The sequence below is a fragment of the Triturus cristatus genome, chromosome 8 (assembly GCF_964204655.1).
Source record: "Triturus cristatus chromosome 8, aTriCri1.1, whole genome shotgun sequence".
Lineage (NCBI taxonomy): Eukaryota > Metazoa > Chordata > Amphibia > Caudata > Salamandridae > Triturus > Triturus cristatus.
The window spans coordinates 1,699,626,710-1,699,915,067 of NC_140591.1; the positions used below are offsets into that span (position 1 = coordinate 1,699,626,710).

The window sequence follows — 288,358 nt, forward strand, 5'->3', positions numbered from 1 at the left end:
TGAAGCGCAGAAAGAAGAGTGGCTTGCACACCATTAGTACCAATTTAACACCCACATTTAGCACCAAGTAACATGTGACCATTCTAGGTTTGCAAAGGGCCTTACACTATGCTGTAATAAGTGAAGCTGCATTTTTGGGAACATTTGAGCCGCTTGAGCTAGAAACAAGGCTTCTTTTGTTTAAATCTGCAGATTATGCAGCAAATGATGGAATATTTTGCAAATGCGGAAAATGTTTAATTATGTGACAATTGGTGCAGCCGAACAGTCACATAATTCCCGGCTCATACCTCCGACTAGGTCCAGAAGTGCTCCTCAGTGGTTCCTTCTTTTGTTTTTGTCTCACTGAATCCATAGTTGAGCTTCTATGGAAATGAGGAAGACTAAACCTGAGGTTACCACTCCACAACACAGACTACAATACCACATGATTACTCTCCGTAACACATAATCCCACTCTACATAATTCTTATACACTAAATACCACATTCTTTCTATCCACATAATTTCACTGCACACAACATACATCCACTCCACTCCAAAAAACATTAGTAAAAAACGTTTACATTTACAACACCAAAAACTCTAACTCTCGCAAATTCAAAACCTATTATATTGTAAATTCTTCTTTCACTAGTAGTTGTGTTTGCAGAGTGGTGGAGAAAGGGGTCTGGGCCTCCGACTAGTGGTTAGGAATTCCACTATGTAGAACTTACAGGAGGTACCAGGAGGGCTTCTTGGCCCCCAAAGTCCCTTAGGAGTAAAGTGGACTTCATCCCCCATCCCGTAGTGTGCCTGGAGGTGCATTTGCAGAGTGGTGGAGAAAGGGGGCGTGACCTCCAAGGACGTCTTAGAAATCCTACTGTGTGGGACTTACTGGAGGTAACAAGAGGGGTAGTTGGCCCCCAAGGACATCCTTTGGGGCCAACTACCCCTCCTATTACCTCCAGTAAGTACCACACGGCAGGATTGTTAAATTCTTATAACAGGCCATGCCCCCTTTGCCCACGACTCTGCAAAGGCACCTCCAGGCAGACTACGGGACCTCAGGACACAAGTGGACGTCATCCCCCGAGCAGCAGTGTGTCAGGAGGCGCGTTGCAGAGCCCCCCACACTTTAATTTTGAATATAGCCCCGGGAGGTGGCGGTCCCCGGGGCTCCATCGGGGGGCCGCGTAGCCCCTGCATTTAAATCAGGTAGCCCTGGGGAGGTGATTGGTACCGTAGTGTGGACTGTAAAGTGACCTAATCAAGCCAAAATGCCTAAATCAAGAATGCGTCCGTAGGTAGTAGAGTTCTAATGTCACGTAACCAATCAGTGTGCGAAAAAAGCTGTATAGGCCAAAAAAATAAAACCAACAGATGTTCCCAAATTCTGTGTAGTCTGACAGTAGGCGTGGAAATAGGTTGTTTCTCCAGGCAGTAACTCTGGAGTAAGAAAGGGAGTTCCCCACGGCCACGTAAGGCCTTTTAAAAGCCAGTCCAACGTTCTGAGGGCCCTCATTGTTTACGTACCAATCATCCCACTGCCAAAGTTTTTACTTACAGCCCTATATGTGTTTTGTGAGGGCTATTGCCCCTACGAGCCCTGATAAAGTTCTATATGAGAGAACGAAACACATTGGCTGAGTTCTAAAGTGTCTATACCTTAAAAGAATTGAAAATAAAGGCTTTTTGGAAATATACTATTATTTTGTGGACTTTGTTACCCTGCGCACGCCCATCGCTTGCTTCATAAAGGATCTGGATTACAGAGGCATCAAAGGACGGCTGATGCAGGGCTTTTTGTACAGGAACTTTATACAATTGGAAACTTGCGTGAGGTGCAGAAGTAGTCCGTCATCCTTTTCTTTTTGTTACAAACTTGTGGGAGGAGTTGTGGGTGTGTTTGAGGGGCCCTGAGGTATCGGAAGGACATGGAGGTAGGAACACAAACACGCATCCACAAAACAATCACAGGGCACAATGCAGCTCATAAAGAGCGTGGGAGGGAGACTTACTCCGCGCACCATCCCCACCTCAATGTACATTTTGGGGCCTACCTTCTCCGGGCCATGCCCCCAATGGCCGGGAGACACACCTCCCCCACTTTGCAGTGAAGCCACAGAGGGGGGTCGAGAAACGAGTGTGTTTTTTAGAAGTTTTATTTTTGCTTAAATCATTAACCATCCCCCAGCCGTCAGAGAGAAGGCCGGGGTCAGGCCTACTTAAGAGGGGTTTGTTAGACAGGCTGGGGGGGGGGGGGGTGTATTCTTCTTTTTAACATCAGCTGCTAATGACCTCTGAGAAGAAACAACAGTGGGAGTGGAGAGGGCGTGAGAGTGGAGGGAGGAGAAAGAGGCGTTTACACTAATAACCCCCCCCCCTAAAGAAAATGTGAGGTGCGCCAGGGAAAGTTGGCTTTAGCAAAGCAGGCGCGAGGGGGGACGTGTGGGGTGCAGTGCTTGGAGGGGAGCGCAGCAGACACACTTGGTTTGGTATTATTTGAGGATGTGGAGTGTGTGGAGGGCATGGCCATGGCCGGCAGAGGAGGGACAGAGTTTCACAGAGCTCCGGACAGGTGCCCACTCCAGGTACCACTGCCCTGCCTGCTACAGCCGACCTCTCACTCCCAGCGGCCTGCTGGCTCAGTATCTAGCAGTTCTATCCGTACCCCCTGTAGGAGAGTAGGGTCTGCTATCCTATGGTCACCCCAAATTTTTGCTTTTTGCCTCACTGGTTTTTGATATATTGAGGCTGTGGGCCTGCTAATCAGACCCCCAGCCTGCTGTTCTCTCTACTAAATTGACACTATGCACTCTAGGTGCATAACCAATTGGAATTGGATCACCCTGTGAGCCCCTGTACCAGTGTACACTAGGTACCCAGGGCATTGGTGTATCTAAGGCCTACCAGGGGCTGAAGCATGTATTGTGCCACCCCTGGCCTGGCCTAGCAATTTGACACAACTGGCTGATCACTCAGCTGGGGTAAGTTGGTGTAACCACCTCTGACTTAGGTGTAGTATACCTATACCTAACCTTAAATGGGACACATGTTAACCTATAAGTCACTCCTATGGCAGGCCTTAACAATCCTGAAGGCAGAGTGCTTGGTTCCATGTGAGATGGTGCTCTGGCATGAGCTGAGCCTGTCTGCAGTGGTCGGAACAACTTCCTTCTACCGTTTCCAGATATCGCCATACCATATACTCTTAAGTGCATTATGAACCTCGCGGTTAAATGCTATCTTTGGTTTGGCTTTATCAAAACATGTCGAGTAAGGTGTCATACGAATTGGAATACTAACCCCTCGCCAATTCTGGCGACGGGGTTAGCATTCCACCCTTCTAGAGGGACACGACATGTACAGCACCTGAAACCCGGGTAAAATCAGACATAGCCTCAGCTCCACAAAATGGACGCTGCTGGTGCAGATCAGAGCTTCCAAATCCCCTCTACTTCCACAGACGGAATGATTTTACAGTCACACACGCATACACACATCATACGCTAGTGGGGCCCATTACACCAACATTCACTCTAAATCACCCTATCCGTGCCCTGTAAAGGAGAAACCACCTTCCACATATGCTCTGTCTAATCTGCCTATACTTTGAGGTCAATGCGACCAGCTAGTTGCTGAAGATCTAGAGAAATACATTTCAAAGAATACACAATAAAATCAAATACACATGACCAGAAATAATCACCCGAGACAGGAATTCAAACAGATGGTTCATTTATCTAATATTTCAAGAAAAGCCAATTTAAATGCAATTTCATTTCTCTCATATTTACCTATTCTGTCTAAATGTCAGATCCTAAGTCAGAACCGGTCCTCTGGAGAAAATTATAGTCTTCTGTTGTCATGTAGAGTCATCGTCCTCTCCGTCAGCATAGGGACCTCGCATCATCAGCTCGGGAAGAAGTGGCGCTAGACCTCTCTAGTCTACTTACGTTTATACTGAAATTTACATTCTAAAAAGTATCATTTCTTTATTCAGAACGAATGAATGGCGGAAATAATGTCATCTTGGTACATTTGTGTTACAGTGCAAGACTTTCTCACACATAGGTCGTCCAAAATAATGAATAGAAAAATAAAGAGTTCATCACTAATTTGTTACTTCCACGGATGTTCACTCAGGATAAAATGTATCTTGTTCATAAGACTAATAAGTTCATCGGGTCAATTTTCAACAGTTTTGTAACAGTTCGTGGTGTTCAGGGGCACTTGGCAGCTCTCCTGGGTTTGTCATCATGATCATGGCTTTTCAGTTCGACAAGAGGGCAAGGTCACAGGCAATGCGAAGCCTTCTTGCAAAATTTTCCATTATGTCATCTACTCGACTGCAGGCTGCAGATGGTGGCCATCTTTCAGTAGGCCACAATTGTCAACTTAAGAGCAAAGAAACACAAAACATAATTACTGCACAGAAATGATGATACAGTGTTATTCCCCAGCTAATACCCTTATGTGTGTGTATTTATCTAGCCATTTGCGACATCAGAAGCCATTAATGCATTTTAATTATAAGCGCAAAACACCATAACATCACATAAGCCACATCGTTTTCTGTCAGTTTGCTCACCAACTTAGTTCACTTGTTATTTAGCCATGCAATAGCATTCCCACGTGTAATTCTCTTGTTAATAAGGTTGATTAGTCAACATTCGACAAACTTTAAATCATTAATAATTAATCAGTAGTACTTTTAATTTTAACATGCGAAAATGAAACAGATATTCGGTTTTAGAGTAAAAACCCTGCTCCATCACTGCCACCACCGACACAAGTCTGCCCTCCTGCTGCTGGGAGTCCTTCCAGCTTGGGAGACGTGGACAAAGGGTTTCCTGCCAGGGGAGGTGCGTGCACCACCCCAGACAGGATTTTGTGTATTGGTCAGGTAGGGCTTGAATAGAATCAGACATGCCTGAGGCTCACAAGAAACCTCGGTGCATATGCCAGTTCAAACCGGTGTTGGGGCACACCAGCCCCCGACCTGGGGCGAGCTGGACAAAGGATTGGGGGTGTAACCACCCCCCTTCCTGGTCCCACCCTTAGGGAGGGACCTAGCAGGTAGTCCGGCCCCTAGAATCCGCTTAAAGGTAGGAGCTGTGTCCTAAGACTTCAGACATCCTGGAATCAACTTAACACAAAGAAGAAGACGGGAACTTCGACGCTCTGCTGCACAGAAGACTGAAGGAAATCTCCCCTATGGTCAGGGAGTGACCATCTTGCTAACGCAAGCACCAACCAGCGAATCGATGTCTGCTTTGCCGCCGCCTCCCGCCGGAGCCCGAGCCCAGAGACCGACAAGACCTGGACCTCCAGACCTCTCACAGCCCAATCCACAGTCCCTGCAAAGAAGGAACCCGTGGAGGCACCGAGACACGTGGAGCCAGCCATCTTGGAAGACACTCGACAAGCTGCAAGCGCGACCACAGAGGCTCCCTCCAAGTTGTGCTTTGGGTCCTGAGAAGCCCAACATCCGAGCAGCATCTGCACCAAAGGTGAGCCCTCCAGCATCTCCACGATCTGCGTGGGGCCCCTCTGCACTTTGCGACTCGACGCGCCTGCCCGGCCTCTGGCCCGTTGGCTAGTGGCCATTTTGGCGAACCACTTTGAAAACTACGATGCTGGTCTGGTTGCTCCAGACTGCCCCGCTACTGACTCAGCTCCCCGAAATTCCCCACTACTGACTCAGCTCCCCGCACTGCCTCGCTACTGACTCAACTCACCGTACTGTCCCGCTACTGACTCAGCTCCTAGCACTGCCCCACTACTGACTCAGCTCCCCACACTGCCCCGCTACTGACTCAGCTTCCCACACTGCCCCACTACTGACTCAGCTCCCCGCACTGCCCCGCTACTGACTCAGCTCCCCGCACTGCCCTGCTACTGACTCAGCTCCACGCACTGCCCCACTACTGACTCAGCTCCACGCACTGCCCCGCTACTGACCCAGCTGCTCTCACAGTCCCACTTCTGACTCAGCTCCCCGCACTGTCCCACTACTGACTCAGCTCCCCGCACTGTCCCACTACTGACTCAGCTCCCCACACTGTCCCGCTACTGACTCAGCTCCACGCACTGCCCCGCTACTGACTCTGCTCCCCTCACTGTCCCGCTATTGACTCAGCTCCCCGCACTGTCCCGCTACTGACTCAGCTCCTCGCACTGCCCCACTACTGACTCAGCTCCCCTTACTATCCCGCCACTGACTCAGCTCCACGCACTGCCCCGCTACTGACTCAGCTCCCCGCAATCCGCAATGCCCCGCTACTGACTCAGCTCCCCGCACTGCCTCGCTACTGACTCAACTCCCCACACTGCCCCACTACTGACTCAGCTCCCCGCACTGTCCCACTACTGACTCAGCTCCCCACACTGTCCCGCTACTGACTCAGCTCCATGCACTGCCCCGCTACTGACTCTGCTCCCCTCACTGTCCCGCTATTGACTCAGCTCCCCGCACTGTCCCGCTACTGACTCAGCTCCTCGCACTGCCCCACTACTGACTCAGCTCCCCTTACTGTCCCGCCACTGACTCAGCTCCACGCACTGCCCCGCTACTGACTCAGCTCCCCGCAATGCCCCGCTACTGACTCAGCTCCCCGCACTGCCTCGCTACTGACTCAACTCCCCACACTGCCCCGCTACTGACTCAGCTTCCCGCACTGCCCCACTACTGACTCAGCTCCCCGCACTGTCTCGCTACTGACTCAGCTCCCCACACTGCCCTGCTACAGACTCAGCTCCACGCACTGCCCCACTACTGACTCAGCTCCCCTTACTGTTCCACTATTGACTCAGCTCCCCGCACTGTCCCGCTACTGACCCAGCTCCCCACACTGTCCAGCTACTGAGCCAGCTCCCCCCACTGTCCCGCTACTGACCCAGCTCCCCGCACTGTCCCAGCCCCCCATCACTGTCCCAGCTCCCCACACTGTCCCACTACTGACTCAGCTCACCGCACTGTCCCGCTACTGACCCAGTGTCACGGTGTTAGTGATGACGAACAGTGTTAGACTCCACTAACCATGTCGCAGCAGCCAGCGGGAACGATGACGAGCTGAGGGGCTTCCCAGCTCTCCGAAATGCTATGCCCCACAGTGCAAGAATACGCAGCTATGTGACTCAGTGTAACGCCCTGAACATCTCAGGATCGTTTAACAGACACGACAATGAGGACGCAACCACTTGTGAAGGGTTAGTTCTTTTAATGAAGGCAAATAAAATACAAAGAACAAACAAAAGTTATAGTCACTGGAATCCTCCAGGCTAAGTACGTTACCAGCCCACAGCACGGATGGTCCTAACCGTCCTCTGCATATACGCCGATCCCGGCGTATGCCAACAGAGGGCAGAAATGAAATGGCCGACAATGCCAATCGGTAGGCTGTGAGGGGCACGAAGAGTGTTGGGGAGAATCGAGGAGTCAGGGAAACACCCAGCCGGGGTCTCTACCTGAAGGGAGCAGCCGCTCAACCTCTTCCTCAGACTGCACCGGGACGCGGAGTCACCTCCTGGTGATGCGTCACCGATACCCCAATCACAAGCAAGAAGACTGAACCGAGAGCAGCCGCTCGATCGATCCTGTGGACTTCCGAGTCTGTAACGCGGCAAACACCTCCTGGTGTGCGTTACAGCTGGCAGTCCCTGTGTCTCTGGTCGGGCTGGGAGTTACGACTCCAACCAGCAAAAGCGCCACTGCGCTTGGACTCAGCCGAGTCAAAAAGCGAAGCTCAATGGTTGACCGGTAGAGCTTCCGGGTCCTTCACAGGTGACGATGGGGCAAGACACGGCCCAGGGAGTAACGACTCGACCTACCTCCGTTCTTGCCTTACTGGAGCACCACTCCGGAACACTGCTCTTCACGAAGCAGGTACGTCGGTGTAAACACAATATCCGACAGCCTTGTACCTCCCGGTTCCTCCCTTTATAGGGCGTGTTTTCCTTGAGTTATGTAACAGCTCTCCTGTTTACATAAGGGCGTGTTTCCCTTGAGTTATGTAACAGCTCTCCTGTTTACATAAGGGCGTGTTTCCCTTGAGTTATGTAACAGCTCTCCTGTTTACATAAGGGCGTGTTTCCCTTGAGTTATGTAACAGCTCTCCTGTTTACATAAGGGCGTGTTTCCCTTGTATGACAGGAATTCTTGACAGTACATCCTCCCTCTCAGCGGCTCCCCACGGGTCCAGCGCTGGCAGGAAAACGCCGATGGAACAAGGAGACCAAGCGCGGAGCATGAACCCCTTCAGCCGGTTCCCATGAATGCTCCTCCGGGCCATAGCCTTTCCACGCAACCAGGTACCACAGCTTCCCCCTGCGCCATTTGGACGCCCGTATGCCCGACACTTCATACTCCACCTCCGACTCCACGCATACCGGCCTAGGTGTCCCAGACGGCTTGGAGGGTGCTGGTTTGAGCAATGATACATGAAAGACAGGGTGTATCCGCAATGACTGGGGCAAGCACACCTTCACGTTCACGGGACCCATACACTTGGTAATTCGATAGGGGCCCATGTACTTGGGATGGAACACACTGTTCTTTCGAAACCTCATGTTTCTTGTGGATATCCAGACGTAGTCTCCAGTGCGGTACAGTGGCCCGGGCCTTCTCTTCCTATCTGCCGCAGCCTTGTATCTTCTCTTGGCCTCTATTAGGACAGCCCTTGAGCGCATCAACGTGTCTTTTATGTGTGCCACCCTGTCCGCTGTGGCGGTAATCCTGTCCTCTCTGAACGGATGTAGAAATGGCAAGAACCTGGGATGTTGGCCATAGTTGCTATAGAACGGAGATGACTGTGTGGAGCTGTGAGTGGCGTTGTTATAGGCTATCTCTGCAACCCATAGCAAGTCGACCCATTCTTCCCTGCCCTGGTCCACAAAACATCGCAGATACTGTTTGAGCGTTTGGTTCAGGCGCTCGGTTTGGCCGTCCGTTTGAGGGTGGTAGCTGGTGGACAGGGCGGTCTTAACATGCAGCGCAGTGCACCAAGTCTTCCAGAATTGCGCAGTAAACTGCGACCCCCGGTCCGACACGATCACCCCAGGTAATCCATGCAGTCATACCACATTCTTTAGGAGTAGTGACGCCAATTCCCCGGCCGTAGGGACTCTCTTGCAGGGGATGAAGTGCCCCATTTTCGTCAAGTAATCCACCACCACCAGTATTGCCGTCATCCCCTGGTCTACCGGTAGGCCCACCACGAAGTCCAGTGATATGCTATCCCATGGTCTATCCGGGGTCGGAAGTGGATGTAAGAGCCCTTGGGTTCGGCCATGGTCGGCCTTCATGGTAGCACACGTAGGACACTCCTGTCCCCACCTCCTGACATCCACTCTCATGGTTGGCCACCAGAAATGCCGTCCCATGCTAGCCACCGTTTTTTCAAAGCCCAAATGACCTGCGCATGGAGAGTCATGGCACCAGATGAATGCTTGTTTCCTTAGCCTAGGCGTGGGTATCAATAGGCACCTGCCCTTCAGGGGTATCCCGTCCTTCAGCTGCCATTCTCTGTGACTGAGGAGCCACCTCCGCCATGCGAATGACCTGATCCCTCTCTTTATTCCCCTCAGGAAAGTATCCGGTTGGATAACCCCCAATACCATCCTCGGGGAAATGATGGAACGCTCGGTTGCAGGCAATGGTTCCTTAACTGCAGATTGACGGGACAGGGCGTCCGCCTTCCGGTTTTCCGTCCCCGGCCGATATGTGATGCGGAAGTTGAACCCCGCAAAGAAGATCATCCACCGCAGCTGCCTGGGAGAAAGGTGTCTAGTGGCCGTCATGAGCTGTAGGTTCCGATGGTCCGTGTACACCGATACCACATGTCTTGCCCCCATCAACCAATGCCTCCATTCGGTGAAGGCGTCCTTGATTGCGAGAAGCTCCTTCTCCGCAATATGGTAGTTGCGTTCGGCGTCGTTGAGTTTGCGGGACATGTACGCAACGGGATGAAGCACCCCTGTGTCGTGGTTGCGTTGGGACAAGATAGCCCCCAGCGCCACATCCGACGCGTCCGCTTCCACCACGTAGGGGAGATCCGGATCGGGGTGAGCCAACACCGGCGCCTTACCAAAGGCGCTTTTCAGGGCCTCAAAGGCTTTGTTCGCTTCAGGGGACCAGACAAACTCCTTGGACTTCCTCAGTAGCTGTGTGATTGGGGCCACCACTCCTGAAAATCCATCTATAAACCGCCTGTAAAAGTTGGCGAAGCCAATGAAACTTTGGACGTCCTTCACGCTTTGGGGCACCGGCCATTCTTTCACCGCCTTGATCTTTCGTTCTGCCATCTCCTGTCCCTCTGGACTCAGCATCACTCCGAGGAATTCCACGGATGTGACGTGGAAGTCACACTTGCTGAGTTTACAAAACAGCATGTTTTCCCTCAGCTTTTGGAGCACAGCTTTGACGTGGTGTACGTGCTCCTCCACACTGGACGAATAGATGAGGATGTCGTCGATATATACGACCACGTAGATATCCAACTCCTCTCTGAATACCTCATTCAAAAAGTACTGAAAGGCTGCCGGGGCGTTGCACAGACCGAACGGCATGACGAGGTACTCAAAAAGGCCGAACCTGGTCTTAAAGGCGGTCTTCCACTCGTCTCCGTCCCTCATGCGCACCAGATGGTATGCCCCTTTCAAATCCAACTTGGTGTAGATACGAGCTTTCTTGACCTGTTCCAGAAGTACACTGATGAGAGGCAAGGGGTACCGATTTTTTATGGTTATCGCATTCAATGCCCTAAAGTCCACACAGGCTCTCAGCTCCCCATTAGCCTTCGGGATGAAGAAGAGTGGCGAGGCGGCCGGAGACTTGGACGGGCGGATGAATCCTAGCTTGAGGAGTTTATCCAGGTACCCCCGGAGATGCACGTTTTCAGGCTCCGTCAGGGCATACAGCCTGCCGCTGGGAACGCTGGCCCCTGGCACCAGGTCGATCTGGCAGTCAAACTGTCTATGTGGTGGTAGCACTTCCGCCTTCACCTCATCAAATACATCCTCAAAACTGTGATAAGCCTGGGGGAGAGCCACATCTTTTTCTGCCGCTGTAGCCACCGTCTGACTCCCGCTCTCATCTGCGTCAAGGGATTCCGTTCTTATTCCACAATGCAGGATGCAATACGGTGACGTCATTTCGATGCGATGTGTTGGCCAATCCACAAAGGGGTTGTGTTTCTGTAGCCACGGCAATCCCAATATGACGCCATATTGGGGCGCTCGGATGATGTTAAAATCGATTTGTTCCAAATGGTTCCTCCCATATCTCATCGGAAGGACCCCCGTGTGCTGTCCGATGGGCCCCGTCACCAATCGCCTTCCGTCTACCGCATAGACGTCTTCGGGTACTGCTTTGGGAAGAAGCACTAGCCCTAGCCTGCATGCCTCGTTGTGGTCCATAAACATGCCAGTGGCCCCTGAATCCACCATGGCCACAACGGGTATCCACTGGTCATGCACTCCCACGTGCACCGTGATAAACAGGTGTCGTTGTCCCTTAGTGACCGAGTTAGAAAGTGAAGGGATAGATGAGTGACTCCGAGATGCCCCTTCTCTGGTCTTGGAGTCCTCTAGTTTTCCGCCGGTATGTCCACCACGGCTGTTACCGACCGGTTGGCCCGATAACGTGACGTCTTCGGTTTGGCAGGGCATTCACGTACGTAGTGGCCTTTTTTGCCACAATATAGGCACAATCCTTGTTTACGGCGTGACTCTTTCTCCGTGGCTGTGAGGCTCGCTCGTATTGCGCTGATGTCCATGGGTTCTCCCTTCGATGCGGTGGAAGTTTCAGGACTTCCCACCGTCACATAGGATGGAAGGGATTTTCCTTTTCTCCCATGATCCCCCTTTCTTTCACTTAGCCTATGTTCCAGCCGTAATACCAGGTTGATAAGGCCCTCACATGTCTTGGGTTGAGGGTCAATATGAGCCACGGCGTCCTTGAGCTCATCGCACAGCCCTTGATGGAAGAGCGCCGTCTGTTTAGCAACAGGCCACTTGGTTTCCGCAACCAGCCTTCGGAACGCGTTGAGATACTGCACCAGGTCGTTGGATCCCTGTCTCAACTCAAGCATTTCACGGTCCGCCGTGTACGAGTCAGCCCTTCTGTCGAATACCTTCAGGAATTCCTCGCGAAAAGCACCCCAATCACATAAGAGGGGGTCGTCCCTGCTCACCAGAGGTACGGCCCATTGTGCCGCGTTTCCAGCCAAATAGGATATAAGGAAAGCCACACGAGCCTGACTCGTGGGGAACGCCTTTGGTTTGCACGATAAATGTAGCGCCACTTGTGTGAGGAATACCTGCACTGTGTTAGGATCCCCACTGTACCTCTCTGGTGTTGCCAAGGGGATGGCTACCGGCATTTCCACTACTACCGCAGGGGTCTGGTTCGTGAGGGAGGTGCTGGGCGTGAGCGGGTCCAATTGGATAGCATCCAGTCTGGCTTTTACATCGGCTGTTTCTTGCCTAGAGGCAGCCACTTCAACTTGCATGGCCAATAAAGCAGCCAGCACATCATCAAGTGTTGCCATGTCTGTTATCGACCGGGAGACAGTTAGTGTTATTAAGGTCGGATATTTTGTAACGCCCTGAACGTCTCAGGATCGTTTAACAGACACGACAATGAGGACGCAACCACTTGTGAAGGGTTAGTTCTTTTAATGAAGGCAAATAAAATACAAAGAACAAACAAAAGTTATAGTCACTGGAATCCTCCAGGCTAAGTACGTTACCAGCCCACAGCACGGATGGTCCTAACCGTCCTCTGCATATACGCCGATCCCGGCGTATGCCAACAGAGGGCAGAAATGAAATGGCCGACAATGCCAATCGGTAGGCTGTGAGGGGCACGAAGAGTGTTGGGGAGAATCGAGGAGTCAGGGAAACACCCAGCCGGGGTCTCTACCTGAAGGGAGCAGCCGCTCAACCTCTTCCTCAGACTGCACCGGGACGCGGAGTCACCTCCTGGTGATGCGTCACCGATACCCCAATCACAAGCAAGAAGACTGAACCGAGAGCAGCCGCTCGATCGATCCTGTGGACTTCCGAGTCTGTAACGCGGCAAACACCTCCTGGTGTGCGTTACAGCTGGCAGTCCCTGTGTCTCTGGTCGGGCTGGGAGTTACGACTCCAACCAGCAAAAGCGCCACTGCGCTTGGACTCAGCCGAGTCAAAAAGCGAAGCTCAATGGTTGACCGGTAGAGCTTCCGGGTCCTTCACAGGTGACGATGGGGCAAGACACGGCCCAGGGAGTAACGACTCGACCTACCTCCGTTCTTGCCTTACTGGAGCACCACTCCGGAACACTGCTCTTCACGAAGCAGGTACGTCGGTGTAAACACAATATCCGACAGCCTTGTACCTCCCGGTTCCTCCCTTTATAGGGCGTGTTTTCCTTGAGTTATGTAACAGCTCTCCTGTTTACATAAGGGCGTGTTTCCCTTGAGTTATGTAACAGCTCTCCTGTTTACATAAGGGCGTGTTTCCCTTGAGTTATGTAACAGCTCTCCTGTTTACATAAGGGCGTGTTTCCCTTGAGTTATGTAACAGCTCTCCTGTTTACATAAGGGCGTGTTTCCCTTGTATGACAGGAATTCTTGACACTCAGCACCCCAGGGAAAAGGGAAGGGGACAAAATAAGAAAGGTCACTGCCTGGGAAGCGTCTGGCCTGTGTCTGGTCTGCGCTCGAAATCCGGATAGTGGGAGGGCCCTATAGAGGGACGAGAAGAAGGTACACAAGCATCAGCACTTATCTCTACTGACATCCACTCGCCCCCGTCCCTTCCCTTCCCAAGGCAACCACCCCAGGCACTTACTGGAACCAGGCAGTCATGACCCAGGAAATACGTGTCCGAATTCACACGTAGAGAACGCGTTCCGTTCCTAACGGAATCAAGGCAAAGGTTTTGAATGGAAGTCTGTGCTCCCGTGATTTCTCAGGCAGAAGCTGCAAAGTACTGATGTGAGGCACAGCCCGGGGCAATCCGGACAGCTTTAGAAACCCCCCTGTAATAGGCACGAGAGTCTGTACCCACAGGGCGGGGGAAGAGGAGCTGTGGTGGACTGAGGCTGCAGAAAACAGTTCTGCACAAGCAGAAAGTACCCCGGGTAAGTTCTCTCCTTGCACCTCTGTGCGGGAAGAACAAGAACACAGTAAGCAAAAAGGAACGAGGGTAACAAGCAAGGCAAACGCGGTCACGCTCAGGGAGTTGTACTTGCGTGAGTGCCCACAGCGAAGCCTTGCAGCCCTCGGGGTCCGGTAACGATCATGAAGGAAGTTCCAAACGTGGCGCTGAATGTCCCAGCGGGACCTCGAGGAGTTCAGCAACGCGTTGCCTTCGGAAATCCTGCGCGGGAAGGAAAGCGTCCGCCCTGATGAAATCTGCAACGGCGTTGTCTTCGAAAATCCGGTGCGGGAAGGAAAGCGTCCGCTCCGACGTGGGAAGCTAAACGGATTGTCAAGCACCTTCTTCCTGTGGAGGAGGTGCTTAAGGGGGAGTTTGAATTAGTGTCCGCCAATCAGAACGGCGGAGGAATGTCCCAGGGTATGCTGGGAGTTGTAGTGCCACGGGTCTCATTCATTCTCTCTCGTGCTTTCATACCCTAGGGGAGCGCTGAGGTGGGTACTCTCTGTGATAAGGGTTTGGAGATGGGGAATCGTGACACCCAGCTCCTCGCACTGCCCCACTACTGACTCAGCACCCCACACTGCCTCGCTACTGACTCGGCTCCCGAACTGCCCCGCTAATGACTCAGCTTCCCGCACTGCCCCGCTACTGACTCAGCTCCCCGCACTGTTGCGCTACTGACTCAGCTCCCCGCACTGCCCCGCTACTGACTCAGCTCCCCGCACTGCCCTGCTACTGACTCAGCTCCACGCACTGCCCCACTACTGACTCTGCTCCCCTCACTGTCCCGCTATTGACTCAGCTCCCCGCACTGTCCCGCTACTGACTCAGCTCCTCGCACTGCCCCACTACTGACTCAGCTCCCCTTACTGTCCCGCTACTGACTCAGCTCCACGCACTGCCCCGCTATTGACTCAGCTCCCCGCAATGCCCCGCTACTGACTCAGCTCCCCGCACTGCCTCGCTACTGACTCAACTCACCGCACTGTCCCGCTACTGACTCAGCTCCTCGCACTGCCCCACTACTGACTCAGCTCCCCACACTGTCCAGCTACTGAGCCAGCTCCCCCCACTGTCCTGCTACTGACCCAGCTCGCCGCACTGTCCCAGCCCCCATCACTGTCCCAGCTCCCCACACTGGCCCACTACTGACTCAGCTCACCGCACTGTCCCGCTACTGACCCAGCTCCTCGCACTGCCCCACTACTGACTCAGCTCCCCACACTGCCTCGCTACTGACTCGGCTCCCGAACTGCCCCGCTAATGACTCAGCTTCCCGCACTGCCCCGCTACTGACTCAGCTCCCTAAACTGTCCCGCTACTGACTCAGCTCCCCGCACTGCCCCGCTTCTCACTCAACTCCCCGCACTGCCTCGCTACTGACTCAGCTCCACGCACTGCCCTGCTACTGACTCGGCTCCCCGCACTGCCCCGCTACTGACACAGCTTCACGCACTGCCCCGCTACTGACTCAGCTCACCGCACTGTCCCGCTACTGACTCAGGTCCTCGAACTGCCCCACTACTGACTCAGTACCCCGCACTGTCCCGCTACTGACTCAGCTCCCTGCACTGCCCCGCTACTGACTCAGCTGCCCGCACTGCCCCGCTACTGACTCAGCTCACTGCACTGTCCCGCTACTGACTCAGCTCCTCGCACTGCCCCACTACAGACTCAGCTCACCGCACTGTCCCGCTACTGACTCAGCTCCTCGCACTGCCCCACTGCTGACTCAGCTCCCCACACTGCCCCGCTACTGACTCAGCTCCCCGAACTGCCCCGCTAATGACTCAGCTTCCTGCACTGCCCCACTACTGACTCAGCTCCCCGCACTGTACCGCTACTGACTGAGTTCCCTGCACTGTCCCGCTACTGACTCAGCTCCTTGCACTGCCCCACTACTGACTCAGCTCCCCTTACTGTCCCACTATTGACTCAGCTCCTCTCACTGTCCCGCTACTGAGCCAGCTCCCCACACTGTCCAGCTACTGAGCCAGCTCCCCACACTGTCCAGCTACTGAGCCAGCTCCCCACACTGTCCAGCTACTGAGGCAGCTCCCCGCACTGTCCCGCTACCGACCCAGCTCCCCGCATTGTACCGCTATTGACTCAGCTCCCCTCACTGTCCTGCTATTGACCCAGCTCCCAACACTCTCCTGCTACTGACCCAGCTCCTCTCACTGTCCCACTACTGACCCAGCTCCCCACACTGTCCAGCTACTGAGCCAGCTCCCCGTACTGTCCCGCTACTGACCCAGCTCCCCCCACTGTCCTGCTACCGACCCAGCTCCTCTCACTGTCCCGCTACTGACCCAGCTCCCCTCACTGTCCCGCTACTGACTCAGCTCTCCTCACTGTCCTGCTACCGACCCAGGTTCCCTCACTCTCCCGCTACTGAGCCAGCTCCACGCACTGTCCCGCTACTGACTCAGCTCCCCTCACTGTCCCAGCTCCCCTCACTGTCCCAGCTCCCCACACTGTCCCGCTACTGACTCAGCTCCCTTCACTGTCCCAGCTCCCCTCACTGTCTCAGCTCCCCGCACTGTCTTGCTACCGACCCAGAGCCTCTAACTGTCCCGCTATTGACCCAGCTGCCCTCACTGCCCGCTACTGACCCAGCTCCCCTCACTGCCCTGTTCTACACTTTTCTCTCTCACTGCCCTGCTTCAGGCTCCCCCCGTTCTTGCGCTCCAAGCCCTCCGTACACACTGTGCCAAATGATTTAACTGTTTAAGCACATCTACATTGGGCGAAGCCACCGTCCTGACTGCCCCGTTTACTATGCAAGCGCCTATTCACTGTCCTGCTGTGTGTTCACCCTCACTGTACCGAGACAACCTGAGTGCCCCTCAATGACCAACTAGTGACCAACTGAAGCTTTGCCCCTCACTTCCAAGCCGCTTTGAAACTCCTGCCCTGCTCCACGCTCACCCATCGCAGCCTTGTTTCATACTCTGACCCTCACTGCCCTGCTGCACACTCACCCCTTACAACTTAACTCCACACTCACAAGCTCACTTCTGCCCCTCTTGAGTCTAAGCCCTCCTTGCTCCCCTGGTCCATGCTCTGCCTCTCACTGCCCTGCCCCATACTCAGCCCAGTCACTGTCCTGTGCCATTTTCACCCCCCCCCACACTTTCCTGCTCTTCAGTCTGAGCGTTCTTCGCTCCTGGTCCAGCCTCAGAGCACTCACTGCCTTCTCACTGTCCGACTCCATACTCAGCCCCTCACAGCTCAGCTCAGCTCCACACTTAACTCTTCACTGTCCCTACTCAATATGAGCCTGCCTCGCACCCTGGCCCAGACTCAACCCCTCCTGCCCTGCTCTGATCTCAGTACTGCCCTTCTCCATACTGAGCCCCCTCACATCCGTACCCCGTACTCAGCCCCCTCACTTCTGTGCCCCATACTCAGCCCCCTCACATCCATGCCCCGTACTCAGCCCCCTCACTTCCGTGCCCCGTACTCAGCCGCCTCACATCCATGCCCCGTACTCAGCCCCCTCACATCCATACCCCTGTACTTAGCCCCCTCACATCCGTGCCCCGTACTCAGCCCCCTCACATCCATACCACCGTACTCAGCCCCCTCACATCAGTGCCCCATACTCAACCCCCTCACTTACGTGCCCCGTACTCAGCCCCCTCACTTCCGTGCCCCGTACTCAGCCCCCTCACATCCGTGCCCCGTACTCAGCCCCCACACATCCATCACATCCATGCCCCATACTCAGCCCCCTCACATCCATGCACCGTACTCAGCCCCCTCACATCCATCACATCCATGCCCCGTATTCAGCCCCCTCACATCCATGCCCCGTAATCAGCCCCTTCACATCCATGCACCGTACTCAGCCCCTTCACATCCATGCACCGTACACAGCCCCCTCACATCCATGCCCTATACTCAGCCCCCTCACATCCATGCCCCGTACTCCACCCCCTCACATCCATGCCCCGTACTCCGCCCCCTCACATCCATGCCCCGTACTCAGCCCCCTCACATCCGTGCCCCGTACTCAGCCCCCTCACATCCATGCCCTGTACTCAGCCCCCTCACATCCGTGCCCCGTACTCAGCCCATTCACATCCATCACATCCATGCACCGTACTCAGCCCCCTCACATCCATGCCTCGTACTCAGCCCCCTCACTTCCATGCCCCGTACTCAGCCCCCTCACTTCCGTGCCCCATACTCAGCCCCCTCACTTCCGTGCCCCGTACTCAGCCCCCTCACTTCCGTGCCCCGTACTCAGCCCCCTCACATCCGTGCCCCATACTCAGCCCCCTCAATCCATGCCCCGTACTCAGCCCCCTCACATCCGTGCCCCGTATTTAGCCCCCTCACATCCGTGCCCCGTACTCAGCCCCCTCACATCTATGCCCCATACTAAGCCCTCTCACATCCGTGCCCCATACTCAGCCCCCTCACATCCATGCCCCGTACTCAGCCCCCTCACATCTATGCCCTGTACTCAGCCCCCTCACATCCATGCCCCATACTCAGCCCCCTCACATCTATGCCCCATACTCAGGCCCCTCACATCCATCACATCCATTCCCCGTACTCAGCCCCCTCACATCCATGCCCAGTACTCAGCCCCCTCACATCTATGCCCCATACTAAGCCCTCTCACATCCGTGCCCCATACTCAGCCCCCTCACATCCATGCCCCGTACTCAGCCCCCTCACATCTATGCCCTGTACTTAGCCCCCTCACATCCATGCCCCATACTCAGCCCCCTCACATCTATGCCCCGTACTCAGCCCCCTCACATCCGTGCACCGTTCTCAGCCCCCTCACATCCGTCACATCTATGCCCCGTACTCAGCCCCCTCACTTCCGTGCCCTGTACTCAGCCCCCTCACTTCCGTGCCCCATACTCAGGCCCCTCACATCCATCACATCCATGCCCCGTATTCAGCCCCCTCACATCCATGCCCCGTAATCAGCCCCTTCACATCCATGCACCGTACTCAGCCCCTTCACATCCATGCACCGTACACAGCCCCCTCACATCCATGCCCTATACTCCGCCCCCTCACATCCATGCCCCGTACTCTGCCCCCTCACATCCATGCCCCGTACTCCGCCCCCTCACATCCATGCCCCGTACTCAGCCCCCTCACATCCGTGCCCCGTACTCAGCCCCCTCACATCCATGCCCTGTACTCAGCCCCCTCACATCCGTGCCCCGTACTCAGCCCATTCACATCCATCACATCCATGCACCGTACTCAGCCTCCTCACATCCATGCCTCGTACTCAGCCCCCTCACTTCCATGCCCCGTACTCAGCCCCCTCACTTCCGTGCCCCATACTCAGCCCCCTCACTTCCGTGCCCCGTACTCAGCCCCCTCACTTCCGTGCCCCGTACTTAGCCCCCTCACATCCGTGCCCCATACTCAGCCCCCTCAATCCATGCCCCGTACCCAGCCCCCTCACATCCGTGCCCCGTACTTAGCCCCCTCACATCCGTGCCTCGTACTCAGCCCCCTCACTTCCATGCCCCGTACTCAGCCCCCTCACTTCCGTGCCCCATACTCAGCCCCCTCACATTCGTGCCCCGTACTCAGCCCCCTCACTTCCGTGCCCTGTACTCAGCCCCCTCACTTCCGTGCCCCATACTCAGCCCCCTCACATCCGTGCCCCGTACTCAGCCCCCTCACTTCCGTGCCCTGTACTCAGCCCCCTCACTTCCGTGCCCCATACTCAGGCCCCTCACATCCATCACATCCATGCCCCGTACTCAGCCCCCTCACATCCATGCCCAGTACTCAGCCCCCTCACATCCGTGCCCCGTACTCAGCCCTCTCACATCTATGCCCCATACTCAGCCCCCTCACATCCGTGCCCCATACTCAGCCCCCTCACATCCATGCCCCGTACTCAGCCCCCTCACATCTATGCCCTGTACTCAGCCCCCTCACATCCATGCCCCATACTCAGCCCCCTCACATCTATGCCCCGTACTCAGCCCCCTCACATCCGTGCACCGTACTCAGCCCCCTCACATCCGTCACATCCATGCCCCGTACTCAGCCCCCTCACTTCCGTGCCCTGTACTCAGCCCCCTCACTTCCGTGCCCCATACTCAGGCCCCTCACATCCATCACATCCATGCCCCGTACTCAGCCCCCTCACATCCATGCCCAGTACTCAGCCCCCTCACATCCGTGCCCCGTACTCAGCCCCCTCACATCTATGCCCTATACTCAGCCCCCTCACATCCATGCCCCATACTCAGCCCCCTCACATCCATGCCCTGTACTCAGCCCCCTCACATCTATTCCCTGTACTCCGCCCCCTCACATCCATGCCCCGTACTCTGCCCCCTCACATCCATGCCCCGTACTCAGCCCCCTCACATCCTTGCCCCATACTCAGCCCCCTCACATCCATGCACCGTACTCAGCCCCTTCACATCCATGCACCGTACTCAGCCCCCTCACATCCGTGCCCCGTACTCAGCCCCCTCACATCCGTGCCCCGTACTCAGCCCCCTCACATCTATGCCCATTACTCAGCCCCCTCACATCTGTGCCCCGTACTCAGCCCATTCACATTCATCACATCCATGCACCGTACTCAGCCCCCTCACATCCATGCCTCGTACTCAGCCCCCTCACTTCCATGCCCCGTACTCAGCCCCCTCACTTCCGTGCTCCATACTCAGCCCCCTCACTTCCGTGCCCCGTACTCAGCCCCCTCACTTCCGTGCCCCATACTCAGCCCCCTCACATCCGTGCCCCATACTCAGCCCCCTCAATCCATGCCCCGTACTCAGCCCCCTCACATCCGTGCCCCGTACTTAGCCCCCTCACATCCGTGCCTCGTACTCAGCCCTGTTGGAAGGCAGACCCCGAGGAGTCGGTGCGACCACCAAGGGGGGCCCTCTCACTGCACGAAGTAGCCGAGCGCTGCCGAGAAGTCTCCTGTGAGATCCTTCTCCTATCACGTACTAGCACAGTAACACCACCACACAGGACTCAAGGAGGTTGTCTGGTGACAAGCAATTCTTTATCAGCAATCAAAAGGTTACGAGGTCAATATTTACACGAAGGGATCGAGGGATCCACAAAAAGTCTCAGTGTCTCTTTGGAAGGGTAGGGGTAGCGGGGCAGTCTTTGGCAGGAGTGCGGTACGAGGGTACCTGGGGCCCAGTTCTTATCCTCAAGCTGGGGGACCTCCGGATCTTGGATGGGTCGAGCCGCGACGGCGTCAGCAGGGCTCTGGCGTACAGTTCGTGAAGAGCTGCGATTCAATCAGCAGGGCTCTCAAGATGGTTTCTGCTCAGCTCGAGCCGCGACGTCGTCAGCAGGGCTCCGAGGAAGGTTTCAGCGAGGTTGGGCCGCGTCAGCGTCAGCAGGGCTCCGATGTTCCAGGTGGTTCAGGAAGGGTGCACAAGAAGGAGCCGCGACGCAGTCAGCAGGGCTCGTGATGGTTCCGACAAGAGTTCTTCTCCGTAGGGTCAGCCGCGATTCAATCAGCAGGGCTCTCGACTCCGGGATACAACTGCCGAGCTGTGGTGGGGTCGCTCCAGATATAGGCCTGGAGCCCTTTGATGTCCGGACCTATGCGCCCGAGGGGGCGGAGTGGCCGGGTGGAGGTGGCCAGACGCCCAGCAGGAGAGGCGCCAGGCCCATGGGAGTTGCAGGGCGATCACACCTCGAGAGGGGAGGACAGTTGGGGGTCCCATCGATACTGTCCTCCGCCGGGGGCGATGAATGGTTCCTGCGGCACCCCCTGGCTAGTTCGTGGTGCCTCGATGTCGGGGCTTCGCTGGGGTCGAGGCCGGGTTGAGCGGGGTCGCGCCGGCTGGTGCACGGTGTGACGTGGATGCCAACAAGATGGCGGAGCCACGAGGAGTATGCGACCACGTGCAGCTCCGGGTGAAGGGCCTTGGTGCAGTTCAGACGGGTGGCCTGTGACGGCCGGGGCGGGGAACGGCCACAATCCAGGGGGTTAAGGACCATGCCACGAGGCCGGGTCCAACAAGCCCCCTCACTTCCATGCCCCTTACTCAGCCCCCTCACTTCCGTGCCCCATACTCAGCCCCCTCACATCCGTGCCCCGTACTCAGCCCCCTCACTTCCGTGCCCTGTACTCAGCCCCTTGTCGTGATTGGTAGGCCAAGTGTAACGTGAATAAACCACTAACCTGCACAAGGGCGGCCAGCAGGGACGATGTCGTGTAGATATCCCCAATTATTCCCCTGGAAACAACCCCCACCTAGATATAGATTATCTCCAGGTGTGAGGAAGCAACCCGGGGGACAACCGGAAAAGGAAATAGGATTCTGGGGAAGTGTAGAGGGATGGGAAAAAGGAAGCCGTGCAGTGGTAAGGCAAGGTGTCTTCTGGGGTAGCTGCAGGGGGAGACAATAACAGAAACACTGAATCAGAGGGAGTGTATGAGGAATACTGACAGGTTTGATACACCCCCTCTTCCCTGCATTCTCTCCTTACTGTAATTAAAGGTATGCTTCCATTATCCCTCGGTCAACACGGCAGGAATTCTCCCAGAAAGGTGATGCAGCACACGCCCTCTGGCGGGGGTACCCTGGTAGGCGTGTTAGCTTCACAACACCCACAAGGGCACGGTAGGCTATGTGCCACCAACAGAATCAAAGGAACGTAGATTGATACAGGCCACGTAGAAGTGTTCGAAGAGGCCACGACCCCAAAGTACTGAGGACTGAACCAGCCGATTTGTAAGCGTTATTCTGGATACGGGAAAACACTACAAACGGAGCGCAGGCAGAGTGGGGGAAGCTTCCACTCCCTGCGCGGGCCTAAATACCTGTTCCAAAGTCCCAATATCGTAAGTACGGGTGTCTGCAATTTTCGGAATCCTCGGGGGCAAAAGAGGTCTCTAAGTCAGTTCGGGGCTTGAAAGGGTAAACGCGCTAAATCCGCGGGGAGCACCATCCGCAGCGCGCTACTCTCAAATACACAAGGAAATCCAATTTCACGGAATGTTTGTCAAGCCCCGCTTCCTTGAAGAGGCGGGGCTTTTGTAATGCGCGGTACCTTCGCGCGCGGCTCTTCCCGCGCGTCCTTGCCCCTTGGCCTTCTGGGCCTTGTAGTCATTTTGGCGCCGGACTCGGGCATATGGCCCCAGGATCGCGACACCCCTTCACTTCCATGTCCCATACTCAGCCCCCTCACATCCGTGCCCCGTACTCAGCCCCCTCACTTCCGTGCCCTGTACTCAGCCCCCTCACTTCTGTGCCCCATACTCAGGCCCCTCAAATCCATCACATCCATTGCCCGTACTCAGCCCACTCACATCCATGCCCAGTACTCAGCCCCCTCACATCCGTGCCCCGTACTCAGCCCCCTCACATCTATGCCCCATACTCAGCCCCCTCACATCCGTGCCCCATACTCAGCCCCCTCACATCCATGCCCCGTACTCAGCCCCCTCACATCTATGCCCTGTACTCAGCCCCCTCACATCCATGCCCCATACTCAGCCCCCTCACATCTATGCCCCGTACTCAGCCCCCTCACATCCCTGCACCGTTCTCAGCCCCCTCACATCCGTCACATCCATGCCCCGTACTCAGCCTCCTCACATCCGTGCCCCGTACTCAGCCCCCTCACATCTGTCACATCCATGCCCCGCACTCAGCCCCCTGACATCCGTGCCCCATACTCAGCCCTCTCACATCCGTGCCTCGTACTCAGCCCCCTCACATCCGTACTCAGCCCCCTCACATCCATCACATCCATGCCCCGTACTCAGCCCCCTCACATCCGTGCCTCTTACTCAGCCCCCTCACATCCATGCCCCATACTCAGCCCCCTCACATCCGTGCCCTGTACTCAGCCCCCTCACATCTATGCCCCATACTCAGCCCCCTCACATCCGTGCCCCATACTCAGCCCCCTCACATCCGTGCCCCGTACTCAGCCCCCTCACATCTATGCCCGTACTCATCCCCCTCACATCTGTGCCCCATACTCAGCCCCCTCACATCCATGCCCCATACTCAGCCCCCTCACATCCGTGCAGCGTTCTCAGCCCCCTCACATCCATCACATCCATGCCCCGTACTCAGCCCCCTCACATCCGTGCACTGTACTCAGCCCCCTCACTTCCGTGCCCCGTACTCAGCCCCCTCACATCCGTGCCCCATACTCAACCCCCTCACATCCATGACATCCATGCCCCGTACTCAGCCCCCTCGCATCCATGCCCCGTACTCAGCCCCCTCACATCCGTGCCCCGTACTCAGCCCCCTCACATCTATGCCCCGTACTCAGCCCCCTCACATCTGTGCCCCATACTCAGCCCCCTCACATCCATGCCCCATACTCAGCCCCCTCACATCTATGCCCTGTACTCAGCCCCCTCACATCCATGCCTCTTACTCAGCACCCTCACATCCGTGCCCCGTACTCAGCCCCCTCACATCTATGCCCCGTACCCAGCCCCCTCACATTCGTGCACCGTTCTCAGCCCCCTCACATCCGTCACATCCATGCCCCGTACTCAGCCCCCTCACATCTATGCCCCGTACTCAGCCCCCTCACATCCATGCCCATTACTCAGCCCCCTCACATCCGTGCCCCGTACTCAGCCCCCTCACATCTATGCCCCGTGTTGGACCCGGCCTCGTGGCATGGTCTTAACCCTCTTGGATTATGCTCGTCCCCCGTACCGGCCTACACGGGCCGCCCTTTCAGGCCGCCAGGGACCCCTCCTCCCTTCGAGGCCCCCTTTGGATTGTACCCGTTTTCCTACACCCGCCTCAGCGGACCCCTTTTCCAGGCCGCACAGGGACCCCTCATCCCTTCGGGGTCCCCCCCCATGCTTACTCCACGCACCAGCCCAAGCAGCCCGGCTCCCTCCGGCCTCGGCCCCAGCGAAGCCCCGACATCGAGGCACCAAGATCGGGCCAGGGGGCACCGCGTGGCCACTTCACCACTCCCGGAGGAGGAGAGTTTCGATGGGACCCCCACCGTCCCTCAACACCTAGGTGCGATCGTCCTCCGGCCTCCCCGGGCCTGGCGCCTCTCCCGCTGGGCGTCTGGCCTCTCCCAGCCCGGACTCTCCGCCCCCCCAGGCGCAAGGGTCCGGACATCAAAGGGCTCCAGACCTATATCTGGGGAACCCCGCAATGCGACAGTAGTTGTATCCCGGAGTCAAGAGCCCTGCTGATGGAATCGCGGCTGACCCTACGGAGATGAACTCTTGCTGACACTACCACGAGCCCTGCTGACTGCGTCGCGGCTCCCCCTTATTGAGACAAGGAACCTCACGGAACATCGGAGCCCTGCTGACGCTGTCGCGGCCCAACCTCGCTGAACCCTCCACCAGAGCCCTGCTGACGTCGTCACGGCTCGAGCTGAACTGAACCACCTTAAAAGCCCTGCTGACCTAGTCGCGGCTCAAGCTCCACAACTGATCACCAGAGCCCTGCTGACGCCGTCGCGGCTCGACCACTCCGAGACCCGGAGTCCCTCCAGCTTGAGGATCAAGAACTGGGCCCAAGGTACCCTCGTACCCAGCTGCTACTAAAGACTGTCCCGCTACCCCGTCCCTACCAAAGACTTTGAGACTCTTGCGGATCCCTCGATCCCCCCTTGTATATATCGACAACCGTAACTTCCTAAATGCTAATAAAGAATTGCTCGTCTTGATAAACATCCTCGAGTCCTGTGTGGTGGTGTTACTGTGCTAGTACGGAATAGGAGAAGGACCTCTCCAAGGAGGCTTCTCAGCAGCGCTCGGCTACTTCGTACAGTGTGGGGGCCCCCCTGGGTGGTCTCTCCGACTCCCCCGGGGTCCGCCTTCCAACATTTGGTGGCCAGCGACGGGATCCGAGCCGAACGCAGATCGTACAAGCAAGTAACCCACTCGCTATCCATCCAGACGAACAGAGACCATGGAGTTCCAACCAGAACGATTGGAAGAGTACACGCACAAAGAGTTAAAACAGTTCTGCAAGGACAAGGGCATTGCGACTACCGGCCTAGGTACCAAGGAAGAGATGCAGGAAGCCCTGAGAACCTGGATAGAGTCCGAGGCGGGTCCCTCCCAGAGTGAAGGTCCCCTGCCCCTGAATGCAGCCACGCCACCAGCACCAACCCCAGCGAACGGAGGGAGAAACAGCCTGGAAACCGGCCTCTCCGCGGAAGAAATACGAGAGCGGGAGAAGGTCCGGACCCATGAGCTAGAGCTTGCACGACTTCGGCTGGACGGCGAACTCCTGCTGGCCGAAAAGAAATTGGCCATGGAACAGCTATGGCTACAAGAGGAGATAGAGGAGAAGAAGCGGCATCGAGAGCTGGAGGAGAAAAGGCTGACCCTCGAACACGAGCGGGGCCTCAAAGAACTCGAGCTCAAGGCCCAGAAGGGGGAGACCGGCACCCCCAGCAATAAAGACGCTCTGCCGCCCACCAAAGCCAAGGTCCATATTCCCAAAGATGTCGTCAAGGAGTACTATAAAAACGACGACATCCATCAGTGGTTTAAGGCGTACGAGGTGGCCATGACCTCCCATCGGGTACTCCGGAAGGATTGGGGTGCCGGCCTATGGGGTCGGTTCCTTAGCGAGGGCCGAGACACCCTACTCCAGCTCCCGGAAGAGGTGATGACCTCGTATGACCATATGAAGGAGGCCCTGCTCACCCGCTATGGACTAACCGAGGAAATGTACCGCCAGCGTTTCAGAGACTGCAAGAAAATCCCCGGTACCACGTGGGTAGAGTATGTTGACTTTTTCAGCAGGGCCCTAGAAGGTTGGATCAAGGGGAGCCAGGTCACCACCTACGGGCAGCTGGTCGACCTCATTATTTGGGAACACCTCTCCAACAACTGCTTCGTGGAGCTAAGACAACATCTCCTCGACAGCAAGCTGACCGAGCCGCGGAAGCTCGCCGCCGAGGCCGATCGATGGGTCAACACCAGAGTCCCCCGGAGCTCGATGGGGGAGTACCAGCGAAACCCCACCGGATCCCCCCGCCAGCGCGGCGGGGGAGGAGGGTCGAACAGGAATCGGGACATCCCAGCCGGGCCGCCCCGGAGTCCGCCTCGGGGGCCGCCTCAGCAACACACCTCCCCGAACCTAGCCCGAAGAGGGACAACGCCAGCCAAAACCGGACCCCGGCCCACGATAACCTGCTACGGCTGCCAACAAACCGGACACTATGCCAGCGACCCTGCCTGCCCCCGGAACCGACGAAGTGGGACCAGCGGGCCCCCGCCCCGACAACTAGCGGCTGCCGCCCTGGGAGAAGGGGAGGAAGAGGAAGAACCCCTCGATGAGGGGTCCACTGAGTGGGAGCCAGCGGCCATGTCCCTGGTCTGCCTGGGCAGCCGAGAAATGGTGCCCCGAACACCAATCCCGAGCAACACCCAGAAGTACCAACAGTGGGTCACTATCAATGGATGGCGGGCCGAAGCCCTCCGTGACACCGGAGCCAGTGTCACCGCTGTCCGCTGCCACCTGGTGGCCCCCGAACAGATCCTGGCGAATGCGCTATGCCCCGTCCGGACGGCCGACAACAGCGAGAGCATGTGCCAGATGGCCCAGATTCCCTTCGAATGGGGAGGGGTGACGGGCATGCTGAAGGTGACTGTCCGCGACGACGCTCCGGTGGACTGCCTCCTGGGGACGACCTCGAGAGTTCCCCCTGGGCTCAAGTGGAGCGGCGAGAGCATCTCCGAATGCTAGGACTTCCCGAATGGGCCTGCGCCACCACCCGGTCCATGGCCGCCCAGGCCCCCCCGTTCGTCCATGGCCGCCGACACCGGCGAGCCCGAGGGGCCCGTGCCCCCACCTGCCTCCAGCGAGGAAGAAGCGGACACCGATGCCAGATCCACGGTGCCCCCCCCCGGACGAGATCGCCTCTCTCGGCACACTCCCGGAGCTTGCCCAATGGTGCCACGACGGGGGCCCCACCAGAGAACAGTTCTTGCAGGAACAGAAGACCTGCCCCTCCCTTGAAGGAGTCCGGCAGCAAGCGGCCTCGCAGGCCAACGGTGACCAGACCGGAACCCACTGGGTCTATTGGGCCGAAGGACTACTGTACAGCGAGCAGAAGATTGCAGAACTGGGGGCCAGTCGAGTGCTGGTGGTCCCCCTCCGATTCCGGGAGTTCCTCCTTAACCTGGCACATGATGTGCCCCTCGCCGGGCACCTGGGGCAGGACAAAACCTACAGCCGCCTGGTGACCCACTTCTACTGGCCCCGGATGCGGAGGGACGTGGACAACCACTGCCGGTCCTGCCAGACCTGCCAAGCCAGCGGCAAGACGGGGGGACGGGTCAAAGCCCCTCTCCAGCCCTTCCCAGCAGTCAACACCCCGTTCGAACGGGTCGGAATAGACATCGTAGGACCCCTGGACCCCCGGACCGCCCTGGGTCACCGCTTCATCCTGGTCCTCGTAGACCACGCAACCAGGTACCCTGAGGCCATCCCGCTTCGAACTGTGACCGCCCCCGTAGTGGGCCGGGCCTTAATGGGGATCTTCTCGAGAGTGGGGTTCCCCCGAGAAGTGGTGAGCGACCGAGGTACGAACTTCATCTCTAAATACATGCGGTCCCTGTGGCAGCAGTGCGGGGTCACGTACAAGTTCACTACCCCATACCACCCTCAGGGGAACGGACTGGTCGAGCGGTTCAACAGAACCTTAAAAGGCATGATCAAAGGCCTGGAAGAACCCCTACGGCAGAGATGGGATGTCCTGCTGCCGTGCCTCCTGTTTGCCTATCGGGAGGTCCCACAGAAGTCCCTGGGATTCAGCCCTTTCGAATTGTTGTACGGGCATCCAGTCCGAGGACCCCTCAGCCTGGTCAAGGAGGGCTGGGAGACGAAGCCCCGAGATGCCCCCCCCCGACGTCTACAGATACCTCCTGACCCTACGAAACCAGACACGAAGGTTCCGAGCCCTGGCCGAAGCCAACCTAGAGGCCAGCCAAGAGGACATGAAAAGATGGTACGATCAAAACGCCTCTACCATCGAGTTTGAGCCGGGCCAGCAAGTCTGGGTCATGTCACCGGTTGACCCCTGCGCCCTCCAGGACAAATGGACCGGGCCCTTCAAGGAGGTGGAAAAGAAGAGCCCTGTCACCTACCTGATCGATATTGAGTCTCCCTGGAACCCCCTCCGGGTTCTACACGCTAACCGGCTCAAACCCCACTTTGCCCGGACCGAACTAAGCCTACTGCTAGCGACCGACGACGGGGCGAAGGCGACTCCGAGCCCCTACCCGACCTCCTGCGGACCAGCGACCATGACGGGACCATCGAAGGCGTCCAACTCGCCTCCTCCCTGACCCCGGAACAGCGCCACGACTGTCAGCAACTGTTGCAGCCCTTTGCGGCCCTCTTCTCCCTCACTCCGGGGGTGACTCCATGGTGTGTCCACGACGTCGACACTGGGAACAGTCCCCCCGTGCGACACAGAGCCTACAGAGTACCCGACCGGGTGCGGGCCTGCATCCAGGCTGAGGTGGCGAAGATGCTGGCCCTCGGGGTCATCGAGCCCTCCGACAGCCCGTGGGCCAGTCCCGTCGTCCTGGTGCCAAAGGCCGCCGCACCAGGCACCCCCCCGGAGCTACGATTTTGTGTGGACTACCGGGCCCTGAACGCTGTTACCAAGACAGATGCCCATCCTCTTCCCCGGGCCGACGAGCTCATCGACCGCTTAGGGGCAGCCCGCTACCTGAGCACTTTTGACCTCACCGCCGGGTACTGGCAGATCCAGCTCACCCCCGGTGCCCAAGAGAGATCCGCTTTCTCCACCCCTGATGGGCACTACCACTTTCGGGTGATGCCCTTCGGCATGAAGAACGCCCCGGCCACTGTCCAGAGACTCGTGAACAAGGTCCTGGCCGGGCTAGAGGCCTTCAGCGCGGCTTATTTAGATGACATTGCCGTATACAGCAGCCACTGAGCTGAGCACCTGGGGCACCTCAAAGCAGTCCTGGCCGCCCTCCAAAGGGCCGGGCTCACGATCAAAGCCAGCAAATGCCAGATAGGCCAAGGATCGGTGACCTATCTGGGCCATCAAGTGGGGAGTGGTCAGGTGGCTCCTCTCCAACCGAAAGTTGATGCCATCCAGGCGTGGGAACCCCCCACCACCCAGACAGCTGTCCGGGCCTTCCTGGGCCTCACCGGGTACCACCGGCGATTCATCAGAGACTATGGGAGCATTGTCGGCCCCCTCACAGAGCTCACGTCAAAAAAGCAGCCCAAGAAGGTACACTGGACCCCCCGCTGCCAGACGGCCTTCGAGACTCTCAAAACGGCGATGTGCACTGCCCCCGTGCTACAGGCCCCTGACTACAGCAAGGAGTTCGTGGTGCAGACGGACGCCTCCGAATATGGAATTGGGGCCGTCCTGTCCCAGGTAGATTCAAAGGGACTCGACAGACCCGTGGCCTTCATCAGCCGACGGTTGCTGCCCCGGGAGCAGCGGTGGAGCACCATCGAGCGGGAGGCCTTCGCAGTAGTGTGGCCCCTCAAAAAGCTCCGGCCCTATCTCTTCGGCACCCACTTCCGGGTCCAGACCGACCACCGGCCCTTGCGGTGGTTAATGCAAATGAGGGGCGAGAACCCCAAGCTGCTGCGGTGGTCCATCTCGCTGCAAGGGATGGACTTCTCTGTTGAACACCGGCCCGGCAATGACCACGCCAACGCCGTCGGCCTGTCCCGCTTCTTCCGCCTCGACGAGGAGAACCCCCAAGGAAATGGGTGACTCTCCCTGCCTTCGGCTGGGGGGGACGCCTGTTGGACCCGGCCTCGTGGCGTGGTCTTAACCCTCTTGGATTATGCTCGTCCCCCGCACCGGCCTACACGGGCCGCCCTTTCAGGCCTCCAGGGACCCCTCCTCCCTTCGAGGCCCCCTTTGGATTGTACCCGTTTTCCTACACCCGCCTCAGCGGACCCCTTTTCCAGGCCGCACAGGGACCCCTCATCCCTTCGGGGTCCCCCCCCCATGCTTACTCCACGCACCAGCCCACGCAGCCCGGCTCCCTCCGGCCTCGGCCCCAGCGAAGCCCCGACATCGAGGCACCAAGATCGGGCCAGGGGGCACCGCGTGGCCACTTCACCACTCCCGGAGGAGGAGAGTTTCGATGGGACCCCCACCGTCCCTCAACACCTAGGTGCGATCGTCCTCCGGCCTCCCCGGGCCTGGCGCCTCTCCCGCTGGGTGTCTGGCCTCTCCCAGCCCGGACTCTCCGCCCCCCCAGGCGCAAGGGTCCGGACATCAAAGGGCTCCAGACCTATATCTGGGGCAACCCCGCAATGGGACAGTAGTTGTATCCCGGAGTCAAGAGCCCTGCTGATGGAATCGCGGCTGACCCTACGGAGAAGAACTCTTGCTGACACTACCACGAGCCCTGCTGACTGCGTCGCGGCTCCCCCTTATTGAGACAAGGAACCTCACGGAACATCGGAGCCCTGCTGACGCTGTCGCGGCCCAACCTCGCTGAACCCTCCACCAGAGCCCTGCTGACGTCGTCGCGGCTCGAGCTGAACTGAACCACCTTAAGAGCCCTGCTGACCTAGTCGCGGCTCAAGCTCCACAAACTGATCACCAGAGCCCTGCTGACGCCGTCGCGGCTCGACCACTCCGAGACCCGGAGTCCCTCCAGCTTGAGGATCAAGAACTGGGCCCAAGGTACCCTCGTACCCAGCTGCTACTAAAGACTGTCCCGCTACCCCGTCCCTACCAAAGACTTTGAGACTCTTGCGGATCCCTCGATCCCCCCTTGTATATATCGACAACCGTAACTTCCTAAATGCTGATAAAGAATTGCTCGTCTTGATAAACATCCTCGAGTCCTGTGTGGTGGTGTTACTGTGCTAGTACGGAATAGGAGAAGGACCTCTCCTAGGAGGCTTCTCAGCAGCGCTCGGCTACTTCGTACAGTGTGGGGGCCCCCCTGGGTGGTCTCTCCGACTCCCCCGGGGTCCGCCTTCCAACACCCCGTACTCAGCCCCCTCACATCCGTGCACCGTTCTCAGCCCCCTCACATCCGTCACATCCATGCCCCATACTGAGCCCCCTCACATCCGTGCCCCGTACTCAGCCCCCTCACATCCATCACATCCGTGCCCCGTACTCAGCCCCCTCACATCCGTGCCCCGTACTCAGCCCCCTCACATCCGTCACATCCATGCCCCGTACTCAGCCCCCTCACATCCATGCCCCGTACTCAGCCCCCTCACATCCGTGCCCCGTACTCAGCCCCCTCACATCTATGCCCCATACTCAGCCCCCTCACATCTGTGCCCCATACTCAGCCCCCTCACATCTATGCCCCTTACTCAGCCCCTTCACATCTATGCCCCGTACTCAGCCCCCTCACATCCGTGCCCCGTACTCAGCCCCCTCACATCCATGCCCCGTACTCAGCCCCCTCACATCCGTGCCCCGTACTCAGCCCCCTCACATCCATCACATCCGTGCAACGTACTCAGTGCCATACCTGCTCTATATTTAACACCCTCTCGGCTTCACTCTGCTTTGCACCGTCTGCTCATATAATGCAACATTCCTGCCCTGAGGGCAGCGGCCTCTCCGCGGTGCTAATGTCACTTTCCTTCATGCTACCTTCATATTAAACTTAAGTTAAAAACAACTATTCTCATAGAAGTGAATTAATTCAAAAAATAATAAAGAGGGGGAGGCTATTTTGAAGGCATAATTCTACCAGGGTAAGTTCAGATCTGACCCTATAAACTATTACTAGAGCAATAAGAACACAACCATTTAGTACATAAGCTATCAGCACCGGCTATAAACACAGCCAGGCCCATAATTAGTGTGATATGCAAGTATAGAAAATATTCCAAAGACACTGGGTTGCAACATCAGTTATAGGCAGGGAAACGGCCCCAGATGGAAATTCAATATATCCTAACAGCTACCAAAACAAGCATTGGCATAGCCAATAGATCTCGCCTTTGGGACCGTATAAGTGTTGAGCCATGAAACAGTTGATGTGGTTGCACCAAGGATATTGTGCTGCAAAACTAAATACTCATAAGGTCCCAAAGGCGAGACCCATTGGCTATGCCAATGCTTGTTCATCATTTATTCTTAAACCTATCACAATATGTTCTTCCATGCATGATTCTCTCCAGTAGACAACCCAGGAGGCGTTTAGCATTAACCCAGGGATTTGCAGCATTGAAACGTTAATGGTTCTGGCAACATTCACAAGTGCCTTTGGAAAAACTTTTCAGATTCGTATATTTTGAAAGGTCACTTTGGGACTTAAACTGTGAAAAATGTCACTTTTATAACAAATTAAGGGGCTCGCCTCCTGGTTTCGTACTAATAAAAGTGGTTCTGAAGAAGATATCCCTGGGGCTCTCCGCAATGCCCTTTTGAAGGAAGAGATCCGCCATATGTGAACTTGGAGGAAAAATACGAATCTAATTTAGAGCGTGGGGTTATGACATCAATATGAAGGTACATTCACCTGGGCCCTGCGTTTCTATCTTTCTCGGAAACGGGGCGCAGATTGCAACTCTGCAGTGCTCGATAGAAAAGAGTGTAGCACGTTATGTACAAAGTGTCGCCTTCCAATGACGTCTCTGACGGCGCTCGTGCTAGAAAGGCAGTGTCAGAGAATGGTAAACCGACAATGTCTGGCGTAGGTTGTGTAGTCGAGGTGCAATATCCAGATACAAACAGAAGCACGCGGACGCAGAAGCGACAGAAAGTTCATGAACTCTGCTGCTGTGTGCACGAGTTTCCCGCACACACCTGTAGCCAGCCTGAGCCTGCGCTTCCACCAGCCCTTTTTGGATTCGCCGAGTTCCATCAGAGATACAAATATGCAAGGTTGACGGTTTCAAGAGAACGAGCAACAACAGAAAAGGTAGCAGACTGCAGGAAGCGTGAAAAGGAGAACTTTACAAGACTTGCTGCAGAGCAGTGTGCGATCCTCCCAGTGCCCCGTCATTGTATCAAGGGGGTGCTTTCCTGTCCCTCCTGCCTCCCCCACCCCCGGGGCTGGCGTGCAGTGAAGAGAGCGGTGCGGGCCCTTTGTTCGCTCTGCTCAGGGTTTGACAGGTTGGCCGGACACAGAGTATAAAACAACAGGTTTTTTTTGTTCCAGGACACTGTTCAATAGCTATAGGTGCGGATTTGGGGGGAGGGGACAGAGATACCTCTGGGGTTTCGTTTTAGTGCCAGGGACTTTTAAAAAGGTTTGAGGTAGGATGTGCGCTGTGTGAGTCAGGTAGTTCTGTCTGAGCTCCGGTTTCCTTCATGCTGGCTCAGCTTCCATGACCGGAGGGGACTAGGGAGAGAATATATGTGGCAAGTGCGGTGTCCTGCTGCAAGGGCATACAAAACCCCAGCGTTTTATAGGGGATTTTGACTGGGGTCGTTTCATTTATACTGCGCAGTTGGTGCCGCAAAGCTGTACAAGAAGACAGAAAGTACATACATGAAGTTCACCATTCGTATGCAGCGCACTGGCTCCGATCACCTCTAGACGCTTGGGTTGGGTCCGACATATTAAGCGTCATAGATTTTGTAAATGACTGTGCGTTTACATTTTTTGTACAGGGCCTTTACCAGCTGGCTCTACGAGTTCACAAACTCAACACACCACAGAACCATGGCGCCGGTACCATAACATAACGCTACCTATTATAGGGCAGTGCTATCCGCATCAGTGTTTTGCTACCTACACCATGATGGGGTCCAGCACACATTACAAGAGAAGACTACCTGCACCGTAATACTATGTTTCCAACTCACCCGTACCACTATGATGCTTATATCACAAACTATGAGTACCACAACCCACTATCCCCTCCTATCATATTATAGTGCGCAACTATTGCATGCTACCTAGAACAGTATACCCTTGTGCATACACCTCAGTCCAGCGCCAGAGCATGCCACAGCCACACTAAGTACCCTGAAATACAAGGCCACATGTAGCAATATTTGATCCTGTCTCCTCCACAGTACCATGCTCCCACAGACCACAGTACCATGCAATCAACAACACAATACCATGCTAGCTACAACCTGATACACTGCTGCCCAGCTCTCTAATGCCTACCTCACCCTACAAACGAACCCATGCATCCGAAGAACACATTCCTGCTGGGAGACTACACAACAAATCACTAAACCAACAGCTCTATGAGACTGTGCTATACAAACATAAAATAACAGATAACAAAACATAGTATAACATGACATAACATACCATAACACAGCTAACATGACATACCATAACATAGCATAACACAGCTAACATGATATACCATAACATGACATAACATAGCTAACATGACATAGTATAACATGACATAATATACCATATGTTAGACTTGGGGGTCTCTAGTTGGCACCGGTATGCACTTGTGACAAATAGGGACCCTCTGCTCTAGTCAGGGTAGGGGGGTACACTCCTAAAATAACCCCTGCTCACCCCCTTGGTAGCTTGGCACGAGCAGACAGGCTTATCTCAGAGGCAGTGTGTTAAGCATTTGTGAACACATACAGTAACCAACTGACAACACTATGGATGGACACCACACAGGTTTTATATCAAAAGTAAGTATTCTTTATATAGATTTACCACAAGACCAATAAACAACAAAAACACACAATACTGTTACTTTAGATGGTAGGATTTTGCTTAGTTCTCTTTATTTATTTATTTATTTATTTGCAGGTTTATATAGCGCTAGAATCGACTCCAATGGAGTATCTCTGCGCTCTGGAACGGGTTTCAGCTGATCATTAACAGACAGGGAGAGCCGTCTTAGATGTCACTTTTAAACAACAAAGTTTTAAGCTGTTTCCTGAATTGCAGGTGTTCGGGACAAATTCTTAAAGTTTGAGGTAGACTGTTCCACAGTGTAGGTCCCACGACTGACAATGCTTTACCCCCATGTCTAGCTTTTTTAGCACGGGGCACTACCAGCAGAAAACCATTGCTGGATCTCAAGGATCTGGTAGGAATATAGGGAATGAATTTGTTTTCCAAGTACAGGGGACCTTGGCCATTTATACTTTTGTTGTTCAGGCAACAGATTTTAAACTTAGTCCGTTGCCGGATTGACAGCCAATGCAGTTTTTCTAAAAGAGGTTTAGAAGCTGTTCTCGGAGGGGCATTAAGGACCAGTCGAGCTGCTGTATTCTGGATCACCTGTAACTTGGCCAACACTCCCTCATTTCCTGAGAGGAGCAGGCCATTACAGTAATCCAGCCGGCTTAGAACAAGAGCCTGCACCAGGGTCCTTCTGGAGGAATCCGGCAACAAAGGAAGAATCTTACGCAACAGGCCAATAGTGTGGAAGCATACACCTGTAATATAATTGGTATGCTGCCTTAACACTAAATCCTGGTCAAGGCGTATCCCCAGATTTTTAACAACCTGCTTCGGTTCAGGAACCATACCCAGATCGGGGGGCCACCAATCGGGGGACCACAGTATCTTGGCCCCTCCAAACAACATAATCTCTGTTTTGCCGACATTGCATTGTAGGTAATTAGATGACATCCATTGCCCTACAGCCTTCATGCCTGCCGAGAAAGAGTTCTTAATTTCCGTCGTGAGGGTTTTGAAAGGGAAGAGGAGCTGTGTGTCGTCAGCATAAGACACTGGAATAAAACCAAATTCGCGCATCACTCTTGCCAGGGGTGCCACATAGATGTTAAAAAGTGTAGGGCTCAGACAGGAGCCCTGTGGCACCCCTTTCGTAATTTCTACTTCCCTGGAACGGTAAGTACCCATGGTGACAGTCTGGGTACGGCCAGTAAGAAAGCTCCTCAGCCAGGCAAGGGCTTTGTTCTTCACTCCCATGTTCGACAACCGGTCAACAAGAATGTTATGTGACACGGTGTCGAACGCTGCTGACAAGTCAAGCAAAACTAAGATTACAGAGTAACCCCTATCTTGAAGCATGTGTAGGTCGTCTACCATGCGGCACTTTCAGTCAATGTACCTTTTAGATACAACACGCAGGGCAACGAAAGTGTTGCAACGATGTTGATGCGATGAAGCTTTTGGTGCAAAGAAATCAAGACGTGAAGATCTTCCAGATGCGATACGCTTCTCCGATGGTGCAAAAAGACTCGACTGAACAGCGGCCTTGGCAGCGACACTCTTCTCCGACGTTTGCGAGACGCTTCCGCTCGATGCGATGTTGCAGCGGCGACACCCCTTTACGTGATGCGACGACAGCAGCTCCGACGGCGGCACGCTTCTCCGTGGATGAGTGGCGCTTTTCTTGATGCGGTGCAATGCGACAACTACAATGGCTGCGATGGCGACCCGCTTCTTCGGTGTTGCGTGACACCTCCTGGATGATGCGAGACGCTTCCGCTCAATGCGATGCTGCAGCGGTGACACACTTTACGAGATGCGACAACAGCTCCGACGGCGGCACGCTTCTCCTTCTTGAGTCGTGCTTCCAGCTCCTTGCGACACGCTGTCCCTCAGAAGGCCCAACAACAGCAGCAGGCACTTCCAAAGAACTCTGGGGAGCTGGGGGGTGAAGTCTGTTGTTCCTGAGACTTCAGCAGGAGGCAAGCTCTTTTCCAAGCCCTTGGAGATCCTTCACAAGTTGAGCAAAAGTACACACAAAGTTCCTTTCTCCTCTCTTTGGCAGTAAGGCAACCACTGCAGGCCAATCCCCCAGGTTCAGGGATAGTTTCCTCCTCAGCTTCTTCCGGTTCCTCCCTCAGCAGAGGTTCTTCTTGTTTTCCCAAAGTGATCTAATTTCTTGGGATCAGGGTCCCAATATTTATACCCCAAAATCCTTTGTCCTCTGAGGGCAGAGGGGCCTTTGCCCAGTCCAAACCAGTTCTGGAGCACTCTGTTTACATGACTCCTTCTTTCCTTTCACAGTGCAGGGCAGAAACATCAGACGCCCCACAGGAGGTGGAGCTAGCATTGCGGAGGGAAAGCACAGCCCTGGAGCACTTTGTTGACATGATTCCTTCTCTCCTTTCACAGTGCAGGGCAGAGACATCAGATGCACCACAGGGGGTGGAGCCAGCACTGTGAGGGACAGACACTGTCCTATTCAGGTCCCAGGTGCAACTCCTCCCTCCCATCTAGATGCAGATCTCTCTATTCACCACTGGGTGGACTCACCCTGTCTCCGGGAATTTCCCAGCCCTGTCACTCAAACTCCAGACAGGGAATACACAACCTAGCAGAGGCAGGTTTGAATGGTTAGACAAGAAAATGCCTACTTTCTAAAAGTGGCATTTTCAAACACAGAATGTTAAAACCAACTTCACTAAAAGATGTATTTTATCATTCTGAGTTCAGGCATACTAAATTTGAATTTCTACGATGTTCCCTGAGGATTATAAGATGTAATAAGCAAACTGCACATTCTGGCCTATGGAGAACAGGTAGCCTTGCAATAGTGAAAAACGAAAATGGCTGTAATTCACTATTAGGACATGCCACACACACCAGGGCATGTCTTACCTTATCCTTACAATGCACCCTGCCCTTGGGCCTACCATAGGGGTGTCTGTTATGAAGAAAAGGGAAGGTTTAGGGACTGGCAAGTGGGTGCACTTGCCCAGTACCAGACTGCACGCAGGCTCTGCAATGGCAGACCTTAGACACATTTCTACAGGCTGCTTCTGTTGGTGGCACAACCAGTGCTGCAAGCCAACCAGCAGTATTTGGATTACAAGCCCTGGGCACTCCTGGTGCACTGTAGTAGGGTCTGACAGGTAAACCAAACCAACCAATCCATGGAGGAATGAGGCGAGGCTGCCATAAAGAAGTGAGGCTGCCATGGAAGAGTGAGGTGAGGCCGCAGTGGAGGAGTGAGGTGAGGCCTCCATGGAAGAGTGAGGTGAGGCATTTACATTAGAGACCATTAGAAACGTAACAAGATTTTAGACTTACTCTCTCTCAAACATTAGCTCGCTCGCCTTACCAGTTTCTGCTTAGGAGTTACTTCTCTTCTTACTTCTCAATTTGTGTTTAGTTGGTTGAGACGATTCCTCTAGTTCAGGAACCACTGGTGCGACTCCAGTCTTCTGCTAAACAGAGGAACACTGGTAAGTATCTTATTCACTAGTTAATTACACTAATTGAATTACCACCCACTGCTCTTGTACTCACTATGTAGGAACTAAAGTGGACTTGTATTACATTCGTGGTTTTACTTCTTTTTCTTGCTTGCGTGATTATGTTTAGTCTTTTAATCCTATTTTAATTGTATTAAGTTTTTAAACCTGCAGAGCCTTAAATGTATCACTGTTTTCTCAGTGCAAGTAGCGTAGAAGCTATATTACGCAAACCCTCACAGCTTTCAAATAAACTTAGTATTGCCGGGTTGCGCTATATTCAGGTTTAGGAAGAAACTGAAAACAAGCGTTTTCAATTTCCTAAATGGTGAAAGATAACCTGTTCTTTTTAATTCTTATTAGGTATATGAATATTGTTTGGGGGGTTTCTTCAATGTTATTTTGGTTTATTCAAGTCTCAGAAGAAACTGGCTCGTAGTTATGACATGAAACAAATTAAGGAACAACTCTGAGAGGAAATATTTTTAAAGCGTTTCTCAGACGTACGAGTTTCAAACACTGACCTCTTATCCAAATACTTTTACCCGTCGGAACTAACGCGTTTTAGTTTTTATCTTCCGCCACTACCCTAGCTGACTTGCGCGATGCCCCCAAGCTCCTCCTCAGTATATTTCTTCGGTGAAGTGCGCCTTAGAACGTTGGCGCGCACTTCACCAGACCAGGGTAAACATTAGAAACTAGACTGCTGAACAGCGGTGTTTGAAAGGAAGTTGGCGGCCATATTTGAATTCCGGCGATGCCAGAACCCTCGCCAGCTTAAAGGTAAATTAAGTCGTGGATAAGTTTGGTTGGGCAAAAAGGAGGGCACATTAGCCAAAGTCGGACGAGAGAGAGGAAACCGCCCAGGATCCCTGACATCAACTCACTCCTCTATGGCGGCCTCACCCCACTCCTCCATGGCAGCCTCACCTCACTCCTCCCTTTTGGCCTCATCTTACTCCTGCATGGCAGCCTCACCTTATTCTTTCATGGTGGCCTCACCTCACTCTTCCAAAGCAGCCTCACCTCACTCCTCCATGGAAGCCTCACCTCACCTCACTCCTTTATGGCAGCCTCACCTCACTCCTCCATGTTGGCCTCATCTTACTCCTGCATGGCAGCCTCACCTCACTCCTCTATGGCAGCCTCACCTCACCTCACTCCTTTATGGCAGCCTCACCTCACTCCTCAATGTTGGCCTCATCGTACTCCTGCATGGCAGCCTCAACTCACTCCTCCATGGCAGCCTCACCTCACTCCTCCATGGCGGACTCACCTAACTCCTCCATGGCAGCCTCACCTCACTCCTCCATCACAGCCTCACCTCACTCCTCTATGGCAGCCTCACCTCACTCATCCATTTCAGCCTCACCTCACTCCTCCTTAGCAGCCTCACCTCACTCCTCCATGGCATCCTCACCTCACTCCTCCATGGCGGCCTCACCTCACTCCTCCATGGCGGCCTCACCTCACTTTTTTATGGCAGCCTCCCCTCACTCCTTTATGGCAGCCTCACCTCACTCCTCCATGTCGGTCTCACCTTCCTCCTTCATGGCAGCCTCACCTCACCCCTGCATGGCAGCCTCACCTCACACCACCATGGCAGCCTCACCTCACACCACCATGGCAGCCTCACCTTACTCCTCCATGGCCGCCTCAATTCACTCTTCCATGGAGGCCTCGCCTCACTGTTCCATGACAGCATCACCTAACGTCTTGCACCCCAAGCCACCTGAAATGGCTGCTCCCAGTCCTTGTGTAGGTGACTTCTGGGAACTGTTGTCCCAACCATCAGTGACGCTCAGCTTTCTACACCATTCCCCTGGTCCTCTGGATAAAGATGTATCTATCCAGAGAGCTTGAAGATACCAAGGCTTGTTGTTTTGTAGTTCAATGACAACCTGCTTGATTGAATGCTTAGAGAGCAGTGATATATCCGCTCGAAGAACCAACCACTCCTGTGGCTCCATCTTAAAGATCTTGCATTTGTTTTTTACCCTTTCTTGCCACACCTACCAGTTCTTCTGGCCACAGATCCTGTCCAGCACCACGGGTAGCCAAGAGCACCTCTACACCCGAGCCCCTGAGCGAGTTAGATTGGTCCAGGACCAGCTCCTTGCTTCAATTATAAAGGGTTTTGCTCAACTCACCCATGCAAGTACCATTTTGCTGAAGTAACTATTTCAACACCACAATTCTGATTTACAGCTCCGTTTGACAGCTGAAAGTGCACCTCTGCACCTCATTCACTTTAAAGAGGTAAAACTGTGCTAGCTGTTATGAACTGATCTTAGACCTTCAGAGACCTTAACTCTGAGTGGGTTCCATTGAACTCACCCTTTAAAGTATCAACTGCATATATGTGTTTTTCCCACTGAACTTAACGTTAATGTTTTTCACATTGCAAAGTATTGATTTATTTATTGCTTGAAAACTGATAGCTCCGGTCATACTGTATGTATTGTTTTCATTTTTGTATCTAAAAATATATAAAAATCAGAGCAATTTTTCTAAAGTGGTGTTGGAATCCTCTCAATGTGTGTCAATTACTTATGTCCATGTTGCTGATTTGAAAAGCTTTAAAATTGTTCCTCTAAGTATTCTGTATGCTCTTTGTCACTCCACCAGGACTGATAGAAGGTATACTTAGAGAGTATGAGAGATGGTCTACTGAGAGAGTACCCAGGTTCCATCTTTGCATATTTTATCAGTATTGCACTGTAAGGCACCCCTGCAAGACCACATAATACTTCTACCATACAGAAACCACACTTTATCACACAGGAATCTCAATCCGAGATGTCACTCATGACTAATCACATCCAGAGAAGCAGAACAAGAACAAGTTATCTCTCACCGCCCTAGAATGAAAGCTACCATATTGCGATTGAGTTTTACTTGGCAGTTTTCCATAAGACAGTATTGAAACTCTGTTTTTGGTCCTGATCTTAAGATACGTTTTCTCATACAATTGTCTTTTTATTTCTGCATTCAAGTGCGATCTGTAAGTCAGGATTGCAGTTGTTGAGCGATAAAACAGATGCCAAAACGATTTCCTCAGTTCCCCTCCAAATATCAAAATCATTGTGAATATACGGAAGCAACATTTTCAACTTATGGCTGTGGGTTTCCAGGATTGAAAATATAGGCTTCGTACATTTGGTCCATGTAAAGTTCTCTCAAAAGGTGATGGGAGGAATGCTTGCAGGTAATCTAACCACTGGCACTCACGCAGGTAGCATCCCCATTAATGGTTCTTTTGCTCACCAGGCCACCTCGGTTTAGACCTTGCCTTTGGCAAATCAGTCTTGACCCTGCTCCTCATGGGAACCATCCAGTTGAACTGCCAGACCATGTCATCTCTGAAGGCAAACACAAACAAACCAGGGTTGAACCGAGGTGGAAGACAAGAAAACAGAAGTAAGAAAGAGGGTGAGAGTAAGAAAAAAAACCACTCCCTACTATAAAACAAAAATAAAACAAAATAAGAATTGGCAAAATCAAGACTGCCAGCCAGTGTCAGACCGATTGGCTTTACCAGTGCTTTTTTCCTTTTTACTGTATCAGGGCCTAATCCCGAATTGCTTTACAGAGGTTCCAACACCTTATTTTGTGCACATCACATAACACAAAATCAAAGCAGGCTATACAATAAAAAACGTGTAAGTGGCCACCTTTACTGCAGACTCAGAATACCTCAAAGGTTTACTGTCCAGTCCTCTTTATACCTCACAGTTCTTGCAGTGCTGAGACGCTCCTCTCAGATATTGTCCCCTCTAAGGACAGATGCAGGGCTTTCAAAAATGTATTTTTGGTCTTAGCACCTTTCAGTGTCTTTCTACTTCTGTTGAACACAAGGTCTTAAGTAGGTCCTTTTGTCCGGTTTCCTCTTCTTGATTCATGTAACTCAAACAGCTACTCTGGTAAGATGCAGAACAGATATAATATACAGCTCAATGGAGCCAGGACAGGGTTCACTGCTTACAAGGTAGTGGCAGCATCTAAAATTGCTATCACATCTTCCTGGTGCCCCATTCTATTGTTTCAAAAGTCATCCCCTAATAAATTAAGATATCTTTGTCCCATTTGTAAAAAGAAACACCTAAAATACATAAAACAAATTGGGAACTGCACTGAAAATAATCAACCAAGAAATAAAAAGAATGTCAGAGTGAGAAGATGAGAAACAAAACAGCAGGGAATAAAGTGAGAACGTTGAGAAAAAACGAAGACATGAAGTATTGATGCCAGAAAGTAGTGAAGTAAAAGAGTAGTGAAAGGAACAATATGAAAACAAGTAAAATGTTAGAAAGGATAAAATAAGGACAACATAAAGAAGAACGAGGAAATAAAGAATGTATGGAAGTTGGAATAAGAGAAAGGATACAGTAAGAATGAGAAAAGAAAATATTCTGGACAAGAGAAAGTCCAAGATACAAAATAGAAAAAAAGCAATGAGGAAAGTTGGAAGCCTATATAGGATGAAAGAATAAAATATAAGACAAAACAAATGAGAAGACAAAACCCATAGATGAATTGAACAATGAAGGAATAAAAGAATGTATGAAGAGAATGAATTGAGATTTAGAAAGCAAAAGTGAGAAAAGGCAACATGAGATAAAGGACAAGAAAGCAGTAAGGAGAAAAACACAGAACAGAAAGACAAAGAAATCAAAGCCAATGCACGATCCACTTTCATCCAAAATAGGTCAAATTAGCACAAGTTCATGGGTAAACTTGTGAGCAGTAGCACCACGCCAAGGTTTTGACCTTTGCTACTGGACATTCACACCATTCACACCATCATTCAGGGGCTACCTTTCTTCCCAACAGATATATAGACATCCGGTGTCCAGCTCCAGATAGGGGCGGTGCTAGGGTTTGTCGAGCTCAGGGCAAAATTCAATTTGCCTACTGGAGAACCCCGGAAAACAGCTTCTTATTTGGCCATACCACACCGACTGGTCCGGGCACCCCCACGTCACAGTGCATACGACTGCCTTCCCATGGGCTGCTCCGCTCTGCACCGTGTTGATTGGTTTCTCCTCTCTGAAGGAACAAAGCATCACAGGGCAGGCACAAGGTGCTTCCTGATTTCTCCCCCTGAAGGAACCAGGCAAGCACCCATCAGAGGCCTCCGAGAAGTAGAGCTGTTGTGGCCATCCTGTCTGTCTGATGTCAGTCTAGGTGCCCCAAAGTCCCTCATTCACACCACATTCACACCATTCATACGCTAGCCTACACACTGCACTCACACTGCAGGCATCCCTGACTATGGCTCTATATATAGCTAAGTGGTGAATGATGTCATAATATCTGCCAGGGGTGTGATGAGGTACATGATGTCACAAGCCTGCCAGGACCAGGGATGTGATGTAGTACCTGATGTCACAAGGGATTGATGGAAACGCGTATAACACTCAAGGCTGCATGGAGAGACCAGTGTTACATTATGTTGATAGGTGTAAGCCCGTCTGTAACATGACATCACAGAACCAAAAGATTGAGGGAAGGAAGTCAGTTACAATTAACTAATTATTAAGGTTTCCTGTGTTCTCTTATTTGCGTACAGACTTTTATTTTGAACCTGCCTAGACAGACAGAAGCTGTCAGAGGATTTGTTTCAGAATTTCTCTTTGTCTTGATTATTCTACAGATATTGTAGCCACAGTGGTCAATAATTAACAATAGTCATCTTTCAATGTCGCTGCCAAAAAGAATGTCCTTCAAACCCATCGTAATAGAATCTGTAAAGGCGCTGGTGAGACGGGCCTAGTGCACTGCACAGGAATGCACCGCTTTTCATTCTGTTTCCTCCTATCTGCTCTGCCCATTTCACAGGTGTGATTCCGGTATTCAAATGGCAGGGTGGGATCTAAGAATTAGAAGACACCCTGTATCTTTCTTCTGCACTGACTAGCAGAGCCTGACAGTGGCCTTATGGCTGGGCTCTGAGTCTTCATCTGTGTGAATGCCTCTGTGCTGGCCTGGCTTGCCATAGACTCCTTGTGTGACTCTACACAGCTTCAAGAGCACTGCACCCATTCAGTCAATAGAAGGTAGTTCTGGGTACCCAGGGGAGACAAGGTGCCCAACAAAGCTGTAGCCTTAGAATCTGCTCATTAATACTCACAAAATGAACCTTAGACATCATACACAGCTGCTGCTTGAACCTGAAAAAACATTTTATGTTTTGTGCAAGAGGCATTCCAAGGGTAGAATTTGCATTCCAAACATAGTTCTGACTATCCAAATTAGAAGTGTGGTTCCAATCTGCATTCTAATGGAATTCTTGTATTTCCTAATTAGAACTCTCATTCCAAACATAGAATGTCATTTACAAAGTAGAACTCATTCTAAATTAGAGCTCAAATTTCAAATTAGCAAGGCCTGAACATCGCATAGTAGCTTCATTGCGACACCACAGACACCTTCATTGCAAGTCTTGTTGTACATTTGATTTTGCACAAAAACTAAATTTCTGATCTAACGGGTATTGCAAACAAAGTAACACTACTGCACTCTCGGAGGGAGGAGCCAAGATGGCCGACGGGTCGGACGCCTGAGCTCCCGGCTCCGTGGACCGTCCGGCTTCTTTTGTTAATCCTGATTAATTCTCCTGACCTGCGCCGCCCAGCCGCCGCGGATTACCGGCATTGAAGTGACTGGCGTTCTCCTGACACCTTTGTCGGCGGGTTTGGTGGCTGACTCGGTGTCTACTACGACCTCCGGCGCTCCCACGGGTCCCTGCGTAGATGGCCGCCGCTGGACGCCGAGGGATGTGGACGGGGTGCTGAGCTGGAATACTGCGGGTGATCGCGGGGGAGGAAATGCTGGCCGTGCGACTGGAGTCAGACCCTTATGTCCGGGTCGGACTCCCCCGAGCGCCGGCAGTGGTGCGGACGACGTCGGAGCCCCCTAATGCTAGCTCTCCTCCGCCACCCTGAAGACAAGCGAGCGGACTCCATTTTGTAGCGTCTTCCTGCGGCGAACGGCCGGTTCTCGCGGGGGCCGTGGGGCGCTCTCGCCCGGTGCAGCTCCCGAGTGGAGCACGACGCTTTTCCGGTGTCTACATCCTCGGATCATAGTAATTTTGTCCCGTCACTAATTGCCCGCAGTGGAGATGACAATGGCGTCTGCTCTTCTTGCTGAGACGCTGGCTGACCCGGGACTCGCAGTGTCTGCGCGCCCATGTGCCCCGGAGCTGATTGCCGCATCGGAGGAACAGCGGGATAGTGCGGACCGATGCTTGGTACAGAGGGACCCGACCTGTGGGGATGTATTGGCCGCCCTTGTGGCGTTAAAAGTGGCAATGCAGAGTACTTGCCAGGCGCTGACCCGGAGAATCGATGAGGCACTGGTTGCAACGGGATGTTCCCGGCTGGAGGATCCCCCGCCGCCCCTGTTTTCTCCTGGAGGTGAAACAATGTCGCAGAGTGGGGGGCCGGTGGTGCGGAGTCCTCCTGGCTACAATGTAACGCGTCAACCCATCGACACGGATACAGTTGCAGGGACACCCTTCACTTTGAACGTTGTGACTCTGCCTACGAACTACCTGCTGAGACCTAGCCTTTCGCTTCCCGTGCCAGATGTTACCCTGAAAGCACCTATCGCTCGAGCCTCTGTGGCATGTTACTGCTGCGTTTGGGACCCTGTGGTACGATACGTCTTCATTGTCCCCTTTCCTCGAGAGCGGCCATCTTGTCTCTTTGTCCTGGCTGAAGGTGACTCGCAGCAATGGACGGGCCTGAATCATATCTGCCGGTCCGGACAGGGGTGATGGCATGCCGGTTGTCGCTTTGGTTGGATCGGCATACGGGGCCCTGGACTGATACACGTTTTGTAATTTTGGACGAGTAGTCTTTAATGACCAGTTTTTGTTACATGTCGCTGTGATTTCGCCTCCTGTTTCCTTCTTCTGCCGGGGGGAGGACTTGTGAAGTGCTGGGTGTTATTGAATCGGGACCTCCGGGTTTACGGGGGTCTTTTGATACTGTACTGTACATGGCGCAGGATGTATGAGCGGCGCGGGAATCCGGGAGTTCGGCAGTGTGGTGGGCTCCTCCCCGCTTTATGGTCTTTTTTCCTTTCTTCTTTCCTTAATTCTATATTTCGGGTTCCTATGGGGCGACAGACACGTAGCTAGGGGGGGGGTAGGCCATAGCCTCGGCATGCGTGTAGGGTGGGGGGTCTTCTTCGATACGTTTTTTGTTACTATGGGCCTTCTTTTTCTTTCTTCTGTCCTTTTCCTACTTCTTTTTCTAGGGTCAGTGGGGGGGAATGGTGTTAGGAGGGTAGCGGCTGGGAGGGACATTTCGCTGCGTGTCTATATCCTGGTATTATAGTTTCGTGCCGCCATTTTAGATATGTTCACTGTTAGTTGACTCTCCTGTTGGATGTTACCCATTTATCGTATGTTCGTCTGTTCTGTGCACTGATCCGTTCTAGCTCTGTATCTCCTTAACTTTAAAACTTTTTAAAATTAACCTTACTGTCTCCTGCCACTCAGTGCACGTGGATTTTGCAACATAGGTCGTATGCTTTTAGGTGCTGCCGTGCCACCGAGTGGACGTATACTTTGCTATCAAGCATCAGAAGTGTCGAGGCCGGCCGGATGGTTGTAGGCCCGTATTTGTCTTGTACACAGTGCTAAATAAAGGTTTTAAAAAAAAAAAAAAAAAAAAAAAAAAACACTACTGCACTCTCAGGGTTTGTCATGGATACATTTGGTCAGGTTAAAGCTTGTGGAATGTGTCCATGGAAAACTGCAGGGAACTTGGGATAAGTCTGTCAAAATCAGGGCATAAAGGTGGACGTCAGCTATAATTCTCCAGTGCAAGAGCACGGCTGTCACATGACTGTCCATGCACAGCAGAGCATTTGCCAGTCAAAGAGCCGTCACACATTCACACATTCACAATGTTCTCTCAGTCAACTTCTTCACCAAAGAAGAGGATGGACAGGTACAGGACCATTCAACTGATCACACGAAAGGGAAAAGAGAATGGGATGGTAAATGAGAGATGGAATGATATAGGGACTTTGTGTTACTTCTACATGGAACACACAAAACCACCTCATTCGTATTAATTAGCTCTTTTCAGCTCCAGTAAGAACAGATGTTATATTTCATATCGGTACCCTAATATAGGTCCAAGGAACATCGTAGACTTTCCCTAAATCAGCTCCCGTTGTTTCATATGAACGAGCCTTATAAGGACATAACTCCAAATAAGGACAGAATGCCTTATAAGTACATCACGCCTTATAAGGACTGCAGCCTTTTATGGACTAAACCTTTCACCTATAGGCTAACATATGCAGCGGGGGTGTACGGAGTCAGTCTGCCACCAGACCCACGGTATATGTTATCCGTAAACAGCCTAGGTCCTGCATGACAGGATACTACTGGAACTACACTACTCAGGCTAGGTGATTCATATATATATATATATATTTCAGAAAGCAGGAACAAAGCAGGAAATCCCACCAAGAAGTCCAGAGGCCCACCAGAGGACAGTACACGGATTTTATTTGTGCACACAAACAACAACGCGTTTTGGCGATGCCTTTCTCAAGTTGAGGAATTGCGCTCTATCTCCTATAGATATACCCCTCTTGATTAATGAACATGAACAAGATACTATCGTTTTGGAACAAATACAAAACAATAGACTGCAATTGCAAAAATGATTGTCTAATGTTCTCAATACTTGTAAATAAAGCAATTGAAAATTTGTGAAGATGCAGAAAATGAGTGCAATAAAACCACTTTTGAATCACCAATGCAATCGTTCCATATGCCTGTAATTAACATGGAAGAAATACTACTAAGCCAATCGACGCGCTGGATCCATTCCAAATTTAGAGCTCAATCGTGAATACAAATGAATAAAAATTAATAACATATAATTAAAGCAATCATAATCGGAACAGAAATCCAAAAGTGAGTCATGCTGTGTAAAATGGAACAGCTTTGGCAACATTAATGTACGGAAACAGATTTCTGCATATAACAGCTGGAAGGAAATATTATTGCACAATAAGAGCATGGAATGAATTCTAATACTTGAATAGTTTTATGAGGCTAATCAATTGTATATCATAGACGCAATCAAGACATGTCACATTCTACACAGAACAATTCAAGTGCCACGACGGGGTAATGTACCCCATTGTAATTCTGCATCTAAACTAAGAGCTATAAAAGGTAATGTACCTTTCTGTAAGGGCGACAATCTCAAATGTTGTAATTATGAATATGTCGGTGGTATGACATACAACGGAGTAAGCAATTCCTGTGTATGTGCGCCCCCCCATCCCAAACAAGAGATAAAAATATATACAAAGTGGTATTCACTGGGCTAGAGTAGACATTGGGATGATTAATAACCACGTAGGTCCAAAAGGTAAATTTCGATTATATCGAAAACCCAGGATCAATATCGGAATACGATAAGCACCTTACTCTAGAAGAAATTTCAACAAACCAATTATATTTCAATTGTGGCCATAACAATACGTATATGCAGGTGCGATCCCTATTATGGGCCAACTACATGTCCCCAATATATATATATATATATTACCTACTGGCGGTCGCCAGTAGGTAGTTATAGTTAGGACCACGTTTCCATAGGAAATCCGCAACATTCTATTTTGAATAACTTTGGCGCCGGTTGACGAATCCTCGCGAATTTTTCAAAATAGGTGGGGCGCTACGCTCCGCTCCTACCCTGAAAGTCTCGGGGGGATTCGTCAAGCGGGGGCTGAGATAAAAGGGGGGTCCCAAAACGCGTTTTTCCCATGCATTTTTCCATAGGACCTTTAGACACAGCTACAGCCCGAACGGCTGAACAGAATTACTTGAAATTTGGCAGAGAGGTAGTCCTCAGGTCAAGGAAGTGCCTTTTGTAGGTTTGGTGTAAATCTGTTCAGTAGATCCTGAGAAAATAGCATTTAAAAGCATATATATATGTGGGCGGAGCCTAACCACACATCTCATCCTGAGATCTGATTGGCTGTCAGCACTTCATCCAAGAAGTGTTGGCAGCCATCTTGGGACCAATATACATGATAGCACCTCATTAAAAAGCATTGCAGTTAATAGAAGGTTTTAAGACTTTAGTTACATTATAAATCATTTGTTGATGGTACCATACTCATTTTAGGAATTGTGGTATGTTCTAAGGTGATTTCACCATGTGAAAAAGCCTTCTGCTGGGATATCATGATTGAGAGAAAAATATTTTCTCATGCTTTTACCACAGAGGTTTGGAAGGTGATCTATAGGCTAAACTGAGAGCTTATTTTCTGTAAATTCACATTATCTTTCTCAGTCATGTGAGAATGAAGTCTGACATTCTCAGTAAAACATGTACATCCAACAAGGGCAGAGACTGTCAGTTGATTCCTTTGTGTTCTACTGCAGCTTCCCAGAGTGTTCCAAAGAACTACTAGAGCGCTAACAGTCCTACTTATGATAAACGTATGGCACACCTGAAGCCATCTTGCTTGGATTAAAGTGGTAACTCTTAAAACATTTAATTTAAAAAGGAACAAAATGAGGGGGTTCATTTTTCAATAAAAAGTATGATTAGTGCTGCAGAAAGAAAAATTAGGGCACATTTTGAGTGACTTCTCAAATCCTCTTCTATTTCATTAAAAAATTCTGACATGCAGACTGAAACATGCACTTTCAATACCAGCAGCAGTTTTCCCTGGTGAGCAGTAGCTTTACTACAGTGATCTAATGAGCAAAAAGAGTGCTAACATTCTGAATTTATGGCAAATGTGTGACACATCTGAATGCCTTCTTGATGGAATCAAAGTAAAAAACTGAAAGTATTTCCTACTGAGGAGACTGCAGTAAATGAGGAAATTAGGAAACTTCATAACAAATAAGTCTCCCAAGATGGCCACCAGAGACAAAAGAGCCCAAATGTAGCCCAAATATCACCCAGATGTAGCCCAAGTATAGCCCAATGACAGAATGTCCCAGAATGTTCTTAAAAACAACTAGAGCGCTTACTGTCTTCATTATGACAAAAGTATGGCACACCTGAAGCCATCTTGATTGGAATAAACTGGTAACACTTAAAACATTTAATTTAAAAAGGAACACAATGAGGAGGTTCATTTTGCCATAGAAATTATGATTAATGCTGAAGAAAGAAAATGAGGGCACATTTTGAGTGACTTCTCAAATCCTCTTCTATTTCATTAAAAAAATTCTGACATGCAGACTGAAACATGCACTTTTAATACCAGGAGCAGACTTCCATGGTGCAGTAGTTTTACTACAATGATCTAATGAGCAACTAGAGTGCTAACATTCAGAATTTATGGCAAATGTGTGACATATCTGAATACCTTCATGATGGAATCAAAGTAAAAAACTGAAAGCATTTCCTACTGAGGAGACTGCAGTACATGAGGAAATTAGGAAACTTCATAACAAATAAATCTCCCAAGATGGCCACCGGAGACAAAAGAGCCCAAATGTAGCCCAAAATCACCCAGATGTAGCCCAAATATAGCCCAATGACAGAAGTGTGCAAAACACTTATTATTTTGTGTTTTTGCAGTGTTATATAGTGCAGACTTGTCAGGTATTGGAGTGCTTTACATGAGCATTGGTTACATCACACAAGAACACATTCATTTTGGTTGTAGACATGGGGAGACTAAGTGATTTGACCAGAATCACAGAATGTCGAACTGAAGCAGAAACTTCAACCTGGTTCCCCAGTTGCAAAGTCTGCAGTTCTGGAAGTAACACCACATCATCTCCCCTAAGTGCAACATTTAATCAAGTGGTCAACTGGATAAAAAAACATAAAGATAACAAATAATTTAAAAGTGCTTTGTCGCTATTTGAAAACTCAGAAAATATGTCCTTATTTTAGCCTTTTAGAGCACTAACCATAATTTTGATGCCAATAAGACCCTCTCATATATGTAATTTCTAAAGGAAATGCTCTAGGTATTACAGTTTTGATTACATCAAGATGATGTCAGGCGTTCCACACTTTTGTAATAAATATAGAATGTTAGCAATCTAGTTGTTCATTAGGATACTGTTGAGAGGCAGAGGCCAGGGGCACGGACTCTGAAAATTGAAGGCAGGTAGGAGGGTGCAAAGGCAACAATTTAACCACACTGAGCAGGCAGGAAGGGCCGTGGAAGCACAACAGACTATGGAGGGCAGTGGAAAGGGGGGCAGGGGCAACAAACCAACAATACAGGACTTGCAAGAGAGGCTGTTGGAGGCAAGATCTATTACGGGTCAAGGAAGCTAGGGGCGGTCCCCAGATCCCCGGGAGCCACCACAGAACTGAGCAGGAGAGTGAGTCAGGGACAAAAGGGGCACCTTAATTTGAGCCGGGGTGCCTAGGGACGCTTGCTCCAAAAATGAAGAAAACAGACATATGAGACATGGAATTGGAGGCAGAATACAATGGCAGTTTAATGAGAAGATGCAACTTCAAAGAAACCGCAGAATAGAGACATAAAGTACAAAATACAGAATCCAGATAATCATACAGCTGTCATGATATTCTCTGTATCTCAATTAATGTACTGACAGAGAGAGAGAGAAAACACATCTATAAATGCATCATGAGAAACAAGTTACACCAAGGAAAATGTTACCTAGGAACACTCACGTTTACTCTTAGAGCAAGCATTCCTGCAATTACAATACAAAATCCTTTAAATGCAAAAGTAAAGAGAACAATGGTTAAACATAACATGACATTTCATATAGGTAAAATAGAATAAGATACTTCAAGCAAAGCAGAGCAAGACATTTTAAGCAAAGGAAGACAAGAGCTCCCAGCTCTTGGGTAAAACCTGCACTGCCTGTTAACCTACATACAGACGGCGAGGTAGTCCGTCGATATCTGTGGGTGCTCCCTTTTTATATCATTTTGTGGGCTCCTTTGCACGCTACATCTACCTACGTATGCTACCCAAAAGCTTCGTCTGCAGATTTTACCAGACATTTCGTCATTTACCCACTTAATGCTGACAATGGACTGGGTGAAAAGGTCAGTCTCTCAGGCCAATCGCTTATCGTAAGTTCCATAGAGCAAGCAGAAAATAATGGGTATTGTACGGGAATTCAATATATTCATGTATAAAATCTCCTCAGTTCTCCTAACTTGACGCTCTGCGGTTGCCACTTCCTTAAAAGCGGGAAACCTGCCCAGGAAGCAAGTACCAGTCCAGGATGCAGCCTACTGTATGTCGACAGCTTCAGGGGGATGTTGAACTTTGATACCGAGCACGGAGCACTCGGGTAGGGTGGGGGCTACTGGTTTGGAGCAGAAGGCCTCGCAGACCTGCCTTCAGACTGCTATACACTAAAATTGCAGAGCTATGGTCAATTTAACAAAGAGGCCTACATATTGAACAGAAGGGCCTACACAGGGGTTTTATACTGGCTGAGTGGTAAGGATGTCTCAGGATAATTATATAGCAACACAGGACCCGCTGGTCAATTTAATACGGCCTACAAATGCAGCTGGCAGGGCAAGGACAAGGGTCTCATACTTCAGGTGTGGACAGAACGGGCCAGGGGCCCCCTGTGATACAAAATCTACCCTCCTTCAAGCCTGTGGCAATGTAATAGACCATTGTGGGCAGAAGGAAGAGGCAATGGTAGTACAACCATACATGCCAACAGACCCGATTCAGCCAGGAAACGTCCAATGTTTTTAAGCTCAAATGGGCTTTATTTGATCTGTCTCCTGTCTACAATATCCTCTTTTTCAATGTAACTCAAAGGGGAAAATCAATACCCCAGTTTTTTTTCAAAATCTCCCTCTTACCAAGTTCAAAATGTTCGCAAGTATGGTACATTGGATCATGGAAGGAAATGGGATAGGGACATGGACTTGGATAACAGAGGACAGGAGGGACATGGAGAGGTGCACCAAACTGACCCTGCAGGGCAGGCATCAGGGTTTGCAGCAGCACAATACACCACACGGGAGTGCAGCACAACAATCCATAGAAAGCAAGAGGGAGGGGACAGGACCATGCACATGGACAACAGAGAACAGAGGGGCAAGAGGCAATGGTAGCTAGCTGACCATAATGGACAGACAGGAGAGAAAGCTGCAGCATAACAGACCATAAAGGGCAGGAGGGACAGATCAGGGGCATTACAATGGAACAGACAAGCCAGGAGGGAGGGAGTAGGGCTGGGGGCAAGGGGGCAGGGCAGGAGCAGCAAGATAGCCATGGAGGTCAGGCAGGATGGGCACTAGAAGCAAGACACACCATGAAGAGCAACAGTGAGACTGTGATGGCATACACACAGACCATGGAGGGAAGGTGGGAGGGGGTCAGGGGCAGCTAACTGACCACACAGGGAAGGTGGGAGGGGCCATGGCAGCACAGAAGACCATGCATGGCAAGTGGGAGGGTTAGTGGCAGCACAATGGCTATGATGGGCAAGAAGGAGGGTGGAGGGGCATGCACAAAGGACGATGGAGGATAGAAGGGAGGGTCAGGACCTGTGCACAGACAAGAAAGTTCAGGGGAAGGGACCTCACAACAGACCACACGGGGCAGGCAGGAGGAGCAGCTGCAGCACAACAGACCAGGGAGGGCAGAAGGGTGTGGCAGTACAATGGACCATGTAGGACAGGAGGAAGAGGATAGGGGCATGGCATGTGGACAGGCAGGGTGGAGGTGACAGGGACAGGTTACAGTCATCTGACAATGCTAGGCAGGTGGGAGGGGAGTGGCAGCTCAACAGAACACTCAGAGTAGATAGGAGTGGCAGGTCCATGGGACATGGTGGGCAAAAAGGATGGAGCAGGGGCATGCACAAAGACATCGGAGGGCAGGGGGAAGGAGAATAGGGGCAGCAAGCTAAGCACAGAGTTTAAGCAGGAGGTCAATGATGGGGCATAGAATTGGGCAATGGAGGGCAGGAGGAGTGGACTGGTACATCATACTGAGGGCAGTGGCAGCACATCAGACCATGCATGGCAGGAGGGAGGAGGCTAGTCCATGGTTTCACACAACAGAGGATAGGGAGGAAGGGGATGGGGCAGCAAGCTAACTGTTCAGAGAAGGCGGGTATTAGGAACTTTATTGTTTTTAAAACATTGTGTCTGTGCGAACTACTTAAAATATGAACAAGTATGCAGCATAATCTCACTTTTATTCAGGAAGAAGAGGACGTTTGTGACTGTGACTCCGGGCTCACTTGGCAGAAACACCCCCTGACCCTCCACCCCCTATCGCAAAATGTAATGCCCGTGAAAAGGGTAGGTGAACACAGTGTTATATAGAACATAGTCCTGAGAGCACGATTGAAAATGAAAACTAGATATAGTGTATGGTATAAACTATGCACCAAAAAGTGTGATATAAGATGAACCGGGCGTGAAATATAATATGCAATACATTGTGCGCAATGACAGATTCATTGGAGAGCGCGAGATAGCACAGGCACTAGCGCGTGCTATGCGATATGCGCCTTGGAGTGTAATATGCACAGGGCAGTGTTGTGTAACCTAACTAGTCTCTAAAGTTGTAATATAAAATATGTGCTGGGGAGTGTAAGGTTGCATATGCACTGTGACAAAGATATGGATCCCAGATTGTAATATGTATGGCATAGCACTGTGCGTTATAACATAGGCATCGAGAAAGGCACGTTAGATGGGGCAATATAACCCGTGCGAAGACAAGTGTGGCATGACATATTCACGGGGTGGTGTTACAGTGCACATGGGCTAGAGAGTGTCATAGCATATGCATTAGCTAGTGGAATACAACACAGAGGTGTGTGGCACACGGCAGGCAATGGTGGGTGTAACACAGCATTGGGCTCTGTCAGGAGCGCGCTGTGACTCTCAAGTGATGTTCGTCCCCTTTCCAGAGAGTAAAATAAAAAGTATTACACATCCGGCAGTGGATGTGTGTTTTATTAACCGTGAGGGGGTTTCTTGCATAGTTTTGGTCGAATTTTTGTCGAATCCCCTTTGAATGGCTTGGTGTGCATGTGTATTAAATGTGCCCGTCAATAGCTACCCAAGTTTGTATAAATAAACGACAAGGGTGTCTACCGGGATTAGGCACGGTAGGGCATCAGACATGTCAGAGCTTCACTAGTGGTGTAAATACATTCCACGTGGATTCATTGCATGCATAGTCGCCTTTTAATGAATATCACGCAAATCGTCATGGTGATAGGTACGTACGGTTTGTCCAGCATGTCCTAGGTGTGTCTATAAATATATATTTTTTAAAAATAATAAAAAACAGTGGCCGGCCCTGGGGATTGGGGTCAAAAAAATATAATTAGGAGACTGGCCCTGGGGGATGGGGTCATCAGGGCCAATAAATTAGAATAAGAAGGGGAACCAAACAGCCCCCCTTCTTAAAAAACTAAAATAAATAAAAGACTGGCATCGTGCCGGAGGCCATGCCCCCTCCGTGCAGCACTCTGCAAACGCGCCCCCAACAGGTATCTCCAGTATGCGCCAGGGAGCTGCGCTGCAGCCAGGTGTTCTGAGGCCAAGCCCCTTTTTACACCTCTCTGCAACGCAGCTCTGTGGCGCTTACTGGAGGTACCTAGTGCTCTAGTTTGACCCTAGGGACCCTTAGGATTCAAGGGGACTTAATCTCTCAACTTAGAACAGCCACAGGGCGCGTTTACACAGTGGTGAAGGGAGGGGACGGGGCCTGAGGTGACGTGTGCAAACACGCACTATGGCACGTTTTAAATTGGGGATATAATTTCCCTTCAATACTGAGGGCCCCTGGGGGCTAACTAGCCCACCAAGTGCTTCCAGTAAGCGCCACTGAGCTGCATTGCAGAGAGGTGGTCCAGGCCGTGCCACTTTTTACACCTGTCTGCAACGCAGCTCTGTGGCACTTACTGGAGGTACCTAGTGGGCTAGTTGGACCCCAGGGACCCTCAGGATTCAAATGAACTTAATCTCCCAACTAAAAATGGACACAGGGCGTGTTTACACAGTGGTGAAGGGAGGGGACGGGGCCTGAGTTAACGTGTGCAAAAACGCCCTGTGGCCTGTTTTAAGAGGTAGTTTTAATCCCCATGCCCTCTTATATACTAGGGGCTTACAGAGGAGGTCATGCTAATCACAGGGGGACCCCAACGCATAATGTTCCCTAGTGTATGTAGGTGTTTTCACTGTATTCTAAGTGTCTTTTAACATAGCACTGGCTCTAGGACTGGTTAGTCAGGCTCAGTTACCACCAGTATCCGTCTGAAAAAGTTGAGGGTACAGGATGATTTTGCAACAAGGCTTCTTTCTGCTCTTCTTTTTGTTCTTTCTGCACGTTATCCTTCTTCCTGCACTTATCTTCGTATTTGAGGACTTCTGTTGCTTCTTTCTGCACTTCTTTTGTTTCTTTCTGTGCATTTTTTCTTCTTTCTTCACATGTCCTATCTCTGTAGGCATAGTTAGAAATTAGCATTTAAAAAACCTTTGAAATTCACAGAAAAAACCATAGGTTTCAGGCACGTTATAGTTAGGAATTAGCATTTAAAAAACCTCAGAAATTCACTGAAAAAACCATAGGTTTCAGGGGTGTTATAGTTAGCTGGACTTTTCACTTGTACAAAACCATTGAAATTCCCCCGTTATAGTTAGTTCAGCTAACTATAACTCGGGCGCCCGCAATGCACTGCTGATGGCGTCACATATTACATCACTCATGACATGGTAAGTGACATCACTCATGACATCACTGATGACATCTCAAATGACATCACTGATGACATCACTGATGACATCATCCTTGTGATAGAGTGGCAGACCTCCTCTCACCCTAATATAACCTTTGATACACACATTCAAAAATAGAGACTAAAATTTTCAAAACAATGGACATACCAATACCAGTTACAACAACCTCTTCAGTAATTCTAAGATCCACATACACATCCACTCATTCACCAACAGTCCTATACAGTCACTCATACATGTACTCACTCATCATATGTACTCATACACCTATACATCCTGTTACACAATGCCACTCATCCATAGAGTTACTCACACACATAGTCACTCATGCTAATAAAGAATCAAACATACATTTACTTGCATATACAGTTATACACACACCACCATACTTACTTCTACGGAAACTTACACATACTTAGTCTTTTAAACAATCACTTATAGAAACACATACTTATTCATACAGGAACTCTTTCAATCTCTCACTCTCACATATACTCACATATATACACCAATAGTCACATATACTAGTTTAAAACATATGTAGTTACTCATAAAGACACTATTGAGACAGTCATTCACTCACTAACACACCCATACACACACTCATCCACCCATACAGTCCTGCACACATGCTGTGTTCAACACATACAAACAGTGAGTCACTCATTCATGCACCTATGCACTACGTAATACCCCCCACCGAACCATGCAGACACTCAGACTGATACTCGAAAAACCAACTAATAACCTATATAGACACCCATGTAGCTACTCACCAACCCATGCAGCCACTTATACACAAAGTGAGAGACTGATACAGATATTTACATATTTAAACATTACTCACTAAGCCATGTATTCACTATGATACACTTAATCAGTCAGTTACACAATCAATTTTTCAAAAACAAATCATCCATTTAGACACTTATATACCCATTTATTCTTCCATCGACCTTGAGATATACATATATAAAACATATTTAATTTTCAGAAAAACACACATTCACTGGATGATGTCATCAGTGATGTCATCAGTGATGTCATTTGAGATGTCATCAGTGATGTCATGAGTGATGTCACTTACCATGTCATGAGTGATGTAATATGTGACGTCATCAGCAGTGCATTGCGGGCGCCCGAGTTATAGTTAGCTGAACTAACTATAACGGGGGAATTTCAATGGTTTTGTACAAGTGAAAAGTCCAGCTAACTATAACACCCCTGAAACCTATGGTTTTTTCAGTGAATATATATATATATATATATTCCCTTGATTAAAATCATCTTATTTTAATTTAATTCATGATTTGCTTTTATAATACAGAGGCTATGACTAGGGCTTGATAACAATCATCTTATTTTAATTTAATTCATGATTTGCTTTTATAATACAGAGGCTATGACTAGGGCTTGATAACAATCATCTTATTTTAATTTAATTCATGATTTGCTTTTATAATACAGAGGCTATGACTAGGGCTCACAGGAAATAGACAATTATTCATTTATCTCATCTAGGAGAACTTATGTAGCAGAGCAAAGAAGACAAGATGGAGTATAGAGGGTATTTGGAGAGACCATATGCTTAGGAGGATGGCTGTGGACACATTTGATAGTAAAAACAAGAAATCTATTGCAGAAAGAGGAAAGCAAGCTACCCTGAAAGATTGGCAAGGAGAAATTTAGGGCGAAAAACAAATTAGAAAAAAAACTAAAAGTATGGAAAAGAAATGGAGTGCAAGGATGAAAAGTACATATACGAAGGGAAAGGAAAAGGGATGATTAGCCATCAAGAACGGAAAGTAGAAAAAAGTAAACTTGAGTAATAGAAAATGTAGGTTCTAAGATGTTCCAATATTGTCGTACGGCTTTATACTTCCTAGTAAAAACTGTGTGTATATTGGACAACATGAACGCCAGGATTGTGCCAGATTAATTCTATGCACAGCCCCAGGATATGCTGCCTGTAATCCTGCCAGCCCACAGAGCACTATTGGAACCCCAAACCTAACCAGGTAGCAGACAGATTGTGCATCTTCATGACATGCCCAACCTGATTTCCCAAGGAATCATGGTAACAAATCTAGAGCTATTTGTTTGGACTCTCATGCATACCCAAAGTAATAGACAACCTGCAATTTCACTATACATTACAGCATTGCGATTCTTGAGTATAATATGTGTGCTGTAATGATCAATAAAAGGAAACAGAATAATGTAATTACCATTACGAGAATAGCTAAAAAGATGAACAAGTCCACCATTATGCTAAAACAGTGCTCCTACATAGTGCTCCGTAACCTAGTCTTGCCTAGAGTGGGTGGTGTGCAAAATCCCTGCTGGGTGGTCTAACTTTCCCATTTCCTCCGGGTAAGTGCCATCAGGCTGTCCATCGTGTGGACTTGTCGGAAAACAGAAAACAGCTGAGCAGGAATTCTGGCATGCAGTGACCTCGCAGTGTTAGTGCTCTTCTGACCAAATCAAGGAAGTGGTTCTCCATATATAATAAACAGCACCCATATGACCATGTCGAAACCTCAGTCAGGTCGCAACCGTTTTTTCTAGTTCGATAGCTTTATCGTTTACCGGACAATAACAATAATTAGATCTGTGCAGGGAACTTTATCCCTCGTTTAAGGTTTCATGATAGTGTGTCTACAAAGTTGAAATGTAATATACATATATTTTGGTGTATCTCAACATCATATTTATCAGTATTAAAATAGTGCCATGTGGTAGTGTTCTAAACGTAATTCCACTGCAAGTCATTGGTGTCCCATCGGATAACATCGGCTGGCATTGGGGCATTACCTCTATGTCCAGCTCCATGATGGCACAGCTGATTTCTTTCAAGTGTGTGCTTTTTAATCCTTGACACACTGGTGGTGTTGAGGTGTAACCACCGTCTACTTAGGTGACACTTCAGAAAGTGCCCACCTAATTTAACCAGTGTTCCCATGTCTTGGCTGACTTTTTCGAAGCCTTGCTGCCCACACATAAGCCTGACCTAATGCTGGGAAGTTTGTGTTGTTCCCAGAGGTCAGAGACAATGGACCTGTGCGAGCAGGAGGTGACACCTCTGCCCACACATGATGATTAGTGAATTGTACTGGCAATGCAGTGAGCCTCATAGGCTTCATTCATGACAGTGGTCAACCTAACAGTCCCCAGCTCGAGGACAAACCCTTCCCCTGCCCCAGGCACTGTATTTCATGGACAGACTGGAAATTCGTTATGCAGGAGGCATTCACCTCCACAAGGCTGACCCCACTTCCATGGGCTGGCAGCTGAGCTGAACCACTGAGGATAGTTCTGGCAATCTTGAATTTAGGCTCAAACAGGTTCTGACTAACTTTAGTGACATACAACATTAGGATGTTGTTACTACTGACGCGGATTAGCCAAAGGACATGATTCCAATTGGCTATTAGGCCTCACACCCACTAACATTCCCTAAATCTAGGATTTAAGGGGCACCCCAGACACCAGAACCTCAGGTTCGACATGATACCAAGAGACCTATTACACAACATAGCAGGACTCCACGAAGAGAGGTGCACCTGTGGCAGCCACCCTGTACCCGCTGGATTTCAACTCGGTCAAGGCAAAAGTCCAGTTAGCAAAGGAATGTGAACCCCTCTACAAACACCAGACATCACAAGAACTCCCTTGAATTAGAGGAACAAGTCCCCTGCAGTTGGCAGGCACAAACTGCATGTCCACAACCTTAACGTCTTGCACCCCAAGCCACCTGAAATGGCTGCTCCAAGTCCTTGTGTAGGTGGCTTCTGGGAACTGTTGTCCCAACCCTCAGCGAGGCTAAGCTTTCTACACCATTCCCCTGATCCTCCGGATGAAGATTTCTCTAACCAGAGTGCTTGAAGATACCAAGGCTTGGTGTTTTGTAGTTCAATGACAACCTGCTTGAGTGAATGCTTAGAGAGCAGAGCTATATCCCATCGAAGAACCAACCATTCCTGTGGCTCCATATTAAAGAGGAGAGGGGAGTTGGCCTAACGGCTAGGGCACCCGACCTCGGACATGGGGAACTGGGTTCGAGTCTCGGTAATGACACTGAACATCCTGTGATTCTGGGCAAATCACTTAATCTCCCCGTGCCTAACAAAAAATAAATGTGTGTTCTCATGTAACGTAACTGGTGCTAAGTAAAGCGCTCTGATACCTGATTTGTGTCAAGTTTGCGCTATATAAAACTCTTGCATTTGTTTTTTACCCTTTCTTGCCACACCTACCAGTTCTTCTGGCCACAGATCCTGTCCAGCACCACGGGTAGCCAAGAGCACCTCTACACCCGAGCCCCTGAGTGAGTTAGATTGGTCCAGGAGCAGCTCCTTGCTTTAATTATAAAGGGTTTTGCTCAACTCACCCATGCAAGTACCATTTTGCTGAAGTAACTATTTCAACCCCGCAATTCTGATTTACAGCTCCGTTTGACAGCTGAAGGTGCACCTCTGCACCTCATTCACTTTAAAGAGGTAAAACTGTGCTAGCTGTTATGAACTGATCTTAGACCTTCAGAGACCTTAACTCTGAGTGGGTTCCATTGAACTCACCCTTTAAAGTATCAACTGCATATATGTGTTTTTCCCACTGAACTTATCACATTGCAAAGTATTGATTTATTTATTGCTTGAAAACTGATAGCTCCGGTCATACTGTATGTATTGATTTCATTTTTGTATCTAAAAATATATATAAATCAGAGCAATTTTTCTAAAGTGGTGTTGGAATCCTCTCAATGTGTGTCATTTACTTATGTCCATGTTGCTGATTTGAAAAGCTTCACAATTGTTCCTCTAAGTATTCTGTATGCTCTTTGTCACTCCACCAGGACTGATAGAAGGTATACTTAGAGAAGGTCTACTGAGAGAGCACCCGGGTTCCATCTTTGCATATTTTATCAGTATTGCACTGTAAGGCACCCCTGCAAGACCACATAATACTTCTACCATACAGAAACCACACTTTATCACACAGGAATCTCAATCCGAGATGTCACTCATGACTAATCACATCCACCAAACCAGAGAAGCAGAACAAGGACAAGTTATCTCTCACCGCCCTAGAATGAAAGCTACCATATTGCGATTGAGTTTTACTTGGCAGTTTTCCATAAGACAGTATTGAAACTCTGTTTTTGGTCCTGATCTTTAGATACTTTTTCTCATACAATTGGCTTTTTATTTCTGCATTCAAGTGCGATCTGAAAGTCAGGATTGCAGTTGTTGAGCGATGAAACAGATGCCAAAACGATTTCCTCAGTTCCCTTCCAAATATCAAAATCATTGTGAATATACGGAAGCAACATTTTCAACTTATGGCTGTGTGGGTTTCTAGGATTGAAAATATAGGCTTCGTAAGAGCTGAGACCCGCAGCCCTCACGAGTGACGTGGGACCGGAACTCCTGCACACCGTACACAATTGCAAGTTCATCAACTTCCCGACCTTTCCCGAGTTTGTGCATTGGGCTACTTGTAGTCCAAGCCCCGAGCACCATCTGCACCGAAGATTGTGGGCCTACACTCCACGAGTGTTCCGTGGGCCCACTTCTAGCATTTCCGCTCGAGGCTCCTTCTCGATCCCTGGTCTGTCGACTGGTGGGTCCCCACAAAGGTAATGTAACTCTTCTTTTCCTTGGGCTTCCCTGGTTGCTCCAGATGTGCCCTGACTCCCTCCCAAGAGGTGAGTCCCTTAGACCTTGCTGGTCTGCACCAAAGCCAATCTTTGCTTTCTGCGTGGGTTGCTGTTGCCAAGGCTTGTTGGGTACAATCCAGAAACTGACACCGCAGCACTCGACATCCTTCGTGGGACAGCTCGAAACCAGCTCCTGGTCATCCTCGACGCCTCCTGGTCCTCGTGGCTGAAGAGTCAATCTTCACCTTTTTTACCTGCAATCACCTGACATCGGTGGGCATCTTCTCCTCGCCTTCCTGGTCACTGGCAAGTGACCCAGACTCTGTCCCCTCTGCTTTCAGATTCTTCACACCTCCGATCGACCCTTGGATCCACCCAGACACTTCGCACTTGGTCGCCTGTCAAGTCAAGTCAAGTCAGAGACATTTGTATTGCGCACACATCACTCAAAGAGTCTCATGGCGCATGCAGACGGCTCTGAAAACAACTACTGGCTTAGTTATCAAATAGCCATGTTTTTAACTTCTTGCGAATGCAACTATGGTCAGAGATGGAGCGTAGATGTGAGGGCATTTTGTTCCAGGATGCCGGTGCGAGAAACGAAAGAGATCTGCCCCCGTAGGTTTTGAAGCGCCTGCAGAAGCTCAAATGATGAACAGGAATTCAGACAGTGTTAAAATAGCCAGGTTTTCAGAAGTTTGCGGAATTTCAGATGGTTTGATTCAAGCCTCATAGGAAGAGGGAGAGTGTTCCAGATCAACGGGGCAATTTTAGAAAAGGATCTATCTCCGTTTCTAACGGTTCGTACTTTGGGGACGGAGAGGAGGTGTTTGCCGGATGATCTGAGCGTTCTAGCCGAATGATAGGCTATGAGCTTGTTGGCGAGGTATAGATGGCCTTTGCCGTTTAAAGTTTTGTGAACCAAGCAGCAAAGTTTAAATTCAATGCGCTTTTTTATAGGAAGCCAATGTAACGAACTCAAACTGGGGGCTGAGGAAGTACGAGAGGGGAGATCGAGGACCATCCTAGCAGCGGTGTTTTGCAAGACCTGGAGCTTGTTCAAAAGATTTTCATTAATGGATGCAAAAAGTGCATTACCATAGTCCAGGCGGCTAATAATTAGTCCCTGGATCAGAGGCAGTCGGGAGGGGAGGGGGATCCATTTGAAAATGTTTTGAGGTTGCGCATAAGCCCAAAGCTGGAGCGCACAATGCTGTTGATATGGTCAGACATAGAGAGTTTGTTGTCAAACACTATCCCTAGATTACGGGCTGACGTCTTGGGAGGGGGGCACGGGCCTAAGGTTGAAGGCCACCAATCGTCGGTCCAAAATTTGTGAGCGTTTCCAAAGAGTAGGATCTCTGTTTTGTCTGCATTAAGTAGCAGATAATTTTTTGACATCCACTCTTTTACCGTGATCATACATTGTTGGAATCTGAGTTTAACACTAGTGGGATCAGTTCCAAGAGTGATAAGAATTTGTATGTCATCAGCATAGGACACGGTTTCAAAACCGTGTGCTTTGATTAGTTTAGCCAATGGAGACACATAGAGATTAAAAAGCGTAGGGCTTAATATGGAGCCTTGTGGCACGCCCTTGTCTACTTCCTGATCTGAGGAGGAGAATTTGTCAACTTGAACTTTAGAGCTGTGTCCTGTCGGGAAGCTTTTGATCCACATTAAAGCTGAGTCTTCGAGACCCACCTCCACAAGACGTTTTAGGAGAATACTATGTGAGAAGGTGTCGAAGGCAGCAGACAAGTCTAGTAAAACCAAGATGGAGGGCTGTTTTACATCGAGGGCGAGCCTTATATTATCCACCATTTCAAGTAGAGCCGTTTCAGTGCTGTGAAATGCTCTAAATCCAGATTGAGAAGGATCTAACAGTTTGTTGGTTTCTAGGTGTTTAGTGAGTTGGGAGTTGATCAGAGATTCCAGAACCTTTCCAAACAAAGGAAGGAGGAAGATAGGGCGGTAGTTTAAAGGCAGAGTTGGGTCAGCAGATGGTTTCTTAAAAATGGGTCTGATGACGGCTTTCTTCCAATGAGAGGGCAAGGTCGACTGAGAGAGTGAGAGGTTAAGGGTTCTGGTCAGGTAACGAATGAGGATGGGAGCAACTTTGGAAATAATTGAAGATGATGCCGGATCGGTAGGGGAGCCAGAAGTAATTCTAGTCAATGTAGATGTTACATCATGTTCCGTAAATGTGTGGAAGTCCTTCAAAATGGTCGACGGAATGGGAAGAGTTATGCTTATTGGCTGCTTGCAAGGTAGGTCAGTGGTGATGGGATTGACAAAAGTTTTATAAATGTCCTTGACTTTATTATAGAAGAATGAGGAGAGGGTATTGAGCCATTCACAAGAAGCAACTGTGGCAGGTCGACAGGACGCAGGACTAGAGAATTCTTTAACTATTCTATAGAGTTCTCTATGGGAATTTGCAGCCCGATCTATCCTGGCACCCAGATAGACTTTTTTTGCAGAGGCAATGTTCCTCATGTATTGGCGATGGGATTTTTTATAATGTATTCTATCGCTGGGCTTTTTAGTATGTCGCCATTTACGTTCGAGTACCCTGACAGCAGATTTCATAATTTTGAGTTCAGGCGTGAACCAAGGGGATAGTTTAGTTGGACATCTACTAGGTTTACTGGGGGCGATGATGTCTAGAGCTGCGATAATAGCTTGGTCAAGATAAATCGCAGCTTGGTTGGGGTCGGTTAGAGGTCCAATGGGAGTTGTAGAAAAATGCGCGGAGAAGGCTTCCGGACTAATCTTATTCCATGGTCTACTCGAACTGAGTCTTTTCTTAGGAGGGGAAAGAATTGAATTGAGGTGGATAAGGAACTTGATGGTATAATGATCGGACCAAAGGACCGGTGAAAGTTGATCCAATTTTAGTTTATTGGATTTGGTAAATAAGAGATCAAGGGTGTGACCGGCGGTATGGGTAGGACCGGTCACCAATTGATTTAGGCCCAATGCGTTCATGTTTGTGATGAGTTCGTTCGTATGAGGGTCTTGTAAAGATTCGGCATGGTAATTGAAGTCTCCTAGAAGAAAGAAATTGTCTGAGGAAAGAGCGAGGGAGGCAATGGTTTCGGTGAGTTTATTAACAAAGCTCGTTTTGGTTCCAGGCGACCTATAGAGGAGGGCACCTTTCCAGGACTCTTTATTCCCCAAAGTAATTGTGAAAGTACAAATTTCGCCCCAATCAGCAAGATGGGTATCAGTGAGGTGAAGTTTGATGTTAGATCTGTAGGTTATAGCGATACCTCCACCTCTTTTATTCATCCTGTCCAGCCTCGAGATTTTGTATTCATGGGGAAGGGCTACTGCAATGTCGGGTAGTGCAGAGTCTGAGAGCCAGGTTTCAGTAATGAAGCATAGGTCTGGCTTGTCAGCGTCAAGAAGCGCCCAGATTTCTAATTGATGTTTAGGGAGGGATCGCGCATTACAGTACAGGCAGGTTAGGAACTTGGGTTCGGGGGGTAATTTGGGGGTAGATGTAGTGCATGTGCTCACTTTTAATAGGTGTCGGCAGAAAGGCGGGGACTGATTCGAGAGGAAGTTACAAAGGGAGGAAGAGAAATTGTCAGGTAGACTGATAGTTGAGCGATCAATATTCATTGCATGGAGCTCAGAACTTGAGTATTGAAGGAGCACCATGGAAGAAGACTACAGAGGACCAAAGAAAAAATCGAGCAGCGATCTTGGCGACTGGCGACGGTCAGGCGCGGACGGGCGCAGACGGGCTTGCCTTTGGCGTGCCGCCGGCGCGCCCGCTGCGCGCTTCCGCTCTGCGCACTCGTTATTTGCCGGGAGTGGGCGGGACCGCGACAGCCACAACTAGAATGCTGACCTGATAGACTCACCGGTAGTGAGTATGTGTAAACTAGGTGTTTTACCCCTCCGCACAATCGGCACAAGCCGCGGTGGACCGGGGAGACACCTGAAGTCTGGTAGTCAGCAAAAATAAAGCGGACACAGTATTTTTAAAGCACACTCAAATAATTTTAAGAACACGCTAAAAGATTAAAAATATAGGTTGTGGGTAATCGCGCTGAATTAACCTGGATTGGTTGGATGAGGTCTGAAGAAGCAATCTGCTGCGCGCGTCCACTCGTTATATGCCGGGAGTGGGCGGGACCGCGACAGCCACAACTAGAATGCTGACGTGATAGACTCACCGGAAGTGAGTATGTGTAAACTAGGGGCCCGATTCACAGAACAAACTTAAGACTAAATCCTAAACTTAGTACCATTCTGGTATTCACAGAATGCACTTAGTACTTCTGGTATTCACAGAATGAACTTACTACTTTTGCTATTCACAGAATGAACTTAGTACTTTTGCTATTCACAGAATGGATTTACGACTCCTAAACTTACGTCCGCACTCGGGCCGGAAATTCCGGCCCGGAGGCGGAGCTTCCGGCCCGGAGGCGGAGCTTCCGGGCCGTCTTGGAGCTTCCGGGCCGGAGGCGGGGCTTCCGGGCCGGAGGCGGAGCTTCCAGCCCGGAGGTGGGGATTCCGGCCGATTTAGCTATGGCTGAAATCTCCACCTCCGGGCCGGAATCTCCGCCTCCGGCCCGGAAGCCCCGCCTCCGGCCCGGAAACTCCGCCTCCGGGCCGGAAACTCCGCCTCCGGGCCGGAATTTCCGGCCCGAGTGCGGACGTAAGTTTAGGAGTCGTAAATCCATTCTGTGAATAGCAAAAGTACTAAGTTCATTCTGTGAATAGCAAAAGTAGTAAGTTCATTCTGTGAATACCAGAAGTACTAGGTGCATTCTGTGAATACCAGAATGGTACTAAGTTTAGGATTTAGTCTTAAGTTTGTTCTGTGAATCGGGCCCTCGGTGTTTTACCCCTCCGCACAATCGGCACAAGCCGCGGCGGACCGGGGGGACACCTGAAGTCTGGTAGGCAGCAAAAATAAAGCGGACACAGTATTTTTAAAGCACACTCAAATAATTGTAAGAACACGCTAAAAGATTAAAAATATAGGTTGTGGGTAATCGCGCTGAATTAACCTGGATTGGTTGGATGAGGTCTGAAGAAGCAATCTGCTGCGCGCGTCCGCTCTGCGCACTCGTTATATGCCGGGAGTGGGCGGGACCGCGACAGCCACAACTAGAATGCTGACCTGATAGACTCACCGGAAGTGAGTATGTGTAAACTAGGTGTTTTACCCCTCCGCACAATCGGCACAAGCCGCGGCGGACCGGGGGCACACCTGAAGTCTGGTAGGCAGCAAAAATAAAGCGGACACAGTATTTTTAAAGCACACTCAAATAATTTTAAGAACACGCTAAAAGATTAAAAATATAGGTTCTAGGTAATCGCGCTGAATTAACCTGGATTGGTTGGATGAGGTCTGAAGAAGCAATCTTGAGTACTCCGGTGCTCCCGTGGGTATTGACTCTAGAACCTCCTAGTTCTAAAGGGTTTTGCTCCAAGTCCTCTTCTAAGTGTCCTTAATCTTTAAAATTCCAACTGCGACTTTCCCCGTAGAAGGATATGGTGATTGACAGCTGTGTTTAGACACTGCACGCGTCCCCCGTGGGTTACCCTGTGTCACTACCTTGGGTGGTTCCTGGTGGCCCCAGCGGTTCTAAAGGCTCTAGGCCTAGTATCTATGTCAGTCGTGGTTCTTATACCACTTTCTTAATATATGTCTTGGTACGCCCCTAGGGCTCATCGTATATTGTGCTAATTTACTGTGTGCTAAATAAGTTTACTGAATGTACTTTTGCCTCTAGCCTCATAAAGAGACTAGAGGGATGTGTTTAGAATAAATACATATATTTAATATATATATATACCTAGCGTGGTTCTTCTTTCATTTGGTCATTCATGAGAATATAGACTGGTAAAACAAGCTGCTTTACATTTCTTCAAGACTTAGCCTGAAGGCTGCTCTCCACAGCTACCACTAGGATAGCTTTCTATATAGGTTGTCTTTAAACCTACCATCTATAAGGGTCATTTGGACTGGTGCAAGGTGCCCACTAGAATAGTGGACAGCATAAGCCAGGCCAACTTCTCACACCATCCGAGGTCATTGGATTGGGCCCCTTCATCGGAAGTGGCGGACTACTTACACCAACATCTTCGGAGCACTCTCGACAGGGACGTGCAGAATCGGTTACGGTCAGAGTGTCCCAGTGCTTAATTTGTAAAATATTAAGTCCAGGTGCTAACATTTATGTAGGAGGTCACACCCACTTACCCCGACTCCACCCGCTTACCCCACTGGCCCCACCCATTCACTCTATTGGCTCCACCCACATCCTTAACCCAGTCATTCTCCCCAAGGGAAAAAATAGAACAGAAGCCCACGGGCAGCGCTATCCACCCCCTTCCTTGTCATATTGAGAATAAGTAAAGCCCCTCTCAGGCAGGTGCGCAGTCATTGAGGTACGATTGTACACATTCCCAATGAAAGATATCAAACCCATGTCAATATCCAACTTTTCCATATTTTGACAACAGTTGTTTTGAGTCACTATCTAAATCTAAATCCTGGGCAAGGCAAGCTCAAGGAATCAAAATACAGATGTTGATTTTGCTTCTCTTCTCGTTTGGTACAGAATCCCTGTCAACCGCCAGCTTGATTAAACTGAAGAACTCCATTTTAAACAATCTGTTTCTGGACCTTGCCCAAGATCCACAAGTAATACATTTGAACACATATCCTGAGGATTTTTGGGCCTATATACATCCAGGTCACCAGTCTTCTTTTCTACACAAAACAAATTATTTTAGTGTCAATATGTGACTCTGTAATCCATCATCTGATATTTAGAAAAAGTAACATGTGCCCCTAAATAGTTCTAGTAGTGTTATTCAAGCCACCATGCTGGCTAAACAAAAGTTGGGGTGATGGCCTATTGTGAATCAAGCATCTTGAACACCAAAGACAGATACTCCCCCATTGCTAATCCTTAAGCTTTAAAAGAACTGAAGGAACGCCCTAGGACCATAAAACCTTGTGATACTCAAAGTAGCCCAGAATGTGGCAAGGTTATGTCACCGTGGCAAAGTGAGACCATACTCTGAACTCGATTCTCAATGCTACTGAGAGGCTGTCGTGTACTCCCTAACGGCCCTCATAGCCAAAATTCCTCACTATACTTATAAATTGACCAACAACAGTACTTCACGGACAAAACAAGCACCAACAAGTCTCAACGTCAGCAGCGCATAAAACTCACACTGGCAAACAATAACACAGTCTTACCTCACAGTATTATCTCAATATCACTTCTAGACAGAAAATCTAAGTGGCATATTATCAAGCACGGCGTTAAAATTATCGCCGCTATAGCGGTGGAAAACTGCTGCTAAAGCGGCGATAATGGCCTTGATAATATGCCCTTGAGAATTCCCATAGAAGCCCATGTTGACACCAGAACATGGGCTTCTATGGGAATTCTCACGGGCATATTATCAAGCCCATTATCGCCGCTTTAGCAGCAGTTTTCTGCCGCTAAAGCGGTGATAATTTTAACGCAGTTTCTTGATAATATTCCCTTAAATTATTTCTTCAAACATTGACTAGTAATATTAATAGCACCTATAATATGATTTGTGAGTGAATCTGCTTTTTTTGCAGTTTTATATAGCGCAACCTCGACTCAAAGGTGTTGGAACGCGTTACATGAGCACCAGTTACATTACACAAAGACACATTTATTATGTTAGGCACAGGGAGATTAAGTGATTTGCTCAGAATCACAGGATGGTGAGACGACGCCCAGACCAGAACTTTGTTCCCCAGTTCCAAAATAGGCAGCGCTGGCTGTTATGCCACATCCTCTCCCCTAATCTGGGGGAGAAGCCTGGAGAGTGGATGTTCAATTAGCGCCTGGACGCCTCAGGGCAACTGTAGCGCTCTACAAATCGCATTTTCATTTCATTTCATTTCAATTGCTAGAGTGCCATGCAAACGATGTGAAGTTTGCAGGCATTCATAAAGGTACATTTAAAGTGGATTTATTCTTGTTGAGGGAAAAGTAAATTGCTTTCACAAGGACTCAGTGCAGTGGGAATAATCTCAACATTCATGAGGTGTAGGAGAAGGGTATTGTCTAAGGGAAAATTAGTTAGAAAAAGTTATGTGTGAACCCTATTTTCTTATATGTTAACAAATGGGTAACTGTGCACAATGACAAATGTGTGTGTATTCCTGGAAAGCTACTGTAATAATAATCAGTACTTTAAATGGGCTGGTAGTTTCAGGGACCGAGTATCTGCATTTCTTTCATTTTCAAGTGAGAGTACCTGCACTTCTCAGCAGAAGTCTAATACGTTTAATTGGAGAGTACCAGCACTTCTCTGCAGCAAGAAGGTACTGTCTGGAATAGTAAATACCCACACTTTTCCATTTCATGTATCTCTCATCCTGTCCCTGGAGTGCTCTCAGATGTTTTGGCCAATTTCAAATTATCCCTGCAACACCATAAACGACAGACCAGGCCCAATCTATGGAGGCCAAGTCACATCCCAAAACGCTGCAGGAAAGGGTGGGTAGCGACCTTACTTTATTATGAATTCTCCTTGGCGACTGGCACATCCAGATTACCAGGAAAAGGCCAGGTGGTGCCTTTAAATACAACTTCATAAAATCAAAGTACCACTCGGGATAGGGGTACAGGGAGATTTGCCTAGGTCCAATACATTAACTAGAGAAGGCATTGCATTCAACCAGGCAGATTCGTTCATATGTAGGCCTTGGCATGCCACAAAACATCAAACCGTAACAAAACGCCAGCTTTAACAAACGACGCTCCCAAGGTGCAAAAATAGGACATTTGCCAGATTCTGGGGTGGCTGAAAAGAGGTAATGTTTCAATGGTCTACGCTCGAAATGCGCTGGCTGCACCCTCATTGTGGCGAGTCCCCCAGGACTCCACAGGGATTAGTTTTCCATTGCGGCGCATCTTTGAGGACTACACCCAAACAACCCCACCGCGTTAACCTTGCAAAATATCCTCTAGCCAGAGAAATATTTCAAATTCGCCAATATCTACCTAGCAGGCGCGCAACACCCATTGGGCTCAAAGGGCTTCAGCCCTCCCCCCGTCATGTGCGGCAGCCCGGGATGAGACGGCTTCCCAGCGCACACACAGCCGCACCCGAGCACTTCACAAAGACCATTTGCATGTTAATGAGGCCTCGCTGTTGTTTTACCCCTTCTAAGAGCCCCTGCAGCTCTACTCTGCCTATTGCTTAAAGATTCAGCCCCCCCCCCGAAATCAGCTCCACTCTGCCTATTGCTTAAAGATTCAGCCCCCCTCCGAAATCAGCTCCACTCTGCCTATTGCTTAAAGATTCAGCCCCCCCCCCGAAATCAGCTCCACTCTGCCTATTACTTAAAGATTCAGCCCCACCCCCCGAAATTTTTTCTTGCCCCCCCCTGTAGGAGAGTAGGGTCTGCAATCCTATGATCACCCAGATTTTTTGCTTTTGCTTCATTGGTTTACGACTTTCTCCGGCTGTGGGCCTGCCAATCAGACCCACAGCCTAGCTGTTCTCTCTCGAAATTAACACACATGTACGTTAGGTGCATCCACTAATTGGAACTGGGCCGCCTTGTCAGTCCCTGTCTCAGCATACCACAGGTATCCAGGGCATCGGTGTACCCAGGGCCTACCAGGGGCTGAAGCATGTATTATGCCACCCCTGGAATGGCCGCCCAAATCTGACACAACTGGCTGCACGACAGCTGGGGCCACGTGGTGTAATCACCCGTTGCTGTAGGTGTAGTATTCCTACACCTAAACCCTAAAATGGACACATGGATTCCTATCAGTCACTCCTATAGCAGGCCTTATCAATCCTGAAGGCAGAGTGCAGGGGATCATGTGGGATGGTGCTCTGGCGCGAGCTGAGCCCGTCGACGGCTTGCGGAACCAAGTCCTAATAGCCGTTCCATGGTGACGCGGGCCAACTACTTTTAATGCCTTATAATCCTTGCGGTTATCTGCTAACTTTGGCCTCGCATCACCTACACATGTCGAGTAAGGTGTCATACGAATGGGAATACGAACCCCTCGCCAGTCCTGGTGACGGGGTTGGCATTCCCCCCTTTTAGAGGGACACGACATGGAAGTAACCTTGAACCCCGGTTAAAGTTGACTCAAGCCTCAGCATCACAAAATGGATGCTGCCACCAGACACAAGTCTGACCTCCCGCTGCTGGGGGACCTTCCAGCGAGGGGAGCTTGGACAAAGGGTTTCCTGTCGAGGGCGGTGTCAGCACCGTCCCAGACAGGGTTTGTGTATCCCAGGTAGGCAGGGCTGAAAGGAAGGTGATTGCAAGTGGCACCCCGGTGCTCACTGTGCATAGCCCGGCTCAAACCAGTTTCGGGGGCACACCAGCCCCTGAGCTGGCGCGAAGCCGGACAAAGGATAGGGGTGTAACCACCCCCCTCCTGGCTCCACCCATAGGTAGAACCTAGTCACGGGCCAGCCCCTTTTCTTAGAATAAAGGTAGGAGCGAGTCCCCTTCCCAAATTGGATAATCAGATAATCGGATACCTCCGAATCACGAACCACTTTCCACGAAAGGAACTCTTGACTATTTCTGAAGACTCTCCCTTGTGGCTAAGGAGTAGCCACCCTGCACCAGCAGGCACCACCTAAGCGCTTGCGGTTTGCTGTAAGTCTCTCCTACGGATCAAGACTGCCCAGCTCGACGAGACCCGAGTTCCCTGCCATCTCTGACCTTTTACCTCCCTCATCAGCTCAGCTGAGAGTCGTAGGTGTGACGAGACCTGCGGGACCGGCTATCTTCAGAACCTGCACGACGCTTATCTAGCACGCCCACCGAGGGACCCTCGAGTGAGTGCACCTAGGGTTTGAGAAGCCCTAAACCCTGAGCAGCTCCAGCATCGAAGTCTGTCTCCCCAGCATCCACGAGATCTGCGTGGGGGCCCTTCCGCTCCTTGCTGTTCACCGCGTTGTCCGACCACTTGCCGACCGGCTTGTGGCCCTCTTCACGACGCACCACGTTTGGTTTCATCACTAGTCTGGTTGCTCCAGACTGGCTCTTGCTCCCCTTCAACAGAGGAGTACCCCGGACCCTCCTGGTCCACTCCCGACGCCATCTTGACTCCCCCGCTTGGGTTGCCACTGCCAAGATCCGCTGCCCCTTCCTGGGCCCAGCATCATCGACAGCAGACACCTTCGTGGGACAGCTCGCCCTCCATCCTGGTCGCCGCCGCGCCTCCTGGTCCGAGGAACAGCCGAGTCCGACGTCACCCACTCACCTGGTCGAGGTGACTTCAGCCGGTACCCTCCTGGTACCCGCACGATCGCTGGCTAGCGGTTGAGAACTGAGTCCCCTCTGCTTTCAGGTTTTCCTTCATCACCGATCCAGGCTTGGATCGCTCTGAACATCGTCACTGGTCGCCTGCCAGCAACTTCTTCTTTCAGGCTCCTGAGACTACACGAGGACTCCCGACATCTTGGCGAACTTCACGCAGCCGCAGCCTCCGGGCTAGGTAACTCGAGCATCTCGGTGCTCCATCGCAGGTTCGCTCTACAAGTGTCCAGTTCCTTTTTCGTTTAGTCCCACTGATCGGATCACTCCGGAATCAGTACCACCAGATTCTAACCATTCGCATTTCACTGTTAGTGTAGGTGGTTTCTCGTGCCCCTCGGGCATTTGTGTAAATTGTGCAACTGAAGTATTTTCCTAAGAGTTTTGTAGTGTGCTTAGCTCCCTGACTCATAAAGAGCCAGGGTAGTCTTGTTATAAATAAATATCCTTTTATTTTCATAACAACTTGTGTGGTGTCCTTTCACTTGGTGTTCAAGGGGTATATGTGATGGTAAACAGCTGGCTTAACACGCCCTCTAGAGTTTAGCCTAAGACTGCTCGTATCCACGCTACTAGGATAGCTGGTCTAAAAGGTTGACTTACAACCAATCATCAATAAGGGTCGTTTGGAATGATACACAGTGATCACTAGAATAGTGAGCACTACATATCAGGCCAACTTCTCACATTGGTGGCAGCGGTGGGATTTGAGCTTGCTGTTGTTTTACCACACACGTATCCTAAGAATATCGCAGTGAAAGATCACATAAGTACCCAGGTACATATAACTTAACTTAGAATACTCCGAGTTCTACTGAACCGGCTGTTGTAGTGTAACAGGGCTTAGCACACCCTGACTACAACTCCTAGCAAGGGATCAGTAGGTAAACCCATAGTGTAGGTAGGTGCAACACTTACACCTCACTAGAAAAGCATGTCGATCCACGGAGAGTCTTCGCAGACTCCCTTAGTGGTCAGTGACCCTCCACAGGTCGTGTCACGATATGCAACTCTTAGCTTCAAGGAGATGCGACAACTGTGTGCCTCCAGGAAGCTAAACCAGGGTTCTAACCCTACCATCGCAATACTGATAGGTCTCTTAGAGGCGTACGATGCTAGGAGGTCCTCTAACACAGGTCCCCCCAGTGCAGATGGGAACATGCCGCCCTTAGAGGGAACCCTCGGTGACCCGGACCTCGACCCCCACACAGAGGAGGAGGACGAGGACGAGTTATCGGGAGACGAGGCAGACAAAGGTCCAGTGGTAGTCGGCAGGCTTACAAGGACCAACTTAAGCAGGCATGAGAATGGAACTGGGGGAGCCCCGGGCCCACGCTCAAGCAGGCTTAACCTTGGGAACGGACGAGCTAGGTCTCTCTCCAGAGGCTCTGGCAGATCGGTTCATACACATGTCTCTCAGGCATCTTCTCAGAGAGGAATGACTTCCCCTCAGAGGAGGGAGCATGAAGCGAAGATGCGGGAGGTCAATCTGAGGATCGAGCGGGAAGAACTTGCCCTCGCCAAAGAAAGACTTGCCTTGGCCCGAGAACAGAAATTAAGTGGGTTAGATCCCACTGGTGGCAGCATTCTCCATAGAGAGAAAGACAGGGGTATAGACACTAGACACCTGAGTAAAATCGTGCCCCCCTTTAAACAAGGGGACGACATCCACAAGTGGATAACTGCCTTGGAGAGGGCCTGCACTGTCCAGTGCGTCCCCCCAAGTCAGTGGGCAGCTATACTGTGGCTTTCCTTTGAAGGTAAAGGAAGGGACAAGCTCCTCACTACAAGAGCTGAGGATGCTAACAACTACCAGGTCCTGAAGAACACACTGATTGATGGGTTCGGCTTAACCACGGAACAGTACCGGGTGCTGTTCCGGGACACCCAGAAAATTCAGTCTCAGGATTGGGCTGACTTTGTCGATTGTGCCACTAAGGCTTTGGAAGGCTGGTTGCTGGGTAGCAAGGTTACTGATTACACAGGATTGTACAATCTTATCATGCGAGAACAGATTTTAAACAACTGTCAGAACCAATTGTTGCATCAGCACCTTGTCTACTCGGATCTGACCTCTCCCCAAGAATTGGGAAAGAAGGCGGACAGATGGGTCAGAACAAGGGTCAAGCAGAACCAGAATCAGAACTAGGGTGGTCAGAAGAAAGCAGACCAAAAGGGTAACAAGAACGAACAAAATGACCAGAAGTCTTCGACAGGTCCCCAACAAACCAAAGAGGGTGGGGGTCAGGCTTCACAGAAGAAGAAGACTCAAGAAGGCCAGTCAAAAAGGTGGTGCCAATACTGTAAAAGTAAGACTCACTGGTTTAGTGAGTGCACCAAGAAGGGAGGGCAAACTCCTGCCACTGCAGCCCCTAAGGCACCTGCACCCCCTAGTACAGTCAGCAGTGGTAGTGCGCCTCCCAAGGCATTAGTTGGGTTAACCTTGGGAACCGAGGGGAGTGATGACTTAGTCGGCACGCTCACTCAGGCCGTCCTTGTCTGTACAGGGGATATGGATATGTCCCCTGACGCCAGTCCCAATACTTTGGGCAAATACAGACAGACACCTTTGATAAATGGAAGAGTGGCTCAGGCCTACAGGGACACGTGTGCCAGTGTCACCATGGTGACGCCTTACTTCGTGGACCCTGGACAGATCATGCTAGGTACCAGTTACCTAGTGACCAATGCCAGCAACGTCACTACCAATCACAGTATGGCAGTTGTTGATTTCTCCTGGGGAGGGGTAAGTGGCCCGAAAAAGGTTGTGGTTAGTTCAGACCTCCCCGTAGAATGTCTGTTGGGCAATGATTTGGAAACGTCACAATGGTCAGAAGTGGAGCAGAGGACTCACATGGAGATGTTAGGCTTGCCAGCACATGTCCTTGCTGTGACCAGGTCACAGGCCAAAAGATGCCCCACTGAACAGGTGCTGGATCCTGGAAGAACGGACCAGGCACCTTCCAAGAAAAGGAGCAGTAAGGGTAAGGCTTCGCCTTCCCCCTTGCCCCAGGTCGTGGATCAAGTCTCCGAGGAGGCTGACCTTAAAGAACTGAGGGAAACTGAGCCGCAAGAGCTTGAACCTGGTCAGGTTGAGTTTCTGGGCTCAGGGGGACCCTCCAGGGAAGACCTGGGGAAGGCACAGTTAGACTGCCCCTCACTTGAACCCCTCAGACAGCAGGCCGCTGCTGAGGCTGCAGGGAACGCCACAGGTACCCACAAAGTGTACTGGGACGATGGACTCCTGTACTCCGAGGCAAGAGACCCCAAACCTGGTGCGACCAGGAGGTTGGTCATCCCCTTGTCTCTGAGAGGTTTCCTTCTCACCTTGGCCCACGAGATTCCCCTTGCAGGTCACTTAGGCCAGAATAAGACTTGGGACAGAATTGTTCCACACTTTCACTGGCCCCACATGTCCGAAGATACGAAGGAGTTTTGCCGCTCCTGTGTCACTTGCCAAGCCAGTGGTAAGTCAGGTGGCACGACAAAGGCCCCCCTCATACCACTGCCAGTGGTGGGGGTACCCTTTGAACGAGTGGGGATCAACATTGTCGGACCAATGGAACCCCAGACAGCATCAGGGCACAAGTTCATACTGGTGGTGGTGGACCACGCCACCAGGTATCCTGAAGCTATTCCCCTTAGGACCACTACAGCACCTGTGGTGGCACGGGCCCTACTTGGAGTGTTCTCCAGAGTGGGCTTCCCTAAGGAGGTCGTCTCAGACAGAGGTGCAAACTTCATGTCGGGATATCTGACTGCTATGTGGAAGGAATGTGGTGTCAACTACAAATTCACCACACCCTATCACCCACAATGCAATGGGCTGGTTGAGAGATTCAACCGGACCCTAAAAGGGATGATTCACGGACTACCTGAAAAGCTTCGGCGGAGATGGGATGTCCTGATACCCTGCCTCTTGTTCGCCTACAGAGAGGTCCCGCAGAAGGGGGTTGGCTACAGCCCTTTCGAGCTTCTGTTCGGACATCCTGTAAGGGGACCCCTTTGTTTGGTAAAGGAAGGATGGGAGAGACCTCTCAGAAAGCCGGCATCAAACATTGTGGACTATGTGCTCGGTCTCCGCTCGCGGATGGCGGAGTACATGGAAAAGGCGTCTAAAAACCTGGAGGCGAGCCAAGAATTACAGAAAGCTTGGCACGACCAAAAGGCTGTCCTGACTGTGTACCAGCCTGGACAGAAGGTGTGGGTGCTGGAGCCAGTGGTCCCAGCAGCACTCAAAGACAAATGGTCTGGGCCCCACACGATCATTGAGCAAAAGGGAGAGGTCACCTACTTGGTAGACCTGGGAACTCCTCGGAGCCCCCACAGGGTGCTCCATGTAAACAGGCTCAAGGCATATGTCGACAGGGAGGGCATGGGCTTGCTCATGGCCACAGATGAGGGACAGGAGGAGGAGAGTGACCCTCTCCCAGACCTGCTCTCTCAGAACCCTGACGATGGATCAGTAGATGGTGTTGTCTTTTGTGGCAGCCTCTCTGGACATCAACAAGAGGATTGTAAACAGGTTCTTCAATCCTTTCGACATATGTTCTCTCTGACACCCAGTCAGACCAAGTGGTGTACCCATGAGGTCGACACTGGGGACAGTCTGCCCGTAAAGAGTAAAATCTTTCGGCAACCTGATCATGTCAGAGACTGCATCAAGACAGAGGTGCAGAAAATGTTGGAGCTGGGAGTCATTGAACCCTCGGACAGCCCCTGGGCTAGTCCCGTAGTGCTCGTGCCGAAACCTCACACCCAGGGTGGTAAGAAAGAGATGAGGTTCTGCGTGGACTACAGAGGTCTCAATGCGGTCACTAAGACTGACGCCCACCCGATACCAAGAGCAGACGAACTTATCGACCGGTTGGCCTCGGCCAGCTACTTAAGTACGTTTGACCTGACAGCTGGGTATTGGCAAATCAGGTTAGCTGAGGAGGCCAAGCCCAAAACAGCATTTTCTACCCCGGGTGGGCATTATCAGTTCGTGGTAATGCCCTTTGGTTTGAAAAATGCACCTGCCACCTTCCAAAGGCTGGTGAATCGAGTTCTCACTGGGTTGGACGACTTCTGTGCGGCGTATCTGGACGATATCGCTGTCTTTAGCTCCACCTGGGAGGATCACCTGGTCCACCTGAGGAAAGTGTTAGAGGCCCTGCAGAAGGCAGGCCTCACTATCAAGGCCACCAAGTGCCAGATAGGGCAGACACAGGTTGTATACCTGGGCCACCTTGTAGGTGGAGGCCAGGTTCAACCATTGGAGAGCAAAATACAGGCCATCCAGGACTGGGCTCCTCCAACCACCCAGACTCAGGTTCGAGCTTTCTTGGGCCTGACTGGTTATTACCGGAAATTTGTCAGAAATTATGGATCCATTGTGACCCCGCTAAACGACCTGACAAGTAAAAAGATGCCAAAAAAAGTTCAGTGGACAGCAAGCTGTCAGAAGGCATTCGATGACCTAAAGCAGGCCATGTGCACAGCACCTATCCTAAAGAGTCCAGACTACTCCAAACCATTCATTGTCCAAACAGACGCTTCGGAGCTGGGTGTGGGAGCTGTTCTATCGCAACTGAATTTTGATGGTCATGACCAGCCCATAGCTTTTATTAGCAGGAGGCTGACCCCCAGAGAGAAGAATTGGTCAGCTATTGAGAGGGAGGCCTTTGCTGTGGTTTGGGCCCTGAAGAAGTTGAGGCCATACTTGTTTGGCACTCACTTCAAGATTCAGACCGACCATAAGCCCCTCTTGTGGCTAAATCAAATGAAGGGTGAAAACCCCAAACTACTTAGGTGGTCCATTTCCCTACAGGGGATGGACTTCACAGTGGAGCATAGACCTGGCACTGATCATGGCAATGCAGATGGGCTCTCCAGGTATTTCCACTTAGAGCAAGAAGACTCACCTGGTCAAGGTTAGCTTATTGTCCCAAAGTTTGGGGGGGGGTCATGTAGGAGAGTAGGGTCTGCAATCCTATGATCACCCAGATTTTTTGCTTTTGCTTCATTGGTTTACGACTTTCTCCGGCTGTGGGCCTGCCAATCAGACCCACAGCCTAGCTGTTCTCTCTCGAAATTAACACACATGTACGTTAGGTGCATCCACTAATTGGAACTGGGCCGCCTTGTCAGTCCCTGTCTCAGCATACCACAGGTATCCAGGGCATCGGTGTACCCAGGGCCTACCAGGGGCTGAAGCATGTATTATGCCACCCCTGGAATGGCCGCCCAAATCTGACACAACTGGCTGCACGACAGCTGGGGCCACGTGGTGTAATCACCCGTTGCTGTAGGTGTAGTATTCCTACACCTAAACCCTAAAATGGACACATGGATTCCTATCAGTCACTCCTATAGCAGGCCTTATCAATCCTGAAGGCAGAGTGCAGGGGATCATGTGGGACGGTGCTCTGGCGCGAGCTGAGCCCGTCGACGGCTTGCGGAACCAAGTCCTAATAGCCGTTCCATGGTGACGCGGGCCAACTACTTTTAATGCCTTATAATCCTTGCGGTTATCTGCTAACTTTGGCCTCGCATCACCTACACATGTCGAGTAAGGTGTCATACGAATGGGAATACGAACCCCTCGCCAGTCCTGGTGACGGGGTTGGCATTCCCCCCTTTTAGAGGGACACGACATGGAAGTAACCTTGAACCCCGGTTAAAGTTGACTCAAGCCTCAGCATCACAAAATGGATGCTGCCACCAGACACAAGTCTGACCTCCCGCTGCTGGGGGACCTTCCAGCGAGGGGAGCTTGGACAAAGGGTTTCCTGTCGAGGGCGGTGTCAGCACCGTCCCAGACAGGGTTTGTGTATCCCAGGTAGGCAGGGCTGAAAGGAAGGTGATTGCAAGTGGCACCCCGGTGCTCACTGTGCATAGCCCGGCTCAAACCAGTTTCGGGGGCACACCAGCCCCTGAGCTGGCGCGAAGCCGGACAAAGGATAGGGGTGTAACCACCCCCCTCCTGGCTCCACCCATAGGTAGAACCTAGTCACGGGCCAGCCCCTTTTCTTAGAATAAAGGTAGGAGCGAGTCCCCTTCCCAAATTGGATAATCAGATAATCGGATAACTCCGAATCACGAACCACTTTCCACGAAAGGAACTCTTGACTATTTCTGAAGACTCTCCCTTGTGGCTAAGGAGTAGCCACCCTGCACCAGCAGGCACCACCTAAGCGCTTGCGGTTTGCTGTAAGTCTCTCCTACGGATCAAGACTGCCCAGCTCGACGAGACCCGAGTTCCCTGCCATCTCTGACCTTTTACCTCCCTCATCAGCTCAGCTGAGAGTCGTAGGTGTGACGAGACCTGCGGGACCGGCTATCTTCAGAACCTGCACGACGCTTATCTAGCACGCCCACCGAGGGACCCTCGAGTGAGTGCACCTAGGGTTTGAGAAGCCCTAAACCCTGAGCAGCTCCAGCATCGAAGTCTGTCTCCCCAGCATCCACGAGATCTGCGTGGGGGCCCTTCCGCTCCTTGCTGTTCACCGCGTTGTCCGACCACTTGCCGACCGGCTTGTGGCCCTCTTCACGACGCACCACGTTTGGTTTCATCACTAGTCTGGTTGCTCCAGACTGGCTCTTGCTCCCCTTCAACAGAGGAGTACCCCGGACCCTCCTGGTCCACTCCCGACGCCATCTTGACTCCCCCGCTTGGGTTGCCACTGCCAAGATCCGCTGCCCCTTCCTGGGCCCAGCATCATCGACAGCAGACACCTTCGTGGGACAGCTCGCCCTCCATCCTGGTCGCCGCCGCGCCTCCTGGTCCGAGGAACAGCCGAGTCCGACGTCACCCACTCACCTGGTCGAGGTGACTTCAGCCGGTACCCTCCTGGTACCCGCACGATCACTGGCTAGCGGTTGAGAACTGAGTCCCCTCTGCTTTCAGGTTTTCCTTCATCACCGATCCAGGCTTGGATCGCTCTGAACATCGTCACTGGTCGCCTGCCAGCAACTTCTTCTTTCAGGCTCCTGAGACTACACGAGGACTCCCGACATCTTGGCGAACTTCACGCAGCCGCAGCCTCCGGGCTAGGTAACTCGAGCATCTCGGTGCTCCATCGCAGGTTCGCTCTACAAGTGTCCAGTTCCTTTTTCGTTTAGTCCCACTGATCGGATCACTCCGGAATCAGTACCACCAGACTCTAACCATTCGCATTTCACTGTTAGTGTAGGTGGTTTCTCGTGCCCCTCGGGCATTTGTGTAAATTGTGCAACTGAAGTATTTTCCTAAGAGTTTTGTAGTGTGCTTAGCTCCCTGACTCATAAAGAGCCAGGGTAGTCTTGTTATAAATAAATATCCTTTTATTTTCATAACAACTTGTGTGGTGTCCTTTCACTTGGTGTTCAAGGGGTATATGTGATGGTAAACAGCTGGCTTAACACGCCCTCTAGAGTTTAGCCTAAGACTGCTCGTATCCACGCTACTAGGATAGCTGGTCTAAAAGGTTGACTTACAACCAATCATCAATAAGGGTCGTTTGGAATGATACACAGTGATCACTAGAATAGTGAGCACTACATATCAGGCCAACTTCTCACACCCCCCCCCGAAATTTGGCTCTAGTTGCGCCTCTGCTACCTAGTTACCCATGTCTATAGGGAGCACTATCAGCAGAGCCAGTTCATGCTTTCACGCCCACAAACGTTTTGTAGTAGAAAGGTCAGACGCCTGCCTGCATCCCAAATACGAAAAAAGTGACGCTTGTATCGGGATGTGACACGCAAATAAATGCAAGCTATGAATTAGTTCCATTACACTGCATGTATGAAAAATTTACTTATCTGGATTGCCTGAAAGGCAGGAATCGAATAGGAAACTGCCGTTATTAGGTTAAAAAACATTTTTTAAATTGACTGGGAAGAAATGTGTGCATTTGTAAGCATTTGAAACTTTATGTACATTTTAGCACAAACCTGAGAATTCGAAAAAGAAGTAGATAGCAGAGAGGTACACAAAAAAGAGGCATGAAAAGAATGAACAGTTAGGCCTACCATGCTCTGACTCGACTGGTGCTGTTGCTGTTCAAACTGTTGTAACTACAGTTTACTCCTCAAGGCTCGCCAACGCCGTCCAGGTCGTGCTCTCAGACTGTGCGGGTATGCTGGGGCGTGGCAAAGCAGCAAATGCGCGCGCAATCCGAAAAAATCTGCGCACGTTGCCTGCTGCCATGCACAGCCCCAACCCCCGCAGAAGATCAAAATCCAGCCCTACCCAACTGTGTCCCGCCCACAGGGCCGGTGTTACCTCCGGCTATACTGAGCCGCGGCCGCTGGGCCGACAGTACCAATAGATTAACAACATTTAGATCGAGATTTTTTCTTTTTGGCATCTTTTATATAGCGCAAACTCGACCCGAAGGTATTGGAGCGCTGTACATGAGCGCCGTATTTACATTACACACTCAGGCACAGGGAGATTGAGCGATTAGCCCAGAATCACCTGATGTGGACGCGTCGCAACCTCGAGGCTCGAACCCTGGTTTCCGTTTCCTGCACCGAAGTCGGCAGCGCCACCGAGGGACCAGAAGAACTTGAAGACGTGAAGAACAGAACTTGAATCAGAGGGAAAAATTAGTTCAACATCAACACAACAGTACGTAACACTCTCTAACAGTAGCACTTACGGTAGAGCAGCACTCACTCGGTGCCGCTAATTACTATTAAATCATTTACGTGCACTGAATGCGTATAGACCCGGCCCTGATAATTAAGTGCCGGTGCTAAGCACCGGCACAAATTAAGCCCTGGAGTGTCCCCGTCCTGATGTTCTTGACAAGGTGGCAGACACGCCTGAGATGGACCCTACCATGTTGGCGTTCATTAAAAAATTCACAAAGGACCCCAAAAAGGGCATTGATCGTGCCTGGCGCAGGTGCCAAGAAAAGCTCTTGGACACCGCTGACCCCCTAGCGAAGATTTTAGAAATGCCCTCCACGCAAAATCCACTGGGACCCCTGTTGACCCTGATATTCTTGCGGGATGGACACAGCGCACTATTTGTTTCTTAGGAAACGCAAACTGCCATTTCCTCGGAGCGCAGTAAATCGCTCCTTATGCAACAACAACTTAACTGAGTTAGCCTCAGCGGAACTAGGCCCGTTGGCAGATGGTCTCCTATTTGGGAATAAGTTTGTGAAGGATGTATCAAAGTACGTAGGGACCTTCATCTCTCTTGACAAAGCGCAATCCAATATTAAGAGAGTTTTCCAGGCTAGCCTTTTGGGATGGACCGGGCGAGGCAGGGGCCGCTCGCCAGGCCGCCAGTACTATCAGGGCCCTCCCAGAGGCAGTTATGGCCAGGGGTGAGGAGACTTCCAAGATCCCACCAGGAGAGGCACGTTTTACCCCACAAGACGCTTCAGCCATCGCAGATTCCACCGGGGGGTCAAAGAGGCAATTTCCAACCTCAGATTACTACAGGTGAGTCCAATACCTCTGTCTTTGTGTCCTCTGGGGGGTCGGATTTGACATTTTCTTTGCAATTGGTCTGTTCTTACACAGGACCCTTGGATCCTACAGACGGTGCAAGGGTTTCACATAGACTTTTTTCAGAGACGGCCCTTCCAACCCTCTGTCTTTTTCCCGACAAGACAAGTTTTTTATAGATCAAGAGGTAGAGGATTTGCTGCAGAAGCACACAGTAGCCTATTGCGATGGCAAGCCAGCGGGTTTCTGCCGCAACATCTTCTTAGTCCAGAAGAGGGGCGGAGGTTACAGACTTGTTCTCAACCTGAGGGATTTCAATTCTTTCGTCCTTTACAGACATTTCAAGATGGAAGGAATCCATCTTCTAACAGACATTCTGAGACAAGGGGACTGGATGGTCCGCCTCGATCTCAAAGACGCGTACCTGACGGTCCCAATATGTCCCCCTCATCGTTGGTTCTTGCAGTTCCTGTGGTGCAGCAAGCGCCATGAATATTTGGTTCTGCCTTTCGGGCTTTCCTCAGCTCCTTGGTGTTTCACCAAGTTGATGAAGCCAGTGGTTGCTCACCTATGGGAACAGGGTGTTCGTCTGATTATTTACCTCTACGATATCCTGATAATGGCTCCTAGAGCTCTCTTGGTGACTTAACATCTTCAGATGGCAGTGTCGCTGTTAGAATCTCTGGGATTTGTGATCAACAGAACCAAATCCATGTTGACGCCCACTCAGTTGCTGGAATTCTTGAGGTTTGTGATAAATTCTCAGACGGCCGAACTACAGCAGCCCAAGCAGAAATTGAAAGACTTGAAGAAGGAACTACGGAGGACGTTAGATACGCAGTTGATGTCCCTGTGGGTGATTGGATGTTTTAGCCTCATTCCATTCAGGCTATATTTCCCAGACCCTTACATTATCGGGTGCTTCAATGCCTCAAGATTCAGCATCTCCAGAGGGGCCTCTCTTATTCAAACCAAGTTCCCCTCTCGAAGGAAGCCCAGGAAGAGATCAAGTGGTGGTTGGCCCACGTCGATGCATGGAACGGCGAGAGATTTTCGGATCTCGCCCGGAAGTGATCGTAGAATCGGATGCCAGTCATTTGGGTCGGGTGCTTGATGCAGGGAGATTACGAAGGGAGGCCGGAGGTCACTTCAGGAGTTAAGATTACACATCAATTGTCTCAAGCTCCTGGCGGGATAATTTGCGATTCGCACCCTCTCACCCAGGAAGGTTTCCTGTTGCATTTTGTTACGGATGGACAACATCTCCGTGGTGAGATACATAAACAAACTGGGGGGCACCAGATCCCCGATGTTGGCGGAGATCGCCAAAGACTTCTGGCATTATTGCCCAGCTCACCACCTAACGGTGATAGCAGAATACATTACGGGTCGAGACAATACGTTAGCGGACTGGAACTCTCATCATTTGAAGGATTACAGTGACTGGAAACTTCATCCGTCGCTCTTCCAGTTGACTCAATCAATATGGGGTCAGTATCAGATAGACCTCTTTGCATCCAGACCGAATCGTCAGCTGGATGTGTTTTTCAGTTGGAGACCGGATCCGCTGGCGAAAGCTACGGATGCCTTCATGCAGGATTGGTCTTTGAATCTCAATTATGCGTTTCCTCCCTTTGTCTTGATTCCCAGGGTGGCCAATCACATTCTCTTGCAGTCAGCGTAGATTGTTCTGATTACTCCAGTCTGGAGGTCCCCGCCTTGGTTCCCAGTTCTTCTGGAATTAGCGTGTGACTTCCCTCTCCTCCTTCTGTCATTTCCGACGATGCTCCAGGGCCCTCAGGGAGAGTTGCATCCCCTTGTTCTGGTGGAACAGCTATCGCTAATGATGGCCTGGAGGCTTTCAGGCAACAATGGTCGTTGCCAGGAATTTCGGAGGAGGCTTCAGGCTTCATCCAACAAGCATGGGCTCCCTTGACCAGGAAGCGATATGTATCAGCTCAAAAAGCGTGGTGAGGTTGGTGCCTGGCTGAACATCTGGATCCCGTGGAGGCAGACCTCTCTCACATTGTGAATTTTCTGTCCAAAAAAGCGACTGTTGGAATATCATATAGATCAGTTAATAATTTCAGATCAGCCATATCGACAGGTCACGCGCACATAGATGGAAAATCAGTGGGTATGCATCCTGTGGTTTGTAAGCTGTTAAAAGGTATACGAGTATCTAATCCACCTAAGGCCAAGTATTCTTTTTGGGATGTGTCTAAAGTCTTAACTTTGTTTGAAAACTGGCCAAGTAATGATTTATTGTCAAGAAAACAGTTGTCTGCGAAGTTAGCTATGCTCCTTTGTTGAGCAGCATATAGGTGAGTCTCTGATATTAGGGTTTTAGATTTATCAGGCAGGATATATTCTCCTGAAGGAGTGTCTTTCTTAATTACAGCCAGAACTAAAACTTTTTCTAAGTCTATTAATTACAATGCTTATCCTTCGAATGATAAACTCATTTTGGTGAAATGCCTTAAGGTATATGAAGAATGTACTAGTGCGGTACGACCTGTGGGGTGTTCAAGGTTATTGATTGCTTTACAGAAACCTTTCAAGCCTGTTACCTCTGCTACACTTGCCAGGTGGCTCAGGTATATCATGTCAGAGGTGGGCATTGACACAGACTTGTTTGGTGCACATTCAGTCAGGTGCTATGGCCTCGAAATCCTTTATGTTGGGGACCAGCATTCATGATATAATGAAAGCGTCTGACTGGTCAGCTAGTTCTACATTCAAGCTATTTTATTATAAACCAGTGGGAGATGTGGCTTCCGTGGTTCTAGATAAGCGTTAAACTAGCATAATCTGAAGCCTCCGGTCCTGTGATAGAATATAAAATTTGCTAGCATTCGCGCCAAGAATTTTCAATTCTATTAAGGACACTGAGGCGAGGATTATCGCGCCCACATTGTATTTTTTTATGATAACTGTCATGTTGTTACCCTCCCTGGTATTCACGTTATGTCAGTTATTACGAGACTGACGTTTCATTTCAGGTGCTGAACAAAAAGGCGAATGATCTGTCGCTTTGGACTTTGGAGAGGATCCTTCCTACGATCTTCAACATCGAGACCGATGCCTTGGTTTCCACGTTCGTGTTTGCTGTTTGATGAGCTTTCATTATGGTTTACCTTTGGACTTTTAATTTAAACACTGCTCGTTGGGCAAAGAAAGAGGAACTGCTCAGGAGTGACGAACTATATATAGGGCTAGTCTCTATGGTTATTGTAATGGATGTACAAAGCATTCTGGGAATGTTTTTGTAATATGTAAAAAACGTTTTTATTGGCTGCTGTTGTTTTGCAGTAAAGAAAGGGAAAGCATAATCCTTGCCTCCGTGTCCTTAATAGAATTAAACATTCTTGGCGCGAATGCTAGCAAATTTTATATTCCTTGCTATTGGAAGGCCTGTAATGATCTGGTCAATGTCTCACAGTGAATGTTTGTATCATGGTTTCTACTTGAACTTCTCTAAGTTAAAAAAGGATTGCTTGTTTCACACGCAAAAAATCTTACTGAGGTCCTCAAAATCACAATGCATCATGGCCCCACCCTGAGCTCCAACACTGGTTCCTGTGAGCTTTCCTTTTGGTACAATTGTACAGCTAATGTGTGTAAACGGAGTGTATTAGTAATTTATTTTGCATTTAAATGACTTTGGTGATGGAAACCAGGGTTCGAGCCTCTGGGTCGCGTCCACATCCTGTGATAATGGGCAAATCACTTAATCTCCCTGTGCCTGAATATGTAATGTAAATACGGTGCTCATGTACAGCGCTCCAATACCTTCGGGTCGAGTTTGTGCTATATAAACAGACATGCCAACCCTCCCGATTCAGGCGGGAGACTACCGATTTCAAGGCTAGTCTCCCGCCTCCCGATTCCTGCAAGCAAAAACCTGATTCCTCTGGGTTTCAGCTTGGTATTGTGTAACGTGCTAATTATTCCAGCAATAGTCAGAGTGGCGATGCAGGGGCTCTAGAAGGGGTGAAAAACCAACAAAGCCTCATTAACAAGCGAATGGTCTTTTAATGACCTGTGAAGTACTCGGGGCGGCTGTGTCTGTGTGCCCAGGAAGCTGTTTCAGTCCGGGCTGCCACACGGGGGGAGGGGGTGCATGCACTGCCAGTAACCTGCCAGGTCAGTGCACAACACTTGCATCACCCTCTCTCTGCCTCCCATTGTGCTCCATGCTTCGGAAAGGTAAGAAAAAACGTGCATTTGCGTTTCAAATGTCCGGTCCCGCAGCAGCACACTTCCAAAGCCCATATATGACAGTAACCCGATTCAAGGCCCCATTCTCCCGATTTTTTTATTTTTAATCTCCCACTTTGCTCTTCTGAAATGTTGGCATGTATGTATAAAAGATGCACAAAAAAACTGTGGTGCGCGTGCCTGCCAAATAATGCGGTGGCCACTTTGAGGGTTTTTCGTTTTTTCTTCAGCCATGCTGCAGAGCATCAGGGATGTTGTGCAGAGGGGTTAAAATCATTGGCAAAGCCACCAGTGCACAAAGGCGAGACCTATTGGATTTGCCAGTGTTTGTTTTCATTGTATTGAAGGCAAACAAGAAAAGGTTGGCCCCTTTACGGCAGCAGTTACTTCGGATACTGCCCCTGTGCTCCGTGACCCGGAACAGGAAACAGGAATGAATCACCTTGAACATTCCTGGTACAAAGACTGTAATAGAGCTCACAGAGCATGCGCAGACGAGAGATACGGCAGGCTTGTGCCATACCACTAGCAATGCGCATGCGCAGACCAGACATATTGCAGCTTTGTGCCTGTGGCACTAGTGACGCGCATGCGCAGACATTGGCTGTCTGAATGGCTGAACAAGCTTGCGCAGTACAGACACGGAAGTGGCGTGGAACTGAAGCGGTCAGCACGCTCAGACCGGATATCCGGCCTCCATGACCCTCCGAAAATAGCGGCTGCTAGGCGCGTGGTGAGGTAGGCTCTGTGTTTGGGGGCAGTTCCGGTTGTGGACGGCGGCAGTTCAGGTTGTGGATGGGGGCAGAGGGGGACAGTTAATGTTGTGGATACGGGGGTAGTTCAGATTGTGGATAGGGGCAGAGGGGGCAGTTCAAGTTGTGGAAGGGGGCAGAGGGAGGCAGTTCATGTGGATGGGGGGCAGTTCAGGCTGTAGATGGGGGTGCAGTTCAGGCTGTAGATGGGGGGCATTTCAGGCTGTGGATGGGGGGCAGTTCAGGTTGTGGATGGGGCAGTTCAGGTTGTGGATGGGGGGCAGAGGGGGCAGTTCAGGTTGTGGATGGGGGGCAGTTCAGGTTGTGGATGGGGGGCAGAGGGGGCAGTTCAGGCTGTGGATGGGGGCAGTTCAGGTTGTAGAGGGGGGCAGTTCAGGATGTGGATGGGGTTGTAGAGGGGGCAGTTCAGGTTGTGGATGGGGTTGTAGAGGGGGCGGGGTTGTAGAGGGGGCAGTTCAGGTTGTGGATGTGGGGCAGAGGGGGCAATTCAGGTTGTGGATGGGGGGCAGAGGGGGCAATTCAGGTTGTGGATGGGGGGGCAGAGGGGGCAATTCAGGTTGTGGATGGGGGGCAGAGGGGGGCAGTTCAGGCTGTGGATGGGGGCAGTTCAGGCTGTGGATGGGGCAGAGGGGGGCAGTTCAGGTTGTGGATAGGGGCAGAGGGGGGCAGTGGATTGTTGTTCCTGGCCCTTTTGGCATGTTCACCCCTAAAGTTTTTTGCGTTTATCCTGGCCTTTTCCCCTATGTAGTGTTAGTAGTTTTAGGCCTCTAAATGTAGTGCATTTATATAGAGCTCCGCACCCCCCCGAAAGGGTCTCTCGGGCGCTGTGCACATACCGCTGTGGAACCCTTCCTGGCTTTTCCCTGTGAAGTGCCCACTCCTGGGCACCCCCAAGGTGAAGCCAGGCATCCTAGCGCTGTTGGGCCGTTGTGGAGATGAAGCAAGCTATTGCCCAGAGTTGCAGAGTGGGACCCATGATTAGAATAGGCACAGAGGCGAGAATTATCGGGTCCGGGGAAATAGAGCCCAAGACCCGCCGAGGCGGGAATTGAACCCTGGTCCGGACCAGACCTCTGCATCAGGGTCTGCCGCTCTAACCATTGAGCCACACTTCTCCACTCTAGGCACTTTAACACTCTGTCCCAGTGTAAAGTGCGTGCGCCCTGTGTTACATTGAATGAGACTGACCTGCCCTGCCATAGGAATGCATGGGGAATGTGTGTGTCCATGGTAGTTCCAGATAAGTGGGGAGTGCAGAGTCGAGTTTGGTATGTGCGAACTCGTGAGAGTGAATGCTGCGCGATGATGTGTGCGGCGTTACTGTGTCTAGTGTAGAAGTGCCACTTCTAGAAGCTGGCATGTCTGTGTAATAAATGTGAAGTGACTGTCTGGCTTGTGATTGGCTGGTGTGTCTGTCTCCAGGAGTCAGGATGGGTCTGCCCCGGTGGTGGGTGGAGAGATCTGCATGTTGATGGCAGGGAGGAGTACACCTGGGACCTGAATGGGGCTGGGCCTTCCCTTCACAATGCTGGCTCCACCCCCTGTGGTGCGTCTAATGTCCCTGGCCTGTCCTGTGACAAGAGAGGGGAGCTGAGCAAAACAAAGTGCTCCTGAACCAGTTGTATCTGGTTCTCCCCTTGCCCTACAGTTGCAGAACAAAGGAAAATGCTGTATAAAAGAAGGGGCTGTGACCCCATGAAAATGTTCTTGTTTGTGGACTTGAATCTACGTGGTTGCAGTTGATTGACGGCGGGTGCCCACCCCGCATGTTTCGCGGGTGCCCACCCCGCTGTTGTGCCGCTGATGTTCTGGTTGCGGGCGCCCACCCCGCGATTCACCGCCACGGCCCGGGAAGAGGAGCGCTGGAAGCAGAAGTCCGGCCATTCGCCTGGTTGTGGGCGGGGCCGGCGACGCAAGCCGGAGCCTCGCGGGCTCCATTTCCACTCCCCCCCCCCCCCCCCCTGGCCGGGGAGAAGCCACGCAGAGCCTCGCGGGCTCTTTACTGCAGGACCCGGTTGCCGGTGTACGGGGCTCTCATAGTGAGAAGAGAGCCCCGCGGATTCCCTGCGCCAGCCAGTGAGGAGTCCCGAGTCCCGCACGGGGACCTGGGTGAAGAGCACTCCAGGACGAGAGGAGTCCTCCCCCCGCCAAGAGCTGGTGAGTTGCAACAGCTAAGTGGGGGGACGCTAGGCGCATTGCTGGTGCCGAGGGCGGTGCAATGGTAGCAGTGGTGCTGACTGGTCCCGCAAGAGAGCGGGGCACTCCAACGAAGGGGGCATGTTTGCGTAAGGGCCCAGAGGGGCCCATGCTTTCCCGCATGGCGATGACTTCAGCTGCTCCACTTGCAGAGGGCAGCTGCACCGATGGGCTAATTTGATTAAAGGGGCCCTAGTGGGGGTCCCCAGGTACTGTGGTGCCAGTTCTTTATTTTCTTCACAGCGGCGCCGCAGTTGCGGGCCGCTGCAATGAGGGGGCTATATTATTTTAACAGTCCCTGAGAGGGACAGAAGCGGCACAGTGGTGCCAGGCCTCATTTGGAGATTCACAGCTGCCCAGCAAGTAGTGGGCAGCTGCAACGTTTAGGTTGTTCTTTGGGTGCATGGTTGTTGAGTTAGGAGTGAGATGCACTCCTCTGCCCCAGTACTTTCCCAGCTGTGCAGCACTTAGTGCCAGCTGCAGCGTTTAGGTTTGCGCATGGGCCAATTGGATTCCGCTGCTAGGCAGTGTGCCTTGACTTTGGGACATAGGGCATCTAAGTCCCAGGGAGATGGCCAGTTGACCAGGGGGACTGTTAGGATTGTAGGGCGCCAGGCCCTAATGTGATTTTGGTGCAAGGAAATGTAATGTGTGTAGTATGTTTTACGCACCCGGTGTTATACCTCTAAATGTATTTTATGATTATGAGGTTGTTTTGCATATCATGGTTTATGCTAGTAAGATTATGTGTGTGATTTATGTCCCTAATGTGAGTTGCGCTTAGGAGGTTAGGGTCTAATGTGTTTAGACTCGTGAGAGGGTTGCATAATGTGTTTTTGTTGGTGAGGTTGGCGCAGAATGTAATTTGCGCCGGATGTGATACTGTGTATAATGTAGTTTGTTACATCACTGATGCTAGGTACAGTGATTTCCAGTGGTTGCAGGTTGTACGTTTATGATCTGCTTAACTTTTACTAAGTTCGCTTTGTGATGGTTCTGACAGTGGTCCATGTGGCCCTGTCATGTGTACATAATCCCTTGTAAATATTGCCCAGTGCCAGTTGTGTGATTACTATTCTAATGTGTTATGATAATACAAAGGCTATTTTTATATATAACCTTGTGTGGAGTTCTTTTTGTGGTGTGCCTGGGATGTTGTTGCTGCGTGCGTGCGCAAATGCTTTACACATTGCCACCGGGATAGGCCTGGCTGCTCGTGCCAAGCTACCAAGTAGGTGAGCAGGGTTTATCTTTGGCGTGTAATTCCCTCGCCCTGACTAGAGTGGTGGTTTCTGCCTGGCTTTGACGCAAGCCTTAGCCAACCATACATCCCATTTCTAACAATGGCTTTTCTGCGACATTGATTAGAGCTCCGTAAAGCAGTGCGTCAATACCGGTGCTCAGGTGATTGAGGCCCCACCCACCGGAGGGAAAGACCGCAGTGGAGAGTTGAATGGCGTCCGTTTTGGAATGCGGAGCAGATACGAGAACGGAATTGCCGAGAGCGTGTCCTGAGGTTCGCTTGGAGAGCCCAACTCGAGTGCTGCATCCCTGGGATGGAGGATCCGAGCGACATAGATGTCATGGAAGACCAAGGACTGAAGGGCTGCAGCTCGGGACGGGTAAGCGCGTGAAATGAGCTGTGAAACCCGGCAGTTTGTGTATTCGGCAGTTTGTGGATTCAGAGGTCTTCTGAGCCTTGTGGTTCTAACTTAAACAGCAGTCTAAAATAATATCGCCACGGCCAATTGTAAGAATTGATGCCCGGGGAGCCACTTTGATAGACACTGAGCCTGCTGTGGGGGCTCAAAGTCACAGAAATCCCTCGCCCACGCGCCTGATGGCACTGATGCTGTTTGCTAGCGCCCAGGGGGGCCTACTTCCTCGCTCGCAGCACCCGCCCACGCGCGTCCCGCAAAGCCCGGGCCAAGGGCAGGCCCGTCCTTGTCCGTCACTGCCAGGAGGTGGCAGGGCTGGGCCACCCCTCTTTGCTTCTTCGTAAGGGCTACATGGACGATCATTGTCTTATGCTATTGAATTCCCTCCATGGATTTCTGTTCAGCTATAAAATAAGTGAGTTTGAGACTGTGGGATTAATATATAGTCTGTGAGAGCCTTGGAATTTGGGTTTTATAGTGCCTGTTAAAAGACAAATAAGTTTACATTGTGTGCTGTATACATTGCTGTTATTGAGAACTGGCTGACCCTCTCTCACAGGTTTTTAACACCTGAACACCTGATATTGATTAATATTGGATTATAGCTACATTAGTTTATAATATATTAGCCTTTGTATTTAGCTATAAATAACCAATTTAGCTATTACCAGGGGAATTTATGGCCAAGAGAAAGCAACCAATGAAAGGCCTCAGAGAGGGTGTAGCAACCACTACCTTGGATTCATATCTGTCCAGAGCTGCCAATGCCCTGTCCAATGAAATCGCCCTAACAGAACGTAGACTCTCACTGGAGCAGACTAGCCGGCAGGTAAGCCCATCAATACCAACGGCTTTACTACATACTGTGCTAAGTGGGTCTACGCCACTAACAATGATCAACTCCCCCCTGATTGAGGAGACAGAAGGCAACCAAGAGGAGGGATCCACTTTATTTGTTCCACCAGTAAAAAAGAAAAGAGTTGGAGACAGGAAAACTGCTCCCCAGGGAAAAAAACAAACTGTGTTAACTATCGAAGAGCAAATTAATGTGGGTCTGGGTCAAATTGTCAACAGCCTCTCTTTGAAAATCGAAGAACTTATGAAACGGCACCTTGGCCCTATTCTTACCAGGCTGGATAAACTTGAATCACTTATACTCCCGGCAAACAAAGGTTTTAGTACTACCTCTTTGGTATGCACGGGTATAGCACAAAATGGGCATGCCAAGGTAAATGGATGTAACAGTCAACCACAAAATACTGGGGGGACAATTATTGGTAGTAATCCAAGGGTGCCAGAGGATTCACAGCAATCCTCTAGAGATAATAGGTAGAACCTAAGTTGTAGAGATCCGCAAGGAATGACTGGTCAACCAATAAATGGCTTAGCCCAAGGAAATGCCCCAGATACAGCCCTAGCCATATGTAATTCACTTAGGGGGGCACCTGCAAAGACAAGACAGATGTATGGGACTGAAATCACCGAGCCGAGAGTGTCCAAGCCCAATAGCCAGGTGAATCCGAACAACGATGTCCTACATCAATCAATCAAAGCATTTATATAGCGCACTACTCACCCAGAGGGTCTCAAGGCGCTAGGGGGGGGGCATCCGCTACTGCTCGAACAGCCAGGTCTTGATTTGCTTTCTGAAGGCGAGGTGGTCCTCGGTCAGGCGGAGGTGGGTCGGGAGGGAGTTCCAAGTCTTGGCGGCGAGGTAGGAGAAGGACCGTCCCCCTGTGGTGGCTCTTCGGATGCGGGGGACGGCGGCGAGGGCGTGGCCGGTCGATCGAAGCTGGCGTTTGGGAGCGTAAAAGTTGAGGCGGCTGTTGAGGTACCCTGGGCCTTGGTTGTGTAGGGCTTTGTGTGCGTGGGTGAGGAGACGGAAGGTGATTCTCTTGTTGACCGGGACCCAGTGCAGGTCTCTCAGGTGTCCGGAGATGTGGCTGCGACGGGGGATGTCCAGGGTGAGTCGTGCTGAGGCTACATTTACGCCCTGAGTCAGCTCCGCTCGTGATTGTCTTAGTAGGAGTCCCACATTATTGGAAAATAGCAAAGAGACAACAAGGGACCTAATTCATAAGGTAACACATTGGATGGGGAAAACCCAACCATATGGTCGTACTTTTGCCCCTCCTATCATCATGGCTAGAAGAGTGGGCCCGGTAGGGAAAAGCATAAGAAAAGATAGGAGTGGAGATTGCAGTGTGGTAAATGTAACTCATCCTGCCCATGCAAGTGCAATGTTACAAGGCCAGATAAGTGCCATTGTTGCCTCGGCTATACAGATATTCCCACTCTGCTATTTCTATCCAGAAGGGTCATTACAACCCAGGTTTGAGGGCAATAGATACACTCAGGCCCAAGGCAGGGTACCGCAAACTAATGAAGTTAGCCCTGTCAGGACCACACTAATTCCACTTTCAAATAGATTTGCTCCATTAAGGGACCTGGACAGTGTAGATTGACAGCAAATTCTTTCAGCGACCATAGTTGGTACAAGTCATTCAGTAAGAGTACAACCGATTGGTCTGCTAGAATCACTATATGACAAAGTGAGAGATCCCTTGGCATATATGCTTATGACATGGAACATTGCTGGTTTGAAGGCAAAAAAAGATGACTACCAGTGGTCAATGGTAATAAGGGAGGCCCACATCATTGCACTTCAAGAGACCTGGGATACTTCTGATTCTTTTATAATGGATGGCTTTGCCCCTTTTTTCAAATCTGCCTCACCCTCTATTGCTGGTAGAGCGAAGGGTGGTTTACTCACCCTAATTTCTCTTAAATTATCCTGTACCATTAAGGGTCTCCCCAGCTCATCGCCGCACATTCTAGCAGTAGAACTGACCTTTTTAAATGGGGAAACATTGGTGATTGTTAATTTCTATAACTCGTTTTGTAGAGATTCGAGAACATTTGACTGGTCTCGATGTCTTCTTAGAGGAACTTGCACAGGGGAGACATACTCCCTACAATCTAGTCATAATGGGGGATTTTAATATTCATCGATGTAAATTAAATTGTGTGATGGAGAGTGACCCTGATGAAGATTTACCACCAATGGTCCATTTTGAACATTCAAGGGAAGGCACCCATCTGGATAGTTTTTTAGAAAACAATAATTTATACTGTCTAGAGCCGGGGGAAGAAAAAGAGGCGATACCATCTTTCTTTGGTAGAGGTTGCAGTTCCACTATAGACTGTCGTAATTTCAGCCCCCATATATAAACCTATTCGGGAGGTTAGGGTGGTTCAAACCAGTTTTAGTGACCACAATCCTATTTGGTCTTTAGGGGCGGTGAGCCAAAAGCTTTGGCTAATGGGGTCTTTCAAACGACGGCCCAGGACCGAAAGATAAGATGGGAAAAAATTGTTCCGGCACTCTTTTTACATGAGCTATATACTGAGGGTAAAGAGGAAATTGAGCGTGGTATAAATACACACAGTGAGCCGACAGAAGTATTAGAGGCTTATGATCGATTAAGTAAGCTAATTGGTAATAAGCTAACAAGCAAAAAGTCTAAGGCAGGAGCATATGAGGCAAAGTGGTTCGACGCAGACTGTTCCAAAACTCATAAAGCCCTAATGGTTGCCCTAAAATGCATACCTAAAGACCCCAAACTGTTTAAATCATGTAGAAAAGATTATGATTTAGCTTTAAAATGTAGTAAGGCATCACTGAGGGCTCAGGTTTGGGATGATCTAACACAGGCGTGCTCACAAGCGGATAGTGCAAAGTTTTGGAAAGTGGTAAACGGCTCATTTTTTAAAGACAACAAAACAACAAAAGTAGAATGTGTAATCCCAGCTGACAGGTGGGTTGGCCACTTTCAACAAATCTACTCAGAGGTTGTTGCAGACCCTATAGGTCCCTTCTGGGCACCTAGCCCTTTACCCCTAGACCTGACTGTGGACATAAAAGAAGTTCAGAAAGCTATTGAGGGTATGTCCACCAGGAAAGCCCCCGGTCCTGATGGGATACCGGTAGACCTTTACAAGTCAGATGTGGGTGTATGGGTGAAAATTTTAACTGGAGTGTTTAATGCAGCCGTAAGGGCCGGTCAACCTCATTCATGGTCAACAGCGGTGCTTTTGCCAGTTTTTAAAAAAGGAGCCAGGGAAGACCCGGGATGTTATCGCCCAATTTCTTTATCTGACTCCGCAGCAAAGATCATGGGAAAAGTAATTTTAGACCGCTTAGCGACCTGGCTGGAAGAAAGGGATGTGTTATCAGAACTACAATTTGGTTTTCGTAAAGGGAGAGGCACAGTAGAGCAATGCATGAACCTACTCATGATTACCAGTAAATACACCCTAGCTAAAAAAGGACGTATGTCATTGGCTTTTATGGACTTCACGTCCGCCTTTGACAGGGTAAATAGGTCTAAGGTATGGCACTTATTAATAGATACTGGGATGGACATGGACGTAGTAAGTTCCTGCATTGATCCCATCTCAGTCTAACTGCCTCAGTGAGATATAACAAAGATGGCTCCCTACCTAATGCTTGGAAGGTCCAAAGAGGAGTACGGCACGGTTGCATCCTTGCCCAGGTCTTATTTACTTTGCATATTGTTGGACTTGGCCCTTCTGGCAGGTTCACCCCTGAACTTTTTGCTTTTATTGGTGACTTGGTGATAGTGGTTTTTGGTTTCTGCGCACTTTCCCTGTGTCCCAGGGTAAAGTGCGTGCGCCCTCTGAGTGCATGTGGTGAGATAGGCCTGCCCTCCCATAGGAATGCATGGGGAATGTATGTGTCCCTGGTAGTTCCTGATGCGTGGGGTGTGCAGGCTCGAGTTTGGTATGTGCGGACTCGTGTGATCGAATGCTTCGCAATGATGCGTGATTATGTCATGTGCGGAAGTGCCACTTCTAGGAGTTGGCAAGTTAGTGTAAAAGGTGTCTGGCGTGTGATTGGCTGGAGCTGGCTGGTGAGCCTGGCTCCAGGAGTCTGGTTGGGTCTGCCCCAGTGTGAGATTAGCATGCTGATGGCTGGGGAGGAGTGCACCTTGGACCTGAATAGGGCAGGCCTTTCCCCACACAATGCTGGCTCCACCCCCTGTGGTGCGACTGACGACCCTAGCCCTGCCAGTGGATAGAGTGAGGGGCTGAGCACATCAAGGGTGCTCCCCAACCAGCTGCGACTGGTTTTCCCCCTCACCCTGAACCCAGAACAAAGGGTTTTACTGTATAAAAATGGGTCTGTGTCCCCACAGAATCTGTTCTCTTGCTGATCCTAATTTGAGGGGGGGGCCTGCTGCTGCTGGGCGCCAGGAGAGACCGCCACTGGGGACTGCCTCCCTGCTGGAGGGCGCTGTGAGCTGGCCCCTGGGCCCAGTTCTTGCCCCCCTACTTCTGAAGACTTTGTTTCTGGACCCTCCCCATCCTAGCGCCTTGAAAGCGCTTCCTTTGTAGGGCGGAGCGCTGTGCTTTTGCCCCAGGAGGACTGCTGGGGGCCTGCAGCGCGAAGCTGCATCGTGGGGGAGCCTTCCCCGCCGCCTGGTGGCTTATTGAAATCTCGAGCGGGAGCCCACCCCGCGTTTTGCCGGTCCAGCGGGAGCCTACCCCGCTTTATGGGAATTTCGAAGGAAAACGGGAGCCTACCCCGTAACGCCGCCGCCGAGTCCCTGAGGGCCGCCGCGCTGCCCGCGGCGTCACGGAAACCAAAACCGGCAACCTCTGCTTAGGGGCGGGGCCGGAGGAGACGCGGAAGTGGCGCCGGCTGGAGCGGGACTCCCAGGAGGAAAAGGGAGAGCCCCGCGTAGCGCGTCGTTCGGCGGGACCAAACGAGTTAAAGACCCAGGCGGGAGCCTACCCCACGCTGGGCAGGACCGGGAAAGAAGTGTCGCCCTCGTGACCCAGGCGGGAGCCTACCCCGCGCTGGGACGAGCGGCGGAACAAGTCCCTCGGTGCCCAGGAGAGTGGTGCCGGCGTCCGGAGGCTTCCTGAGTCCCTGAGCGGGACTCCACCCCCAGCACTGCTGGTGACCGAGACCAGCGCCTTCATCCCGGTGAGTGGGGCTCTGGCCGGGAGAGTGCACAAAGCAGCCGAGGTGGTTGCTGAGCGCTGGTGCGCTCCCACGCGCCCCACAGCCAATTCAGAGCCTGCAAGGCTCAGGGGGGCATCTGTGCCATTAGAGAGTCCCCCGAGTGAGGACTCCACCGAGGGGAGTGTTCCCGAGCCCCGAGAGGCTCCAACGAGGCCCACATTGGTTCCCACATTGGATGTAAGAGCCCAGGGAGGCTCTAAACGTACAGGGGCATTTCTCTGGGTGAGAAGAGCGGCCCCACCTGCCAGAGGGTCGCTCCAACAGTTGGGGACATTGTTGTGAAAGAGTCCAGAGGGACTCCGACAGCGCATTTGTTTGATTGAGCCCACGAGGCTCCAATCAGGCGCATTCTTTAGGAGCCTAGAAGGCTCCCAGGGGGCATTTCTTTTGGCCATTTCGAGTCCAGAGGGACTCCAACGACGGGGCAGATAGTTGTACAGAGCCTAGAAGGCTCCAAGGGCGGACAAACTCGTGTTCAAGGCACAGTGGTGCCCCTGCTCCTTTTCCCAGCTGCCCAGCACTTAGTGGGCAGCTGCAACGTTTAGGTTGTGGCCTCTGCGTTTTGGTTTACGCTTTGCCCTGACTGCGTGCGCAGTCTTGCCCTGACTCTGCTGGACACAGGGTGTCCTAGCCCCGACAAAGCCAGTTGGCCTAGGGACTGCCACAGGTGGTGGCTTATGTGAGTTCTTGCGCAATTGTTCCTTTCCTGCACCTCTGAATGTGTTTTTATGCGTCATGTGCTTTGTTTTACACCTCTGAATGTTATGCATCATGTGTTTGTGCTTAGACCCCTATAGGTATTGTGATACTTCGGTGGTTGCTTTTCTCCTAGTACAGGTGGTGCTAGTGAGGTCCTAGTTCCCTGCGGGATATTTTCCTAAGGTGGTTAGGGTTGCGTAGGTGGTACTTACCTGATACCAGTAGGTACTGGTTGTGTGCTACATTTGCTATTTTGTACTACAGTATTTTTTATCCTATGTGCTAATTTCTACAAAGTGCTAATTCCTGACAGTGGTCCATGTGGCCCTGTCCCCTGTACATATAATCCCTTGTAAATTCTGCCCGTGCCTGTTGGCATATTGTAGAGTTTGTGTTTTTATCTAATGTGTTTTGGTAATACAAAGGCTATTTTCATATAATACCTTGTGTGGAGTTTCCTTTGTGGTAGGCCTTGGGTGTTGTTGCTGGGTGCGCGCGCAAACGCTTTACACATCGCCTCCGGGATAAGCCTGACTGCTCGTGCCAAGCTACCAAGGGGGTGAGCAGGGGTTATCTTTGGCGTGTAACTTCCTTGCCCTGACTAGAGTGGTGGTTTCTGCCTGACTTTGGCGCAAGCCTTAGCCAACCAGAAATCGCAATTTCTAACACATATTAATAATCTCGGGATGGTATTGTCCAACTCTTGCCTAGACATTCCTAGAGTAGGTTCTAAATCTATTCCGTTACAAAAGGGTGTGGTGATGGACGGAGCATCAGAACCAATCAAACACTCGCACCCAGTCAACAGATCTGGGTTTGATCCATCACCGTTCTTTAGCCCACTCTGCCACCCCAGTTCAGACATGGCCATATGCAAATCAGTCTGACCCTGTGCCTCATGGGAACAGTCCAGCCCGAACTGCCAAGCCATGTTTTCCCTAGACTGGAAACAAGCTTCCTAGGACCGGTTTCTGGCATTTCAGCCGTCTTCAGCCAGGCTTGCTTGAATCCAGTGGCAAAGTGAGCAAATCTGACATAGTTGGCAGCCTGAGTCTTAAAGCCTTAAATACGCTAGCCAATTGAACATAAAAGAGCCAATGACTTGTAGGGATACCGGCGCTACCCTGGAGAACATCAAAGCCCTTTATCCCATCTTCACCCACTAGGTCTCCTAATGTCATAATTCCGAGCTCTTTCCAAATCCGAAGATTTCTATCTAAACCCCTCCCCCAAAATAAACTAGAATTACTGAGGTGGAGATACGCATGTATTTAGGGGATTTTAGAGAGCCTAGATATAGCTCTCCAAACACCCCATACTCCTTCCAAGATCTTAAAACGAGGTCTTTTATAGTATCTACGATCGACTTCACACATCAAAAGACCTTGTGCTTTTCTTCCAACTAATAACTCGTAAATAGACGGTGGCATCTGTAGATCGCTATCCCCTAATTATAAGATTGTGTAAACTGAAAGAGGATGGACATTTCAGCTAACAAACATGACCAATGATATATCCTTAAATTAGGTAGGGTGAGCCCACCCCTATCCCTCGGGAGTGACAATAGATTAGTGGAGCGTCTGATTTTCCCATACTGCCAAATAAACCTTATAAAAATTGATTCTAGCCGTTTGATAATTTTTTCCTCGACTAAAAGAGGTATAGCACGGAAAAAATATAATATTTTTGGGAACATTGTCATTTTGAGGACATTTACCCTCCCAATCAATGATAGATGTAAAACATCAATTCTTTTCAGATCGGTTTCAATCAATTTTCCAAGTGGGATAAAATTCTCCTCCACAATCCTATCAACTGATGCATTAATTCTCTAACTCCCAAATAAATTGCAGAGTCCATAAATCTGGAGTCAGATTTGACCATATTTGCCCTGCATATAATTTGTGTTTTTGATTCATTTAGCAAATAACCAGATTTATGACCAAATATTTTGGCCAAGTGGGCCAGAACGCCAAGTGCCTGTTGAGGGATCGTAGTGATCACTGCCAAATCATCTGCATACGCCATAATCTTATTTTCATAGCCATTACATATCACAGGACTTATCATAGGGCTCGCTAAGATCTCCCGAATAAGAGGGTCGATATAAAGGGCGAAGAGGATAGGGGAGCAAGGGCAGCCTTGACGCGTACCTCTACTAATAAAGATTTTTTCCGAACACTCACCCATAACCACAATCCGCGCGACTGGATCAACATACATTGCTCTCAAAGCTTTAATACAATTCTTGCCGAAACCCCTGCCAGTTAAAATCTGCCAAAGAAGGTCCCACCCAACACGATCAAAGGCTTTCTCTGCGTCGAGCAGGATCATGGCCATCTCTCCCCCTACCGCGGACTGAACATCAAATAGAGCAATTGCCCTCCTATTGTGGTCTGTAGTACCACGCCCAGGTACAAATCCATGCTGCCATGGGGAGACGAGATCGCCTATGATCCTGCCCAACCTCTTAGCCCAGATTTTAGAATATAACTTCGTGTCTGTATTGATTAACGAAATTGGGCGATAAGAACCCGGCTTCTCACTAGGTTTCCCCTTCTTATGAAATACCACTATATTGGTTTCCTTCCATGATTCCGGAACCACTCCTGTACCAATTATCCCGTTGAAAAGATCGATGAGGAGCGGGGTGATCTCTGCCTCAAAGCATTTATAGACCTCCAAGGGAATCCCATCCGGGCCTGCTGCCTTGCCCAAAGCTGACTCATGCAAGGCAGCCGCTATTTCACTCTCACAGATATCCCTCTCTAACTCTTCCTTTGCCGAGTCTCCTAAACGCGGGCCATCATCAACAACCTCTTCACTCTGAGAGTCCTTTGATTTTCCCTCCAAATAAAGATTTTGATAAAAATTCTTGAAAACCTGGAGGATCTCCGTGGGATCTGTATATTCTATACCATTTTCTTCAATCTTGGAAATAATATTTTTAGCCTTCCCCTGCCGAATTTGTAAAGCTAAAATTCTGCCTGCCAGTTCGCTCGTTTCATAGCGTTTAGCCCTAGATGAGTGGTATTCGGACATCGCTCTGTGTCGCCAACTTCTGTAGTTCAGCTCTAGCTACCAGTAATAACCTATAACTCTCGTTGCTAACCCGACCTTGTGCGATAATAGAGGTGTGTTGTTCCTCTGCAGCAGACAGTTTCCTAACACTATTTTCCACCTTACTCCTATCTTCCTTTCTAAGCCTTGCTGCACAGCTTATCGTTTCGCCTCTAAAAGATGCCTTGAATGCCTCCCATACACCATTTCGTGATGTGCTATATCTATTAGCATCGAAGAAGTCAACCACCCATTTCCTAATATGACCAATGAAACGATTATCCGACAATAGCCTCCTTTCGAAAGTCCATCTTGTCCGAGTCTTTCCTACCTCTACCATTTGTACTACTAATACCAGTGGATTATGATCCGACAAGAACTTCGGAAGTTTAATAATTCCTACCCTATTAATTTCTGAGGATGATATAAAGAAATAATCCAGTTTTGAATATTTTTGGAATGGGTTTGAAAAATATGTAAAACCAGATTTTAAAGGTTCCTTGGCGCCCCACACATCTACCGACCCATGTGAGCTAATGAGGGCTTTTATAGCCCTAAAGACTATCGGTTTCCATCCGGAATAAGCTACGTTACTGGCCCAATCAGCCGAGATATTCAAATCCCCACAGAATATTATAGGGGTTAACCAATTTACGAGCTCCATTTCCAAAAAATCGAAGATCTCAGGATCATCACAATTTGAACCATAAACAGCACACAGTGTGAAGCCTTTTCCCAACGCCACCAAAAGCCATCTCCCGCTACTATCAGCTTTGATCCGCCTACCACCACCCATAGAAGTTCTAGCTAGAACAGCAACCCCTCTAATTGTTGATGATTGTGTTGTACATGCTAACAACTCAAAGCCATTTAAATGCATAAGACTCCTTCGAGCCCAGGGAAGAACTCCAGGGGGTAGAAAATAACTATTTACGAAAACTCTTGGCTGCTCCCCCTAGCATTCCACCTTTTATCATCCATGAGGAACTAAGACAGGGCTACTTGACAGACAAAATTGCTGCAGCACCCCTTATATGGTGGCTAAATATTTGGTCGAAAGAAACCAAATCTAAACCAGACCATCTTAGAAGATTGTATGAGTTTGGATGGAGCCATGGTAATCCCGTGGTTAAACTATATTTCACAGCAGCTTTCAACTCTTGGGCAACCTGAGCTATTTAAGAATCCTAGGAAGCTGCAACCTGAAAGTGTGAACAATTTTAAAACTCAATTTCTCACTAGGAGGCAATTAGATAGAGAAACAAAAGAACTTATGAAACCTTCGTGTAGATATTTTATGATTTTAAGTCCTGGCATTTTAAGTCAACCATTTTGGTCTTTTGTAAATAACCTGCACCACCACTTTATTTTATCTAGGTTTAGATTTAGTTGTATTCATTGGCTCCTAACTGTACCTAAAGGCTTCTCAAAGTTAGGCTCTCTGCAACCATGCGCATATGACAACTTTTCTGAACAAGATATTTTGCACTTTATGTTCTTCTGTGGCTTTTATACTGAACTGAGAGTTAAATATATTCTACCACTTTTTAAAGATTGCTGTTTTGCACAAGTTAGGCCAGCACTGACCTACCTACAAATGCTTTCTTCCCCCTTCGTTTGTTATGGGGTTGCATGTTTTCTGTCAAGGGCGATCCGTAAACGAAATAATATGGTGGGCTTACATTCATGATTTAGGTCATTAGAAAATGTCTGCCATTTGTGTCTCTATAACTTTCTCTATTTTAACTTACAACTTCAATGTCTTTTAAAAAAAAAATGTAACATGTACTTTTATGGCCATCATGTGGCCGAATAAAGATTGAATTGAACTGAACATTGGTGATCAGCGGTGGGATTAGGACTTGCATTTGCGCAGTCCCACAGCGACAACTGGCTGCACTGCAAAGCTCTGCATTTGAGATAGTCACATAGAAAGGGATTATTGTGTCTAAGTTTGTTTTAAATGTCATTTCTTTGAAAATGTGTTTCTTGTGCTCTATGAGTTGGGTGTCCTAACAAGAACAGCAACCAGAGAATCTGAAGGAGTATTGTACTGCCCTTGTGCAGATTGATATTTATGGGGTTGGCCTACAGTGGCAACCTAATTGGCATGGAGTAACTAGCTAGGGAGGGTAGATTAGCACCTAAGTGCAGTTTTTTTTCTTTTTCGTTTTCTGGTATCCCCAGGAGGGTGGGATCCAGAGGTGGCAGCGATTGGTAGTCCAGTGCAAGAAGTCCCATTCCCGGTTCCCAGAGTATGATACCTGGTTGGCAGTTTGAGGTACAGGTTGTGTTTCAGGGCCAGTAAGATGCTGTCTCACCAGTATTGGGGGGAGTGTGAATGAATGTTGTGTTGCACTGGACGATTGAGTGTTAAATGGTGTTAAAATGTTCTTCAGTCTCTTGTTTAAAGAATAAAACATACTTAAATCTGATTAGTCCAACAAAATATTTTTTGTTGCTCGTTTATCTTCTCCTGTTAAAAAGCATTAGCAAAACAATAGGCGTGTTTTTTTTGTAAGCGCGTGGTCATTGTGTCAAAAGGCTGTATGCATTTGCCAAAGCTAACAGAGAGGTCCCCAGATACTGGTCAGGTGGCACGCTATGTGAAGTAAACAAACCAGCGATTGGTGAATTCTTGAATTAATCCCTGCCACTGGGAATCACTCGGGCTGCATCCCATCTAGTCATATTCTATGCACCATGCTTCCTCTGATTGGACCTAGATATATGCAAATCAGCCTTGGTCCTGTCTCAGTAATAACAGTAAAGGCTCAACTGCCAAGCCTAGGCCCCCTGTGAACCAGAACATGCTTAATACTGTGCAATGGACAGGGTTCTAGATCACATCCATAGTTACACAGGCCACACGTCTTGGAAAGCATTCCTGTGTATGCAGCCTTGGCCACTCTGATTTTCATCCCACTTAAAGCACTGCCTCTGACACTACTGCAGCACAACTAGGAGTCCCAATTTTACCCAGTCCTGATTTCCTAGCCTCTTCAAGGCTATGCCCATGCAGTGCTTAATTTGTATAAAAAAAATAGGTGCCAGAGGGGGGCCGCTGCAGCACACACCACCCATTGCGCTGTCGCTGTCTCACCAACACAACTACTGACCATCGCACTTCTACAAGTGTGACAATTCATGACATTCCTTGCCTGCAAACCTATAAGAATGGCTTGGACAGCAGGTTTTTAGTAATTTTTTATGTATATTCAATTAATAAACAACCGTTCATCTCTGAAAATGAGAGACAGCGCTACCACGTGGCAGACTGTCATACGTGCCGATGTTAACAATTAGCTGCTGGTGCTCAGCACCAGAACCCCCTGGCTCAAATTATGCATGTGTCCATACATGCCCTTTTCCCGAGCCACTTTTAATTGCTCCATGTGTAACGAGGAGGCAGAAGACACAGTTCCCTATTGCCAAGGTTATAACCCAGTTTCCATCTGAGTCAGAGTTGGTAGTGGCTCAGTAATGGGAATCTGTTGGGACCATAGGAAGGAGCCAGTGTCCCACTACCACCCCCACCCTCCCTTCTCAGGCACTGGACATTTACTGTATATAGTTTTACATTATTGTTATTTAAACTCCGTTTCGGTATTTATCATCTAGTTTTCAACTGCATTGCAGCTTGAGGCACACCTTCTATAGATCTTTGAAATATAGCCTTTTCTCTCAAACTAACCTACTAAAAGCGAAGTCAGCAACAAGGTTCCCTAAAGGTAAAAGTGTTTTAGGTATTGACTACCAGATATTGCAAGCTGTCTCATTGCAAAATTCCATTTTGTGGGCTCACCAAAAAGTTACATTTGGCTTGCAACTGTCAGTTGCTTTCCATTGGTTGGCTTTATTGTCACTCTTATTTCCTTGCTTCTTATTCTATGGCTTGCCTTCCTCTTCTTGTGTTTGTCCCTCCCCTGTAGCATAGTCTTTTTACCATCCTGTTGATTGTCAGGCTTATTTCCTTCCACTTCTTTCTTTTAGGAACTACTTTTACTTTCTTTTTGGTTAGCACTCCATGTGAGTGCATGTGACCTATAGCTTTATCCTCCTCTGGGTTCTCCCCTGCTAAATATGCACCCCTGAACCATGTATCTGAAAGAAACAGGTTAGTTAGATTCCTCACCTTAGAATATCCCCAGGCGTCAGACTGGATCCGGAAGATTTTTCGTCAGTAATACCCCTTGCGCGTCGCTAGGCGTCGTCTGCGGCTCCGCGTCCGTCGTCGGCGTCGTGCGCCGGAATGACGTCGTCGGAGTACTTAGACGCCGCCCTCGCGCGCTGACGTCAGTTCTTCTTTTTTCTGCGCCAGTAAGCGCCGATCCGGGAGAGCTACCCGACTCTGGTGCCGGTAGGATGCCTGGTTTCAAGGCCTGCGACGACTTTCACCGACTGATGTCGGTGACCGATCATCACCGCCGGTGCCTGTACTGCTTGGGCCTCGACCACGACGTGGCGTCGTGCTCCGGTTGTATGGCCCTGACCTCGAAAGCTAGGCGGGAGCGGCCCCGCAAGCTTCTCCAGCTTCGCCACTCGGCTCCGCGCTGCTCTCGATCCCGGTCCAGGAGGAGGTCCAAGGATCGGTCGCGGAGCCGCACTCGACATCGTCACTCGTCTGGTTCGAAGTCTTCGGGTAAGTCGAGGCACTCCAAGAAGCGACACCGCTCTTCGGACTCCCCTCGCCGGTCGCGCGACTCGGCCGAGGGTCCGGGTGGTTCCACGGAGCCGCGCAAGTCCCCATACCCGACGGTCCCTGGGACTGACGCGACGCCGGCGGAGGTCAGTGCCTTCCTCTCGGCCATGAGGAGCCTGGCCCCGCTGGCGCGGCTTCGGACCCCGCGGACTCGACTGGGCGACCTCGCGTGCCGGCGGCTCCGGCGCCGTTGGAGGCTCCGGCCCCAACGCCGCAGGTCCCCGAGGGGCCCGAGCCTGGGCCCCCGTCGACGCCGGTCGACCTCGTTACGCCTCCTCTGCCGACACCGATACCACCGCCGGCTCCGGTCGACGTCGATCCCCGGCTCAGCCCCTGTCCGGTCCCGACGCCGATGCGGCGCCGCCCGACGCCGCATCCGACGCTGCTAGAGACACATATTGTCTATCGACCGGCTCCGATCGTTCCTCCTGTTTACCAGGAATCGGATGACGGGGGCGAATAGGAGGGGTCTGACGACCCTATGGCCTTTCAGGGCCAACTTGCACAGGACTGGGCAGATGAACTGGGGGAGGCCAGTGGTTTGGATACCTCACCGGACACTGGATTCATCTCTCCTCCGACTGTGGCTTCGGAGGAGGGTGCAGCTTTTTCTGTGGTGCTGCGCAAGGCGGCCGAAGCCCTTGGGCTTGAGCTGCCTGCCATGGCTGTGAGGACTAACATCCTCACTGAGGTGCTTCAGTCTGCCGCATGCTCCACTGATCCTCTGCTGCAATTCAATTCGGCCCTCACTGACGTTCTGCAGGGCACTTGGTCCAAGCCCTCCACAGTCCCTCCTGGGGATAGGAACGTTGCCAGGCGCCACCGCCCTGCTCCGGGCGACCCCAGTTTTCTGTCCCAACACCCCACCCCCGAGAGTCTGGTTATCCAGGCCTCTACCTCCCAATCCTCCTTCCCGTCCGCTCCTCCGGACCGGGATTCCAAGAGACTGGAACAGTTTGGTAAGAAGCTGTTCTCCTCGCTCAGTTTGGGCCTGCGGTCTTTGAACACCGCCTGTCTCTTGGACCGTTATTCCCACTCTCTGTGGGATGCGGTGGAGGACGTGCTGCTACTGTGCCCGGAGGAGGCCCAGGCGCGGCTTTCCTCGGCTCTGGCCGATGGGAGAGATGCAGCACGCCATGCAATCCGATGTGGACTCGACACTACGGACTCGCTGGGTAGGGCGATTTCTACCACGGTGGCGCTTCGACGTCACACCTGGCTGCGGTCCACGTCCTTTTCAGGGGATGTCCAGAGCACCCTCATGGACATGCCTTTTGATGGCGCTCGCATTTTTGGTGAGAAAGCGGACAGTGCGCTGGCTCGCTTCAAGGACTCCCGGGCTACGGCCACGTCCTTGGGCCTCTCGGCCCCGCGGCCACAAACTTCCGCTTTTCGCTCCTTTCGTGGCCAAGGAAGGGGCACCTCCTCACGTCCGCCTAGCCACCGGCCGCAGAACCAGCCTGCACGCGGACGTGGTTTCCGCCGAGGCGGTACTGGAGGACAACGCGGTCAGTCCACATCCACCCCGGCAGTATCCGCCTCAAAGCCTTCCTAGTCCGAGCTTTCAGGCCCATTCCACGCCAGTGGGAGGCCTGGTTCGCCATCACCTGCTCCACTGGCGTACCATTACTTCGGACAGGTGGGTGCTGCAAATCGTCGGAAGGGGCTACTCCCTCCCCTTCGAGACGACCCCTCCAGCCATGCCACCGCAGCACCACCGTATCTCGGAGGATCATTTGAATCTTCTGCGAGAGGAAGTTTCGGCCCTCTTGGCCAAAGAGGCCGTCGAGCGCGTTCCGAGCCCAGAAGTAGGTCGTGGTTGTTATTCCCACTACTTTCTGGTTCCCAAGAAGGACAAAGGGGGCCTACGCCCTATCTTGGACCTCCGGAACGTCAATGCCTTCCTCCGGAAGGAACGGTTCAAAATGTTAACTTTGGCTCAGGTTCTAGCTGCCCTCGACCCTGGAGACTGGATGGTAGCGTTGGACTTGCAGGACGCATATTTCCACATCCCCGTCCTGCCGGCCCACCGGCGTTACCTGCGGTTCACGGTGGGTCAGGAGCACTTTCAGTTCACCGTGCTCCCCTTCGGCCTTACCAGTGCTCCTCGGGTGTTCACGAAAGTGATGGCGGTGGTCGCAGCTCATCTGCGCAGATCAGGGGTTCCAGTCTTCCCCTATCTCGACGACTGGTTGTTGAAGGCGGGCTCGCCCCAGGCAGTCGTCTCCCACCTACAGACTACGGCGGATCTCCTGCATTTGCTGGGGTTTTCCATCAACGTGCCGAAGTCACACCTGAGCCACTCTCAGAAGCTCCTTTTCATCGGAGCGGTTCTCGATTCGGCGCAGTTCCGGGTTCATCCCCCGGAACAGTGGGTCCGGGATATACAGGCCCTGATTCCCATCTTTCGGCCTCAATCCTGGGTTTCGGTCAGGCTAGTGTTGCGGCTTCTGGGGCTGATGGCCTCCTGCATCCTACTAGTTCATCACGCCAGGCGGCGCATGCAGGCTCTGCAGTGGGACCTGAAGTTTCAGTGGGCCCAGCATCACGGCAACCTGTCCGACCATGTCTTGATCTCGGAGGGCACTGCACAGCAGTTGCAGTGGTGGCTCACGGACCGCGATTGGGTCGCGGGCAAGAGCCTCTCCCTACCCCTACCGGAGCATGTCGTAGTGACGGATGCGTCCCTCCTGGGATGGGGTGGCCATATGGGAGAGGCAGAGATCAGAGGCCTCTGGTCTCCGGCGGAGTCTCGCCTCCACATCAACTTGTTGGAGCTGAGAGCGATCCGACTTGCACTAAAAGCCTTCCTTCCCTCTGTCCGGGGAAGTGTTGTGCAGGTGTTCACGGACAACACCACCGCCATGTGGTATTGCAACAAACAGGGCGGGGTGGGGTCGTGGACCCTTTGTCAGGAGGCCCTGCGCCTCTGGACATGGCTGGAACACCAGGGCATCACCCTGGTGGTTCAACATCTGGCGGGCTCTGAACGCCAGAGCAGACTAACTCAGCCGCCGGTGCATGATGGATCACGAATGGCGTCTGAACTCCGAGGTGGCGCAAGGTCTCTTTCAGCAGTGGGGAGAGCCTTGGTTAGATCTATTCGCCACCGACGAGAACGCGTAATGTCAGCAGTTCTGCTCGTTGGAATTTCCAAGGCGGCACTCGCTCGGCGACGCTTTTCGTCGCGAGTGGAGTTGCGGTCTGTTGTACGCCTTTCCGCCTATACCACTTCTGCCCAGAGTGCTGAAGAAGATCAGGCGCGACCGGGCCCAAGTCATCTTGGTGGCTCCGGATTGGGCACGAAGGTACTGGTATGCCGAGCTACTCAGTATGTTGACCGATCCTCCGATACGTCTGCCCCTTCGGGAGGATCTTCTGTCGCAGCAGCAGGGGACGGTCCTCCACCCGAACCTGTCCAGCCTCCACCTCCATGCGTGGAGATTGAGCGGCGGCAGTTGATGCCATTTGACTTGCCTCCTGAAGTCTGTGATATCATTCTGGCAGCCAGGCGTCCCTCCACAAAGACGGTATACGCCTGCCGGTGGAACAAATTTGTGGCATGGTGCACAGCAAAGGCTGTGGATTCCCTTTCCGCCCCTCTTTCTGAGGCTCTCCTCTTTCTTCTTTCTTTGGCCCGGCAGGGCTCTGCCCTGGGCACCTTGAAAGGTTATCTTGCTGCCCTCTCTGCCTTCTTACGGCTTCCTGATCAGCCCTCTCTTTTCAAGTCCCCTGTAGTGTCACGCTTTTTTAAAGGCATTACTCACACGTTGCCTCCTGTCCCTTTCGTAATGCCTCAGTGGGACTTGAATCTTGTCTTAACATTCCTGATGTGCGCTCCCTTTGAGCCTCTTCACAATTGTCCTCTTCGTCTTCTAACTCTTAAGACTGCTTTCCTGGTAGCCATCACCTCGGCTAGACGGGTGAGTGAGCTCCAGGCTCTATCGTCCAAGCCTCCTTTTCTATCTGTTCATCCGGACAAGGTTGTCCTTCGGCCTCGTCCTTCCTTTCTACCGAAAGTGATGACCCCCTTTTATCTTGGGCAATCTGTCACCTTGCCCACCTTCTTTCCGCCTCCGCATCCTTCCAAAGAGGAAGAGAGGCTCCACCGTCTGGACCCAAAACGTGCGCTCTCCTTTTATTTGGACCGCACAAAACAGTTCCGAGTGGACGACCAGCTTTTCGTTGGTTACGTGGGTGCAAAGAAGAGAAAAGCTGTGCACAAACGGACCATCTCCCGGTGGGTCGTTTTGTGTATAAAAATCTGTTATTCCTTGGCGAAAAATGACCTTCCTGTTGGGCTGCGAGCCCATTCTTCTCGGGCCACGGCGGCTACTACTGCTTTGGGACGGGGAGTCCCTTTGCAGGACATCTGTCAGGCGGCGACGTGGGCTTCGCTGCACACGTTTGCCAGGCACCATTGCCTAGACAGCCAAGTCCGGAGGGATGGCTTCTTTGGCCGTTCTGTCCTCCAGGACTTTCTGGTGTGATCTTGGTTCGCAGACCCACCACCGGGGTTGGTATTGCTTGGGTATCTATTCTAAGGTGGGGAATCTAACTAACGTGTTTCTTTCAGATGAACAAGTTACTTACCTTCGGTAACGATGTATCTGTAAGAAACATTAGTTAGTTAGATTCCTCACCGACCCACCCATCCTCCCCGTTCTGCGAACTGACATCTAGGGTTAAGGCTATCCCTTTCAGGGCCCTATAATTTTTTGGCACCAGTGTCGGTCTCTTGCATGGCTCTGCGTTCCTGGCGCGGAAAGCAATCTACAAGAACTGACGTCCGCGCGTGAGGGCGGCGTCTAAGTACTCTGACGTCATTCCGGCGCACGACGCCGACGACGGACGCGGAGCCGCAGACAACGCCTAGCGACGCGCAAGGGGTATTGCTGACGAAAAATCTTCCGGATCCAGTCTGACGCGTGGGGATATTCTAAGGTGAGGAATTGAACTAACTAATGTTTCTTACAGATACATCGTTACCAAAGGTAAGTAACTTGTTCGTTTCACTCTCTCTGGTGTGCTTCTCCCCTGCCTCTGTTTTGCTCTCCCTTGTGTAACTCTCACCTGCCTTTGTGTGTGTTGCTCTCTCCCTCGTGTGCCTTTCATCCACCTATGTTGCTCTCTCCCTTCTCTGTGTTGCTCTCTCCCTTGTGTGCCTCTCACCCTCCTCTGTTGATCTCTCTCTCGTGTGCCTCCCACACGCCTCTATGTTGCTTTCTCCCTCGTGTGCCTCACATGTGCCTCTATGTTGCTCTCTTCCTTGTGTGTCTCCCACCTGCCTCTGTGTTGCTCTCTCCCTCGTGTGCCTCTCACCCACCTCTGCTGCTCTCTCCCTGGTGTGCCTCTCACCTGCCTCTGTGTTGCTCTCTCCCTGGTGTGCCTCTCACCTGCCTCTGTGTTGCTCTCTCCCTGGTGTACCCCCCCCCCCCACCTCCCTGCATCAATGGGATACTTAGGAATCACTTATCTTATTGTCTTGGTGATTTCAATATTTAGGTAAAGGCCTCTAGTTGTTCATCTGACAAAGCTTTAATTATCTTTCAGACCTGAGTCAGGTTGTAGGTCCTATTCATGTAGCAGGACATGTTCTTAACCTTGGCTTTTCTCCTAGCCATCTTATAACCTGTGGCTTGCCCATTCCCCAATCTTTTTTTTTTTAATCCCTTTCACGATTTTCATTCCCAGTGCTATGCTTAGATTGCAACAACTAGAACCTCTAAAAAGACCCACACGCACCTTGATTCCTGTGTGTAAGGAATGGCCAACTACTAACTTTTACTCTTAGCTCCTCGTTGGAGTGCGATGTAGACAACGTTCACAATTGGGTCCTGGGTGCACTGGATACAATACTTTACATCTGTTCTTCTCACTTTGTCATCATTCTTCATCACCACGTTACAGCGCCAGCCTCAAAGAATCCACATCCCATTGCAGAAAGCGTGAATGCATGTGGAGATATGACTGTTTGGAGGATCGCAAATAAGAGCCCAGAGCAGCTGTCCGACACTACAAGTCTTTGATCGCTGAAGCCAAGGTGGACTGCGTTTCTACTACAATTCTTGAGGTGTGCTCTCCTGACAGTCTCTCCTCTTCATTAAAGCCATCACAATTGTTATGTGACAAACTGCAGATCCAATGCGTTGCTTGGACAGACTGTTGCTCGGCTGGCCGGTTTTCCTACTAGCCACGTCTCAGATGTCTTCATGTTCTCCTTTGGTCCCCGCCCATCCACGTTTTTTGCTCTGGCCGTCCCGTACTCACCCATTCCCTCCTCAGTCTCTGGAACAATTCTGTACACTTTGATATCTTTCCTGCAGCTGGCAAGAAGGTAACTGTAACTCCTCTTCTGAAACAATAAAAAGTACACCTGCGGACCTCGTGGTCATGAGTAGCTTCTGCCCAGGCTCTCTTCTGCCAAATCCAATCAAGCTTCTGAAGAAAGCCGTCCACAGGCAGATCTCAAACTATCTTGAGTGTAACTGAGGTGCAGTTGCCAAGCTCACAACACTGAAACAGCACTGGTTTTACTACCTGGGGACCTTCAATTGCTAATAGATTGAGGAACATCTTTTACCATGATGCTCCAACATCTGTCCGTGGCTTTTCAGTACAGTCTCCCAACCGACTCTCACGGGTTTCTGAAGTTAGAATTCAAGGCTCGGCATGGGTTCAGTCCTAACTCACTAATCCTTTTTTAAGGAGGGCTTCTACTTCCTTTCAGTTGGCTTACAAAGATCTGCGGCAAGGTGTCACCCAGGGCTCTTCATTAAGCCCTACTTTTTAGTTCAAAGCCTTCTAGACAGCGCAGCTAGCTGGTTTCGAAGAGACTTCTTGGGGACACTCTGAAAGCTTCCCTGGGAATTCATTCCGCCCATTGCTTACCATTGGCTTTGTAATTCACATTTGCTCTTGCTTTCTTTTTGCTGGCGTTATTTGTTTTAGGCTGTTTAGCTTGAGTTGATTTCTCAAGTGGAGCATAGTCTGTTTACTGTTTTCTTCCCCAATTTCACACTTTCTGTAAGCAGCCCTTTAAATTTTGTTCTCATCATATTTCACTGCTCGAGAAATCATAAAAGGTTTACTAGACCAGTACGTCTAGTACCTTTAATAATCTACTCAACCTCACTGTAATGTAATTGATCCGTGAACTGATCTCAAATTGTGTGATCCTAGGCAAATATTTTGTCTTATGGAGCCGCCTTTTTCTTTATTATCACATAAGAGAGCACCTTCAAATATGCCAGTTGAATATTTCTGCTGTACAAAAAAACTCTTTTATTTAGTAGACTAAATGTTTGCTCCATGTATAACAAGAATCAGCTAATATATAGGGTATGCATGATTCCTGGCTTGCCTCCTAGTTCACTAATAGCATTGTCATCTGGGCAGAGGCAGTAGTAATTCCCAGTCCATATTTAAAAACTCACTTTTCATAAATATATTACCAAAGCATGATGTGGTAGTGCATTGTCATTTACGGATAGCACAGCTCTCCTGCCATGGATATCTACGATTACTGAGACCCATGTCAATTCCATTCTGACAGGCTACTTGGAAGACAACAACATCTTGGACATCTCCCAGAACAGCTTTCGCCCTGGCCACAGCACAGAATCAGCCCTCCTGGCAGTGACTGAACATCTGAGGGCTGCATTGGATGAGGGCCGTACGTCGGCACTGATTCTATTAGACCTCAGTGCCGCATTCGACACAGTCTCCCACCAGATTCTGCTGCAACGGCTGGAGGAGGCGGGGATCTTGGGGTCGGCCCTCGACTGGTTTGCCTCCTTCCTCTCTGAGAGGACCTTTCAGGTGTCGGCTCCCCCTTTTTCCTCTCGGACTCATACCATTCAACAAGGGGTGCCACAGGGCTCAGCGCTGAGCCCTACGCTGTTTAATTTGTATGTTCAACCTTTAGCAGCGGTGGCTAGGCCTGACACTGATATCGTACGCCGACGATACTCGGCTGGTTGTGGCCCTCTCTGGCAGTTCAGCTCAGGATGCCAGTATGTTTCGGAGCAATACTATGGCCATCTCTGAGTGGATGTCTGCTAATTGTTTGCAGCGCAACGCTAGCAAGACTGAAATCTTGTTGGTTGAGCGGGATGGTGAAGTGTGGAGTGAACAGTGGTGGCCGACTACCGTGGGCCGTGTCCCCATCCCCAAACAGATAGTAAAGAATCTGGGAGTTTGGGTAGACTCCGCTCTCAGCTTCCAGGCCCAAACCAAGAAAGTGGCAGGGACCTGTATGTGTATTCTGCTTGGGCTTAAACCATTGCTAGGATATTTTGACCGGTCTACTCGGCAGGTCATCATCCAGGCTGCCATCCTGTCGTGATTGAATTACGCCAACTCGCTATACTTGGGGGCTAATAAGTCAGAGATTCTTAGATTACAGAGAGTTCAGAATGCGGTGGCCAGAGCCCTTCTTGACCTCACGAGGACTTGTTCCACCTCTGCTGCCATCCGCCGACTACATTGGTTGCCGATGGTCAGACGGATAGAATTCAAATCTCTGTACATCTCTTTTAAGATCCTGATGTCCTCTTGCCCGGCCATCTTGGCCACACTGCTCTTGCCTTATATTCCCCCCGCAATCTCTGCTCAATGGGCCAATACTTGGGGGTGGTTCCTAGGGCGAGGAGAGCGCGGGCGAGGGGATGTGCCTTTTGCACATTGGCAGCCAAGCTTTGGAACTCTCTTCCACTGTCCATCCGTAGCCTAAATAATTATCTGGCATTCCGCAAGGCACCCAAAACCCATCTCTTCCCTTCACTTTAGGTTGTTTGTTCTTTGGTGGTCCCCTCCCTCTGACTGTTGTTAGCGTCGGGATGCCCCTGTGCTGGGGCAGCTGTGCGCACTATAATCCACATAACAAAACGTTCCCACCAACGTAGTTTTACTGATAGTAGCACATAAACAATTTTTGGAAATTGTGTTTCAGCAAAAATAAAAAAAATGTGTACATCAACAAGTAAAGTGTTCTAATTTGTTTTGATCCTATGAAAAGTTTTTCATCACAGAATTACAAAAATGTGTCTTCATAACTAGTGAAATATATTTGAAATGTTTGAACAGTTCATCTAGGTAGCTATTTCAGAGTTGTTAGAAAAAAAGCCTGACACCTTACAGCCTTTGATTTAACATTCTTTGCACAGTTCAATTGTCACACAGTTCACTTTACAAAATCCTCTAACTTAAGTCACAGAAAGAAAAATGTAATCAGATTAGCTGACTTTTGACCTCTGTCTCTGATAGCCAGCAAATGTGACAAAATAAGATTTAATGGCATTTTTATTGCTCTTTCACTTCGTGAGCAATAAAGATGCCTTTAAATTTGGTTACCTTGTCACATTTGCTGCTGTCAGAGACAGAGGTCAAAAGTTAGTTTGTCTTCCCTGAAGTTAGAGGATTTTCAACTGCTGGAAAGTGCGAGAAGTCCCTAAAAATAGCTCGTCCTGAATAAATCTTGCTGTAACGCCCTGAACGTCTCAGGATCGGTTAACAGACACGACAATGAGGACGCAACCACTTGTGAAGGGTTAGTTCTTTTAATGAAGGCAAATAAAATACAAAGAACAAACAAAAGTTATAGTCACTGGAATCCTCCAGGCTAAGTACGTTACCAGCCCACAGCACGGATGGTCCTAACCGTCCTCTGCATATACGCCGATCCCGGCGTATGCCAACAGAGGGCAGAAATGAAATGGCCGACAATGCCAATCGGTAGGCTGTGAGGGGCACGAAGAGTGTTGGGGAGAATCGAGGAGTCAGGGAAACACCCAGCCGGGGTCTCTACCTGAAGGGAGCAGCCGCTCAACCTCTTCCTCAGACTGCACCGGGACGCGGAGTCACCTCCTGGTGATGCGTCACCGATACCCCAATCACAAGCAAGAAGACTGAACCGAGAGCAGCCGCTCGATCGATCCTGTGGACTTCCGAGTCTGTAACGCGGCAAACACCTCCTGGTGTGCGTTACAGCTGGCAGTCCCTGTGTCTCTGGTCGGGCTGGGAGTTACGACTCCAACCAGCAAAAGCGCCACTGCACTTGGACTCAGCCGAGTCAAAAAGCGAAGCTCAATGGTTGACCGGTAGAGCTTCCGGGTCCTTCACAGGTGACGATGGGGCAAGACACGGCCCAGGGAGTAACGACTCGACCTACCTCCGTTCTTGCCTTACTGGAGCACCACTCCGGAACACTGCTCTTCACGAAGCAGGTACGTCGGTGTAAACACAATATCCGACAGCCTTGTACCTCCCGGTTCCTCCCTTTATAGGGCGTGTTTTCCTTGAGTTATGTAACAGCTCTCCTGTTTACATAAGGGCGTGTTTCCCTTGAGTTATGTAACAGCTCTCCTGTTTACATAAGGGCGTGTTTCCCTTGTATGACAGGAATTCTTGACAGTACATCCTCCCTCTCAGCGGCTCCCCACGGGTCCAGCGCTGGCAGGAAAACGCCGATGGAACAAGGAGACCAAGCGCGGAGCATGAACCCCTTCAGCCGGTTCCCATGAATGCTCCTCCGGGCCATAGCCTTTCCACGCAACCAGGTACCACAGCTTCCCCCTGCGCCATTTGGACGCCCGTATGCCCGACACTTCATACTCCACCTCCGACTCCACGCATACCGGCCTAGGTGTCCCGGACGGCTTGGAGGGTGCTGGTTTGAGCAATGATACATGAAAGACAGGGTGTATCCGCAATGACTGGGGCAAGCACACCTTCACGTTCACGGGACCCATACACTTGGTAATTCGATAGGGGCCCATGTACTTGGGATGGAACACACTGTTCTTTCGAAACCTCATGTTTCTTGTGGATATCCAGACGTAGTCTCCAGTGCGGTACAGTGGCCCGGGCCTTCTCTTCCTATCTGCCGCAGCCTTGTATCTTCTCTTGGCCTCTATTAGGACAGCCCTTGAGCGCATCAACGTGTCTTTTATGTGTGCCACCCTGTCCGCTGTGGCGGGAATCCTGTCCTCTCTGAACGGATGTAGAAATGGCAAGAACCTGGGATGTTGGCCATAGTTGCTATAGAACGGAGATGACTGTGTGGAGCTGTGAGTGGCGTTGTTATAGGCTATCTCTGCAACCCATAGCAAGTCGACCCATTCTTCCCTGCCCTGGTCCACAAAACATCGCAGATACTGTTTGAGCGTTTGGTTCAGGCGCTCGGTTTGGCCGTCCGTTTGAGGGTGGTAGCTGGTGGACAGGGCGGTCTTAACATGCAGCGCAGTGCACCAAGTCTTCCAGAATTGCGCAGTAAACTGCGACCCCCGGTCCGACACGATCACCCCAGGTAATCCATGCAGTCGTACCACATTCTTTAGGAGTAGTGACGCCAATTCCCCGGCCGTAGGGACTCTCTTGCAGGGGATGAAGTGCCCCATTTTCGTCAAGTAATCCACCACCACCAGTATTGCCGTCATCCCCTGGTCTACCGGTAGGCCCACCACGAAGTCCAGTGATATGCTATCCCATGGTCTATCCGGGGTCGGAAGTGGATGTAAGAGCCCTTGGGTTCGGCCATGGTCGGCCTTCATGGTAGCACACGTAGGACACTCCTGTCCCCACCTCCTGACATCCACTCTCATGGTTGGCCACCAGAAATGCCGTCCCATGCTAGCCACCGTTTTTTCAAAGCCCAAATGACCTGCGCATGGAGAGTCATGGCACCAGATGAATGCTTGTTTCCTTAGCCTAGGCGTGGGTATCAATAGGCACCTGCCCTTCAGGGGTATCCCGTCCTTCAGCTGCCATTCTCTGTGACTGAGGAGTCACCTCCGCCATGCGAATGACCTGATCCCTCTCTTTATTCCCCTCAGGAAAGTATCCGGTTGGATAACCCCCAATACCATCCTCGGGGAAATGATGGAACGCTCAGTTGCAGGCAATGGTTCCTTAACTGCAGATTGACGGGACAGGGCGTCCGCCTTCCGGTTTTCCGTCCCCGGCCGATATGTGATGCGGAAGTTGAACCCCGCAAAGAAGATCATCCACCGCAGCTGCCTGGGAGAAAGGTGTCTAGTGGCCGTCATGAACTGTAGGTTCCGATGGTCCGTGTACACCGATACCACATGTCTTGCCCCCATCAACCAATGCCTCCATTCGGTGAAGGCGTCCTTGATTGAGAGAAGCTCCTTCTCCGCAATATGGTAGTTGCGTTCGGCGTCGTTGAGTTTGCGGGACATGTACGCAACGGGATGAAGCACCCCTGTGTCGTGGTTGCGTTGGGACAAGATAGCCCCCAGCGCCACATCCGACGCGTCCGCTTCCACCACGTAGGGGAGATCCGGATCGGGGTGAGCCAACACCGGCGCCTTACCAAAGGCGCTTTTCAGGGCCTCAAAGGCTTTGTTCGCTTCAGGGGACCAGACAAACTCCTTGGACTTCCTCAGTAGCTGTGTGATTGGGGCCACCACTCCTGAAAATCCATCTATAAACCGCCTGTAAAAGTTGGCGAAGCCAATGAAACTTTGGACGTCCTTCACGCTTTGGGGCACCGGCCATTCTTTCACCGCCTTGATCTTTCGTTCTGCCATCTCCTGTCCCTCTGGACTCAGCATCACTCCGAGGAATTCCACGGATGTGACGTGGAAGTCACACTTGCTGAGTTTACAAAACAGCATGTTTTCCCTCAGCTTTTGGAGCACAGCATTGACGTGGTGTACGTGCTCCTCCACACTGGACGAATAGATGAGGATGTCGTCGATATATACGACCACGTAGATATCCAACTCCTCTCTGAATACCTCATTCAAAAAGTACTGAAAGGCTGCCGGGGCGTTGCACAGACCGAACGGCATGACGAGGTACTCAAAAAGGCCGAACCTGGTCTTAAAGGCGGTCTTCCACTCGTCTCCGTCCCTCATGCGCACCAGATGGTATGCCCCTTTCAAATCCAACTTGGTGTAGATACGAGCTTTCTTGACCTGTTCCAGAAGTACACTGATGAGAGGCAAGGGGTACCGATTTTTTATGGTTATCGCATTCAATGCCCTAAAGTCCACACAGGCTCTCAGCTCCCCATTAGCCTTCGGGATGAAGAAGAGTGGCGAGGCGGCCGGAGACTTGGACGGGCGGATGAATCCTAGCTTGAGGAGTTTATCCAGGTACCCCCGGAGATGCACGTTTTCAGGCTCCGTCAGGGCATACAGCCTGCCGCTGGGAACGCTGGCCCCTGGCACCAGGTCGATCTGGCAGTCAAACTGTCTATGTGGTGGTAGCACTTCCGCCTTCACCTCATCAAATACATCCTCAAAACTGTGATAAGCCTGGGGGAGAGCCACATCTTTTTCTGCCGCTGTAGCCACCGTCTGACTCCCGCTCTCATCTGCGTCAAGGGATTCCGTTCTTATTCCACAATGCAGGATGCAATACGGTGACGTCATTTCGATGCGATGTGTTGGCCAATCCACAAAGGGGTTGTGTTTCTGTAGCCACGGCAATCCCAATATGACGCCATATTGGGGCGCTCGGATGATGTTTAAATCTATTTGTTCCAAATGGTTCCTCCCATATCTCATCGGAAGGACCCCCGTGTGCTGTCCGATGGGCCCCGTCACCAATCGCCTTCCGTCTACCGCATAGACGTCTTCGGGTACTGCTTTGGGAAGAAGCACTAGCCCTAGCCTGCATGCCTCGTTGTGGTCCATAAACATGCCAGTGGCCCCTGAATCCACCATGGCCACAACGGGTATCCACTGGTCATGCACTCCCACGTGCACCGTGATAAACAGGTGTCGTTGTCCCTTAGTGACCGAGTTGGAAAGTGAAGGGATGGATGAGTGACTCCGAGATGCCCCTTCTCTGGTCTTGGAGTCCTCTAGTTTTCCGCCGGTATGTCCACCACGGCTGTTACCGACCGGTTGGCCCGATAACGTGACGTCTTCGGTTTGGCAGGGCATTCACGTACGTAGTGGCCTTTTTTGCCACAATATAGGCACAATCCTTGTTTACGGCGTGACTCTTTCTCCGTGGCTGTGAGGCTCGCTCGTATTGCGCTGATGTCCATGGGTTCTCCCTTGGATGCGGTGGAAGTTTCAGGACTTCCCACCGTCACATAGGATGGAAGGGATTTTCCTTTTCTCCCATGATCCCCCTTTCTTTCACTGAGCCTATGTTCCAGCCGTAATACCAGGTTGATAAGGCCCTCACATGTCTTGGGTTGAGGGTCAATATGAGCCACGGCGTCCTTGAGCTCATCGCACAGCCCTTGATGGAAGAGCGCCGTCTGTTTAGCAACAGGCCACTTGGTTTCCGCAACCAGCCTTCGGAACGCGTTGAGATACTGCACCAGGTCGTTGGATCCCTGTCTCAACTCAAGCATTTCACGGTCCGCCGTGTACGAGTCAGCCCTTCTGTCGAATACCTTCAGGAATTCCTCGCGAAAAGCACCCCAATCACATAAGAGGGGGTCGTCCCTGCTCACCAGAGGTACGGCCCATTGTGCCGCGTTTCCAGCCAAATAGGATATAAGGAAAGCCACACGAGCCTGACTCGTGGGGAACGCCTTTGGTTTGCACGATAAATGTAGCGCCACTTGTGTGAGGAATACCTGCACTGTGTTAGGATCCCCACTGTACCTCTCTGGTGTTGCCAAGGGGATGGCTACCGGCATTTCCACTACTACCGCAGGGGTCTGGTTCGTGAGGGAGGTGCTGGGCGTGAGCGGGTCCAATTGGATAGCATCCAGTCTGGCTTTTACATCGGCTGTTTCTTGCCTAGAGGCAGCCACTTCAACTTGCATGGCCGCTAAAGCAGCCAGCACATCATCAAGTGTTGCCATGTCTGTTATCGACCGGGAGACAGTTAGTGTTATTAAGGTCGGATATTTTGTAACGCCCTGAACGTCTCAGGATCGGTTAACAGACACGACAATGAGGACGCAACCACTTGTGAAGGGTTAGTTCTTTTAATGAAGGCAAATAAAATACAAAGAACAAACAAAAGTTATAGTCACTGGAATCCTCCAGGCTAAGTACGTTACCAGCCCACAGCACGGATGGTCCTAACCGTCCTCTGCATATACGCCGATCCCGGCGTATGCCAACAGAGGGCAGAAATGAAATGGCCGACAATGCCAATCGGTAGGCTGTGAGGGGCACGAAGAGTGTTGGGGAGAATCGAGGAGTCAGGGAAACACCCAGCCGGGGTCTCTACCTGAAGGGAGCAGCCGCTCAACCTCTTCCTCAGACTGCACCGGGACGCGGAGTCACCTCCTGGTGATGCGTCACCGATACCCCAATCACAAGCAAGAAGACTGAACCGAGAGCAGCCGCTCGATCGATCCTGTGGACTTCCGAGTCTGTAACGCGGCAAACACCTCCTGGTGTGCGTTACAGCTGGCAGTCCCTGTGTCTCTGGTCGGGCTGGGAGTTACGACTCCAACCAGCAAAAGCGCCACTGCGCTTGGACTCAGCCGAGTCAAAAAGCGAAGCTCAATGGTTGACCGGTAGAGCTTCCGGGTCCTTCACAGGTGACGATGGGGCAAGACACGGCCCAGGGAGTAACGACTCGACCTACCTCCGTTCTTGCCTTACTGGAGCACCACTCCGGAACACTGCTCTTCACGAAGCAGGTACGTCGGTGTAAACACAATATCCGACAGCCTTGTACCTCCCGGTCCCTCCCTTTATAGGGCGTGTTTTCCTTGAGTTATGTAACAGCTCTCCTGTTTACATAAGGGCGTGTTTCCCTTGAGTTATGTAACAGCTCTCCTGTTTACATAAGGGCGTGTTTCCCTTGAGTTATGTAACAGCTCTCCTGTTTACATAAGGGCGTGTTTCCCTTGAGTTATGTAACAGCTCTCCTGTTTACATAAGGGCGTGTTTCCCTTGTATGACAGGAATTCTTGACACTTGCTCGAGAATGCAAGAGTGGATTTTTTATAGCCCTGCGTTTGCTGTGCATTCAAAGATGGGTCAACTGTTAACTGTCTTCCGAGGGAGCCTGGTGTTTACTTTTCTTTCTCTGACTTTAAAGTGAAAAGATTTATGTGACTCACGGGGTCGTTACGGAGGAAGGTCGGGGTGGAGACATTAACGATTCTTCGTTTCCACCCCGACCACAGGACACAGACGTCTCCTTTAACGTGGACTGGAGCTTTAAGGAGGTGGGATATGCATGTCCGGCGTCAGCAGCCGGAGACCAATCAGAGGGCAGACTTGCGAGTAAAGGAGTCCCGGAAGACGACAGAGACGCGAAAGCTGGAGGAAGGATCGGAGGAGAGGAGTGAGAGCGAGTACCAGAGAGTCGGAGGCGGTGAAGAGAGGAGAGCGAAGGACGTTAGAGAGACCGGAGAGAGAGGAGACTGGAGTGCCAGGTGGCTAACGACAACGCGATTCGCCCCGCCACGTTCCTGGAGGAGCGTGGCTGGGAAAGGTACGGGACCGAGTCCTGGGCTTTACGTTTCCACGGGGAGGGACTGGGTAGTGTGAGCTAGGGTGGTCACGGGGGTGTGAGTGTTTTTGGACGCCGTTACGTTTCATTCTTTGTCCCCTCACATTCATCTACGAATATTCATTATTTTTTCCTTGTGAATATAAAGTGGTGGCAGCCCCGGTGATCCCCCACTCCCGTAATCCCTTTACCATCCTGTTTGAAATCCTTCATCTCACCCGTGTGTCCCCGTGTTTTGTTTTCTTTGCATTTTCCGCCTTGGAGAATCGGAGGAGGGGAGCCAGAACCAGTAGGAGTCATTCCGAAAGAAGACTGGAAAAGCGGGAAGACGTCGTTACAACCACCTCTACGTTGTCTGTTAAACTAGTCAATAAAGAAAAGAAACCCCCATACTCTCGTGTACAGCGGCTCATTTCCCCTACCCAGGGACCATATGCGACTAGTGGCAAGCCAGATAGAAGCCTGAAGAACCCCGTCCGATAAAGGATGGAGGCCCTGATACATCAAATGAAGGAGGGCCAGGCCAAACTAGAGTGGGCTGTAGAAAAAACCTCAAGTCAAGCAGAGGCCGACCGCGCCGTATTTACAACTGCGATACAGAATCAAGCTTATACGATGTTGAAACTGGCTGAAGGACATGCACAGCTGTTAGCCACGTTAGGACAGGGTAGGGCCAGCAATCCACCTGGGACCATAGTCCCTCTACAAAAGCTTGTACCGGGAGATGACCCATTAGCATTTTTCCTTAATTTTGAAAGGGCCGCGAGGGCCAGTGCTTGGCCAGGGGAACGGTGGCCCTTCTACCTCGCTCCTCTCTTGACTGGAGAAGCACAAGCGGCCTACCGGATGATAAATAAAGACGGGACTACTGCCTATACAGTAGTAAAACAGTATATCCTGGATCGGCTGGGAGTGGATGAAGAAACGCATCGACTACGGTTCCGTCAGGAAAGGGGAACAGTGGGGGATTTGCCAAAGACATTGTTTTACAAACTCAAAGGAGCGGCAGATCTCTGGCTTAAACCACAGGAAGCCAGCATGGAAGAAGTGATGAACAAAATTTATCTTGAACAATTCCTGGAAGCGCTCCCCTATGCAACCCAGTGCTGGCTGAAACAACATGCCGGGTTAACGCTGGAACAAGCCATTGAGATGGCGACTTCTTTTGCCCGGGCTCAAGGACGACCCCCCCCCCCGTAAGAGAACCAGAGAAAAACAGTTGGATAGTTATCTCAGGAAAACCAGAAAAGAAAGCCCCATACTCTTGTGTACAGCGGCTCATTTCCCCTACCCAGGGACCATATGCGACAGTGACAATCTTTAAAATGTAAATGATTATGAATGAATTGTGCAAATATCGCAGAATATATCACAATTAGGAAAGCACAAATGAAGCAAATTTTTTGTAATTCTGACGTGTGGTTGAAACAAATATTTTAATGCGATCGAACAAACCAATATACTAGGGGATGATATTTCCACACATTATTATTTGTGCGCTGTATGATTTTAATCAATAAACTGTATGTTCAAATGTAATGGTCATTTGAATTGAAAATGTGTTGTCTGTAATGGCAGTGTGCTACCACACCATATACTCCACTTTTTGCCACTCTACTCCAAACTACGACTCTCCATGCTCTTAACACCCCATCCCACTCCACAACACACCACTCTATGATACTGCACTCTAGACTACTCTTTGCCACTCCACTCTGACAGTATGCCACTCCACTTTACAACACTCAGCACCACTTTACTTCACTCTCACTCTTTACTATGCTTTACACAACTTTACTCCCCTCTATGCTATTCTACTCCACTCTGTGCCACCAGATTCTAGGCAACTCTGTCATACACCAATGACGGATGTGTTCCCGGGAGGCCTGTTCCTAACCTCCGACAGTATAGGTGTCCAGGGCGAGATTCCCGCCATGCAGCTCTTTGTCTATACTAGACTGCGCTCGGCTATGCGGGCACTGTACTCAAGCTTTCCCGCAGAGCCACCGGCCCTCGAGGCGTTGCAACTCCTCTACACTGCTAAATCTAAGGCTAAACTCGTCTCTCGGCTTTATAAAGTGTCACAGGGTGAGCTGCCATATGGGGGTGCGGGTGCGATGGCTAGATGGAATGCTGTGCTGCCAGAGCCGCTCTCTGAGGACGATTGGTTGCATAGCTGCTCCCTGACGAGCCAACTGACGGCAAACAGCAACTTGCGGTTGGTACATTTCAAATATCTTCATCACCTTTATTACACTCCTGCACAAATTTATAGGTATGGGCTGCGACAGACTGATGCCTGCAAACGCTGTGGTATGTCGGGGGCTAATTTCTATCATCTGGCCTGGGAGTGTCCCAAGGTGCGTGCATACTGGGGCTCAGTCATGTGAATTGTAAGCCTAATGGTTGAGGAATCAGTTGAGTGCGCTCCATGGCTGTGCTTGCTGGGGGTTGGCGCGAAAGTGAAATCATACAACAGGAAATTTGTGTCCATCGCGTTATTGATGGCTAGGCGCAGGGTCTCTGTCTGCTGGGAGAGCGGGGCTGTGCCCACCCCTAAGCAATGGTTGCAGGAGCTGACGTACTGCCGGGACCAGCTCACCTGTTATGCGGAGTAGCTACCGACTGCATCCAAGCCACGAGATATCTGGAGGCCGCTCACGTCCTATTTGTTGTCAATTGCTGATAATTGAGGGCGGTCGGGTGTGCATTGTAATATTGTCCTGCCTACTCCTGCCTCATAATATGTTCCCTACCAATGTCATGTCCGAATGTGTTTGTGCCCTGGATGACGCATACAGTACCACTGTGATTTCAGCACTGAGGTTATATGTAGCCTGCATGTTATGCCAATGCTGTAATCTAGGACTGTCGGGTGTGCCTTGCACTATTGCCCTGCCTATTCCTGCCCAATAATATGCTTCCTGCTATTGCCCTGTCTGTATGTATTTGTGCCTTTGACGATGTATTCTGCAACACTGTGATTTCTGCAAGGAGCTTATAGGTATCATGCATGCTGGGTCAATGCCATAATCTTTTTGATTGTAAGATGTTTCTCTTGTATTTGAAAAAGCAAAAAAAAAAAATAATAAAAAAACTCTTGTGATACACCACCCCACTCTACTCCACTGTATGCCACTTTACTCCACTCTTCAACATTGTTAGATTTGGGGGTCTCTAGTTGGCAGAGGTATGTACCTTTGACCAAATAGGGACCCTTGCGTCTAGTCAGGGTAAGGGGGTACACTCCTCAAATAACCCCTGCTCAGCCCCTTGGTAGCTTGGTACAAGCAGAAAAGGCTTATCTCAGAGGCAGTGTATAAAGCATTTTTGAACACATACAGTAACCCAGTGACAACACTACAGATGGACACCAGACAAGTTGTAGTATAAAAACAAGTATTTTTATATAGACTTAACACGAGACCACAAACGTCAAAAATCCACAATACTGTACTTAAGAATGGTAGAAATAGCTTAGTTCTCTTTAGATGTAAAATGCGACACTTTGAGTTCAATGTACCTTTGGATGCGTAACGATATAAAACGAAAGTGTTGCAGGGAAGGTGATGTGTCGGTTCCTTACACGCAAGAACTGTGATGCGTTGGGTCCCTACTGCTGCGTAGGGGATGTGTCGGTTCTTCTCCGCTTGGGGAGGTGATGCGTATGTTTCTTACTGCGCTTCCGTGGCGATGCGACCAGCAGTGGCGTGATACGATGAAGATCCAGTGCAATGTAACAAAATGGCGTCTTCTGGATGCGACACGATGCGTGGACGCCTGACAGCCGTGCGGTGAGTCAATGAATCTTCTGAGCCGCGACAGTCCCTGTGACATGCTTCCCTGATGATGCCACAGCGTCTGCTGCGACACTCTTCTCCAGTGATGCGATGGCGACAGCGGCGGCACGCTTCTCCTGTGATGCGACGGCGTCTGGTACGACGGAGACACTCCTCCGGTGATGGGACGACAAAGGCTGCGGTGGCGACACGCTGTCTCTCAGAAGGCCCAGCTCAACAGCAGGCACTTTAATTCCCAGCATGGGAAGGCAGAGGAGCTAGTTGGTGAAGTCAGTTGTCCCGGAGACTTCAGCAGGAGGCAAGCTCTATCTCAAGCCCTTGGAGATCCTTTACAAGTTGAATTGAAAGTAGCACAAAGTCCTTTCTCCTTTCTTTGGCAGTCAGGCAACCACTCCAGGCCAATCCCCCAAACAGCACTCAGCTTAGGGATAATCTCCGCCTCAGTTTCTCTGGTTCCTCTCCTCAGCAAATGTTCTTATTGTTTCCCAAAGGTGATCTAAAGTTCTTGGGTCTGGGTCCAAATATTTATACAAGCAAGTCCTTTGTCCCCTGAAGGCAGAGGGTCCTGTACCCAGTCCAAACCAGTTCTGTGCTGTCCTGGAGCACTTTGTTGACAAGACTCCTTCTTTCCTTTGACAGTGTGGGCCAGGGACATCAGACACACCACAGGAGGTGGAGCCAGCATTGTGGAAGGCAGGCATAGCCCCATTCAGGTCCCAGGTGCACTCCTCCCACCCATCTACATGCAGATAGCTATATTCAGCCCTGTGCTGACTCACCCTGTCTCCTGGAATCCCACAGCCCCTGTCACTCAGACTCCAGACAAGGAATACACAACCTAACAGAGGCAGGCTTGGACAGTTAGGCAAGAAAATACTTACTTTCTAAAAGTGGTATTTTCTAACACAGAATGTTAAAACCACCCTCACCTAAAGATGTATTTTATCATTCTGAGTTCAGGCAAAGCAAACTCGAATTTCTACCTGGTTCCCTGAGTCAGTTAGGATTATAAGATGTTCTAATCAAACTGCCCATTCTGGCCTATGGGGAACAGGTAGCCCTGCACTAGTGAAAAACGAAAATGGCTGTAATTCACTATTAGGACATGCCACATACACCGGGGCATGTCCTACCTTTTACCTACAATGCACCCTGCCCTTGGGCCTACCATAGGGATGACTAATATGCAGAAAAGGTACGGTTTAGGGACTGGCAAGTGAGTGCACTTGCCCAGTCAACATGGCAGTACCAGACTGCACATAGGCTCTGCATTGGCAGACCTGAGACACGTTTTACAGGCTGCTTCTGTGTGTGGCACAACCAGTGCTGCAAGCCCACCAGCAGCATTTGGATTTACAAGCCCTGGACACACTCAGTGCACTGTACTAAGGTCTGACAAGTAAACCAAACCAGCCAATCATGGAATCACTAATCCATACATCAATTTACCGTATGGAGCACTTGCACTGTGGCACACACGAGGCAACAGCAAAAAATTGAACGGAGACCCACGCTAACAGTGCCAGGTCTAACACGTGTCCCCTCCAGCTGAAATGTGGGGGAAACTACCTCCCTCCTGGGAGTTCTCATCACTATGGCGGAAAAATCTGGACAGACCATCAGCATTGGCGTGCTGTGTACCAGGGCTGTTCCACCGTGAAATCCATCCCCTGTAGGGAAATGGACATCAACCATCTGAGGGGCCTGTGGTCTGTCTGAACCCGGAAGCGAGTCCCAAACAGGTATGGTCTCAACTTCTTCAGTGCCCAGACCACAGCAAATGCCTCACGCTCAATTGCATTCCAGCTCTGTTCCTGTGGAAGTAACCTCCTACTGATGAAGGCTACGGATTGATCAAGGCCCACCTCATTTATCTGTGACAAAACAGCCCCCACACCATGCTCTGAAGCGTCTGTTTGAACCATAAACTCTTTTGAGAAGTTGGGTGCCAGGAGCATGGGCGCCGTGCACATGGCAGTTTTCAGGGCCTCAAAAGTTTTTTGAAAGGTGTGAGAAGTTGGCCTGGCATATGCTATCCAGTATTCTAGTGGGCACCTTGCTCCAGTCCAAACGACCCTTATTGATGGTAGGTTTAAAGACAACCTATATAGAAAGCTATCCTAGTGGTAGCTGTGGAGAGCAGCCTTCAGGCTAAGTCTTGATGGAATGTAAAGCAGCTTGTTTTACCAGTCTATAATTTCATGAATGACCAAATGAAAGGAGAACCACACCAGGTATGTGTGTGTGTGTATGTATGTATATATATATATATTCACTGAAAAAACCATAGGTTTCAGACATGTTATAGTTAGCGGAAATTTTACTGATAAAAAACCAATGAAATTCCCCCGTTATAGTTAGTGCAGGCAACTATAACTCACGCGACCGCAATCCTCTGCTGATGCTAATACTGTATTTAGACACTTATTTGCCCATGTCTTCTTCCATAAATTTTTAGCTATACATATATTACAAATATTTTTTTTTCATAAAGACACATATGTCATCAGCAGAAGATTGCGGTCGCGTGAGTTATAGTTGCCTGCACTAACTATAACGGGGGAATTTCATTGGTTTTTTATCAGTAAAATTTCCGCTAACTATAACATGTCTGAAACCTATGGTTTTTTCAGTGAATTTGCAAGGTTTTTTAAATGCTAATTCCTAACTATAACGTGTGTGAAACCTATGGTTTTTTCAGTGAATTTGTACGGTTTTTTAAATGCTAAGTTACTTTACGCCATTCGTGGCGTGCACGCCCACTTAACGCAGTTCGTTCCGTGCGCGCACGGTGCGCTTCGCGCACCGCGCGCCCACTTTACGCAGTTAGTGCCGTACACGCAAGGTGGGCACGCAGTGCGCTACGCGCACCGCGTGCCCACGTTACGCACCGTGCGCACATGGAGGACATATTATGCGCTTCCTTGTGATAGGTAATCTGTTAAATTTAATTTGTAAGTGATGACAATAATATGCCATGCACAGAGTGTTTTTTTTTTTTTATTAAAATTTTTAGCGTAAGCGCACCGTACGCGTACGGTAAGCGTAATCGGCGAAATTTTCAAAAAATAAAAATTTACCGTTTTTGGCCTTGGGGGATCTTTGAGGACTCAACTAACATGGCTATGTGCATGGGCGCTGTCTAAACAGCCCCTTTATATGTTTTTTGCCTTTGTTTACAGCCCCCCCCTCAGAGTGCGAGAGAGAAAATGGCGGCCGCCGCTTCCTGGTTTCGACCGATTCGAATGTTTACTTAGATGTAACAGCCAATCAGAATCGCGCTCGCGCACGCCACCGTACGCGTACGGTAAGCTTACGGTAAGCGTACCGTAAGCTGGCTCAGATATATATATTGATTTAAAGGCTATTTTCTCAGAATCTACTGAACAGATTTACACCAAACCTACAAAAGGCACTTCCTTGACCTGAGGACTACCTCTCTGCCAAATTTCTAGTAATTCTGTTCAGCCGTTCGGGCTGTAGCCCTGTCTAAAGGTCCTATGGAAAAATGCATGGGAAAAACGCGTTTTGGGACCCCCCTTTTATCTCAGCCCCCGCTTGACGAATCCCCCCCGAGACTTTCAGGGTAGGAGCGGAGCGTAGCGCCCCACCTATTTTGAGAAATTCGCGAGGATTCGTCGACCGGCGCCAAAGTTATTCAAAATAGAATGTTGCGGATTTCCTATGGAAACAGGGTCCTAACTATAACTACCTACTGGCGACCGCCAGTAGGTAATATATATATATATATATTATCTACTGGCGGTCGCCAGTAGATAGTTATAGTTAGGACCGTGTTTCCATAGGAAATCCGCAACATTCTATTTGGAATAACTTTGGCGCCGGTTGATGAATCCTCGCGAAATTTTCAAAATAGGTGGGGCGCTCCGCTCCTACCCTGAAAGTCTCGGGGGGATTCGTCAAGCGGGGGCTGAGAAAAAAGGGGGTCCCAAAACGCGTTTTCCCCATGCAATTTTCCATAGGGACCTTTAGTCCAAGGTACAGCCCGAACGGCTGAACAGAATTACTTGAAATTTGGCAAAGAGGTAGTCCTCAGGTCAGGCATGTGCCTTTTGCATATATGGTGTAAATCTGTTCAGTATTTCCTGAGAAAATCAAAAGTAAAATCACATACATATCTGGGCGGAGCCTAACCACACATCTCATCTTGAGATCTGATTGGCTGTCAGTACTTCATCCAAGAAGTGTTGGCAGCCATCTTGGGACCAATATACATGATAGCACCTCATTAAAAAGCATTGCAGTTAATAGAAGGTTTTAAGACTTTAGTTACATTATAAATCATTTGTTGATGGTACCATACTCATTTTAGGAATTGTGGTGTGTTCTAAGGTGATTTTACCATGTGAAAAAGCCTTCTGCTGTGATATCACGAACCATGTTTGAGAGAGAACTATTTTCTCATACTTTTCCCACAGAGGTTTGGAAGGTGATCTATAAGCTAAACTGAGAGCATATTTTCTGTAAATTCACATTATCTTTCTCAGTCATGTAAGAATGAAGTCTGACGTTCTCAGTAAAACATGTACATCCAACAAGGGCAGAGACTGTCAGTTGATTCCTTTGTGTTCTACTGCAGCTTCCCAGAGTGCTCTAAAGAACAACTAGAGCGCTAACAGTCTTACTTATGACAAAAGTATGGCACACCTGAAGCCATCTTGATTGGAATAAAGTGGTAACACTTAAAACATTTAATTTACAAAGGAACAAAATGAGGGGGTTCATTTTGCCATATAAATTATGATTAGTGCTGCAGAAAGAAAAACTAGGGCACATTTTGACTTCTGAAATCCTCTTTTATTTCATAAAAACATTCTGACATGCAGACTGAAACATGCACTTTGAATACCAGCAGCAGACTTGCCTGGTGAGCAGTAGCTTTACTACAGTGATCTAATGAGCAACTAGAGGGCTAACATTCAGAATTTATGGCAAATGTGTGACACATCTGAATGCCTTCTTGATGGAATCAAAGTAAAAAACAAAGTATTTCCTACTGAGGAGACTGCAGTAAATGAGGAAATTAGGAAACTTTATAACAAATACATCTCTTAAGATGGCCACCAGAGACAAAAGAGCCCAAATGTAGCCCAAGTATAGCCCAATGACAGAATGTCCCAGAGTGTTCTTAAGAACAACTAGAGCGCTGACAGTCTTACTTATGACAAAAGTATGGCACACCTGAAGCCATATTGATTGGAATAAAGTGGTAACACTTGAAACATTTAATTTACAAAGGAACAAAATGAGGGGGTTCATTTTGCCATATAAATTATGATTAGTGCTGCAGAAAGAAAAACTAGGGCACATTTTGACTTCTGAAATCCTCTTTTATTTCATAAAAACATTCTGACATGCAGAAAGAAACATGCACTTTTAATACCAGCAGCAGACATTTGTGGTGAGCAGTAGCTTTACTACAGTGATCTAATGAGCAACTAACATTCAGAATTTATGGCAAATGTGTGACATATCTGAATACCTTCTTGATGGAATCAAAGTAAAAAACTGAAAGCATTTCCTACTGAGGAGACTGCAGTAAATGGGGAAATTAGGAAACTTCATAACAAATAAATCTCCCAAGATGGCCACCGGAGACAAAAGAGCTCAAATGTAGCCCAAAATCACCCAGATGTAGCCCAAATATAGCCCAATGACAGAAGTGTGCAAAACACTTATTTTTTGTGTATTTGCAGTTTTATATAGTGCAGACTTATCAGGTATTGGAGTGCTTTACATGCACATTGGTTACATCACACAAGATCAAATTCATTTTGGTTGTAGACATGGGGAGACTAAGTGATTTGACCAGAATCACAGAATGTTGAGCTGAAGCAGAAACTCCAACCTGGTTCCCCAGCTGCAAAGTCTGCAGCTCTGGAAGTAACACCACACCCTCTCCCCTTGGATGCAACATTTAATCAAGTGGTCAACTGGATAAAAAAACTAAGATTACAAATAATTTAAAAGTTCTTTGTCGCTATTTGAAAACTCAGAAAATATGTCCTCATTTTAGTTTTTTAGAGCACTAACCATAATTTTGATGCAAATAAGACCTTCTCATATATGTAATTTCTAAAGAAAATGCTCTAGGCATTACAGTTTTGATTACATCAAGATGACGTCCGGCGTTCCACACTTTTGTAATAAATATAGAATGTTAGCAATCTAGTTGTTCATTGGGATACTGTTGAGAGGCAGAGGCCAGGGGCACGGACTCTGAAAATTGAAGGCAGGTAGGAGAGTGCAGAGGCAACAATTTGACCACACTAGGCAGGCAGGAAGGGCAGTGGCAGCACAACAGCCTATGGAGGGCAGTGGAAAGGGGGGCAGGGGCAACAAACCAACAATACAGGACTTGCAAGAGAGGCTGTGGCAATATAATAGACCATTGTGGGCAGAAGGAAGAGGCAGTGGTCATACAACCATACATGCCAACAGACCCGTTTCAGCCAGGAAACGTCCAATGTTTATAAGCTCAAATGGGATTTACTTGATCTGTTTCCTGTCTACAATCTTCTCTTTTTCAATGTAACTCAAAGGGGAAAATCAATACCCCAGTTTTATTTCAAAATCTCCCTCTTACCAAGTTCAAAATGTTCGCAAGTATGGTACATTGGATCATGGTAGGCAGGAGGAATTGGGGTAGGGACATGGACTCGGATAACAGAGGACAGGAGGGACATTGAGAGGTGCACCAAACTGACCCTACAGGGCAGGCATCAGGGTTTGCAGCAGCACAATACACCACACAGGGCATGCGGGACGGGAGTGCAGCACAACAATCCATAGAAAGCAATTGGGAGGGGACAGGACCATGCACATGGACAACAGACAACAGAGGGGAAAGAGGCAATGGTAGCTAGCTGACCATAATGGACAGACAGGAGAGAAAGCTGCAGCATAACAGACCATAAAGGGCAGGAGGGACGGATCAGGGGCATTACAATGGAACCGACAAGCCAGGAGGGAGGGAATAGGGGTCTGCACATGGAAACAGAGGGCTGGGGGCAGGGCAGGAGCAGCAAGATGACCATGGAGGTCAGGCAGGATGGGCACTAGAAACAAGAGACACCATGGAGAGCAACAGTGAGACTATGATGGCATACACACAGACCATGGAGGGAAGGTGGGAGGGGGTCAGGAGCAGCTAGCTGACCACACAGGGAAGGTGGGAGGGGCCATGGCAGCACAGAAGACCATGCATGGCAAGCGGGAGAGTTAGTGGCAGCACAATGGCTATGATGGGCAAGAAGGAGGGTGCAGGGGCATGCACAAAGGACCATGGAGGATAGAAGGGAGGGTCAGGACCTGGGCACAGACAAGAGAGTTCAGGGGAAGGGGCCTCACAACAGACCGCACGGGGCAGGCAGGAGGAGCAGTTGCAGCACAACAGACCAGGAAGGGCAGAAGGGTGTGGCAGTAAAATAGACCATGGAGGACAGGAGGAAGGGGATAGGGGCATGGCATGTGGACAGGCAGGGTGGAGGTGGCAGGGACAGGTTACAGTCATCTGACAATGCTAGGCAGGTGGTAGGGGAGTGGCAGCTCAACAGAACACTCAGAGTAGATAGGAGTGGCAGGTCCATGGAACATGGTGGTCAAAAAGGATGGAGCAGGGGCATGCACAAAGACATCGGAGGGCAGGGGGAAGGAGAATAGGGGCAGCAAGCAAAGCACAGAGGCTAAGCAGGAGGTCAATGATGGGCCATAGAATTGGGCAATGGAGGGCAGGATGAGTGGACTGGTACATCATGATAAATGCAGGGCAGTGGCAGCACATCAGACCATGCATGGCAGGAGGGAGGAGGCTAGTCCATGGATTCAGACAACCGAGGATAGGGAGGAGGTGGATGGGGCAGCAAGCTAACTGTCTAACTGTTCATAGAAGGTGGGTATTAGGAACTTTATTGTTTTTAAAATGTGTGTCTGTGCGAACTACTTAAAATATGAACAAGTACGCAGCATAATCTCACTTTTATTCAGGAAGAAGAGGACGTTTGGGACTGTGACTCCGGGCTCACTTGGCAGAAACATCCCCTGACCCTCCACCCCCCATCGCAAAATGTAATGCCCGTGAAAAGGGTAGGTGAACGCAGTGTTATATAGAACATAGTCCTGAGAGCACGATTGAAATTGAAATCTAGATGTAGTATATGGTATAAACTATGCACCAAAAAGTGTGATATAAGATGAACCGGTGCGTGAAATATAATATGCAATACATTGTGCGCAATGACAGATTCATTGGAGAGCGCGAGATAGCACAGGCACTTGCCCTTGCTATGTGATATGCGCCTTGGAGTGTAATATGCACAGTTGTGTAACCTAAGTAGTCTCTAAAGTTGTAATATAAAATATGTGCTGGGTAGTGTAACATTGCATATGCACTGTGACAAAGATATGGATCCCAGATTGTAATATGTATGGCATAGTGCTGTGCTTTATAACGTAGGCATCGAGGAAGGCACGTTAGATGGGGCAATATAACCCGTGCGAAGGCAAGTGTGGCATGACATATTCACGGGGTGGTGTTACAGTGCACATGGGCTAGAGAGTGTCGTAGCATACGCACTAGCTGGTGGAATACAACACAGAGGTGTGTGGAACTCGGCGGGCACTGGTGGGTGTAACACAGCATTGGGCTCAGCCAGGAGTACGCTGTGACTCTCAAGTGAGGTTTGTCTCCTTTCCAGAGAGTAAAATAAAAAGTATTACACATCCGGCGGTGGATGTGTGTTTTATTAACCGTGAGGGGGTTTCTTGCATAGTGTGGTCGAATTTTTGTCGAATCCCCTTTGAATGGCTTGGTGTGCATATGTATTAAATGTGCCCGTCAATAGCTACCCATGTTTGTATAAATAAACGACAAGGGTGTCTACTTGGAGAGTACCCACCAGCGGGGGCGCCGGGATTAGGCACGGTAGGGTGTCAGACATGTCAGAGCTTCACTAGCGGTGTGAATACATTCTACGTGAATTCATTGTATGCATAGTCGCCTTTTAATGAATATCACGCAAATCGTCATGGTGATAGGTACATACGGTTTGTCCAGCATGTCCTAGGTGTTTCTATAAATATATATATTTGTTTAAAAAAAAAAATAACAAAGGCCGGCACCGGGGATGGGGTCCCAGGGGCCATAAGTGGCCTGAGGAGGGGGCCAACACAGCCCCCCTCCTAAAGAATAATCTTTTTTTAAAAAGGCCATGACCTGGGGGTTGGGGTCCCCGGGCCCATTAAGGCCTTGGGAGGGCCAAATTAATTTTTTTCAACACGTAAAATTAGGGTGCAGGCCCTGGAGGATGGGGTCCCCGGGGCTAATAAATTAGAATAAGAAGGGGAACCACACAGCCCCCCTTCTTAATAAAATAAATAAAAGACCGGCATTGCGCCGGAAGCCACGCCCCCTCCTTGCAGCACTCTGCAAACGCGCCCCCTGGCCAGTTGTAAGTTGAGGAATTAATTCCCATTCAATACTGAGGGTCCCTGAGGGCCAACTAGCCCAACAGGTATCTCCAATATGCGCCAGGGAGCTGCGTTGCAGACAGGTGTTCTGAGGCCACGCCCCTTTTTACACCTCCATGCAACGCAGCTCTGTGGCGCTTACTGGAGGTACCTAGTGGGCTAGTTTGACCCTAGGGACCCTTAGGATTCATGGGGACTTAATCTCTCAACTCAGAACGCCCACAGGCCCTGTGGCGCGTTTTTAAGTTGGGGAAATAATTCCCTTTCAATCCTGAGGGACCCTGGGGTCCAACTAGCCCACTAGGTACCTCCAGTAAGCACCACTGCTCTGCGTTGCAGAGAGGTGGTGCAGGCCGTGCCACTTTTTACACCTCTCTGCAACGCAGCTCTGTGGCGCTTACTGGAGGTACCTAGTGGTCTAGTTGGACCCTAGGGACCCTCAGGATTCAAGGGGACTTAATCTCCCAACTTAAAACGGCTACAGGGCGTGTTTACATAGTGGGGAAGGGAGGGGACGGGGCATGAGGTGACGTGTTCAAACACGCCCTGTGGTGCATTTTAAGAGGTAGTTTTAATCCCCTGCCCTATTATATACTAGGGGCTTACAGAGGAGGTCATGCTAATCACAGGGGGACCCCAACACATAGTGTTCCCTAGTGTATGTAGGTGTTCTGCCTGTATTCGGACTGTCTTTTAACATAGCACTGGCTCTAGGACTGGTTAGTCAGACTCAGTTACCACCAGTATCCGTCTGAAAAAGTTGAGGGTACAGGATGATTTTGCAACAAGGCTTGTTTCGGCTCTTCTGTTTGTTCTTTCTGCACGTTATACTTCTTCCTGCACTTTTCTTCGTCTTTGAGGACTTCTGTTGCTTCTTTCTGCATTTCTTTCTTTTCTTTCTGTGCGTTTTTCCTTCTTTCTTCACATGTCCTATCTCTGTAGGCATAGCTAGAAATTAGCATTTAAAAAACCTTTGAAATTCACAGAAAAAACCATAGGTTTCAGGTACGTTATAGCTAGGAATTAGCATTTAAAAAAACGTAGAAATTCACTGAAAAAACCATAGGTTTCAGGGGCGTTCTAGTTAGCTGGACTTTTCACTCGTACAAAACCATAGATATTCCCCCGTTATAGTTAGTTCAGCTAACTATAACTCGCGCGCCCGCAATGCACTGCTGATGACGTCACATATTACATCACTCATGACATGGTCAGTGACATCACTCATGTCATCACTGATGACATCATCCTTGTGATAGAGTGGCAGACTTCCTCTCCCCCTAATATAACCTTTGATACACACATTCAAAAATAGAGACTAAAATTTTCAAAACAATGGACATACCAATACCAGTTACAACAACCTATTCAGTAATTGTAAGATCCACATCCACTCATTCACCAACAGTCCTATACAGTCACTCATACATGTACTCACTCATCATATGTACTCATACACCTATACATCCTGTTACACAACGCCACTCATCCATAAAGTTACTCACACACATAGTCACTCATGCTAATAAAGAATCAAACATCCGTTTACCTGCATATACAGTTATACACACACCACCACACTTACTTCTACAGAAACTTACACATACTTAGTCTTTTTAACAATCACTTATAGAAACACATACTTATTCATACAGGAACTCTTTCAATCTCTCACTCACATATACTCACTTATATACACCAATAGTCACATATACTAGTTTAAAACATATGTAGTTGCTCATAAAGACACTATTGAGACAGTCATTCACTCACTAACACACCCATGCACACACTCATCTACCCATACAGTCCTGCACACATGCTGTCTTCAACACATACAGTGAGTCACTCATTCATGCACCTATGCACTACGTAATACCCCCCGCCGAACCATACAGACATCAGACACTTATACTGATACTCAAAAAACCAACTAATAACCTATATAGACACTCATGTAGCTACTCACCAACACATGCAGCCACTTATACACAAAGTGAGAGACTGATACAGATATTTACATATTTAAACATTACTCACTAAGCCATGTATTCACTAAGATACACTTAATCAGTCAGTTATACAATCAATTTTTCAAAAACAAATCATCCATTTAGACACTTATATACCCATTTATTCTTCCATCGACCTTGAGATATACATATATAAAACATATGTAATTTTCAGAAAAACACACATTCACTGGATGATGTCATCAGTGATGTCATTTGAGATGTCATCAGTGATGTCATTTGAGATGTCATCAGTGATGTCATGAGTGATGTCACTGACCATGTCATGAGTGATGTAATATGTGACGTCATCAGCAGTGCATTGCGGGCGCGCGAGTTATAGTTAGCTGAACTAACTATAACGGGGGAATTTCTATGGTTTTGTACGAGTGAAAAGTCCAGCTAACTATAACGCCCCTGAAACCTATGGTTTTTTCAGTGAATATATATATATATATTAGATAGTATTTATTCTAAACCCATCCCTCTAGTCTCTTTATGAGGCTAGAGGCAAAAGTACATTCAGTAAACTTAATTAGCACAATAAACGTTGAGCCCTAGGGGCGTACCAAACCAAACCATATATTAAGAAAGTGGTATAAGAACCACGACTGACATAGAGACAAGGCCTAGAGCCTTTAGAACTGCTGGGGCCACCAGGAACCACCCAAGGTAGTGACACAGGGGACCCACGGGGGACGTGTGCAGTGTCTAAACACAACCGCGAATCACCATTGACTTCTATGGGGAAAGTCGTGGTTGGAATTTTAAAGATAAAGGACACTTAGAAGAGGACTTGGAGCAAACCCCTTTAGAACTAGAAGGTTCTAGAGTCAGCACCCACGGGAGCACCGGAGTACTCTATTTACCTCACCCAGGGAAGCCGGGTGCATAGGTGTCTTTCGTGTCGGGTTTCGTCGTCCATTTTATTGGCGATCTGCTGCAAAGTGCTGCTGGTGTCCAAGTGGAAAATGTGCAGGTGGATCCAAGGGTGGATTGGAGATCTGAAGAAACTGAAAGCAGAGTGTCAGAGTCTGGGTCACTTGCCAGTGACCAGGAAGGCGATGAGTGGATGCCCACCGATGTCGGGTGCTTGCAGGTGAAGAAGGTGAAGCTTGACTCTTCAGCCACGAGGACCAGGCGGTGTCGACGACGGCCAGGTTCTGGATTCGAGCTGTCCCACGAAGGATGTCAAGTGCTGCGGTGTCGTGTTCCGTATTGGACCCAACAAACTTTGGCAACAGCAACCCACGCAGAAAGCAGAGATTGGCTTCGGTGCAGACCAGCAAGGTCTGAGGGACTCACCACGCGGTTGAGAGTCAGGGGACGTCTGGCGCAACCAGGGAAGCCCAAAGGAAAGTAGTTACCTTCGTGGGGACCCACCAGTCGCCGGACCAGGTATCACGAAGGGGCTTCAAGCAGAAATGCTAGAAGCAGGCTCGCGGAGTGTAGGCCCACAATCTTTGGTGCAGATGGTGCTCGGGGCTTGGACTACAAGTAGCCCAATGCACAACTTCAGGAAAGCTCGGGAAGTCTATGCACTAGCAAATGTGCACGGTGTCCAGGAGTTCCGGTTCCACGTCACTCATAAGGGCTGCGGGTCTCAGCTTTGCTGGGATCTCGTGTCGGCCTCTGAGAAGTCTGGAAGTCTGTGTCCTGAGTCACAAATACTTCGGAGTCCGGCGGGAGCTTCGGAAATGCAGACCGGCAAGATGCTTCTTTGGTGCCTGTTTAAACAGGGGAGTCACTCCTTGACCCCAAGGGAGATCCTTCCGTCTTCTAGTCGTGTAGAATGTCGAAGTTCCAGGATATATGTATCAGAGTTTCGTCCACGTGTAATCTGAAGTCCTAAGGACTGGGGTTCCATACTTGTACTAAGAAAGGGGGTTGGACATACTCTGGGGACCCACCTATGGGAGGGTCTGGGGAGAGGGGTGGTTACACCCCTTTCCCTTTGTCCAGTTTCGCGCCAGAGCAGGGGCTGAGTGCCCCTGCAACCGGTTTGAACTGGGGTATGCACAGGGACACCAAGTGTGCCCCAGCACTGTCTGAAAAGCATTCTCTGAATGCACCCATCCAGCCCCAATACACTAAAGCCTGTCTGGGAGGTGGTTACACCTCCCTGTGACAGGAAACCTATTGTCCAGGCCTCCCCTGCTGGAGTTTCGTCCAGCAGCAGGAGGTCAGACCCGTGTCTGTGGCTGCAGCATCCATTTTGTGATGCTAGGGTTCTTTTAAACTATTACCGGTTAGGTCAGTGTGTACATGTCTCTCCATCTAGAAGGGTGGAATTGTACCCCTTCCGACAGGACTGGCGGGGGGGAGGGGGGGGGAGGATTCCAAAGTGTTTGACACCAAACACAACATGTTTCCATGCAGCCATTCCAAAATTGGCATTTAATGCAAACTTATAATGCACTTAAGAGTATATGGTCTGGCTGCATCACAGAACAGCCTCAGAGAATATATTCTGAAAGCTGCAGAGGGGTCCTGCTCATGCATGGGCACCCTCTCACACAAAACCAATCACTCTGCCTTTAGGATTGATAATATGAGTGACTGATAGGTTTATATGGGCCAGTGATTAAAGTTAGATATAGGTAACCTATAACTTAGTAAGGGGTGCATGCACCACCTTAGCCAGGCTGCAGTAGCAGTCCTGTGGTGCCATTTTGGAAGGCTTCCCAGGGGTGGCATAATATATGCTTCAGCCCCTGGTAGGCCTCTGGGGTACCTATGCCTTTAGTACCTAAGGTACCATAAACTAGCGACTCACAAGGGTAACCCAGTAACCAATCTGGAGTGTACCTAAAGTACATTGAATCATCTTAGAGAGGAAGCAGCTAGTCTGGGGTCCTGAATAGCCAGGCCCCAGCCAGACTAAAGTCAAACAGTGAAACTCCAGCAAAAAGTGGGGGTAACGATAGTAAGCAGATCCTACTCTCCTACAACAGGTGTCAGTCCAAATCACTTGCTTGGGCTGCTTCCTGGAAGCCCGCTCTGTCAAGGGTGCAACGATGCTGCCATACCCCTTGACAAACCTCCTGTAATACCCGGTGAGTCCTAAAAAGGCTCTCACCTCGAGGGCCCTGGGGACCGCCACCCCCTAGGGCCGGCAACTGCAGTGTCCTGGGGTGCCCACCCCCAGGACACTGTTGTTTGCTATGAGAGGGCGGGAGTCTCCCGCCCTCCCATAGCAAACTTCGTTTGGATTTTGAAAGAGAGAGCAGTGAAACCTTCTTTCTCTTTCAAAATCTAAACCATATTGCTTTTCTACATGGGGAGCTGCAGGTCAGCAGCTCTCCATGTGGAAAAGCAATGCCGGCTCCCGAAGGACGCGGGGAGCCGGCTGGGACCGTGGGGGCGTTGGGGCTCCCCCCATGGTCCCGAATGTTTGTTTTTTATATAGGGGCAATTTTTTTTTCACGGTAAAATTAGGAGTCGCGCATTCAGCACGCCCCCTGGTTAGGTGCACGACTCCTATTGCGTTGGGTGCACGATTTCTCTCGTGTAGGGAGCGCGGTTCCTAACGCGTTGGGTGCGCGACTCGAAGCAAAAATACAAACAATTTTTCGGAGATTTTTTCGTTCTTGAGTGGCTCTAAAAGAGCCGTTGTGTTCATTGAGAGCGTTTAGTACTTATAAGTAAGTACCTATACAGAGTCTAAAGTTGTTGAGGAAGACTGTTTCCTTCATCAGTAAAGTGTACGCCATCTCTCCTATACATCTCTTGCATATGAAAACGCAGATTGTTAATGTAATTGGACCCCATTCTATAGTCTCGGAGAAAAGCAGAAACAGATTTATTCACATGTTTCCTAGCTTTCTCAATCTGTGGACAAAAATGATTGGACCAGTTCCATTTCTGCCTTTGACATATGTTAGAATAGACAAAGGCAGTTTGGGGGAAAAAGTGAAATCAATTCTGCAAAGGTGTCCTTGATAAGCATTTCCAGACCTACCCCAGTCAAAGTGCCTAGGTCATTGCCACCACAGTGCACAATTATGAGGTCAGGGTGTTGGAGATGCAAAAAGGATTTTACCAATGGCATCAATGGGTGCCACTTTAACCCTCTCTGTCCAATCCATTTAATGTCTACATTTGGCAAACCTAGGTCTTTGTGAATGCCTTTGTTTTCTGCATACCTTTGGCTCCAGAAAATATAGCTGTGTTCCACAATCCACACTCTTGAAGGGAGGTCTGGATGCACTCAGATCGTCTCTGTAAATGAAATGAAAATGAGTTTGAAAAGTAAGATTTTTCTAAAATGGTGGATAAGATGCAGTTTTGAAAAAGAAAATAAATGATTGGTTGTTTGACAACATTCTACACTGAAAACTAGGGTGCATGTTTCTGTTTTTTAAACGCATGATTCTTATTGGTTAACGAAAACTGATTGTAAGTAATATTATACATGATAAGCTGATATGTTGAAAAGTCAAGCACACTTGCTGTCTTGATTAGCAACATTGTGTGCTGAACTTGTGACCTGTGCTATGTTAAGTGTTCCATGACCTCGTTCTATGGTAACAGGCAGAAGGCAGATTGGGGGTAGGGTTCAAATTTATGTAATTTGAAAAGGGTTGAAATGTGTAACCAATAGAAATGTGTGTTAGCTTCTAAATTAATGTGGGAAGGAATGTGATTTGGTGTTTCCATGTATATGTGTGCAAAATGAGAGGGAAACTTTGCCATTCTTTGGTTTTGCTGACAGGTGCACAGTACAGAGATTCTGTATAAGAAAATCTGGTGCGTGACTGACATACTTTTTAATCTACAAAACAACTTTAAAGGTGAGTTATTTAATTGTGAGGGGATGTATGTGGTCTATTTTGATTTTAATCAGACTAATGTATTTCTCCTTCTAAAGTGCAGGGAGTACTTTTTTTGTCTACAATCTTATTGACAGTGTGTGTGCATGTAGAAACCATTCTGTGATAAGCATTTGTGTTTTTCATGTGTTTGCAGACAGATAACTGTGCTGTTCTCATGTTTTGGTAGAATTAGAAACCAGTCATTGTTTATGCATTTGCAAAATGAGTCCCGTTTCTACAGTAAAATGCAGTACTCCTTCTAGATTAGGAAATGTGTTTTTGGTATTTTGCAAGGGATAGTGTTGTTTGTCTAGAATCACACAGTGAGTCTGTGTGCATTTAGGAATCATTTTGAAAGAAACATTTTGGTACTAATGTGTAGTAGAAACGTTTCTGTAATGTGTGCAGTCACCTTACATCTTGTAGACTAGTAAATGTATTTTTTACAAGGTATAGTTGGTTGTCTACAATTACACTGTGAGTCTATGTGCATTTGGGCAACTATTGTGAGAAAAGTATTTGGTAACATCATGTATTTGCTGGCAGATAACTGCTTTAAAATCTGTTTTGTTAAGTTTTATTAGCATTAGAGGCCAGTCATTGCTTATGCAATTGCAAAATGAGTCAGGCTTCACAGTAGTGTGCAGTATTGAAATATGTAGAATGTGTGCAGTCACCTTACCCCTTCTAGACTAGTGATTGTGTCTTGGTAAAGTACAAGGAAGAGTGTTGCTCGTCTAGAATCACACTGTGAGTCTGTGTGCATTTGGGAACCACTGTGAGAGAAGCATTTGTGTACGTCATATCTTTGCATACACATAACTGCTTAAAAACCTTTCCTGTTCTCAAGTTTTGGTAGAATTAGAAGCCAGTCATTGCTTATGTATTCGGAAAATGAGTCAAGCTTTGACACTAAAGTGCAGTACTAAAATATGTAGAATGTGTGCAGTTACTTTACTTCTTCCTAAGCAGTGAATGTGTTTTAGTAAAGTACAGGGGATAGTGTTGCTTGTCTAGAATCACACTGTGAGTCTGTCTGCATTTGGGTAACCATTGTGAGAGAAGCATTTGGTAACATCGGGTATTTGCTGACAAATAACTGTTTTAAAACCTGTCATGTCAAGTTTTAGTAGCATTAGAAGCCAGTCATTGCTTATGCTTTCATAAAATGAGTCGGGATTTGGCACTAAAGTGCAGTACTGAAATAGGTAGATTGTGTGCATTCCCCTTACTCCTTCCAGAGTAGTGAATGTGTTTTGGTAAAGTCCAAGGGATAGTGTTGCTTGTCTAGAATCACACTGAGTCTGTGTGCATTTGGGCAACCATTGTGAGAGATGCATTTGGTTACATCATGTATTTGCTGATAGATAACAGCTTAAGAAACTGTTATGTTGTCAAGTTTTAGTAGTATTAGAAGCCAGTCATTGCTTATGCATTCACAAAATAAGTCAGGTTTTCATAGTAGTGTGCAGTATGGAAATATATAGAATCTCTGCAGTCCCTTCAGCCCTTCCACACTAGTGAATGTGTTTTGGTAAAATAGAAGGAATAGTGTTTGTCTAGAATCACACTGTGAGTCTGTGTGCATTTGGGAACTTATTGTGAGAGAAGCATTTTGGGGTTTCATGTTTTTGCAGACACACAAGTGCTTAAAAACCTACCCTGTTATATTTTTGTAGAAATAGAATCCATTTATTGTTTGTGTTTGTAAAATGAGTCAGGTTTATACCTAATGAGCAGTAGTAAAATATGTGACATTTGTGCACTCAAATTACCTCTTCCAAGAATGGTAAATGTGTTTTTGTAAAATTCAAGGGATTTTGTTTGTTTTCTAGAATCACACTGTGTACATTTAGAAACTGTAGTAAGAGAAGGATTTGGGTATTTTATGTGTTTGCAGATATAGAACTGGTTAAAAACCTATCCTATTCTCATACTTTGGTAGAATAAGAAACCAGTCATTGGTTAGGTATTTGTAAAAGAGTCAGGGTTCTACAGTTATGTGCAGTAGTACAATATGTGGAATGTGTGTACTCTGTTTACCAATTTCGGAAAAGAAAATGTGATTTGGTATTATGTATGGGATAGTGTTTGTTGTCTAGAATCACACAGTCTGTATGCATTTAGGAACCATTTAGAGAGAAGGTTTTGGGTACTTTGTCTTTGCATACATATAAGTACTCGTACACTGAGCCAGGCCTTAGCTCATGGACTGTTTCAAACGCCTATCCACTATACATGCAGGCCTCTAACCACCTGCACACTTGTCTTTCACTCCTTCAATTAACTAGTCAGTATCTATATACTTCAATAAACACCCTGTCACTTCTTGCACACCTCCAGTGACTGATCCAGTACCATGTACTAATCTATTCACTGTGCCAAAACCGAAAAGCTAAGTTTCACCCAGGCACTCTCCTAGCAGTAGTCTAATGATTCAGTCAGTACCCAGGTACTCATGCACTGAGCCAGGCCTTACCACATGGACTGCTTCAAACACCTATCCACTATGTATGCAGGCCTGTAATCACCTACACACTTGTCTTTCACACCTTCAATACCCCAGACAGTATTCATACAGTTCCTGCAAACACCCTGTCACTCCCCATACACTCCTTCAGTGACTCATTCAGCACCATGTAGTAATCCATTTACTGCGCCAAAACCCAAACACTTCTAAATTCACCCAGGCTCTCTCCTTGCAATACTCTAAACATTTGTTACTATCTAAGTACTAATGGAGTGAGGCAGGCATTAGCACATGGATTGATTCAAACGCCTATCCAGTATGCATGCAGGCATCTAACCACCTACACACTTGTCTTTCACACCTTCAATACCCCAGACAGTATTCATACAGTTCTTGAAAACACGCTGTCACTCCCCTTACACTCTTTCAGTGACTCATTCAGCACCATGTAGTAATCCACTTACTGTGCCAAAACCCAAACACTTAAAAATTCACCCTTGCACTCTCCTTGAAGTACTCCAATGATTGCGTCAGTATTTAGGTACTTATGTAGTGAACCCAGCTTTAGTACATGCACTGCATCAAACGTCTACGCACTATGTATGCAGGCCTCTAGCCACCTATACACTTGTCTTCCAGACCTTCAATGCCCCAGTCAGTATTCATACAGTTCCTGCAAACACCCTGTCAGTCCCCTTACACTCCTCCAGTGACCCATTCAACATCATGAACTAATCCATTGAGTGCACCAAAACCCAACCACTTATAAATTCAGCGAGACACTCTCCTTGTAGTACTCTAATGATTCAGTCAGTACCCAGGTACTTATGTAGTGAACCTGGCCTTAGCACATGGAGTACTTCAAACATCTATCCACTATGCATGCAGGCCTCTAACCACGTACACACTTGTCTTTTACACCTTTAATACCCCAGTCGGTATTCATACAGTTCCTTCAAACACCCTGTCACTCCTCTTACACTCCTCCAGTGACTCATTCAGCACCATGTAGTAATCCATTTACTATGCCAAAATCCAAACACTTATAAATTCACCCAGGCACTCTTCTTGCAATACTGTAAACATTCAGTTAGTATCCAAGTACTAATGGAGTGAGGCAGGTCTTAGCACATGGATTGATTCAAACGCCTATCTACTATGCATGGAGGCCTCTAACCACCTACACAATTGTGTTTCAGACCTTCAATTTCCCAGTCAGTATCTATAAACTCCAATAAACAACCTGTCACTCCACTTGCACACCTCCACTGACTCATCCGGCACTATGTACTAATCTATTCACTGCACCAAAACCCAAAAACTTAAAAAGATTCACCCAGGCACTCTCCTTGCAGTAATCTAATGATTCAGTCAGTACCCAGGTTGTCATGCAGTGACCCAGGCCTTAGCCCATGGACTGTTTCAAACATCTGTCCACTATGCATGCAGGCCTCTAACCACCTACACACTTGTCTTTCACACCATCAATATCCCAGTCAGTATCCATACAGTTCTTGCAAACACCCTGTCACTCCCTTTGCACTTCTCCAGTGATTTATTCAGTACCATGAAGTAATCCATTAACTGTGCCAAAAAAACAAACACTTATAAATTCATGCAGGCACTCTCCTTGCAATACTCTAAACATTCAGTCAGTACCCAAGTACTAATGGAGGGAGGCAGGCCTTAGCACATGGATTGATTCAAACGCCTATCCACTATGCATGTAGGCCTCTAACCACCTACACAGTTGTCTTTCACACCTTCAATTCGCCAGTCAGTATCCATACACTTCCAGCAAACACCCTGTCAATCCCCTTGCACTCCTCTAGTGACTCATCCGGCACCATGTACTAATCTTCACTGCACAAAAACCCAAACCCTTAAAAGATTGATTCTGGTACTCTCCTTGCATTATTCTAATGTTTCAGTCAGTACGCAGGTACTCATGCAGTGAAGCATGCCTTTTCACAAGGACTGTTTGAAATAACTATCCACTATGCATGTAGTGGTCTAACCTGTTTCACACTTGTGCATCAGGCCTACATTTCCACAGTCACTATGCATACACTCCAGCAAACACACTGTGACTGCTGTTGCAAACCCATAGTGAGTCTTTCAGTAGCATGTCAGTAGTTATTGTCAATAAAGTAAAATTCAAACAACTGTGAATTCACCCAGTGTCTCACCTTACAGTACTGAATTCATTCAGTCAGTAAGCATGTAGTCTTTCAGTGAGGCAGGCTTTAGGGCATGAACTGTTTCAAAGTAGTATGCACTATGCATTTTGTGGTCTAACCACTGTCACGCTTGTGCTTCAGGCCTATAATTTCTTAGTCAGTATTTATATAGAATGGGTTTGTATAGTAATAGAAAAGTATAATTTATAAAGATATTAATATACATTTATTTGTGATTATTTTTTACAGATACTGTTTATCACCATTAAAATAGAGAAATCATGCCGGACAAAGTAAGAAAAAGAAAAGAACAGAAAAAGGACAGTTACTTGAAGAAAAATCAACCACAAGTATTGAATGAACAACATAATGTGGCTAAAAAGAAAAAATCTTCTGGTAAGATCACAAAGCAATTTGTTGAAAAAATGTTTGTATGACCAGACAGAATGTACAGAATGCTGAAACCTCTGAGAATGCTTCAACTAGAAAAAATATTCAAAATAATAGGAAAAGCAAAAAAGCAAATGGACAGTCAAAGGAGACGAAGTATGGTAAAAGAAGGCAAAATCAGTATAAGGATATACACAAAAAAATATTTTACAAGAGAGTAGCACATAGTTTGCTGAAAGATGTGAAGAAATATAAAAAGAGAGCTCTATTTTATAAAAAGAAGCATATTGAAACCATTATTGAAAAGGCTTTTGAAGTAAAAAGGAAACTATTCCTTTTATTATTAAACAGAATTCGATCACTAGATAAACCAATCCATTTAATGAAGGCCCAAAGCAGGAGGAAAAGAGTAATTAACAGAACAACTTTTTGTGATTTTTTTTTTTGGGGAGAATGGAAACACAGTTCAAGTTCAGAACCTTTCTTTAATGAAGAGATTTATTTACAGAGCAATAATTTATTGCATGCAGTTGACACCAGTGGTCGAGGTTATGAGGTTAGAAATGGTTGTCCAATGATAATGAAGTTCTAGGGAGACGTCCTAAACACCCTGTGTACACTTGGGATTGCAGTAGTATTTGTAGTGTACGACAAGAATCTATTGATAAATGATGTAGTTTCTTACGAGCATATAGTAAAAAAAAGTGTTAAACAAAAGATTAAGGTGTTGCAAGGACTAGACCCTTGCAGAGTGAGAAAAAATACTGGTTTGCAAGGTCATTCTCTGGCTTGTCTTTCTAGGAAAGTTTGTCAAAGTGTTTTTCACCATTTCAGGATGTTGGCAGTACATCATACTCAAATGCGGAAGTTAGTGAGAAGATTGTATTATGCAAAAAGTCCAGCACTAAAGTTAAATGAGTTGAACAGTGCTCTTTTGCATGGGTCAGTATCAGATGTGAAGAAGGTTTGTGATGATATGGGGTTTTGTTACTTTGGTCCTCAGCAAGAGAGTGCAGAAACTGATACATTAGTCGAACAATATGTTGAAGACAATGTAGAACCCATGATTACAAAAAATGTTGAAGATCAAATCACAAAGTTTAAGGTAATTTCAGGTGAAAGACCAAATGTTTCTTGTATTTGTTGTCTGTGAACTCACTATAAAAATCAGACTAGGAGTGTCAATCTGTATTTAAAAAGTGAAACCGAAAATAATAAGTGGAATGAATTTGCAACTTATTTGTTGGTAGAGGATTGTTTTGATCTGGGATCTGAGCAGCGTATTTGCAAATATTGTTATAACAAATTAGATGAGAATAAAATGCCTGCTAGAGGTGTTCATAATAATCTAGAGTTGGTTGCTATTCCTCCAGAGCTGATCGATTTAAATACCTATGAGTCTATTCTCATTCAATGTGTGCACCCGTTTCAGGATATTGTTCGTATGGAGCTTAAAACAGGTAAATTGCCTCCATCAGACTTATAAAGAGGATTGAAAGGAAGAGTTGTGTATTTACCGTTATATTGAAAGAAAAACATTGAAACTATTGGTGTAGACCATGTAGAAAATGAACCACTAGTCATTCTAGTTAATGGTGTTCCTACTAAGAATAAGAAAATCTGGCAAAAGTTAGTGGATGTTAGAAAAGTGCAAAAGGCAACATTGTATCTGAATGAGTACTATAGAAATGTGTTTGTAGGAGAAGAAGAAATAGATTCAGCAGATGATACTGAAACATTAAGTGGACAAATTGAAGAAGTGGGCATGTCCAGATGTGAAGAAATCTATGAACATTACAGTGTACATCCACTTCATTCCAAAGAAGTGATGGGGAATACGATTGAGTTGTTCCAAATGAAAAAAGCAAGAGGAAGTCCCATGAGTGTATGGGAAGAGAGCTTGGAAGCTCGTTGTTTCCCGCAGTTGTTTCCAACAGGAAAAGGTGGACGATATGATGAACGTCCTGTGCAGATTCCTGCATCTGAATATCGGACAACAAGATTATATGCATAAGATCCAAGATTTCGACAATTTATCCCATATATGTTTCATCATCTGTTTGAAAGTGACTTGTCTGGACTTTCATATGTAGTAATTCACATTTTAAAAACTGGAATGCATCTGCAAAATGTAACTGCAAAGGATTTTATGGATAAAGTGCATCAGAGAGATGATCATTTAGAATCTCAGTTGATTAATCTGAAGGCATGTCAGCGTGGGACTAATGAATATTGGTACCGTCGTCATGGAGAACTGAAATGTATGCTACGGAACTTACGAACTCCTACATGGTTCGTTACACTAAGCTGTGCTGAGTATGCTTGGGATGATTTACTTAAATTTCTTCAAAAGGCAAATTCCAATATAAAAAATATTGAATACAAGACACCTGGAGAATTGTGCTCTTTGGATCCTGTCAATGTATGCAGATATTTCAATCATAGATTTGAAGCTATGATGTCTTTCATCTGCAATAAAAAGAATCCTTTTGGAGAAGTTGTGGATTTCTTTTGGAGAAAGGAGTATCAAGCAGGAGGTGCTCCTCATATACATAGGTTGTTATGGATCAAGGACGCCCCCAAATTTGGAACAGATTCAGATGATACTGTTTTGTCTTTCATTGAAAAATATGCCACATGTGCTGTACCCAATAGCAGAGAAGATAAAAACTTAAAACAACAAGTCTTACGATTCCAAAGCCATAGATGTGGAAAATATTGTCGATGAAAGTACAAGTCTAAGGATAAGTTCTATACTAAATGTCGTTTTGGATTTCCATGTCCTGTATTATCCAAAGGAAGAGTGAACAGTTTTGTCAGCTATGCAACATACCATCACAAGAAAGTCTCCGAAAAATACCTACAACTTAAGAAAAAGCGAAGAGTCAAAATACATAAGTGACTACAATCCAGTTATTTTATCCATGTGGAACGCTAACATGGATATTCAGTATGTTGCGGACAATTCCATTGCTGTTGCTCGATATATAATGTCCTACATTACTAAATCAGGAAAGACGGAATTGAAAGAAATGTGGGAAGAGATTTCTCACGAGAAGACTCTAAGTAAGAAATTATACAGTTTCAGTTTGAAGATGTTATCGCATCGTGAAATTGGAGCAAATGAATGCTCAGATCGGTTATCATCGGCAAGTCTATACTCCAAAAGTAGAAGCCTCATTTGGGTAAGTCTAGGTCTTGCAGCAATGCGAAATCGGGTACTGAAATCTGTTGAAGAAATTGAATATTCAGCAGAAAAAGAACCAGAAAGTACAGCTATTTTGAAAACGAATATGTTGGACACATATTACCCAAACAGAAGTCATCATCTTGAGAACATGTGTCTCTATGAAGTGCTGCAAAACTACACTTTTAAACGGAATACTACAGAGAACATCAATTATGGAAAATATGCAGTGATTGGTTCCGAAGGATGTTTGGTGAAACAAAGGAAAGGAAATTTAATTAATCACAAGAAACTGAGTTGCGACGCTGCTGATAAACGGGAATTTTACTATTTAGCCCTTTTGCAAATGTTCAAACCGTGGCGTTCAGAACTGGAATTACTTGGAGATTTTCAGAGCTATGAAGATTCATTTAATGCTTGTAAAGATAGCATACAATGCAGTGCTTTTGCAAATTATGTGAAAATGCTGAATGATGAAATTGATCAAGAAGCTACAATTGCAGCTGAGATTGCTAGAGACAGTTCTCAAGACAGTCAAAGTTCTGCTACACTGAGTCAAGATCCACTAGGACAACCAATTGTTGAAAATGAAGCAGCAATTGCCATGAATGAGTTGGAAACAGCAATGCATCAAGCTCAAGAAGATGTAATGCAGTTAGGAAACTTGGAAGAACAAATAAATGTTGAACAGAAACAAATATATCAGCAAGTGAAAGAACAGATTGACCATGGATTACTTCGTGAAAAGAAAGAGTGTTCATGTACATCATTTCAACCTATCCGAATGTATGTGAGTGGTCAAGCTGGAACAGGAAAAAGTTTCTTAATTAAAGTGAATACAAGTTATCTGCAGAAAACAACGGAGTCGCATTTGTCTTGTGTTGTCACTGCTCCAACTGGGTTGGCAGCACATAACATTAAAGGAATTACTTTACATCGTTTACTAATGCTGCCAGTAGAGCATGAGAACAAATTGGAATACCACAAGCTATCTGGAGAAGCTTGTTGTGAAGTTTCAAGAGTCCTGAAGAAAATGAAACTTCTCCTTATTGATGAGGTAAGCACGGTCTCAAACTTGATGCTTGCCTTTGTGCATTTAAGAATGCAGCAAATTCTTAAGAGTATGATGTGTTATTTGGAGGAAAACACATCATAGTTTTTGGAGATCTACTGCAACTGACTCCTGTAAAAGGACAACCAGTATTTAAAACACTTGCGCATGAAGATAACAGAAAAGTCTCTGGGTAGTGTTGGAAACATGAACATTTGGACATATTTTGAATACAAAGAACTGACGAAAAATATGCAACAGGCAAATGATGCTGAATATGGAAGTATTCTTCAAGATATAAGAATTGGACTTCTGACAGAACATGGCAAACAAGCTTTGCAGAGTCGATTACTTTCCAATTTGTTTCCAAATGAAAATGTAGTTCCTGAGAAAGTATACATGAAATTTGCAGAAAATAAATCCGCGATCTGCTTAATGCCAACACTGCGCGAGTGTTCTATATTCAACGAAGAACTATTGAAACTGGAAAATGAAGAAATTATAAAAATGGAAGCCATCAATAAAATAGAGCATGAAGGAATCACTATTATTTTGACTGGAAAATTGAAAACAAAACTGGATTCTTTAGAAGAAAAGATATCTAAAACTGCTGGTTTAGAAAAGACTCTATATGCATGTATAAACTGTCGGGTAATTTTAAGGCGTAATTTGGATGTAGAAAAAGGTTTCGTTAATGGAGCAATGGGTAAAATGGTGGAATTTGTTAATTATCAGAAAAAAGAAGGAATTGAATTTTTTAAAATTAAATTTGATCAGATTGAAGAAGTTAAAGTAATTGGTCGTCGTTCAGTTTGTTTTTTGCTTGTTAAAGATTTATATGTTCGTAGGAAACAATTTCCATTTTCTCTGGCATACGCAGTGACTATTCATAAATCTCAAGGATTAAGAGTAGACAGTGCATTGGTGAACATTGGATCTACCGTGTTTAAAGAGGGTATGGCAAATGTTGCTTTGTCGCGAGTCAGAACATTATCTGGTTTGTTTTTGATTGATTTTGATGACACAAAGGTTACTGCAGATGCCAACTGTGTAAAAGAGTATGAAACAATCGCAATGGACCTCACTCCGCTAGCCCCTCCTCCGGGTCGCCCCAAGGGAAGCTGGTACATGAAGTTCTTGAGTGGTTCACCCCAGTGGGCGCAAGTAAGTACTTGTTGAACTGATGATCTCTAGACCCGATACATGTCCCGGGTTTTAAAATATCGCCCGAGACATGGCTCGGGTTTCGGGATAACTTCCCTCATCAGTAGAGAAAATAGTTAGGGGTGGAAGAGAGGGCCGCCAAGCAACCGTCAAAGGCCTCAGTGCCCGCACAGGCACGCAGGTGCGTCGTCCAGGAGCTCGTCAGCTCAAAGCTCGAGGGAGCCATTTTTAGAAACAATCGCAATGGACTGCACTCCGATAGCCCCTCCTCCGGGTCGCCCCAAGGGAAGCTGGTACATGAAGTTCTTGAGTGGTTCACCCCAGTGGGCGCAAGTAAGTACTTGTTGAACTGATGATCTCTGATGGAGTTCTTGAGTGGTTCACCCCAGTGGGTGCAAGTAAGTACTTGTTGAACTGATGATCTCTAGACCCGATACATGTCCCGGGTTTTAAAATATCGCCCGAGACATGGCTCGGGTTTCGGTCCATTGCGATTGGTCTACAAATATGGCTCCCTCGAGCTTTGAGCTGACGAGCTCCTGGACGACGCACCTGCGTGCCTGTGCGGGCAACGAGGCCTTTGACGGTTGTTTGGCGGCCCTCTTCTCCATCCCTAACTATTTTCTCTACTGAGGAGGGAAGTTATCCCGAAACCCGAGCCATGTCTCGGGCGATATTCCAAAACCCGGGACATGTATCGGGTCTAGAGATTATTAGTTCAACAAGTACTTACTTGCACCCACTGGGGTGAACCACTCAAATCAGTTCAACAAGTACTTACTTGCACCCATTGGGGTGAACCACTCAAGAACTCCATGTACCAGCTTCCCCAGGGGCGACCCGGAGGAGGGGCTAGCGGTGTGCGGTCCATTGCGATTGGTCTACAAATATGGCTCCCTCGAGCTTTGAGCTGACGAGCTCCTGGACGACGCACCTGCGTGCCTGTGCGGGCAACAAGGCCTTTGACGGTTGTTTGGCGGCCCTCTTCTCAACCCCTAACTATTTTCTCTACTGAGGAGGGAAGTTATCCCGAAACCCGAGCCATGTCTCGGGCGATATTCCAAAACCCGGGACATGTATCGAGTCTAGAGATTATTAGTTCAACAAGTACTTACTTGCACCCACTGGGGTGAACCACTCAAGAAATCAGTTCAACAAGTACTTACTTGCACCCATTGGGGTGAACCACTCAAGAACTCCATGTACCAGCTTCCCCAGGGGCGACCCGGAGGAGGGGCTAGCGGTGTGCGGTCCATTGCGATTGGTCTACTGTGTAAAAGAGTAAAATAGGTTAAGAAGGGCTTATACTCCCAATTTAGGTCAATATCCTGTATCTGAAAAGCGTGTGGTTGGTCGAAAAAGAAGGTATGAGACTATCTGTACTGAAGGTGTAGAGAAGGGGAAAGAACAAGATAATGATGTGATTGCAAGTAAAAAGAAAAAGGACACTATTGAAGAGATTGTTGGTTATCAGTTTGAAAATAGTTCAGGTGTCACCTGCTATGCTAATGTGTAGTGGTCAATGTTGTTTTTTATCTTGAAGGTTTGCAAGAACAAATTATGCAGAATCTGGAAAAAAGATTTTGTTCCTTGTTGCATTCTGTTTATGAAAAATTGAGAACTGATACAAGTAAAATACAAACTGTTTCAGATGTTCGTAATCTTTTGGATGTATGTTCTGGTTCTACACAATTTACGCAAAATATCCAACAAGATGCTCGGGAATTTTTAATGTATATGCTTACCATTTTTGAAAATGAAGGTGTAGGAATAGAAAATATTTTTTGTTACAAATGGGAACATCATTGTGAAAAGTGTAGGTATACATCTAGCACTAATGTAGACACTGAAAGATTTCTATATTTAACATTTCCGGACTGTAAATCAGTGTCTTTCAATAAACTAGTTAAAGCTGCAAATCAAAACAGTGGGTGTAGCCAATGTAAATCAGAAATGTTATCCACATTATTTAAAAAAAAATATGGACAATATATAATTTTGATGATGCAATGTTGTACAGCTGATGGAAGAAAATTGGATACTTTAATAAAGCAATTTGTAGCAACACAACTATCAATATCAGGAAGGACTTTTGTAGCAGTTGTAGTAATTTAGTAATTTTCCATGATGGTCCTACCACAACATCTGGACATTACACTGCCAATTTAAAATGTGACAAAGGCTGGACACTTTGTAATGATGCCCAGTTGGTTTTCCAACAATGTTTGCCTAGTGAATTACCAAATTCCTACCTAATATTTTTAAAGCCAAAGTTTTAGGAAGATAATTCACTCTCTGAGGAATTTATTATTATAATTTATTAAGATTACCATTGGACAATTTACATAAAAAACAGTGCAAAAATACCATTTGGCCTCAAGGAAAAGTATATGTTTGAATTATGGACTTTTTCTTACTCATTGACTCTGTGAATATTTTAAAGTGACAACATTTACAGTTTTTATAAATTGAAGTTATAAAATTTTGTTAGCAATAAGCATTTTATATATGTGTGATTTGTATTTTCTGGTATTTTACTGAGAATAGAATGTTTTTTTTTTTAAACAATCTTTTTGATTGTTTATTTTTGCCTGCTGTTATGTGATGAGTACGATTGAAATCACTATTTCTAGTGAAATTCAATATATTCTGAGAACAGCAAAAAAGGCAAACAAGTTACTGTGTTTAAATTATGCTGTGTTGTTAAAAATGTATTATTACATGTTACAACTTTTTTTCTTTTATTTCACAGATCCTAATTCTAAAATAAGCAATTTACCACAATTTACATTACAAAAAACAACTGAAAAAAATGTGTACCATTTTTTATTTCTAATACTGTGAAGGTAAGTTTAACTAAGTATTAATATGCACAATGGGCAGATCTGCAAGAAGCTACAAAGTTTGAATACGTTTTCAAAACACCGTGTTTATACCTATGTCGTTTTGGAATCTCTCTGTCATAGGATATCATATGACCTGCAAAAAAACAGATTTGAGTGGTTCATAATATTTCCCATTGTACGTATTGAATGACTGCAATCATTTCAATCATTCTTCTTTGAGCATCTTTGCAGACAAACATCGGTGCTTACCTCCTATCATTCACAAGCAATTTTCCAAACAGAAATATGTTACTTTTTGTAACATAGTTATAGCGCAAAACACTCTTTTATATTTACAAATAGAGGAAAAGGCACTCTGTGTACCTTTTTTTTCTCAGTGTAAATACGACCTCATCATACACACCACTTTGCGTTAAAAGGGTGTTCTATAAGTGTTGCTGTGCGTGATTGCACAGAATACTCCTAGAACAAGACACATCTCCAGATTTATCAAAAATAATAAATCTGGACATGTGTGTGAATGCTGCACCCTTCTCATTTTTTAACCTTCAATACATGCTAAAATGCTCAGCATACATTGAAGGAGAAAAATGCCTTTACTGATTGTTTTTGTGCAGGAAGGTGTGTCTTCCTGCACAAAAACAAACACCACATGAACCAGATATCCTTGCATCATGGTGCAAGGGTGCCTGTGTCACCATATGGTTGCAGTTTAAGCAGCCGTGCAGAGAGAAGCATAGATTTGCAACATTTATGTACATATGTTGCATTCCTGTGCTTCGGAAGTACTACAGCACACTGCAGTTAGAGGTTGCTGTGTGATGCTGCAGCACTTCCTCATAGTTCTGCACTTAAACATTCACCATATACTACTAATGCATTTGTTCAGTCAATTACGCACTACACATACATTCAGCTAAACTTTCACACACTAACAAATATACCTCTTTTTTTAAACCAGGAAAGTTAGTTCTTGGAAGAACTTTTTTTTTTTTTCTTTTTCTTTTTTTTTTTTTTGGTTTTCTGAACAATTTTTAAATTTTGGGTGGTTTTTCTGGAAAAAAAAGGAAAAAACAGAACTGGAGGAGCAAAACAATGAACTTAAGGGGAAAAATAAAAAAACTAGCAATGATGGTTTTCTTGCTTCCTGCAAATTAAGTCAATGGACTGCTCTCCGTAGCAAAGGACGGCGTTGCATTTCATGCAGAGCACTTTCAATGTGGCAAACTGTTGGTCTGATGGATCCACAGCGAAGTACTCAGCTGTGATGCCTCTGAAGGACCAGGAAGAACTCGCATTCTTCGGCACTCTTCACGTGCCAGGTTGACTGGATGCATGGTCTTGAGGTGCTTTTTCATGCTGGCTGTACCACAGGAATACTTTTTGGTTGGATCGCCACGGGAGAGCACTCGTTGACCTATCTTGCATGTCACTAAGGTGGCATTAGTTTTGGTTTCTTCCTCTGGAAAAGTAAAAAATTTCCATACCACAGAGGAGTACCTTTCTGGGCGTGGTGGTTCTACCAGAAATTCGTCTTCAGATGAATGAGCAGATGCTGGAGATGCTTGCTGCCCTGAAGCCATTGTTTGAAAAAAAAGTTTGATCTAAGTGTAAACTTAGTCAAAAAAAGTTGTTCTCAGCAGAGAGATGCACCTCCAAAGAAGGTCTAAGAATAATGATTGAAATGGGTGGGGTCTTTCAATAGTTAGAATAGGAAGTCTAATGAATCAATCAAATCTCTTTTTTTCAGGTCACATGGGATCTGCGCGCATAGGCAGCACGCACCGAGCGTGAATCTGCGAAATTGCATTTAAAAGCAATATAGGATGATTAAAAGTAAAAATATATTAATTTTATGAGTAGCTTAGATTATGTCTTCCCTTAATATTTATATGAAATACATATATGTTTTTTGACATTTAAAATATTTCACGGGATTCGTGCACCCACGGCGTCAAACACGCACATGACGTTTCGCGGAAGCGGGCGAGCGTCGCATAACTTACTTTGAATGGGTCGCGTATGGGCTTGGAGTCGCGTACCGGTCGCATAGCAATCGTGCACGAAAATACATACCCAACGCACACCGTACGCGGATCCTACACTACAATCGTAAAATGGCGACTATGATCTGCACAGGGATTGAGAAAGCTGCGCATAGGGTGCACGAATCCAAAAAAGTATTGAAAAAATAAAATAATAACGTATTAAAAATATAGTTTAAAAAAAATATAAAATTTGTTTTTTACAAATATTGTTTTAAAAAATTCATTTAAAACAAATATTTTTAATTTTTTAAAGAAATGCGTAAAAAAAAAATTAAAAAGTGGTGAAAAACAATATAAAAAACGTAAATAAAGGAATTGATACACTGAAAAAATAAATATTTAGAAATCCTATGAAAATCATTAAAAATCATAGGTTAGAAAAAAGTTATAGATCGTGTGAGACCGGCCTCACGGCGTTGCCCTCCCAATCATCCAGCCAACCTGCAACCACCCTCAAGACACGACATCTCCGACTCCGGCCGCCCCAGCCACCCAGATCCGAGGGCCGGCCAGAGCCCTGACAGACTTGACACCCTACCACGCATGTCTGACCGAGGGAGCGGGAACCCTCGAGCCAGACCCAGAGGCGCCAGCCCAGTCACACCTCGGGTCGCCTTCCCCGGGAAGACTCGATCGGCCACCAGGCCCCTGGGGAGCAGGCGCCTCCCCTGCCGAGCGTCTGGGGTCCCTCCCAGACCCACCTGAAAAGACCAAAGAAGTGAGCGGCAGGAAATCCCGCCGAACCCCCTCCGTCACCCCAGTCCCCCCTCTGCGAGGACTCCGGACTTCAAAGAGCAAGCGAAGTATAACAAGGGGTGCCGGAGGAACGAAGGAAGAGAAGACCTGGAACCATCCGAGCCTGCTGACGCTGTCGCGGCTCCTGAACGCTGAAGTCACCTGGGCCTGCTGAGTGACTCGCGGCCTCTCGCTATTGAACCATCTGAGCCCTGCTGACGAGGTCGCGGCTCCCGAACACTGAACCATCTGAGCCTGCTGAGTGACTTGCGGCCCCCAGCTATTGAACCATCTGAGCCTTGCTGACGGAATCGCGGCTCCCGAACTCCGACCACCTGTGCCTGCTGAGAGACTCGCGGCGCTCCCCTTGAGGACGACTCGGTAAGAGATCGCCCAGAGACACGACACCCTCCAGCTCGAGGATTGTGAGCTATCCGTAGGGTATTTCGCAGAGACACTATCTTGAAAGACTGTCCCGCTACCCCCATTCCCCACGACCGATTTGCGGTACTTTGTGCCACTGCTGTACTGCTTGCACCTTGGATCATAAAGATCCCTTGAAATCATCGATAAAAGAACCTATCGTCCTACAAAGAATACGTGTGGTGTCACTCTGTTCGTAGTGTTAGCTCAGGGTGTGCGCGCCTGGTTCGGCCTACGTGGGAGAGGTGGGTCAAAGGGGTGGGCAAGACGGGCATCGAACCCCCCTCCGGCGAACGCCTTTCCAACAGATCGGAATTAGCATTCAAAAACCTTTGAAATTCACTTAAAAAACCATAGGTTTCAGATATGTTATAGTTAGGAATTAGCATTTCAAAATCCTTTGAAATTCACTGAAAAAACCATAGGTTTCAGGCACGTTATAGTTAGGAATTAGCATTTAAAAAACCTTTGAAATTCACTGAAAAAGCCATAGGTTTCAGGGGCGTTATAGTTAGCTGGACATTTCCCTCGTACAAAACCATTGAAATTCTCCCGTTATAGTTAGTTCAGCTAACTATAACTTGCGCCCCTGCAATGCACTGCTGATGACGTCACATATTACATTACTCATGACATGGTCAGTGACATCACTGATGATATCACTGATGACATCTCAAATGACATCACTGATGACGTCATTCATGTGATCATTTGATGCATCTTCTCACAATCTAATATAACCTTTGATACACCCACTCTAAATTACAGACTGACACTCTCAAAACCATAGACACTCCAACATCAATAAGTACATACCCCATCACAGACTCTCAGGTCTACACACCCATCCACTCACTCACCTGTACAGTCACTCATACTTATGGTCACTGTTAGACCTGGCACCATTGGCGTGAGTCTCCCTTCCATTTTTCGCTGTGTCTCCTCTGTTTTTGCTGGTTATAGATGCTCTGGGCGCTGTGCCACTGCCATTCAGTGCCACGGCGCGAATGCTCCCTGTGTAAAGATGACATGTGAATTGGTATATCCATGATTGGCTTATTTGGTTTACCTGTTAGTCCCTAGTAGTGTGGCCGGTGTGTGCCCAGGGCTGGTAAACCAAATGCTGCTGGTGGGCCTGCAGCGCTGGCTTGCGCCACCCACAGAAGCAGCTTGTAAAGTGTGTCTCAGACCTGCCACTGCAGTGTCTGCGTGCAGGCTAGAACTGCCATCTTGGCTGTGAAGTGCACCCACTTCCCAGCCCCTGAACCTTCCCTTGGCATCATGTAAGCCACCCCTATGGTAGGGTGCATTGTATGTGTAAGGCAGGACATGCTCTGATGTGTGTAGCATATCCTGGTAGTGAATTACACCCAATTTCGTTTTTCACTACTGTAAGGCTACCTGTTCTCCATAGGCCAGAATGGGAGGTTTGTCTATTACATTCTATAGTCCTAACTGACCCACAGAACATGGTAGAAAAACGAATTTAGTACGCCTGAGCTCAGAATATTAAAATACATCTTTTAGTGAAGGTTATTTTTATATTCTGTGTTTGAAAATACCACTTTTAGAAAGTAGGTATTTTCTTGCCGAAGTCTTCCAGGGTGCTCTGCTGTTATGTGTGTTGGCTGTCTGGTTTTGGAGGGACAGGGCAGGCTGAGTCAGACCTGGGTTGAATAGAGAAAATCTGCATTGGAGTATGGGGAGGGGTAGCTCCTGGACCTGAATAGGGCTGTGCCTGGCAAGGTGAATGCTGTCTCCACCTCCCACTGTGCGTCTGATGGCAGAGCCCCTCTTTCTGAAAGGAAGGATGCAGCCTGGTAAACAAAGTGCTCCAGGGCTGGGCAGAACTTGTTCTGGCTGGGTTCAGTGACTTGTGACTCTTTAGAACAAAGACTTTTGGGCTATAATATCTGTGCCCAAACCCCTACAATTTGTATTGCTCCTGGATAACAAGAAGAACCTCTGTTCGTGTAACTGAAGGAATCTGCAGGAGAAGGACTGTCCTTGTGCTTGTGTGCTGTTTCTTGGACTGGCCTGCAGTGGTTACTACTGGACTTGGAAGAAGAGGAAAAGGACTTTGAAGGAACTTTTATTTTTGCTACAGCAATCTCCCAAGGGCTAGAAGAGAGCTAGCCTCCTGCAGGAGTCTCAGGCCCATCAGACTCCACCACCAGCCTCCTGTTTACTCCCAGCGAGGATTTCTATCTGCAGGTGAGGCTCCTGTTAGTTCCAGGGCCTACAGAGAAAAGAGTGCTGAAAATCGTCGCTAACCCCTGTTAGCGAGCCGCTGCAGCTGGAGAGTGTAAGGAAAATCGTCGCTCTGCTGCCGCCGAGTGCTCGCTACCGGAGATCATCGCATCACCTGTCTGCTGGCTGCCAAACGCTCGCTAACCTGAAGATTATCGCATCGAGTTCATCGCTTCACGACATCGCAGAGCGGACGCCGAGTGTTCGTCATTTTCATTGCATCGCATCAGGAATGTCGCTTCCTCACGGAGCGCCATTTTCTTTCATCGCAACAAGATCGCACCAGCAACAGGCTCGACGCATCATCCTCCCTTCGCGGCAAGAATTTTATCGCATCGCCGGCTTAGCATGCAGAAGTTTGTCGCTTTGTCCTGCCCACAAACCAGCGCATCATCCTCCCTTGTGGCAAGGATTCAACGCATCGCTGGTTAGCGTAAGGAAAATCATCGCTACAACTCCTTAGCAACATTTTTGTTGCTTTGCTACAGAATCCAGGTATCTTGAGAGTAAAAGGGTCGCAGAGACCACTGCCTTGAACTGAATTCCTCTTTGCACACCTTGAACTATTTTTGCAGCATAAGAGTAACCCTATTTTCTAGTATTGTGGATATACTGTTATTGGTCTTGTGTTAAGTCTATATATAAAGATACTTTTCATAACTACTTGTGTGGTGACCCTTTGTAGTGTTCTTCACTGTGTTACTGTGTATGGTCATAAATGCTTCACACACTGCCTCTGAGATAAGCCTAGCTGATCATGCTACGTTACCACAGGGTTGAGCAGGGGTTATTAAAGGGTGTAGTCTGCTTACTCTGACTTAGGAAGAAGGGTCCCTACTTGGACAGTGGCCAGCCATTGCCAACTAGAGACCCCCATTTCTAACATTGGTGGTCAGCGGTGAGGATCTGGACTTGCATTTATGATTGCATACAGTAATTATAGTGTACACTACTAGTGAGTGCAGACCATAACATAACCACGTAAGTTTTTGAGGTTTTTGATTCTATTTTTGATTGTTATTGCCAGTTATTGCTACAATGGGCAAGCCCAGATCCAATGCCTCTGAGGATCTCTCCTGGGAAGAAGAGAAATTAGAAACCTACAATGCCAAGCAGCTCAAAGATTTTTGCAAACGCTTCACAGTCCCAATCACAGGTCTCACTAGAAGGGAAGAGTATTACAAGGTGCTGAAGGCCTGGTTAGAAGCCAGGGATGCCCCTAGGACTATGGAAGAGCCAGTGGAGGGGGGAGAGAATGCAGGAGAGCAGCAGGATGAAGTGGTAGATTTGGTAGGGGATAAAGCAGTTTCCAGCCCGGGCACTAGTGTGTCCTCAAGGGGTCTGACTCAAGAAGAGATGGAGGACAGGGAGAGAGATAGGCGGCATAATATGGAGATGGCTAAGCTTAAATTGGATGATCAGAGGGTCCTAGAGAATAAGAAGTTAGAATTTGAATCGATGAAAGTGAAACTTGAGCATGAGAGAAGTTTGAGTGAGTTGGAGATTAAAGCAAGGAGTATAGAGATCTCCCCCTCTGGTGGCAGCATACCAGTAGTGCATACTGAGAGTAGAGTATATATACCCCCAAGAGGTTATTAAGGATTTCCATAAAAGTTAAGATATTGGGCAATGGTTTGCCGCTTATGAATTAGCTATGGTGTCCCACCGGGTCCCTGAGAAGGATTGGGGAGCGGGGTTGTGGGGACGCTTTGTGAGTGAGGGGAGGGATACCTTGTTGGACCTACCCCCAGAAAGTAGAATGGTTTATGCCCACATGAAGGAAGCTTTGATTACCCGCTATGGTTTGACCCCTAAGATGTACAGGCAGAGATTTAGAACCTGCAAGAAGCTAGAGGGTACCACGTGGGATGAATGTGTCTTTTTTTTGCAGAGCAATGGAGCGCTGGGTAAAAGGTAGCAAAGTAGAAACTTTTGAGCAACTGTATGATTTGATTGCATGGGAGCATTTATCTAGTAATTGTTTTCCTGAGCCACGCCAGCATCTGATAGATTGCAAGCTAACTAACCCTAGGAAGCTTGCTGAGGAGGCGGACCGCTGGGTGAGCACCCAGGTTCGCAAGGGTCCAGTGGGAGACTTCACCAAAGGTGGGCAGGGTCCCCAGCAGAGAGGTGGAGGGGACAGGGGTAAACCAAGGGAGTTCCACAAAGGGCCCCAAAGTAATTCCCAAGGGAACCAAGCAGTGGTGTCCCAGCCTCCCCAGTATAAGAAGCCAGTGCCCCCAACAGGTAGGCCTGTTCAGAGGGGGCCCCTTACTTGTTTTAAGTGTGGTCAAGTGGGCCACAGATACTTTGATCCACAGTGTCCTCAAAGGGTACTCCTGCACCACCCCGCCAGCTTGCTAGTGTAGCCCTGGGAGGGGAGGAAATGGGTGCCCAAGGTGGGTGGGATCCCGTAGAATTGACCCTTGACTCACTAGGAGACTTTGAGATGGTCCCTAAGCCTGCACAGCCTGATAAAACGAAGAAGTACAGGCAGTGGGTGACCATCAATGGCCATAGAGTGGAGGCTCTGAGGGACACAGGAGCCAGTGTAACTGCTGTCAGCTCCCGGTTGGTGTCCAAAGAGCAGGTTGTTCCCCATGCATTCTACCCAGTAGTGTCCGCAGCCGACTCAGAGAGCCAATGTGAGGTGGCTCAGGTTCCCTTTGAGTGGGGAGGGTCTCAGGAACTCTTCAGGTGGCTGTGAGGCCCGCCATGCCTGTAGACTGTCTGTTGGGCAATGATTTAGAGAACTCCCAGTGGGTTACGGTGGAGAGGAAATCTCACTTGGAAATGTTGGGTCTGCCTGAGTGGGCGTGTGCTACCACTCGGTCCATGGCAGCCAGAGAGGGTGTTGAGAAAGACCTGGAGCCTGAGAGTATGGCCCAGGTCCCTGCCTTAAAGAGAAGGGGCAGGGGGCGCGGGAAGCCGGCCCCCTTGGTTCCCATGGCCCAGGAGGGAGCAGACCCTGAGGGGGATGCCCTGGAGCCTACCGGGGAGTAGAGTGCCGACCTGGGGGACCTGCCTGAGCTGACCCATTGGCAGCAGGAAGGAGGGCCCACCAGGGAGGAGTTTTGTGAGCAGCAAAGAGTTTGCCCTTCTCTTGAGGGTATGCGGCAACAGGCTGCAGCCCAGGCAGCAGGTGACATGTCGGGTTCACATCTGATTTATTGGGAGAACAGTCTCCTGTATAGCGAGCCTAAGGCTGCTGAGCCGGGGTCAGCCTGTGTGCTGGTGGTACCCGAGTGCTTCAGAGCCTTCCTACTGGGGTTGGCTCATGACATTCCATTGGCAGGACATCTGGGGCACACCAAGACCTTTGAGAGGCTGGTCACCCACTTTTAGTGGCCCCAGATGCGGAAGAGGTCAGATACGTATTGCAGAACCTGTGAGACTTGCCAGGCAAGTGGGAAGAATGGGGGGGAAGATCAAGTCCCCACTCCAGCCCTTTCCAGTTGTGAGTACCCCATTCGAGCGAGTAGGCATTGACATTGTGGGGCCTCTGGACCCCAAAACAGCCATGGGCAACAGGTACATCCTGGTCTTGGTGGACCATGCCACCCGGTACCCTGAAGCCATCCCACTCAGGACAGTGACTGCCCCCATGGTGGGACGTGCACTGATGGTGATCTTCTCCTGTGTGGGGTTCCCCAGAGAGGTGGTGGGCGACAGGGGGACCAACTTCATCTCCAAGTATATGAAGTCTCTGTGGAAGGAGTGTGGGGTAACTTATAAATTCACCACTCCTTACCACCCCCAAGGTAATAGTCTGGTTGAAAGGTTCAACTGGACCTTGAAGGGCATGATCATGGGCCTAGAAGAGCCCCTGAGGCGTAAGTGGGACGTCCTCTTGCCATGCCTATTGTTTGCGTACCGCGAGGTGCCACAGAAGTCCTTGGGGTTCAGTCCCTTTGAACTGCTCTATGGCCATCCGGTAAGAGGGCCTCTGAGTCTGGTCAAGGAAGGCTGGGAGCAATCTCCCAGGAAACCTCCTCAAGATTTATTTAGCTACATATTGACCTTCAGGAACCAGACCCAGCGTTTCAGAAAAATTGCTGAGGCAAATCTGGAAGCCAGCCAGGAGGAGATGAAATGTTGGCACAACCAGAATGCCACTCTGGTCGAATTTCAATCTGGTCAGAAGGTTTGGGTCCTGGCCTCAGTGGAGCCTTGTGCGCTCCAAGATAAGTGGACCGGTCCATTTGAGGTGGTGGAGCGCAAAAGTCCGATTCCCTACTTGGTGAATTTTAAGTCTCTCAGGAATCCCTTACGGGTCCTGCATGTGAACCGCCTAAAGCCCCACTTTGAGAGGTCTGAAGTGGGCATGCTTCTTGCCACAGATGCAGGGACGGAGGAGGAGAGTGAGCCTCTTCATGACCTCCTGTGTGCAGGAGAGAAGGATGGGTCAGTGGAGGGTGTGGTCCTCTCCACCACACTGACCCCTGAGCACCAGAGAGATTGTCACCAGCTGTTGGGGCAATTTTCTGATTTGTTTTCCCTGGTGCCTGGTGTCACTGATTGGTGCGTCCATGAGGTAGACACCGGGGACAGTCCTCCTGTCAAGCACAAGGCTTACAGAGTGACTGACTGGGTAAGGGCCTACATTAAGGAGGAGGTCTCCAAAATGTTTGCCCTAGGGGTGATTGAGTCCTCTAGCAGCCCTTGGTCCAGCCCGGTGGTCTTGGTACCAAAAGCTGCAGCGCCTGGTGACACTCAAGAACTTCGGTTCTGTGTGGACTACCGAGGTCTCAAATGGGTCACGAGGACCGACGTGCACCCTATCCCCAGAGCTGATGAGCTCATCGATCGGTTAGGGGCTGCTCGGTACCTCAGCACGTTTGATCTAACGTCTGGGTACTGGCAGATCACCTTGACGGATGGGGCAAAGGAGAGGTCCGCATTCTCCACACCAGATGGGCACTACCAGTTCTGTGTGATGCCCTTTGGAATGAAGAATGCCCCTGTCACCTTTCAGAGGTTGGTCAACCAGGTGTTGGCTGGGCTGGAGGATTTCAGTGCCGCCTACCTGGATGACATTGCAGTGTTTAGTTCCTCCTGGGAGGACCACTTGCACCACCTCTGGGAAGTGTTGATGGCGCTGCGCAGAGCAGGCCTCACAATCCAGGCCAGTAAGTGCCAGATTGGACATGGTTCTGTGGTGTACTTAGGACACCAGGTAGGGAGTGGCCAGGTGGCACCCCTACAGCCCAAGATTGAAACCATCCTGGCTTGGGAGCCCCCAAGGACTCAGACCCAGGTGAGGGCCTTCTTAGGACTCACGGGTTATTACAGGTCTGTCAAGGGGTATGGCAACATTGTTGCACCCTTGACTGAGCTGACTTCCAAGAAGCGGCCCAAGATTGTGAACTGGACTGACACCTGTCAGAAAGCTTTCGATGCCCTCAAGACTGCCATGTGTACAGCACCCGTACTCCAGGCGCCCAACTTTGCTAAGGAATTTATTTTCCAGACAGACGCTTCAGGGCATAGGGTGGGGGCTGTTCTGTCACAGATGAATGAGGAGGGACTAGACCAACCTGTAGCCTTCATCAGTAGGAGGTTACTTCCACAGGAACAGAGGTGGAGTGCAATTGAGCGTGAGACATTTGCTGTGGTCTGGGCACTGAAGAAGCTGAGACCATACCTGTTTGGGACTCGCTTCCGGGTTCAGACAGACCACAGGCCCCTCAGATGGTTGATGCAGATGAGGGGTGAGAATCCCAAGTTGTTAAGGTGGTCCATTTCCCTACAGGGTATGGACTTCACGGTGGAACATCGCCCTGGTACAGAACACGCCAATGCTGATGGTCTGTCCAGATTTTTCCGCCTTAGTGATGAGAACTTCCAAGGGGATGGGTAGTTCTCCCCACATTTCAACTGGAGGGGGACGCGTGTTAGACCTGGCACTATTGGCGTGAGTCTCCCTTCCATTTTTCGCTGTGTCTCCTCTGTTTTTGCTGGTAATAGATGCTCTAGGCACTGTGCCGCTGCCATTCAGTGCCACGGCGCGAATGCTCCCTGTGTAAAGATGACTATGTGAATTGGTATATCCAGGATTTGCTTATTTGGTTTACCTGTTAGTCCCTAGTAGCGTGGCCGGTGTGTGCCCAGGGCTGGTAAACCAAATGCTGCTGGTGGCCTGCAGCGCTGGCTTGCGCCACCCACAGAAGCAACTTGTAAAGTGTGTCTCAGACCTGCCACTGCAGTGTCTGCGTGCAGTCTAGAACTGCCATCTTGGCTGTGAAGTGCACCCACTTGTCAGCCCCTGAACCTTCCCTTGGCATCATGTAAGCCACCCCTATGGTAGGGTGCATTGTATGTGTAAGGCAGGACATGCTCTGATGTGTGTAGCATATCCTGGTAGTGAATTACACCCAATTTCGTTTTTCACTACTGTAAGGCTACCTGTTCTCTATAGGCCAGAATGGGAGGTTTGGCTATTACATGCTATAGCCCTAACTGACCCACATAACATGGTAGAGAAAACAAATTTAGTATGCCTGAGCTCAGAATAATAAAATACATCTTTTAGTGAAGTTTATTTTTATATTCTGTGTTTGAAAATACCACTTTTAGAAAGTAGGTATTTTCTTGCCTAAGCCAGTGTGCTCTGCTGTTGTGTATTGGCGTTCTGGTTTTGGAGGGACAAGGCAGGCTGAGTCAGACTTGGGTTGAATAGAGAGATCTGCATTGGAGTATGAGGAGGGGTAGCTCCTGGACCTGAATAGGGCTGTGCCTGGCAAGGTGAATGCTGTCTCCACCTCCCACTGTGCGTCTGATGGTTGAGCCCCTCTTTCCGAAAGGAAGGATGCAGCCTGGTAAACAAAGTGCTCCAGGGCTGGGCAGAACTGGTTCTGGCTGGGTTCAGTGACTCTTTAGAACAAAGATTTTTGGGGTATAAATATCTGTGCCCAAACCCCTACAATTTGTATTGCTCCTGGACAACAAGAAGAACCTCTGTCCGTATAACTGCAGGAATCTGCAGAAGAAGGACTGTTCTTGTGCGTGTGTGCTGTTTCTTGGACTGGCCTGCAGTGGTTACTACTGGACTTGGAAGAAGAGGAAAAGGACTTTGAAGGAACTTTTATTTTGTGGCTACATGAATCACCCAAGGGCTAGAAGAGAGCTAGCCTCCTGCAGGAGTCTCTGGCACATCAGCCTCCTGTTTCCTCCCAGCGAGGATTTCTATCTGCAGGTGATGCTCCTATGAGCTACAGGGCCTCTAGTTCTACTACAGAGAAAAGAGTGCTAAAAATCGTCGCTAACCCCCATTAGCGAGCCGCTGCAGCTGGAGAGCGTAAGGAAAATCGTTGCTCTGCTGCCGCAGAGTGCTCGCTACCGGAGATCATCGCATCACCTGTCTGCGGGCCCGAAAACGCTCGCTAAACCCGAAGATTACCGCATTGCATGTTGGCAGGCCTGAAAGTGCTCGCTAACCAAAGATCATCGCATCACCTGTCTGCGGGCCTCAAAACGCTCGCTAACCAAAGATTATCGCATCGAGTTCATCGCTTCACGACATCGCAGAGCGGACGCCGAGCGTTCGCCATTTTGATCGCATCGCTTCAGGATCGTCGCTCCCTCCCGGAGCGCCATTTTCTTTCATCGCAACAAGATCGCACACGCAACAGTCTCGGCGCATCATCCTCCCTTCGCGGCAAGGATTTTATCGCATCGCCGGCTTAGCGTGCAGAAGTTTGTCGCTTTGTCCTGCCCACAAACCAGCGCATCATCCTCCCTTGTGTCAAGAATTCCTGTCATGCGAGGGGAGGAAAGCGGTAACCAGCGTAAACGGACTACATCTCCCAGGATGCTTAGCGGTTGAGAGGTTATGTAAACAGGAGAGCTGTTACATAACTCAAGGAAAACACGCCCTTATGTAAACAGGAGAGCTGTTACATAACTCAAGGAAAACACGCCCTATAAAGGGAGGAACCGGGAGGTACAAGGCTGTCGGATATTGTGTTTACACCGACGTACCTGCTTCGTGAAGAGCAGTGTTCCGGAGTGGTGCTCCAGTAAGGCAAGAACGGAGGTAGGTCGAGTCGTTACTCCCTGGGCCGTGTCTTGCCCCATCGTCACCTGTGAAGGACCCGGAAGCTCTACCGGTCAACCATTGAGCTTCGCTTTTTGACTCGGCTGAGTCAAAGCGCAGTGGCGCTTTTGCTGGTTGGAGTCGTAACTCCCAGCCCGACCAGAGATACAGGGACTGCCAGCTGTAACGCACACCAGGAGGTGTTTGCCGCGTTACAGACTCGGAAGTCCACAGGATCGATCGAGCGGCTGCACTCGGTTCAGTCTTCTTGCTTTTGATTGGGGTATCGGTGACGCATCACCAGGAGGTGACTCCGCGTCCCGGTGCAGTCGGAGGAAGAGGTTGAGCGGCTGCTCCCTTCAGGTAGAGACCCCGGCTGGGTGTTTCCCTGACTCCTCGATTCTCCCCAACACTCGTCGTGCCCCTCACAGCCTACCGATTGGCATTGTCGGCCATTTCATTTCTGCCCTCTGTTGGCATACGCCGGGATCGGCGTATATGCAGAGGACGGTTAGGACCATCCGTGCTGTGGGCTGGTAACGTACTTAGCCTGGAGGATTCCAGTGACTATAACTTTTGTTTATTCGTTGTATTGTTTTTGCCTTCATTAAAATAACTAACCCTTCACAAGTGGTTGCGTCCTCATTATCGTGTCTGTTAAACGATCCTGAGACGTTCAGGGCGTTACACCTTGTGGCAAGAATTCAACGCATCGCGGGTTAGCGTAAGGAACATCATCGTTACAACTCCTTTTTATTTATTTATTTTTATTTATTTTTTATTTCAGCTTGATAAGAACATAACAAGACAGGTAATTAAAGAATCATGGCAATCAGTACAGAAAGTGAGTACACTATGCAGATTTGGTACAACGGGAGAGTTGGATAAGTCAAACACAGTAGGGGAAGGTTTATATAGGGGAGAAAAACAGAGAGGGAAAAAAAATTGAATGTTAGTTGTTCAGCCAATCCGTAAAGGGCGCCCATATCATCAACCCCCTCTCACGCCGCCTCCTACCACTTCTTAAAAACACAGCTGATTCCAAATTATGGAGAGCAAGAATTCTAGCTCTCCAAATTGGAAAGGTTGAAGGTGACGGGTTAATCCAGTCAGAAGTTATGCACAAACGAATTAGAGACATTGCAATACAGAGGAGGGCAGACTCAGAGAAGGGTCTGTCTGAGCATAAGTCAGTTTCACACCCAGTTAGTACTAACTCGGGAGAAAATGCCACCTGAATGTTAAGGGAGCTATTAATAAACAATTGGATCTCTTGGAGAAATGTATATAATTTGACACAAGAAAAAAACATGTGTACATCATTGGCTGCCAACAGGCCACATCTTGGACAACCCTGAACACCACTGCCTCCCCATTTTGAAATTTTTGGAGGGGTAAAATACAAATCGAACAAAGCCATGTAGCTTTGGGAACGTAAGCTCCCAGAAATCAATACAGTATTAGAGAGATCCAAAGCATGAGTAATATCTATACCAAACTTGCCGAACTTGACTTCTAATTTCACATTCTGAGAAGAGAGATCGTCGGGAAGGCCTGATAATAAATTTTGGTAAAGGGCACCTATTCGAGTCCTCCTTAAAATCAGATCCATAAGTGTATTTTTAGTAAGTGCGAGAGGGGTATTATTGAGAAGATGACCTATATAGCTGCGTAACTGCAGATACTTAAAGTTATCGTGTGAGTCCAATCCATACTTGTCCTTTAAAAATGCAAAAGAGGCCATATTACCCTAATAAAGTAGGTTCCCCAATGTAAGAATACCGTGGGATCTCCACCTAATTGTAACCGAGTCTTGAAAAATTGAGGGTAAAAGCCTGGCGGCAGCCAAAGGTGTATATAAGTTAATTTTGGGGATTAACCATTTCCGCCGTACCTTCCTCCAGACTCAGTGCATAGCTGCAATAACCTTGAACTTAGTCTTTTTATAGTAGCTAGGTTCAAGGACCGACAGGAGAGACCCCTTAGTCTCTTGTCCTAAGCCAATCTCAAAGATAGAGGGACTACATGGTGGTGGAAGTGAAGCCCGTGAGCCAAAAAGTGGGAAAGCCAGATGTTGAAGTAAGGTGGCCCAATTATATAACAGAAGACTAGGGACTGACCACCCACCTCTGTCCAATGGTAGGTACATCCATTTGGCAGCCCTACGAGGCAGACGATAACTCCACAAAAACCTATTACAGCATCTTTCTGCACTACTAAGACTAGCTTGCGAAAATTCAAGGGGGATAGTCCTAAAAATATACAAAAATTTAGGCAAAATCAACATCTTTAATACATTCCTCCTACCAAATAAGGAAAGATGTAGGTTGTCTAGCCTGCGCAAAGTAGAGTTGGCGACATCTATAATAGGTAAAATGTTCATTTCAGGTAGCTGTTCTACTGCAGCCGAGATTTTAACCCCCGAATACATTGCACTTTGCACGACAGATGCCTCAGAGGGTGCCATAGTTGATGATTGAATAATCTGGATTTTCTGAACATTAAGTTTATACCCTGAGAGTCAGCCAAAACAATGCGCCAGGATCTTGATGGCCAAAAATGAAGATGACACATTGCTGGTTAGAACAATAATGTCATCGGCATATGCCAGCGCTTTGAAATCGACCACATTAATCTTAACAGGCACAATATTGCTAGAAAGCTCTAATTTATTTATAAAAGGATCAATATAAAGAGCAAATAAAATGGGCGAGCAGGTACTGCCCTGTCTTGTGCCCCTATTAATCTCAAACGGCCTTGAGAGCAACCCTGAAATTGACAAAGTTGCTTGAGGAGCGATGTAGAGTGATTGTAAGGCATGTATAAAATTAGGGGAAAACCCCTTCCACTGAAGAACCCTCCACAGAAAACCCCAGGCAACCCTGTCGAACGCCTTTTCGGCGTCCAACAGGACTGCTCCGAGGGGAGAGCGCGTGGCTTGGGCCAAATCCAGAAGAGCTATAACACGGCGGACATGGTCCGCCGTGTCCCTTCCGGGGATAAATCTGTGTTGCCGAATAGAAACTAGTGGGGATATGACCGAAGCTAATCTAGCCGCCAGGATCTTTGAAAAGATTTTGCTTTCCGTATTTATCAAAGAGATCGGACGAAACTAGGCGGGATCCAGCTCGGGTTTGCCTTTTTTTTTTTTAAAACAAAATGATAGTTGTAAAACGCCAAGAATCTGGAATACTACCAAGCTGGGCATCTCTAAGGGTCGTTAAAAGGTTCTCTTGAATCTCTGAACGGAATGTGCTGTAGAATTCCAACGGGATAGAATCAGGACCCGCTGCCAATTAATTTAATGCTGTTTCTACTTCATCCCATACAGTGGGTGTGGCGAGAACCGTATTTTGATGATCCGAAATTTTGACTGTATTGAGTTTGTCAATAAAAGCACTACATTCGAAATCTATAGTATGGGAGGTAACTTCCTCGTCAAAGATGGGCTCGTCTGCAAAGATGGCGGCCAGTCCTCTGGCCGAGTGAGCCGGTACTAGCGTTCTCTCCCCCATCAGGAGCTGCCAATCTTTGTTCTACAGCGCGAAGCTCTTACCTGACGGATGTTGCTTTGGCGGCTTTGTTGTTTACGCCGCAATCTCCAGTCCCGGATTTCGGCGCGGCGTTCTCCCGGTGACAGTCTGCTCGCGTACTACTTTGAGCAGCGCCCCAGCTCCATCGGCCTGCTCTGTCTGCCGCGATGCCTCCGAAAAATCACTCGCGGGTCCTTGCTCGGACCACAGCGAAGTCCACAGCAGGGGTTCAGGTGCCAGCTTCGGCTCACCCTTCACCACCAGTTTCAGCGCCGGCTGCAGATGTCCCTAAAAAGTCTCAGGCGCCTACTATTACTGCCAGCAGAATCTCTAAACCTTCGGTCCTGGTCCCGGTTCCGGCAATGTTCAAGCTACAGGTGAGTTCAACCGGCAAGGGCAATCCGAGCCCTGCTGCTGCTCCTAGTCTTCCTCCTGTTCCCCCTGCGGCCGGTCTTCCAGCTGCGGATATGGTTGCTGCTTCTCCCTCTCCTTCTCCCGCTGTGGTGTGTGGTGGCGTTGAAGGGGGCATATCCTCGGCTGCGGTTCTTCAAAGCGAAGCGGAGCAACCTGTTGACAGTCTGGTGGCGGTGGCTCCTTGGTCAGAGGCTGCCCTGGGTCCGGGTTTGGATTTACCATCACAGGGGATGCTGGGAGATGTAGTTCCGTCAGCCCTTGTACCTAGCTCACAAATGGCAGATTCCCATCTTCCTCACTCTGTCTTGTTGCAGTTTTCTGTTCCCTCTGCAGCTGCTGATGTTGATATAGATGGTGATAATTTTTTTATCGCTGTCTGAACATACGGGCTCCTCGGTTGAGGACATCGGATTGGACAAAGACTAGACCGAGGATGAGGGCAGCGATATGGACGACTGGCGAACCAACGATGCCTTGAATTCCATTGGCATCTTTAGAGGTTCGCAAGGCTTCTATAGATCCTGGCTCAAATATTGGTTCACTGGCTTGGGACTATTCTTTTTCCGTTCAGTCACTACCCCATGGCACTTCTCAAGACCCAGCGCCCCCCCCTCTGGAATCCACTTCCGGCTCGCCTCCCGGTGAAATGTCATTGGCTATAATTTATCAAACAATAATGGCCCACCGTGAGGAGACGCGACAGGAGAGTGCCCGCGCGCAAGAGGCGTGTCACAGGGTACAAAACTCTCTGCGCAGAGTAATCAAGACTTGTACGGATATCGCATCTAGGGTCACGGAAGCAGAAACTCGGATTTCTACGCTTGAAGATGACCTAGTGACTCACAAATCCACCTTAGATGCAATTCAGTCGCAGAGGGTTGACATTCAAGGGAAACTGGTTGACATGGAGAACCGGGCACGAAGAAACAATCAAAGAATTCTGGGGGTTCCCGAGGGCACGGAAGGTTTGGACACCCGCCAGTTTGTCATCGACTTATTCACGGAAGCATTTCCAGAGGTGAAGGAATGGGACTGGCGCCACGAGATCCAGCGTGCCCATAGATTCCCCTTCAAACTAAAGCACCGTTTGGGCCAGACTGACCATAGACCTCGCGCTATTTTAATCTGTCTTAATCTGTCTGCATAATTTTTTATCAAAACACAGAAATCCTAGGGTCCGGATTAGCGGTACCGACGGAAAGACCGGTGCTGCCCTCCTGAGCGGTTGCCAGGCGAGAGGTGAGACCCTGTGCCCAGCTAATGCGGGTACATGCAGGTTCAACCACAGGCTGATGACATCGCATTAGCTTGATATACTTTTTGTTATAGATTATTCACTTTTTGCTATTGCAGTAGCGTTTGAGAGGTCCTGACGAAAGCCCGATCCATCTTTGGTCTTCGTGGGCTGAAACATGTTGACCACCTAAAACCCACACCATAGCAGTTCTAAATCCATACTGCAGGTGTACTGCTTTTTAACCCTGACAGTTGGCACCTCTTAATTAAAGTTGGTTTCGGTGCCTCCTAGCCAGTTTTAATCTTGCACCATTCTTCACATTTCTCTTATTTTTGCGCTGCATCCTTGCTCACACTTTCTGGCTCATCATATGTGGACGTAGCTAGTCCTTTAACACCAACAAAAAACATCCCTGAGCTCCTCCCTCTCAGTGAGGGGGTTGTAGCCCCCAAGGGAACTAGGTTTTTCCCTTGGGAGGAGAGTCCCTATGATGAAGCATGTCACCTATGGTGAGTGAGGGATCTCGTCCTTAAAGGGATCTGCCCTTATACATGTAGTGCTTTATCTTCCTTCAAGTTAGGCTTTCTACCACATAGGTTTAAATATCACCCAGTGGCAGCTTGTAGACCCTAGGATTTCTGTGTTTTGATGTTAGCTCTTTGGGGAGACAATCCTTTAGTGGTCTTTAAAATCCTCCCTTGTTCAAACTGTGTCTTTTACTGCATAATTTTTTAGCCAGAGAAAGGATTTATGATCTAGCCAGGCCTGATGGGCAAAGGTTTGGAAAAGGCTGTCAGTTTTTTGTTAGACCGGACTTTTGTCCAGCCACGGTAGAGCGGTGGTGGCAGCTCCGCCAGCTGATTGCTCCTTTTCAGTCTAAGAGGGCACAAGTTTTTTTGCTTTTTCCCTCTAAACTTAAAATTACCTTCCAAGGCCAGACTAGATTTTTTGAGTCTGAAATCCAGGCAAAAGCATATTTGGCCACATTACAATGAATGTACAATGTAATTGTATGCAACTTCAAGTTTACAATTATATATCGCTTTCTTTCTCTTTAGCTATTAGACGGAAACAAAATGTGTGGAATTGGCAGCGCCTCCTGGGGGGGGTCCTTGCTCATACCGGCTTCTCCATCACCGGGATTACGATCCCTGCCTTGTTTGGGGGGTTGTGTGGGCTTCGGCGGGGGGGGGGTGGTTCAGCAGGGGAGTGGGGTGGTTGGGAGGGTGGGTTTAGGGCGCATTCAAAAAATAAGCTTGAAAAAGATTTTTCTTATGGTAATCCTGGTTTAATTCAGCGATTTTATTAAAATCGTGATGTTTATCCTTAAAATTCTCAATGACAACTGGTAAATTTTCTATTGCTTCATGGAATGTTTGCGGTCTGAATAATGGGAAGAAGCGAGCCTTATTTGTACGGGTCATTCATGCTCTCAATTTTGAGGTACTCTGTCTGCAGGAAACTCACGTCCCCTGGAACAATAGAGAATGTCTTAAAATTTCTGGGTTTGACCTAATAGTGTGCTCTCACCAGACCTCTTTGATAAGGGGGGTGGCTATTTTAATGAAACGTGGGATAGGCTCATGCTTAAGATCCAGCCAAGATGCCGGGGGGCGATGGGCAATTGCGCAGCTTTTGATTAATGGCTCAACTTTGACAGTCTGCACCGTGTATAATTCAAATCTGGACGACCATGCACTTTTGATTTTCTAAATGTTAAATTGGCTTTATGGCCCCAGCCTATCTGTCTCTGTGGGGACTTTAATATTAATTTGTCAGCCAATTTCATCATAACTGGAGGGCAGACCTATGTGGGCCAAAAACCTAGACTTTATAGAGCTTTGCAAGCCCTTGTCCAAGAACATTTTATGATTGATTTATGGTTTCGTTATTGTAAAGATAAAGACGGCTATACATACTTCTCTGCCCCCCCCCCATAAGAAAATGGTCCGATTGGATTATTTTTTGTGTGTCTGATCAACTGGCAGATACCTCATCAATTGCAATTTTCCCTAGAATCATGTCAGACCACAATCTTTTGGTTATTAAATGCACTACAACAGGTGTTGCAAGAATCCCTAGACCCTGGACTTTTGAGCGAAAATTGCTACTCGATTCACATTTATTTAGACCATTTGAGGCCTTGGGCAATTGAATTCCTGAACATTAATAGAGGCTCTGCCCCACTAACATAGTTTGGGACTCATTTAAGGCCGCTGTCCCCGGGGAGACCAAAGGCTTCTCATTCTTTCGTCAGAAGCAAAAACAGGATCAATCTAAGGCTTGGATCGAGGAATTGCGTAGCGCGGAGGTTCTGCTTACAAGCACGATTAGGGATGGTGGGGATATACTTACTATTCAGACACAGGTTGCACAAATCAAAACTTCCTTGCTTGAGTTCTTTGGCCATGACCTTGCGGCTAAATATCTGCAGTACCGCTCGACAATGTTGGAGTATGGTGAGAAATCTGGGAGGGTCCTCGCCAAGCGGCTTCAGCAGCGTGGTTTAGCTAACCGTATTACTAGGATTCAGGATCCTTTGGGGGCCATTTACGATACCCCTGATGGGGTCTTGTCAGTTTTCTCTGAATTTTATCGCTCCTTACATCGCTACAACTCCTTAGCGACATTTGTGTTGCTTTGCTACAGAATCCAGGTATCTTGTGAGTAAAAGGGTCGCAGAGACCACTGCCTTGAACTGAACTCCTCTTTGCACACCTAGAACTAATTTTGCAGCATTTTAAGAGTAACCCTATTTTCTAGTATTGTGGATTTTTACTTTTATTTGTCTTGTGTTAAGTCTTTATATAAAGATACTTATTTTTTATGACTACTTGTGTGGCGACCCTTTGTAGTGTTCTTCACTGTGTTACTGTGTATGGTCATAAATGCTTCACACACTGCCTCTGAGATAAGCCTAGCTTCTCGTGCTACGTTACCACAGGGTTGAGCAGGGTGTAGTCTGCTTACTCTGACTTAGGAAGAAGGGTCCCTACTTGACAGTGGCCAGCCATTGCCAACTAGAGACCCCCATTTCTAACAGTCACTCGTACAGGACTATCATATGCACTCATACACCTATATAGACACACACTGCTACTCATCCATAGAGGTACTCACACACGTACTCAGTCATGCAAATAATTAATCACTCTGACATTTACTCACCTATACAGTTATACACACACTAGCTCAATTACTCCTACAAATACTAGCAAATTCTTATGCTCTTATAGAATCAATGATACAAGCACACACTCATCCATACAGCCACTCACACGATCACACACTCACTTATAGTCATTTCTGTACTCCAACATACATATATACTGCCGTTCACATATGTACTAAATCACACATGTACTAATGAAATATATATTCACTCACTAACACAACCATACACATATTCACCCACCCATACAGTCATCACAGACCTAGTCTTTAAACCATGCACCCAGTGAATCACCCACTCACACATCTATGCACAGTCACACACATCCCACCCACACAAACACTCAGGTACCCATACAGCTACTCAGACAACCAATCAATAACTTATATAGACACTCATATAGCTATTCACAAAACCATGCAGCCGCTTACACACCAACAGACAGACGCATACAGACATTCACACAGTTTAGTCACTAACCCATGCATTCTGTAAGATACGTTTAATCACTCACTTATACAGTCAGTCACGCACCTACTAAATTCTCCATACAGACGCTTGTACACCCACTTATTCCCCAATACAGCTTGGCATATATATAAATCTAAATTTAACTTTACAAAAACACACAGACACTGGATGATGTCATCAGTGATGTTATCAGTGATGTCACTGACCATATCATGAGTGATGTAATATGTGACGTCATCTGCAGTGCATTGCGGGGGCGTGAGTAATAGTTAGCTGAACTAACTATAACGGTGGAATTTCATTGGTTTTTTACGAGTGAAATGTCCACCTAACTATAACATGTGTGAAACCATATATATATTATCTGCTGGCGGACGCCAGTAGATAGTTATAGTTGGGACCGTGTTTCCATAGGAAATCTGAAAATTCTATTTTGAATAACTTTGGCGCCGGTTGACGAATCCTCGCGAATTTTTCAAAATAGGTGGGGCGCTCCGCTCCGACCCTGAAAGTCGCGGGGTGATTAGTCAATGGGCCGAGGAAAAAAGGGGGGTCCCAAAACATGTTTTCCCCATGCATTTTTCCATAGGGACCTTTAGTCCAAGGTACAGCCCGAACGGCTGAACAGAATTACTTGAAATTTGGCAGAGAGGTAGTCCTCAGGTCAGGGATGTGCCTTTTGAATATCTGGAGTCAATCTGTTCAGTAGTTCCAGAGAAAATTTCAGTTAAAAGTACATATATATTTATAAGCGCGCACCGCACGGTGACGTGCGCGAGCGCAATTCAATTGGTTGTTAGATGTCAGTAAACATTCGAATCGAAATCAGGAAGTGTCGGCCGCCATTTTGTCTCTCGCAGTCTGAGGCAGTGAAAAACAAAGGTGGAGAACGTGAAAAGGGGGCAAGGTGGACAGTTCCTGACCCCCTAGCCTTTGTCAGGGGGTCACTGAAGGACCCCCAAGGGTGAAAAAAACATTTATTTTTTTGACTAAAAAGTGCGGGGTGCGCGCGCACGGCACGCACAACGCATCGTGGGCGCTCGGTGCGCGAAGCGCACAGAGTGCCCACAGCGCACGCACGGGGTGCGAAGTGCACCGGGCGCGCACGGTGCGTGCGCGGTGAAAAACCTGAAAAAAAAAATATTAATAAATACATAACTTAGCATTTAAAAAACCGTACAAATTCACTTAAAAAACCATAGGTTTCACACACGTTATAGTTAGGAATTAGCATTTAAAAAAACCTTGCAAATTCACTTAAAAAACCATAGGTTTCACACATGTTATAGTTAGCTGGACATTTCCCTCGTAAAAAACCAATGAAATTCCCCCGTTATAGTTAGTGCAGGCAACTATAACTCACGCGACCGCAATCCTCTGCTGATGACGTCAGATATTACATCACTGTATTTAGACACCTATTTACCCATGTCTTCTTCCATTAATCTTTAGCCATACATATATTACAAATATTTATTTTTCAGAAAGACACATATGTAATCAGTGATGTAATATCTTCATCCTCCACTGGGGACAGATAAGCGGTCGTTAACTCCAAAGTGCCCCCTTGGGAGCGGCAGAGAGCCCACTTGACACTAAGGAGTTTTTTTTCCCCCCCTTACTAGGTGTTGGTACTCACCCACACATCAGGCCTAGCCCCCACCTCCAATATAATTACAACTCTTCTCCCCCCCTGGCACTAAAGCATCTTTATCTTTTTGGTCTGATGGGAAATTTCGATTTTGGAAGTGTGTGTGTGTTGTTTTTTTCATAAGGATAGCAGAGTTAGGCAAAGTCCGATTATCGTCCTACTTCTGTGCTGAATGGCTCCACTTTGCGGGCTTGAGTGAGCCAGCTGCCGCTGGGGGAAACCTACCAAACCCATACATTTCTGAAAACTAGACACCAGGGGAGTCTGGGGTAGTATGTGTGCATTCCATAATGTTTTCTTACCTACAGTGCCCTGCAAACTTTGCCTAAAATTGCATATGTATCTTGCATTTGTGATGTAAAATTCAGGAATCAGCAGAAATCCACAAAATTCCTACCACCCTCTTTTCCTCCCACTTGTCTCAATACAAATGCTACCTCACCTATGCGATTTGGCCTCATGCCTCCGACAGGCACAAATCGAAACAGAGTCAATGAGAGTCACTCCGCGAGACTCCCATTGACCATGGTTTGCTGCTAGCCTATCGAGTGCAGTAGGGCCAGCCACGGGACAAGTGGGGGAACGGGAGACTTCAAGGCTGCTCATTTCTAAGCGCTGCGCTTGGATATTTAGGCGCGGATTGCATTTTTAAAAGTACCCCATTTAGTATTTGTGTATTAATTATTTGGTTATTCTTCCCTGTTTTTAAATGTCACTCTCACCTGCATTCTAAATCGGGCCCTCACCGCTGCTTTAGCGGGTTACCCCCAGCGCGTTCTGCGCCCTCTCTTGCATTCTCAGCGCCATTTTGGATAGGGGAGGCTGGCAGGAACAGACGCGACGTAGCGCTCCAGTTGGCAGGTGGTTCTGGTTAGAGCCCTATATATCTCTGTCATGCTGACGCGCAGCGTGTTCGCGCAGCGTGTGCGCCGTATTCACGCCGGAGTCACGCCAGAGTCCAGCCCGTCTGCACCCGTCCGCAGTAAGGACGGGCTGGACGGCGGAAGGACAGACTACAACGACCGGGAGAATACTAGGATAGCATATACGAGGCAGGAGTTCTTTGCTTTAAAACCGTCTAAACTTTCATGCCATCACGGGTATGTTCCGGAGGGGTTCCTGACCTCCCCCAGTTGTCAATGTTTCCGGTCTTCTGCTCGTGGACCGATCCTTTCAGCTGCTGATTCAAGGCCTAAATTCGATACTAAGGTGAGGAGCAATAAGGGTTTTCTTTTAAACGCACGGTCCTTAATTAAAAACAATCTCGCCTTTAAGGATTTTGTACTGACTAGTGTCCCGGACTGGGTTTTTATAACTGAAACCTGGGCAAAGGATTCCTCAGGTCCGGATCTTGTGGAGGCAGTCCCGGAAGGCTACACCTTAGTGAGGATGGATAGAGTGGGTCGGATGGGGGGAGGGATTGGCATTCTTCATAGGGACCATCTGTCCTGCCATATTACTCCCTTAGAGGATCTCCAGGAGTCATTTCAGGCTCTCCAATTCTCCATTAATGGAGCATACGGAGTGCCGTTCAAGGGCCTTCTTATTTACAGACCCCCAGGGACCAAAACTGATTTTGGTCATCAGGTGCTTAAGATCTTAGAGTCACATTTTGGTTGCGACCACTTCACTGTTCTGGGGGATGTAAACTTTCATCTGGAGAATCTGGAGTTAACTGAAACTCAATCTCTTCTGGATATCTTCTCTGGGTGTGGGTTGATACAGTTAGTTAAAGGCCCCACCCACACGGCTGGCCATACGCTTGATTGGGTATTCTCCAATGACACTCGGTTGGCCACTGAAATGCCTTTTCCTCTTTCATGGTCCGACCACTATGCGATCCCTCTGGTTTTAACGACCACTTTGGCTAGCAATAAGGGAAATAAGTCTAGCAAGTTGGAACTGAGACGCAATTTAAAAAATCTAACGAATAACGTGCTCGCCCCCAGACTCACAGGGTTATTGATTTCCCCTGGGGAGGATGTAACCTCGGCAGCGGAGAGGTTGGAGAACGGTTTCAAAATAGCTCTTGATGAACTGGCACCGGCCACTCTGTGCTATTCTGCTAGAAGAACCCCCTCGGCTCCCTGGTTCTCTGAATCATTAAGACTTCTCAGGCAGGGATTACGGAGACAGGAACGTCTTTGGAGGTCTAGCTGGGACTTGCGTGAGAGGGACAGACATAAAATCCTTCTGAAGAAATATAAGAAGGAGGTAATAAGAATTAAACAAGAGTATTTCACCTCTCTTACCTCCTCTCTTTCTTCACCGAAAGACCTTTTTAAAATCGTAGACACGCTCATTTCACTAAAGATGCCAGACCCTGTGGTCAGCTCACAGCAGCTCTGTAACGATATTGCACAATTCTTTAATTCTAAGATTGTGGATATTCACTCAGCGTTAGAGCTACAAAAGGTGACTCTATCTACCTCCACATGTTCTCCTGTTACCCCGTTACCATTACCCGAGGAGGTGTCCCCGGGATGTTTGTCCAGTTTTCCATCCCTTTCCTTATCGGAACTTGAAGTCCTCCTGTCTAAGATTAGGTCGGGGTCCCCTTTAGACCCCTGCCCTCTGAAACTTCTTAAACAGTGTAAGGACTGTCTTCTGCCTCCCTTATTGGGTATTATGAACGGGGCAATGAAGGAAGGGACCTTCCCCTCTCAATGGAAGAAAGCGGTGGTCATACCTCTTTTAAAAAAATCCACACTTGATCCGGGCGTGCTTAAAAACTTTCGCCCCATCTCGCTGCTCCCAGCTCCTGCCAAGATGCTGGAAGTTCATCTTAATCAGCATCTTGTCGACTTTCTGGAAACATTTGATCGGTTAGATCATTCGCAGCATGGATTTAGGAGAGAACATAGTACCGAATCTGCCCTTACCATTGTGCTTGACACCATCCGCACCAGAGTAGATAAGGGACAGACCACTCTCCTTATCCTGTTTGATCTTTCGGCTGCGTTTGATACCCTGTCTCCCTCAGTCCTAACATCGAGGCTGAGAGACATAGGGGTGGAAGGGCCGGCACTTAGTTTGCTGGCATCTTTCCTGAATCAGAGGGAACAGAGAGTAAAGCTGGGGGAGTTTTTGTCTCCATCCCTTCCTGTGCATTGTGGGGTTCCTCAAGGGTCGGCATTAAGTCCGACCCTTTTTAACATCTATGTGACCCCACTTGCCAGGCTTATTAGATCTTTTGGGATGGAGGTAATCTCATATGCCGATGATACACAGATACTGCTGTCTTTTGCCCAACCTGTCATCTCTGCTGCCTCCAATTTTAAGAACTGTATGAAGGCAGTCGCTCAATGGATGGTCTGTAATTCATTGAAGCTTAATGGGGAAAAGACAGAGATTCTGGTGTTTGGTGGAAAGGAGGATATTTGGTCGGCTGATTGGTGGTCTTCCACTATGGGCGTGTGCCCGACACCGACGATCCTGGCCAAAAACTTAGGAGTCTTGATTGACCCCCTCTTGAGGATGGACCAACAGGTAAAGAGAACCATTTCCATCTGCTGGGGCCTTATAAACATCCTACGGAAGATCAGGCACTATCTGTCCTTTCAGGCCAGGAAACAAATTGTCTTGGCACTGATCGGTTCCAGACTCGACTATTGTAATGCTCTTTATTTAGGCATTAACAAGGGCCTGTTAACCCGTCTCCAAATGGTGCAGAATGCTGCTGCCAAACTGGTTTTGGACCTGCCCAAACGGGCCTCTGCCCATACTGCTAGAAGGACCTTACACTGGCTTCCAATTGAGGCCAGGATATCCTTTAAGTCCCTGTCTTTGATCTACAGGGCTCTGGCCACTAATGGGTCCGGAGGCTTGAGGGACCTGCTGGTCCCTTATACACCTTCCAGAACCCTCCGGTCGGCCAATAAATCCTTGCGATTAGTTCCCCGGATCCGTAAAGCCAAGTGGGGTGGCAGAGCTTTTTCAACTCTGGCCCCTAAGCTGTGGAACATTCTGCCTTTGGAGATCAAATCTCTTCCCTTCGTGCATGCTTTTAAGAAGGCCCTTAAGACGTGGCTATTTGCCAATGCCTACTCTTAGATTTGATTTTTGCCTTTTTTGAATCGCTTTTGATTAGGCGCCTTGATGCCTTCGGGCTAAGTAGCGCGTTTACAAATTTCCTTTCATTCATTCATTCATTCATGGTAGGAAATCTGTGATTGTGTCCGTGTTGTCTTTTGGTTTGTTTCCTGTCGCGGGCAATAGGCCCACCCACATAAGAGAGGTGCCATTTTTATCAGAAGACGTCTTAATATTGGGTTGGGGGAAGCTTGTGGCTACCCACAAATTCTAGAACTTACCATCACAGAAATGTGAGGAAAATTAGTTTTTTATGTCAAAGTTTGAGGTTTGCAAGGGATTCTGGGTAAAACAACCTAGTGAGACCCATGCAAGTCACCCCATCCTGGATCCCCCTAAGTGTCTAGTTAAAAAATATTTACAAGTTTGCTAGGTCTTCCTAGGTGCCAGCTGAGCTTGGAACCAAAATTCTCAGCTACACACTTTAAAAAAAAAAAAAAAAGGGACAGTTTTGATTGTAAAAATGTGATCTATCCTTGTTGCGTTTTGGGCCGGTTCGTGTCGCGGGCACTAGGCCTACCTGAACAAGTGATGTAACATTTTTAGCAGAAGACATGTGAAAGCATAGAATAGGATAATTATTACCAATTGCATTTTTTTTTTTTTTTTTGAAAAACTTTATTGTGCAAGATAGCATCGTTACAAATATGGGCCTACAACCACCAGGGCCGGCCGCTAGTAGATGCATATCAATTGCTGGATGTCACGAAGCAGCGACTGATCCCACCAATTGCATTTGTGTCTTCCAAATGTTTCCCAGCTGGTGAGAAGTTAGACATTTAAAAAAAAAATGCCATCTAAATTATATGCTTGTTCAGGTACCCACAAATTCAGAGATGTACAAATAACCACTGCTCCTAAACTCCATATCTTGTGCTAATTTCAGAAATACATAGGTGACCTTGATACCGCTTTTTACACTACATACTTCACCATATGAATTGGTCTATACCGAATACACAATGATAAACCATTGTATGGTGCGGCTCAGTTGTTGGCTCTGGGTACCTCGGGTTCTGGGAGAACCTACATACCCTATATATCCCCATAACCAGAAGGGTCTAGCTGACTTAATGGTATATTGCTTTTGTAAGTCAGCCATGGGGATAAAAAGTTAGAGATGAAAACATTGTCACAAATGGCTGTTATCCCTACTCATTTTCAATATTTCTTTATTACAACAGTTAGTTTCTTTGAGAAAACCTTGAGGGATCTACACATTTGAGCCCTTGCTGAATTCAGAATTTTAGAAATATGTAGCTTTTCTGAATCGCCTATGGGTTTCATACTGGTTTGCACCTCAAATTAGAAGTAGGTTAGAAGCACCAAAAATAGGAAAAATCATCTATCTGTTTGAAAAAGGCCAAAACTTTAGTAAAACATGTGGCTTTTATACTCAGCTCTGCATGTTCCTGAAAGCTGGGAAGATGTTAACTTTAGCACATCAAACCGTTTGTTGATGCCTGTAGGAGAGTAGGATCTGCCTCTTGTGTTGCCCCCACTTTTTTTCTGATGTTTACACTGGTTTCTGGCTATAGTCTGGCTGGGACCCTGCTAATCAGGCCCCAGCCTCTCTGTTCTCTCTAAACAACTTGGAGTGCACATTAGGTGCACTAGTGATTGGATACTGTGGTGCCTTATGAGACCCTAGTATATGGTACCAAGGGCATTGGTACTTCACAGGCCTACCAAGGGCTGAAGCATGTATTATGCCACCCCTGGGAAGCAGACTAAATCTGACACCACAGGCCTGCTACTGCAGCCTGGGTGAGGTGGTGCTAGCACTCCTCACTGAGCTATAGGTTCACTAGATCTCTCCCTGCACACACATTTAAACCTATCAGTCACCCCTAAGGCAGGCCCTATCATTCCTGAGGGCAGGGTGCTTGGTTTCAATGTGAGGGGATGCCTCTGCCTGAGCAAGGCCCCTCTGCAGCTCTGAGTCTATTCTCTGGAGCTGTATGTGGATGCAGTAAAACCATATACTCTTAAGTGCATTATAACCTCGCGGTTAATGCTAACTTTGGAATGGCTGCATCAAAACATGTCGTGTTTGGTGTCAAACGCTTTGGAATCATACCCCCACAACAGTAACTGGTGTGGGAGTATGATCCCACCCTTCTAGAGGGATAGACATGTACCTACTGTGGAAACGCGGTAGAATCCTGAAGAGCCCTGGCATCACAAAATGGATGCCACCAGTCAGACACTGGGCTGCCCTCTGATGTCTGAAACTCGCAGTGGAGGAGGCCCAACAATATGTATCCTGTCACAGGGAGTTGTGACCACCTCCCAGACAGGGTTTAGTGTATTGGGGCTGGGTGGGTGCACTCCTAGAGTGCTTTGAAGTCCTGCACTGGGGGAGCAGTAGGCTCCTCTGTGCATACACCAGTTCAAACCGGCTCAGGGGCTACCTGCCCCTGCTCTGGCGCGAAACTGGACAAAGGGAAGTGGGTGTAGCCACCCACTCCCCTGACCCTCCCATAGGTGGGGTCATAGAGCTAGTCCCTCCCTTCCTTTCAGTATAAGTTAGGGAACCCTTGCCATTGCAAACTAGATACCCCTGGACGACGCTCTGAAGACGAATCCCGGACCTTCGACGTTCCATTACCTCTAGAAGACGGAAGAATCTCCCTTGGAGTCAAGGAGTGACTCCCCTGCTTGGCAGGCACCAAATCTTGCAATCAACGGTCGCAAACTCCACCACTCCCGCCGGAGCCCGAAGACCCTGCAGCCCAGGAAGAGGATTTCCTGACTTCTCTAAGGGACTTTCAGCCGTCTTCAGCCAGGCTTGCTTGAAACCAGTGGCAAAGTGAGCAAGGGGCTCACGTCTGAGCATACCCTGCCAACTTATGGCGAACAAAGCAAAACCAAAGGAAATGATGGACGGAGTGTTGCTCACTTTGCCACTGGATTCAAGCAAGCCTGGCTGAAGACTGCTGAAATGCCAGAAACCGGTCCTAGGAAGCTTGTTTCCGGTCCAGGGAAGGCATGGCTTGGCAGTTCGGGCTGGACTGTTCCCATGAGGCACAGGGTCAGACTGATTTGCATATGGCCATGTCTGAACTGGGGTGGCAGAGTGGGCTAAAGAACGGTGATGGATCAAACCCAGATCAGTTGACTGGGGGTGAGTGCTTGCAATGTTCGACACTCCGTCCATCATTTCCTTTGGTTTTGCTTTGTTCGCCATAAGTTGGCAGGGTATGCTCAGACGTGAGTCCCTTGCTCACTTTGCCACTGGATTCAAGCAAGCCTGGCTGAAGACGGCTGAAATGCCAGAAACCGGTCCTAGGAAGCTTGTTTCCGGTCAAGGGAAGACATGGCTTGGCAGTTCGGGTTGAACTTTTCCCATGAGGCACAGGGTCAGACTGATTTGCATATGGCCATGTCTGAACTGGGGTGGCAGAATGGGCTAAAGACGGTGATGGATTAAACCCAGATCAGTTGACTGGGGATGAGTGCTTGCAATGTTCAACACTCCGTCCATCATTTCCTTTGGTTTTGCTTTGTCAAGCAGGGGAGTCACTCCTTGACCCCAAGGGAGATTTCTTCCATCTTCTAGTCGAGATAGAAAGTTGAAGGTCCAGGATATATGTTTCAGAGGTTCGTCCAGGGTAATCTAAAGTCCTAGGGACTGGATCCCTATACTTATACTAAGTGTAGGGGATGGACTAACTCTAAGGCCCCACCTATGGGTGGGCCTGGGGTGGGGGTGGTTACACCCCTTCCCCTTTGTCCAGTTTCGCGCCAGGGCAGGGGCTGAGTGCCCCTGCAACCAGTTTGAACCGGGCTTTGCACAGGGACACCTTGTGTGCCCCAGGCAGTGTCTCAAAAAGCATTCTGTGATTGCACCCACCCTGCCCCAATATACATCTGCCTGTCTGGGGAGGTGGTTACACCTCCCCGTGACAGGAAACCTATTGTCCAGGCCTCCCCTACCAGAGTTTCGGTCAGCAGCAGGAGGCCAGACCCGTGTCTGTGGCAGTGGCATCCATTTTGTGATGCCAGGGCTTTGAAAGGATTTAACCGGGTGTAGTCCGTGTAAACATGTCTCTCCCTCTAGAAGGGTGGAATGCTACCCCCGCTGTCAGAACTGGCGGGGGGGGGGGGTAGTATTCCAAAGTGTTTGACACCAAGCACGACATGTTTTGATGCAGCCATTCCAAAGTTGGCATTTACCGCGAGGTTATAATGCACTGAAGAGTATATGGTATGGCTGTATCACAGAACAGCCATAAGGAAGTATTTCCGAATGCTGCAGAGGGGCTCAGCTCATGCTTGGGCACCCTCTCACACAAAGGCAAGCACTCTGCCTTCAGGATTGTTAAGGCCTGCCATAGGAGTGGTTTATAAGTTTATATGTGTCTATATAAGGTAGTGATATAGGAAGCCTATACCACAGTAAGGGGTGCAAGCACACCTTTACCCAGGTTGCAGTAGCAGAACTGTGGTGGCATTTTGGAGTGCTTCCCAGGGGTGGCATAATACATGCCGCAGCCCCCGGTAGGCCTCTGAGGTACCTATGCCCTAGGTACATAGTATACCATATACTAGGGGCTTATAAGGCACTCCAGAATCCAATTAGATATGTACCTAATGTACATGGAAACCATTTTAGAGAGGAAGCAGCTAGGCTGTGGTCCTGATTAGCAGGGCTAAAGTCGAAAAACAGTGAAACACCAGCAAAAAGTGGGGGTACCCATGTGAAGCAGATCCTACTCTCCTAGAACGGGGTGCCAGTGGCTTCTAGCGCTTCTCTGAATGGGAAATCCCCACGAAGTTGTTCTTTCTGTTTTGGCACATTTCTGTGTCTTGGTTGCATTACTTTTTGACTGGAGATCCTACTTGTATGCTTTGTCAACTATGCAACATGTTCTGGGGTTCGTTCTTCTATGTTGCTTTTGGGGGTGTCGCAGCAGGCTTACTCTGCTGGAGTGGGTGGGATGGGCTGTTGGGGATCGCTATGTTATGAATTGTACATTGGCAGTGCACTGTGGTTACGGTATGGTAATGATGGGGACATTTTACGGACATTATGTCAGGAATCTGCATTTTACGGACAGGACATAACTGACTCAATATCTTGGCTCAGACTCCTCCTCCTCCCCCCCCCCTTTCCAGTGGCAGCTCCAGCCCTCCGCCTTGCTAGACCTGGTATTGTGTGAGGGTGTTCGATATGCCAATGCTGATTACTTCACACACATTAATGGGTCGGTTGACACAGTGGGGACTCTATGGGAGGCCTTCAAGGTGACCATACGTGGGGTCTGCATTGGTCTCCAGGCAGAGGTTCTTCGGTCACTCAGGGGCACCATGTCTACACTGGAGCGCGAGTTGAAGGGGTTGGAACAGCGATATGAAAGCGCGCCCGACCATTCTGTGCTTGCACTCATTAAAGAGAAAGTTGCAGCATATGACGAAGTGGGAGACCAAGAGATACGTCCATGTCTCGGTGAAGCAAGGCCAGATACTATGGAGAGGGTGGCAGGCCTGGCAGAGCACTAGCTGCCCGTAATATGGAACCCGGGGGTGGAGCATACATGGTTAGTTAGATCACAGTTGACAATGTCACAAATCACGACACCTCCAATATCCTACAAGCATTCACCGTTTTTTTTTTTTTAATAAAGACATGTATGCTCATCGCCCTGGTGCAGATGGAACTGAGCTGCAGCAATATGTGGATGATATCGCGGTAGTGTGGCTCTCTCGGGGGCAACAGGAATTTCTATTGCACCCTATCGCCCTAGGTGAAATACAAGACGCTATTGCAGCTCTCCCTAATGGTAAATCAGCTGGCACTGACTGTCTGCCAGCGGAGTTTTATAAAACCTATGTCGACATTCTTGCCCCTTGCTTACTCCAGGTCTATGAGGAGGCCTACGAGACTCAATGCCTACCTCCAACGTTACGCGAAGCACTGGTGGTCACGCTTCTCAAGCCGGGCAAGCCGTCTGACAGGTGTGACTCCTACTGACCACTGTCCTTAATTAATACAGATGTTAACATTTTAGCTAAAGTCCTGGCGACCAGACTACAGCTGCTTCTTCCGGTCATGGTCCTGCCGGATCAGTCTGTTTTTGTGCCCTCTCGTTCCACCTCCCATAATCTGAGGACGCTATTCGTGGTTATGCACGTCCTGGAACCTACGTTGCCGGCAGTGGCAGTGCTCCTTGATGCCGCTAAGGCCTTTGATTCTGTCTCCTGGTCCTACATGCTTGCGATTTTACATCGTATGGGGTGCCCTTTGTCTTCACCAACTGGATAAAACTGCTTTACACTTGTCCTACTACGTGAGTGAGGGTCAATGGTGATTTATCTAAATTAATCCCTATTCATCGAGGCACGCGACAGGGCTGCCCGCTTTCCCCATTACTATTTACACTTATCCTCGAACCTCTGGCCTGTATCTTGCGGCAGCGTTACTCTCAGGCGGCATTGCGGTTCTTCTAGCGCCCTCTGGCAGTCTCCATGTATGCATATGACATGGTGCTGTATGTGCGTGAGCCTGCCCTCCATCTGCCTCCCCTCCAGGAATACGTTCGCTTTGAATGGTTCTCTGGGCTAGGAATAAATTGGTCCAAATCCATGATATTGCCCCTTACGGATTGTACGTCTCCCATTGACCTAGTCTTTCCCTTGATGTGGTGTACTGATACAGTGAAATACTTGGGTGTGTGGTTGCACTGTGACCCCCAGGAGGTAGTGCGAGCAAACTATGGAACAGCCATTGCGCGCCTCGAGAAGCAGGTCACCCGCTGGATTAAGCTGCCCTCTCCTTTGCTGACCGTCTAGCGTTAATGAAAATGGTAATATTCCCCCGCTTTCTGTATCTATTCTTAAATATTCCGATACATTTGTCACGTCACTTTTTTAACTCCCTTTGATCACTTTTAATTACATTAGCATGGGGGGGGGGGGGTAAAAAGCCTCGCCTCAAGTGGGAAATACTTATGCTCCCTTACGAGCAGGGTGGTTTTGCGGCACCTGACTTCCAGTTATACTATTTGTGCGCACAAGCCCACTTTGCGTACTATTGGCAACATGACCCTGCTTACATTCCCCATGTGGCGGTCGAGGCTGGAGCAGTGCACCCCATACCACTCAAGGCCATGATTGTTAATACTCACACAGTGTTCGAAAAGGGGGAGTTTGATACAGTTCAGACCACGGTTAAAGCATGGCGGGAGTTGGGTAGGCGGGCACAGAAACTGCCACTTTATGCACCCAGTATGCCTCTACTTCATCATACAGGTCTCTTGGTTACCACTGAGGTGGGTGCTCTGCGGACCCTCAGAGACATGAACCTGGTGACCATGAGGGATGAGTACCCTGGAGGCCAGTTCATTACCTCCGCATCCCTGGTTGCTGAAGGCCCTATCACTGCTATGCACCTCTTCATTTACACCAGACTGAGGTCGGCCATACGCGTGCTGTACTCGCAATTTCCTGCTGAGCCGCCTACACTAGAAGCACTGCAACTTTTATACACTGCTCCCTCTAGGGTGAAACTGGTCACTAGATTATATCGGATGTCACAGAAGGAGGTAGCTGCCTCCGGTGTATCGGCGTTGAATAAATGGAATGCAGTTTTACCACGCGCTTTGGCTGAGGACGAGTGGGCGGACTGTTGCCGTCTGACAGGGCACTTAACCTCTAATGGAAATCTGCGAATGGTTCACTTTAAATGTATACATCAGCTATATTATACACCTGCCCAATTGTACAAATATGGTCTGCGAGACTCTGCTGCCTGTAGACGCTGTAGGGCCCCTGACGCTGATTTGTATCACTTGGCATGGGTTTGCCCCAAAGTGTTCTCATATTGGGAAGCTGTAGTAAAGATTATACGCCTGATGGTTGCGCTTCCTTTGGATTGTATCCTTCAACTATGTCTCCTAGGTCTTGTTGCTGGTGTCAAGGCCTCCTGCAGAAGGTTTGTGGCTATTGCGTTGCTGATGGCCAAGCGGAGGGTCTCTGTGTTGGGAGAGTAGACTGGCCCACACTACCAAATTATGGTTGCAGGACTTAACCTACTGTCGAGATCAGCTGGTCTGTTATGCTGAAGAGCTGCCCGCACCATCGAGGCCACGGGACATTTGGTCACCCCTCACGACCTACTTGCTGTCTCTGCCTACTATCCAATCTCCTGTTCTTTCAGGTAATGTGATGGACATGTTTACTTTTTGACTGTGTTGCACTGTCCTCCCTTGTCCCTATCCATTTCCCTTATATTCCGAATGAAATGCCATTTCGATGATTGTATGTGTAGTCCTGGCCTGCCCCCAATGGATTCTTTATCATTGTGTACTAAATAGATACCGACCTGTATGCCATGTACTGTATTTCCTTGTGATGTTTGTTTCTTCTTGTTGAGAAATGATCAATAAAATAAAAACCTACTACCATAAGAGTCGAATTGTATTGGTGCAAGGTGGCCACTTTAACTAGTGAACAGCATATACCGGGCCAACTTCTCACAATGCCATTTTTATGGAAAAAGACCAAACACTTTTATCCAGAGCACCTTTTTTTCTTATTTTTACCCAAAAACTCTAATGTAGCTACATTTTGGCTATTTTCTTGGTCCCCTACTGGGCAATCCACAAACCCTGGGTACCTTTAGAATCCCCAGGATGTTGGATAAAAGGCCGCAAAATTTTCTGGGATAGCTTATGTGGAAAAAGGATGGAGGCTTAAGTGCGAACTACTCCAAATAGTCAAAAAAGGCTTAGTTAGCACAGAGGAGGGAGGGGTGGAGGCCCAGCAGTGAAAATGTGATTATTGTTACAAATATTACAGTTATTATTATTATTATTTAGATTATTTTAGTTCAACAATTGTGGTAAATATTTTAATTACCGGGACTTAATTTGATACAGAAACATAATAAAATAGCTCAGTAAATAAGAGGCAGAATCCGTGGTATTAGAGGTTCGGAATGGGCTTTATTCCAATGGTCGATTATAATCGGTTGCTCCAAGTTCCATCACCACGAAGGTTCAGGAAGTGAAGTACATACATTATTGACAATCAATTACTTTTATACAATAGGCATTTACAGTGAAGCAAATACAAGAGGCGTAACAATTGATAGTATGGATAATATATTCGTGCGTAGCGAGAAATGGGCGTAACTGGGAGTGATTTAAAGAACGTCATCAGATGTGATGTCATAAGAGGGTGGTTCTATGAAAGAATTTCGCAATGTCAGCAGAAATACTTGGCAGAAATGCGCGCGCAGCAGCATGACGTGTAATTGACGTGCAACTAGGGGGTGAAGGGGACTCGACATTTAGCTCTACATGTGGCGACAGAAGTCTGGAGGGTCAAGTCAACCTAATCCCAAATCATATCTAACATCCCATGTTTAGAGAACTATGTTATCCAAAAGAGAGATCTCTTCGAGTAGAATCTTATTCTATACTGACTATACTGACTGTTAGTGCGTGTACAAGCGTCTAAGTGTCTACACTGGATGCGAGGGCGGAAATCTTCCATAGCAATAGGGCTATGAATTACTTTCATAAAGACAGAGAAGCCGGGCCTTTGCTCGGTAGCTGGAAGAATGTTTACTTAAACTACTAGACAGGAATGCATCGGGCAGGGAGCGGAGTAGATAATTTCGAAGGTGAAATACAGTTTTTGGCAGGCAGCGGGCTGATGTCAGACTTCGTGAGCCGCGCAGGGAAATGAGACAAAGTTCATGGTTACAGATGCAGGCTCAAACTGGAGCTTTCAGAGGCAGAAGGCAAGAAGAGTTCGATGACAGAATCAGGGCCTACTTGCCTGGACTGTAAAATGGCATAAGTGAACTATATAAAGCCGATGGCCTTTCATACTTAGGAATGGAATATCCGGCCTATTCATGGCGGATCTGACAGAGGACATGTTGACGGTGGACGCACATGTGTTTGCGTCTTCATAACTGGAACTGGAGGTAACATACATGTACTTGTGATTCATACATGGAACCGTTGGGGTCCAAGATAGGGGACATAACTGATCAGAAAAATCCATATTTCCACATTCCCTCCTTGTCCCCTACTTGCCCGTTAAGAGATATCAATCTTCATAAATCCATTGATCTGTTCATATAGCATCATTTGTTCTTCTTTCTTCTTCCGTGATGAATGAAATCCTGGTGGTGGAATACACGATGTGGCACACAGACCACAGATCGCTGGTCCACATTGTAGACATAGACAGCAACTGAATAGTATGAGAAGGCCAATACCTAGGAAAGATAGGACCTTCCATCCAAAGGTAGATAATACACTCCAAAACCAACCGGACCAAGTCCAGGTGCCTGGGTTCTGATGTATCTGGCTCACAATCTTATGAAGGCGAGTTATGGCTTTATATACAGATGGCGAATTTTCTGGTATGAAAATGCAACAGCTTGATCCGATGACCCACCAAGCTCCGCCCCTATCGGCCAGGATGACGTCAAGGACAAGACGATTTTGAAGCACAACAATCCGCATAGCAGACTGCTCTTCTGTTAAATTGCCTAAAGCGGAAATAGTTTCGTTCACTACTGCTTCAAGGGTTCTAGTTAATCTACGTATCAGTTTACTATTAGTAACGGTACCTATATAGGGAAAAAGACCTTTATTGAAATCTGTGTATTTTTCCCATGCTGTTTCAGTGTAATCGACTATCGGGAGATCTCTCCTTACTCTATTATATACTAAATGAATATTTCTGTGATAATCAGGAGGAGCTAGGAAAACAGGTGGCAAAAGGAATCCAATGTAGCAAGTACCATCCCAATCTAGAGGTAAACGTACATATGCCGTCTGACCACATATGAAATAAGAATGGCGGGAAGCTCTAAATGTAGACTTGCCTTGATCACTAAATTCTACTACAGTGGTGCATTTACTATGGCCCATATGTATGGAACCATTTTTTCTTACACATAGTTCACCCTTTACTGGAAATATTGACATAGCGGGCAAAATTGGAGTAGCTTCGGATTCGACATTTAGGATCATAAGATTAAGCGTAAAATTACCTAATCCATACACTTCATTTTCTAGATCAGTTCCTGTTCTCTGGGGAAGTCCCTCCTTGTTAGGGTAGCAGACCTTAAGCAAAACTAAGTTCAAATTTCCCCATACCCAGTTATCTTGATAAACTGCAGAATTTGAATCTAGAGAATTAATTAAACTAAACCATGCTCCACAGGAGCCGTTGTGTGTGAACGGGTATGGAAAGAGAGGTAGAATTCCTTTATAATTCTGATAGGGAGGGAGTCGGCCACATATCCAACAATTTGTAGCATTGCTAACCTGATGGGAATGATGTAACATACTGATAAACGTGTTATTGCGCAGCGCAAATCTATAAGACAACTCAAGCGGAGGTAATTCACTAAAAGAATGTTCTGCAGTAGTATTATAAACATGTCTAGAAATAGGATAATATATGTGCAACAATATACTTGCAGTAATTATTAAAAGACTTAAGAAAAACAAAATTAATAACGTCACTATGCAATGACTATGCAGTGATTTACAGTACGCCTGTCGTTTCAACATTTTTCGGGTGCTGTTTCTATTCAGGTCCAAGGGATACATGTCAGAGACAATTCAACCGCTTCACCTAGGAGAGGACTTAAACAATCAAATTGCTTGACTGATTGGACCTAAGTTTTAGTTTATAATGTTCGGAATTACTTTTTTCAACAAAAGGAAGTTTCGAGTCAATGGGTGAAGACACACAAGGTGTGGTATTCACATCTGATGGTAGTCCATGAAATTTCTTGATATGACTTGAATGAATCCAGCCTTTTCTGCCCTCGATCTTCACGGCTGTCCTTGTGGTGAGCAACACCAGCTGAGGCGACTTCCACCTAGGTTCCAGCTGAGTCTTTCGATCAAAGTTCCTCACGAGGACCAAGTCCCCCGGGACTACGTCATGGGGTTTCGCCTCAGTGTTGTCAGGAAAAGCTGCAGCTACCTGTGAACGACAAGATTGTAGTGCAGACATCAAGGAAGCCAAGTAATCTGTCAGCATATTACAGTCAATATCAGTTATTTTGCGTGGCATAGGCGTCCCCCACATATTTGGTGGTCTGCCGAAGATCACTTCATACGGGGATAGCCCTGTTCGAGAGTGTGCTACCATTCTTGTGTAAAAGAGTGCAACTGGTAATGCTACTACCCAGTCGACACCTTTCTCCCTGCATATTTTGGACAATCTAATTTTCAGGGTCTGATTATGTCTTTCTACGAGACCTGCTGCCTCGGGGTGTCGGACACAGTGGAATTTCCACTGATAGCCTAACAAAAGTGAAACATGTTTCATTAATTCGGATGAGAACGGCTGGCCGTTATCTGAGTGAACAACACGTGGTAAACCGTATCGTGGGAAGAATTCTCGAACCAACTGTTTGGCAGTAGTCGGGGCAGTGTAATCTGAAACCGGGTATGCCTCCGTCCAACGGGAAAGAGCACAAACAACTACGAGAACATATTTGAATCCTCGACATCGTTCCATCTGGATATAATCCATCTGGAGGACTTCAAAAGGGTGATCAGGAGGATGAAATCCACCCTGTTCTACGGGAACGCTTTTTCCTGGGTTGAACTGGCAACAGATCATACAGGTACGAACTTTTTGTTTGGCTGCTGCTCGCAAATGTTTATTGAACCAAATGTGTTGAATGCTATCTAGCATAGCTTTTTCTCCTAGATGTGCGGGACTATGTATAGTGTTAATTATAACTTGGACCATTGAATCAGGAAGGAACCACACAGACTTTTCCTTCATCATCCATCCTTGATCCGTTTGGATCCCTCCTAATTCAGTCCATTTCTTTATTTCGTCTGGTGTAGCATGTGTCTGTATGTCAATTACGTCAAGAGTAGGATCTTTAACTGTCATACAATGTGTCGGCGTCGGGACTATTGTCTTTGTCATGTCGGATGTTTGTGTTTGAGCAGTCTGTTTAGCTGTTCTGTCGGTTAGATCATTGCCTTGAGAAATGATATCAGTAACTTTCGTATGAGCTTTACATTTCATGATTGATATTGTGCAGTGGGTAGATGTATCGCTTCTAATAAGGCATGAATGAGGGGTCCGTGCTGAATGTGGGCACCGTGGGAAGTTAAATAACCTCTCTCTCGCCACAGCACGCCGAAGTCATGTACAACTCCGAATGCATAACGTGAATCAGTGTATATGTTGACTTTTTTATTTGTGGCTTGAATACAGGCTTGTGTCAGAGCGATGAGCTCTGCGGCTTGAGCTGACAAGGTATTTATGCGATTTGTTTCAATGATTTCAGTGTCTGTTGTGACTGCGTAAGCAGCCACTAACTCTCCTGTACTTGTTCTCATACATGAACCATCTACATACAACGTCAGGTCTGGGTCTGACAATGGGACATCGGTTAAGTCTTGTCTGGGTTTCGTTGTGATTGTAATGACTTCAATACAGTCGTGGGCTAATGGGTCTGTTCCGATTACAGGTAAAAGCGTGGCAGGATTCAATGTGTTACAGCGTCTGATTTCTATATGTGGCTGAAACAATGTTCGCTCGTACCCTGTAAGTCGCGCTATAGTCAAGTGTTGTGTTTGCGTTCTATTTACAAGAACCTCTACTGCATGTGGTACTTGAACGGTCAATGGATGTCCTAACACTATGGCATCGCTTTGTCTGATTGCTAAAGCTGTCGCTGCCACTGATTTTAGGCATGCAGGCAAAGCCTGAGCTACGGGATCTAATGTACTAGAAAAATAAGCACATGGTTTGTGTGATCCTGCTTGTTCCTGAGTGAGTACTGACAAGGCAGTACCTTCGCGTTCTGTAACAAAAAGTGTAAACTGTTTACTGTAACATGGCGTTGCTAAGACAGGTGCTTGACATAAAGCTTTCTTTAAGCTTTCAAAAGCTTGTGTATGTTCCTGAGTCCAAGGGAGAACAGTCGATGTGGCTGCCTCCTGTGTTGTCAACTGAATGAGTGGTTTTGCTAGAAATGCATACTGAGGGATCCACTGCCTACAATATGAAGTGAGGCCTATGAAAGCCCGCACCTCCTTTTGCGTCTTGGGTATTGGCATGTTAGCTATTAACTGAATGCGGTCGGGTGTAAGCTGCCTTCCCTCCTTGGACAGCGAGTGTCCAAGATAAACAACTCGCTGGACACAGAATTGCAGCTTAGAAGGGGACACCTTGTGCCCCTTTTCGGCTAGAAATTGTAAAACTGTCAGTGATGCTTTCTCACATTCGGGTTCGCTTCTCGCGGTGATCAGCAGATCATCGACATATTGAAGCAAGGTAGTGTTAACTGGCATGTGGATACTGTTGAGTTCTCGTTTCAGTGCTTGGCTATAGATGCTGGGACTTTCTGTAAATCCTTGAGGTGCGCGTGAGAATTTAAAGCTACGTCCATTTAAACTAAATCCGAACAAATATTGGCTTTCCGGATCTATTGGGACGCTGAAAAAGGCATTCTTGAGATCAATTACAGTAAAGAATGTTGCTTCGTAATCAATAGCTGTCAGTAATGACGAGATATCTGGGACCACAGGGAATTGTGGCACAATGCATTTGTTCAATTCGCGCAGATCAATAACCAATCGATATACTGGCGGGGCCTTCGGATCTGTTCGTTTAAGAATCGGAATTATCGGTGAATTACATACATTGGAGTCTGTTTCCACAACTACTCCTTGGGCAATGAGTTCGTCAATGATTTGCAGTAAAGCCACTACAGCATCTGGTGGTAACTTGTATTGTCGCATTCGTGGTAGTACCACTCCTGCCTTTAGTGTGACTCGATATGGTGTAATGTTCATGCAACCAACATCTGTAGGGCCTTGTGCCCATAGATGTGTAGGTAAATTCTGCAGTCGGGGATCCATGTCTCTAGACACATAGTGACCTTTAAAATCACGTAAAAACAATCTTACTCCTTCCGGAGAACAACATATTATAGCTCCTAGAGCTTTCAGTTTTTTTATTCCTAACAAATTTTCTGGACATGATTTAGTAAGCAATAAATCTGTAGTTCGGGTCAAAGGTCCTATCGTAAGTGGAAGAGGTTGTGACACTTCATTAACAATAGGTTTTCCTGAAAAACCAAGGGAAATATTCTGTGAGCCTGAGAGGGGTGCCCCTGGAACTTCACTACGTTTTATGGTTGTTCGACTTGCCCCTGTATCGAGTAAAAATTTTCTGTCTTGGCCTAATAATTCACTATGTACATAAGGTCCTTCTTGGTCTACTGGGATCTCGATAAGGGGTAGGTCAACTTCCCTCTCTAGGCTGGTTCATGCGTATCGCTGATAATCAGGATAGTCATACTGTGCGGTCTGGTACAGCTGTCGTGTCGTGGTTTGTGTGGCAGCAACAGGCAGCGCTGGTGCAGCTGGCACAAACTGTATAGACTGTGGTGGAGCTGGCATGGACTGTGCATGCTGCGGGGCTCCTTGTTCATTCTGATCCTGTCTAGGTGGCCGTGGTCTTTCTTTTGTATTACCTATGGCGATATTATGTTTTAAAACTGGACAATCGTGTACGTAATGACCTGGCTTTTTACAATAGTTGCATGTCCCTTTTACAGGTCCTGTTGAATCACCGGAATGTGTCATACCCTTTTTATGTCCTTCAGCTGGAACTGTCTGGGAAACTAGCATTTTCATTTTCGTGTCTTTCATGCGTCTATGTTCATGTTCTTGTTCCTCTCTAATTCTATTGTGATGGTATTGTAACATTTGTAACATTTGTGATGGAGTGTTACCTTGCCATGTACTCTCGAATTTTAATACTCTATTCTTCACTTGAGGCAAGGCATTTTCTACTAATTTGGTCACAAACAGATGTGGGTATGATTCGCTACTTGCTTTTATGCCACTATTTATACCAAAACATTTTTCAAATCGGGCATAGTAATCACTAGTGTCTTCATCTTGCTTCTGTTTACAGGCTGAAATTGTACCCCAATCTTCCTTTTTCGTAGTTAATAAACGTGGCAGTACCTGTACTAGTAAACCTGGTAGTGCTTTAGTTTTATCCCCAAGTCCTGCTCCTGCAGTTCGGGCCTTTTCTTCTGCTTCTAATGCTGACCATTCTATCTTTTGGTCTCCTACCTCCCACTCTTTTTCCCTGAGTTTTTCATAAATGCCAGCAGGCATCAATACCTTTAATATTGTCATAATGTCGGGATAGGTATACTCTCCCATGAGTAACATGTCTTTAATTTCTCGGTGAAAACCCGCTGGGTCTTTGTCATGACTGGGTACCACTTTCTTCATTTCTAACAACTCTATTTTCGATATGGGCGTATATACAAATACACGTTTGAACTCATTGTCCTCGCCCTTTATTGGGTGTACTTCTCGTAAGGGATTCTGTCTGTCCATGTAATACGTGGTTCTTTCCTTGATGGGCAATGAGACATGTTCTGAACATACAAAAAGAATATACTGCTTTCTTGATTCTAGTATTTCTTTAATTAATTTAGTACCTGAACCTCTCCATCTATTCATGAGTAATTCAGTCAATATATCAGGCAAGGGACCCGGGTCCGAATGCTGACTCTGATATAGTATAAGGAGTTGTTGAATCATATAAATCCCAGCTAAACGCTGTTCATCTGGGGTGAGATTCAAAAATGTGCGTGCTACTGTATCATCACTGTACTTTCCGGGACTGTCAATCCAATGGACAGCTGACCTGGCTAATTCTTGTTCATCCATAGAATCGAGAAAATGATAACCCCTTCGTTCTCGGAGTAATTTGTCAGCGGCTTGGAACGAATGCTCGTTAGACCTTATATGAACTATAGGTGTTTGGAAATTCCTGTTATTATCTGGACATATCGGACGTATCGGGTCAATAAGACATCTATTACTATTACAAGATCTTCCTCTACCTACATAGGCTATGGTGTCTGACTGTCCTGTGGACAGTCCTGATCCTTCTTCCTCGTTTTGTTCGAACTGGTCTACCGTTAATCTTTCTTCGTGTAGGCGTTCTATTTCTTTACGGATCTTTCGGCACATGGCTATTATACAATTTTGCTTATCATGTCTCCCTTCTGATATATTCTGGCTCCATCTGGTAAGAATTTGCATTGCTTCCGGGTCTACCCCCGGTCGGTCTTGATTTCTGATTACACAATTTATGAGGAAACGTAACAGTTCCCCCTGTATCTCCACTTTCTGGTATTCCATAGCTCTGTTAATACATTCAGAATCTCGCCCTGTTTGAACAAAATGGTATATATTATCTAGATGCGCAGTCATTCCTGGTAACTTCCCTAAATACACTGCGGCTCGTCGGATACGTAATGATGCCATGATCATTTCGTCCTCTTTTCCGGGCACAGGGTCATATCTACAATCTACAAGAAGTTCCTTAAGCGTACGGGCATTTATGAGTTTGGGGGTACGTGAATGTGCTGACTCTTGAAAGGTAAGTTTATTTATTCTGGGTGGCGTAGAAAAAATGTTGCTAGCACCTCCCGTAGCCCCATCTGGGGTATCGGGCGTGAAAGGATTCGTTGAACGCGATACAGCAACTATAGGTGTGGACACTGCTATAGAAGTAGCTGCAGGGACAGATGTAGAAACAGATGTGCTTGCCGGAACTTGTGTCAGGACTTGTTGCTGTAGAGATACTGGATCTTGGCGTTGAACCTCCCTGGCAGGCGGCCTATGTGGGGCGGAATTTGCGTACTCGGGAGCTGCGTCATCTAAATATGAGGAAAGAAAAACGTCTTCTGCGGTTCTAGGATGCCCCTTAGGATGTACCTTTATTGGAAACAATGGGGGTGGCAAGTCTTTTGGTATCTCCGGAGTAGCCTTAGGTAATCCTTCGGCCAGAAGGGGATACATACCATTCATAAGGGCATTTCTTTGTCTGTCTACTTGTTCTGATTTCACTCTTGTACCTTCTTCAATTAATAGGTTTTCTCGGACTTTATTTGAATTCTCTCTATTTCTCTCTTCCTGTCGGAGGGCTTTTTCTGTACGTCTATGAGATTCTTTACGCCATAACTCAACGGCGTCTTTCTGTGACTGTCTGACTTTCCTTTTCCATAACTCTTCCTCTACTTTCATGATGCACTCTGCATCCCAGGTTCCCGCTGTGGGCCACCTCTGACTTTCTGGTAATTCCTTGGTGTAGTCTACCCATAAATCAAGAAATAATATAGCGTCTAAGCCATGTTTATGATACATGAAGTACCCTGGAGTGTCCCTAGGAGGAATAGGAACGGCTTCTTCGAGTACCCCTTTTCTTGTTGTGATCTGTCTTAATTTCGAAAAGAGCGGCATATTGAAAACTGATCTGATACTTGATTTTGAACAAACTAAATACAGTAAACACGATGATGAACAGTCATTCACACCACAATATGCAGAACGTACTTAAAACATTTAACATTTAACATTTACCTGAACAATCAATAATGATGACGGTCTAAGGAAAACTTAATCACTAAACATAATACTCGACATTAACTGAATTATTCTGAATTTATACACTTGATATACTAGATATACTGCTAAACAGTACAGATACACTGCTGAAACAGTGCAGACCGGATTTGTGTACCCAAACCCGTCTTGACCGGCACAACCTATGTGCACGTCAGAATGCCTCCCCAGTAATGGTACTCACCGGGTAGCTCGGAAACGGAAGGCCTCGAAAACTGAACTGAACTTGAACCGGACTGGACTCGACTCGACTCGAACACTTCGGAAACTGGACTCGACTCCGGACTTCGGGAACTGGTGGGCCTCTGTATACCTCGGATCTTGCTCTCTCAGCTAGGCTCTGGTCGGGATACTTCGCACTTCTCACCGCCTCGTCTGGGTGTTGATCGCAGCCCCAGTCGCCCCCGCTCGACCGGAGGGAGATACAGGAAATCCTGCTGGTACGCGTTATTGTCCGTCCAGCTGTGGCAGGAGACCGGGCCTGCAACTCACCGCCGGCGCGTGAGATGAGAAAGTGTCCCTGTTCGGGCGCCATTCATGTGGTAAATATTTTAATTACCGGGACTTAATTTGATACAGAAACATAATAAAATAGCTCAGTAAATAAGAGGCAGAATCCGTGGTATTAGAGGTTCGGAATGGGCTTTATTCCAATGGTCGATTATAATCGGTTGCTCCAAGTTCCATCACCACGAAGGTTCAGGAAGTGAAGTACATACATTATTGACAATCAATTACTTTTATACAATAGGCATTTACAGTGAAGCAAATACAAGAGGCGTAACAATTGATAGTATGGATAATATATTCGTGCGTAGCGAGAAATGGGCGTAATTGGGAGTGATTTAAAGAACGTCATCAGATGTGATGTCATAAGAGGGTGGTTCTATGAAAGAATTTCGCAATGTCAGCAGAAATACTTGGCAGAAATGCGCGCGCAGCAGCATGACGTGTAATTGACGTGCAACTAGGGGGTGAAGGGGACTCGACATTTAGCTCTACATGTGGCGACAGAAGTCTGGAGGGTCAAGTCAACCTAATCCCAAATCATATCTAACATCCCATGTTTAGAGAACTATGTTATCCAAAAGAGAGATCTCTTCGAGTAGAATCTTATTCTATACTGACTATACTGACTGTTAGTGCGTGTACAAGCGTCTAAGTGTCTACACTGGATGCGAGGGCGGAAATCTTCCATAGCAATAGGGCTATGAATTACTTTCATAAAGACAGAGAAGCCGGGCCTTTGCTCGGTAGCTGGAAGAATGTTTACTTAAACTACTAGACAGGAATGCATCGGGCAGGGAGCGGAGTAGATAATTTCGAAGGTGAAATACAGTTTTTGGCAGGCAGCGGGCTGATGTCAGACTTCGTGAGCCGCGCAGGGAAATGAGACAAAGTTCATGGTTACAGATGCAGGCTCAAACTGGAGCTTTCAGAGGCAGAAGGCAAGAAGAGTTCGATGACAGAATCAGGGCCTACTTGCCTGGACTGTAAAATGGCATAAGTGAACTATATAAAGCCGATGGCCTTTCATACTTAGGAATGGAATATCCGGCCTATTCATGGCGGATCTGACAGAGGACATGTTGACGGTGGACGCACATGTGTTTGCGTCTTCATAACTGGAACTGGAGGTAACATACATGTACTTGTGATTCATACATGGAACCGTTGGGGTCCAAGATAGGGGACATAACTGATCAGAAAAATCCATATTTCCACACAATAATACATTTTAACTGATAGCACAAATGTTATTAAGGTTATTTAGACATTTGTAAGTATTGTTTTCTAAATATATGTTAAATTGTATGACCTTTTCATATATATCGCCACATTTTTAAATCACAGAAATCTTAGTACAGACCAATATAATTTATTGAGCCTTCAAAAATGTTAGGAGTTGTAACAGAGGATTCAGCCAAAATGTGCGAGGAATAAAAATGCTATAGCCTGGCGGTATCGAGTGTATACTGATACTTGTTCAAAGTGAACAAATATTTAAGTACCTGAAAGATTCAAAGGTCCTGCTCCAAATTTGTACACAGTACCATAAAGTAATGCCATGGGTATTATTACGTGTTTACACGCGAGCACACTGAGTGATTAGGTAGATGGTATGTATCTTTATATGTTACTCTGCAGAGGGTGTGCTCCTACGGTCTCAACAATCTAGAGGCGTTTATCAATTCAAACTGAATGAGAGATGGGAAGGAAAGAGAGAGGAAATACCAGGCTGACCATACCTCTGTGCTATATTAGTATAATAAACACATTTCAATTATATTTCATTTTTTATTAGTATGGTATGATAGTGGAACCTTTGTGAGTTTCACATACAGAAATTAAATTGTGATTTAAGGAAGGGTTTTTTGCAGCTCAGAGAACACTATTCATTTCAAGTATCTTTTTCTTCACAGCAGATTAAAGAATTCCCATAAGAAAGAACGGACATTCAGACATTTCGGAAAAATCACAACAAGCACTAGCAATGATAGTGCCCACCATAGTCCTAGTCGTACCTAAGGCAACAATTGGCACAGAAAAGGCTTCTTCGGAACAAGAAAATCCTGTCCCAACTTAAAGATGCTACAACAAAAAAGTAAACTTGGAAATAGTGCAATCATTTGCCTTCTTTGCAAAGCAAGTATTTTGTACCAAAGGGGATATTTACATGTAATGAATGTGATGACACTACAGTGAAAGGGTACTTTGAATCATCAAATAAATATACAATGAATGTACCACACTGATGTACTACATGCAGCTGGATTTCATAAAAGACAATTCTAAGCAGGACTTCAGAACATCTCCAAGACAATATTTGCAAAAAGAGAGGCATGTGAAAACCTTCCTGCATCAGTAAATGTACAAGATACCATTCAGATTTCTATATCATATCATGGACTTAATCCCACAACTAGGTAGGAAAGCAGTGTAGTATTTGGAGTCACTGACGCATGAAACTAGCTCGGACCCCATCTTCATCCTAAATCATTGCTGCTTGGCATACCAAAACATCTGGAAAAAGGAGATACTGTATGCATAATCTAATTGTAAGAATAATATACTTGCAAGCAAATAATATATTTGGAAATACATGATGGAAACAAATTCTAAATGTTCTAAAGGTGGCAAAGCTTTATTTGGAAAGGCCCACCAAAAACAACCTGAGTCATGCCACACTACTCAATTTACATGCACTTGTAAGCAGTGTGATAAGACGTTTGATGGATCGAGCCAAGCACATATGGGTAAGAAAAGACATACATGTCTTGAGTGTTTCAAAGACTTCAGAACAAATTATATCCTAAGCAGACATAGAGCAGTACACAGGGGACTTAAACCATATAAATGTACTGAATGTGACAAGGCCTTCCTTACAGAGTGGCTGCTGGTGACTCATCGTAAACGACACACTATTGATAAGCCATATAAATGTTCTGAATGTGAAAAAGCATACAGTACAAAAGGTTGTCTAAAGATTCACCAGATAAGCCACACAGGAATCATACCGTATGAATGTGCTGGGTGTTACAAGGCTTTCATTAAACAGAAGCAGCTTAAGGTTCATCAGAGAACTGGAACCTGCAAGAACCCACATACATGTACTGAATGTGGCAAAGCTTTCAAGTTGATGTGTCGGCTATCTCGACATAAGAAAGTACATACTAGGGAGAAACCATACAAATGCACTGAATGCGACAAATGCTTCCTTACAAAATATAGTCTAAAAAGGCATCAGGCATGCCACACCGGACTAAGACCATATAAATGTTCTGAATGCGACAAGGCTTACATTCAAAAGGCAGATCTGTTAAGACATCACAGATTTCATACTGGGGAAAAGCCCTTTAAATGCTCTGAATGTAGCGCAGCTTATAGACAGAAGGGGCATCTGACTGTGCATCTGAAAACCCACACTGGAGAGAAGCCATATAAATGTACTGAATGTGACAAGGCTTTCATAACAAAAGCAGAACTGGGGGCACACTACAGAAGTCACACAGGAGAAAAACCATATAACTGTTCTGAATGTGAAAAGACTTTCAAGCATTTGTCTCAGTTATCGATGCATCAGAAATGCCACACAGGGGAGAAACCACATACATGTTCTGAATGTAACAAGGCTTTCATTTCAAAGGGACCTCTGCTGATGCACCAGAGAACTCACACAGGTGAAAAACCGTATAAATGTTCTGAATGTAACAGATCTTTTAGAAATTGTAGCTCCCTTAATAATCATTACTCTCACCACACAGGGTTTAGACCGTATGAATGCACTGTATGTGATAAAGCTTATACTATAAAGGCATATCTGATTACACATCAGAGAGTGCATACTGGTGAGAAACCATATAAATGCATTAATTGTGACAAGGCTTTTACTACAAGAAGCAATCTAAAAGAACATGAAGCAGTCCATAGCGGTCTAAAATCATATAAATGTACTGAATGTGACAAAGCTTTCTTTAAAAAAAGTCATCTAATGCTACACCTTCGCATCCATACTGGCGAGAAACCACATAAATGTGATGACTGTGGCAAAGCTTTTCGTATAAAAGGAAAGCTAAAGATACACCAAAGAAGCCATACCAGAGAGAAGAAAAAATCCAACTGACAGTGGAAAGTTACTCAATTGCAGTTCGGTTTACCATGAGTGTATATTTCTGCTAGTTTTCTGATCCATTATGTATGAGAAAACCATTTAACAGTGCCTGCCATGATTCTGTCATAAAATAAACATTAAAAAATCACTCTGTGCTAACACTTTCTTTCTTAGCATTTTTAAATATTTTTCTCCATATACACATTAAATGCCAGGCCAATTGGCTTTGTCAGTGTTTGGTTTTCTACATTGACTGTTGGCATTAGTGTTCATCAGATCTTCAAGTTAGGTATTCTTTTACTTACTTCTCATGAAAAATGCAACGCTATTCTGAAGCAGGTGATGGTGCATAAGATTGGACATCCGTTTCTCATATTTGCATGTACTGTTTGTGATGTGTTGGTATAAATGTCATAGCACGGTCTGCCTGTGCTGTTTGTTCTCCCTGATCACCTTTTTTCTAGTTACAATACTCTCCTATCTACTGTTAAAAAAAATCTTTGTACTTGAGTGCAAATGCTTGGATTTTTTGTTTGAGCAAACGTGGTGCTGTTTAGTTAAGCACCTCCGCTTCCTGCTGACCTCAAGGGTGCCCGATATGCTTGCTTATTGTTTTTGTTGCTTTGCCCTAAAATATGGTGCTGATCAGTTAAAAAACTCTGTTTCCAGCTGACCTCAAGGTTCTCTAATATGCATGTTTACTGTTTATTTGTTTGACTTCCCTGCCATCTAACTAAAGGCCTACATTTCCTGCTCCAGTTTGCTTTCACAGAGAGCTTCTAATTGACAGTTAACGCTCTGTAATCTTCTGGAAGGCTCCAATGCCTAATGTGTTTCTTTACTCAAACTTTTATTTCCTGCCCAAGTCTCCTGATGGGTACTGCCTTCTAATTGACAGGAAATGCTGAGTAATCTCCTAAAAGACTTGCATGACACGCTATACATACTGCTTTCAAACACTGTGCCCTCCTTGGCTTTGTCAATCTGCCTGAAGAGAGACCAGTGCCATCTTTGGTTTCCAATCCTTGCTGCCTGCGACATACGTAACACAGACACCTGCCCTTTGGAGCTTGGGGCCAGCAACTCCACTTGGAACTTTGTTCCTTCATGATCACTTCCAACAACCTTGGATCCTGGTCATTCAGCCGGCACTGCTGTGCACTCATCATGTGACTTTATTTGGTCATTTGTACAAAAACCATCAAAGTATACAAGAATAAAAGATTGGTGTATTTACAGTTAAAAAGGTATTAAAACATTACATACTCAAGTACAGATGACAATACCAAGTCTAAGTTAAAAAGACAAAAAATATGGTCAACCTAATCGTTCAGTGCTTATGAGATACAAACCATATTTACAAGACTTAAAATTTAAAGTACATATACAGCATAAGAAAGTTAAATGTAACATCACAGCTGTGATAAAAGCATTTCGCAAATTATCCAGAAGGAAAATAGGAATTGACTAAGAGCAAAGACTATTGTCCCAGAGGTGTCCGTTTTTAAAATTCTAAGCGCAATCTGGTACCTCCTTGCACCCAAGTTGAGGCAAATTGGTCTTATCCACCTTCTACGTATCTGCCGATACTTGGAACAAAAGAACAAAACATGTTCTTCTGTTTCAATAACTTCGGTGCAGGCAGGACAAGAATCTAAAACTAGGCCAACCACCTCTTTCCCTGGGAATTTCTGGAGCAAGTTGCCATATCTGAACCTAATATACAAACTTTTGGTGAGGGGGGCAAGATCAAATCAAGGAAGGGTTCAAATAGAGAACATGATTTTATAATTCGGAAGTTAGATGTTAACTGGCCACTAGTTTGATTATTGTTATAATGCTCCCCACTACCTTCCAATACATAGCTTTGGGGCTAAAAGTATCGCGTCTGGTGACCGTATCTGGATGCTCCCTCAAGCCTGACCGAGTTTGCACCAATTAGCAATATGTTTAAACCATGGTAGATGTTTTACGCCATTAATCGCCAGGACCTCACGTAAGGAATTGCGATAATCAATTAATTGGGGGAGTTGTCCATAGATGCAACCAATAGGTTAGGGGTCTATAGGCAGCCAGGTCGCCAATTTTCTTTAACCCAAGGTCACAAAAAGTGGTGTGATAGGTAGCGAAATGAGAGCACTAGCAAAGGTGTGCTCACAGGTTAATTTGGTAACGGAAGTGTACCCCCAAATCTGTGCTTCATACAGGGCTCCGCTTTGGGCTTTTGCATGATAAATTTCTAGAGCCGGAGAGAGGGGTTGGGTGTATGATTGTTTAAAAAAATCTTAATATTGATTTAGATCTTTGGCATAGTGTTAGGAAGCTCTTCCTCAATTGATATTCCCAGCTAAGTGTCTCGTTCAGGCCTATGCCTAGATAATCAAAGATTTTTACCCATTCCATAGGTTCTTGTAGGATCTTAATCTCCCGTAGACCACCCCTTACTTTTCCGAACACCATATATTTTGTCTTTGAGGTGTTTAGTTCAAGTCTCCTCTCCCTCCAAACACCCAGACATATATCCAATAAGATGCAAGCCCATCACCATCTAGTTGTTTAAGTACACCTTAGCAATTTCATTTTTAGGTCTCGCCTGACGTGGGCTGCGCACATGCGTAGTCTCGCTGGTGAGATTTAATGATTTTGGGTATTTTCTGTAAAGGGCATTAAGCCCCGCCCCTCTTTTCCATTGGCTGGCGTCACCGTTTAAGCTAAACCGTTTAAGCTAAACAGTGGCCAGCCATTGGAAAAGAGCTGTTCTTGACGTTTTTGTTTCAGCATTTGAGCCGTCCCATTTGGATGGGCTCGTCTGGCTTCCGTGCGTCGTGAAAGCTTTCTTATCTTAGACAAGAAAGCTTTCACAACGGACGAAAGTGAAAGTGGCCAGTGTTTGTTTCTGTTGTTTACTGAGGCGCAGCTGGCAGTAGTGGTTGATGCTTGGTGAGGCGAAGGCCAGAGACCCGGATGAAGGAGCGGGGTCAGGTTGAGGGGTGCCCAGGGATGTTGATCCGATGCTCGCAGTCCGTTTGATCCAGCAGCCTTTCCCAGCTCTGCGTGCACTAGTGGGGGCGTGGGTGACATCTCAGCCTGCCTCTGCCTTACAACCCCGGCTCTCCTTTGCACCCCACGTAGATGAGATCCAGAGGCCGGGGGATCACGATCTCCGAGGCCCAAGCCTACCGAGGGGGAGGCTCTGGGGTCACGGGATGCGCCTTGGTGGTGATGCGTGGGGTGCGGGGCCAAGGGCAGCTCTCAGCTAGGGCTGCCTCTGTGCGAGGATGAGGGAGGAGAATAGATGCATTGCGAGCTGTTCAGAAAGTGAAACTAAAAGGGTCAGGTAGGGAATCCAGGACAGCGATGAGAGCGGGTGCAGGCGCTACTGCCGCCGCATTGTGCCAGGCGCCTTAGGAGCTTCCGGCAGGCGACGCTGTGGTAGGGGTGCTACCCCCTCACACTACAGTGCACGTGGGGTGATGCATCATGGAATACGCACCCCGGTCTCCTCTCCGCGCAGTGCACTCTCGGTGGACATGGGGATATAGGCAGAGTGCTCCCGGTCATCGCCTTGGAGTGCACCCAGGGTGAAGCAGGTCTAAGCAATGCTCTCTCCTCACCGTGCACTGCACCCGGGGTGATGCAGGGGACAAGCAGAGTTCCTGTTCGCCTCTTCACTGTGCTCCGGGTTGAAGCAGGGCTTAAACCGGGAACTGGAGCTTCCTCATCGTTCAGTGCATTCTGGGCATAGCAGAGGCAGGTGGGTGCTTCTAGTTCCTCGCCGCTCTGTGCACCCGGGTAGATGCAGGGATGTCCTGTGGTCATCGGTACTGTGCAGTGCTTTCAGGTGAAGCAGGGGGCGGCCACCTGGTTCTTGCTTGCTCTTCATTGTGAAGTTCTACGCTGATGCTGGGAGCCGCTGCCTCAGAGTGTAGGGCTCTCGGGTTGAGGCATAGTACTGTTTCCTCCGCATTGAGTGTGCAGGGGTGAGAATCGAATGTCAGTGACACAGACTTGCACTGAGTGCTGCTGCCTCTATGAATATGTGGTGCCTCTCATTGCCTAGTGCACCACGAACAGCCCAGAAGGCACTAGGCATGGGTGATGTGCGCCGAGTGCCTCCTTCTGTGCACTTTGCAGGGCACCAGGACTTCCTGTGCTGTCATGCAATGGATGGAAAAGGGCCCTGCTGCACTTGCGCTGTGTGCCATGGCTGCACTGCACACTGTCGGTGCCACACTCTCCCAAGACCGCCAGAAATGCTCGAATCAAATGCTGTGTACCTGAGGTCATACCCTGCACGTACTCTTATGTACCCTACGTTTGTTGGGCTTCATGAGAAGGGATGTGAGATCCCTGCTGCCCACGTCACTTGGGCTGTGAAGCAGTGCTGCAAAAACTGCCCCAGGTGTGCCAGGGTAGACATTGGGCGACTGCCTTTACTGTATGTGTGCCGGGCTACCTCGGGAGAGTTTGGCTTGCCTGGTTATACAGTGGGCAGTACTCCTCGTGTTTTGTGCTATGGGTTTTCCCCCAGTATGTCGTGGGTGAAAGTCCTCTTTGTATGATGGACTGGGGTTGCTAAGACTGTATTAAAGTGCGGAGTGAGTGATGCTGAGTTCTTTGATGCACTAGAGGCAGCCAGGAGGTGTATAGTGGGAAATAACAGTAGCGTAGCCAGTATGTCCTGGGCCCTAGCGCAAGGAAAAAAAGGGACCCACTGGCTGCTGTTTGAATGAAAAAATACAGCAATATTCAGGGTTCAGTGGGTGGCTCTGGATCTCGGTGCCACTGCACCTGTTATACCCGCGGAAGCTACGCTCCTGGGAGAGACGCTTCTCTGCACTGTGTGCCGTAGCTGCCTTTATGGTGCCAGGGTATAACAAAAGTCGTTGATACTCGTCATTGTACTGTCAGCGGTACTCAATGCCTTAGGCTGTGCCCATGTGTAGGCAGACTGGTTGATGCTCTGATCAGGTCGTGTGCCAGGCTAAGGCTGTACCAGGTTGTGATAGGGCATATAATGGGCGAGCTCCTCATTTGTGTTATGTGGCAGAATATAGTGTGGGTCATACGCCGCATCTCGTGATCGTGAGGCGAGGTAGACCTACTTAGTATGGGGACACAGCCTTTACAACAAGGTTTTTACCACGTTGTGACTTAACCATGCATTTTTAAGTACACATTTTTACAACGTGTGTTTTTACAATGAATGCCGTTACCACGCATTTAATGTAAGTTGGGGGCATGAGGGGTCTCCTCCCCCACACACAAATACATTGTTTTTAAATAAATAAACTGCGTGGTAATGGCATCCATCGTTAAAAACATACACGTTATTAAAAAAAATGTGTGGTTAAGGCGTGCGACGTATTTCCCTGCGTTGTTCCGTCATCCAACCCTTAGTATAATCAGCTGCCCCTGGGCACACAGCTGGTGATACGTCTCATTGTGCTCTGTGTCAGGGTTATCTAAAAGCGAGAGGCTGAACCAGGGCAGGTGGGATAAGATTCCTCACTGAAGTTTGCGTCTTTACAGCCTGGTGGGTATAATGCTGTGCTTCTCCATTGCATTTTGTTCCAGGTTGTCTAGATTGTGTCAAACTGTGCCAGGGAATTGAGTGGTGGATTCTCCTTAATGTAGTGTGTGTTAGGGCAGCCTTGAGTGCACCAGGCCGTGGCTGAGTGTTGATAGGGTGAAATTCCTCTTTTGCTTTGTGTGCCTGGATTTAGAGTGTCCCATATGCCACATTGTGTTGTGATCCATGGAATGGAGCGGGTGGTGCCCCTCACTGTGTTGTGTACTTGAATACGGAAGGGTTCACACCACACATTGTGTTGGGTAGCATGACATGAAGTACGTGATACCCCTCGCTGTGTTGTCTGCCTGGATATAAAATGGGTCATGGACTTATTGTGTTGTGTAGCAGAGTATGGATGGGTGATAACCCTCATTGTGTTGTGTAGCCAGGATTTGGAGTGAGTGATACCCCTAATTGTGTTTTGTAGCAGGTTACCAAGTGGGTGATACCACTCATTGTATGGTGTAGCAGGGTATGGAGTTAGTGATATCCTCATTGTCTCTGTAGCAGGGTGTGGAGTGGGAGTTACCCCTCTTTGTTTTGTGAAGACAGGATTTGGAGTTAGTGATACCCCTAATTGTGTTTTGTAGCAGGTTACCAAGTGGGTGATACCACTCATTGTATGGTGTAGCAGGGTATGGAGTTAGTGATATCCTCATTGTCTCTGTAGCAGGGTGTGGAGTGGGAGTTACCCCTCTTTGTTTTGTGCAGCCAGGATTTGGAGTTAGTGATAATACTCATTGTGTTGTGTATTTGGGTATGGAATTGGTGGTACCCCTCACTGTGTTCTGTAGCAGAGTATGGAGTGGGTGGTACCCTTCACTGTGTTGTGTAGTAGGGTATGGAGTGGGTGGTACTCCTCACTGTGTTTTGTAGTAGGGTATGGAGTGGGTGGTACCCTTCACCGTGTTTTGTAGTAGGGTATGCAGTGGGTGATACCCCTCACTGTGTTGTGTAGCCAGGGTTTGGAGTTAGTGATACCCTCACTCTGTGCCTGGATATTGATATAACCCAGCTACGCGGTAGAAATCCCAGTATTTTATTGGGATTCGAGTACAAAGTGTACTCTAATCCCAATAAAATACTGGGCAACTGCTCCTGTGAGTGCTGGTGGATTTCTACCGCATAGCTGGAATATTACAGCACGATTTTCGCCTTCGCGCATAAAGCACCCGCCCACGAGTGAAGGGACACAAGCGATGTTCAGCAGCGAGATCCATCCATCCATCCATCCATCCATCCATCCCTCCCTCCCTCCCTGTATACCCTTGTGGGCTTGGGTCGATAAGTGTCGGGTAATAGTGCCAACAACGGATATATTTAAAAATGTATTTAAATAAAATTAACGATTACATCATAGAGGTCAAGCAATAACATCAACACTAAATGAAAAGCAAATTACTGTATATATACTCTAGAAAAAGAATGAAACAACACCAGCAGGTGTATTTCTTAGTTCATTATATTGTATTCAAAGAAACAAGATTGCATTTTGGGGTTCAAAACTAGGGAGATACTCCAAGAACATTGATAACAGATCACAACCAATGTTTACACTAGAATTCACTAGTCATCAATGCACGTAAACCCAATACCAAACGTAAACAGAATGGAGACTGTCCTAAACATAGGATCAAATTCTCCCAAAAAGATTCTTAACAAAACTAAAAATAAAATGGGTTCGGGCGTTGACGTTTCGGTCTCTTCTGAAATGAATTTGTGAGACAATCATCAGGACAAGATGTTTGAAAGGAAGATCCAAGACCCCTCGCACATAAGTTGAGGAATCTGTAGAAGTTATCATATTGTGCAAAAAACATCGAGAGGACAATTGTTGCAGGACTTTGTTTTATTTGTCATCGGTGCATTCAAAAGTCCATATAAAGAAATGTTGATAGAAAACGGCTGCAATTCACCTGCAGCCCCTGTATGCATTCACTTAACGTTGGAAGTAGAATGGGTCCCATCCCATGTTGGCTTGTGTGACTGGAATGGCTAGAATAGATCCGTGGTGCGAGGGTAGAGTAGGGGGTTCCTCGTTGCATGGTGTGGGTCTGTCTCCGGTATCTCGGATTGCATCGGAGGGTAGAGTGACGAAGTTCCTCATTTGCGTTGTGTGCCTCTCTGAATACAGTGTGTGTGTTATGTGCCAGAGCCGCACAGAGAGGACGGGATGTGTGGTTAATGCACCCTAATATTGAGTCTACCATGGTTGCCTTGTGTGAGTTCATGGTTTGCCAGGTTTTAATATATCACACCCTCAGTGTGCTGTGCTCTATGCATACACAAATGCCAAGTGTTTGGTTAAAGTGGGCGGTACTCCTCATTGTGCTGTGCATCGGGACTCCCTGGTAGGCACATGCACATCAAACGTCGTCCTCTTCTGTGTGCTGTGCATAATTCTTCGCACCTGACAGCGAGGTCATCAGGAACGCTTCTATGCCTTGCTTCTGCAGGGCACCAGGGCTGCCTGAGGGGCACATCATGCATGGATGGTGCTGTGGCAGTCTCCTTCTACTGCACGGCGGGGGTGCTTAACACTTTAAGGGCCACAGTAAGGAGGCATGACGTGGATGCTGATCTCTCCCTGGTGCGAAGTGTGCCAGGGCGCCGCCATGAGCACAGGGCAGGGATGGGGTGTGTAGGGATCGGCCACTTCCGGTTGCTGGCTGTGAGGGTGTGTAATGCTGCTCACAGCATGCACGCGGTGAGCTCCGCAGAGAGCACGTGGATGCAAGCTGTCAATCAGCCTGGGAGACATTAATACAAACAGAAATCAGACAGGTGGCAGGCAGCTCTGAGCTGCAACCAGGGGAAGCAGGCAGCAGGGTGCCTGGGTCAGAGGAGGTGGCAAGGAGCTCAGGCTACAGGGAGGGTCGGGTACCAGGCATTAGGAGCCGCGGAGCAGGCAGTGGCGATCGAGACAGGCACAAGACGCGGCAGTGCATCAGGCGGAGAGTGGAAATTCAGGGGTCCGGAGCAGAATGGAGACACAGGCAGCGATGTCATGATAGACAGTTGTTCATTGGAAGACGGGCGGGGGTGCAACTGTGTGTTAGGGGGTTGTGGAAAAGGCTGGTGTGCACTGCTGCAAGGTGGAGCAACCAAATGTGCATGAAGAGAGTGGGCAGAGGCGGCAGCTGTGCATAGGGAAATCGGCGGAGCAGGCAGGTGTGCAGTAGGAGACAAGATAGCAGTCACCTGTCAAGAGATTAGTGGAGCAGGCAGGTGTGCATTAGATGGTTGTGGAGCAGACTGGTGTTGCGTTGCTGTATGGGGGAACAGGCAGCGGTGCTTTAGGAGAATGGCGGGAGCAGGCAGCTATGTATTAGGAGAGTGGTCGGAGCAAGCAGTTGTGCTATAGGAGACATGGGACGGAGGCAGTTAACTTTCTAGAGATTGGGGAGCAGGCAGCTATGCATTAGAGTGAGCGCGGTAGGCAACTGCGTATTCTGTTAGAAGGTGGTGGAGCAGGCAGCTGTGTATTAGGACATGGGTGGAGCAGGCAGCTCTGTGTTAGGGAGTTGTGAAGAAGGCTGGTGTGCACTGCGAATCAGACAGGTGCAGTAAGAGACAAGGGAGCAGTCAACTGCTAAAAGATTAGTGGAGCGGATAGTTATGCATTGGAGGATAGTGTAGCAGGCAGGTGTGCACTACGGCATGATGGAGCACGTTGCTCTGCTTTAGGAGAGTGGGCAAAGCAGGCACTGCATGAAGAGATTGTTTGGAGCAAGCAGCTGTACAGTAAGAGACAAAGGACCGGGAAGCAGGCAGCTATGCATTAGGACATGAGGGAGCAGGCAGTGGTGTAGTAGAAGATAGTGGAGCAGGCAGCGGTGCATAGCCAATAGGTCTCGCCTTTGGAACCTTATAAGTATTTAGTTATGCAGTACAATATCCTTGGTGCAACAACATCAACTGTTGCATGGCTAAACACTTATAAGGTCCCAAAGGCGAGACCTATTGGCTATGCCAATATTTGTTAATAAGAAAGTCTTGGCTAAAGGAAAATGACTAGCTGTGTGAAATAACGCAATTTTAAGGACAGATAAGGATTTCAGAATCATGTTCAGAGGCTAAAGGATATGCGCTCTGGATTTAGCACGGCTGGCAAACAGGGTTATACCCAATTGATCCTTTTAATACCTGGGTAAGGAACAATAAAAAGCAAACAACAAATGGTACAAAAGGAAGAGATATGGAAATAACTTTGGTCAAGAGCACACTAATTAACTCTATATCTAGTTTATTAATCTAGACAGATTTTATCAAAATATTTGGACTTTCCTGCATCAAAAAATGACAACGGACCTTGATGAGAGCAACAAAGCAAAAATACAACATTACAAATATACATAAATTGAACATGTGCAGAACGTCACAAACATAGAAAGACTTATACACACAAAAAAGTTAACCCCTAAACAAACATATAATTATCTGTTAGTGTCCTCCTAATAATTTCAGGACGCACTACTGGAAGGTAGTCCACAGAGCGCGCTGCGACTCAACAAATTATTGTCGGACTTTCTCAGCACACTCAACAGTGAGTAACCACACTGTGCTTATTTTCAAGGACTCCTCCTTCAAAACTGGATTTAGCACGGGGTCAGTGATCAAGGACCCTTCACATGCACTCGAAATTCTTATAAATATTCTTGTTTGGTACATTTTGTTAAGGATTCACACCTCAAGCTGACTGTAAAGCAGTCCTGTAAGGTTCTCTGAAGTGATTGTGTTCTTGTTGCAGAGTTCCGCCTCAAATCTAATGCTCAACCTGTCACATAAGGTTTGTTTTCTTCCGTTGAGTGCAAGGGATACATTTAAGAAGGTACTAAAGAACTTACGGGATGAAAAGATAATCACACCTTGCAACTCCTCTAAATGGCTTTCTCCAATAGTTCTAGCTCGCAAAAAGTCAGGCGAGGTCAGATTATGTGCCGACTTGCACTCCCTCAATAACAATATCATTGTGGATTGTCATCCCCTACTTAAGATCCATGATTTGTTAGCTAATTTAGGTGGCGCAAGGTACTTCTCCCTACTTGACCTAAAATCGGCATATGACCAGATTCCTTATTCGTTAACATCTCAGGAGCTGACTACATTCATTACACCATTTGGTGCCTACAAATATCTTAGGTTACCCTTTGGTCTAGCTTCTGCGGCCAGCGTCTTAAAAAATTAATGGACGCCATATTATTCGACATTCCTGGAGTACAGGCCTACCAGGACAATATTCTAGTGTATGCTGGTGATGCCAAGAAACATGATAAAAGCACTGGTCAAGGTTTTGCAAGCACTTGAGAAAGCTGGAATGAATGTTAGGCAAGATAAGTGTAAATTTGCTGTTCAAGAACTAGAGTATTTAGGTCATACTCTTTCACCTGATGACATTAAACCCAAGTTCTCTCTTATAAAGGCCATCAGAGATGCTACACCTCCCAATGACAGAGATGCTTTGCGTTCGTTCCTTGGTCTAGCAGAGTATTATGCTAGATTTGTGCAAGGTTATGCATAAATTGTGGAGCCTCTGAGAGCTCTTCTAAGGAAAGGAGTAAAGTTTATTTGGTCTGGGGATTTACAGAAATTTTTTGAACAGGTTACGAAACTCATTGAGGACTCTCAAGGTTTAAATTCATTTTTAGATGGTCATAATTGTTTTCTCACTGTAGATGCTGGCCTTACTGGCTTGGGAGGCAAGTGTGGGCAATGGGTGGCAAGCAAAGGACATACTGTTGCTTTTGCCTCAAGGGCACTTCAATCAGCTGAGACCAGGTACAGTACCATTGAGCAGGAAGCTCTGGCATGCGTTTGGGCCACTCAGAAATTCAAGTCTTCAATCAATCAATCAATCAATCAAAGCATTTGTATAGCGCACTACTCACCCGGAGGGTCTCAAGGCGCTAGGGGAGGGGGTCCGCTACTGCTCGAACAGCCAGGTCTTGAGCTGTTTCCTGAAGGCGAGGTGGTCCTGGGTGAAGCGGAGGTGGGTCGGGAGGGAGTTCCAGGTCTTGGCGGCGAGGTAGGAGAAGGACCTTCCTCCTGTGGTGGCTCTTCGGAGGCGGGGGACGGCGGCGAGGGCGTGGCTGGTCGATCGAAGCTGGCGTTTGGGAGTGTAGAAGTTGAGGCGGCTGTTGAGGTATCCTGGGCCTTGGTTGTGTAGGGCTTTGTGTGCGTGGGTGAGGAGACGGAAGGTGATTCTCTTGTTGACCGGGAGCCAGTGCAGGTCTCTCAGGTGTCCGGAGATGAGGTTGCGGCGGGGGATGTCCAGGATGAGACGTGCTGAGGCGTTCTGGATCCGCTGGAGTCTCTTCTGGAGTTTGGCGGTGGTTCCGGCGTAGAGGGAGTTGCCGTTGTCCAGACGGCTGGTGACGAGGGCCTGGGTGACCGTTTTCCTGGTCTCGGTGGGGATCCACCGGAAGATCTTACGTAGCATGCGCAGGATGTTGAAGCACGCCGAGGAGACGGCGTTGACTTGTCTGGTCATGGAGAGGGAGGAGTCCAGGATGAAGCCCAGGTTGCGAGCATGGTCTGTTGGTTTGGGTGCGTTGCCTAGGGCGGGGGGCCACCAGGAGTCGTCCCAGGCGGAAGGTGAGGAACCTAGGATGAGGACTTCCGTCTTGTCCGAGTTCAGTTTCAGGTGGCTGTTCTTCATCCATTCGGCTACCTCTTTCATCCCTTCGTGTAGGTTGGCTCTGGCGGTGTCGGGGTCGTTGGTGAGGGAGAGGATCAGCTGGGTGTCGTCGGCATAGGAGATGATGTTGAGGTTGTGCTGGCGTGCGATGGCTGCGAGGGGGCTCATGTAGACGTTGAAGAGGGTTGGGCTAAGCGAGGAGCCTTGAGGAATGCCGCAGATGACTTCGGTGGCTTCTGATCTGAACGGTGGGAGGCGGACTCTCTGTGTCCTTTCGGTGAGGAAGGAGATGATCCACTCCAGTGCCTTCTCCTGGATTCCGACGTTGTTGAGGCGCTGCACTAGGGTACGGTGGCAGACCATGTCGAAGGCTGCGGAGAAGTCTAGGAGGATGAGGGCCGCTGTTTCTCCGTTGCCGAGCAGGGTGTCATCGGTGGCTGCGATCAGGGCGGTCTCGGTGCTGGGGTTGGCTCGGAAGCCAGACTGCGAGAGGTCGAGGGATCCATTCGTCTCGAGGAAGGCGGACAGCTGCTTGTTGACGGTCTTCTCGATGACTTTTGCTGGAAACGGGAGCAGCGAGATGGGGCGGTAGTTCTTGAGGTCGGTGGGGTCGGCTGATGGCTTCTTTAGTAGAGCGCTGAGTTCGGCGTGCTTCCAGCTCTCCGGGAAGGTAGCGGTGTCGAAGGAGGTGTTGATGATGTCTCGCAGGTGGGGTGCGATGACAGCGTCGGCCTTGTTGAAGACATGGTGGGGGCAGGGGTCGGTCGGAGACCCGGAGTGGATGGAGTTCATCGTGCGGACGGTGTCTTCGGAGCTGATCGGGGTCCAGGCGCGGAGGGTGGTGGTGGGGGGCGGTGGTTCGGACGTGGCGTGCGACGGTAGAGTGCTGAAGCTGTTGTGTATGTCCGCGATCTTGTTGTGGAAGTAGGAGGCGAGGGAGTTGCAGAGGTCTTGCGAAGGGGCGATGTCGTTGTTTCCGGCGTTGGGGTTGGAGAGCTCTTTAACGATGTTGAAGAGTTCCTTGCTGTTGTGTGCGTTGTTGTCCAGTCGTTCCTTGAATGCTGTCTTCTTGGTGGCGTGGATCAGTTGGTGGTGTTTTCGGGTGGCGAGCTTCAGGGCCGTCATGTTGTCAGGTGTTGGGTCTCTGCGCCAGTCTCTCTCGAGGGCTCGGCAGTTCTTTTTGGAGCTCTTGAGTTCGTCGGTGAACCATGGGGCTTTCTTGCTGCTGGGTCTGCTAGGCGGGGTCCTCAGAGGGGAGAGGTCGTCTGCGCAGTCGCTGATCCACTTCGTGAGGTTGGTGGCCGCTTGGCTGGGGTTCGTTGGGCTGGTGGGTGGGTTCTTGCTCAGGGAGGTTGCGAGCTGGTCGGCTGTGATCTTGTTCCAGCTTCGGCGTGCAACCTGTTGCTGGTGGTGGTGGATCGTGGTCCTTCTGAAGCTGAAGTGGACGCAGCTGTGGTCCGTCCAGTGGAGTCCGGTGGCGTGGCTGAAGGAGATGTCCTTGCTGGATGAGAAGATGGCGTCGTGTGTGTCCCGCGTAGTGGGTGGGGGTGGTCACCAGTTGCTTGAGTCCGAGGTTTGCGAGGTTGTCCAGCAGGGTGGTGGTGTTGCGGTCGTTGTTGTTCTCCAGGTGGAAGTTGAGGTCCCCGAGGAGGAGGTAGTCAGCGGAGGCGAGGGCGTGCGGGCTGATGAGCTCGGCGATGTCTTCGCTGAATTGTGTGCGTGGTCCTGGGGGTCTGTAGATGAGGGTGCCTCTGAGGGTGATCTTGGGGTTGATGTGGATCTGGAAGTGCAGGTGCTCGGTGGGTGTGAGGGTGTCGTCGGTGTTGGTCGTGATACGGATGGTGTTCCTGTGGATGATGGCGATGCCTCCTCCTATCTGGTTGACGCGGTCCCTTCGGATGATCTTGTAGCCGTCTGGGATGGCGATGGCGATGTCGGGCGCTGAGGAGGCGTTCATCCAGGTTTCCGTGAGGAAGGCGACGTCTGGGGCTGCGGTGTCGAGCAGGTTCCAGAGTTCGATGGCGTGTTGGTGGACGGAGCGGGTGTTGAGCAGGATGCACTTCAGGTGGCTGTTGCTGTTGCTCGTCTTGGTCTTGGTTGGTGCTGGTGTAGTGCAGGTCTGGATGAAGGTGATTTTGCAGGCGTTGCAGCAGAAGGGTCCGTGGGTGCGTCTCGGGGTGGCTTGGTAGCAGCTCGGGATTCGGCCGGCGTTGAGTGCGTTGAGTTCGGTGGCGTCGTAGGTCCGGCGGGTGGGCGGGTGACTGCGGGGGCCAGGGGTCCTGGCACGGGCGCGGTCCAGGCGCAGACGGGCTTACCTTTGGCGCACCTTCGGCGCTCAGTCGGCGCTCCCGCTGCGCGGTCGCTCAGGGGGCGTCATAAGTAAGGAGCCGGGGGGGAGGAACAGCTGGGAGGCGGGGGCGGGGTGTCCAATTGGCCGGAAGGGGAGGCGGGTCAGCGGCGGGAAAAGAAGACACTGGGCGGCGGCGAAAAAAGCGGGAAGCAGGCAGCAGGAAGCGGCAGGCAGGCAGCACTAGCAGGGCAGAGAGGGCGAGGAGCGACCGGCTGTGTGGGGCACAGGGGTCACACTGACCAGCCCACCGCGGTCCCCTTAAGTAAGGAGCCGGGGGGGAGGAGCAGCTGGGAGGCGGGAGCGGGGTGTCCAATGGGCTGGAAGGGGAGGCGGGTCAGCAGAGTCAGCGGCGGGAAAAGAAGACACTGGGCGGCGGCGAAAAAAAGCGGGAAGCAGGCAGCAGGAAGCGGCAGCCAGGCAGCACTAGCAGGGCAGAGAGGGCGAGGAGTGACCGGCTGTGTGGGGCACAGGGGTCTTACATTTGGGGTCGTGATTTTGAGATTTATACAGATCATAAGCCACTTATGCATATGCTTTCTAATAGCACCTCTAACAAAGCATCTGCCAGACTTGTTCGGCTACTTTCTAAACTTCAGGTGTTTTACTTTATCAAAAACATTCCTGGCGGAAAAAACTTCAGGGTTGACTTTGTCGAGAATGTCTGACTGAGATTCCTGAGAAAGCTGATGATGCGGAGTGTGTGGGTGCAGCTATTGATGCCATCTCTGTTTGTCCACCCATTTCTGAAAGCTAGCGGAACACTGCCTACAACAATGACACTACACTTTCCAAAGTTTAAGTATTATTTCTAACAAATGGCCTGAAAGCAGGATTTTATCTCCTGAGTTAAGGTCTTTTGCAAACGTAGCTGATGAATTATCTGTGGTTCATTATTTGTATTTGTATTTTACTTTTGTATAGCGCATATATACCGACAGGTCTCTTAGCGCTTGACAGAAGAGAGGTAGCATTCAGGCCGGGGTGGACAGTCATGGTAGCGAGTAATTTAAAAAGTATCTCTAAATAACAGAGTTTTAACAACTTCCGGAAGGAGAACAAACCCGATTCCTTCCGTAAAGTGTCCGGCAGCTGGTTCCAAAGTTGAGGCAAAATGACTGAGATAGCACATCCACCCTTGGTAACAAAGTTACTCCGAGGGCAGGCTAGCTGAAAGGCTTCTGTAGAGCGAAGCACTCGCCCTGGCACGTATTTAACTAAACGTTCCCTTATGTACCCAGGAGCGTGACCATAAAGGGTTTTGTGAGCAATGCACAGTCCCTTGAATTTTTAACGCTGTCTGACAGGCAACCAGTGCAGCTTACGTAGCAGAGGTGATGCATGGGTCCTCCTGGGAAGGCTGAAAATCAGCCTAGCAGCATCATTCTGTACTACCTGAAGTCTATTTATAAGTTTCAGGGGAAGTCCTAAATAGAGCGCATTCCCGTAGTCGAGGCGCGAAAGGATAGTGGCCGAAACTATAGACTTCATAGATGAGACTGATAGAAGGGGAACCAGTTTCCTCAGTTGTCTCAGGACGCCGGTACAAGCGCCCACCACCGAGTAGACTTGATGACTCATAGAGAGTTCAGAATCGATCTTGATTCCCAGACTTTTCACAACTGGTGATGGGCTTGGAGGGGCCCCAAGTTCTTTGGGCCAAAACAGGCCACTCCAGGGATTGTTTTTTGCTGGGATGACGAGAACCTCTGTATTATCTGGGTTAATTTTCAAAGAGTTAACCGTCATCCAATTAGTAGTAAATCTTAAGATGTTTTGGACTGTCTCTTGAGCACGGGCCGAGTTATTGATCCTCAGAATAAGCTGGGTATCGTCTGCATAGTTGAAAACTCGGCAATCCATATTGGTCAGTGCAGTCACTAAGGGCTGCAGGTATATATTAAAAAGAAGAGGGGATAATGCGGAGCCCTGAGGGACACCGCAAGGGATGTCACCCCTGTCCGATATATGATCGCCGAGCTGGACCCTTTGCGAGCGTCCAGATAAAAAGGACTTTAGCCAGTTGTAGACAGGCCCCCGAAATCCCAGATCCGCCAGTCGAGTCAGTAATGTAGGGTGACTGACCGTGTCGAACGCTGCCGAGAGATCCAAAAGTACCAGGGCGTTCGGCTCTTTGTTATCCGCCTTTAATCTGAGGTCGTCAAGTACAGATAGCATAATTAGCTCTGTACTGTGGTGGGTTCTGAAGCCGGCCTGGCGGGGGTGGAGTAGCTCAAATTTTTCAAGAAAACCAGATAATGTTTTCAGGACATGTTGCTCCATGACCTTTGCTAAGAAAGGGAGCTGAGAGATAGGCCTATAATTTTTCAACTCAGCCTTATCTGCTCCAGGCTTTTTTAGTAGGGGAATAACTCTAGCCTCCTTCAAATTGGAGGGTACTTGGCCGATGGCCAGGGAGTCATTTAGAAGGGTAAGGATCTGACGATCCAAGACTGGGAGGGCCATCTGAAAAAACCTTGGTGGACATGGATCGGCCGGTGAACCTGATTTAGTTTTATTAATCAGTGTTACCAAAGATTCTAAGTTCAAAGGGGGAAAATTTGTAAGGAATTGATCTGATAAGGTCGAAGACAGAGCCAGTTCCTGGATGCTCAGGGTGATAGGAGTTTTGTCGATGTTATGAAGAATATCTGTCACCTTCTGGAGGAAGAAGGTCTGTAGGGTGTTGATGTCAAAAGGTATTAATGTGGATTTGGCGTCAACCTTTTTGCTGAGCTCATTTAGGATCTTAAAAGTTTCCTTCTGTTTATTAGGGGCATCTGTTATCCGAGCCTCATAATATTCAGCTTTCCTCGTAGTAATAGACTTTTTATATAAGGCTAGTGCAGCTTTGTAAAGGATTAGATCGGTGGAGTTGTAAGCTTTCCTCCACTGTCTCTCCACCTTACGCAGGCTCTGCTTGTTTTCCCGCAAAGCTTCATTAAACCAAGGGGCCCCCTTACGTTTGGATTTTATTCTTTCCCTACGTTCCAGAGCTAGTTAGTCGATAGCTGATTGGAGGGTATTACTGAGGGATTGGCTGGCTACATCGATATTGATGTGACCTCCCTCCGGAGTGCGTGCGGATGATCTCTGTAGGATATCTATGACATTTTCCGTCTGGGTCTTATGCCAACTTTGCATTTTCCTTCATTCCAACAAAGATTGTGTTGAGGAGATATCCAGAGGGACCCAACAGGAGATTAAGGAATGGTCCGACCAAGCACATGGGAGAATGTTTAGAAGCCTGTCTTGCTGGTTGGATGACCAGACCAAGTCAAGGGTATGTCCTTTGATGTGGGTAGGGCAGTCTACCAGTTGGTGAAGTCCTAGATTCGACATTGTCATGTCGATTTGTTTAGCTTGTGGCTCTCGTGGATCCCTCTCCCAATGGAAGTTAAAATCACCCACGGCCATGAGCCTTTGGTAACGTGTGCTAAGGTCTGATAGAATCTCGCCAAAGTAGTCACAAAAACCAGGAGTTGCGTTCGGGGGGGCGATAAACTGTCAGGAGTACGAGGCAGGAGGAGTTAAAGGTAAATTTTACTCCCAGAATATCAGAATTATCGGTACTTTCTGCTATTAACATGGTGGCCATAAGACTGGATTTAAAAAGAATCGCCACCCCCCCCCCCCTCTTCTGTTATCTTGCCTATTGTGCCAGATGGCATCAAAGTTCCCTGGCAGAGCCGAAATAATATCGGGCAGATGCGTCCCCCATCCAGGTTTCTGTCAGAGACAGTATATCAATATCCCCCTCCTGAAGAAGCGTAAAAATCTCTAAATGATGTTTTTGCAGAGATCTTGTGTTCAGAACCGCCACTTTCAGGCCCAGAGGTTTCCCTGACGTGGGCGAAGAGTGAGCTAAGGGCCCAACCAAAGGGGCAGGGGCTATCCCGGGGTTCCTCAGGAGGTTTTCGGCTTTCAGTATAGAAATGATGGAGGGCTTTAAAGCACAATTGCACAATTGCATGTGGTTGTGCGTCATGACTTATTAGTTCCACTATTAGTTCCACCAGAGGTTTTACGCAGTACTATTATTCAAACTTCTAATCAAGGTCATTTAGTTGTCACCAAGACGTGTCAAAGAATTAAACAATTTTATAGGCGGCCCTCCATGGACGCACAGGTCAGGAAGATGATTGATTCCTGTGCTGAGTGTCTTCTTTCAGACAAACATTGGAAGACTCTTTCTACTCCTCTACATCCTGTTCCACTTCCTGAGGATCCCTGGGATAAAGTGGGGCTAGATTTTTCAGGCACGTATGAGATTTTACCCTGTGAGAACAAGTATTTAATCTTACTAATTGATTATCACACCAAGGGCCTCATGTAGGAAGCCAAATACCGGTCGGTAACGGCCGATTTTCGGTAATTATACCGTTACCGACCGGTATTTTGGCTTTTGAGATGTAGGGGGAGAATTTCATGATTCGGTATTTACCGAATCGGTAATATTACCGATTCGGTAAATTTACCGATTCGGTAAATACCGAATCATGAAATGAGATGTAGGGGGAGTGTGTGGTGGGTGTGGGGATTCGTTATTTACCACCAACTAAAGGTTGGTGGTAAATGAGGAATAGGTGAAAAAAAGCATTTTTGTGCACGTTTAAGTGTGCAATGTGGCAGACATACATGCCCTTAGGGCATGTATGTGCGCCACATGTGCACACATGGCCGAATCAGGGGTGCAACAGGGTGTCAATGTGACACCCTGCCACCCTTGCATGTGCTCCCCCATTACCGAATCGGTATTTACCGATTCGGTAATGAGGCATACCTTCCCATCAATGGGAAGGTATGCCTCATTACCGAATCGGTAAATACCGATTCGGTAATTACCAAATTTTTCCGATTCGGTATTATTTACCGAATCATTACCTACATTGCATTTACCACTTCATAAATACAGAATCGGTATGATTCGGTATTTATTAAGTGGTAAATGCCAGCCCACCTACATAAGGCCCCTAGTGGCTATACTATTGTTTTTGCAAGGGGCCCACAACTGAAAACGCAATAAAGTTTTTGCAGGATGTTTTTGATATTGAGGGCTTTTCCAGAGTTATTGTAACTGACAATGGCACACATTTTGCATCTCAAAAAATTTGTTCTTTTCTCAAAATGCGTGACATCTTCTATTTCAAAGAATCTTTGTATTCACCCTCTTCTAATAGTCTGGTTGAGAGGGGAAACCGGACCATTAAGGAGGGTATACAAACTGCAATTTTGTCCTGACAAGACCTATTTGTTTCTGTACATGATAAAGTGTGGGCATATGACACCACATTCGACAACATTCAGTCTTCTTAGGAAGAGGAAAGTACACACACTCTTGAATCCCAGCTGGTTGTATGAGAATGGTGTGCAAACTTATAGCTCTACACATGATGGTTCTATTCCAATTAGAAAGCTTGTTAAGGCTAAATAGGTGTCCATGAAAACACGTTTTGGTGCTGGTAAAGACGCTACTGACCAATCTTTACAGAAAGGGGACTGGGTTCTCATTAAAGACCCTAGAAAATTTCCCAAAAGTTGTTCCAGGTTCTCTTCACCTTTTTTGGTTCAACCTGTAAGTAAAGTTTCAGCACTTTTGGATAATAAGGGTTGGTGGAACAAGAGCTCTTGTCAAGGTTTTTCTTCTCAGTCAGATGTTATTAGTAAACATTCAGGGCCCGATTCACAGAACTAATTTAAGACAAAATCCTAAACTTACTACCATTTTGGTATTCACAGAAGGCACTTACTCATTTTGGTATTCACAGAAGGCACTTACTCATTTCGGTATTCACAGAAGTTAGGAGTCCTACTATTAGGACTCCTAAATGCCTTCTGTGAATACCGAAATTCTTAAAATTAGGATTTTTCTCAATTTAGTAGTAGTAAAGTTAGGACTCCTAACTTTAGGACTCCTAAATGCCTTCTGTGAATACCGAAAGCCTTAAAATTAGGATTTTCCTCAGTTTAGTAGTAGTACAGTTAGGACTCCTAACTTTAGGACTCCTAAATGCCTTCTGTGAATACCGAAAGTCTTAAAATTAGGATTTTTCTCAATTTAGTAGTAGTAAAGTTAGGACTCCTAACTTTAGGACTCCTAAATGCCTTCTGTGAATACCGAAAGCCTTAAAATTAGGATTTTTCTCAATTTAGTAGTAGTAAAGTTAGGACTCCTAACTTTAGGACTCCTAAATGCCTTCTGTGAATACCGAAAGCCTTAAAATTAGGATTTTCCTCAGTTTAGTAGTAGTACAGTTAGGACTCCTAACTTTAGGACTCCTAAATGCCTTCTGTGAATACCGAAAGCCTTAAAATTAGGATTTTTCTCAATTTAGTAGTAGTAAAGTTAGGACTCCTAACTTTAGGACTCCTAAATGCCTTCTGTGAATACCGAAAGCCTTAAAATTAGGATTTTTCTCAGTTTAGTAGTAGTAAAGTTAGGAGTCCTAACTTTAGGACTCCTAAACTGAGAAAAATCCTAATTTTAAGACTTTCGGTATTCACAGAAGGCATTTAGGAGTCCTAACTTCTGTGAATACCGAAATGAGTAAGTGCCTTCTGTGAATACGAAAATGGTAGTAAGTTTAGGATTTTGTCTTAAGTTAGTTCTGTGAATCGGGCCCTCTGATTCTGAGACCGAACATTGGCACTGGTTTGATTTGCATCAGGATAAAGAGGCCATCTCTAATCCTGCTTCAGAGGCGGTTACCGTCCAACCTACCCAACTTATTGTTACTGATTCTAATGATTGGTGCGAAGCTTCTTGCAAAAGAGTTTCACGTGTTAAGCAGACTCGTGGCAAATTGAAGGATCACATTTTGCAGTGATTTTTGTTGCTTATAATTTTCACCATCATTTGTACTTACCTTGTACCTTTTCTACACTTGCTTTAATTGTTGTGATTTGTTGCAGTTTTGTTTTCCTTCCCACACTTGTTCCTCCTGCATTTGTCTTTCTGTTCAAAAGGAGGGAGGTGTTGTAGTGGTTGTATTTAATGTATTGCTCTGAGTCGCATGGTGTCAAGCGACTCACAACCTCACTGTTATGCTTTGTCTGCATTCTCAAGAGTAGCTGCTCGGCTGCTGTGGGTTCCTTAGTGACGCGATTCCTGGCGTTGGATTCCCAGCAGTTGGACGGCTCCGGTCATGGTTGCAGGAACTATTCAAATAAACCCATAGAGAAATCATTCCTGTTTCAATTGCCTTAATTCAACAGTGTCATTAGCGAGCCTGTGCATGGTGTGGGTGAATCCCGACTCAGTACTTTAATTGGACAGTAAGTAGTGTCCGGTACTTAATACCTGCACTTCTATAATATCAAAGGGAGAATACCTGCACTTATCAGCCCTGCTGCAACCTCTTTAATGGGAGAGTGCCTGCACATGTCAGCACTGCTGCAGTAAATTTCATGGGAGCGTACCGGCACTTCAGTTCTGCTGCTATACATTTAATGAGAGAGTACCAGCACTTCTCAGCATGCCTGCAGTACATTTAATGGGAGAGTACGTACACTTCTCATCGCTGCTTTATTATATTGTTTGGGGAGAGAGAGTACCTGCACTTCACAGCATTGCTGCAACACATTTATTGGGAGAGCACTGGCACTTCTCAGCGTTGCTGCAATATATTTAATGGGAGAGTACCAGCACTTCTCACGAGCAAACACGTACTGTAGAGAATGAGTACCTGCAGTTCTCAATGTTGCTACAATACATTTAATGAGAGAGCACCGGCACTTCTCAGAGCTGCTGCAATATATTTAATGGGAGAGTACCGGTACTTCTCAGCACAGCTGAAGTACATTTCATGGGAGAGTACTGGCATAGCTGAAAGAAAGTTATAGATTCCTTACCTTAGAATTACCCCCAGGCATCAGACTGGATCCGGAAAGTTTTTCGTCAGCAGTACCCTGCGTGTCGGAAGGTGGCGTCGGTCGACTCCGCGTTCGCCCTAGGCGTCGTGGTCGCCGGAATGACGTTGCAGCAGCTACTTAGATGCCGCCCTCGCGCGCTGACGTCTGTTTTCTTTTTCTGGGCCAGCAAGTGCAGATCCGGAGAGAGCGGTAACCCCAGTCACTTTTTGACACCCTTTTTCTTGACTTTTGTCACCATCGTTTTTTGAGTCCATCAACTCCTGGTGCACTAGGGATGCCCGACTTCAAGGCTTGCCGTTCCTGTAGGTGACTGATGTCAGTGACGGATCCGCACCACGTGTACCTCTTCTGCCTGGATCGCGACCACGACCCCAAGTCATGCTCCGACTGCTGGACCATGAACCTGAAGTCTTTGCGGGGGCGGTCCCAAAAACTGCTCAAGACCCGGCAGTCGGCTCCACGACGCTCAAGGTCCTGTTTGCGTAGGAGGTCGATGAACCGGTCACGGAGCCACCATTCTTCATCGTCCAAGTCTTCGCACTTGGGGTCAGGTAAGTCAAAGCACAAGAAGAAGTCGAAGAAGCATCATCGCTCTTTGACTTCTCCATGTCCGTTGGCCGATGTGACGAGGGATGCTGGTGGTGTCCCTCCCACTGCTCCGTGTGCGGAGCCAGAAGGGTCGACTCCGGGGTTTCGCCCCCGTTTCCAGGACCTGGTGCGACCCCTACCCTGCTTCATCAGTTTTATGAAGCGATGCACACCATCTTTGAGCAGCCCGACTCCACCGGCGAGCCTTCGGGCTCTGCTGACTCGGTGGGGGCCCTGGGCCTTCGACGCCGGCGGCTCCGACCTCGGCACCGCAGGGTACCCTTGGATCCAGGCCTGGATCCGGATCGGCGCCTGTCGACCTTGTTACGCATCCCCCGGCGCCCATTCCACCAGCACCACACCCACAGCCAGCGTGGTGCCGGTGGAATCGGCAGCACAAGGTAGACACGGAGCCGGACCGACATCAACAGGCGCCGGTCCTGGCGCAGACGGGTACTTGTGTGCCCCTGTTCTACCCTGGCTCTTTGAGACCAGATTGGCAGCAAGAGGAGGGTGAGTAGGAATGGGAGGGGTCTGGAGACCCTTTAAAAGACCAATTAGGTTATGAACCTGACTGGAGAGAGGAGCTGGGAGGAAGCCAGTGGTCTGGACACCTCAACAGACCTTGGCATGTTGTCTCCTCCTACTGTGGCTACGGAGGAGGGAGCGTCGTACGCAGCGGTGTTGCGTAGGGCAGCCGGGCTCTCCGCCTCGAGCTACCTACGGTGGCAGTCCGAACTAACCTTGTGATAGAGGTGATTCAACCGGCAGCGAACTCTTTGGAGCCCCTGCTGCCGTTTAATGAAGCCCTAATGGACATCCTTTTGGGCACGTGGTCCAGGCCCAACACAAGGGCTCCTGTGGACAGGATGTTTGTCAGAAGCTACCGACCGGCCCGAGCGACCCCACTTTCCTCCCCCAACACCCCACCCCTGAGAGCTTGGTCGTCCAAGCCTCCACCTCCAAGGGCGCATTCCCTATTGCTCCACCTGATAGGGAATCCAAAAAGCTGGACCATCTTGGGAAGAAGTTTTCTTCCTCCAGCTTTTGACTGCGGTCGGTAAACACTGCATGTCTGTTGGGTCGTTACACCCATTCAGTGTGGGATACGGTTGCGTAAGTGCTGCCTCAGTGCCTGGAGGAGGCCCGGGCCGTGCTCTCTCGGGCAGTTGCCAAAGAGAGAGACACAGCAAAGTTTACCATCCGCTGTGGGCTGGATACCGCCGACTCACTAGGCAGGACGATTTCCACGTTTGTAGCCCATCAACGCTACGCCTGGTTGAGGTGGGCTGTTTTTTCAGGGGATGTCCACTCCACTCTTATGGATATGCCCTTTGATGGCTGTCTCATATTCGGTGACAAGGCAGACAACGCTTTGGAGCGCTTTAAGGACTCTCTGGCTACGGCCATGTCCTTGGGCCTCTCCACCACCCGCCCTGTGCAGTCTGCCTTTCACCCTTTTCGTGGTTACGGAATGGGTGCCCCGCCACGTCCCGCTCAGAGCCACAGGCTGGTGCAAGCTGTCCAGCCTCTGCGCGGCTGGGGACATGGGAACCAGCTCCGTGGTTCTGGGGGCCAACGGGTGGGCCAGTCCACCTCAGCCCCCTCTGCAGCAGCCTCCAAACCCTCCTAGTCTGACCTTTCAGGGCCTCCAAACGCCAGTGGGCGGCGGGATTCGCCATCACTTCCCCCACTGGTGCACCATTACGTCGGAGAGGTGGGTTTTGCAAATAGTCCGAAGGGGCTACTCCCTCCCCTTTGGGACTACCCCTCCATCCATGCCACCTCTGTACCATTGCAGGAGGTCGGATCATCTGGCCCAGTATGTTTTCGGCACTACTGGCCAAGGGAGCCATAAAGCTCGTTTCTGTCCTAGAAGTGGGTCGTTATTGCTATTCCCACTACTTACTGGTGCCCAAGAAGGACAAAGGCCTGCATCCTATCTTGGATCTCAGAAACGTCAACCGCTTCCTCCGAAAGGAGAAGTTCAAAATGTTGGGCTTGCTCATGTCCTGTCTACCCTCGACCCTGGAGACTGGATGGTAGCGTTGTACTTGCAGGACGCTTACTTTCACATCCCCGTCCTGCCGGCCCACTGGCGTTACCTGCGGTTCACGGTAGGCCACGAGCACTTTCAGTTTACCATGCTCCCCTTTGGCCTTATCAGCCCCCCTGGTTGTTCACGAAATTGATGGCGGTGGTCGCAGTTCATCTGCACAGATCAGGGCTTCCAGTCTTCGCCTATCTCGACAACTGGCTGTTGAAGGCGACCTTTCCCCAGGCTGTCGTCTCCCACCTCCAGACTACGGCCGACATACATTCACTGGTGTTCTCCATTAACTTGCTGAAGTCACACCTGACTCCCTCTCAGAAGCTCCTCTTCATCTGAGCAGTTCTGGACACGACGCATTTCGGGTCTATCCTCCCAAACAGCGAGTCCGGGATATTCAGGCTATGATTCCGATCTTTCAGCCCTACCCCTGGTTTCGGTCAGGATGACCCTTAGGCTACTGGGCCTGATGGTCTCCTGTATCCTGTCCTATTGCATCCAGATCTCGGAGGGCACTGCACACCAATTTCAGTGGTGGCTAACGAACCAGGATTGGGTCGACGGCAGATCCCTCTCCCTCTCCCTTCCCCAACCAGAGTTCACAGTGGTGACCGATGCATCACTTCTGGGATGGGGCAGCCACATGTGGGAGGCGGAGATCAGAGGCCTCTGGTCTCTGTCGGAGTCCGGGCTCCACAACAACCTTCGCGATTCGTCTTGCACTCAAAGCATTTCTTCCCTCTGTCCGGGTAAGAGTAGTGCAGGTGTTCATAGGCAACACCACTGCCATGTGGTACCTCAACAAACAAAGCGGGGTGTGGTCGTGGACCCTATGTCAGGAGGCCCTCCACCTCTGGACATGGCTGGAACATCAGGGCATTTCCCTGGTGGTACAACACCTGGCAGGTTCACTGATCGCCAGGGCAGACAAACTCAGCCGCAGGTGCATGATGGATCACAAATGGTGCCTTCACTCGGAGGTGGTGCAAGGTCTCTTTCAGCAGTGTGGAGAGCCTTGGTTAGATCTATTCGCCACCGAAGAGAACGCGCAATGTCAGCAATTCTGCTTGTTGGAATTTCCAAGGCAGCACTCGCTAGGCGACGCTTTTCATCGCACGTGGAGTTGCAGTGTTCTATATTCCTTCCCCCCCCCCAATACCACTTCTGCCCAGAGTGCTGAAGAAGATCTAGCCTGACCGGGCCCAAGTCATTCTTGTTGCTCCGGATTAGGCACAAAGAGTCTGATATCCCGAGCTGCTCAACATGGCCATGATCCTCCGATCAGACTGCCTCTTTGAGAGGATCTTCTGTCGTAGCAGCAGGGGGTGGTCCCCCACCTGAACCTATCCAGCCTCCACCTCCATAGGTGGAGATTGAGCGCCAGCAGTTGACTTCGTTTGACCTGCCTCCTGAAGTCTGCGATGTTATCTTGGCAGCCAGGCGTCCTTCCACTAAGACGGTACACGCCTGCAGATGGAACAGATTTGTGGCATGGTGCAGAGCAAAGGCTGTGGATCCCCTTTCCGCCCCTCTTTCTGAGGTTCAATTGTTCCTCCTTTCTTTGGCCCAGCAGGGCTCTGCTCTGGGCACTGTGAAGGGCTACCTCTCAGCCATTTCAGCCTTCCTTAGGCTTCCTGATCAGCCTTCTCTTTTCAAGTTCCCTGTTGTAAATTGCTTCCTTAAGGGCATTACTCATCTTTTTCCTCCTGTTCCCTTCGTAATGCCCCAGTGGTACTTGAACTTGGTTCTTACATATCTTATGTTCGTTCCCTTTGAGCCGCTATATAACTGTCCTCGCAGGCTTCTTATTTTGAAAACTGCCTTTCTGGTGGCCATCACCTCTGCACGCAGGGTGAGTGAACTACAAACTCTTTCTTCCAAGCCTCCCTTTCTGATGTCCATCCGGACACGGTCGTCCTCAGAACTAGACCTTCCTTTCTTCCCAAGGTGGTTACTTCTTTCCACATTGGCCAAACCATCACTTTGCCCACTTTCTTTCCCCCTCTGAATCCTTCGAAAGAGGAAGAGAGACTCCGACGTCTGGATCCCAAGCGTGTGCTTTCCTTTAACTTGGGTCGCACCAAACCATTCCGGGTGGATGACCAGCTCTTTGTTGGTTACGTGGTTGCTAAGAAAGGTCGGGCCGTGCACAAACGGAGCATCTCCAGGTTGCTCGTTTTGTGCATCAAAGCCTGCTATTCTTTGGCAAAGAAGAAGCCTCCAGTGGGACTGAAAGCCCAATCGACAAGGGCAACAGCAACTACATGGGCATCACTGTACACGTTCACCAAACACTACTGCCTGCACTGTCAAGTACCTTGGCCTGAACTTGGATGTTCCACAGGAGCAGACGACAGTTCCTCACTCCCCTACCATGAATATTATATTCACGAGAAGTAGAGAGGGGGAAAGGGGAGTTGGAAGAGAAAAGAGACTGCACTGCTTCACTTCTCGTGTACTGGTCTTGTGCTGTATCTTCTGGAAGACCTAAAACCAAAGGCAGATTATAACATCCACTTCTTACTCAACTTAACTATCCTTACAGTACCCTCCGTAAATACCTGTATATCCGCAGCGCCTTGCTGCTCTCTTATGTGTCTTGTAAGGAGATGTGTTGTGTGCAATTCAGTAATCTCCTGCAACATAAAATTCTGGTGAGAAATTAAACTTTACAGTAGAGTATTATCATATGCATCTTTCTACTACCTGAATTCTCCGTTACCTGTATTACCAGTTTGCGAAGCCCTTCCTTTCTCTTTCGTTATTAAAGATTCCAATAAGTATTTATAAACTGGATTAAACTCTCTCCTCATATGAGTTAGTCTTTCTTATTGTCTGTTCCTTCTTTACTGAACACTGAAGCTGGAGCGTTTGGGGACTCGAGGAGGCGCTTTGTTGCACATCAACACAAACAGGAAAAAATGGTTTTAACTTCGCATAATGTCTTGCATTCTGCGCAACCACTTGGCAGAATTACCCCCATCCATCACCTACCTGGAAGCATTACACTGCATTCTGGGTTGTGCAGTCCACAAGAGATCCGAGGACTGGAAACAGGTGAGCTGTTACTCGTGGGGGCGGAGCACACTTGAACAAACAAAAGGAAGGCAGGACTTACATAATGCGAAGGGAAGCCTTTTGAATTCTTGGGCGCTGAGGAAGGCATACATACGCCGAAATGCATTCGCCACTACATGCAATAAAGAGCTTCTTCGAATTTCCCCTGTGTGGCCTCTGCTCTTTGCCCGTGAAGGATTGTATTGGATTTAGATTTCATGTCAGCCAGAGACGTGATACAGAGGGTCCCGCTCCACAAGAGGCCCGGACTTTACTGGCTCTGTTTTGGGCAGTTTTGGGTTTTCCGAGGAATTGGATGGTCTGGACCCGCCTCTATGCTTGGGAAGAAAAAAGGGCGGTTGTGAGGTATTCTACCTCACACTGGGCGGCTTGCATTGCCAGTCTGTCCCCGCCAAATGGATTCCTGAACACTGAAGCTGGAGCGTTTGGGGACTCGAGGAGGCGCTTTGTTGCACATCAACACAAACAGGAAAAAATGGTTTTAACTTCGCATAATGTCTTGCATTCTGCGCAACCACTTGGCAGAATTACCCCCATCCATCACCTACCTGGAAGCATTACACTGCATTCTGGGTTGTGCAGTCCACAAGAGATCCGAGGACTGGAAACAGGTGAGCTGTTACTCGTGGGGGCGGAGCACACTTGAACAAACAAAAGGAAGGCAGGACTTACATAATGTGAAGGGAAGCCTTTTGAATTCTTGGGCGCTGAGGAAGGCAAACATACGCCAAAATGCATTCGCCACTACATGCAATAAAGAGCTTCTTCGAATTTCCCCTGTGTGGCCTCTGCTCTTTGCCCGTGAAGGAGTGTATTGGATATATATATATATATATATATACGCTCCACACAATCTCGTCGTGACGGGAAAGAAGCTCGGACTCCAAAATTGAATGCAGTTACGTTTATTCGCACAAGTGCAAAACAACGCGTTTCGCCATTACGGCTTGGTCACGGCGTGACGCGTCGTTTTGCACTTGTGCGAATAAACGTAACTGCATTCAATTTTGGAGTCCGAGCTTCTTTCCCGTCACGACGAGATTGTGTGGAGCGTGTAAATCAGGAATTCCGGTTTCCTTGCTCGGACCGCCCGCTGACAGACCGATCTTTTACTGGAACTGGTGGTCTATATATATATATATTCACTGAAAAAACCATAGGTTTCACACATGTTATAGTTAGCGGAAATTTTACTGATAAAAAACCAATGAAATTCCCCCGTTATAGTTAGTGCAGGCAACTATAACTCACGCGACCGCAATCCTCTGCTGATGCTAATACTGTATTTAGACACTTATTTGCCCATGTCTTCTTCCATACATTTTTAGCTATACATATATTACAAATATTTTTTTTTCATAAAGACACATATGTCATCAGCAGAAGATTGCGGTCGCGTGAGTTATAGTTGCCTGCACTAACTATAACGGGGGAATTTCATTGGTTTTTTATCAGTAAAATTTCCGCTAACTATAACATGTGTGAAACCTATGGTTTTTTCAGTGAATTTGCAAGGTTTTTTAAATGCTAATTCCTAACTATAACGTGTGTGAAACCTATGGTTTTTTCAGTGAATTTGTACGGTTTTTTAAATGCTAAGTTACTTTACGCCATTCGTGGCGTGCGCGCCCACTTAACGCAGTTCGTTCCGTGCGCGCACGGTGCGCTTCGCGCACCGCGCGCCCACTTTACGCAGTTAGTGCCGTGCACGCACGGTGGGCACGCGGTGCGCTACGCGCACCGCGTGCCCACGTTACGCTAGATAGGCCATGTACGCACGATGCGCTTCGCGCACCGTGCGCACATGGAGGACATATGATGCACTTCGTTTTGAAAGGTAATATTTTAATTTTTCGTATATGTTAGAAGCCATGCACAAATGGCACCATTTGCACACGGGGTGGAGAGAGTGTGGATAATTTTTTTTTTTATTTATTTATTTTTTTTAATTTTAGTTTATCTCATCTCTAATAAGCCATGCAACAATTGGTGCCCTTCGGGCACCAATTGCACACGGGGTGGGGAGAGTGTGGATAATTTTTTTTTTTTTTATAATTTTTTACCGTACGCGTACGGTAAGCGTAATCGGCGAAATTACCGAAAAAATAAAAATTCAGTTTTTGGCCTTGGGGGATCTTTGGGGACTCCCTCAACATGGCTATGTGTGTGGGAGCTGTCTAAACAGCCCCTTTACATGTTTTTGTGCTTTATATTTTAAACATCACTCTCAGTGCGAGAGAGAAAATGGCGGCCGCCGCTTCCTGGTTTCGGCCGATTCGAATGTTTACTAAGATCTAAGAGCCAATCAGAATCGCGCTCGCGCACGCCACCGTACGCGTACGGTAAGCGTACCGTAAGCGCACCGTAAGCTGGCTCAGATATATATATTGATTTAAAGGCTATTTTCTCAGAATCTACTGAACAGATTTACACCAAACCTACAAAAGGCACTTCCTTGACCTGAGGCCTATCTCTCTGCCAAATTTCTAGTAATTCTGTTCAGCCGTTCGGGCTGTAGCCCTGTCTAAAGGTCCTATGGAAAAATGCATGGGAAAAACGCGTTTTGGGACCCCCCTTTTATCTCAGCCCCCGCTTGACGAATCCCCCCGAGACTTTCAGGGTAGGAGCGGAGCGTAGCGCCCCACCTATTTTGAAAAATTCGCGAGGATTCGTCGACCGGCGCCAAAGTTATTCAAAATAGAATGTTGCGGATTTCCTATGGAAACGTGGTCCTAACTACAACTACCTACTGGCGACCGCCAGTAGGTAATATATATATATATTCACAGAAAAAAACATAGGTTTCAGGCACGTTATAGTTAGGAATTAGCATTTAAAAAACCTCAGAAATTCACTGAAAAAACCATAGGTTTCAGGGTTGTTATAGTTAGCTGGACTTTTCACTTGTACAAAACCATTGAAATTCCCCCGTTATAGTTAGTTCAGCTAACTATAACTCGCGTGCCCGCAATGCACTGCTGATGACGTCACATATTACATCACTCATGACATGGTCAGTGACATCACTCATGACATCACTGATGACATCTCAAATGACATCACTGATGACATCATCCAGTGAATGTGTGTTTTTCTGAAAATTAAATTTGTTTTATATATGTATATCTCAAGGTCGATGGAAGAATAAATGGGTATATAAGTGTCTAAATGGATGATTTGTTTTTGAAAAATTGATTGTGTAACTGACTGATTAAGTGTATCATAGTGAATACATGGCTTAGTGAGTAATGTTTAAATATGTAAACATCTGTATCAGTCTCTCACTTTGTGTATAAGTGGCTGCATGGGTTGGTGAGTAGCTACATGGGTGTCTATATAGGTTATTAGTTGTTTTTTTGAGTATCAGTCTGAGTGTCTGCATGGTTCGGTGGGGGTATTACGTAGTGCATAGGTGCATGAATGAGTGACTCACTGTTTGTATGTTTTGAAGACAGCATGTGTGCAGGACTGTATGGGTGGATGAGTGTGTGTATGGGTGTGTTAGTGAGTGAATGACTGTCTCAATAGTGTCTTTATGAGTAACTACATATGTTTTAAACTAGTATATGTGACTATTGGTGTATATAAGTAAGTATATGTGAGAGTGAGAGATTGAAAGAGTTCCTGTATGAATAAGTATGTGTTTCTATAAGTGATTGTTTAAAAGACTAAGTATGTGTAAGTTTCCGTAGAAGTAAGTGTGGTGGTGTGTGTATAACTGTATATGCAAGTAAATGTATGTTTGATTCTTTATTAGCATGAGTGACTATGTGTGTGAGTAACTCTATGGATGAGTGGCATTGTGTAACAGGATGTATAGGTGTATGAGTACATATGATGAGTGAGTACATGTATGAGTGACTATATAGGACTGTTGGTGAATGAGTGGATGTGTATGTGGATCTTAGAATTACTGAAGAGGTTGTTGTAACTGGTATTGGTATGTCCATTGTTTTGAACATTTTAGTCTCTATTTTTGAATGTGTGTATCAAAGGTTATATTAGGGTGAGAGGAGGTCTGCCACTCTATCACAAGGATGATGTCATCAGTGATGTCATGAGTGATGTAAATTGAGATGTCATCAGTGATGTCATGAGTGATGTCACTGACCATGTCATGAGTGATGTAATATGTGTCGTCATCAGTAGTGCATTGCGGGCGCGCGAGTTATAGTTAGCTAAACCAACTATAACGGGGGAATTTCAATGGTTTTGTACAAGTGAAAAGTCCAGCTAACTATAACACCCCTGAAACCTATGGTTTTTTCAGTGAATTTCTGAGGTTTTTTAAATGCTAATTCCTAACTATAACGTGCCTGAAACCTATGTTTTTTTTCTGTGAATTTCAAAGGTTTTTTAAATGCTAATTTATAACTATGCCTACAGAGATAGGACATGTGAATAAAGAAGAAAAAAATGCACAGAAAGAAAAAAAAGAAGTGCAGAAAGAAGCCTTGTTGCAAAATCATCCTGTACCCTCAACTTTTTCAGACGGATACTGGTGGTAACTGAGTCTGACTAACTAGTCCTAGAGCCAGTGCTATGTTAAAAGACACTTAGAATACAGTGAAAACACCTACATACACTAGGGAACATTATGCGTTGGGGTCCCCCTGTGATTAGCATGACCTCCTCTGTAAGCCCCTAGTATATAATAGGGCAGGGGGATTAAAACTACCTCTTAAAACAGGCCACAGGGCGTTTTTGCACACGTTAACTCAGGCCCCGTCCCCTCCCTTCACCACTGGGTAAACACGCCCTGTGTCGGTTTTTAGTTGGGAGATTAAGTTCATTTGAATCCTTAGGGTCCAACTAGCCCACTAGGTACCTCCAGTAAGTGCCACAGAGCTGAGTTGCAGAGAGGTGTAAAAAGTGGCACGGCCTGGACCCCCTCTCTGCAATGCAGCTCAGTGGCGCTTACTGGAAGCACTTGGTGGGCTAGTTAGCCCCCAGGGGCCCTCAGTATTGAAGGGAAATTATATCCCCAATTTAAAACGTGCCATAGTGCGTGTTTGCACACGTCACCTCAGGCCCTGTCCCCTCCCTTCACCACTGTGTAAATGCGCCCTGTGGCTGTTCTAGGTTGAGAGATTAAGTCCCCTTGAATCCTAAGGGTCCCTAGGGTCAAACTAGACCACTAGGTACCTCCAGTAAGCGCCACAGAGCTGCGTTGCAGAGAGGTGTAAAAAGGGGCTTGGCCTCAGAACACCTGTCTGCAGAGCAGCTCCCTGGCGCATACTGGAGATGCCTGTTGGGCTAGTTGGCCCTCAGGGACCCTCAGTATTGAAGAGGAATTAATTCCCCAACTTACAACTCGCCAGGGGGCGCGTTTGCAGAATGCTGCAAGGAGGGGGCGTGGCCTCCGGCACGATGCCAGTCTTTTATTTATTTTAATTTTTTAAGAAGGGGGGCTGTGTGGTTCCCCTTCTTATTCTAATTTATTGGCCCTGATGACCCCATCCCCCAGGGCCTGTCTCCTAATTATATTTTTTTTTACCCCAATCCCCAGGGCCGGCCACTGTTTTTTATTATTTTTAAAAAATATATATTTATAGACACACCTAGGACATGCTGGACAAACCGTACGTACCTATCACCATGACGATTTGCGTGATATTCCTTAAAAGGCGACTATGCATACAATGAATCCACGTGGAATGTATTTACACCACTAGTGAAGCTCTGACATGTCTGATGCCCTACCGTGCCTAATCCCGGTAGACACCCTTGTCGTTTATTTATACAAACATGGGTAGCTATTGACGGGCACATTTAATACACATGCACACCAAGCCATTCAAAGGGGATTCGACAAAAATTCGACCAAAACTATGCAAGAAACCCCCCTCACTGTTAATAAAACACACATCCACTGCCGGATGTGTAATACTTTTTATTTTACTCTCTGGAAAGGGGACGAACATCACTTGAGAGTCACAGCGCGCTCCTGGCAGAGCCCAATGCTGTGTTACACCCACCATTGCCTGCTGAGTGCCACACACCTCTGTGTTGTATTCCACTAGCTAGTGCATATGCTATGACACTCTCTAGCCCATGTGCACTGTAACACCACCCCGTGAATATGTCATGCCACACTTGTCTTCGCACGGGTTATATTGCCCAATCTAATGTGCCTTCCTCGACGCCTATGTTATAACGCACAGTGCTATGCCATACATATTACAATCTGGGATCCATATCTTTGTCACAGTGCATACGCAACGTTACACTCCCCAGCACATATTTTATATTACAACTTTAGAGACTAGTTAGGTTACACAACACTGCCCTGTGCATATTACACTCCAAGGCGCATATCGCATAGCACGCGCTAGTGCCTGTGCTATCTCGCGCTCTCCAATGAATCTGTCATTGCGCACAATGTATTGCATATTATATTTCACGCCCGGTTCATCTTATATCACACTTTTTGGTGCATAGTTTATACCATACACTATATCTAGTTTTCATTTTCAATCGTGCTCTCAGGACTATGTTCTATATAACACTGTGTTCACCTACCCTTTTCACGGGCATTACATTTTGCGATAGGGGGTGGAGGGTCAGGGGGTGTTTCTGCCAAGTGAGCCCGGAGTCACAGTCACAAACGTGCTCTTCTTCCTGAATAAAAGTGAGATTATGCTGCATACTTGTTCATATTTTAAGTAGTTCGCACAGACACACGTTTTAAAAACAATAAAGTTCCTAATACCCGCCTTCTCTGAACAGTTAGCTTGCTGCCCCATCCCCCTCCTCCCTATCCTCTGTTGTGTGAATCCATGGACTAGCCTCCTCCCTCCTGCCATGGATGGTCTGATGTGCTGCCACTGCCCTCAATTTAGTATGATGTACCAGTCCACTCCTCCTGCCCTCCATTGCCCAATTCTATGCCCCATCATTGACCTCCTGCTTAAACTCTGTGCTTAGCTTGCTGCCCCTATTCTCCTTCCCCCTGCCCTCCGATGTCTTTGTGCATGCCCCTTCTCCATCCTTTTTGCCCACCATGTTCCATGGACCTGCCACTCCTATCTACTGAGTGTTCTGTTGAGCTGCCACTCCCCTCCCACCTGCCTAGCATTGTCAGATGACTGTAACCTGTCCCTGCCACCTCCACCCTGCCTGTCCACATGCCATGCCGTTATCCTCTTCCTCCTGTCCTACATGGTCCATTGTACTGCCACACCCTTCTGCCCTCCCTGGTCTGTTGTGCTGCAACTGCTCCTCCTGCCTGCCCAGTGCGGTCTGTTGTGAGGCCCCTTCCCCTGAACTTTCTTGTCTGTGCACAGGTCCTGACCCTCCCTTCTATCCTCCATCGTCCTTTGTGCATGCCCCTGCACCCTCCTTCTTGCCCATCATAGCCATTGTGCTGCCACTAACCCTCCCACTTGCCATGCATGGTCTTCTGTGCTGCCATGGCCCCTCGGACCTTCCCTGTGTGGTCAGTTAGCTGCCCCTGACCCCCTCCCACCTTCCCTCCATGGTCTGTGTGTATGCCATCACAGTCTCACTGTTGCTCTTCATGGTCTGTCTTGCTTCTAGTGCCCATCCTGCCTGACCTCCGTGGCTATCTTGCTGCTCCTGCCCTGCCCCCTTGCCCCCAGCCCTCTGTTTACATGTGCAGACCCCTACTCCCTCCCTCCTGGCTTGTCTGTTCCATTGTAATGCCCCTGATCCGTCCCTCCTGCCCTTTATGGTCTGTTATGCTGCAGCTTTCTCTCCTGTCTGTCCATTATGGTCAGCTAGCTACCATTGCCTCTTGCCCCTCTGTTCTCTGTTGTCCATGTGCATGGTTCTGTCCCCTCCCTCTTGCTTTCTATGGATTGTTGTGCTGCACTCCCGTCCTGCATGCCCTGTGTGGTGTATTGTGCTGCTGCAAACCCTGATGCCTGCCCTGCAGGGTCAGTTTGGTGCACCTCTCCATGTCCCTCCTGTCCTCTGTTATCCAAGTCCATGTCCCTACCCCATTTCCTTCCATGATCCAATGTACCATACTTGTGAACATTTTGAACTTGGTAAGAGGGAGATTTTGAAAAAAAACTGGGGTATTGATTTTCCCCTTTGAGTTACATTGAAAAAGAGGAGATTGTAGACAGGAGACAGATCAAATAAAGCCCGTTTGAGCTTAAAAACATTGGACGTTTCCTGGCTGAATCGGGTCTGTTGGCATGTATGGTTGTACTACCATTGCCTCTTCCTTCTGCCCACAATGGTCTATTACATTGCCACAGCCTCTCTTGCAAGTCCTGTATTGTTGGTTTGTTGCCCCTGCCCCCCTTTCCACTGCCCTCCATAGACTGTTGTGCTGCCACGGCCCTTCCTGCCTGCTCCATGTAGTTAAATTGTTGCCTTTGCCCCCCTTTACCTGCCTTCAATTTTCAGAGTCCGTGCCCCTGGCCTCTGCCTCTCAACAGTATCCTAATGAACAACTAGATTGCTAACATTCTATATTTATTACAAAAGTGTGGAACGCCTGACGTCATCTTGATGTAATCAAAACTGTAATACCTAGAGCATTTCCTTTAGAAATTACATATATGAGAGGGTCTTATTGGCATCAAAATTATGGTTAGTGCTCTAAAAGACTAAAATAAGGACATATTTTCTGAGTTTTCAAATAGCGACAAAGCACTTTTAAATTATTTGTTATCTTTATGTTTTTTTATCCAGTTGACCACTTGATTAAATGTTGCACTTAGGGGAGAGGATGTGGTGTTACTTCCAGAACTGCAGACTTTGCAACTGGGGAACCAGGTTGGAGTTTCTGCTTCAGCTCGACATTCTGGTCAAATCACTTAGTCTCTCCATGTCTACAACCAAAATGAATTTGTTCTTGTGTGATGTAACCAATGCTCATGTAAAGCACTCCAATACCTGACAAGTCTGCACTATATAACACTGCAAAAACACAAAATAATAAGTGTTTTGCACACTTCTGTCATTGGGCTATATTTGGGCTAATTCTGGGTGATTTTGGGCTACATTTGGGCTCTTTTGTCTCCGGTGGCCATCTTGGGAGATTTATTTGTTATGAAGTTTCCTAATTTCCTCATGTACTGCAGTCTCCTCAGTAGGAAATGCTTTCAGTTTTTTACTTTGATTCCATCATGAAGGTATTCAGATATGTCACACATTTGCCATAAATTCTGAATGTTAGCACTCTAGTTGCTCATTAGATCACTGTAGTAAAACTACTGTTCACCATGGAAGTCTGCTCCTGGTATTAAAAGTGCATGTTTCAGTCTGCATGTCAGAATTTTTTAATGAAATAGAAGAGGATTTGAGAAGTCACTCAAAATGTGCCCTCATTTTCTTTCTTCAGCATTAATCATAATTTCTATGGCAAAATGAACCCCCTCATTGTGTTCCTTTTTAAATTAAATGTTTTAAGTGTTACCAGTTTATTCCAATCAAGATGGCTTCAGGTGTGCCATACCTTTGTCATAATGAAGACAGTAAGCGCTCTAGCTGTTTTTAAGAACACTCTGGGACATTCTGTCATTGGGCTATACTTGGGCTACATCTGGGTGATATTTGGGCTACATTTGGGCTCTTTTGTCTCTGGTGGCCATCTTGGGAGACTTATTTGTTATGAAGTTTCCTAATTTCCTCATTTACTGCAGTCTCCTCAGTAGGAAATACTTTCAGTTTTTTACTTTGATTCCATCAAGAAGGCATTCAGATGTGTCACACATTTGCCATAAATTCAGAATGTTAGCACTCTTTTTGCTCATTAGATCACTGTAGTAAAGCTACTGCTCACCAGGGAAAACTGCTGCTGGTATTGAAAGTACATGTTTCAGTCTGCATGTCAGAATTTTTTAATGACATAGAAGAGGATTTGAGAAGTCACTCAAAATGTGCCCTAATTTTTCTGCAGCACTAATCATACTTTTTATGGAAAAATGAACCCCCTCATGTTGTTCCTTTTTAAATTAAATGTTTTAAGAGTTACCACTTTAATCCAAGCAAGATGCCTTCAGGTGTGCCATACGTTTATCATAAGTAGGACTGTTAGCGCTCTAGTTGTTCTTTGGAACACTCTGGGAAGCTGCAGTAGAACACAAAGGAATCAACTGACAGTCTCTGCCCTTGTTGGATGTACATGTTTTACTGAGAATGTCAGACTTCATTCTCACATGACTGAGAAAGATAATGTGAATTTACAGAAAATAAGCTCTCAGTTTAGCTTATAGATCACCTTCCAAACCTCTGTGGAAAAGCATGAGAAAATATTTTTCTCTCAATCATGATATCCCAGCAGAACGCTTTTTCACATGGTGAAATCACCTTAGAACATACCACAATTCCTAAAATGAGTATGGTACCATCAACAAATGATTTATAATGTAACTAAAGTCTTAAAACCTTCTATTAACTGCAATGCTTTTTAATGAGGTGCTATCATGTATATTGGTCCCAAGATGGCTGCCAACACTTCTTGGATGAAGTGCTGACAGCCAATCAGATCTCAGGATGAGATGTGTGGTTAGGCTCCGCCCACATATATATATGATTTTACTTTTGATTTTCTCAGGACCTACTGAACAGATTGACTCCATATATGCAAAAGGCACATCCCTGAGCTGAGGACTACCTCTCTGCCAAATTTCAAGTAATTCTGTTCAGCCGTTCGGGCTGTACCTTGGACTAAAGGTCCCTATGGAAAATTGCATTGGGAAAACGCGTTTTGGGACCCCCCTTTTTTCTCAGCCCCCGCTTGACAAATCCCCCCGAGACTTTCAGGGTAGGAGCGGAGCGCCCCACCTATTTTGAAAATTTTGCGAGGATTCGTCAACCGGCGCCAAAGTTATTCCAAATAGAATGTTGCGGATTTCCTATGGAAACACGGTCCTAACTATAACTATCTACTGGCGACCGCCAGTAGATAATATATATAAATATATATATATATATATTCACTGAAAAAACCATGGGTTTCACACACGTTATAGTTAGGAATTAGCATTTAAAAAACCTTAGAAATTCAGTGAAAAACCATAGGTTTCACACATGTTATAGTTAGCTGGACATTTTACTCGTAAAAAACCAATGAAATTGCCCCGTTATAGTTAGTTCAGCTAACTATAACTCGCACGCGCCCGCAATGCACTGCTGATGACGTCACATATTACATCACTCATGACATGGTCAGTGACATCACTCATGACATCACTGATGACATCTCAAATGACATCACTGATGACATCATCCAGTGAATGTGTGTTTTTCAGAAAATTAAATATGTTTTATATATGTATATCTCAAGGTTGATGGAAGAATAAATGGGTATATAAGTGTCTAAATGGATGATTTGTTTTTTAAAAATTGATTGTGTAACTGACTGATTAAGTGTATCATAGTGAATACATGGCTTAGTGAGTAATGTTTAAATATGTAAATATCTGTATCAGTCTCTCACTTGTATAAGTGGCTGCATGGGTTGGTGAGTAGCTACATGGGTGTCTATATAGGTTATTAGTTGGTTTTTTGAGTGTCAGTCTGAGTATCTGCATGGTTCGGTGGGGGGTATTATGTAGTGCATAGGAACATGAATGAGTCACTCACTGTTTGTATGTGTTGAAGACAGCATGTGTGCAGGACTATATGGGTGGATGAGTGTGTGTATGGCTGTGTTAGTGAGTGAATGACTGTCTCAATAGTGACTTTATGAGTAACTACATATGTTTTAAACTAGTATATGTGACTATTGGTGTATATAAGTGAGTATATGTGAGAGTGAGAGATTGAAAGAGTTCCTGTATGAATAAGTATGTGTTTCTATAAGTGATTGATTAAATGACTAAGTATGTTTAAGTTTCTGTAGAAGTAAGTGTGGTGGTGTGTGTATAACTGTGTATGCAAGTAAATGTATGTTTGATTCTTTATTAGCATGAGTGACTATGTGTGTGAGTAACTCTATGGATGAGTGGCATTGTGTAACAGGATGTATAGGTGTATGAGTACATATGATGTGTGAGTACATGTATGAGTGACTGTATAGGACTGTTGGTGAATGAGTGGATGTGTATGTGGATCTTAGAATTACTGAAGAGGTTGTTGTAACTGGTATTGGTATGTCCATTGTTTTAAAAATTTTAGTCTCTATTATTCAATGTGTGTATCAAAGGTTATATTAGGGTGAGAGGAGGTCTGCCACTCTATCACAAGGATGATGTCATCAGTGATGTCATTTGAGATGTCATCAGTGATGTCATGAGTGATGTCACTGACCATGTCATGAGTGATGTAATATGTGACGTCATCAGCAGTGCATTGCGGGCGCGTGCGAGTTATAGTTAGCTGAACTAACTATAACGGGGCAATTTCATTGGTTTTTTACGAGTAAAATGTCCAGCTAACTATAACATGTGTGAAACCTATGGTTTTTTCACTGAATTTCTAAGGTTTTTTAAATGCTAATTCCTAACTATAACGTGTGTGAAACCCATGGTTTTTTCAGTGAATTTGCAAGGTTTTTTAAATGCTAATTCCTAACTATAACGTGTGTGAAACCTATGGTTTTTTCAGTGAATTTGCAAGGTTTTTTAAATGCTAATCCCTAAATATTTCGTTTTTGAAACCTATGTTTTTTTCTGAGAATTTGTATGGTTTTTTATATGCTAAGTTATGTATTTTTAATTAAAGATATTTTTTTTTATTTAAATAAAATTACTTTATATTCATTTATATATTATCTGTATTTTTTTATAAATTATTTTTTTAAATAATTCAATTTGGATATTTTTTTTTTATAATTGTTTAAATTATTTAATGTCCTCTTTTTTTTTTTTTATTTATAATTTCTTGGGGTGCGCGCTCTGAGCGCGCACCTAGTACTATTTCGTATGTTTTTTATGAATTCCGGCGTACGTTATTTACGTACGCAAATATACTTGTTGGTGCGCGCTGGGAGCGCGCACCCAGTACGTATGCGTACGTACGTACGCACGCATGCGTCCTACGCCCTCGACGCGGTTTACTTCCGCATACGCTAAAATTACGCGCAATAACGGTCGCGTATACGCGTGTTAAACGTATGCGCGCTAGGTGCGCGTATATGACGTATGCACCTGCGCGTTTACGCGTTCGTGCATACGTCATCACGGGGTGCGCGCATGGAGCTTGCGCAGTGCGCGCACCTCGGGTTTATACATAATAAAACAACATTTCTTATTGGTTATCATTACTTTCAGTTTCTAATTGTTTCAATACCACACCCAATCCCCTCATGGCAAGTCATGTGATCAAGAATCATCACTTATGATTGGTTTGAAGTACTTTCTGTTCCAGATTCTTCCCAAACCACACCTACTCCCCTCATTATTAGTTCTGATTCCTTTGGAGAAGGAGCTATTCTGTTGTTGAGAGACAATGGCTGAACAGCAACCTACTTCAGACAGTGACCAGGACACTCTTGAGAGGCAGAGGAACAGGAAGCAGAAAGACAGCTTTATATGGCAGTTTTTCACTTTTCCAGAGAATGAGAAAAAGGTAAATGCACCGAAAGTTACATGTGTACTTTGTAAAAAAGTCTTATCTCGTGGGAATCCTAACAAGAAATATTCTTTTAGCATTCACACTATGTTAAGACATGTTGACAAAATGCACCCAGTATCTTTTCGTCGAGCTTCTGAAGAAAACTCTTCACCTGCTCAGCCGACGACATCAGCAGCAGCTCAGCCGAGCACATCTTCGGCAGCTCAGGGGAGCACTTCAGCTGCGATGGTGCCTTCACCTGTTTCTTTACCTCTTGTTGGTCCACCTTGTTTGGCGAGGTTGTCTACACGGTGCACTGATTGCGGTTCACTTATTTCTGTGGGGGAGACCAGTCTTGATCTCCTTCAGAGAAAATTTGATGCGCATTCATGCACTAGGCCATAGATTTTTTTTCATTTTTTGCGTTTTTCTCTTCCTGTTTCCCTCCATTAACTCAAGGGCTCTTTTAAGAGCCACCTATAAACTTAACCAAAAAAAATTTTTTTTTGAAATTTTTTTGGGAAATTTTTTTGAGGTGCGCGCACCCTGCGCGCACCCAAGGTTTTTTTAATTTTTTTTTTTTTTTTTTTTTTTTGAGAGACTCCCCCTTTTTCCTACTAATGCAACTGTGAAATCACCAGAGGAAAACGCAACAAATCTCTTCCTGTAATTCCTATTTGCACACAGAGTCATGTTTTCACATTAGTCACAAAACGAAAAATCTTTGCCAATTTGAATGCACACTTACTGCTCTTTTTTGTTGGCAAGTGCAAATTACTTTTACAGACTGACACATTATGAATCCACTTTTCAGATTTTTTTAAATGCACATGTTCAGACTGCATTTTCAGACCACAAACCATGTGTATGCTGGGTGACTGCCTACACTCCAGCAAGGGCAACCAGCCTTAGTGATGCTGAATGTATTTGCATTACAGACTGAAACCTCAAAACCCCACAGCACATTATCAGAGCCAGGACCTTTGTTCTCTACACCTCTCTCCACTCAGCAGAACCAGATAATGGCAATCTTTCCCTCTATTTTTCCACACATATAGATGTTAATTTCAAATCACACTGCTTCCCCCTTTTTTTCAAATGTAATCACACATTTCTATTGCTTGAAAACCAACCCTTTTCCAAATGTACCCTTCCCCCAACTTGACTTCTGCCTAGTACCCTTCCCCCAACTTGACTTCTGCCTGCTACCATAGCAACAGCTCATGGAACACTGCTGTGTGGAGTTAGGTCAGAAGTTCGCCACACAATGTTTCAATTCCACAGAGCAAGAGTGCTTGACTTTTCAAACCTTACAGCAAATCCATAGTACTGTTCTTTGGTAACACATTTTTCTGAACCAATACAAAACATGCTTCTATTAATTTACACATACAGCCTAGTTTTTAGTGTAGAATGGTATGAAACAGCCAATCAGTTCTTTTTTTTTTATAAAAAATATGTATGCCTCCATTTCCAAACTGTCTTTCATTTCTTTTTACCATTCTACTGAATTACACCTCCTGAGTGCATCCAGATCTCCTTTGAAGATGTTCACAGTGTGGATTGTAGGACACAGCTATGTCTTCTGGAGTGAAAAATTTGCAGAGAAAAGAGGTATGGTGAGAGACCTTGCTTTGCCAAATGTAGACATCAAGTGGATTGGTCAGAGAGGGTTAAAGTGGCACCAATTAATGCCTTTGGTGAAAACCTTTCTACATCTCCCACAGCCTAACCTTATTATTGTGCACTGTGGTGGTAATGATCTAGGCACTTTAACTGGGGTAGGTTTGGAAATGCTTATTAAGGACACCTTTGTGCAATTAATGTCGCTTTTTCCTCAATCTGCCTTTGTATATTCTAACATATGCCAAAGGCAAAAGTGGAACTGGTCCAACCAATTTTGTCCGCAGATTGACAAAGCAAGGAAGCACGTCAACAAATCTGTTTCTGCTTTCCTCCGTGACTATGGTATGGGTTCCATTTACCACAACAACTTGCGTTACGACATGCAAGACATTTATAGAGGAGATGGTGTGCACTTCAATGATGAAGGGAACAGAGTCTTCCTCTTGAACCTCAGACTCTGCGTTGGTACTTACTTGTAGGTACCGAAAAACAAACAATAAACACAAGGGCTCTTTTTAGAGCCACCTTATATCTAAACACTTAAATGCAATTTTTTTTAAATTTCTTTTATTATTTTTTTTTCCGGGTGCGCGCAGGGTGCGCGCACTCGGCGATATTTTTTTTCAAAATATTATTCTTTTTTTTTGCCCTACAAGGTCCTACTTTGACCCCCTTACAATGCCTACTGGGTCTATTTCTACCCACTCTGCCCCCTTTTCAAGTGCTCCCCCTTTGTTTATCACCCCCTCTTTATGCGATAGACAAAATGGCGGCCGCCGCTTCCTGACTTCCTCCGATTCGAATGTTTACTAAGATCTAACAACCAATCAGAATTGCGCTCGCGCACGGCAAGGTGCGCGCACCCAGCGCGCACTCTGCGCGCATACAGATATATATATTGATTCAAAGGCTATTTTCTCAGAATCTACTGAACAGATTTACACCAAACCTACAAAAGGCACTTCCTTGACCTAGGGACTACCTCTCTGCCAAATTTTGAGTAATTCTGTTCAGCCGTTCGGGCTGTAGCTCGTTCTAAAGGTCCTATGGAAAAATGCATGGGAAAAACGCGTTTTGGGACCCCCCTTTTATCTCAGCCCCCGCTTGACGAATCCCCCCGAGACTTTCAGGGTAGGAGCGGAGCGTAGCGCCCCACCTATTTTGAAAAATTCGCGAGGATTCGTCGACCGGCGCCAAAGTTATTCAAAATAGAATGTTGAGGTTTTCCTATGGAAACGTGGTCCTAACTATAACTACCTACTGGCGACCGCCAGTAGGTAATATATATATATATTCACTTAAAAAACCATAGGTTTCACACATGTTATAGTTAGCTGTACATTTCACTCGTAAAAAACCAATGAAATTCCACGTTATAGTTAGATCAGGTAACTATAACTTGCGCGCCCACAATAAACTGCTGATGACGTCACATATTACATCACTCATGACATGGTCAGTGACATCACTCTTCACATCAATGATGACATCTGAAATGACACATTGTGGATTGCGGTTGCGCAAGTTATAGTTACCTGATCTAACTATAACGTGGAATTTCATTGGTTTTTTACGAGTGAAATGTACAGCTAACTATAACATGTGTGAAACCTATGGTTTTCTAAGTGAATTTGCAAGGTTTTTTAAATGCTAATTCCTAACTATAATGTGTGTGAAACCTATGGTTTTTTCAGTGAATTTGTACGGTTTTTTAAATGCTAAGTTATGTATTTATTTTTTATTTTTTTTTCTGGTTTTTCACCGTGCGCACACCCTGCGCGCACGGTGGGCTTCGCACACCGTGCGCGCGCTGTGGGCACTCAGTGCGCTTCACGCACCGAGCACTCACGCTGCGCAGTTCATACCGTACGCGCCTCGCCTTTTTTTACACAGTAACAATTTTTTTTTTTTCCTTGCGGGTCCTTCAATTTATTTAATAAATGTGATTGTTATTTCGTTTTTTTTAAATTATTATTTTTTTTTGCCGTGCGCGTACGGTAAGCTTACCGTACGCGCACTCCGCGATTTTTTTTTTAAATTATTAAATGTATTTTTCGTACTTTTTGACCCCCTGACAAACGCTAGGGGGTCTGCAACTCTCTTCGTTGCCCCCTTTTCACGTTATCCACCTTTGGTTTTCAGTGCGAGAGACAGAAAATGGCGGCCGACACTTTCTGATTTCGACCGATTCGAATGTTTACAGTCATGTAACCACCAATCAGAATTGAGCTCGCGCACGGCACCGTACGCGTACGGTAAGCTTACCGTAAGCGCACGGAGCGCGCTTACAGATATATATATTGATTTAAATGCTATTTTCTCAGGACCTACTGAACAGATTTACACCAGACCTGCAAAAGGCACATCTCTGACCTGAGGACTACCTCTCTGCCAAATTTCAAGTAATTCTGTTCAGCCGTTCGGGCTGTAGCTCGGACTAAAGGTCCTATGGGAAAATGCATGGGGAAAACGCGTTTTGGGACCCCCCTTTTTTCTCAGCCCCCGCTTGACGAATCCCCCCGAGACTTTCAGGGTAGGAGCGGAGCGGAGGGCCCCACCTATTTTGAAAATTTCGCGAGGATTCGTCAACCGTCGCCAAAGTTATTCCAAATAGAATGTTGCGGATTTCCTATGGAAACACGGTCCTAACTATAACTATCTACTGGCGACCGCCAGTAGATAATATATATATATATATATATATATATATATATATATATATATATATCATTCCACAAGAGTTGCCCCACTGAAACCATCACACAAGAGGGGGTGAACACACTGGTACCCCAGGCGGTTGAACTTTCACAGGTCAAACAGCCCTTAAAGCCATACGCGTTTCAAGCGACTTCGCGCTCTTGTTCACTGGCAGGCTCCACACTCAATGATGCACAGAAACAGCAAACGTGTATCAGGACACTGATTATTTAATGAAACAAGCCCCGCCCCCATGGGCGTCGCCGTGGCTTTCCGGATGTAGTAGTCCAATAATATACAGCCATGCTTGTAGTCCCGTAAAAAACCCCAGTGGGTGTTTGCATGTTTCAAAAGTTCGTAATGATGCCTAAAATAGGTAGACTTGTGTAGGTTCAGGCCAATATATACCTGAGGCTCCGGTCCCCCTCCTTCCGCATCAGGTTCGCGTTTGCGGGCCTTGGGATCCGCCTGTTCTGGCGGCGGGACGGCTTCGCGGCTGGACAGGCCGCAATTTATCATTCCACAAGAGTTGCCCCACTGAAACCATCACACAAGAGGGGGTGAACACACTGGTACCCCAGGCGGCTGAACTTTCACAGGTCAAACAGCCCTTAAAGCCATACGTGTTTCAAGCGACTTTGCGCTCTTGTTCACTGGCAGGCTCCACACTCATTGATGCACAGAAACAGCAAACGTGTATCAGGACACTGATTATTTAATGAAACAAGCCCCGCCCCCATGGGCGTCGCCGTGGCTTTCCGGATGTAGTAGTCCAATAATATACAGCCATGCTTGTAGTCCCGTAAAAAACCCCAGTGGGTGTTTGCATGTTTCAAAAGTTCGTAATGATGCCTAAAATAGGTAGACTTGTGTAGGTTCAGGCCAATATATACCGGAGGCTCCGGTCCCCCTCCTTCCACATCAGGTTCGCGTTTGCGGGCCTTGGGATCCGCCTGTTCTGGCGGCGGGACGGCTTCGTGGCTGGACAGGCCGCAATTAATCATTCCACAAGAGTTGCCCCACTGAAACCATCACACAAGAGGGGGTGAACACACTGGTACCCCAGGCGGCTGAACTTTCACAGGTCAAACAGCCCTTAAAGCCATACGCGTTTCAAGCGACTTCGCGCTCTTGTTAACTGGCAGGCTCCACACTCAATGATGCACAGAAACAGCAAACGTGTATCAGGACACTGATTATTTAATGAAACAAGACCCGCCCCCATTGGCGTCGCCGTGGCTTTCCGGATGTAGTAGTCCAATAATATACAGCCATGCTTGTAGTCCCGTAAAAAACCCCAGTGGGTGTTTGCATGTTTCAAAAGTTCGTAATGATGCCTAAAATAGGTAGACTTGTGTAGGTTCAGGCCAATATATACCTGAGGCTCCGGTCCCCCTCCTTCCACATCAGGTTCGCGTTTGCGGGCCTTGGGATCCGCCTGTTCTGGCGGCGGGACGGCTTCGCTGTATTGAGCACATCTCCATATTTGCAATGGGGCAGCAACGCCCACCTGGGTGTACCGTGGATAACCTGGGGTCTTTACAAGCATATTGACTGCATCTACCACAATGCAATGCCTGACGACGCCCATTGGGGCGGGACCTTAATCCAAATAAAATGGTTTCCTTATACAGAAGCTGCCTCCGTGTTTGTTTGCACCAGTGATCAAGGGCTCACCGCCCGAAACGCGTTTGGTGAATCGAGGGATATGAGCGAGAGCAGCGACTTTGCCACCGCCGGGGATGTGAGTGCGGTAACTCTTCTCTGAGTGACATCTCCTTTATGGGAAACCTTGGTTTAATGTTATGCGGCCAGTCCGGTCGCGGAGATGTCCCGCCGCTAATTATAGCGGATCCTGGCGTTTTAACACAGCGCCGTGTGGAACTGAGGAGGCCTCATCTTCGGGGGATATTGGTGCCAAAGGAACTGTATTGAGCACATCTCCATATTTGCAACGGGGCAGCAACGCCCACCTGGGTGTACCGTGGATAACCTGGGGTCTTTACAAGCATATTGACTGCATCTACCACAATGCAATGCCTGACGACGCCCATTGGGGCGGGACCTTAATCCAAATAAAATGGTTTCCTTATACAGAAGCTGCCTCCGTGTTTGTTTGCACCAGTGATCAAGGGCTCACCGCCCGAAACGCGTTTGGTGAATCGAGGGATATGAGCGAGAGCAGCGACTTTGCCACCGCCGGGGATGTGAGTGCGGTAACTCTTCTCTGAGTGACATCTCCTTTATGGGCAACCTTGGTTTAATGTTATGCGGCCAGTCCGGTCGCGGAGATGTCCCGCCGCTAATTATAGCCGATCCTGGCGTTTTAACACAGCGCCGTGTGGAACTGAGGAGGCCTCATCTTCGGGGGATATTGGTGCCAAAGGAACTGTATTGAGCACATCTCCATATTTGCAACGGGGCAGCAACGCCCACCTGGGTGTACCGTGGATAACCTGGGGTCTTTACAAGCATATTGACTGCATCTACCACAATGCAATGCCTGACGACGCCCATTGGGGCGGGGCCTTAATCCAAATAAAATGGCTTCCTTATACAGAAGCTGCCTCCGTGTTTGTTTGCACCAGTGATCAAGGGCTCACCGCCCGAAACGCGTTTGGTGAATCGAGGGATATGAGCGAGAGCAGCGACTTTGCCACCGCCGGGGATGTGAGTGCGGTAACTCTTCTCTGAGTGACATCTCCTTTATGGGCAACCTTGGTTTAATATATATATATACATACATATAAATATATATATATTACCTACTGGCGGTCGCCAGTAGGTAGTTATAGTTAGGACCCTGTTTCCATAGCAAATCCGCAACATTCTATTTGGAATAACTTTGGCGCCGGTCGACGAATACTCACGAAATTTTCAAAATAGGTGGGGCGCTCCGCTCCGCTCCTACCCCGAACGTCTCGGGGGGATTCGTCAAGCGGGGGCTGAGATAAAAGGGGGGTCCCAAAACGCGTTTTTCCCATGCATTTTTCCATAGGACCTTTAGACACAGCTACAGCCCGAACGGCTGAACAGAATTACTTGAAATTTGGCAGAGAGGTAGTCCTCAGGTCAAGGAAGTGCCTTTTGTAGGTTTGGTGTAAATCTGTTCAGTAGATTCTGAGAAAATAGCCTTTAAATCAATATATATATCTGAGCCAGCTTACGGTGCGCTTATGGTGCGCTTACCGTACGCGTACGGTGACGTGCGCGAGCGCGATTCTGATTGGCTCTTAGATCTTAGTAAACATTCGAATCGGTCGAAACCAGGAAGCGGCGGCCGCCATTTTGTGTATTTCACTCAGAAAAAAAAGGGTGATAACTTGAAAAGGGGGCAAGGAAGAGAGTTACAGACCCCCTAACATTTGTAAGGGGGTCAAAGAAGGACAGAAAAGTACAAAGAAAACATTTATTGATTTTAAAAAAAATCGCGGGGTACGCGTACGGTAAGCTCACCGTACGCGTACGGTAAAAAAAAAAAAAAAATGAAATGAAATGCAGATTTAAGTGTTTAGATATTAGGGGGCTCTAAAAAGAGCCGTTGTGTTTATGAAGTGATTTTTTATTGGTACCTACAAGTAAGTACCGATGCAGAGTCTAAGGTTCAAGAGGAAGACTCTGTTCCCTTCATCAGTGAAGTGTACACCATCTCCTCTATAAATGTCTTGCATGTCGTAACGCAAGTTGTTGTGGTAAATGGAACCCATACCATAGTCACGGAGGAAAGCAGAAACAGATTTGTTGACGTGCTTTCTTGCTTTGTCAATCTGTGGACAAAAATGATTGGACCAGTTCCATTTTTGCCTTTGGCATATGTTAGAAAACACAAAGGCAGTTTTAGGGAAAAGTGAAAACAGTTGTGCAAAGGTCTCCTTCATAAGCATTTCCAGACCTACCCCAGTCAAAGTGCCTAGGTCATTGCCACCACAGTGCACTATTATGAGGTCAGGGTGTTGGATTTGCATGAAGGATTTCACCAATGGCATCAATTGGTGCCACTTTAACCCTCTCTGACCAATCCATTTAATGTCTACATTTGGCAAAGCAAGGTCTCTCACCATATCTGTTTTCTCTGCATACTTTTCACTCCAGAAGACATAGCTGTGCCCTACAATCCACACTGTGAACATCTTCAAAGGAGAACTGGATGCACTCAGGAGGTGTAATTCAGTAGAATGGTAAAAAGAAATGAAAGACAGTTTGGAAATGGAGGCATACATATTTTTTTATAAAAAAAAGAACTGATTGGCTGTTTCATACCATTCTAGAATAAAAACTAGGCTGTATGTGTAAATTTATAGAAGCATGTTTTGTATTGGTACAGAAAAATGTGTTACCACAGAACAGTACTATGGATTTGCTGTTAGGTTTGAAAAGTCAAGCACTCCTGCTCTTTGGAAATTAAACATTGTGTGGCGAACTTCTGACCTAACTCCACACAGCAGTGTTCCATGAGCTGTTGCTATGGTAGCAGGCAGAAGTCAAGTTGGGGGAAGGGTACTAGGCAGAAGTCAAGTTGGGGGAAGGGTACTTTTGGAAAAGGGTTGGTTTTCAACCAATAGAAATGTGTGATTACATTTGAAAAAAAGGGGGAAGCACTGAGATTTGAAATTAACATGTATATGTGTGGAAAAAGAGAGGGAAAGTTTGCCATTATCTGGTTCTGCTGAGAGGAGAGAGGTGTACAGAACAGAGATCCTGGCTCTGATAATCTGCTGTTTGAGTGCCACATTTCTTTTACAATTAACTAATTTTAAAGGTGAGTTTAGAGTTTGAGAGGGGATGTATATGGTAAATTAAGAAATGAATAATAGAATTGGAATTCCTTTTGTTGAAGTTGTGTTTATTATTTTCTGTTTTAGGAGAAATTTAAATGTGAGGAACATGTAAAATAATATGGACTATGTTTTCACGAAAAATTAAGGTGTACTGGTAAAAATAAGGAATACTTTAAGGGTTTGAGGTTGCACTCAGTAATGCAAATACATTCAGCATCAGTGAGGCTGGTTGCCCTTGCTGGAGTGTAGTGAGTCACCCAGGTTACACATGTTGCTGGTCTCAGAAAGCTGTTTGGTATTGCTCTGGTGATTTTACATTTGCATTAGATGGAAAGGGGGAGGTATTTTTTTATGCAGAAGCAGACTCTTAGCACACAGCCAGCTGGTTATCCTGTGGAATCATGGATAGTATTCACAACCGAGTGGGGTTTGAGGTTTCAGTCAGTAATGCAAATACATTCAGCATCACTAAGGCTGGTTGCCCTTGCTGGAGTGTAGTCATTCACCCAGGTTACACATGTTCCTGGTCTCAAAATACAATTTATAGTGAAATGCAATATATTCTGAAAACAGCAAAAAAAAGGCAAACATTTTTTTGGGAAAATATGTAAATATGTGTACTGTATTATAAAATGTTTTGTTAAATATTAATACTTTTTTCATTTTTTTCAGATTGAGATAGAAAATTTTCGAAAACTTGAACCATTTTTAAAGCAATTAAAATTAAATTTTAATTAATAAATAATTTTTTGAGTGGGTATGGTAAGTCAAAAATTTCATGGTCCCTTTTTTCCACTTCTCCACAATCACATTTTCAGTTTTTCATTGTAGTCTCTCAAGGACCTTGTAATGTGATAATTGATTTTTAGTGTTTTTTAAAAAAAAAAGAAAAAAATTACGCATACCGTACGCGTACGGTAAAAAATAAATAAAAAAAAGTTTAAAAAAATATATAAAAAAAAGTTGAAAGGTAAGGTTGGCTCTTAAAAGAGCCGTTGTGTTCATGCAGGGACAGAGGAAAGAAAGAATGGGAATATTAGTCGGTACGACAAATGTGCTGATCTATTAAATTGTTCACTAGGGCAACACTGGTCTCCCTATGACAAATTAGATCATGACAAGTGGCGCACCGAATTAAAACCCTCGCAAACCGATGGTTGGTTTCCAGAGGACCAGAAAAAGGAGATGCTCCCCCCACAGATGAAGGGCTCAGCTGACCTGCCGAAGATGGACTCGGCCCTGCAGATGATGGACCAGGCTGAGCTGCTGTGGATGTGCTTGGTTGACTTACTGAAGGTTTACCTTCAGTATGTCGAGCATATGTCCTACCGTGTACATCATGAAGGTGTCTCAACATGGTGTGATTCCCGAAGGAATACTTCTTGTTGGGATTCCCTCTTGAAAGGACACGGCCACAAAGCTTACAAGTCACTAAGGGTGCATTTACCTTTTTCTTGCCCTCTGGAAAAGAAAAATACTCCCATATGAAAGAGCTCTTTTGTTTCCTCCTTCTCTGCCTCAAGGTAGTGCTGCTAGCCTCACTCTCAGAAGAGTTCTGCTGTTCTGCCATCGTATCACAAAAACAACTCAGCTCCTTCTCCTAAGGGATCACAAGCAGAAATGAGGGGAATGGGTGTGGTGTAGGAGAGTTCTAGAACTGAAAGTAGTTTCAACCAATCAAAAGTTGTGTTTCATGATCACATGACCCACCGTGCGCGTACGTTACGCTTACGGTGCGCTTACGGTAAAAGTACGCATGCGCGTAAAAAAGACACGCGCACGCGAGCATGCGCAAAACAGGCACGCCCCTTCACTTCCGCGTAACATGCACGTGCAGCGTACGCGTTACGCGCTGCGCGCGCGTGACGTACGTCTACGCAAATTGCGTAAACGAACGCAAACAGCGTAGAAATCTAACGTAATGAAAGCAAAACGTGCGCTTACCGTACGCGCACGTTAAAAAAATAATTAAAAAAAAAAAAAGGAAAAAAAAACACTATGTTATACTAATAAATCTTACCTGTTTAGTTTAAAAAAATGGTAAAAAAAATATATTGTAGAATTTTTAAAATTTAACCATAGTCTTTAAAAAAGGATAGAAAATTAAAATAAAAATATGTTAAAAAAATTGAAAAAAAAAAAAGAATTAGCATTTAAAAAACCTTGCAAATTCACTGAAAAAACCATGGGTTTCACACACGTTATAGTTAGGAATTAGCATTTTAAAAACCTTGTAAATTCACTGAAAAAACCATGGGTTTCACACACGTTATAGTTAGGAATTAGCATTTAAAAAACCTTGCAAATTCAATGAAAAAACCATAGGTTTCACACATGTTATAGTTAGCTGGACATTTCTCTCATACAAAACCAATGAAATTCCCCCGTTATAGTTAGTTCAGCTAACTATAACTCGCGCGCCCGCAATGCACTACTGATGACGTCACATATTACATCACTCATGACATGGTCACTGACATCACTCATGACATCACTGATGACATCTCAAATGACATCACTGATGACATCACTGATGACATCATCCAGTGAATGTGTGTATTTCTGAAAATTAAATATGTTTAATATATGTATATCTCAAGGTTAATGAAAGAAAAAAAGGGTATATAAGTGTCTAAATGGATGCTTTGTTTTTGAAAAATTTATTGTGTATCTGACTGATTAAGTGTATCATACTGAATACATGGCTTACTGAGTAATGTTTAAATATGAAAGAATCTGTATCAGTCTCTCACTTTGTGTATAAGTGGCTGCATGGGTTGGTGAGTAGCTTCTTGGGTGTCTATATAGGTTATTAGTTGTTTTTTTGAGTATCAGTCTGAGTGTCTGTATGGTTCGGTGGGGGGTATTATGTAGTGCATAGGTGCATGAATGAGTGATTCACTCTTTGTATGTGTTGAAGACAGCATGTGTGCAGGACTGTATGGGTGGATGAGTGTGTGTATGGGTGTGTTAGTGAGTGAATGACTGTCTCAATAGTGTCTTTATGAGTAACTACATATCTATTAAACTAGTATATGTGACTATTGGTGTATATAAGTGAGTATATGTGAGAGTGAGAGATTGAAAGAGTTCCTGTATGAATAAGTATGTGTTTCTATAAGTGATTGTTTATAAGACTAAGTATGTGTAATTTTCCATAGAAGTAAGTGTGGTGGTGTGGGTATAACTGTATAAGCTAATAAATGTAGGTTTGTTTCTTTATTAGCATGAGTGAGTATGTGTGAGTAACTCTATGGATGAGTGGCATTGTGTAACAGGATGTATAGGTGTATGAGTACATATGATGAGTGAGTGCATGTATGAGTGACTGTATAGGACTGTTGGTGAATGAGTGGATGTGTATGTGTTTCTTAGAATTACTTAAGAGGTTCTTGTAACTGGTATTGGTATGTCCATTGTTTTCAAAATTTTAGTCTCTATTTTTGAATGTGTGTATCAAAGGATATATTAGGGGAAGAGGAGGTCTGCCACTCTATCACAAGGAAGATGTCATCAGTGATGTCATTTGAGATGTCATCAGTGATGTCATGAGTGATGTCAGTGACCATGTCATGAGTGATGTAATATGTGACGTCATCAGTAGTGCATTGCGGGTGCGCGAGTTATAGTTAGCTGAACTAACTATAACGGGGGAATTTCATTGGTTTTGTATGAGAGAAATGTCCAGCTAACTATAACATGTGTGAAACCTATGGTTTTTTCATTGAATTTGCAAGGTTTTTTAAATGCTAATTCCTAACTATAACGTGTGTGAAACCCATGGTTTTTTCAGTGAATTTACAAGGTTTTTAAAATGCTAATTCCTAACTATAACGTGTGTGAAACCCATGGTTTTTTCAGTGAATATATATAACCATACCTACATGAAGATAGTAATGATGCTTGTATTTTAGATTTAATTTTGAAGTACTGTTGCTACTTGTTCTCACTATTCCGTAATTGGTATTTGTAGCGTGACTAGTGGTCCACCTTGAAACTTCAAGAAAACCCAAGGACTTGGACTGCCTGGGAATATGCTCTCGTAGTTATTTGAAGATACTTGTTTCCAAACTAAATGCCCCAATAATATTTTAAGTTCCTTCAATAGGGGCGTTCTCAAAGTCAAAATTCTCGAATAAACTCAAAACTTACTTGGTGTTCAGGAACCCTCCTTATACCTCTCACCAAGTTACATGGACGACTTTTGAAGCTGGACTTGACTGGCGCAGCAGAGAATTCTTCTTTGACATCACTCGAAAACTGCTCTGGTAGTCCTTCTCTATTCTATGTAGTTGCGATAGATAAAAGAATGTCTGAAAATTGCCCAAACTACTCAAAGCTCAGGAAAATTGGCAGCGGGAACTAAGCTGCCTGTTCTCCTCAGAAAAACGGTTGAAGTGCGCCGCGCTAATGTGGAGCGCGAGCTATACAGCTGCAGAGAGTAAAGCTGCTAAACACTAGACCGCCAACCACTTACTCCTTAGCGGCGGCCATCTTGAAAATTCCACGATTTGAGCGCGGTATACAATCGAAGCCACAATGCCACTTGCTTGACTGGAATGGATCTACGCATCCTGGCACACAGGTAACGAAGACTTCTACTGCCTACAGAACGGACTCTAGCACTTAACTGACCTATCCTGACAGTACCTCCCACCAAGGCCCCCCTCTCATCTTCCTGGGGCTTTAATCAATCTGAAAGCATGTAAATTAGTCTTAGGTTCCCATGATCTTTCCTCGGGGCCATAACCCTTCCAATCCACCAAATAGAATAATTTGCCTCCCTTGATTTTGGAATCTAGAATTCGTTTTACCTCAAACTCTTCTTCTGCCTGAATCTTCATGGGGACTGGCGGACCCTTGGATCTCAAATCTGGTGGACTCCTTTTGAGCAAAGAAACGTGAAACACTGAATGCAACCTTAACCTGGGAGGGAAGTTTCACCCTGACACTCACGGGATTCACCATTTTCTCTACACGAAATGGACCCATGAATCGAGGCTGAAATTTTCGATTTCCCTTTAAGCGAAAATTTCAAGTGGATATCCAAACCATGTTCCCCTGTTCATAGAGTGGATTTGGACGTCTCTTTTTGTTTGCCTGCTTCTTGTAGGAACTCTTAGCCTTAACTAAATTGTTGGTAGCTACCTGATAAGCTTTATGCAACCCTTGAACCACTGATTCCACTGCTGGTGAATCACTCTCCTGCTTTCCTACGAATGTGTTTGATTGTCTACCAGAACTCAAGTAAAAGGGAGAACAACCTGTAGAGGAATGCTCAGCGTTAGTATAAGCAAATTCGGCTGCCGAAATTAAACTAGGCCATTTCCCCTCCTGATCCATCAAAAACAAGCGCAGGTATTGCTCCAGTTCTTGATTAACCCTATCCGTTTGCCCATCTGTCTCAGGATGGAAACTGATAGACAAACGGGAGTCTACGTCCAATCTCCTTAGAAAAGATCTCCAAAAATGGGATACAAATTGTGAGCCTCGGTCTGAGATCACCACCTTGGGAATGCCGTGAGCCTTCACTACATGCTGGGTAAACAGGGCAGACAACTGCGTAGCATTTGGAATTGATTTTAAGGGCACAAAGTGACTCATCTTAGAAAAATGATCTACAACTACCCAGATGGTGTTAAACCCTTGACTAGAAGGAAGATCCACTATAAAATCCATGGAAATGGTATGCCACGGATATGGAGCTGGGGGTAAAGGAAGCAATAACCCCTGCAGAGCCCTCCTAGAAGGTTTTCCCTTTATACACTGCTCACAGGAAGCCACATATTGTCCCACCTGAGCCTCCATTGCCGGCCACCAAAATTCTCTTTGAATCAACTCCAAAGTCTTCTTGGTTCCTTTGTGACCTGCCATCAATCCATCATGAAAATGTTGAATCACTAGCCTTTGTAGCTCTTCACTAGGGACAAACAATTTCTCCCTGAAATATGTTTTCCATCTTTATTTTCCCTTTCACTTCCTTCCTTGACCCAGTCATTCATCTCTTCCTTAGAGAGAGTATTCATCAATTTATTCTCAAACTCTGGGTACAGAATAGTTCCGATGATCTTGTTAGAAGGAATTATCAATCCCTTTTCTTCCACTCGATCTTCTTCTCTCACACCCAATCGAGATAAGGCATCCGCCTTTCCATTGGCAGCTCCAGGTTTGTAAGTCAAGACAAAATTGTAGTCTGCAAAAAATAGCGACCATCTTAACTGCCTGGGGGTAAGTGTTCGAGCAGATTTCAAAAATTGTAAATTGCGATGATCGGTAAACACAGTTACTTCATGTTTTGCCCCAAATAAATAGTGTCGCCACTCTTGGAAGGCATCCTTAACTGCCAACAGTTCCTTAACTGCAATTGAATAGTTTGCTTCTGCTTTTGTTAATTTGCGAGATCGGAATGCCACCGGATGTAGTTGGCCCGTGTTTTCATGTCTTTGTGAAAGAACTCCCCCAATGGCCAAATTGGAGGCGTCTGCTTCCACAAAAAAAGGTGCTTCTGGATTCGGATGTTGCAGAACTGGAGCTGAGGTAAAAACCTTCTTTAAACCTTGGAAGGCTTCTTCCGATTCATCATTCCACTCAAACTTGACCTTTTTCTTCAGCAACCGAGTGAGAGGACTCACTCTTTCCGAAAAGTTCAGAATGAAGCGCCGATAAAAATTGGCAAAACCAATAAAGCTCTGCACCTCCTTCACACTCCTTGGAGATGGCCATTCTTGAATTGCTCTCACCTTTGCTTCATCCATAGAGACCCCTTCCGGGGTCAATACAAACCCCAAAAATTCCACTTGGGTAGAGTGAAAGACACATTTCTCCAGTTTTACAAACAGCTGGTTTTCCAACAATTTCCCAAGAATGGCTCGCACATGTTGAACATGGTCCTTCATGTTAGAAGAAAAAATTAGAATATCGTCAATGTAGACCACTGCAAAACGGTCTAAAAATTATTTTAACACATCATTGACAAAATGTTGAAATGCTGCCGGAGAATTGCATAGCCCGAAGGGCATGACTTGATATTCAAACAACCCCAGTCTCGTTCGAAACGCTGTTTTCCATTCTTCACCTTCGGCCATACGTACCAGATGATAAGCTCCTCTTAAATCCAATTTTGTATGCACTCTCGCTCGCTTAACTTGATCTAGTAACTCTGAGATTAAGGGCAAAGTGTAACGATTCTTCCTTGTCACCAAGTTAAGTGTTCGATAATCTATACACGTTCTCAAATTGCCATCTTTCTTTGGAATAAAGAAAAGTGGAGAGGATACAGGCGACTGAGACGGACAAATAAAGCCATTAGCTAAATATTTCTCCACATAGTCCTTCAAATGTTGATTTTCAACCTCAGAGAGGGCATATATCCGACTACAGGGTAGAGAAGCCCCTGGTATCAATTCGATTCTGCAATCGTAGTGCCGATGAGGGGGCAATTTCTGGGCTTCCCGTTCATCGAATACTACAGCCAAATCCAAGTATTCCTTGGAATTTCTTGTACCTCCACAGAACAGATGGAACTGATCTGACTAGCTAAAAGCGTAGATGGTGAGGTGAGAAACTCTCTTCCAATCCTACCTTGGCAGTGCTCCTTACAATAGTCTGAATCCATGACTATTGATCTCTTAGCCCAATCAATCTTCGGATTATGTTCTGTAAGCCACGGCAACCCCAAGATGAGCTGGAATTGCGGGGCATCAATGAGACTGACCTTCAAAACACTCAGATGATGACTTGGTCCTTTCAAGAAAATTTCTTCCGTCTCAAATACTATGGGACCCGACGACAGATTGGTTCCATCAACTGCTCGAACAGATTCGGGCCTATCTTTCCTGAGGAATTCAATTCCTAATGACTTTGCAAATCCAATATCACAGAAGTTTCCGGTAGCTCCAGTATCGATCATCACAGAAATCTTGTCAACAACTGAATTCCCAAAACGAATAAAACCAGCAAGGATTAAATGAGGAGCCGAAGATTGCAAAGTATTTGCTAAACGTTGTGCATCCGAAGTTGTCTTTAGATTCGCTTCCACCAGGGCAACTTCCTCTACTGGTGGAGCCTGTCTTTTACCCATGTATTATTCTTGGGCTTCTTTGAACAATCCTTGACGAAGTGACCTGAGGCTCCACAATACATACAAAGCTTGCCCAATCTCCTCTTCTCTCTTTCTTCCTTTGATAAAGGACCTCGAATGGAACCAATTTGCATAGGCTCTTCCTCTGAAATCGCTTCTTTTGACTTTAAGTTTTCAGACCTAATTCTATCAAATCAAGGTGGAAAACTTCTAACTGCTTTCCTGCGTTCACCTCTTCTTTCTGACTGGCGCTGGTCTATCTGCAGAACTAAGTCGATTAACTCAGAGATTTCTGTAGGTCTCTTTGGAATTTGTGCCAGCCCATCCTTTAATTCATCTTTCAGCTCTCTATAGAAGATGGCGGCTCTCTTGGCTTCAGGCCAACTGGTTTCAACGATCAACTTATTAAATTGAGCTAAGTATGCTACCAATTCTCTATTGCCTTGCTTTAGATATAAAAGTTCGTTATCTGTTGTTTGTGAGATGGATCGTCTGTCAAAGATTCGTAAAAACTCCTTTTTAAACTTCTCAATCATATAGAATGAGATCATTATTGTTCACCAATGGCATTGACCAGGCAGCAGCATCTCCGCTCAGGTAGGACAATACGAAAGCCATCTTAGACTGATTCTCCTTAAATATTATGGGTCTACATAAAAAATGTAAGGAGTATTGTGTCAAGAAAATCTGGGCCTTATGGGGATCCCCACTAAACCTCTCTGGAGCAGCTAAAGGAATAGTTGGTGAAATGGCATGAGCAACCTGTGTCGTTAACTCTGCTGCTGAGGGGGCGGGGGAAAAAAATTGGGACTTGTTTTCTTTGTCTCCAGAACTGGTACCCCCTGTAAACTTATCAAATCTTTGTCTAATAATCTGGGCCTCCTGTTGTGACTTCTTAACCTCTTCTCTAAGAGACTTATTCTCTTCCATGGAATCACTCAACTGTCTTTGTATACTGTCTAACACGGCTGCTAATGCCTTAATATCTATCTCCTCTGCCATTCTGCTCAGGTGGAAATCGTTTCGCTGGCACTTCAATCTGTCAAGTACCTTGGCCTGAACTTGGATGTTCCACAGGAGCAGACGACCGTTCCTCAATCCCCTACCCCACTACCATGAATATTATATTCACAAGAAGTAGAGAGGGGGAAAGGGGAGTTGGAAGAGAAAAGAGAGACTGCACTGCTTCACTTCTCGTGTACTGGTCTTGTGCTGTATCTTCTGGAAGACCTAAAACCAAAGGCAGATTATAACATCCACTTCTTACTCAACTTAACTATCCTTACAGTGCCCTCCGTAAATACCTGTATATCCGCAGCGCCTTGCTGCTCTCTTATGTGTCTTGTAAGGAGATGTGTTGTGTGCAATTCAGTAATCTCCTGCAACATAAAATTTTGGTGAGAAATTAAACTTTACAGTAGAGTATTATCATATGCATCTTTCTTCTACCTGAATTCTCCGTTACCTGTATTACCAGTTTGTGAAGCCCTTCCTTTCTCTTTCTTTATTAAAGACTCCAATAAGTATTTATAAACTGGATTAAACTCTCTCCTCATATGAGTTAGTCTTTCTTATCGTCTGTTCCTTCTTTACTGGAACATTTCTTCAATTCAGTTGGTAAGTACTATTATATCTATATATATATATATATTAGCTCCGACTGCACCTCAGACCGGCGCACTCACGGACGGGTGCTTCGTACGCGGAGGTGCATCCGCGTTCAAATGATCGCTCACTCCTTCCTCCTTCCAGAAACAAGGCAAGCACTCGTAGGGGGATTATTATTTCAAATTTATTCAATTCTCCGCTCTTAAAACATGACGCGTTTCGGCTGACGCCTTAGTCTTATGTTTTTAAGTTTCACGCCACAACACGGCTCACCTTTAAAATTACGGTATAGGTCACATGATGCACTTTACATTTTGCATGGAAATCAAAGACAGACCATTGAACTTTTATGTCTTAACGCCATATTGGAGTATGCAATTCCTCAATGCGCCCGATATACGGGACAAACCTCACTAGATAATTCATAAAGCGAAGCCAACAATGTATATATACATTCTTAATGGGTAAAAGGTTATATTAAACCTCATTCTCATCTCAATAGTAATCATGCCGTGTATCGGCTGCGACCTGAGTTCAATGCTTTTATCATGCCGTGTATCGGCTTACATTTCGCATTTCCATAGTACATCCCGACCCTAGTCATAAAACCAATCACCATGAGTACATCAATTACACTTTGAATATTAAAAAATATCTGATAATCATAGCATTTTTTGTTGACACAGAAATTAATTAATTAATCACCCAAATGCACAGCCAATTCTTCTCCTATGTTCAATCCGTTTGGTATCTTAGTGCTCAGGTCAATGATATACCTCGATTCAAGTCTACGTAGTTGTTTGATCCTGTCTCCTCCTCTAACATTGGCAGGTACCTGATCTAGCCCAAAAAACCTTAGCAGCTCCCTGTCGCTACCATGTTTCTCAGAGAAGTGTCTTGCCATTGAATAGGTTGCATCCTTTTTAGCTATCGCTCTCATGTGTTCTAGAATTCTTATCTTCACTGGATGAATAGTGCTGCCGATGTATCGCAGTCCACATGGGTATACAAGACAGTAGACCACATAGGCGCTATTACATGTGAGAAACTTGTTTATGGTTTTGGGCTTTATAAGACCCATAACCTGATACGTTAGAGTTCTTCTACTGTATACACAGGCCTTACATTTACCACAGGGGAAAAACCCCTGAGATGTGGCGCGAAACTTAAAAAACATAAGACTAAGGCGTCAGCCGAAACGCGTCATGTTTTAAGAGCGGAGAATTGAATAAATTTGAAATAATAATCCCCCTACGAGTGCTTGCCTTGTTTCTGGAAGGAGGAAGGAGTGAGCGATCATATATATATATATCTATATATATATATATTATCTACTGGCGGTCGCCAGTAGATAGTTATAGTTAGGACCATGTTTCTATAGGAAATCCGCAACATTCTATTTGGAATAACTTTGGCGCCGGTTGACGAATCCTCGCGAATTTTTCAAAACTAATAGGGCGCTCCGCTCCACTCCTACCCTGAAAGTCTCGGGGGGATTCGTCAAGCGGGGGCTGAGAAAAAAGGGGGTCCCAAAATGCGTTTTCCCCATGCATTTTCCTATAGGACCTTTAGTCCGAGCTACAGCCCGAACGGCTGAACAGAATTACTTGAAATTGGGCAGAGAGGTAGTCCTCAGGTCAGGGATGTGCCTTTTGCAGGTCTGGTGTAAATCTGTTCAGTAGGTCCTGAGAAAATAGCATTTAAATCAATATATATATCTGTAAGCGCGCTCCGTGCGCTTACGGTAAGCTTACCGTACGCGTACGGTGCCGTGCGCGAGCTCAATTCTGATTGGTGGTTACATGACTGTAAACATTCGAATCGGTCGAAATCAGAAAGTACCGGCCGCCATTTTCTGTCTCTCGCACTGAAAAACAAAGTTTGATAACATGAAAAGGGGGCAACGAAGAGAGTTGCAGACCCCCTAGCGTTCGTCAGGGGGTTCACGAAGGACCAAAAAGTATGAAAAATAAATGTAATAATTTTTAAAAAAAATCGCGGAGTGCGCGTACGGTAAGCTTACCGTACGCGTACGGTAAAAAAAAAAAAAAAAAAAAAGAATTAACAATCACATTTAATATATAAATCTAAGGACCCCCAAGGGACAAAAAAACAATTGATATTTTGTAAAAAATGGCGAGGCGTGCATGGTACGAAATGCGCAACGTGGGCGCTCGGTGCGCGAAGCGTACCGAGTGCCCACCGCGCGTGCGCGAAGCGCAACGTGCGTGCAAAAATAAAAAAAAAATACATAACTTAGCATTTAAAAAACCGTACAAATTCACTGAAAAAACCATAGGTTTCACACACGTTATAGTTAGGAATTAGCATTTAATAAACCTTGCAAATTCACTTAAAAAAACATAGGTTTCACACAAGTTATAGTTAGCTGTACATTTCACTCGTAAAAAACTAATGAAATTCCACGTTATAGTTAGATCAGGTAACTATAACTTGCGCGACCGCAATGCACAATGTGTCATTTCAGATGTCATCATTGATGTCATGAGTGATGTCACTGACCATGTCATAAGTGATGTAATATGCGACGTCATCAGCAGTTTATTGTGGGCGCGCAAGTTATAGTTACCTGATCTAACTATAACGTGGAATTTCATTGTTTTTTTATGAGTGAAATGTACAGCTAACTATAACTTGTGTGAAACCTATGGTTTTTTAAGTGAATATATATATATACATGAATCCTCAATAAGTGCGCTCTCAGAAACACCAACTTCGTGTAGAGTGTAAATACCGCTGTTTATGTGAATAAACAGCGGTATTTACACTCTACACGAAGTTGGTGTTTCTGAGAGCGCACTTATTGAGGATTCATGTATTGTTTACAAACCGGTTCTCTCCGCCGGTGCGTGCGCCACTCTTCACGGGTCCCGAGCTGACCGGAAGGAGTAACTCACAGTGTTGATATATATATTCACTGAAAAAACCATAGGTTTCACTCACGTTATAGTTAGGAGATAGCATTTAAAAAACCTTGCAAATTCACTTAAAAAACCATAGGTTTCACACATGTTATAGTTAGGTGGATATTCTCGTAAAAAACCAATGAATTTCCCCCGTTATACTTAGTTCAGATAACTATAACCCGCGCGCCCGCAGTCCTCTGCTCATGACTTCACATATTACATCACTCATGACATGGTCAGTGGCATCACTCTTGACATCACTGATGACATCATCCTTGTGATAGAGTGGCGGTCGCGCGAGTTATAGTTATCTGAACTAACTATAACGGTTTTTTAAATGCTAATTCCTAACTATAACGTGTGTGAAACCTATGGTTTTTTCAGTGAATATATATATATATATATAACCATACCTACATGAAGATAGTAATGATGCTTGTATTTTAGATTGAAGTACTGTTGCTACTTGTTCTCACAATTCCGCAATTGGTATTTGTAGCTGTGACTAGTGGTCCACCTTGAAACGTCAAGAAAACCCAAGGACTTGGACTCCCTGGGAATATGCTCTCGTAGTTATTTGAAGATACTTGTTTCCAAACTAAATGCCCCAATAATATTTTAAGTTCCTTCAATAGGGGGGTTCTCAAAGTCAAAATTCTCGAATAAACTCAAAACTTACTTGGTGTTCAGGAACCCTCCTTATACCTCTCACCAAGTTACATGGACGATTTCTGAAGCTGGACTTGACTGGCGCACCAGAGAATTCTTCTCTGACATCACTCGAAAACTGCTCTGGTATTCCTTCTCTATTCTATGTAGTTGCGATAGATAAAAGAATGTCGGAAAATTGCCCAAACTACTCAAAGCTCAGGAAAATTGGCAGCGCGATCTAAGCTGCCTGTTCTCCTCAGAAAAACGGTTGAAGTGCGCCGCGCTAATGTGGAGCGCGAGCTATACAGCTGCAGAGAGTAAAGCTGCCATCTTGAAATTCCGCGATTTGAGCGCGGTATACAATCGAAGCCACAATGCCACTTGCTTGACTGGAATGGATCTACGCATCCTGGCACACAGGTAACGAAGACTTCTACTGCCTACTGAACGGGCTCTAGCACTTAACTGACCCATCCTGACATGCACAGCTAAATCCGGAGAGACGGCTTCTTTGGCCTTTCTGTTCTCCAGGACTTTCTAATGTGAACTTAGTTCGCAGACCCACCTCCGGGGTTGGTATTGCAGAGGTATCTATTCTAAGGTAAGGAATCTATAGCTAACTGTTTCTTTCAGATGAACAAGTTACTTACCTTCGGTAACGATATATCTGTAAGAAACATAGGTTAGTTATAGATTCCTTACCGCCCCACCTATGCTCCCCATTCTGCGACCTGACTTCTAGGTTTAAGGACTTCCTTTCAGGGCCCTAGTTTTGTGCACCAGTGGTCAGTGTCTTGCATGGCTCTGCACTTCTGGCATGGAAAGTCATGTACAGCACTGACGTCCGTGCTCGAGGGCTGCTTCTAAGTAGGTACTGCGACCTCATCCTGGCGACGACGAATGCGGAGTTGAACAACGCCACCTTACGACTTGCAGGGGTACTGCTGATGAAAAACTTTCTGGATCTACTCTGACGCCTGGGGGTAATTCTAAGGTAAGGAATCTATAACTAACCTATGCTTCTTACAGATATATCATTACCGAAGGTAAGTACATTGTTCTTCTCAGGACTACTTCAGTACATTTCATGGGAGAGTACGTGCACTTCACTTCGCTGCTGCAATATATTTAATGGGAGAGCGGGAGAGTACCTGCATTTCTCAGCATTGCTGCAATACATTGAATGGGAGAGCACTGGCCCCTCTCAGCGCCGCTACAGTACATTTCATGGGAGAGTACTGGCACTTCTCAGCGCTGCTGCAGTATATTTCATGAGAGAGTACCTGCACTTCTCAGCTCTGCTGCAATATATTTAATGGTAGAGTACCTGCACTTCTCGGCACTGCTCCAATATATTTAATGGGAGAGCACTGCCACTTCTCAGCGCTGCTGCAATGTATTTAATAGGAGAGTACCTGCACTTCTCAGCGCTGCTGCAATGTATTTAATGGGAGAGTACCTGCACTGCTCAGCTCTGCTGCTATATATTTAATGGGAGAGTACCTGCACTTCTCTGCGCTGCTGCAATGTATATAATTGGAGAGTACCTGCACTGCTCTGCTGCAATATATTTAATGGGAGAGCACCAGCACTTCTCAGCGGTGCTGTAGTATATTCAATTGGAGAGTACCAGCACTTCTCTGGAGTAAACAGGTTCGGTAGAGAATGAGAACCTGCAGTCCTCTGTGTTGCTACAATACATTTATTGGGAGAGTACCTTTACTTCGAAGGAGCAAACGGGTCCTGTAGAGAGTGAGTGCCTGCACTATTATATTTCCACTGAAACCACCGCCCTCACTTAGTCAGCCCATATACTAGGGACTGATAAGGGTACCCCAGTATCCAATCTGGAGTGTACCTAAAGTACACGCACAACCAATTTACGGAGAAAGCAGATAAACTGGGGTCCTGATTAGCAGGATCCCAGTCAGACTAGTAAAAAACCAGGAAAAAGTGGGGGTAACCATGCAGTCAGATTCCACCTTCCTACATACCCCCTCCCCCCCCCACGAAAGGAAATAAGGCCAACCTTGCCCAGTTCAGACTTTATTGAGTAAGAGGCCATATAAGGAAGATCCTGCACTAGCATGGATACCCACTGTCTTATGGTCCACTAAAGAGTCCCTACCCTTCAGGGTATTGGATTTTCTCCAAAAGTTGGGATTACTACCTTTAGTGTGTTTTGGCAAAGCAAAAGGCTGGTGGGGTGTCTGAGTAGAGAAGTGAAGCCCTATTAAAGTTGGTCCCAGCTTCCTCAGGGCACTGGTCACCATGCAGGCCTTACTTTCCATGGCCGAGTTGTATCTGCCCTAAGGGTCAACCTCTGGCTGCCTACAGCTGGGGGTTGGGTCCCTTTTGTTGGAATACTGGAGGGAGAGGGTAGGTTTGGAACAATTTGGTCCCAGGTTTGCCCTTGCCCAATAGTCCATCTGGGGGAGGTCCCTACCCAAGGGTAAGAGGGATTCCTCAGTGTGTTGAGGAATTTTCAGCTGGCTAGGGCTACTAGACTGGAGGCCCCCAATATATTGATGAGGGGTTCCTCTGGGCAGTGGGCCCTTAGGGGTCCACTGACCTCTGCAGCCCTAGGCTGATTGAGGTAGGGTAGAGAGGGGCAGGATACCTGCTCCAGACTGGGTACCTCCTTGGAAGAGTTCCCTGTTATCAGGGGTGTTGACGGGCCAGACCTAACCGACTCTAGGGCAGTTCCTTCACAAGGGGTAGGATCAGTTCCCTGAGGAAGCTGACCCTTGCCTATAGTTTGGGGGGGGGGGAAAGACTTTTCTTCAACCCTTCTGCTCTCTGGTGAGTAGAGTGGGCCATCCTTTCAGGCTCCATCACTCCAAAATGTCCCTGGGGTTGGGCTGAGGCCCTATGGTTCCCACCAACTCTCTCAGGGAGGCCTAACATTCTTAAATGGGCCTGGTATTCAACTTTCAGCCCAGGCTGAATCCTCCAGATCATTGCCCATCAAGCAATCTATGGGCAAGTTTGGGGACACTGCCACTCTCTTTGGGCCAGTGACCCCTCCCCAGCTGAGATTGACTATGGCCATGGGATGATCTGTCCTGATACCATCAATGTTGGTCACCTGGTACTTAAACTCAGGTAAAAGCTGTTGAGGGGGTACTATGTTCCCTGTCACCATGGTGACACTAGCCCCTGTGTCCCTGAATGCCACAGCTTTCTGACCATTTATTATTGGCTCCTGTCTGTACTTGCCCAAAGAATTAGGACTGACAGTAAAAGTGGCAAATCCCATACCACCATCACAGACTGAGGAGGCCTGTGAGGGGGACCTTTATAAGCCATGGTTCACCTCAGTTCCCCCAGACAACCCACCTAGCTTTTGGGGTACACTACTACCACCTGGGGGATTACTACTTGTAGTACCAGGAGGAGTGGTAGTATTGCTGGGAGGAACATTTTCCTTATTGCTGACCTTTGGACAATTGAGATTATTTTTCAGTGGCCTGGCTTTTTACAGTCAAAGCACTAAGGTTTCTTTTCAGTAGAGGACGGAGTTTGGGACCCACCCCTAGGAGAGGACTTTTGGGGCCCTGTAGTGGATTTATCTTGTGATTTATCCCCACCTTTCTCTTGGTTCTTGGAAGAATCTTTCTTCTGGTCACCACCCTGGTCCTTTTGTTTCACCCTGGTTCTGAACCATTTATCTGCCTTCTTTCCCAAATCTTGGGGAGAAGTCAAACTTGAGTCCACCTGGTACTGGTGTAAAAGCTGGTTTTGACAATTATTAAGGATCTGCTTCCTCATAATCAAATTGTACAATCCTAATAAGTCATGCACCTTGCTGCCATGTATCCAACCTTCCAGAACCATGGTAGCACAATCTACAAAGTCAACACAGTCTTGAGTCTGTGTCTTCTGGGTGTCTCTGAACTTGATCCTGTATTGCTCAGTGGTTAAGCCAAACCCATCAATGAGAGCACTCTTCAAGACTTTGTAATTATCAGCATCCTCTTCTCTTACAGCGAGGAGCTTGTCTCTACCTTTGTCAGCAAAGGAGAGCCACAAGATTGCTGCCCACTGCTCATGAGGGACCCTCTGTACTTTACAGGCCCTCTCTAGTGCAGTTATCCATTTGTGGATGTCATCTCCACTCTGGTAGGGAGGGGCTATCTTGTTCAGGTTCCTATGATCACAAGTATATTCTCTAGTTCTAGGGACCCTGTTGCTGCCACCATGGGACTCTAGCCCCAACCTTCTGGAAGCTTTCTGAAGCTCCAGGCATTCCCTGTCTAATGCCAATTGTTCCTTCTGGAGTCTGAGTTTGGTTCTCTCATACTCAAGTAATTGACACTTCTTCAGAGGTCCTGTTAGAAATGGGATTTCTGGTTGGCTAAGGCTTGCGAAAATAACAATTGATGGACAGAAATCCATCGGTTTTTTTTGCTCACCATTCCATTCCAGTAATGACCCAGCCATTTTCAAATCAGTCTTGACACTGAGCCCAATGGGAACAGTCCAGCCCCAACTGCCAGGCCAGGTCCTCCCTGGACTGGAAACAAGCATCCTAGGACCGGTTTCGGGCTTTCTGCCCTCATCAGCCAAGATAGCTCAACACTCCGTCCATGATCCCCTTTGGTTTTGCTTTGTTCGCCCTAAGTTGGCAGGGTATGCCCAGACGTGGGTCCCTTGCTCACTTTGCCACTGGATTCAAGCTAGCCTGGCTGATGACAGCTGTTTAGCCAGAAACCGGTCCCAGAATGCTTGTTTCCGGTCCAGGGAAGACATGGCTTGGCAGTTCAGGCTGGACTGTTCCCATAAGGCACAGGGTCAGACTGATTTGCATATGGCCATGTCTGAACTGGGGTGGTGGAGTGAACTAAAGAATGACAATGGATTAAACCCAAATCAGTTGACTGGGGGTGAGTGCTTGCAATGTTCAACACTCCGTCCATCATCCCCTTTGGTTTGGCTAAGGCTTGCGCCAAAGCAAGGCAGAGACCACCACTCTAGTCAGGGCAAGGGAATTACATGCTGAAGATAACCCCTGCTTATTTATATTTATTTATTGAATTTGTAAGGCGCAACAGCTACCCAAAAAGGGTTTCCGGGCGCTCACCCCGTTGGTAGCTTGGCACGAGCAGTCGGGCTTATCCCAGAGGCAATGTGTAAAGCATTTGTGCAACACACACACACATACCCACCCCAGCATCATACTAGGCACACCACAAAATGAACTCCACCCAAGGTTATATAAAAAATAGCCTTTGTATTGTCATAAACACATTAGAAACATAATTACACATTTACACTGTGCCAACTGGCATGGGCAATATTCACAGGGGATTATATACAGGAGCAGGCCACGGTCTTAACCATCAGAATGCAAATATTAAACACAACCCGTAACTACTGGTACCATAATGACCTTATTATTATCATATTAGCATAAATCCACATTAGGCTCAAACCGCATCAGCATAAACGCATTAGGCCTCACCAGCATAAACACATTACGCCATAACCTCATGAGCATCAACATCATTAGAGGCATAAAAACAGGGTGCATAAGTCACATTTGGCACATAATACATGTCAGGCAGGAACTTAGGAGTGCACCGCAGTAACACCACTACCAGGTGCATACCTCACCTTAGGGCCTTGCGCCCTCTCACCATCCTACCTATGACCCCAGGCCAACTGGCCGCCTCACAGGGCTAAAATGCCCTATGTCCAGCAAAGTCAGGGCGCTAAGCTGCCACTTGCAGCTAAAGCAAAAAGTGCGCAATGCGCTGGCACCATGGTGCCTCCTGGGTCCCCTCCTGGGACTCCTCACTACACCCTGGCCTAAACGTCGCAGCTGCCTGCTAATTGCCGGGCAGCTAGTATCCTCACTGGCACTCACTGTGCCTCCTGGACAATATGCCAAGAACATTGTAGTTGCCCACTGTCAAGCGGGGCAACTGTGGCTAACATGAATGGGCCCTGGCACGACTGTGCCCCTTCGGCCCCACTGGGTCTTTTTGACTGAAATTACCCCATCGAAGCAACTGCCCTCCGCAAGCAGGGCAGCTGAAAGAATGGCCAAATGTGGAGAGACCACAGGCCCCTCAGCCAACAATGTGCCCCTCGTTGCAGCTGCACACTGCCAGGCGGGGCAGCTGTAGAACCAGCACGGGCACTACGGGGCCCTCAGTATGACCACAAGAGGCGGGCACCTCCCCCACCAAGATGGAACTGAGCCCCACTCACCGGGCTCTCTGACAGAATAAGATGACCCACAAGTTGCAGCTTCCCACTGTCAGGCGGGGCAGCTGTAAGAACCTGACTCGGGCACCCCGGTGCCACAGAAGCCCCACTCCAGGACTTCACGAACAGAATTGTTCCTAAGCTGCAGCTACACGTGCATGCGGCACAGCTGTGAAAAAAAAACAGACTGGCACTCGTAGTGCCCCAGGGACCACAAATCAGGAAGAAGCCCCACTCACCAGGACTTGACCGCTGCCTGTCTTCCTGCTTTGCAGCGTGAGTGAAGTCTGTGTAGGAGCGTGGGCTGCGCTGCTTAGTCCCCACTCACCGGGACTTTGCTGTTTGTAGACTTCATTTCCTCTCACTGCAAGACCAGCGGAAGACTGCTCCTGGTCTCCTCTCTTGCTGGGAGGCCTTGTTGGCTCCACCTTGCCCGCTCCTCTCTGTACTTTACCCGGGCCCCCTCCTGGGACCTGGGACTTCGCTGTGGAGCCCGCGAGGCTCCAGGCGGCTTTCCCAGTGATGTCATTTGAGATGTCATCTGTGATGTCATGAGTGATGTCAGTGACCATGTCATGAGTGATGTAATATGTGACGTCATCAGTAGTGCATTGCGGGCGCGCGAGTTATAGTTAGCTGAACTAACTATAACGGGGGAATTTCATTGGTTTTGTATGAGAGAAATGTCCAGCTAACTATAACATGTGTGAAACCTATGGTTTTTTCATTGAATTTGCAAGGTTTTTTAAATGCTAATTCCTAACTATAACGTGTGTGAAACCCATGGTTTTTTCAGTGAATTTACAAGGTTTTTAAAATGCTAATTCCTAACTATAACGTGTGTGAAACCCATGGTTTTTTCAGTGAATATATATAACCATACCTACATGAAGATAGTAATGATGCTTGTATTTTAGATTTAATTTTGAAGTACTGTTGCTACTTGTTCTCACTATTCCGTAATTGGTATTTGTAGCATGTGACTAGTGGTCCACCTTGAAACTTCAAGAAAACCCAAGGACTTGGACTGCCTGGGAATATGCTCTCGTAGTTATTTGAAGATACTTGTTTCCAAACTAAATGCCCCAATAATATTTTAAGTTCCTTCAATAGGGGCGTTCTCAAAGTCAAAATTCTCGAATAAACTCAAAACTTACTTGGTGTTCAGGAACCCTCCTTATACCTCTCACCAAGTTACATGGACGACTTTTGAAGCTGGACTTGACTGGCGCAGCAGAGAATTCTTCTTTGACATCACTCGAAAACTGCTCTGGTAGTCCTTCTCTATTCTATGTAGTTGCGATAGATAAAAGAATGTCTGAAAATTGCCCAAACTACTCAAAGCTCAGGAAAATTGGCAGCGGGAACTAAGCTGCCTGTTCTCCTCAGAAAAACGGTTGAAGTGCGCCGCGCTAATGTGGAGCGCGAGCTATACAGCTGCAGAGAGTAAAGCTGCTAAACACTAGACCGCCAACCACTTACTCCTTAGCGGCGGCCATCTTGAAAATTCCACGATTTGAGCGCGGTTTACAATCGAAGCCACAATGCCACTTGCTTGACTGGAATGGATCTACGCATCCTGGCACACAGGTAACGAAGACTTCTACTGCCTACAGAACGGACTCTAGCACTTAACTGACCTATCCTGACAGTACCTCCCACCAAGGCCCCCCTCTCATCTTCCTGGGGCTTTAATCAATCTGAAAGCATGTAAATTAGTCTTAGGTTCCCATGATCTTTCCTCGGGGCCATAACCCTTCCAATCCACCAAATAGAATAATTTGCCTCCCTTGATTTTGGAATCTAGAATTCGTTTTACCTCAAACTCTTCTTCTGCCTGAATCTTCATGGGGACTGGCGGACCCTTGGATCTCAAATCTGGTGGACTCCTTTTGAGCAAAGAAACGTGAAACACTGAATGCAACCTTAACCTGGGAGGGAAGTTTCACCCTGACACTCACGGGATTCACCATTTTCTCTACACGAAATGGACCCATGAATCGAGGCTGAAATTTTCGATTTCCCTTTAAGCGAAAATTTCAAGTGGATATCCAAACCATGTTCCCCTGTTCATAGAGTGGATTTGGAGGTCTCTTTTTGTTTGCCTGCTTCTTGTAGGAACTCTTAGCCTTAACTAAATTGTTGGTAGCTACCTGATAAGCTTTATGCAACCCTTGAACCACTGATTCCACTGCTGGTGAATCACTCTCCTGCTTTCCTACCAATGTGTTTGGTTGTCTACCAGAATTCAAGTAAAAGGGAGAAAAACCTGTAGAGGAATGCTCAGCGTTAGTATAAGCAAATTCGGCTGCCGAAATTAAACTAGGCCATTTCCCCTCCTGATCCATCAAAAACAAGCGCAGGTATTGCTCCAGTTCTTGATTAACCCTATCCGTTTGCCCATCTGTCTCAGGATGGAAACTGATAGACAAACGGGAGTCTACGTCCAATCTCCTTAGAAAAGATCTCCAAAAATGGGATACAAATTGAGAGCCTCGGTCTGAGATCACCACCTTGGGAATGCCGTGAGCCTTCACTACATGCTGGGTAAACAGGGCAGACAACTGCGTAGCATTTGGAATTGATTTTAAGGGCACAAAGTGACTCATCTTAGAAAAATGATCTACAACTACCCAGATGGTGTTAAACCCTTGACTAGAAGGAAGATCCACTATAAAATCCATGGAAATGGTATGCCACGGATATGGAGCTGGGGGTAAAGGAAGCAATAACCCCTGCGGAGCCCTCCTAGAAGGTTTTCCCTTTATACACTGCTCACAGGAAGCCACATATTGTCCCACCTGAGCCTCCATTGCCGGCCACCAAAATTCTCTTTGAATCAACTCCAAAGTCTTCTTGGTTCCTTTGTGACCTGCCATCAATCCATCATGAAAATGTTGAATCACTAGCCTTTGTAGCTCTTCACTAGGGACAAACAATTTCTCCCTGAAATATGTTTTCCATCTTTATTTTCCCTTTCACTTCCTTCCTTGACCCAGTCATTCATCTCTTCCTTAGAGAGAGTATTCATCAATTTATTCTCAAACTCTGGGTACAGAATAGTTCCGATGATCTTGTTAGAAGGAATTATCAATCCCTTTTCTTCCACTCGATCTTCTTCTCTCACACCCAATCGAGATAAGGCATCCGCCTTTCCATTGGCAGCTCCAGGTTTGTAAGTCAAGACAAAATTGTAGTCTGCAAAAAATAGCGACCATCTTAACTGCCTGGGGGTAAGTGTTCGAGCAGATTTCAAAAATTGTAAATTGCGATGATCGGTAAACACAGTTACTTCATGTTTTGCCCCAAATAAATAGTGTCGCCACTCTTGGAAGGCATCCTTAACTGCCAACAGTTCCTTAACTGCAATTGAATAGTTTGCTTCTGCTTTTGTTAATTTGCGAGATCGGAATGCCACCGGATGTAGTTGGCCCGTGTTTTCATGTCTTTGTGAAAGAACTCCCCCAATGGCCAAATTGGAGGCGTCTGCTTCCACAAAAAAAGGTGCTTCTGGATTCGGATGTTGCAGAACTGGAGCTGAGGTAAAAACCTTCTTTAAACCTTGGAAGGCTTCTTCCGATTCATCATTCCACTCAAACTTGACCTTTTTCTTCAGCAACCGAGTGAGAGGACTCACTCTTTCCGAAAAGTTCAGAATGAAGCGCCGATAAAAATTGGCAAAACCAATAAAGCTCTGCACCTCCTTCACACTCCTTGGAGATGGCCATTCTTGAATTGCTCTCACCTTTGCTTCATCCATAGAGACCCCTTCCGGGGTCAATACAAACCCCAAAAATTCCACTTGGGTAGAGTGAAAGACACATTTCTCCAGTTTTACAAACAGCTGGTTTTCCAACAATTTCCCAAGAATGGCTCGCATATGTTGAACATGGTCCTTCATGTTAGAAGAAAAAATTAGAATATCGTCAATGTAGACCACTGCAAAACGGTCTAAAAATTATTTTAACACATCATTGACAAAATGTTGAAATGCTGCCGGAGAATTGCATAGCCCGAAGGGCATGACTTGATATTCAAACAACCCCAGTCTAGTTCGAAACGCTGTTTTCCATTCTTCACCTTCGGCCATACGTACCAGATGATAAGCTCCTCTTAAATCCAATTTTGTATGCACTCTCGCTCCCTTAACTTGATCTAGTAACTCTGAGATTAAGGGCAAAGTGTAACGATTCTTCCTTGTCACCAAGTTAAGTGTTCGATAATCTATACACGTTCTCAAATTGCCATCTTTCTTTGGAATAAAGAAAAGTGGAGAGGATACAGGCGACTGAGATGGACAAATAAAGCCATTAGCTAAATATTTCTCCACATAGTCCTTCAAATGTTGATTTTCAACCTCAGAGAGGGCATATATCCGACTACAGGGTAGAGAAGCCCCTGGTATCAATTCGATTCTGCAATCGTAGTGCCGATGAGGGGGCAATTTCTGGGCTTCCCGTTCATCGAATACTGCAGCCAAATCCAAGTATTCCTTGGAATTTCTTGTACCTCCACAGAACAGATGGAACTGATCTGACTAGCTAAAAGCGTAGATGGTGAGGTGAGAAACTCTCTTCCAATCCTACCTTGGCAGTGCTCCTTACAATAGTCTGAATCCATGACTATTGATCTCTTAGCCCAATCAATCTTCGGATTATGTTCTGTAAGCCACGGCAACCCCAAGATGAGCTGGAATTGCGGGGCATCAATGAGACTGACCTTCAAAACACTCAGATGATGACTTGGTCCTTTCAAGAAAATTTCTTCCGTCTCAAATACTATGGGACCCGACGACAGATTGGTTCCATCAACTGCTCGAACAGATTCGGGCCTATCTTTCCTGAGGAATTCAATTCCTAATGACTTTGCAAATCCAATATCACAGAAGTTTCCGGTAGCTCCAGTATCGATCATCACAGAAATCTTGTCAACAACTGAATTCCCAAAACGAATAAAACCAGCAAGGATTAAATGAGGAGCCGAAGATTGCAAAGTATTTGCTAAACGTTGTGCATCCGAAGTTGTCTTTAGATTCGCTTCCACCAGGGCAACTTCCTCTACTGGTGGAGCCTGTCTTTTACCCATGTATTATTCTTGGGCTTCTTTGAACAATCCTTGACGAAGTGACCTGAGGCTCCACAATACATACAAAGCTTGCCCAATCTCCTCTTCTCTCTTTCTTCCTTTGATAAAGGACCTCGAATGGAACCAATTTGCATAGGCTCTTCCTCTGAAATCGCTTCTTTTGACTTTAAGTTTTCCGACCTAATTCTATCAAATCAAGGTGGAAAACTTCTAACTGCTTTCCTGCGTTCACCTCTTCTTTCTGACTGGCGCTGGTCTATCTGCAGAACTAAGTCGATTAACTCAGAGATTTCTGTAGGTCTCTTTGGAATTTGTGCCAGCCCATCCTTTAATTCATCTTTCAGCTCTCTATAGAAGATGGCGGCTCTCTTGGCTTCAGGCCAACTGGTTTCAACGATCAACTTATTAAATTGAGCTAAGTATGCTACCAATTCTCTATTGCCTTGCTTTAGATATAAAAGTTCGTTATCTGTTGTTTGTGAGATGGATCGTCTGTCAAAGATTCGTAAAAACTCCTTTTTAAACTTCTCAATCATATAGAATGAGATCATTATTGTTCACCAATGGCATTGACCAGGCAGCAGCATCTCCGCTCAGGTAGGACAATACGAAAGCCATCTTAGACTGATTCTCCTTAAATATTATGGGTCTACATAAAAAATGTAAGGAGTATTGTGTCAAGAAAATCTGGGCCTTATGGGGATCCCCACTAAACCTCTCTGGAGCAGCTAAAGGAATAGTTGGTGAAATGGCATGAGCAACCTGTGTCGTTAACTCTGCTGCTGAGGGGGCGGGGGAAAAAAATTGGGACTTGTTTTCTTTGTCTCCAGAACTGGTACCCCCTGTAAACTTATCAAATCTTTGTCTAATAATCTGTGCCTCCTGTTGTGACTTCTTAACCTCTTCTCTAAGAGACTTATTCTCTTCCATGGAATCACTCAACTGTCTTTGTATACTGTCTAACACGGCTGCTAATGCCTTAATATCTATCTCCTCTGCATTCTGCTCAGGTGGAAATCGTTTCGCTGGCACTTCAATCTGTCAAGTACCTTGGCCTGAACTTGGATGTTCCACAGGAGCAGACGACCGTTCCTCAATCCCCTACCCCACTACCATGAATATTATATTCACAAGAAGTAGAGAGGGGGAAAGGGGAGTTGGTAGAGAAAAGAGAGACTGCACTGCTTCACTTCTCGTGTACTGGTCTTGTGCTGTATCTTCTGGAAGACCTAAAACCAAAGGCAGATTATAACATCCACTTCTTACTCAACTTAACTATCCTTACAGTGCCCTCCGTAAATACCTGTATATCCGCAGCGCCTTGCTGCTCTCTTATGTGTCTTGTAAGGAGATGTGTTGTGTGCAATTCAGTAATCTCCTGCAACATAAAATTTTGGTGAGAAATTAAACTTTACAGTAGAGTATTATCATATGCATCTTTCTTCTACCTGAATTCTCCGTTACCTGTATTACCAGTTTGTGAAGCCCTTCCTTTCTCTTTCTTTATTAAAGACTCCAATAAGTATTTATAAACTGGATTAAACTCTCTCCTCATATGAGTTAGTCTTTCTTATCGTCTGTTCCTTCTTTACTGGAACATTTCTTCAATTCAGTTGGTAAGTACTATTATATCTATATATATATATATATATATATATATTAGCTCCGACTGCACCTCAGACCGGCGCACTCACGGACGGGTGCTTCGTACGCGGAGGTGCATCCGCGTTCAAATGATCGCTCACTCCTTCCTCCTTCCAGAAACAAGGCAAGCACTCGTAGGGGGATTATTATTTCAAATTTATTCAATTCTCCGCTCTTAAAACATGACGCGTTTCGGCTGACGCCTTAGTCTTATGTTTTTAAGTTTCACGCCACAACACGGCTCACCTTTAAAATTACGGTATAGGTCACATGATGCACTTTACATTTTGCATGGAAATCAAAGACAGACCATTGAACTTTTATGTCTTAACGCCATATTGGAGTATGCAATTCCTCAATGCGCCCGATATACGGGACAAACCTCACTAGATAATTCATAAAGCGAAGCCAACAATGTATATATACATTCTTAATGGGTAAAAGGTTATATTAAACCTCATTCTCATCTCAATAGTAATCATGCCGTGTATCGGCTGCGACCTGAGTTCAATGCTTTTATCATGCCGTGTATCGGCTTACATTTCGCATTTCCATAGTACATCCCGACCCTAGTCATAAAACCAATCACCATGAGTACATCAATTACACTTTGAATATTAAAAAATATCTGATAATCATAGCATTTTTTGTTGACACAGAAAGTAATTAATTAATCACCCAAATGCACAGCCAATTCTTCTCCTATGTTCAATCCGTTTGGTATCTTAGTGCTCAGGTCAATGATATACCTCGATTCAAGTCTACGTAGTTGTTTGATCCTGTCTCCTCCTCTAACATTGGCAGGTACCTGATCTAGCCCAAAAAACCTTAGCAGCTCCCTGTCGCTACCATGTTTCTCAGAGAAGTGTCTTGCCATTGAATAGGTTGCATCCTTTTTAGCTATCGCTCTCATGTGTTCTAGAATTCTTATCTTCACTGGATGAATAGTGCTGCCGATGTATCGCAGTCCACATGGGCATACAAGACAGTAGACCACATAGGCGCTATTACATGTGAGAAACTTGTTTATGGTTTTGGGCTTTATAAGACCCATAACCTGATACGTTAGAGTTCTTCTACTGTATACACAGGCCTTACATTTACCACAGGGGAAAAACCCCTGAGATGTGGCGCGAAACTTAAAAAACATAAGACTAAGGCGTCAGCCGAAACGCGTCATGTTTTAAGAGCGGAGAATTGAATAAATTTGAAATAATAATCCCCCTACGAGTGCTTGCCTTGTTTCTGGAAGGAGGAAAGAGTGAGCGATCATATATATATATATCTATATATATATATATTATGTACTGGCGGTCGCCAGTAGATAGTTATAGTTAGGACCATGTTTCTATAGGAAATCCGCAACATTCTATTTGGAATAACTTTGGCGCCGGTTGACGAATCCTCGCGAATTTTTCAAAACTAATGGGGCGCTCCGCTCCACTCCTACCCTGAAAGTCTCGGGGGGATTCGTCAAGCGGGGGCTGAGAAAAAAGGGGGTCCCAAAATGCGTTTTCCCCATGCATTTTCCCATAGGACCTTTAGTCCGAGCTACAGCCCGAACGGCTGAACAGAATTACTTGAAATTGGGCAGAGAGGTAGTCCTCAGGTCAGGGATGTGCCTTTTGCAGGTCTGGTGTAAATCTGTTCAGTAGGTCCTGAGAAAATAGCATTTAAATCAATATATATATCTGTAAGCGCGCTCCGTGCGCTTACGGTAAGCTTACCGTACGCGTACGGTGCCGTGCGCGAGCTCAATTCTGATTGGTGGTTACATGACTGTAAACA

At 47.5% G+C, this 288,358-nt stretch overlaps 1 protein-coding gene across 5 annotated transcripts; it reads left to right on the plus strand.

Moving 5' to 3' along the window:
• Positions 1 to 90,171: 90,171 nt before the first annotated feature.
• Positions 90,172 to 209,786, plus strand: LOC146808642 (uncharacterized). 5 transcript variants are annotated; one of them, XM_085623677.1, is made up of 3 exons: positions 90,208 to 90,295; positions 194,474 to 194,732; positions 207,450 to 209,786. In XM_085623677.1, the coding sequence occupies exon 3, from the start codon at positions 208,130 to 208,132 to the stop codon at positions 209,648 to 209,650; it is 1,521 nt and encodes a 506-aa protein (XP_085479803.1). In that variant the 5' UTR covers positions 90,208 to 90,295; positions 194,474 to 194,732; positions 207,450 to 208,129; the 3' UTR covers positions 209,651 to 209,786. The 5 variants fall into 5 exon arrangements, with proteins under 5 accessions (XP_085479804.1, XP_085479803.1, XP_085479805.1 ...); XM_085623679.1 differs by having other exon boundaries at positions 207,453 to 209,786; XM_085623680.1 differs by lacking the exon at positions 194,474 to 194,732 and adding an exon at positions 93,895 to 94,148 and having other exon boundaries at positions 90,247 to 90,295.
• The last annotated feature ends 78,572 nt before the right edge of the window (positions 209,787 to 288,358 follow it).

What these genes read in the sequence shown, in the direction of transcription:
- LOC146808642 (XM_085623678.1), top strand. Translation starts at nt 208,130, where the DNA reads ATGATGGAAACAAATTCTAAATGTTCTAAAGGTGGCAAAGCTTTATTT.